Source organism: Meriones unguiculatus, chromosome 8 (assembly GCF_030254825.1).
Source record: "Meriones unguiculatus strain TT.TT164.6M chromosome 8, Bangor_MerUng_6.1, whole genome shotgun sequence".
Lineage (NCBI taxonomy): Eukaryota > Metazoa > Chordata > Mammalia > Rodentia > Muridae > Meriones > Meriones unguiculatus.
The window spans coordinates 25,102,926-25,379,535 of NC_083356.1; the positions used below are offsets into that span (position 1 = coordinate 25,102,926).

At 50.8% G+C, this 276,610-nt stretch overlaps 14 protein-coding genes and 2 non-coding genes across 39 annotated transcripts; 10 read left to right on the forward strand and 6 right to left on the reverse strand.

Annotated features, from left to right (window-relative positions):
* The first annotated feature begins 8,730 nt into the window (after positions 1-8,730).
* On the forward strand, positions 8,731-10,491 carry Ccdc166 (coiled-coil domain containing 166). The gene is made up of 2 exons (XM_021659522.2): positions 8,731-9,396; positions 9,489-10,491. Exons 1-2 carry the CDS (start codon positions 8,962-8,964, stop codon positions 10,416-10,418), a joined length of 1,365 nt encoding a protein of 454 aa, XP_021515197.1. The 5' UTR covers positions 8,731-8,961; the 3' UTR covers positions 10,419-10,491.
* Positions 10,492-17,157: 6,666 nt separating this feature from the next.
* On the reverse strand, positions 17,158-24,969 carry Znf707 (zinc finger protein 707). 2 transcript variants are annotated; one of them, XM_021659532.2, is made up of 4 exons: positions 24,399-24,969; positions 20,391-20,547; positions 19,957-20,070; positions 17,158-18,535 (listed from the first exon to the last, which is right to left on the reverse strand). In XM_021659532.2, exons 1-4 carry the CDS (start codon positions 24,501-24,503, stop codon positions 17,682-17,684), a joined length of 1,230 nt encoding a protein of 409 aa, XP_021515207.1. In that variant the 5' UTR covers positions 24,504-24,969; the 3' UTR covers positions 17,158-17,681. The 2 variants fall into 2 exon arrangements, with proteins under 2 accessions (XP_021515207.1, XP_021515214.1); XM_021659539.2 differs by having other exon boundaries at positions 20,391-20,544; positions 24,399-24,967.
* Positions 24,970-31,702: 6,733 nt separating this feature from the next.
* Positions 31,703-39,943, reverse strand: Znf623 (zinc finger protein 623). Of its 6 annotated transcripts, none has more exons than XM_060389253.1 (3): positions 39,514-39,943; positions 38,172-38,293; positions 31,703-33,949 (listed from the first exon to the last, which is right to left on the reverse strand). In XM_060389253.1, exon 3 carries the CDS (start codon positions 33,874-33,876, stop codon positions 32,440-32,442), a length of 1,437 nt encoding a protein of 478 aa, XP_060245236.1. In that variant the 5' UTR covers positions 33,877-33,949; positions 38,172-38,293; positions 39,514-39,943; the 3' UTR covers positions 31,703-32,439. The 6 variants fall into 6 exon arrangements, with proteins under 6 accessions (XP_060245236.1, XP_021515734.1, XP_060245237.1 ...); XM_021660059.2 differs by having other exon boundaries at positions 39,365-39,943; XM_060389254.1 differs by having other exon boundaries at positions 39,792-39,925.
* A 3,332-nt stretch (positions 39,944-43,275) lies between these two features.
* On the forward strand, positions 43,276-43,419 carry LOC132656112 (small nucleolar RNA SNORA48). Its single transcript, XR_009594053.1, has one exon. It is a non-coding gene; the product is annotated as a small nucleolar RNA SNORA48 (small nucleolar RNA).
* A 5,750-nt stretch (positions 43,420-49,169) lies between these two features.
* On the forward strand, positions 49,170-53,683 carry Gfus (GDP-L-fucose synthase). 2 transcript variants are annotated; one of them, XM_021660119.2, is made up of 11 exons: positions 49,170-49,280; positions 49,914-50,070; positions 50,404-50,518; positions 51,452-51,580; positions 51,672-51,745; positions 51,932-52,065; positions 52,191-52,255; positions 52,505-52,571; positions 52,690-52,769; positions 52,969-53,068; positions 53,365-53,683. In XM_021660119.2, the coding sequence occupies exons 2-11, from the start codon at positions 49,925-49,927 to the stop codon at positions 53,418-53,420; spliced, it is 966 nt and encodes a 321-aa protein (XP_021515794.1). In that variant the 5' UTR covers positions 49,170-49,280; positions 49,914-49,924; the 3' UTR covers positions 53,421-53,683. The 2 variants fall into 2 exon arrangements, with proteins under 2 accessions (XP_021515794.1, XP_021515803.1); XM_021660128.2 differs by lacking the exon at positions 49,170-49,280 and adding an exon at positions 49,310-49,554.
* Positions 53,684-57,673: 3,990 nt separating this feature from the next.
* On the forward strand, positions 57,674-62,711 carry Pycr3 (pyrroline-5-carboxylate reductase 3). Its single transcript, XM_021660140.2, has 6 exons — positions 57,674-57,830; positions 59,516-59,580; positions 59,976-60,155; positions 60,987-61,199; positions 61,732-61,824; positions 61,976-62,711. Exons 1-6 carry the CDS (start codon positions 57,740-57,742, stop codon positions 62,156-62,158), a joined length of 825 nt encoding a protein of 274 aa, XP_021515815.1. The 5' UTR covers positions 57,674-57,739; the 3' UTR covers positions 62,159-62,711.
* Positions 62,712-65,055: 2,344 nt separating this feature from the next.
* Tigd5 (tigger transposable element derived 5) lies at positions 65,056-70,272 on the reverse strand. The gene has a single exon (XM_021660022.2). It carries the CDS (start codon positions 70,270-70,272, stop codon positions 68,134-68,136), a length of 2,139 nt encoding a protein of 712 aa, XP_021515697.2. The 3' UTR covers positions 65,056-68,133.
* A 31-nt stretch (positions 70,273-70,303) lies between these two features.
* On the forward strand, positions 70,304-84,501 carry Eef1d (eukaryotic translation elongation factor 1 delta). Of its 13 annotated transcripts, none has more exons than XM_060389255.1 (10): positions 73,832-73,849; positions 76,022-77,118; positions 78,779-78,902; positions 79,371-79,442; positions 82,639-82,695; positions 83,017-83,116; positions 83,193-83,293; positions 83,464-83,685; positions 84,048-84,242; positions 84,402-84,501. In XM_060389255.1, the coding sequence occupies exons 2-10, from the start codon at positions 76,022-76,024 to the stop codon at positions 84,438-84,440; spliced, it is 2,007 nt and encodes a 668-aa protein (XP_060245238.1). In that variant the 5' UTR covers positions 73,832-73,849; the 3' UTR covers positions 84,441-84,501. The 13 variants fall into 13 exon arrangements, with proteins under 13 accessions (XP_060245242.1, XP_060245245.1, XP_060245240.1 ...); XM_060389256.1 differs by having other exon boundaries at positions 78,782-78,902; XM_060389259.1 differs by lacking the exons at positions 73,832-73,849; positions 76,022-77,118 and adding an exon at positions 70,304-70,399.
* A 1,165-nt stretch (positions 84,502-85,666) lies between these two features.
* On the forward strand, positions 85,667-89,081 carry Naprt (nicotinate phosphoribosyltransferase). Of its 2 annotated transcripts, XM_021660033.2 has the most exons (13): positions 85,667-85,940; positions 86,092-86,219; positions 86,310-86,392; positions 86,514-86,644; positions 86,735-86,850; positions 87,188-87,384; positions 87,458-87,598; positions 87,863-87,947; positions 88,042-88,122; positions 88,217-88,319; positions 88,398-88,552; positions 88,652-88,759; positions 88,856-89,081. In XM_021660033.2, exons 1-13 carry the CDS (start codon positions 85,715-85,717, stop codon positions 88,916-88,918), a joined length of 1,617 nt encoding a protein of 538 aa, XP_021515708.1. In that variant the 5' UTR covers positions 85,667-85,714; the 3' UTR covers positions 88,919-89,081. The 2 variants fall into 2 exon arrangements, with proteins under 2 accessions (XP_021515708.1, XP_060245246.1); XM_060389263.1 differs by lacking the exons at positions 85,667-85,940; positions 86,092-86,219; positions 86,735-86,850.
* Positions 89,082-90,947: 1,866 nt separating this feature from the next.
* On the forward strand, positions 90,948-98,171 carry Mroh6 (maestro heat like repeat family member 6). The gene is made up of 14 exons (XM_021659910.2): positions 90,948-91,739; positions 91,964-92,107; positions 92,292-92,446; positions 92,995-93,112; positions 93,284-93,468; positions 93,557-93,694; positions 93,812-93,926; positions 94,005-94,148; positions 94,233-94,406; positions 94,635-94,802; positions 95,012-95,131; positions 95,347-95,449; positions 95,539-95,604; positions 95,735-98,171. Exons 1-14 carry the CDS (start codon positions 91,452-91,454, stop codon positions 95,962-95,964), a joined length of 2,148 nt encoding a protein of 715 aa, XP_021515585.1. The 5' UTR covers positions 90,948-91,451; the 3' UTR covers positions 95,965-98,171.
* Positions 98,172-101,740: 3,569 nt separating this feature from the next.
* Positions 101,741-105,931, reverse strand: Gsdmd (gasdermin D). Its single transcript, XM_021660048.2, has 11 exons — positions 105,742-105,931; positions 104,760-104,980; positions 104,364-104,556; positions 103,938-104,106; positions 103,592-103,694; positions 103,323-103,376; positions 102,955-103,020; positions 102,671-102,843; positions 102,452-102,596; positions 102,279-102,352; positions 101,741-102,145 (listed from the first exon to the last, which is right to left on the reverse strand). The coding sequence occupies exons 2-11, from the start codon at positions 104,974-104,976 to the stop codon at positions 101,903-101,905; spliced, it is 1,437 nt and encodes a 478-aa protein (XP_021515723.1). The 5' UTR covers positions 104,977-104,980; positions 105,742-105,931; the 3' UTR covers positions 101,741-101,902.
* A 5,813-nt stretch (positions 105,932-111,744) lies between these two features.
* LOC110562835 (gasdermin-D-like) lies at positions 111,745-115,886 on the forward strand. Its single transcript, XM_021659720.2, has 11 exons — positions 111,745-111,796; positions 112,631-112,851; positions 113,068-113,260; positions 113,514-113,682; positions 113,927-114,029; positions 114,243-114,296; positions 114,597-114,665; positions 114,792-114,964; positions 115,039-115,183; positions 115,283-115,356; positions 115,490-115,886. The coding sequence occupies exons 2-11, from the start codon at positions 112,635-112,637 to the stop codon at positions 115,775-115,777; spliced, it is 1,485 nt and encodes a 494-aa protein (XP_021515395.1). The 5' UTR covers positions 111,745-111,796; positions 112,631-112,634; the 3' UTR covers positions 115,778-115,886.
* Positions 115,887-130,885: 14,999 nt separating this feature from the next.
* Zc3h3 (zinc finger CCCH-type containing 3) lies at positions 130,886-219,149 on the forward strand. Its single transcript, XM_021659904.2, has 12 exons — positions 130,886-130,987; positions 132,187-133,468; positions 134,992-135,188; positions 163,005-163,155; positions 187,956-188,140; positions 193,850-193,892; positions 193,968-194,126; positions 194,216-194,285; positions 196,631-196,762; positions 215,869-216,053; positions 216,653-216,999; positions 218,653-219,149. The coding sequence occupies exons 1-12, from the start codon at positions 130,900-130,902 to the stop codon at positions 218,682-218,684; spliced, it is 2,871 nt and encodes a 956-aa protein (XP_021515579.2). The 5' UTR covers positions 130,886-130,899; the 3' UTR covers positions 218,685-219,149.
* LOC132656128 (small nucleolar RNA SNORA17) lies at positions 213,250-213,381 on the reverse strand. Its single transcript, XR_009594066.1, has one exon. It is a non-coding gene; the product is annotated as a small nucleolar RNA SNORA17 (small nucleolar RNA).
* Positions 219,150-225,664: 6,515 nt separating the features above from the next.
* On the forward strand, positions 225,665-227,261 carry Mafa (MAF bZIP transcription factor A). The gene has a single exon (XM_021660086.2). The coding sequence runs from the start codon at positions 226,029-226,031 to the stop codon at positions 227,121-227,123; it is 1,095 nt and encodes a 364-aa protein (XP_021515761.1). The 5' UTR covers positions 225,665-226,028; the 3' UTR covers positions 227,124-227,261.
* Positions 227,262-260,715: 33,454 nt separating this feature from the next.
* Positions 260,716-271,004, reverse strand: Rhpn1 (rhophilin Rho GTPase binding protein 1). Of its 4 annotated transcripts, XM_021659981.2 has the most exons (15): positions 270,806-271,004; positions 266,964-267,079; positions 265,933-266,061; positions 265,731-265,806; positions 265,027-265,104; positions 264,539-264,663; positions 264,284-264,450; positions 263,904-264,097; positions 263,379-263,535; positions 263,188-263,295; positions 262,625-262,819; positions 262,059-262,135; positions 261,759-261,905; positions 261,503-261,664; positions 260,716-261,076 (listed from the first exon to the last, which is right to left on the reverse strand). In XM_021659981.2, the coding sequence occupies exons 1-15, from the start codon at positions 270,884-270,886 to the stop codon at positions 260,903-260,905; spliced, it is 1,986 nt and encodes a 661-aa protein (XP_021515656.1). In that variant the 5' UTR covers positions 270,887-271,004; the 3' UTR covers positions 260,716-260,902. The 4 variants fall into 4 exon arrangements, with proteins under 4 accessions (XP_021515656.1, XP_021515648.1, XP_021515643.1 ...); XM_021659973.2 differs by having other exon boundaries at positions 265,731-266,061; XM_021659968.2 differs by having other exon boundaries at positions 263,188-263,292; positions 265,731-266,061; positions 270,806-271,003.
* Between the last annotated feature and the right edge of the window lie 5,606 nt (positions 271,005-276,610).

The window sequence follows — 276,610 nt, forward strand, 5'->3', positions numbered from 1 at the left end:
GCCAGAACGACTGAGTTGAACCAGCCAGCCCAGAACTCAGAACTAGAAAGGGTGAGCTTATTAAGCAGCAAGTCTCAGAGGCTGAAAATTTTATAGGTCTAGGTTACAATGTACAGAGGCTAGAAGCTTCCAGGACTAGGCCTAGGTTATCAGACAGAGGCAGTAAGCCCCCGAGACAACAACTGAAAAAGGCAAATAAAACTTCCTTTTACAGAAAACAGAAAACAAATGGGTTTGTTAGGCTGCTTACGTGGTGCTGTCGTTTCAAGAAGCCACTGGGACAAAAGGACTCCCCGATCCCAAAATTTCAGATTCAAAGACAAAGATAGTATAGCTTTGACTTAGACACTCAAGTTAATAAAATGCAGGATATTAACTGTTAACTCTCAAACCTGGGACAAGCAGCTGAGGCGCTTCAAAGTGGACCTGGCTTCCAGGTTCTCCCAGCATCCCTCAGTCCTTTACCCTGCCCTCTACCCTGAACTCTCCAGCACAGGGGCTGGGCTGCCCTTCCCCCAGAGGCTCTTCCCTATATAATCCAGACATTTTGGTTACCTGCCTCTTTTGTACCTTTGGCCTCCCACCTCTCCCCACAAGGCTCAGGGTCATGTCCACTCTGGACTCTCCCAGATGTGCCTGCCTCCGGCTATGCTCTTCTACATATCTATAATAAACTCTCTCCTTCATCACACCTAAGAGCATTCATGTCTTTTCTTTTCCTTTTTATTTCTTTTTTCTTTTTCATTATTAACCATTCTGACACCTTCTCAGGAACCCACGCTCATGGTAAAAATCTACATATGGAAAGATCTTAAAATCATCTGTTTATCCTTAGAGAGTTTCGGGTCATAACTGTTCCCTGCAAAAATAGGATGATAGTTATATACTAAAGGGGAGATCAGTATATTGGAGCCAAGGCAGCTGAAACCATAGCTGTACATGCGGCTTTGCCCAGAGAAATACTTTTCCATGTGCCTTGATTCCCTCTGTCTCAGTGGTGGGTTTGTTCCTGTCTACTATAAAGCAAGAAAGTAAGAAAACAAAGGAGCAGGCTTTCAAACTCTCACCGTGCATTCAGGTTCCCTCACACATCACCTGAGTTTTCTTGTATTACAAAACAATGAAGGAACAGAAATTAATGAATGTGCAGATTAGGTTTTTGTCAACTTTACACACACCAGAATCATCTGGGAAGAGGGACTCTTAATTGAAAACGTGCCTCTAGGTGCCGGGCGAGGTGGTACACACCTGTAATCCCAGCACTCAGCACTCTGGAGGCAGAGGCAGGCAGATCTCTGTGAGTTCGATGCCAGCCTGGTCTACAAAGCAAGTCCAGATCAGCCAAGGCAACACAGAGAAAGCCTGTCTCAAAAAAAAAAAAAAAAAAAAACAAAAAAAAAAACCAAAGATAGAGAGAGGGAGAGAGAGAGGAAAGTGCATCTTTCAGGCTGGCTTGTATGTGTGTGTTTGGCATTTTCTCAATGATTGATTTGGGAGGGCCCAGCTCACCCCTGGGATGGTGGCCCTGAATGCCATAAAAAAAGCAGGCTGAGCAAGCCACAGGAGCAAGCTACTAAGCAACGTTCCTCCGAGGCTTTTGTTTTTTTCTGCCTCCCAGGTTCCTGGCTTCAGGTTCCTTCCTGACATTGGTTTCACTGAGAGACAGTTTAACTGATCCTTATCTGGGGAACAGAAGCTGGGTTCTTGGTTGCCCTCATTGTCTCATAGTTTTGTTTTTTTTTTTTTTTAATCAAGTCTGGGCCTGAGGAAGATGGGAATAGACATTCTAGTTTTTGTTTGTTTGTTTGTTTGTTTGTTTTTCAAGACAGGGTTTCTCTGTGTAGCTTGGTTGTACTGCAACTTGCTCTGTAGACCAGGCTGACTTTGAACTCACAGAGATCTGTCTGCTTCTGCCTCCCAAGTGCTGGGAGGCACCACCACTGCCCAGCCAGACATTCTAGCTTAAAGATTCCCCCATGCTCAAAAGAGAAAGGAATCTCTGGAGTTTTGTGGGGTCCTGTGTGAGATGCCCATCTCTCCTGAACTTGTCGGAGTTCTTTGTTCCGGGGTCCACCCTCCTGACAGGTGTAAGACAGAAGGTATGGTGGACTTTTTCCCCCTCTCTTCTTTTCTTTGGCAGTCAACTTCAGGCTCCAACTCCTGCCTGCCTATTAAATCTCCCAATATTTTAAGTAAAAAACTAATGACTTGGAAGGGAATGGTACACGCCTTTCCTCTGCCCTGCCAGGGCTTCCACCCATTCTCTGATCATGGTGTCAACTAATTATAATATGTCTCCTGTCTTGTAGGGTACTAGGAAGACAGACAGGCAAGAAAAGATCTAACTGGGCGAGGGGTGTTGAATGAGATGCTCCCTGTAAGTCTTAGGCATTAGAATACTTGATTCCTAGTTGGTTGAACTGTTTGAGAAGGATTAGGAGGTGTGGCTTTTTTGGAGGAGGTGTGTCAGAGCTCTCAGGCCAGTAGTGGTGGTGCATGCCTTTAATCCCAGCACTCAGGAGGCACAGGCAGGCTGATCTCTTCGAGGATAGCCTGGACTATACAGCAAGTGCCAGGGAAGACAAGGCTATATAGTGAGACCCTGACTCAAAAAAAAAAAAAAAAAAAAAAAGTGCACTTTCAGCAGCTGCCTGCCAACTTTATCTTTGCTAAACCATCATAGACTCTAACCCTCTGGTACAGTAAGCCCCAAATAACCCCTTCCTTCTGTATCTTGTTTGTGTTGTGATATTTTAACACATCAACAAAAAAATAAATAAGACAGGTACGCTGGTACATTATTTGTTTTTCCCATAGTTCAACTTATTATGAAAAAAAATTAAAAATAAATCCCAGGGCCAGAAGCTTTTGCATTACAATCATAAGTCTGCCCACTTTTCTGATACACACACACACATACATACATACTTTTCCTTCATTCTGTCTCTTTTCACAGCTCGCTTTCCTTGACATTTTGTGCTTTTCCCCAGTACTTTGGATTCCTTCCTTTTTCCCTCCATTCCACTGACTGCTTGTTCCCTGTGTCTGACCCATGATAGCTTTGGTGGCTTTTCCCTTCTCTCCTCTTCTGGTCTCCTCCAGGCAACTGCTGATGTTCTGACGTTTTCTTGCCCTGAGGTTTTTTGCTTTAAACTCTAAGAAAGGTGTCCAAATTTGTCCAAACTTGTGGTTCCAAAATAAATAACTCCAGGCTTGGGTTCTCTTATTTATCTAAATTCTAGCAGACTTGCTTTTATTTCAAAAGTGATAGATGAAATGTTCCACATGTTGGGCCACACACCATAAAGATGTCAGTCATCTGGAAACCCTGAAAGGATAATTTATACATTTAAAGTGTCTGTAGAGACAAAAAGCGCCAAATCATAGTAGATGGCAGATATGGCTACACTTAGCAACCAGTCCCTGACTACCTAGAGTCTGACCCCAGTGACTTTTGGTGTTTTATACCATCCTCTAGTGCCTAAAACCTACTTACCCATGGTGCCTTACTCCAAGTGGCTGGTCTCAAGAAAGACATTTTTACTACTTAAAATTTACTACTTAACATGACAGCAGGAGGCCTGCTTCTCTAATTAGGTATGGACTCCACACAGGCAAGACTGGTAACTTCCCTTACCTGTATAAATCAGTGGTTCTCAACCCTCCTGATGCTGTGGCCCTTTAATACAGTTCCTCATGTCTCGGTGACCCCTGACCATAAACTTATTTCCTTGCTGCTTCATAAGTGTAATCTTCCTATGAATCGTAATGTTTCTATGGTTTCCAATCGCCTTAGACCACCCCTGTAAAAGAGTCGTTTGACCCCCAGAGGGTCATGACCCAAAGGCTGAGAGCCTCCGGTTTAAAGAACTCCCGCTCTCTATCAGGGATGGTCATTTTGTTACCTGCTGGGTCTGACTCTCCCTGCAGTTTATTTTTTCTCTTTATTATTTTTAATCGTGTGTGTGTGTGTGTATGCACATATGTATGCATGTCTCTGTGTGTGTGCATGGGGTATAAGCATGCCTCCATAGAGGCCAGAGGCATCAGATTCCCCCGGAAGTGGAGTTACAAATGATTTTAAGCTGCCATGGGTGTACTGGAAGCACAGTCAGAAAGAGCAGCAAGAACTCTTAACCGCTGAGTCACCTCTCCAGCTCCACATTTTCTTCAATAAATTAAAAAAAAAAACAAATTAAGTCATGCCTGGTAAATACCTTGACTCTTACACCTTTGACTTATCGCCATCATTCTTGGAATGGCAGATACCTAAACCAGGCTACGCCAGAAGTTCATAAAAGTGGCTTAAAACTCATGTAGGTCACAAAGAGAAGAGAAAATGTAAGCTTCCCTGTTGCTACAATTTCTTCCTGGAGTCGACATCTCAACCTCTCTCTCTCTCTCTCTCTCTCTTGTTTGACTTGGAGGGTAGTCATATATAACAGCCCAATCATACCTATACCTATTCAAACTGCACTTAGTATTTTATTTTTACTTACCCATCCTTTTTTTTTTGAGGCAGGGCCTCTTTAACACCTTGATCCTCCTGCCACCACCTTTTCAAGGATCACACCTTGACATCCAGTTTTATATAGCCAGGCCTAACTAATAACAGCAGATTCTCAAAGCATTAAAAAGGCTTTGTTGTGTAGCAAATTCCACAGAACTGAAACGTTCCCTCTTGGAAAAAGGAGGAGGCATCTGAAGCTCGGGAAATAAATAAAACTTACAGGTTCCAGAAACCTGAAACTTACAAGACTCACAGCGGGCCCTGCCAAAGTTACTCTAGCCTCATTGCTCATTCACGGTGAAAGCACCCCCAAAAGGTGATAGAAGCCCCTCTTGTGCCTTTACTCAAGGCCAGGAGGCTCTCCTGCTGAGCTCCTGTTCATCCCTTGCTGGCTCCCAGAGATGCAGACTTCCTGAGTCTTCCTGGGAAAAGTCACAGGATCTGAGGATTACTAAAATCTGTGTTTATATGGGGTTTCCTAAACTCAAGGACACTCAGATCTGTCCATAACTAGTAAGTGTAGGCAGAGCTGAGTAGAAGTTCTGCTTCTGACACTAGTAGACAAACTGGGGGCAGATGTAAGTTACTCGGCAGAGCTGTCCTGAGGATGGAGACTATGGAGGCTTCTCAGGAGAAGAAACAGATGTGCCACAGCCCCAAGGTGGTGCTTTACCAGGCTCTAGACGACCACTCACGTTTTTAAAGGTTTCATCATTTAGGGAAAGATAATAATAATTTAGCGAAGAACTTTCTCTGAAAAAAAAGGGGGGCCTCTGTGGGCTGCAGTTATCTGGAAGAGACAGGAGTGCCTGTTAACTGGTGAAAATGACAGAAAGTCCCGTTTCCAGTCTGATTATAAAGATACACGTTGAAAGGAAAAGTATTAGCTCAGGACCCCTAAGACCCAGTTCTCAGTACAAAGGAGATTTATTTGACCCAGAAGGATGGAGGGCAAGGATAAGGGACAGTTACAGGAGATTGGGAGATGAGAAAGAAGGGAAAAGGAACACAAGAAAGGAGAGAAGGAGGGAGGGTATTTGTCCTGGAGTGGGGCAAAGAACTATCACTGGATGGAGAGGAGACAGGTGTGGCATATAGGAAAATGGCAGTTAATAAAGGTAAGCGGGGGGGGGGGGAGGGAGAGACACCCTGTGTTAGGATGAGGTTTAATTTTAACTGGACATGTTAATTAGAGCAGCCAAAGGGGTTTTTGATTGCTGAACCTTGGTGGTCCGCCTCAGGAGGAGGAAGTGGCCAAATAAGGGAACGGACCTTGGTGGCTACGTTTAGGACTGTAATCTGGTTTTTAGCAAGGCAGAGGGAATGAAGAAGGGTGAGGCCTGCCAGAGCCATGCTCACCCCGCTCCAGCTAGCCAGCATCCCTTCACATGAGCCCCAAAATGGTTAAAGAATACAAAACAAGGAAGGCAAAAAAAAAAAAAAAAGCTGTAATGCTAAGGACAAAAATCTCAGAAATACCCCAAGAGGCAGCAGGGATGTTTGTCCATCTGGAATCCAATCATTTGTCTTTTGCTCCCTCTTGAAAGATGTGTGTGAACTCCATGTAGCTGAAATCCCTTTTTGTCAACAGAGGTTTTAAGACACTCACCCACTTCTTTCCTGTACTCAATCACCCATAGATACCAGCATTTCTCTAAGGTAGTCTTTCTGGCCCAGTTGCTTCTTCATCAAAGCAACCAAAAGCATTCCTGATGACATCTTCAGGATCTGTGACAGTCAACTTCTCACCAAATATAGTCAGAAACATACTGAGATGGATGGAGCCTGGCACCTGTGACAGTCAACTTCTCACCAAATATAGTCAGAAACATACTGAGATGGATGGAGCCTGGCACCTCATTCATCATGGCATTCAGGTATCTACCCAACTGAATTTTTTCCCCAGGGAGGCAAATAGACACACGGTTCTTCCTTGTCCAGGAAGCAAGTCTGGTTCTATTTGATCCTGTCTTTTGTTTGTTTGCTTGTTTGTTTTCTGAGACAGGGTACTGAAACTCACTCTGTAGATCAGGCTGGTCTAGAGGCTCAGAGCCCCTCCTGAGTGCTGGGATTAAAGGTGTAGGCCATTACTGCCCAGCCTGGTTGATCACCTTAAAGGTCTGTTTTGCCTCCTGAATCTGTGATTGGCCAAACATTGCAAACACCTTGCGTGTTGTGGGCTGAGGGTCCTTCTTGGTGATTTTGGCTATTGCCCTTTTGCTTGACACGATGATGGTTATCAGCCAATGGAATCAGAGCACGCTGGCACACCAGTGCTTTGCTTACTGTTGTTACCACTCTGCCAAACCAGCACCCCCCACTGAACTGCCATGTCTAGCATCCACTAGCAACCTGGCAGGCGGCTGACGTTTTCTAGTCAAGACCGAATCCTGTGCGGATGCCGTCTAAGTGGAGTTAATCACAAGGAGGGAGACATCACATCCCTGGGGTACTCCCTCTACCCTCTAGATGTCTTGCCTACTAGGAGAGGGAGCTAAGAAGAAGAAGTCATGGATGGGCCTCAGGGATAAGTGCCCTGGCCAGAAGATTAAAAAAATAATAAACAAAAAAAGGTTCAGTTTTAATGTGAGGGGCATTTAGCACTCATTAATGACCCACAGATAAGCAGGAGGCACAAGGCCCCTGTCTTCTCTAGCTAGCAGCTGGCACCTTCCTACATGGGCTCTTTTTAGTTTATCATTGTCTGAAAATTCACAATCTTCTAAGCAACTGGGGTCTGTGTAAACAAAAAGGGGAGGAGATTTTGAGCCCCAAAAGGATGGGGAATTTTGAATGGGAATTATGCGAGACAAGTAGGGAAAAGTTCACCTCCCTGAAGAACCTAGCCAGTGAGGAATTCAGAAGGGCAGGGAAATACGGTTAAGGATATAAAAACCACTGTTTAGCTGGGCAGTTCTGGCAAACACCTTTAATCCCAGCACTTGGGAGGCACAGCCATGTGGATCTCTAATTTGAGGCTAGCCTGGTCTACAAAGTGAGTCCAGGATAGGCAAGACTACACACAAGAAACCCTATCTCGAAAAACCAAAACCAAACCAAACAAAAAACAAACAAAGCAAACAAAAACAACAACAACAAAAAAAAAAAAAACAAGAAAACCCGCTATTATGAGCTAAATTTGCAGGCTAGCTATTTTTGCCTTTTCTATAGGTTGCGCAGACTTTGCAAGGTTGTAAAATAAATTTTTGCTTTCCTACTGAGTCCCAGCCCTGAAATTATGAAGATCGTTGTTTATCATACATTATATCAGAAAGGTCTTAATGCCTTCTCTCAGTCCCATTCCACCAAAGGCCTCAGATGCCAAGAGTCCCCTTTGAAATGCTGCTTTTGTTGGGAACAAGCAAAAAGAGCTTATTCTCAGTGATACTATTTCATTTTCAGACTCCATTTAATCATAGGGAGAAACTAAATTCAAAGTCCCAGGTCCTAGGGGAGCTGAAGACTTCCCAGTAACTGAACAGCTTCTGTTGTAAGGAAACAGTTGTCTGAGTCTAAAGCATCTCAAGGACAACTTCTCCACTTTGATGGCAGGATCAAACAAGTTCAGGCCCAAGGACCTACTCCTACCCTGATTGATGGGGAAACTCCCATGCTCAATCCCTTATGTCAAAATATGATTGGACAATGCGACAGCCCACCCCGCTCCCCCTTGCTCTATGGTTTTTACCCTTTAAATATGCAATTACAGCCTCCCCTTGGGGACTCGGTTCAAATCCTGAACTGGTCTCCTCCCTAAGCGCACAGAAAATACAGCTTGCATTTTAAGTTCCTGTCTCTGAAATGAGTTTTCTCAGCTTCCACCCCGAACCCAACAGTGTGAAGGGGCTTTGTCCCGAGAGCATAAAGACTTCATAAGTACAGGTGGAGAAGGGCTCTCTCAAAGCTGGATCGAGGGAGCGTGTGGAAGAGTCTTCCTATGCTGCGGGACCTGAAGAGCCCCTGATGGAGTGACAGCAAGAGCGCTAAGAACCTGGAGAGTGGAGGATGGGGACTTGGAAGTTAGTGTGGAAAGCGAAGCTTTGCCTGACTTTGACCATATCCCTGCAGAGCCGTGCAAGGATGTAAGAAACGGCGGGGAATGAAAGCTTGAATCAAGCCGTTGCCAGAGCAACAGAATGGGAGGAGGTGGGGGTACAGCGACTAAGTTCTGTCTCCATAGAGGCTGCGCATGCTGGAATCAACATTCCTAGTCACCTGCGCCAGGATGCGAAGGGACAGCTGAGTTCTGGCGGAAGCACTCATACTCAGGCTGACCACGATGGTCTCATCTCTAATTCTTCCTGCTCTGAACCTCATACACTGAAGACACATCCCTCAACCTAGGGTGTAGTTCTCCAGAATTTTCGGATTGAGGAGGGGGAATGTGTTGAGCTGAGGGTGCGGGTGGGGCACGGTGCTCTTATGAGCCCAGTTGACCCGGGCCTCAAGTCATGGCGCCTAGGAGGAGGCGCGGACAGTTCACCTCGCGCAAGCAGGCAGCTGACAGTGGGGAGTTCCCGCTCTCAGAGCACGCGCAGTACCTGCAGCGCGAGTACACGCTGCTCTCGGACAACCTGGTGGCCTGTGAGCAGCATGTGGAGCAGGTGCTGCAGAACAATAAGTTCCTGGACCGCGAGGCACGGCGCTTGCGCGAAGAGAACCGGCTTTATGCCAGTTATGTGAGCGCGCACGCCCAGCGCTGTGCCAGCTCCATCGTGCGCCTCGAGGACCAGAACCGCATGGACCTGGCGCTGATCCGGTGGCAACGAGCCGAACTGGCGTCTCTTTACCAAGGGCGTGAGGACGGGGTGCGTGCGCAGCTAGTAGAAATGCAGATGCGCGCAGAAGACATGGCCCAGCAGGTTCAGGAGCTTCAGCCCTACAAGGCCAGTGCGAGCGGTCCCGCGGACCGGGAGGGTTCGAGGGGGATGGGCGTGCTTGCTCCCCAGCTGTGAGCTGATCCGCGACCTCCCTACAGGAGCTGCAGCTGGAGCAGCTGGCGAGAATCCGGACCCTGGAGCGCGAGCTGCTGCACATGCGCGTGGAGCACACGCTGCTTCTCAACCGGGCGAAGCGACGCTTCATGGAAAACAAGACGGCTTTCGAGCGTGAGGCCCGCCAGCAGGTGCTGTCCTTGGCGCGACGCGCAGAGCGGACGGCAGCTCGTGCCCTCATTTCGCACACACAGGGCATCAAGTCGGACAATGGGCGTCTCCGCCAAGAGCTCCTGAGGCTTCTCCTCCGGGCCCAGTTACTGCTGGAGATGCGGCAGGAGCTGCTAGAGCAGCGGGAGCAGCTGCAGCAGGAACACGTGAATGTGGGGAACATACAGCATCTACACAGCTGGCTGCACAGGGGACCCGACGGGCCACCGCTCTGGCAGCCGCCCCAAAGCCTCCCACCCAGCTTGTCCGTCAGCTCAGTTAAATCTCCTGAGGAGTCGTCCAATATCACTTTAAAGGCCCAGATTCTGTCCCAACCATTTTTGGTCTCCCCAGCCCAGTCGGTGTCACAACATGAGCCCAAGACTCTGTATACAGACTCTTCTTTGGCCCCACCTCAAAAGGCTGGGTCTGTGATGGCTGTCCCAAGTCCATCACGTTTGGTAACTCACGCCTCGTCTCTGACTCCCTTGTCCAGGAGCCCGCGGATCTCCTCGACCGCGTCAGTCAAAGGCTCCCAGGCCCTGTTGTCGGCTCCCTCCTCCGTGCAGCCACAGTCTCGTGAGGACTCTCGGATCTCCCCACAGCCCTCCACGCGTGAGCTTTCCCAAGAAACCATCCCATCTGCAAAAGTCAGCAACAGGCCTCTCTCAGTTCAGTCCCAAGATCGGGACCCTCCCAACCCACAGATGGAGGAGACTGCAAACACTGAGAATGCCACAGAAGCTGTCTTGGGGAAAGCCTGAACCCATAAGAGGGAGCAGGCCGGTAGGGTCGTGAGGTGGGAGAGACATACCTTGGAAGCTTTCTTGGTTACATAAGGATATTAATAAAAATGGAAAATAAACTCCTTGATGCCCTGGCACCCGCTTGGTTCGCTTCCCTCTGTATTTCAGGTGAGCAGTGGCTGGCCATGGGAGCTACAAGTGAGCTCCAGATCTCCTTGCCTGCTGGAATTCAGTGCCCTTCCACCAACAGCCAGCCTGGGTAAGGAGCCAGCTAGGCAGGCATAGACAGCACTCAGGGAAAGTTGGGTAGTGTAACTTCAAGGGAATTTCTGCAGAAGAGAGCAGATTCTGTTCTCATCAGCCTAGGAAGAGCCTACTAGGCTTTCCCATCATTAAATTTAGGGAATACTGCAAGACTTAACTGGGATTCTCAATGCCACACAACTAGAGAAACAGGAATACATAGGTTTTGATACTCTGAGGCATCTGGGATTCTGTTGGAAACAGTTCTAGCTTTATTGTGTGTGTTTACTGGATAGCACTTTGACCTGTTTTCTTCCAGTGCTGGGGGTTGAACCCAAGGCTGTATGGGTGATAAACCTACACCTAAGCTACATTCCTATCCCTGTCCCGCATTTCTTCAAAACATAATCAAAATCAGGAAATTCACCTTGGAGAAAATACTATCTACTAAATCATACTGGCCAGTTAGATTTTGTCACTTGTCCCAGTGGTATCTGGAGCTAGCTATGCCCCTTTCGTTGGTCACATCTTGTCCTGTCCTGTCCTTGAGGGACTCTCTCTAGAGCAAGCTGGCCTTGAACCAAAGAGATTCTCCTGCCTCTGCTTCCCCACTGCCGGGATTAAAGGTGTGCACGATCACCCTAGCCCCTTCGTCTTAATGTGCAAAGCCAGTCTTTAAAATGTTCCTTAACTGAGGTCTGAACTCTTGTCAACACAGTCAGAGACACTGACTTTGGACACATTTCCTGTCTAGAATTCTGTTCACGACAGATGGTTCCTCCCAGTCTAAGGTGCAGGATGAGGGAGTCCACAGCTTCTATACTTCTGACACTGATTGGGAATTCTCCAGTGCATGTGGGCTGGGACACGGCCTTAGACAGCAACCCCCATGAACCTTCCCCTGTCTGGACCAGGGTAGCTTGACTGGACAGTTGCTAGAACTCGGATGCGGCTGTTTCAGGGACAAGATTGGATTGGATTAGCAAAGTAGAGGGATCCCGTCCAAGAGGTCAGTCTTGAATTCCTTCTCCAGCTTAACTGATCAGAGCTTTCCAACCACTCACACATTGTTGGGGGATGATGCAAATGGTGGAGCCAGCTTTAGGATTTAACAAAACTGCGCTAAATTTTTTTTTGTCCTGGTGGTGGTGGTGGTGGGTGCCTTTAATCCCAGCATTGGGAGGCAGAGGCAGATGGATCTCTTTGAGTTTGAGGCCAGCCTAGTCTACAGAGTGAGTTCCTGGACATTCAGGGACTACACAAAGAATCCCCGTCTCAAAAAAAGAAAGAAAGAAAGAAAAAAACTTGTAAAAAATTTTTAGAGATTGGGGAGACAGCTTAGCAGTTAAGAGCACTGGTTGCTATTCCAGAGGTCCTGAGTTCAATTCCCGGCACTCACATGGTGGCTCACAACCATCTCTAATGGGATTGGATGCCCTCTTCTGGTACACACATGTACATGCAGACAAGGTACCCATATATAGAAAATACATAAAATCTTTAGAGTTTTATGTGTATGGGTGACTTACCTTTGTGTATATACATGTACCATGAGCATACTTGGTGCCTGCAGAGGTAAAAGGAAATGTCTGATTCCCAGGAACTAGAGCTACAGATTTTGTGAGCCACCGAGTAGGTGTTAAGAACCAAACCTGGGTCCTCAGCAAGAGCAGCAGATGCTTATCACCGAGCCATCTCTCCAGCTCCCTACGTGGAATCTTCCAAGATCTAACAGTCCAGTCCAAGGGCCTCCAGGACTGCTGAATGAAGAGAGGAGTGTGTAGGCCATGAGGGAGCATGCCCTGCTGTCCAAGAGCAGCCTCAGGACCAGTTTAAAGCACACCTCTCCTCGCTGAGATAACATCAGATGGTGCAATCTCGCTTGTATGTACTGTGTATGTCTAGATGGAGGTTTGCAAAAATACGTTTGTGCTCATGAAGGCCAGAGCTTGACACCATCGGGGTCTTCCTTGATCACTCTCTGCTGTACTGAGGCGGGATCTCTTGCCGAACCTAGGTTAGTCCAGCTTGCCAGCTTGCCCCAGGAGTTCAGCCCCTACCATTATGGGTGGGGCACATGCCTTTTAAAAAATATTTATTATTTATACAGCATTCTGCCTGCACACTGGAAGAAGGCACCAGATCTCACTATAGATGGTTATGAGCCACCATGTGGTTGCTGGGAATTGAACTTAGGACCTCTGGAAGAATAGTAAGCTCTGAACCATCTCTCCAACCCCCCTCATTAAGCTTTTTATGTGAGTGTTAGGGACACAAACTTGGACCCTCATGCTTCCACTGTATCCAGCAAGCCATCTCCCACCCCTCAGATGCTACAGGGTTGGGTTTTGTTGTTTTTTTTTTTGGGGGGGTTCTGGTTTGGTTCTTCGAGACAGGGTTTCTCTGTGTAGCCTTGGCTTGCCTAAACTTGCTTTATAGAACAGGCTCACCTTGAACTCAGAGATCTGTGTGCCTCTGCCACATGCTATGTACATAGGTGTAGGCAAGTCACCCATTTAAAAAACCTTGAGTGCTGGGAGTGAAGGCATGCGCTACCATCGCCCAGCCTCGGATGCTGCAGTGTGAAGCACTCACTCCTACCTTCTAAGCTGATTACCCAGGCACCCTCACAAAACCAAGCCTATTAACATGCCCTGTAAAGGGAGTGGCTCATCAGACCACATTCAAGTTTCTGGACACTGCCTGCTGCCAGCCTACACCTTTGTCTTCATCTTGCCCCCCAGCTGCAGGCGGTCCCCAGAAATGCTGGAGTATATTAAGTGGGGTGTTCACTGAAGGTGGGACCTGGTATGAAGCAGCTCCGTTGTGCAGCTGCTGTCAAGCAAGTCAAGTAATATTGGTTCACCAGGCTGGACCTGAACGGAATCCTTCCTTCGATCTCTCTGTGGTTACCAATGAGTACCATGGCTTCTGGATGTTCCCCTGTTGGCTTTGGTGTTTTGAGTGCTTATCCCCCAGTTGGTGGTACTATTGGGAGGAGGGGGATTGGGGAGGTACTGCCTTGCTAGAGGAAGTGTGTCACCGGGGGCAGGCTTTTTCATTAAAAGCCTCATCCTACTTCCAATTGTGTCTTTGCTAAGTGCTTGTGGCTGAGGATGAGTTCTCAGCTTCCTGCTTCTGCCACCGTGCCTCCTACACGTGGACTCTTAAACCCCTCTGGAAACTTAAGTTGGTTTTGGTCATGGTGGTTTTTCTTGTTGTTGTTGGCCTTACTGGTACTTGGATGGGAGGGTATCCTGGGAAGGGTAAACCACAACTCCAAGGCCTGGGAAGGTATCCCAGCTCTGAGGTGGGACAGTGTCCCAAGGGTATCCTGAGATGTGGGAACCCAAAAATCACACAGCTCTGAGGTCTCCTTGCAGCTCCCACAGGAGAGTTAGCCCAACCCCTGAGGAACTGAGCGGCTTAGGAGTCTTAAGCTCTGCTCCTTCTTTGCTTCTTTCTCTTCATTGCTTCTTCTGATGAGTCTCACCAGGCAGTAGTCACACCAGACACTGGAGGGACAAATCCAGCAGAGGAGAGATGAGTCCAGGAGTGGCTGCTTCTGCTCCCAGAAGATAGTAGGGAACTGGACACATGCAGTCTTTATATAGGATTTCTTAGGGGGTGGAGTTTGTGAGGGCAGGGATTACTGAAGTGAGTATTGGTGAGATCTGAAGTCCTGAGTTTGGGGAGTTCAGGAATTGGTGGGGTTTTGTCCAGACTTTTCACCTCTGGTTCAAGGTCATCAGTGAATGCCACATGTTTTATAGCCTGCTGGTCAAGACAAGTGAGTATTGCCTGGGATCAAGGTCACAGGCATAGTCCTGCCACTTGCTGGCCCCATGGGACAATCAAGTAGCCCCGTGCACACACACCCTACAGGGCTGATGTGGTCCTGAGAAACTGCTGACCACTCACCTGCTTACAGAACATCCAATGAGACCCCTTTATTCAGCTTTGAGAAGGTAGTGAGTAACAGTGCGATAAAACCATTCTGCTGTTCTCTTCACTGTCCCGATGTCCACTGCAGGAAAATATACGCATACACATAAACATGAAATGCATGCACGCATGCACTCACACACGCACCAAACAAAACTAAATCAGGTAGAGGCCAGCTGGTTCTGGAAAAGCACTCAAAACTCAAGTCTATAGGCACTGGCAGTATAGGCTTGTAATCCCAACCATTTGTGGGGCTGAGGCAGGAGGCTGGCAAATTCAAGATCAGACTGTGTCAAAGACAGTTACAGAGGCAGTTCAGCAGCACCTGCCTAGCTCTGTGTAGATTCAATCTCCACAGCTGCAAACAAAACCACTCAGGTCAAAGTGCCCACTCTCAAGGCAATGTGCCCCACAGCAGGCCTTTCTACCTCTCCTACCTACGAAAGGCCTTCCCAACTCCACCTACTGGACATAGAACAGACCGATCTGCCTGGCAGTCCTGAGGTGGAAGGCAAGCATGTATTTTCATTTATCCAAGTATGAAGAACACCATCTGAATATGGCGAGGGGCAGGGGGGAGCACACACATCCATTCACTGGCTCCTGACTTACAGAAGTAAACCTGGACAACTGCTGTAATAGTTCCAGTGTTGGAACTTCCAACTCAACGGCACGAGAGCAGATGTGGGGTCTTGAAGAAGTCACCCTGGATGAAATCACAGAGATGGGCCCCCCAGTGGAATCAGTGCTTTTGTTAGAAAAAAACAAGGCTCCGGTTTCCCTTCGTGTAAATCAGAAAGAGGTCTCACCAGAAAGTAAGATGCTGCCATTATGATCTTCCAAGCCTCCAGACCTGAGGAAAATGGTTTGGTTAAGCCACCCTGTCTGTGGTATTTTGTCATGGCGTCCAGCACCAACAAACTTTACCATCTGACTTGAACAACTGTCAGTGTGTATTAAGATAAGAAATTATAGACATTTCAAACATACTCCGCTAACTTCCAGTTCCTTCATACACCTGAACACCAGAGCTCTGTTCACTTTTCTATGGTCTAAAAAATTACTTTTTACAGGGCTGGGGATGTGGCTCAATTGGAAAAGTGTCAACTAGAATGTATACCTAGTCTTGGGTCTGATCCCCGGCACTGCATAAAACCAGGTACACTGCAGCGACCTACAATCTTAGCATTTAGGAGGTAGAAGCAGGAGGATCAGGCTTGGCTTAAGTTTTGAAAGCTAGAGCAATGGCTTAGGGATTAAGAAAATGTACAGCTCTTGCAAAGGACCTGGGTTCTGTTCCCAGTACCCACATGGTGCTCACAACCATCTATAAATCTAGTTGCTGGGTATTTGATTCTCTTCTAGACATCTGTGGGCACCGGGTACACACATGCTGTATTGCATACATGTAGGCAACAGAGCCATACATTTAAAAATCCTGAAAACAACTTACGGCAGCTTATTAAGATCAAAGCCATCTCTCAGCTCCACCTGATTTACTGGGTTATCTCGCTTCATCTCCTGTGGGGTGTGGCTCAGTACTTTCTCAGCAGAAATTTGTTCTTTGGGTTTCCATTTCCTATAAATTCCTTTCCAATTCCATGTGCATTTGGTAATTGACACTTTTTAAAAAAATTATGTGTATGGGTGTTTTGCCTACACCTACATCTATACACCACATGTGTGCCTGGTGTCCACAGAGGCCAGAAGAAGGTGTTGGATCCCCTGGAACTGGAGTTACAGACTGATGTGAGCTGTCATGTGGGTGCTATGATTAGAACCTGGATTCCTGTTATCAAATCTAGAGTTAACCTGATTTATAATGAAGACAAAGAGTTTGATTTCTTGATCAGCTTGCAGAGAGCAGGGCTAGGTCCATGAGCTCCACCTGGTAGACAAATTTCTGTCTGAAAAACCGGCATGTTGATTTAGAACTGAAGATGCCCTGTGATGCACATGGCCACCTCAAACCGCTATAGGGCCAGGCTAATTCTAGGCCATGAACAGTTCCCAAGGCATCAGGGTCAGAGCTGAACCAAGAAGCACCTTAGGCAATGGCGGGTAAAACCATCACTTTTGCATGCTGAATAGCAACAGCAGTCACAGCCTGTGACACTTTAGTGGAGTTTCATTCCTGAAGGAACGAAAGCTGGGAAAAGGCCTAGTTTGGCAGCCATCTCTACAGCTCATGATCCTGTACAGAGAAACAAGACAGTGAGGAGCATCCAGCTCTCAACACACCCAGAAGCAAAGGCTCCAGCTACCCTTCCCTGCCCAGCACTGGACAGCTCTACACAGTTACCAAGGATCATACCTGAAGCAAAGGGGCACCGAAGCTCCAGGTAGTACTCCCACCCCACTAGGAAATAATCCTCCAGTCATACTTCAATGAAACCAAATAAACAGAACCCAAGATCCAGTATCTCTAGCTGAGTAAACCGCTGGAGAAACAGAGCTGGGGAAGCTTTAACAAACTTCTACATGCCAGCCCAGTGTGAATCCAGGTCACTGTAGCCCTTTAACAAGCGTGTCTATGTCTATGACCACCTCCTGAGGTTGCAGAAGAGGCTTTTTTTTTCATTGACTTATGTATTTATTGTGTGTCCTTATGCACACACATGTGCAGGAAGTCAGAGGGCAACTTATGGCCTTTGGTTCTCTCCACATTATCATGTGCATCCCTGGGAACCAAACTCAGGTTTATCAGGCTTTGCAGCAAGTGCCTTTACCCACTGGGCCATCTTACCAGCTCCAAGAGTAAGCTCAAGGCCCAAACCTACCTCCCCAAACACAGGAGACATGGTAGAAGGGCTATGAGAGAATAAGAGTTAAAGTGCACACAAGTGACACTCGGGACAGGGGCGAATTCCTCAGGTGACACAGCCGAGAGGCAAGGAGCACCCGAGGAGCAGCTTTTACCGGCTCTGCCAGCATGCTTCAGTCCCCTTCCCTGTGTCAATATCCTGGCACAGCTTCCTCAGAGATTTGCAAACGGTTGCTTCAAGGACTACATGGCCTCTAGGCTTGAGAGCACCTGCTGTAGTTCTTCCCCAGGGCCTAGAACAGGAAAGGTCCAGCTGTCCACAGATGCCTCTATACCTCTCCCCGCCCGTGGGTTCTCTGATGCCTTGTGAAAAAGCCCAGATGGCGGAAGCCCTTCCCACAGTGCTCACACTCATAGAACCTCTTTGTCAGGTGCAGCCTCTGGTGGATGCTGAAGCCCTTGGGCCACCTGAAGGCCTTCCCACACTCTCCGCAGGTGTAAGGCTTCTCTCCGCTGTGAATCCGCTGGTGGTGGTTGAGATTCTCTTTAGTACGAAAGGTCTTACCACAGCTGTCACAGTAGAAAGGCCTCTCTCCCGTGTGAACGAGTTTGTGCCGGAGGAGGTTTGATTTCTGTTTGAAAGCCTTCCCACAGTCACTGCACACATAGGGCCGGTGTTCTGTGTGGATTTTGCGATGCTGGGCCAGGCGGTCCTTCAAGCTGAAGGCCTGTCCACATACCTCACAGCAGAAGGGCTTTTCACTCGTGTGATTTCTCTGGTGCCGAAGAAGGTTTGAAACCCAGCGGAATGTCTGGCCACACTCAAAGCACTCAAACGACCTAGTTCCAGTGTGGACTGTCTGATGAGCAGCTAGCCGGCTATGGCAACTCAGTGCCTTCCCACACGTGCCACAGATAAATGGATGCCCCTCTACACCGCTCTTGCACTGCTCCTTGAGGCCTGGCTGCTTCCTGCGGGATTTTCCACACATCTGGTTCTGGAAAGCTTCGTGTTTGTCCATTTTCCTCCCTGAGGTAGCTCTGGGAAGGTGTACCTTACTGGATGTCAGGACACTCTTCCTCAAGGCAGCCCCTCTCTTGGCTCCTGATCGTGAACGGACCTTCTCATGAGCCGAAGCAAGAAGATCACGGGGTCTCTTACGATCTATGGACTTTCTGCCTCCTGTGGAGGAACAGACGCATTTACACAGAGCCAGCCCAGGCCAACTTACAGAACAGCCACCCAACAGAGGATGAAGAAGAGCTACCAAGTGTCAAATTAACTCAGTCTACTTAGGGAGTCAGAGAAAAATGGCATGAATTATGAGAAAAGAAATTGTTGATTGTACACAGATGAGCTTAAACTAACAATGGGGGACTGGAAAGTGAATCCTGATGTTCACCTGACCCAGACAATGGAAAACAGGGACTGGTTCTATGACACAAAAGAAACTGGCTTTTGGTTTCATATTTTGGAGACGGTTTCTCTGTGCAGCCCTTGCTGTCCCAGTGGAAATCACTCTGTAGACCTCAACCTCAAGAGATCCACCTGCCAATGCCTGCAAGTGCTGGGATTAAAAGGGGTACCACCATTACCCAGCATTCATTTAAATGGGTTTAAATGAACTAAAAAAAAATACCACTTAGGTGCCCACTAAGCTTGTGTCAGCTCTTGTAATAGAACCTGTTCCTATCATGAAGGTGGACCTGGGGCAGGCATTGAGAGCTCTCTACAATTTAGAACTGCCCACTCTGCCAGCCACAAGCTTCCTGCAAACAGGGGCCTGATACACTCCCCAGCTGGGGGCTCCACATTTTCTGGGGACCTCCCAGCTTGTCTCAGGCTCACAAAGCTGCTTGATCTCACCTCTGAGAGGATATGAAGTAAAAAACAAAACCTGAGCTGGGCAGTTATGGCACACGCCTTTAATCCCAGCAATCAGGGGGCAGATCTCTGTGAGTTCGAGGCTAGCCTCTTCTACAGAGTGAGTTCTAAGACAGCCAGAGCTGTTAGCTGTTATACAGAGAAACCCTGTCTTGGGGGGCTGGGCATGGACCTGGGCTGCGTTGTAGCCTGACAGACAAATGTTCACCTAAAGCCTTGGGTTCCATGACCACTGTGACAAAAAGAAAACAAAATCCCTTTCATGACCACCACTGGGAATGTCTGAAGGGCCAGGGCTTTATTCTAATTTTACAAATGAGCAAACATACTTGAAACAGAGAACCTGCCCAGGTGTCATAAATCTGGAGCATGATGATGTCGGACTGAGACACATACACACTCTCTCTCTCTCTGTGTCTGTCTGTATTGCCAAATGGCTACTACAGTAAGATCTCAGCCACTCCTACACTCATGACAGACAACGCTAGGACATTGCCTCCCTTTCTCAAATACCTCTCTTCTACTACAAGGGTCCACATCCCTCCTGTCAGAGCTTAGTGGCAGAAGTTTGCTACTCACGCCAGCTCCAAAGTCCCTAATTCAGAAGGAGCTCTTCATCCACTCTCCCCCTGTGTCTGTGTGAGGGTGGAAAAAGTGGCCTTAGTGCCAGGAAATTTGGGGTGGATCAACCAAGATCAGTCTACTTGCATCTCGCTTACCTGGGCAGATACCTTTTTGTGCTTCCAGAAACTCAGATCTGTTCCAATCTTCAACCCATGGCTCATCCCACTCTTCCAGGTGAGAAACAAGGTCTGGTCTTGGGCCACAGTATCCTTTTCAAAAGTGAGAGATGGTGTCTGATTTGTGTAAAAGACAACGTAAGGCTAGGACTCAGACTAACTCTGGGGAACACAAGAGGAACCCAGCAGCCTGGCCAGCCCCTGCAGATCCCTGGAGAAGTGCCTGGAAGCAGGAACAAGGAAGAGGGAGACAGAAGTATGCATGCCTGAACGTGAGCCCGGACACCAGGCCCCTGCAAAGGCCCAAGGGTTTGAGGAAAGAAGCCACCAGGGGAGCTAAAAGATAGCAGACACAGCACAGGGGTCTTTGGCCAGGACCTACCAGGCTCCAGAAACTAACATGCAGTCCTTACCCAGCTCAGTGCAATTCCTGAAGTTCTCCAGCATCACATCCCGGTAGAGAGTCCTCTGGCCAGGGCTGAGACACTCCCACTCTTCCCTGCAGAAGTACACAGCCACATCTCTGAAGGTCACCGGCACCCGGCACACAGATGGCTCCAGGACTGCCTGCTACCAAGAGACAGTGAGTCAGAAAGAGAGTGCTGAAACCCACACACGGCACAGGAAGAAAGGGTAAGGCAAGTCTATCTCTGATGGTTGATATTCATCGAGGAACACCTAGGAGATGCACCTTTGGATGGATCTGTGAGGGTGTTTCCACAGAAGTCTAACCGACCCTGAAATACATGCACTGCCGTCCTTTGGGCTGTGGTTCCGGTCTAACAGAAAGGGGAAGAGCCAGTTGAGCTCTTGCCCAAGGATGCTATCTGTCCAGCTTCAGCTCACACTCCTGCCTGCCACCATGATGGGCTGTATCCCTTCAACCTGCAAGCCTAAACAAAGCCCTCCTCTCTTAAGCTGCTTTTGTCACAGCAACAAGAAAAGCTGATTCAGAAAACCTCCCCACTGTGCTGGGCATGTAACTCGCCAATATATCCTGTGCCACTGAAAGCAAACCAATGAGGCAGTGCAGTGGCACAAGCCTTGTAGCGGCACATGCCTTTAATCCCGGCACCCGGCTGGCAGAGGCAGGCAGCCTGAACTGTGGGGACCAAGTTCCAGGACAGCCAAGGCTACACAGGGAAAATGTGTCTTGAAAAATCAAAAAGAAAAGAAAGAAATGAGCCATCATTAGCCACTGCTTTGGTTCGGCTAAGGCAGAGTATGATCATCCCTCCAGATCCTCCCGTTGCTGTCAAGAAACAGAGATAATATTGATTCTGTAGTCAGGACGACAAAATAAGCAAACAGCACAGTAATAACTACGTGTGCTGCACCGATAATGAGATTGTTAACACTGTAATAGGAGGCAGGAGGGCCACTACACTCTCACTAAAATTGACCCACCAATCCCTCAAGCCTGCTTATGCTCAGCTCCTCTCCTTCTCATTTGACAAAGGAGTCTGTGGGTGAAATGCTGCCACTCATGGTCAGGGTGGATCTTTCCACTTCAGTTAACCAATTAGGAAAATCTCCCCTAGTTGGGTGAGTTGGGTGTGGTCGCTGAGGGATGTGGATCTTTGTGAGCCAAAGGCCAGCCAAAGATACAAAGAGAGACTGCCTCAAAGTAAACGGAGAAAAGAAAAATTCCTCAAAGGCATGCCCAGAGGCCCAATCCAGGTGTCAAATTAAGTTACTATAATCATTGTATTTATCTGGGGCTAACAGATCTGTCCATGCTTCCCAAGAAAAAACTACTAAATTAATAGGACAAAGGAGAAAACCAAAGCTACAATCAATTTGATCACCTCAAAAGATCTGAGATACAGTTTGAATGCCATTTTAAAGTGCAAGTGAGCGATGCCAGGTGGTGGGTGGCACACACCTTTAATCCCAGCACTTGGGAGGCGGAGGTTGGTGGATCTCTGAGTTCGAGGCCAGCCTGGTCTACAGAGCAAATTCCAAGATGGCTATGGGTACATAGAGAGATCCTGTCTCAAAAACAAAGCAAGCACCCCCTCCAGCCCCAAAACCCAAAAGACGGACGTACAGTTCAAAGGAATAGAACCATCAGAAACAGGATCCATAAAGAGTTACATTTTTTTTCTTCCTTTTTTTCCTCCCTGAGACAGGGTCTCACTGTGTAGCCCTGACTGTCACCATGACAGATGTTTTATGAGAAAAGCAATAATACAAATAAAGACGGTTATGCTGGGTATGTGGTACACATCTTAGAACTGGGTCCCTCTGGAAGAGCAGCCGGAGCTAGCTCTCCAGCCCCTGGTACACACCTTTAATCCCAGGACTTGGAAGGCAGAGGCAGGGTCTGGGAGGCTGATCTACTTATCTAGTTCTGGGTCAACAAAGCTATACAGTAAGACCCTATCTCCAAACAAAAGCGTTAAAATTAAGTTAATTTTAAAATTAAGAAAGCTTGTAGAAGAAAGTGACATTACATTTTCTTCATAAACTCCAGGCAGGCAGGCAAAGACTATGCTCACAGGACACAAAAAGCATCAACTTTAAAAGAAAAAAGCTAAAATGGGGTGGTGGCACACGACTGTAATCCCAGCACTCAGGGAGGCAAAGGCAGGTGGATCTCTGTGAGTTTGGGCCAGCCTGGTCTACAAAACAAGAGTCCAGAACAGCCAGGGGCTACCCAGAGAAAGCCTGTCTCAAAATACAAAAAAAAAAAAAAAACAAAACACAAAAAACGAAAGAAAAGAAAAAAGTTGGCTAGGCATACATAGTGGTGCATGACTTTAATCCCAGCACTCAGGGAGGCAGAAGCAGGTGGATCGTTGTGAGGCTAGCCTGGTCTGGTCTACAAAGCGATTCCAGGGCAGCCAAGGCTACACAGAGAAACCCTGTCTTGGAAAACTGAAGAAAAAAAAAGGAAAAGAAAAAAGTTGGATGGCTCAGCAGGTAAAGGTGACAGATGTTGCCTGGGTTAAATCCCCTGGACTCACAGAGTGGAAGGAGAAATATGCAGAGTGGCACATTCACTCCCCACACTCATATATATACACACAGTAAATAAAATGTTCCAATAAATAAATAAAAGCTGCTGCTGGGGCAGGCCTATAATCCAAGACCAAGAGTTCTGGGCAAGGCCCAGGATTGTTGGCCCATCTGCTAATCCTAGGAGAACTCCAAGTCCAGGCCAGCAGGGCTTACATAGTGAGTTCCAGAGCAGCCAGGGCTATAGAGACTCAGCCTCCCCCCCCCCCAAAAAAAAAAACAAAAAAAAAAAACAAAAGATCCCAAGGCCAGGTTTTATCTCTGCTGCTGTGATAAAATCCAGACAAAAAATAAAATAAAATAAAATTTAGAGAAGAAAGGCTTACAATTCCAAGTTACAGTGGGTCCACTGATTAAAGACAGCTAGTCGCATCATAGTCAAAAGCAGAATGAACTAATACATTTTTAGAACTCAATCTAGCTTTCTCTAATTTCCATAGTCCAGGGACCCAAACCTGGGTCTGCCCATATCAGTAAAGTTCATCAAGGCAATGTCCCACAGACATGCCCATAAGCCAAGCTGAGCTAAAAATCCTTTATTGAGACATTCTTCCCAAATTCTGATTGTCAAGTTGAGAAATTAACCATTATATCAACTCTGCCGACATAGCTATGTCAAAGACAGTCTGGGGTACTTAAAGAGCAAGCCAAACAAAACCAAACAAAATGCTGTGGAACCAACCAAAAAGATTTTCTGGTTCTAAAAGGGACGTAGGGAGATGAAAGGGCAAGCCACAGAGAAAAGATTTCCAATTCATTTTTCTCCTAAAGAACTAGTATCCAGAACAACTTCTAGAAACTAACGGTAAAAAGAGAAAAACATTGTAAAGGAGTAAAAATAAGCCGTACTAACACTCAGCAGACAGGAGCAAAGGGGTCGGCACAAGTTCAGGCCCGCCAGGATACAAAAGGGAGACTTTACCTCTAAACAAAACAGGTAAATTATTTTAACAGCTATCACAAAAGTTGAGCCTGGAGGCATTCAACCTTGCGACATTGCGACAGGACTAGTCATCTATAAAAGTGCTTATCTGCGTGATTACCCATCCTTGACTGGCAAGGCCGCAAAGCTGGGACACAGCTGGAAGACCTGCAGCTTGGGAAACACAGGTGACTGCCGACCACAAAATCTGGATGATAAAGTAAGAGTACTTTCTCTGCTCTCAACACCAGAACACGTGCCCCAAGCCTGGCTGGACTTCAAGGCCAGATCAGGGAGTGTGGGAAATCCACCCTGAAACAGAAGACAGCAGTCCTGGATGGCAGAAACCGACAGAGATCTGGACCGAGACCCGAGGGCTGACCGAGAGCGGTACCAGCGAGAGGCAGGAAACCGGAGCGCGGGTGCCGTGGGGACAAAGGGGAGCGTGGGGCCAGGGGTGGGGGGGGTCCAGACTCACCCGAGGGGTCTCGCGGTTAGCCCGCCCGGGACCAGCGTTGCCCGGTTGGAAATAGCGATCGCGTCGAGTCTCCCGGGGTGCAGCGGCAGCGAGAAGGGGGCGCATCTGAAGGCCTCAGGCGGTGCCCGGGGTCGGGTCGGCTTCGGCGCAAGCGCGGTGGCGCGGAGCGGAGAGTTGCGGAGCAGCATGCAAGATCGACACCGGACAACTCCTGAGCTCCGGCGGCTGCAGCCCTCAATTCCGCCGCCCGCCGCCCTGACTTCAACTCTCCAGCGGAAATACGCCAGCGACTGAAGCCGCTTGCAGCGACTCTAGGAGCGGCGACTCGATGGTGCGCGCCAGACGAGCCTGCGGGTAGGCGGAAGTGTGGGCCGGGCCCCAGAGGCCACGCCCTCCGTCTGCTCCGGGCGGTCGCCCTTCGTGCGCTCCTGGCTGAAAGCCTTCGTGATCGGCTCGCCCTTGGCCTGCAGGTCGGCCCACCGTGGAGGCTGGCTGGGATCTGGCTCTCCTGAGCCCGCGTGGAGGAGGTTTTTGTTTTGTTGGAGTTTTGACACAGGGTTCCTCTGTGTAGCCTTGGCTATCCTGGAACTCTGTAGACCAGGCTGGCCTCTAACTCGGAAGTCCACCCGCCCCTGCCTCCCCCTCCCTCGACTCCTCGTGATGGAATTAAAGCGGTGCACTACTACGCCCGACTTTTCTTTTATGTATGATAAAGTACGAGTAATAACACAGCTTCCGTCTTAACCTGTTGAGTTACGTAGTGCTCTAGACTAGCACGGTTTTGCTTTTTGCATATTGAAAGCTCTTTATCAGGCAAATCAGGAATCTCCCTGCCCTAGAGAACCTTTCTCCAGTTCCTCTCCAGTTCCTTAGCTGCTTTGTTTCTAATTTGTCCTATGACTGTCTAGATCCTATGTTTGCCAGGTTCATGTCGGTTCATGTCTGATTTCCTACCTCATTTTGTTTCTCATCAGTCAAAGGACGCTTGGATCATAATTATAACAAACTTAATTCTAAAGATCCAAGTTTAATTGTAATTCTAGTTTAGATAACACTTTATTAAACAATAAGAGAATCCCACGAGTTGAGCAGATGTTTGTTTTATACAGAGGGAAGATCTAAAGGAAGGAAAGATAAAGGCAGAAATAAGATTGGTCCTGACAGGTGTCGGCAGTGGCACCTTTGAGCCCCGCCCTCGGGAAGCAGAGGCAGGCAGATCTCTGCGAGTTGCAGGCCAGCCTGGGCTACAGAGCAAATTCCAGGACAGCGAGGGCTACACAGCAAAACCCTGTCTCGAAAAACAAAACCAAACAAAACTTGGTCTTGTCACAGTTACTTTCTTCCTAAGGCAGAGAAAAAAACCAACTGCGGGAACACTAGGTTAATCCAGGTGCTTTTGTGTAAGGATGAAAGCAGAGCAGACTCTTCTGCCTTGCTCACGGAAATCCACCCTCTCCTTATTTCCCAAAAGGTCAGTTAATCTAGTTTCCTTTGATGCCTGAGACTTGATTACGGTTGACACCTTTGTTGAGTCTGATCAGCTAAGGGCCCAGGACAGAAGCCTCTTGTGGTTTGTGTTGAACCAGGGTGCTGAGAACATAGGTGTACGTTATCTGTTCATGTTCACTTCTCTGGGCTGTGTATTCAGAAGATATTCTTAAATTTTCTAGATTGTGTGTTACGGAATTAACGCACTTTCTACATCAGATGCACCTGTGCTCTAAAGCAGTAGCCCAGAGGGGTCCAAATTCCTCCGTCCTGTTATTGTTCTACTGAGAGTTGTTTTCTGTTTTTTTTTGTGTTTTGTTTTGTTTTGGGAGGGGTTTGGTTTTGGTTTTTCAAGACAGGGTTTCTCTGTGTAGCCCTGGCTGTCCTGGACTTACTTTGTAGCTCAAGCTGACGTCAAACGCACATCTATACACCTGCCTCTGCATCCCTAGTACTGGCATTAAAGGCGTGTGCCACCACACCCCTCCTGGCTGTTTCTGGACTTTTGGTTTTTCTTAAATTTTAAGCATTGCTGGCTGCTGATGGTACAAACCTTTAATCCCAGTACACGGGAAGCAGAGGCAGGAGGATCTCTGTAAATTCCAGGCCAGCCTTGTCAACAAAGGGAATCTAGGATAGCCAGGGCTACACAGAGAAACCCTGCCTCAAAAAACCAAAATAAACAAAATTGAAACCATCATAACTGATTGAAAGTGGCATGTTATGTTAGAAGCATTCATCTTGGTGTTGCACAAAGTAGCACAGAACAGAGTAGCTTGGCAAGGTTAATTTCTTTTTGTAAATGGGACGCACCAGAACCCAAATCCTACTGTAATTGCACCAAGATAGGAAGTTCACTTGGTTATTATGCTAATGTAGGTGGTAACTGTATCTTTTTTCTGTTTGCTGGGGTCTGACCTCAGTCTTTTGCAATTGGCTACTTTTAAAGGAATCAGTGCAAAGGAAATGGAGAAAGGCTCAGCCATCAGGCTGGCAAGGTCCCAAAATGAAGCCAGGCCTTTGTAACAAACAAGTTTTACCGGGTAGGAGAAATGGAAAGGTTTGCATAAGTACTGCAAGGTGGGAAAGATTGAAGGTGAAAGAGAAACCCTGTCTCAAAAGCCAGAACAGAACAAAGAGCCAGGCATTCTGGTACAGGTCTTTAATCCCAGAATTTGGCAGAGGCAGGTGGATCTCTGAGTATGAGGGCAGCCTGATCTACATGGCAAGCTCATGGACAGCCTGAGCTAAACAGTAGAGACCTTGTCTCAAAAATTAAAAAAACAAAAACAAAGGTGATGATTGTAAAGGTGGTGACTTAAAAGAATATTATCCCATGGCTGGACTGTGTGAGTGCACACCTTTCGAGGTCACCCTGGTCTACAGAGTGGGTTCCAGGATGGCCAGGGCTACATGTATGTATGTATGTATACACACACATTTCCACCCCTTGGCAGGCAAGCTATCTTTTATTTTTGAGACAAGATGTCAATGTGTAGTTCTGGCTCTCCTGGAATGTACACCAGGTTGACTTCAAACTTGGAGATATACCAACAAGCTATCTTTTATATAGAAAACACACACTTCTTATGTCTTTATACTTCACATTTGTGTGTTAATTATATGTTTTGTTCGTTTCCCCGTACTAAAGTTTGAAAGGTTTTAGTTTCAAGGTTCAAAGAGGTGACTGAGATGGGTTATCCTTTTGATGAAAGATTTATTAGAAGAAATATTAATGCTATAGACAGGCAGACATCGGCATGGGAGGGGCTCTGAGAAATGTTCAGGCCTACCTGGCAGAGTTCTGGTTCCTTCTTACAGGTTTCAGACAAAGAGGGCAGAAAGTAGGTTGAGTTTCCCTTTTGGTTTCAGCTGACCATGGCTAGAGAGAACCGGTGAGTGGCCAGTTGAAGAATGTCAGGTGACTGATTCATTTCTCTCATAGTGGCTGTTTCAGACCCCCAGTAGGGGACATCAAGACTCTATCTGGGCAGTGGCGGTGCATGCCTTTGATCCCAGCACTCAGAAGGCAGAGGCAGACCGATCTCTGTGAGTTTGAGGCCACCCTAATCTACAGAGTTAGTTCCAAGGTTACACAAAGCAACCCTGTCTTGAAACAATACAAAGTTGTAGTGAGAATTTTGTTTTCTTAAAAAGCCTAGTTAAGAGCCAGGTATAGTGGCTCATGCCTTTAATCCCAGAACTCAAAAGGCAAGTGGATCTCTGTGAGTTCAAGGCAAAGAGAGTTACAGGACAGCCAGGGCTACACAGAGTAACCCTGTCTCAAAAAAAAAAAAAAAAAAAAAAAAAAAAAAAAAAAAAAAAAAACAAACGAAAACCCAGTTCCATTATGTGAATGTTATTGTTTTAACCCCAAATGTGGGATATGAGGCTGTGTCAGATTTTCAGTAGCTGCTCATTGTCTCGTGACTCTGACTTTGATGGTTTTGCCAGCTGAGAATAGTTGGCATTTGAATTCTGAGAACTTTTCAGAGAGGATAAATGCCAGGGCCCCAAGAGGGGCAGGAGCACGTTGAGAAGGAGATGCAGCTGTTCCTCCTGCTGGTTTCTGCTCCTGATGCTACTGTTGCTGCTGTCAGGTGGTTGTAAGAAAAGAGATGATAGATTGGACTTCCCCAAAGAACTCACGCCTCTAATCAGCAGGGAGTAGTAAAAAGGTCTTAACGCCCTCTTTCCCCACTAACCTTCTGTCTCTCCTGCCTGGAGTGTTGGAAGGGATTGGGGTGTAGAAGGGTGGTGGATGTAAGAACCCAAATAAAATAGCTAACAACACGCCAACACCAAGTATTTTACTTTATGGGTGTGGGTGTTTCCCCTGTATATATATCCAGTGCCCAAGGAGTCAAAAAAGGGTGTCAGAACTGAAGTTTCAGATGATTGCGAGCCATTAGATAGGTCCTGGGAAGTGGACCTGGGTCCTCTGGTAGAGCAGGTGGTTCATTTAATCTCTGAACCATCTCTCCAGCTGTTTGAGCTCAGCTTTTTTAACAAGAACATGTACACATGTATTCAAAATGAAAAGGGACTTTGAAACTTGTTACTTTTTCATTTGCTGTGGCAACAGATCTGAAGCTGATACAAATGCAGACTTATTTGTACTCAACTGTTTCAAAGGGTTTATGTAGTCCATGGAGTTTGCCTCGCTGCTGTAGGACTGTGGTGAGGCAGAAACAGGATGATAGCAGGACCGGGCAGTGGAAGAGGAGGGGGCTGCCCACTTCAGGGCAGCCAGAAACTAGACAGTGAGGATGGGGAAGGGGAGGTCTGAGGGCGTAACAGGCCCCCAGTCTGACTTTCTCCAACCCAGCTCCACCTCCTACAAGCCATTCAGATTATAGCTGAAAGGCACCCTGCCCAGTTTGAAAAACTGTTTTAATTTTTATTTATTATGTGTATAGGTGTTTTGCCAACACATATCTGTGTATCACATGCATTCCCGGTGCTCATGAAGGCCAGAAGTGGGTAACCTGGAGCTCAAGTTACAGACAGCTGTGAGCTTCCAAGTGGGTTCTGGGAATCAAACCTAGGTCCTCTGAAAGAGGAACCAATGCTCTTAACCACTGAACCATTTCTCTAGCACCTTAGAAAGGTACTTTGTAAAAACAAACAAACAAACAAACAAACAAACAAAACCACATACACACAAAACAAAAACAAGAAAAAAAAACTATACAAAGGTCTGGCATGGTGGCATGCATCTTTAATTTCAGTGTTCAAAAGACAGAGGCAGGTGTATCTCTGTGGGTTTGGGCCCAATCTAATCTACACTGTCAGTCTATGCCAGCCAAGGCTGCACAGTGAGTCTGTCAAAAATAAAACTACGTAAGTTGGCCATGGTAGTTTGTATCTACAATACAATCTCAACACCTGTAAAGCTACCCAGGATTATCATTTAAGACCAGTCTGAGCTACACAGCAATACAATTCCAAAAACCAAAACAAAGCCAAGCAGAGCAATAACAAAAACAGAACGCAGAATGGACTGGCAACACCAGGCACAGGCAAGGACAGGGAGCATCTCGAGCACTCACACAGGGCAGTACAGCACCAGACTTCTGTGCAGCAACTTTGCATGAAGCTAAAGAAGTATTTACTGTAACAGACTGAACATACGTGTCCTCCCCCAAATTCATTTTGAAATCCTAATCCCCAAAGTGATGGTATCAAAAGGCAGGGCTTTGAGAAGTGACTGACTCATAAGCAGAAGCTTTGTGGTTGGGACTTCTGCAAATCTCCCTAACTCTTCCGCTCTGCTAGGTTGCAGGGAGAAGGCACCCACCCATGAGAGCCTCACCAGACCTTGGGTACCTCAGAATCCAATACTGTGCAAAATACATTCCTTCTGTCGACAAGCCGCCCAGTTTTCATTGTTCTGTTACAACCACTTACGCTGTATACCTAACCGGTATAATAAAAGCTGTATTTACCTGAAACAAACACACATGTGCAAATAAACATTTTACACAATGCACATACCAGTTTATTCTTGAGATCCCAATTTCCATTAAGCAAGTGGACTAGTGAGCTCATGAGGGTCTATCCATACAGTGAAACCCTACTTGGCCAAGAGAATGAATGCAAAGCAATTTGACTGACTCTAAAAACCATCCCAAAGTGACCAAAGTCAGAGACAAGGGCACCTACTTCACCAGTCCATGTGTAGGTGGTTCTGGGACAAGAAATGCCATTCTACACCCACAGGAGGTGGCTACCGGGACAAGGGTTGGATCAACTCTGGAAAGGGCACAAGGGGAACTTTTAAGGTAAAAGAAATGTTACTTTTCTTGAATAGGGTATTGCTCCAAGGGCAGAGGAACTAAAGTAGGTGCTGTGTTGTACTGACCGAAATGGTCTGGTGACATTTCTCTATTAGTTATGTCATGTGATAGTAAGTTTCCCAAAAATGGATATGACATGTCTTTTTAAAATTACCTGCCTACTTGAAGTTTTGGGGGTTGCTGGAATTTGTTAAAAACTTAAAACCATGCCCTCTAGGATGAGAATTATTTTAGATTGTCTCAAAACTAGTTGTGGTTAATGCTCTTACCAAAGGAGTCCAGAGGCAGAAATGAGCACATCTGAAGGCTGGAACCCACCATGTACTACCCCGACCAGAAGGGCAATCCAGACTCTGCTGTCTGTGGAGACACTATCCCAAATTTCTCCTCTGAGCTGACAAATGCCCACTGGCTTCTCTGGACCCGTTACAACATCCACTCGTGGAGCTGTCCCCGATCCACAGTGCCACTAGTTGCCTCCTTACCCAGGGCTCCTACAGGGACCGGTGCCCACATCACTTACTGTTCTGTGATCCGCCTGGCTTCCTCAGCATACTCCACATAGAATGCACGGCACCTTCTAACCTATCTTTCACAGATCTTGATACATTTTCAAACAAGCAATGTTAGAAAGACACAGTTGGGTCTGGAGCTGCTGAAACAGAAAGAGCAAATGAGGGCACTATCCTCAAAGTAGAGGACAGCTCTGAGGTATGGAGGACTCTGCCATACCTGGTGGACAGTAACTGCAGACAGGGGACTGTCAGCAACTCTTACCAGAAGCAGGCATATTGGAGAGACAGTACTTCCTGGAACAGATCACACTGATGACAGAACAAACACCCCCAAATTTAAAAATAGCTACAAAGACTGGTAGAAAGCGATGTTGTAGCACACATCTGTATTCCCAGCACCCAAGAGGCTAAGGAAAGGCTGTGAGTTTGAGGCTAGTCTGGGTCACACGGTAGGACACTGTCTCAAAAAACAGACAGATAAAGGATATGCCAATTACACAGATTTGGGTTTTTTGTTTCATTTATTGTCATGTGCTAGACACTATGGACATAGGAATCAATGATACACGATTATTGTCCTCCGGAAGAAGATCATAATGAGAAAGAGAAAATTCTTAACTGTGGTATTTAAAAGCCAGCACAGTAGCACTGTGCAACAGGAGCACAAGACACAAACCCAGTTCAGTACTAGGAAAGCATTTCTGGGCATGATGCCTGAGAGAGATCTCACATAATAATCAGGAGCAACTTGGGGAAAGGGGAAGCATCAGGAGGGGGAGCAGCCTGAAGGATGTGGGCGGCAATACACACCAACTGTATTGCCAGGAGCCAGACAACTGAGGAAACATGGCTAGACACTAAACCCTATGGCTTGGAGATTAATTAGTCCCAGACAACAGGGAACCAACTTTCAGCTTTCCATGAGAAAAGCCCCTTTCTCTAACCTTTCAGATAGGTAACCATTTCTCAAGTAACGATGCAGCTCTGCTCCGAAAGGATTTAACTTGAGGGTGTGTTTTAACTTCAAATAAAATCTAGAAAGTTCTCTAGAGGCTCTACCTCCGTGTACAGCTCAAGAACAGTTGTCCAGTCCCTTAACTTTCCTGCCCTGGTAACAGACAGCGGGCCTAACCAAAAGCAGCCCATCTGTGACTTGGAAAACTGTGACAATCCACATCTGAGAGGCCATATATATACTAAGTGTGGCCATTTCCAAGCACCACTTATGCAGAGAGTGTCTTATAAGTTATCTGCACAACACTGCGGATCTGCTGACCTCTCTCCTAAATGAATGGAGGTATCACTCAAGGGAAGGGCATCCTGGTGGACAAGGTCTGGGGGTGGGGTAAGATCTTTTCCATGCTGATTGTACTTGTGGAGATTTTCTTCAGCGTGCATCTTCTGGTGCTGAAGGAAGTTGGATCTCTGTATAAAGCCTTTACCACAGTAACTGCACACATAAGGCTTCTCTCCAGTATGAACAATCTGATGCAGCAACAGCTTAGAGCTCTGGATGAAGGCTTTCCCACAGTCTTTGCACTCAAAGGGCCTGTCTCCAGTGTGGATCTTCTGATGCTCGGTGAGGTGGGCCTTCTGGAGGAAAGCCTTACCACATTCTTTACACTCATACACCCGTTCGCCAGTGTGGATTTTCTGGTGTCGTATAAGGTATGAACTCAGAAAGAAGGCCTTCCCACATTCATTACACTCATAAAGTTTTTCCCCAGTGTGGATTCTCTTATGCTGAGTGAAGTTGGATGGCTGACTAAAACGCTTCCCGCACTCATTGCATACATAAGGCCGCTCTCCAGTGTGAATTCTCTGATGCTGAATGAGCTTTGAGCTTCGAATAAAGGCTTTCCCACACTCGTGACACTCGAAGGGTCTCTCTCCAGTGTGAATTCTCTGGTGCTCAATGAGGTCTGAGCGGTGTCGAAAGGCTTTCCCACAGTCTCTACATTCATACTGTTTTACCTCTGTGTGGATCTGGTAATGCCGGATAAGGCTTGAGCTCCGAATGAAGGATTTCCCACACTCGTTACACTCATAGGGTCTTTCTCCTGTGTGAATTCTTTGATGGCGAATGAGTAGGGAGCTCTGACTGAAGCCTTTCCCACACTCTTTGCATTCAAAGGGCCTCTCTCTGGTATGAACCCTCTGGTGCCGGAGGAGGTCTGCACTGTGACAGAATGCCTTTCCACACTGTGCACACTTGAACGGCTTTTCTCCTGTATGCACATGCTGATGCTCAACTAGGTTTGCACAGTGAATGAAGTCTTTCCCGCACACGTTGCACACATAGAGTCTGTCCCCGGAGTGGACCCGCTTCTCCCCTGGGTGAGAAAGCTGATGCGGAACTACAGCTGAATTAAACGGGAAGCTTTTGCCACCAACACCACAAGAATGAGCCTCCCCTTCTATAAGCTCTCTCTGAAGTATAAGAAGGTTTGAGTTAAGAATAGGATTTCTTCCTGACTTACTACACATCTGGGCTGTTTCTCCTGTTTGAATTTTCCAGTGGGTCACTGTCATCTGTTTGAAGGCCCCGTCCTGAGAGGGGGGACTCTCCAGGCTCTGTCTTTCTGGGTTCCCCAACAGTTGTGCTAATCTGTCTTCATGGAATTCCCCGGACCCGGAGGCAGAGGGCTCTAGCACTGTGAGTTTGTCAGACATCATCTTATGTGAATTTTCCTCCCCAGAAACTCAGGCTTCAGGATCACCTTCTCGCCATTAGCTCCTAGAGTGGAACCTGAAATGAGAGAGAGAGAAGGTGGTCTTTCCCCTTTGTCAACAAGGAGCTGCTGAACTGGCTGAAGGTGTAAAGATAAACCATCATCCAACTGAGAGAGGGAGCATTTCCTCTGCCCACATTTCTGACCCTTCACTAGGACCAGCTTTATCTTGCCCCAACCAATCATCCACATGTTAAGGTTTCCTGTGGTTCCACCTAACATGTCCAACCCAAGGACAAATAGCCCAGTGTGACACAGCACTCCTTTAACTTGTGTCCTGTGTGGGAGACAGAGGGATAGGGGTGTAGTCAGGACTCTATTTAAAAACCAAGACATGTAACTCCAAGATCACTCAAATAAAATCCATCAATCCTACTACCCACCACCCTCATTCACATTCTGTATCTCGTCCCTACCCAGCCTGCATCCCATGATCCACAGCATAGGCCTCACTTTAGGCTACCTGTAGCATGCAGGGCCTCAGCACTAGCAGCAGCACAGCATTTCTGACCTATTGTGACTGACCTTAAAGCCAAGAACCTGGGTTAGGATCTCCATACTTCCAATCTCTCACCCTTTTAGTGGCCTTATAATCTAATTCCCTCAACGAAATCCCTTGATGATTGGAATGACTCCAGCCATTTATGTCCTAGGCCTCATTGGCACAATTCTCAATACTTTATATATTTAGCCCTATAAATTGTTGGGTTCTGTATCCAAATAAAATATTTCTGTAACTCAGATAAAATAAAATGAAATAATAAATAAATAAAATGAAATAAAAACATAAAACCCTATATCTGTACTTAACATGTACACTCCCTTTTTTTTTTGGGGGGGGGGAGTCATTATTCCTTGAAAACAACATAGTTACCTAGCTGTCACAATGTGTTAGGTATAAGCAGTAGAGATAATTTAAAGGACAGAAAGCCGGGTAGATGGCACGCAAACATTACACTTTTTTTTTCCAGACAGGGTTTTTCTGTGTTGCCTTGGCTTTCCTATACTGGCTTTGTAGACTCGGTTGGCCTTGAATTCAGAGATCTGCCTGCCTCTTCTTCCCAAGTGCTACGATTAAAGGTGTGCCATATTCAGCTTTATACTTTTTTTTGTTTGTTTTTTTAAGGCAGAGTCTCACTATGTGGCACTGCCTGGCCTAGAACTCACTATATGGACCAAGCTGGCCTCAAACTCAGAGCTCCACCTGCTTCTGCCCTCCCAGTGCTGAGGTTAAAGGTATGTGTCATCACTCTGGCAACTCCCAACACCCTGAGGAAGAAACTCAAGCATCCTTTGGCTTCAGAACCTGAAGAGTGAGGGAAGAGTATAGATTCCTCTTCGTGCAACTTTTTCTTTCTGTCACCTTGTGTGAGGCCCAGCCCTGGCTAGATTCAACCTGTTTTGGATTTGTTTGAACTCTCGCTGACCAAGTGCTCTCTCCATCTACAGCCCTGATACTCTAAGGGTGTATCAGTCATATTCTACACTCACCCAACTCTCTTTCTTTTTAAAAGTTCATCAGTGGAACTATAGAGATGGCTCAGAAGTCAGGAGTACTTGCTGCTCTTGCAAAGAACCTAACTTCAGTTTCCAGTACACAAAACAATGGCAGCTCACAACTGCCTATAAGTTCAGTTCTGGGAAATCTGATGGCATTTGCTGACCTCCATGAGCACCAGGACCACATGTGGTATACATACATACATACATATGTACATACACACATGCATACATACATACAGATAAAACACTCATATACATAAAACAAATATTTAAAATAGCTAACACTTTTTTTCTATCCCTTAGCCTCCTTGTTTCATGAGTCAAGCTGTATTTGACCTGAAAGGTCCTCACCTCCCTTTGCTGTAGACCCTCTCCCACTCCATCTCATCCAGCCATCATTCCCTCCCTCCTGAGACAGACACTTCTCTGCCCCTCTAGCCTGCCATTCCAAATCAGCATACATCATACACATAATTGGAAAAAGAATGTTAGATTTGACATAGTAGGGAAAAGAGAGCCTTGACATCTTTTAGGTAGAATAGCAAGATCTCATTTAAAAAACTAAATGGCACATACATCTAGTCTCAACTACTTTGAATGTTGAGGCAGGAGGATGAACTATTCTGGGGAACATATCAATATCCTGTCTCACAGAACAAGGATACCAACCTAACTTCCTGAGCTCGATTTCCTCTCCAGCTACGCTCCAACTTCTCCTTCACAGTGACACTCAACAGTCACTGAGTTTATTTTTGCATATCCGTTCCTTTCTTATGGAAGGACCTCACTGGAGTCAGACTCTCAAAACAGTCCATAGTATCACCAAACCTGCCCACTTATTCAACCCCACTTCCGGCAGCATCTATCATCCAATGACTTACTCACGAAGTCACCTTGTCATAGTGTTCCTGGGACAGCCTCTACTGGCTTTCTCCCTCACTACCTACCTCTTCCCAGTGTTCAGCAATGGCAATGGGGCCTTGCCGCCACCTCTACTGACCCATCTTGGCAGACAGATGGTAGCCACTGCTAAAAATGTTCTTCTTCCTGCACCTGGGCTCTTCCCCAGCTTTCACATTTCACTAGCTCTTACCCTGAAAACCTTGGGTTTTCAAATCTCAGGTCTCAACCTTCTGACTTCTGCTAAGTCTGGTCCTGAAATCTCCACCACCCTGTATTTCTTCAGGCCATAACTGTCCAATAACCCTTGATTTCCTTTGATTTTTGGGGGGTGGCGGGGGTTCAATACAAGATTTCTTTGCGTAACAGCCTTGTAGATCAGGCTGGCCTCAAACTGCCTCTGCCTCCCAGTGCTGGGATTAAAGGCATGCCCCACTACCACTTGTCGACTACCTTTACTTTCATGACCCATATCCAAACCACTAGCAGACCTGCAGACCAGGCCATTATACTGCAACCCTCTCCTGACTCAAAACCTCCAGGCTGTCTTCTGGTATCATTTCTCAACACTCAAGGGTGACAATCTTCTAGCCTGTCCCTTTCTCTGTTGCTTTTCTACAAAGCCAGCAGGATGACCCTTTAAAAGCATAAATGATGACTTTCTATTTAAAAACCTTCAAGGCTCTCCTACCCGCTACTACCAGCACTCTCCCCCAAGTAGGTAGGTGAATCATCAGAAACACTCGAGTCACTCGCTGGACATTTGAGCTCAACCTTCCCATCACCCCTTTTAAGAACTACCTTTTCCCAGGGGCCACTGCTCTCCTCTGCTCCAAGCAAGCTTTAAGCTTCCAAACATCTGAAGCTACAGCAAGGCAGTGCTGCCAGGCAGTGGCACCAGAGTCTAACTGACACTCGGCAATAAGGATGTCCAAGGCAACCCAGCCAGCCACAGTGCTTAGAAGGGACCAGCAACGCCTAACCTGTGCCACAGAGTAGACGGCTGCACTATTTACAGAGGGAAAATTGACTAGAAGAGAAAGTAGATCAACCAAGATCACTAGCCCAGGAAGGTGTGGACTCAAGATTCAAATCCAGGTCTGTTACACCCAGAGTCTATGTCCTGGTTTGAGAGACTTTATCCTTCATAAATACATGCTGGTTTTACAGGGTTTTTTGCTTAGAGATAGACAGAATCAGTATCATGAAGAAATCTGCACACTGAAACTCAACGTCTAGAAAAAAATGGACATGTGCTTTGTTTTAGAAATCACTGCTACCTTCTGACTTTTATTTTTTTATGTAGCGCTAAGAATGGAACTCAGGATATTACACATGCTAGGCAAGTGCTCTACCAATGAGCTATACCTTAGCCCCTCATAGCATACCTAAAATGACCATGGGACCTGGAAACAAGCCTGTATCTAAATACAAAAATAGCTTAAGACCATGTGTGCCTCTTTGTGCTTTTATAATTTCTTATTTTAGGGTAAGTTTCTTAAATAAAATATAACTGCTTGAAGGAACATTTATCTCAAAATCAGCAATTTGGAGGCGAGAGATGGCTTAGCAGCTAAAAGTACTAGCTGTTGTTCCAGAAGACCTGGGTTCAATTCCCATCACCCACATAGCAGCTCACAACTCTGTAACTTCAATTCTAGGGGATCCAATGCCCTCCTTTGGCTTCTGAAGGCAGCAGGCACACACATGATGGAGAGACTTACATGCAGGCAGAACACCCACACACACACACACACACACAAAATCAAATAGGGGCAGGAAAGTCTGCACAGCTTCAGCCTTGGGATTAACAGGCAAGTGGGCTTCAACACCCACCTCCTTAGAAATCCATGCATGTGCCACTGAAGTTGTGGAGGTAGCTGAATGCTGCGTGTGCAAAGCATGTTTGTCTCCTCTTCTCCTCACAACCATCCATAAGTTTAGCAGAGGCAGCTTATCTGAGGTCAAAAAGAATACAACCAGTGGCTCTCTGCCCTCTCTTAGGGCTCCTCTTCCAACCTCTACCCCTAGTAGCTCCATATAAAGGCTCCTCCCACTGACACAAGCTTCTTTTCCTAACAAGCCCAGAGGCCTTTCAGCAGCCATCTTCAGTAAGCCAAAAATGCAGTCAGGAGGCGCTCTCTGATTTACTTCAAGACCACCACTGTGTCCTGGTGTTCTGGCCTGCTGCTTCTCTGGCATCCCTTCCACCTCCAGATCACATCATAATTCTTGTAGGAGCTTTTCCCAGGTCTGCCTTCTCTATATATCATACTCCAAATTATTCCAGGACCAGGAATCCACCCCAAAGCTCCAGGAGTGTCCAGAGCTGCATGTACCGGCTTGTGAAGTTTCTCTGTACCTCCCATGAAAAGGCAGGGATGCCCGCAGCCAAGCAAGGTGGTGCAGGCCTGTAATCCCAGCATTTGGGGAGGCAGAGGCAGGTGGATCTCTGTGAGTTCGAGGTTAGCCTGGTCTATAAATCAAGTCCAGGACAGCCAAGGCTACACAGAGAAACCCTGTCTTGGAAAAAAAAAAAAAAAAAAGGAAGGAAGAAAGAAAAGGAAAAAAGAAAAGAGATGCCCTCATTATGGCAAGTATTAAAACAGATAAAATGCCACATCCCTGACAGAAACAAAGGTCTGCTATATGCTAATTAGGAGTGAGGCACTCCCATAAACTTAATGTGTAAGTATATGAATTGTGTGTTGGGGTGAGGGGTTCTGATTTCTTCATGAGCATAAGACATTTATTTCTCTCATTCATTGGGATGGTTCCCACAGGATGTCTGTGAGAGCACAGGGCGACTGTGAATATCAGCTCCACCCAGAAACTGCTTGAGTTTAAAACCGTACTTCTGCTAACGGGAAACTGCTAGCGTATAACTCAAGCCCTGGGGCTCCTGGACCACGATGCGGCAGGGTGCAAAGATGATTAAATGTCCCTGGCATTACCACCGAGATGTCACAGACGTTGACTCACACACTTTATGGAAAAGCTAGAACAGCTTGGCTGACACTTGACCCTACCTGGGAATCCTCCTTCAGGTCACACGGTGCTGATCCTGTCCAAAATCCACATTATCTGCAACCCTTGACGCACTGGAGTGCCTGCACTGCATCTCCTCCGGCAGAGGCCGAAAGGCCTGAGGGAAGCAAAACTGCAGCGATGCACGCACCTGCACTCCAACACCTGAGCAGCCAGCCTTCAAGCAGCCACATGGAGGCCGGACCTGCAGGCACCGAGGCTGAGTGCAACCCTTGCAGTCCGCGGACCGGTCCAAACATCTACCACGCCCAGCTCGGTGAGAAGACGCTGGGCTCCGGTTCGAACCGAGCGAGAAGATGCGGACACCCGCAAAAGCGAAGGGCAGCAGGGCCGGGAGCACCGACGAACTCGCTGAGCCCCGCCGGCCAAGAGCCTGCCCACCCGTGGGAGCCGAGCCGCCCCACTCACCCGGAGCCCGGCGGCGAGAAAACTGCCGGCCCCCAGCCCCGCAACCCCGCGCGGCCACAAAGCCCGCACCGCCGCCGCACACCCCGGCCGGAAGCTGCCCGAGGCTCCACCCGGAGGACGTCCGTAGCCGCTCTAGGATGAGAATGGGGGCCGGAGCCGTCTCCGTGCCACAGACTTCCGGGCCAGGCCATAGCGGCCAGCCAGAGGACCCAGTGCGCAGGCGTGGGGTGAGACGCTGGCTTGCACACTGGGGCGTGCGACTGGTGAAGAGGCTCGGCGGTAGGTGTCGCCAGACTTCCCTGGAAGAGGTGAAAAAGGCAGGCCCTCCAGGGAGCTTTTCACCAAAGCTTCTAGTTGGTTGTAGTGGTGATGGTTCTGTTGGGAGCTTTTGGTTTTAGTTGTTGGGGGTTTTAAACGTCATTATTGTATGTGCGTACGCGCGTGGGGGGAGGACAGCTTTGAGCCACTGTGCCTAAGAAACAACATCTTAACTTTGTAATAAACCACCGCAGACTCAGCAGTAAGATGAAGGCAGTTTATTTTATGACCTTGCGAAGTTAGGTGAGAGCCTAGAATGCCAAGTTCACTGACTGAGGCAGAGAACTTTATTTTATTGTGTGTATTATTGTCTTGAATGTATGTATGGCTGTGCACCATGTGTGTGCTTCTGGAGGCCAGAAGAGGGCATCAGATCCCCTGGAAACGGAGTTATAGACACAGTTGTTAGTTGCCATGGGGTGCGGAAATGGAACCAGGATCCTTGGAAGAGGGCCAAGTGCGCTTAACTACTGAGCCATCTCTTCAGCCTCACAGAGGGTACAACCTTAACAGTAATCTTAAAAATAAATAAATAAATAAACAAACAAACAAACTAATTGGGGGCTGGAGAGATGGCTTAGCAGTTAAGTAAAAATAAATAAATAAAAATAAATAAATAAGATAATTGAGGCTGGAGAGATGGCTCAGCAGTTAAGAGCACTAACTGTTCTTTGGGAGGACTCGGGTTCAATTCCCAGCACCCACATGGCAGCTCCCAACTATCTGAAACTCCTGTTCCAGGGTATCCGGCACCCTCACATAAATATACATGCAGCCAAACACCAATGTACATAAAATAAAAATAAATTTTAAAAAATTATGTGGGTTTATCTCTACATTTTATATCCTGTTTATTTTTAAACTACTACTGAGTGTTGTTTTTAACAAAATCTCAATCATTCGGGAGCCAGATGCTGGGGTAGCTCAGAAAGGCAGAGAAAGTTTGGGGGGTTTAAAACATCTTTATTATTATTGATAAGATAGGACCTTCCTCTTCAGCAGATGTTTCTCATCAGGAATCTCTCCTTTTCCACATGGTCCTCAATATCCTCAGACTGAATGTCCCTGCCTTCTACTGCCTGTTCATTTCTATCCATTCTCTTGACTTCCTCTTACTCTCGATGGTTTTTCCTTAATAGTCCCATGTACACCCTCCCTGTCAACTGTCTGCCTGCTCTGCCTTTTGGTCTATGGTTGACTTTATTTAATCCCGTTTACAATACTCAAGCAGAAAGCTTTTGAATTGAAGGTGTTTGCTAGGACTGCACCACACCACAACTAGAAACAGGTTTTTCCAGTAATTAACACAATCTCAGGGTTCACAGTGTGATCAAATATCCTGCATCAACTGAGGCTGTAACTTCACCAGTGGTCTCTCCTGGCCTCTCAAAGTGCCAAGACTCAGCTGTTCTCCATGACCCCTTTCATGTCTTCAAAACCTGTACTACCTAATTGACTCTTATACATTACCATGTCCACATGCCAGTATGAGGTTCAATCTTGGCTGCCTATGGAACACAACTTCTGTTAGCTTTCAGGAAACACTTAGAAAAATTTACCTCAACGATGCCAGTCTCTTCCTGTCAGCTCCAGCCAAACAGCACTTAGTATCCAAGCAAAGCAAAGGTTTCATTTTAGTAGTTCTGGTATCTTGTTAATCACAGCTGATTCTTCAGCCCTATACCTAACCAGAATCACAGAATCTTAATTCAGAATAACAAATGTCCCCAATAGAATCTTTAAATTTTCCTCTGAAACTTACCAAGCCAGGCCTCCATTTTCTGCACTGCCGTCAACATTTTTATCGTCCAAGATCCTACAGAACAGCTCACCAAGCATTAAATGGCTTTTCTTGCACAAAGTTCCAAAGTCCTTTCACAGTCCTCCTCAAAACAACATGGCCAGGTCTGTCACAGCAACACCCCACAATCCTGGTACCAGTTTGTTTTAGGAATTGTATTACTTCGATAAAACACCATAACGAAAAAGCAAGATGGGGAGGAAAGGGTTTATTTTGCTTACACATCCACAGCCCCACTCACCACTGAAGGAAGTCAGGACAGAAACTCAAACGGGGACAGAACCTGGAAGCAGGAGACAATCCAGAGGCCATGGAAGGGTGCTGCTTACTGGCTTGCTCCACATGTCTTGCTCAGCCTGCTTTCTTATAGAACCCAGGACCACCAGCCCTGGAATGGCATCACCCACGATAGGCTGGGCCTTGCCCCCAGCAATCAAGAAAATTCCCTACAAATTTGTGTTCAGCCTGATCTTAGGGAGGCATTTTCTCAATTGAGGCTCCCTCCTCTGAGATGAGGAGGGTGTGAGGGATGTGTCAAGTTGACATAAAACTATTCAGAACACATATTGTTCCTGAAAACTGTAGAAGTCTACAGAAAGACATGGGCTCAAATTCCAGTCCTTGTGCCTCCAAAGCAACCACTTTATCAGCTAAGCCACCTCCCTAGTCTCAACCCAGGCTCTCTTTTCTCTTTCTTTTTTAGATGTATTATTTAAACAATATATGCTACCTGCATATGTGCCTGCAGGCCAGAAGAGAGCCCCAGATCTCATTATAGATGGTTATGAACCACCATGTGGTTGCTAGGAATTGAACTCAGGACCTTTGGAAGTACAGCCAGTGTTCTTAACCTCTGAGCCATCTCTCCAGCCCCTCAACCCAGGCTTTTAATGGCAAATTAGTGAATACAAGCTACTTGAAACTTGTGTTAAGTAATCCAATGCCTTCTGGAGCAGGACTTGTGCCTGTGCAGCAAGCTGTAGTCATAATGTAGCTTCGTCAGTTATCTGAGATCTTTCAAGTGTTTAGAACAAAACAAAACAAAACAAAAACTCCTCACAGTAGCTAGTGGTGGTGAATGCCTTTAATCCCAGCACTCAGGGGCAGATGCACGTGGATCTTTCAATTTGAAGCCAGCCTGGTCTACACAGTGAATTCCAGGTCAGCCAGGTCTACACAGAGAAACCCTGTCTCAAGAGGGGTCGGAAAGCATCACAGTTGCCACACGGGTAGGGGCTGCTTAGCTGTCAGTTCTCCACTCTAAGAACTATAATCTAGCACTTGTCAATTAACGAGTCAGTTCAGGACTCCCTGCCCCCTAGTATCTTATTTACAGGAAAAATAAACATTAAAAGGGATGAATAGTGCCCACTGACAATGGGCAAAGAGATACCTTATAGGTGGTATTTTCTTTTTATCAGCCATGGGCAGAGCAGATGAAGCCCTTTGTTCATCCTAGCTTGATGCCTGGTTTAGTGGCCAAAGCTGTCTTGGGCCTAGGACTCATAACAAATCAAGAGAAGTGGAGTAGCTTGAGCATTATGAATAGAGATGGAACTGGAGACTCAAGAGTGGAGAGGAGTAGCCTGTAATGAATGACCAGACAGCCACCTTGGGCCACAGGGAGGTCCCAGCCCAAGCTGCCACTGAGGGCCATGTCTGAGTCCATGGCTGTGCAGCAGGAAGGGTTGGTGTCCTTGGCTCATATTATCACTAGAAAATGTAGTGGAACTTTCTCAGACCCGTCAACAATATAAATAACGACACAGAGACTTTTATATAGTTGATTGATTTCACTATTTTTCCCTATGACTTGTCATGTGGCTAGCTCTCTGCTCCTGTTCATGTCCATCTATTCTCATGCCTGCTTCCCATGCCTTTGCCTTCTTCTCCCGGAGTCCCCTTTGTACAGGAAATTTCAACTTCTACAACATTTGAACATCTTTTAGATTGCCTCTAGGCAAGTGAGGAAGGATGAACATTTCCAAAATAGAAAACTTGGTGATGGGCCATAGAAATGATGATACATGCCAGCACTTTGTACAGAATTGACAATTGAAAATACAGGACATTGGGGCTGGAGATATGGCTAAGCAGTTAGAACACTGGCTGCTCTTCCAAAGAACTCTCGTTCAATTCCTAGCATCCACACGGCAGCTCACACCTGTCTGTAACTCCAGTTCCAAAGCTTCTGACACCTTCACACAGATATACATGCAGACGAAACAGCAATGCACAATAACAAAATAATAAAGAAGAAAGAAAATATAGGACATTCCTTCAGACAATGTGAAGGAAAGTTACCCCAACAAGAGACCATGAGGATGTCCCTGGTGGGGGCAGCCACTATGGACCACCTGCATGTCGAGGGGCTGTTCGTAACAGGCCCTGCCCCTCACTGGATGCTCTAGAGACCTAGCTCCTACTCTGACCAGTGGCAGCACTCCGGATAGGGAGAGCAGGCCTTGTGCCTAGACCAGGGCAGCACAGTGGAGCTGGTCCTGGGGGTGGGGGTGGGGTAACCCAGCCCTGAGGGTGTGAGTGTGTGTGAGTTGACCCTGCCACTCATCAGCCGTGGGGTGGCATGGACACAGAGGTGATGCCCTTTCCACCAGCAGTTGGGAAAGCTGCCCAAAGAGTCATCAGTTCAGAAGACCTGGTGGGTTCCCTGACCCTCACAAGCTGGAGCACTCAGGAGAGGACACCCTACACCTCATCTAGACAGCACAGCAGAGCTGACCCTGGTGGCAGGGGGACACAGGTGAGCCAGTCCCTAGAGCGAGAGCTCAGGAAAGCTGGCCCTGCCACACATCTGTCAGTGAGTGCCATATCTGCATGGGTGCCAGGGTAATGCCCTGTGTCCCCACAACCCTTACAACCTTTGTCAGTTGGGAGAACTGGCCCTGGGGTCATGAGAGCTGGAGAGCTAGCCCTGCCCCCTCACTGGCTGTAGTGCTTGAGAGAGCACTGCAGCTCACCTGGGCAATACAGTGGAGCTGGCTCTGATGGCAAAGACACATGTGAGTCAGACCCCAGGATGTGAAAGGGGAGAGCTGTCTCGACCCCTCACAGGCTGCAGCAGTTGGGAGAGTGGGCCTGGAATGAAGGAACCTTGACTGGCCAGCACACTGGAGCTGGCTCTGGAGCCCCAGGTACCAGGTGAGCAGGCCCTGAGGTCATGAGAGCTGACCCTGCCTCCTGCCAGTGGCGTTGGGTGGCCTAGCTGGAGCAGTGCTGGAGAGATCACCCTGGTGTTGTGGGTAAGGAAGAACTGATGGGCTGACCAGCTCAGCCATCATCTAGGCTCAGATCCATGGCTCTGAATTGGCCTATCCCAAAATCTGTATCATCTGAAAATGGTTGGGATGCATAAAAGGGCCAGTCTTGCTGTTCTAAAGTGGCAGGATCTCCATGACTCCAGGCAACAACAGGCTAACCAGGAGGAGTCCCAATAAGGCTCCAATCCTGATGGTGTCACAGAAGCCAAAGATCTCAAACCAGACCAATAACTTATTGCAATGAACATTTGCCATGAGCCAGCATTTGCAATAAACCAAGAGGTCTCTGTCTTAATGATGGGCTGTATCTGCTCCATCAGGCCACTTTCTCTTTTCTCCATCTTCTTCCTTGTCTCTCCTCTGCTTCTCTTCCCACCTTGTGGTCCCTTCCTCAGAACCTAAGCCCAGGAACCGAAGCTCAGTCTACCTTCATTCTGCCCAGCTACAGGCGCTAGCCTTTCTTTATTAGCCAATCTGCAATAATAAGAGAACAAAGTTTTCACATCATTCAGTGTACACGAAAACATACTTGTCTGGATAGCAACCAGATCTTGGGGCTAGTATTTAGCATCTGACTACACAGAGCACCAGACCAACCCCCAACAGTGAAGATGTGGACAAGGGGGACATACTGGGAAACACACTGTAACATACTACAGCTTCTGCGATGAGATGTTTTTTGTGTTTTGTTTTGTTTGTTTTATTGGAGGAAGTTGCGAGAGCGAAGGGTGGATATGAGGGGACGGGGAGATGAGCAGGACTGGAGTGCACCATGTGAAATTCCCAAAGAATCAATAAAAAGTTGGGGGGGCAGTGATTAGTAATTGGGCACATGCCTTGTGTGTATCTCTTTGAGTTCGAGACCAGCCCGCTACATGTATGTGGTTAGTTCTAGACCAGCCAAAGCTATATAGTGCCATCTTGTCTCAAAAAGGGTGGGGGTTTTAGATTATAGTGAAGCTGTCATTATTAAATAGTGCTAAGCTTGTGCCAAGGACATTCCTAGACAGACTCTGGGACTTAAGCTCTGCTCTAGAGCTTCCTTGAGGCTTCCAGTACACCTTGTGAGCAGGCCCAAAGACTGCTCAGGAGATGAGCAGTCCAGAGGCTCCCAGAAGGCTCAGCACAACCCCAATTAGAGGCGCTAACTTCCTAGAGAATTTAGAAAAGGGCTTCCTTTTGTGAAGGCATCTTTTCCAGGCTGCAAGTCTTTAAAAGATTTAAGTGCCATTTCTTTGACATGTATTCAGCAAAGAGGGTCTCTGTGTCTGTCAGTGTGGGAAGTTGCCTGAGCTCCAATAAGTGACCCGACACCTGTGCTCATGCAAATAAGCCTAATTATATTCAACAAGTCATTAAAAGACATAAAATTATGAGGGGTGTTTGTTCGGAAGAAGGGGCATAAGAGAAGTGTTGTAGGTGGTTATTAATATTTACTATTGTTTTATCTTCTTGTAAAGCTTGCTGCTAATCTTAAACAGCTGTATAACCAAATCACCACACAGAGACTGGGTTTTTAGTTAACCTAGAACACAATGCTGGGCAATATTTACTCCCTCCTAAACCTCCAAGCCCTCAGTTTCCTAACATTTAGATTTCCCACATTAGACTTGCTTTTTGTGAAATCTTAGGTCTGGTTCATGCTCCAAGTCCTTCAAGCTCTCTCTCCTCCCGCTCTGCTCTCCTCATGCTCCCTTCGAGCTCCTCCTCCTTCTCGCCCCTTCCTTTTCTCTACTCCTCCCCTCTTTCCTGTCCTCTGGCTCCTCCCATTGCACAACATTGTATCTAGTTGCTTTATTTGTGTCCTGTTTACACAAGAGTTGAGACAGGATGCTTATAGTGAGTATCGCAATGCAATATCCATATTGAAACCAGAGAGTTGGGGGTGGGGAAATCAGCATTTGAATTAACAAGGGTAAGGCGTATACATTTTAAAAGAACATTATACCAACAGAGAAGCTAATGAATGTGAATTGAATAAAAATACATCATAGGCATGTATACATTTGCCAAGGGGTAAAAAAAAGATGTTGAAACATTCCACCCCAGAGAGAGAGAGAATGAGAGAGAGGGGGGGGCGCTTCTTAAGACTTGGGAAGCAGCCAGGTCCTGGCACGGGTGTGGTGGTGTGGTGGTGCTCCTCTGTGATCCCAGCACTAGGGAAGGCAAAGACAGGCGAATCTCTGTGAGTTAGAGGGCAGCCTGGTCTACAAAGAGCATCCAGGACAGCCAAGGCTACACAGAGAAACCCTGTCTCAATGCTCCCCACTCAAACAAACAAACAAACAAACAATACAACTCACAAGTCTCAAGACGTCCCTGAAACCAGATTCTCAAGATGCACCCCCCACCCCCTTCCCCAAAGATTATATAAGCAGGAAGGACCTCTGAGGAGGGGAGACCTACCCAGCTCACTGCAAATCATGCAGAGAGCTCCAGGGCTCCAGCCTTCCTGAGTCATCACCCAGTGATGGCTTTTAGGGGTGGGCTTTTAGGAAGGTAGCTCCTGTTAGTAACCCCAATAAATTCATGTGTTCATAGGTTGAAGGGAACATCACAGAGCAGTTGCTAATTTGACTCATACCCACCCCAGGGACTCTTGTCATCCCTATCCACTTTCTGCTTCTGCCTCTTCAGGCACTTTGGAACTCCCTGGACTCACTGTAGACATGCAATAGCCTACATGTAGATAAATAGATTCATTGTGAGATGTGTAATCTGTAATCTCAAAAGTTAATAATCATAATTAAGCTTGGAATAAAATAACTTATGTTTGCTTCTTTAGCTCAATATCAAGGGAATCTGGACAGCTGGGCCTTCTGTGTTCATTATTGTCCAATAAAATTGGCATTATGGAAAACCACGTGTGCCAGTTCTCTCCTTCACTATTTGGGTCGTGTGTGCGTGTGTGTGTGTTGAACTCAGGTAGGTCATCAGGCTTGTTGGTAAATTCCCTGAGCCAATTTTCTTAGCCTGTGTCTGTTTTGTCTTGTTTTTGGAGACAGGGTTTCTCTGTGTAGCTCTAGCTGCTCTAGAACTCACTTTGTAGATCAGACCGACCTGGAACTCAAGAGATATGCCTGCCTTTTTTTTTTTTTTAAGACGTATTTATTTATTACTGCACGCCAGAAGAGGACACCGTATCTCATTATATATGGTTGTGAGCCACCGTGTGGTTGCTGGGAATTGAACTCAGGACCTTTTTGAGAACAGCCAATGCTCTTAACCTCCGAGCCATCTCCTCAAATGGCTGTATTTTAAAGTTAGCACTACCAGTCCAGTTGATATAATTAGCTAAATTTAATCATCTGCTGTCCTACTGAATTCCTCACAATCAATATGTACTTTTAGTTTTTTACATTTACTTACTGTTTGTATGTGTGGGTGCGTTTGTGCGATAGTGTGAGTGTGAAGATCAAAGATCAACTTGTGGAAGTCAATTCTGGCTTTTCACCATATGGGTCCAGTAGATCAAACTCAGATGGTCAGGCTCGGGACCAAATGCCTTTAAAGACACCATCCCAACATGGGGTCCTCTGACTGATATTTTAAGTTTTCAATGTGAAACATTTTAAGATGTTGCGAAGAAGAAGAGATTTTATTCAGTGCTTTAAAATACTCTATTTAGGTAAATGAATCTTATCTGAATTCTTGGCCACCTACAGTTTGGTGCCGGATGTTGGCTCAGCCAGGAGGAGGTGCGTGGCCACTCAGAGACATGCAGAAGGGCCAATGGGAAGTAGTCTTCGTTGGAGGATAAGAAATGGAAATTCCTGGCCAGCCCACTACTGCCTTGTGGGACCTGTGTCCAGAGTCTGTCCGGGGAACAGCTAGTCCTCTGCATTGCAGTTCCGGCAGTCAAAGCCGGACCGTCCCCCGTCCCGCCCATAGGACTCAATTTCCCATAAGGCTGTGAGGCCCACCCAGGAGGATATTTCCCAGAAGGGCCGGCGCCGCACTGCCGCATGGAGAAGACTCCATTTCCCAGAGTTCCCGAGGAGCGCCTTACCCCGCCCCCCTCCACCTGGACAGCGAATAGCTGGAGAATTGTGCACCGGAAGTAGCTCTCAGACTAGTGGAACCCAGCGACAGGTGAGACACGCAGGGGGATGCTGCGCAGCAAACGAGGGACCCCGCAGGCTGTTCGGGGCCGTCAAGAGTCTGCGTGGGCTTGGGTTGGGTGGTCTGCGAGGTCGGTTTGGCGCCGGGCCCTCGTTCATTTGGCTGACGGTGGATCCATGCGGCTGGGCCAGAGCCATCCTATAGGAGACGTAGCAAATTTCCAGCTTCCAGAGGCCATCCAGTGGTGCATTTTTCCCTAGAAGAAATAGGCTTTCCTAGGCCGTAGGATATCCGCTCAGCATTAGTGAGTACGGGACTCCAAGCACGGTCACCGCCTCTTGTCTTTAGAGAAGCAGCTACTACCATCTGTACCGGGAACTGCCAGCCCTAATTTTTAAGTCGTAGGGATGGGATGTACCTTTCCTCTGCCTAGTAGGGCCATCGGTTGGGACCAAGCTGCTTTGGTTTGGATAGCAGCCAGCAGGATCCTGAGTCGCCCAGGGCAAAGGACTTCCTTAGGGAACAGAGCTGGGTGTGTCTGGCAGTCCTTCGCTCCTCCTTGGGAGTTTGATTCTGTGCCTGTTGCCTATTGGCCCAGGAGGATAGGGTGGGGAGAATGGCACATCCTATATCCTCCTTAGCTCACACCATTTGGCCCTCCAGGTGCAGCCACCATGGGTGAACCCCAGGGATCCATGAGGATCCTAGTGACAGGGGGCTCTGGACTGGTGGGCAGAGCCATCCAGAAGGTGATTGCAGATGGGGCCGGCCTGCCTGGAGAGGAATGGGTGTTTGTCTCCTCCAAAGATGCAGATCTGACGTGAGTTGGAGCCATATTCAGACTCAGTCCCTCCTCCTGGTTCCCTCTCCGGGCTGAAAAGGGCCCTGCTGGGTTTGTTTCCTCCTTGCATCCGGGTCCTACCTGCCAGGGGACTGATCTGGCAGTGTTTGCTGGCTGTGCTCTAAGTAAACATCCTCCCATAGTTCCGGGAGTCCACAACCAACATCTGCTAGACCCCTGAACTTGGCTACTCGCCCCTTCGGCTGCCCTTCCAGCCATGGACCCATCCAGTTTCTACACCCACTGCCCAGGCCTCCAACTCCTGACTTCCTGGGGCTTCCCTTGGCCCCCTGACATCCTGGCCTCCCTCAGGGATGCAGCACAAACTCAAGCCCTGTTCCGGAAGGTTCAGCCCACCCATGTCATCCATCTCGCTGCAATGGTAGGCGGCCTTTTCCGGAATATCAAATACAACTTGGATTTCTGGGTAAGTTGGGATGCTGGGGAGCAACAAGCATTGGGAGCTAGGAGCTTAGGTTCTTGAAACTTCCACAAGCTCACCCCAACACGTCCCTGACAACTGGTTTTGCACAGCCCTAGGGACATTTGTCCAAGTCCTACCTGTAGGACTGGGAAATTGAAGGAAGTCAGCAGACTACACTATGTAAACAGGGACTGTTTACTGAGGCTGCTTGGCTGCCAGGTTCTTGAACTGCCAGGCTTGGTTAACTCAGCCTCCTGAATCCACCATCTCCCGGATGTTCTGTCTGTAGCATGTGCCTTAGGAGGAGGGCTAAAACACAAGAGCTCCGCTTCTGCTGACTGCTCCTGAGAGGTGGCCCACGCGCCTCTGGGCTTTGTGCCTTTATCTTGACTGGCCCTACTAGGCACCTCAGTATGCAAAGGTTCCCACCAGACTTTGCCCAAGGACTCTGCCACCCAAAGCTCTCCTTGCCCGTCCTAATCTTTTCAGCAAACTGCCAGGTCACCGCCTCTTCCCTGGTCTTAGACCAGTATGCCTCTTATCAATTTAGGGAAGAGAACTGGAGAGGGGCAGGGCAAGGCATGACTCCTCTAGAGTTGGGATGTGGGAGGAGGGCTTCTTCTTTGTAGTGGGAATCCCACCTAAAAGGTTTCCTCATCTCTACCACCTGCCCTGCACTCAGGAGCCCCCAGGATGCCTCTCTGGCTTCCACACCCAGGCAGGCAGGGCAGGACCTTCTTGCGGCCCTAGAGGATGGCAGCTTCTCTAAGGCCAGTGCTGGGAGGCTTAGCCTTGTTCCAGAAGCCCTTCAGATAAGTAGGCACAGAGAGCGCCCATATCTGAGCCAGGCTATGTTCCCATGTTTATCCGTGGAGAGACAGGCAAGAGCTTGGGTCCTTCGTAGGCAGCCTGACCCACCTGTGCTACCCACTGCAGAGGAAGAACATCCACATCAATGACAATGTCCTGCATTCAGCCTTCGAGGTGGGCACCCGCAAGGTGGTCTCCTGCCTGTCCACCTGTATCTTCCCTGACAAGACCACCTATCCTATTGATGAGACGATGGTGAGGCCCTGGGCCTTCTGGGGTGGGACCTGAGGGTGTGGGCAGAACCAGGAAGTGGGGGTTCTCAGCGCATCTCCTCCTCCTCCTCCAGATCCACAACGGGCCGCCTCACAGCAGCAATTTTGGGTACTCGTACGCCAAGAGGATGATTGACGTGCAGAACAGGTGCTCCTTCTTGGTCTTGCCCAAGCCTCTCTGGAGAGGGGAGGATGGACCCCCTTGGGTTAGTGAGGCCTCATTTCTTCTTGGTGCCTCATTTCTACCACTTTTAAGAAGCTAGCTTCAGAAGGAATTGGGGACTCTCAGGGCACATTCCCGGGGGTGAGGTCAGGAGACACTGTGCCTCCACAGGGCCTACTTCCAACAGCATGGCTGTACCTTCACTGCTGTCATCCCTACCAACGTCTTTGGGCCTTACGACAACTTCAGCATTGAAGATGGCCACGTTCTGCCTGGCCTCATCCATAAGGTGCACCTGGCCAAGAGTGAGTGCAGCTGTCCAGCACACGCCTGGCCCAGGTTACCTGCCTGAGGAGCCCCTGAGCTCAGCCGTGGGGTGGGCAGGGAGCCGGGCCTGGTTGCAGAGCTCTGACACCTGCCCCATCTGTAGGTAGCGGTTCAGCCTTGACTGTGTGGGGTACAGGGAAGCCACGGAGGCAGTTCATCTACTCACTGGTATGTAGAGGGGTATCCTGGCCTTCCTGGGAAAGCTATGTGGGAGGCATAGAAAACAGCCCTTGAACCTTGCCAAGTCCCTAGGGGTGCAACTTTGGCTCAGTAGGAGAAGGTGTGGCCTGAGTGAGGGACCTCCCTCCAGGATGAACCCTTGGCTGTGCCCCCAAGGGAACAGAAACAGCATACAGCGTCCCCACGAGGGGCATTAGGTGCTCACTTGTGGATCTGACCCGCCCTTCTGACCTCCAGGACCTAGCCCGGCTCTTCATCTGGGTCCTGAGGGAGTACACTGAGGTGGAGCCCATCATTCTCTCAGGTGGGCACTCTGCAGCTACAGTCTCCTACAGCAGGGCAGGGCCTGTATGTCCCCTGAGGAGTGGGAGCAGACAGGCCCCTAGGGGTCTGACTGACTACTGGCCCGTGGTTCTCCACAGTGGGCGAGGAAGATGAGGTATCCATCCAGGAGGCAGCCGAGGCAGTAGTGGAGGCCATGGACTTCCATGGGGAAGTCACTGTATCCTTTGACTCTGTGGAGGGGTACTGTGGCTTCCCCTTGTAGGGTGGCCAGCATAATACCATTTGTTTCTGGTGGTGCCTGCCCTGGTGGCAGGAGGGGATCTGCTTCGCCCCAGGCCTGTCCCAAGAAAAGAGAGGTTCCGTGTAGGGCAGGTGGATGGTGCCCTTTCTCTTATGGCCTTGACCAAGGTGTCCAGTTTGATTCAACAAAGTCAGATGGGCAGTATAAGAAGACGGCCAGCAATGGCAAGCTTCGGGGCTACTTGCCTGACTTCCGCTTCACACCCTTCAAGCAGGGTAAGTTCCTGTTCCTCCCAAAACCCTTAACCACCCCAGTCCGTGCTTATGGGCTCTTTGCCAATTAGCCCTTGGCTTCAGCACCAGTTGTTTCTCCCCGTTCCCTGTTGTGGTCTCAGCCTTCATACTGTGACCGTGGGTGTTTGGTGCCCTGCAGGCTTGGTCACCAGAACACTTAACAGAGCCTGTACCCACTGGGAAGCAGGACACTGATTTGGGGACCTTTACCCTCCCTACCTCCTGGGGGGGGGCATTGGTGTGTGGCATCACTAGCTCTCACTTGTCCGCCTCTGCAGCTGTGAAGGAAACCTGTGCTTGGTTCATTGACAACTATGAGCAGGCCCGGAAGTGAAGCACGGTACAAGCAGGTGCTCAGCTGACAATGCCCAGTCAGTGGTCACCATTCTCAGACCTTGGCAAGAACTGAGGATTGTATCCAGCAACCTGAGCCACATGCTGACCTCTCCGCCAGGGACTTCCATGCCGCTGTCTAGTAGGGCCCATGTCAGTCCTCAGGGAAAGGCCAGACCAATACCTTGCTGATCTACTTCTGTCCCAACCTCATGCATCCATGCTGGTCCCTTGTCTAGAAACCAATAAAATGGATTTTCTTAAGCCTGGACTCAGCTTCTCCTCCCAACAACACAGCCTTTTTAGCCTGTCCAGTGCTGGGACTCACTGTCCCTTGTGTGCTACTTAGCTCCTGAGAGCTTCGAGGCCCATGGCAAGAGTCCATGTGTGAAGGAGCAGAGGGTGGAGATCAGGGTGTCGGGATGAAGGTGGTATGGGTCAGATGGCTACCGACAGTGGGTTCAGGTATGGGGCCTGGCACCTCTCCAACAGCCTGACTTAGATGTTGGCCATGTTTAGCCCTTCCACTTGTGGTCACACACAGGCCTCTCTGCGTCAGACTGGACCTTGATGAAGGAAGATGGGTCCCAATTTGGACAGATTGAGTGGGCCATATGGGGACACAAGGGTGGACCTGCATGAAGATTGGTGATGGGTTTCTCAGACTTCTCTAGGACCCCAAGCCTGGCCTTGTTGGTCAACTCTAGCCCCCTGAGAGGTGACATTCTATTCTAAGGTGAGGGCCTTTCGATTGTGTTCATTCTTGGATGGTCAAGTCCAGGCCAGTTAAGGCAGCACAGGAGAATGTGCCTGAGGTGCCTCTGCAGCTGGGGGCAGGTCACTTTGGTGCTGCTCGTCTTGTCTTTCTCTTCTGCAGCTCTGGGTCATTTTCAGGCATCCTAGAATTATTTACCTAAGAACGTTAGGATTTTTCCTTTTCCATGATGACATGGGGCCGGAAGTTAAAATGGAGCTACCACTGTCCCTGAAGACTGGGGAGAGCAGAGGTGAACATTTACTCCCAAAACTCAAGAGCCACAGCTCCAGGCAGACAGAAGTGACAGTTGGCACCTGTGTAATACATTACAACTTGCCCAGGTGATGATTCCTGACCACCAGCCACATAGCTACAGCTGACAACAGGCCTCACACACTAGTGAAGGTTTCTTAAAGGATCAGAACTGTCATAGATACATAAAGGTGATTTATTAGACTGCCTTACAGAATGGGCTCTGGGTAGCCCAACAGTGACTAACACCGGAGAGACCAAGAATACAGTAGTTGCTTAGTCTGTGAGGCTGGATATCTCAGCGGTCCTAGCCTGGCCCTGAGGGCTGGGAGGACTCCAGGAGAGCTGCTGGTCTTATGTGTATTGTGTATACTGGGATCCTAAATGGACTGGGAAGCAACAAACAGTTTCCTTCTGTCCTGTTATCTGGGCTGCTGTCAGAAGGCACTGCCTTGCTTTTGGTGTTTCCTTCCCACCCTGAGAAAGTAATCTAAAAAAATCCTTCACAGGTTTGCCTACAAGCTTGGGTTTTAGTTAATTCTAGGTACAATCACAGTGGACACCTCACACTTCCACTTGTCCCCTCCCCTCAGAAACCACATCTGTCTCACTGCCTTCTTCCCAGGTGACCAGCTTGTCTGCTTCCATCTCATCCCTTGCTCAGTTTTCACCCAACCCAACCTTCCTATACATTCTGCCTCTCACCTCCTGGAAGAACTAAAGCTGGCCAACTGTTTTCCCCCATTCTACTAACCTTTGCTTTCCAGGCTGCATCTGAGGCCTTTTGTCTTCCAACATGACAATCCATGACCTCCCTGGCCTTTCACCCTCTAGAGCACCGTCAGCTAGCCTCTCCTATGTTATCCTGCCCAGTCACCCTTTGGCTCATGCCTTCCCAGCCCCCATCTCCAGATTTCTTTTAAGGATAGCTCTTTGATGAGGATATAGCTAGCCCTCAGCCTTCAGAAAGAACTGATCTGAGCTGATCAGAACTTGCCAGATACTCAGTTGTCCAGCGACCACCAGTCAGGGTGCTAAATGCATGGCCATGTGAAGGAACACATGTCAGGGTGCCTTGACCACTCTGACTAGACAGCTGCATGCATGTTCTGGCAGGCCCGAGGCCAAGTCTCAACCTTGAGCATTTCCAGATTGCAGCCCAGAATACAGAAATTCTGTACACTCATGTTTGTGTAAATGTTCCCTCTCCTCCATAGATATCCCTGGGTGGATTTTGTATATAGTGAGGATTCTGGAAGTTTTCCGTGTCAATGTGCTTTCTGTTGATCCCTGAGACTTGTAAGAAAGGAAAACTTTATTTAGCTTTAGTTTTTAGCTCCTGGTTTTACAGGTTTCCATCCATTGTCAGGCTGACTTATTACTCTTAGGCTTCTGGTGGGGCCTGGGAAAAGATTGGGGAATACAACTCTACCTCCTGCAGCTAAAGGGAAAGGACCGTCCATGACATTCCAAATGCAGCAAGCAGGGGACCAGCTTTAACTACAAGACTTCACAGTCCAAGGACAATATCGCCCTTATAAAGGCTGTATACTTCTAAGTGCTGTGAGAGTTTGGAAATGGCTTGGTGGTTAAGAGCATGGGCTGCTCCTCCAGAGGACCTGGGTTCAATTCCTAGTACCTACGTGGCTCTCATAACCATCTATAACTCCAGGTCTAGGGGACCTGACACCCTCTCTTCTACCAAGAACACTAGGCACATGTGTTGTACATAAATGCAGACAAAACATCCATAAACATAAAATAATACATTTCTAAGCTTTATATTCTGTTTTGCCTAATCATACATATTCAAAACAAAATAGCCAAGTTTGCCCAGTTTGTGGTAAGTCTGTGTATACTTTTTAAAAATTTATTAATTCTTATTTCTTGTGCATTGGTGTTTAGCCTTGCATGTATGGCTGTGTGAGGGTGTCAGATCTTGGAGTTACAGACAGCTGTGGGTGCTCAGAATTGAACCTGGGACCTCTGGAAGAGCCATCAGGGCTCTTAACCGCTGAGCCATTTCTCCAGCCCCTGTGTATACTTTTGATTCGAAGTTACTTTAGGGAATGAAATTAGGTTTAGTTGTTTGAGTTGGTAATTTGGATGGTTGAGACAAAGGCTCAAGGACTGGGACCCTGATTATCTTTTTTTTTTTATTTTAAATTTTATTTTTTATGTGTGTTAGTGTGGAGGTGTCATATCCCTTAGAATTGGTGTTACAGACAGTTGTGAGCTGACATGTGGGTGTTGGGAATTGAATCCAGGTCTTTTGGAAGAACAGACAGTGCTCGTAACCACTGAGTCATCTCTCCAGCCCCAAGGAGTTTGTTGTTGTTGTTGTTTTGTTTTGTTTGTTCTTCCAGAGCTGAGGATGGAACCCAGGGCCTTGGCTTGCTAGGCAAGTGCTCTACCACTGAGCTAAATCTCCAACCCCTGATTATCTTTCTTCTTTCTTTTTTTTTTCTCTTTTTCTCTTTCTTTTTTTTTTCCTTTTGTTTGTTGTTTGTTTGCTTTTTGGCCTTTTGAGATAAGGCATCTCTGTTTAGTCCTGGAAGTCCTGGAACTTGCTTTGTAGACCAGTCTGACCTCTAACTGGAGATCCTCCTGCCTCTACCTTCCTAGTGCTGGGATCAAAGGTGTGTGCCACCACCACCCTGCTTTCCGATATTTTCGTGAAAGTCTGCTCTTGTTCTGTTTGGGGCTTCTTGTTTTGCTTGCTTTTTATTTCCTTTACTTTCACTTCAGCTAAATGACTATAATCTGTACGAAATGTATGTGGAATTAAATACAGATAAATCTGGTGAAACACTAAAGCAAACAGGGTTTTTTTTTTTGTTTGTTTGTTTGTTTTTAGTAGAAAACTAAACTCTGTGCACTAGTGACTGATGGTTGGTGCCGCTTTAAAGGTAGAGAAGTGGCACGGAGGGTCAATCCCAAGGTTCGGAAAGAGCTGTACCGGGTAGTAGTAAGAACACCCCGAATTCCACCCCGGGGTGGCTGGAGCTTTTCCTCCGCGTCTCTCTGCATGGCTTTTGGGGAGACTCTAGCTTCGGGTTTCTCAGGACGAATAAGACAGCCTGTTCAGGACTAGCTCTCCACCCTTCCTCTCCCTTTTCTCTCAACAAAATCGTGGGCTGGTTCACCTAAAGCTGGTGGAGAATCCCGCCTCAACCAACAGAACGAAGGGGTTTGCGCCTCGCCCCGCCCCGAACCCGCCCCGAACCCGCCCAGTCGTTTCTATCGGTCAATGCAGTTCTAGTGGGCGGGGCTGCCGCCGCGGGGACGTGAGAAGGCCACTCGGGAGCACCATGGCGGCTTCCGAGTCTGAATCTCTGCGCGTGGGCTTCGTGGGCGCAGGACGCATGGCGGAGGCCATCGCCCAAGGCCTCATCCGAGCAGGTGGGGAGGCGAGGCCTATTTGGGGGTGGCTTTCCAATGGGAGGAGCCCTTAAACGTCGGCCGGAGGTGCGCACATGTCCAGGGTCGGTGAGGTGAATTCGTTCGGGTTCTGGGTGAGAGCCCTACAGCAGGCTTCATGAAAGGCCTCCAGAGCCCCCGGGTGAGCCAGTGGCCCTTTTCCCAGGCAGGTGGGCGGCCGCGCCGGGCATGATGTGGATAAAGATAACACAGCTTATTTTAGCAGATTGTCTTGTTGAATGATATTCCTTTAAATGTATTGAATGAAAGAAAGTTACGATTAACTTCCCTTGTGACTTCTTCGTGGGGTGTTGCTTGTTTGTCTTCTCGAGACAGGATTTCTCTGGATAGCCCTGGCTGTCCTGAAACTCGCTCAGTAGACCACGCTGGCCCTGAAATCAGTCAGGCCCTGCGTCTGCCTCCCCAGTGCTGTGATTAAAGGTGTGAGCTACCACTGTAACTTATAACTTCTTACCTCCTTAATGTGGCTGTGAGTTTATAGTTACCTATGTGGCTCAAACCATGTCTTAGGTTGAACTGACTTAATGCCAAGTTAATGTCCAACTTTCTGGCCTCCTCCTCCTCCCAGTTCAGTATTCTATTCATTCATCAGCTCCACTCTCAGAGGTGGGCAGCTGTGTGGACATGCGGGAGGAAGAGGACCGGCCCTGTGTACTGAAGACTGTCTGCCATCCCTGCTGGAGTAGAACAGCGGCTGTTATAGCTGGCCTACCACCGCTGTACAGTGTTTAGAAAACTTAGTGAAGGAAACTTTGTGAACAGATTACAGGTAGAGAAAGCTGGTGACCTTTGGCTGTCGCTTTTCAGTTGTACTTCAAAGTCCAGAGGCTGACGGTCGTAAGAGAATGGCTTCCTACAAGTCTTGGGTGTTTGCATGTAAAACCTGGTGGTTCACCCGCCTCTTGATGCGACACAGACTGTCACAGACATGATTAGCTCCTCTGTGTTCAGGTTGTGGTGTGTGCTTCCAACTGGCCCAGTCTTTTCTACCCCTACGTCTTCCAAAGGGGCACTCAGTCTTCCCCAAGACATCCCAGCCCACTTGTGGTGTCACAGTGGAACTGATCCCCTTGTTAGGTCTTTATTAGATTGGCTTTGTTTGTTTGGGTTTTTTGTTTTGTATTGTTTTACTGAGACAAGGCCCTGGCTGTCCTGGAACTCTCGATCTGTAGACCGGCCTGGCCTTGAACTCAGAGATTCGCCTGCCTTTGCCTCCCAAATGCTGGGATTCAAGGCACACACTATCATCACCTGGCTAAGACCGGCAAGTACTCTTCAGCTGCTGAGTTGTCTCTCCAGACCCTTTACCAACTATCTCCCTACACACCATGCCGCAACAGGCCTGGTATTCCTTCAGAAGTTTTGTGTTTTGGCCAGTAGACATAAATGCTCTAGTCAGCTGCCCCTTCCCTGAAAGCAGAGACTCTTGGGCTCTGTGTCTTGTTAGGGTCAGGCAGGTTCTGGCTCATGTCCAACAGGCGCATGAGCAGCGGCAGTGAGATTCAAGTAGGTTTGAGTTGACTTGATTGTTCTGCCCCAAGGACAAGCATCCCTGCTATGTCCCTATGGAGCCTTAGGCTGACAGTGGACTAGGCAAGCTGTTTCTCATCTTCCCAGCCCTCACCAGTTTTTGCCTTTCTATTCAGGCAAAGTGCAAGCTAAGCAAGTGCTGGCCAGTGCACCAACAGACAAGAACCTTTGTCACTTCAGGGTAAGTGGGACCTAGGGTCTTGTCCTCCTGAAGCATTGATCAGGGACAGGTATAGCTGAAGGTTTGAGGTAGTTTGGTCTGTCCTGGAGAAGGGGAGGTCAAAGGCCAGGAAGAAAGTTAAGCTCCTGGAAGACTAGAGCAGATTCAATGCTGTTCCTATGTAGGGTGGGTGTGGACACTAATTAGGAGGGAAGGTTCCAGAAGATAAAACTTGGGAGTCTGAGGAGCGGAGGCCTGTTGGGTTTGTCATTTGAGAGTATGGCTAGTACCGACATTTGTAACAACATAGGCCCGGCCTGGGGAATCCTAGGGGATGCAGAATGTTTGATGGTACATAGGTGGGTTGTAGGATACCTTCTCACACAGTCTCATTTCTGGTATTGGTGTCTGGTTAGGCTCTGGGTTGCCAGACTACTCACTGCAATGAGGAGGTGCTGCAGAACTCTTCACTTGTCATCTTTGCCACCAAGCCCCAAGTCCTGCCGGCGGTTCTGGCAGAGGTGGCCCCTGCAGTCACCAGTGAGCACATCATCATATCTGTGGCCGCTGGGATCTCTCTGAGCTCTTTGGAGGAGGTAAGTGCCCCATGGTGTGAATAAGGCCTAGACCCTGAAATAGGCTTTGTTGGCCATACTTGGGAGGCAGACAGCATCCCAGCCAGCCTCCGAAAGGAGCTAGTTAGCCCACCAGGGATGGTGGCTGGGGTAATATCCTGCCACTGTACCTAGGAAGTGGGAAGTAGAGGCTGCATTTGGCTGAGGTATTGCAGGAAATTCGATCCCATTATGAACCCCTAGATTGTGAACTATAAAAACCTGTTTCTTGTTTGGTGTGGTTCAGCCCTTACACAGACCTCTAATCCAAGAACTTTCTGTTTATTGTAAACAGGTGATTTTGGTGCGGCTCAGCCTTAGCACACCCTTTTAATTCAAGAGCTTTCTTTAATAAAGTTAACCCTAGATCAAGAGGAAGAGCAAGTAACCAGCTGACAGGGAGTAAACAGAACGGAGGGTCTTTGAGTTGAAGGGTATTTAAGACAGTGTGGAAATGAAGAAAGGCTTTTGGATTTTTCCTCCTGGACTATCAAGTGAGCTAGCAGCCCTTTTTCTCCTAGGCTGTCTGCTGAGCTAGCAAGCTCTTTTCTTTTGGCCTTTTGGCTTTGGGGGCTTTTAGCTTTGAGCTTTTGGCTTTTCGCTTTAGGACATGAGCTGAGTAGGAGGGTCAGCTGGGTGCTTTCTCTGCCTCTCTGAGCTAGCAGGTTTTTCCCCAGCATCTGGCTCCTGAGTCTTCTTTGGTAAAAATCAATCATTCGGGGTTTTCTTTTTTTTATAACAACACTGAGGTGTTTGCCCAGCAGGCCTGTCCAGTCTCATAGGCTGCCTGACACTGAGCTCTTTTCTGTCTAGCTGCTACCCCCGAAAACACGAGTGTTACGAGTCTCTCCCAATCTACCCTGCCTAGTCCAGGAGGGGGCCATGGTGATGACACGGGGCCAGCATGCTGGGAATGATGACGCGAAGCTCCTACAGAACTTGCTGGAGGCCTGTGGACAGTGCATGGAGGTTCCCGAGTCCTACGTAGACATCCACACTGGCCTCAGCGGCAGCGGCGTGGCCTTTGTGAGTATTGTCTTAACCCACATCCCGGAAGGCAAGCCCTTAGCAAAGACGTTGCGCTCAGGCCTCAGAGTGATCCACATGCTAACGATGAGCTCTGCTGTCCCTCAGAATAGCATGTCTTATTGGACATCGAGGCTGGCCCCTTCACCCAACCCTGGGTATAGGCCTTATAGCCTCAGGTATTTGTGATCCCATTTAGGGCCCTGTTTCTTGTTCTGAGGCAGTGGTTCTCAATTCCCCTAACGCTGTAACTCTTTAATACAGTTCCTCCTGTTGTGGTGACTACCAACCCTAAAATTATTTTCATGGCTAATTCATAACAGTGATTTTGCTACTGTTATGAATTGTAATGTAAATGTCTGTGTTTTCTGATGGTCTTAGGCAACCCCTGTGAAAGGTCTTTCAACTCCCAGAGGCGTTGCAACCCACAGGTTGAGAACTGCTGTTCTGCACATTCTCTAGCCGGGAGCTGTGTCCAGCAGAATGTCAACTTTGACATGCCTCCTCCCTACTCTCAATGCTGTTACTACAGGTGTGTACATTCTCAGAGGCCCTGGCGGAAGGTGCCATCAAGATGGGCATGCCCAGCGACCTGGCCCACCGCATTGCTGTCCAGACCCTGCTGGTGAGTGAAGGCTTCCTCAGGAGAATGTCGCGAAGGTTCGAGTGTGTGCTTTATCCAGCCAACAGGAAGACAAAGCCACACTGGCTGGGGAAATGTGTAGCTGCCTCACTGAGTCGTCTGTCAGCTCACTACCTTTAACCCTTCTCCCCAGGGAACAGCCAAAATGCTGCAGCGGGAAGGGAAGCACCCAGCTCAGCTTCGGACAGATGTGCTCACACCAGCTGGAACCACCATCCATGGGCTTCATGCCCTAGAGCAGGGTGGCCTTCGAGCAGCTACCATGAGTGCTGTGGAAGCGGCCACCTGCCGGGCTAAGGAGCTCAGCAAGAAGTAAGGCAGGCTTCAGATGAACTTCCAGGCTCCTTGTCCAGCTATGGCCTCTGAGCGGTGAGAACAGCCTTGCATGGGTGTTGCAGTGTGCTGTCCTTCAAGCGTAATGGCCGTCATCATCATCATCATCATCATCATCATCATCATCATCATCATCATCATCATCATCACAGAAGCTGTGACTACTTGTAAAGTACCCTCAAGATCAGCTCTGTTGACTGTGACATTCAACAGTTTAGGTGATTCAAGGGAGGAAAGGTGGGGAGGGTCATTTGACCTTTATCTGAGAGTCTAGAGTCTCCCTTCTGCACCCCTCAGCTAGTCCTAATTGTATCCTAATTGTACATGGCCTCATGGTCTCAGGAGGTAGTAGAATATGTAGCCTGTGGAAGATGAACTGAAGAAGGAAAGGTTCCCATCTTTGCAGATACGGGAACATCATCATCCATTCTGGTATGAGGTATTTTGATGGTGTTGCTGTGTTGGGGTCACTCACACTACCATAAGCAACACTTCATCTAAACCCTGTAAGCCCAATAAACTTACTGCTTCCCTAAGTTGGATTTTAGTGGAATTTTACTTTGTTTTGTACTTGGTGCTCTATAAAGTGTGTGTGTGTGTGTGTGTGTGTGTGTGTGTTGGGGGGGGGCAAGTATTTATATTTCCTCAGGAAGAATTCATACAACACTGGGTACCAGCCTCCTTGCTTGGGTCACCTCTGTTTTCTACATTTACTACCTCTAAGGAGCACGGTTCTCTATCCATCACACAAATGTTTCCACTTCCTCTACACCCAGAAAAAGTATCCAGATCCGCAGGCCTCCTCACACTCCAGTTGTCAATAACTCCTCTTCCTCCTCCTCCTCTTCTTCTCCTCCTTCTTTGGTTTTTCAAGACAGGGTTTCTCTGTATAGCCTTAGCTGTCCTGGACTCACTTTTTTTTTTTTCTTTTTTCTTTTGTAATTTAATCTTATTTTATCTGGGACAGGGTTTCTGTGTAGCCTTGGTTGTCCTGGACTCAGTTTGTAGACCTGCCTAGCCTGGAACTCACAGAGATCCAGCTGCCCCTGCCTCCCCAAGTGCTGGAATCACAGGCATGTGCCACCATGCTCGGCATATAACCCTACTTCTAAAGAGACATGATAGCCAATGTTGGTTCTCAGGTGTCTGAAAGTGGTCTTGTTTCGGGGGGGGTTGGAGGGTTTTGGAATTCAGACAGAGCTACTAGCAACAAGAGAGAGCTACTGAGCCTGGTCTGGAGTCCTGGCCCTTCTCTAATTTTCCATTGGAAACTAAACTAGTAGAGGATAGGGGTAGGAATGGCAGAGGAATAGATGGCACTTGCCATCTCCACTTCTCCCTCTCCATGGAGAGGCCCACAGGAGAAGAGTTCCCGTGGAAGCTGGAAAACTCACCTCTTCTGAGCCGCCAGCAGGTGGCGTGCTCTTCCGCAGTTGAGTTGCTGCACCAAGGTGTCCTGTGCTCTGGTTACACTAGTCAAGTGGAAGAGCTGTTTGAGGTTTCAAAGTGAGCCCTAGCTAGCTTGGAAGACTGGACCCCTGCCTCCAGCTGGACATAGGCTTCTTCCCTATTGTACCTAAGCTGGCTCCATGGCAGGAAGAGCTTGAGCCTCAAGAATGCTGGGTCAGGAGTCCTTGAGTGCCCAGTAGCCCTGGTACTATAACTACAGGTACTACCCTGGCAGGATTTGACTTTTTTAGTATATCTTTTCCTATTCCAGCAGACCAGGAAAACCAGGAATTAGAGAAAAGTGAGGCAATGGGATTGAGGGTCCAGGCTCTGAGGCTACTGCATAGGGACAACCTGGTGTAACTCTGGCCCTGCCCCAGATACCCCCTCCACCAAAACTGTCATTGCCATCCAGACCCCAAGGGGTTGACTCCCTCACTTTTACCCAGCAGCCTCCTGAGGCTAGGTCGGAAGCACCCATTACTGTGGCTTGGGGCAGCTCCCATGGTAGCATCTGTTAGCTGGGTGACGCTAGGGAACTTAACTCATCGATAAAGCAGGACTAATGGCATTTACAGACAGGAAGAGGCTGTCCTGTCCCCAGTCCCACTACTCCAGCACTGCAGCCCTCCCTTCTCTCAGCCCCTTTCCTTGGACGTCCCCTCCACCCCCCATCTTATCCCATTCCCACTGGGTAGCTCCTCTCAGCCAAAGCCTTCCTAAATGGACTCTGGCATTGTCACTTGTCAGTCCATGCTCTTCTTTCCTCACATGGAAGGACTTAGAGAAAAACAGCTCCACTGTTGTGTTTATACAAAGTGCTGGGTGAGCTGACCAGCGATAAGAGGCTCAGAGGACAGGTGATAGGGACAGCCGAGGGTCCCACCATCCTAGCTGCAGGGTCGTTGGCCTGTGCTGTTTGGACACAAGACAGTCAGCTTCCCTGCAACCTCGCTTCCAAGCTATGCCAAGTCTAGGTAGGATAGAGTCCCAGGGTCTAGGGTAAGGCACCCCTTTATGGAAACTCTTCAGGCAGCCCATCTGCCAAGAGACTCACTGATTATGGTGGGCCAATGGCTGTTTGCTTCTGGAACCAGGGCTGGGAAGTGGAACACACCCCTTCATTGCCCAGTCAAGGTCCAGAGCTTGTTATGTGGCCTCAGAGCCACTGGTGGCAGACTGAGACACAGGTTGTTGGCTACTCAACGAAGAAGCTTTGGGGCCATACAGCTGTGACACTATAATCCAGGCCCCTCCCTACTGCATGCTGCTCACCTAGTCACTGCTTTCTGAGATAAAAGCCGGTAGATGCTCACGTTATTCTCTTTAATAAATACTGTCCCACTTTTATGGCCCCCTCCATCCTATAGAGTGTTCCAGATCCAAGCATCAGATCTAGTCCCCCAAATAAGACTAAAACAGGGTAGCTGATGAAGTCGACCTGCTTCGCCTTTATTACACAAGTGCCATTAGATCGTTTGGCCGATAACCTCAGCTGCGAGCAAGGTTGAGTGCCAGAGAAAGGGCCTTACAATAGCACATGAAAGCTGTAAGCCCAGGATCCTTTTGAGGACGGCAGATGGGGTCAAGATGCTCTTGTGGGAACATGCAGAAGAGGCTAAACTGTGCCAGGTCCCAGCTGAGCTTCCCACAGGCAGTCCTACTAAGTTTTATAAAGGGCTCAGTCCCCTCCTAGCTTGAGAGAGCTCCCCTCCTCTCGTATGATTTTGTTTAGTTGCTGTCACTTCTCAAGTACATGGACCTTGGGGACAAGACTGCCTATGACCACTGCAAGCTCTCACTCCCCCAACAAAGCAGTGGTAGTGGCTCCAGCAGAACCCACGCTCACCTATCTTTCGGTGCTGGGTGCTCTCTCCAGACAATCTGTTTATGAATCCAAGGCAGGACCACCTAGCAGAAAAGGCTGCCTATACTTCCTAAGCCAAAGGATTGCCACACTTTGTGGGAAAGAGGCAGACCTCTGTCTGGGGCAAGTGGGATTCCCGCATGATGCCTGGTACCTAACAGGTGGCAATGGCTGCTGAGGAAAGGATCCGCAGCTTCATCCTCTTTAGTAGTTCGTGCAACTCGGTGCCCACAGGGCTCAGCAGTGCAACTCAGATGGGTACGCAGTGAGAGTATAAGGCTTTCCTAAGGGGCCCATGAACCCCTAGGGAGCCCCATCAGACACTGAGTACAGAAAGGTGAGGTGACTGCACATCTCAGGCCAAGCTGTGCCTGGGGCTGGGGCCTCTGTGCAGCAGCGGATGCATGCAGCACGCTAAGCCCCGGAGTTATAGGTCCTGCTGCTGGGGTAAATGTCAGGCCCCTGGGCAAAGCAGCCTCCTCCACAACCGGGACTCCGCCACCAAAACCTCTGCTTAGAGCAGGTAAAGAACTCACCAGCCTATTCACTCTGCAAAAATTGCTTTTTTTCTTTTCCTTTTTTCTTGTAGTGCTGACGTTTGAACCCTGGGCCTCAGGCATCCCCGGCAAGCACCCAGCCACTGCACAAGATCCTTAGCCGGAAATGACACCTTTGTGCCTACTCATAGGCATCTCCCTAGTCCAGCTAATGATAGCACACGGACACAAACCTGACAGCCGCACTGTGACTCAGTTGGCCCACACTTGCTTGTTTACAGGGCAGCAGCAATGTGGGGCCACAGCAACCTCCTGGGTCTTGTGTGCCCAGACGAAAGGGGCTTGGACAGTAAGAGAGGCTGGCAGGAGGTCTTACTCCTAAACCCTGTTCTCTGCCAACTCCAGATTGTCTGGACCCAGGCCAAAGGAAGCAACACAACAGAAAGGATGAAGACAGAAACCGATAGATACCTCTCCAAAGAACAGTAGGGGTAGCCTAGGCTGAAGAGCAGATATCAGAGGCGCCCCAGGCTGAAGGTGCATCCAAAGCCCAGATGCATTCAGCCTCTCTAGAGACCTGAGAGGCAGGTCTATCAAAGCTGGATGGTGCCTGGCTGACGGTATGAACAGACTTCTGAAAAATCCCACTGTAGCTGCTAGTGCTAGAGACCGCCTGCCAGTCATGATTGCCCAAGGTCCCCTAGGTCTTCAGGCTTGGGGAGGCCAAGTATATAGGTGGCCGGATGGGTCCCAGTGTGTACGGATGGACTCTGCTACCTGAGCCTCAGTTCTCTTGGACCATGCTTTCCCTCAGCTTTTTACTATTTATGCATGTTTTTTGACTGGGATGTAGTGTGGTTCTAAGGAGCTGTATTCTTGGACCTACATGGAAGTCACTTTTGGATACTTCATCCAAGGCTCCACCCATTGCCAAGCTGTTACTTCCCTTCCCCCTCCCCCTTTCATGTTTTCAAGGCTCAGACTATGAGAAGTGAAGACGAGGGGAGAATACCAGGACAAGGACTCAGGACAGTATTTCTGCCTAGACACAGCACCCCTCCTTAAGACACGGGTGCCTCTGCTCTAGATCAGTAGCAGTTATCAGAATCCACTTGGATACAGCAGCAGGGTGATACAAACACTGGACATTCCTTTGAGCCTTTTATCCTTCAAACTGGGCCTTCCTGCAATAGCTTCTCAGGCATACAATACCAGGTGGATGAGTCTAGGGGGAGGGCCGGTGCAGGAAGAGTCCATGGGGTAAGGGCTGACTCTAAGGCACTGCTGAGTTCCCAGATAGTTACAGAGCCTATGACCTGTTTCCAGGAAGATCAGATAGCCCTGGAGCTAAACAAAGTGGTTTGTGGTTTGTCCTGCCATTGGTTCAAGCCGCCTGGGTCCAAATCCAAACACTTGCCAACATCATGAATAGAGGATCTTTCCAGAAGGGAGTTTTTAAAGGGAGAACTAAAAATCCAAGTAGAATAGAATTTACTATACGCTCTGCTGCATCCCAAATGTCACCAAGCACTGGGGGCTTCCGTTTCCCCTTTCCCACTTGCTTGTGAGTACACCATCCCAGACCAGGGACTGGAGCCTCGCCTGGGCTCTGGCCCAGCATAACTCTGATAACTACAGAGCTCTAAGAGCAAGGGCGAGAGAGCCCAGAGACCACCTCACTCTGCCAGCACTCAGGGTTCCCTGTGGAGAGCATCTTTTAAAAACAGGTTTAATGTGTATTTGTTTTTAAAACAAAACCGAGTGCTTCCCCACTGAGGTGAGACCAGGTAGCACCAGGGAGGCAGACGAAACTGGCTCGCAGCAGCCTCATCCAGTGCCCATGGGGGAGGGGAGAGGGTGAGCCCCATAGGGGCCAGAATGGAGGTACAGTCAACTGTTCTCCCCTAGGTGCTGTGCTTGAGTGCCCACATGTGCCTACCCAGGGAAGAGCATTTGCTTCTTTTAGCTATTGTTTTCCCAGGACCTGTAGATCGGGGGCCAGGGTATTCTTTACTAACAGAACTCCTCCAAGCTGGGCTGGGCTTGCACCCCTGGACCTCTACAGCGGACTATACCAGGGAGAAAAGGTGGAAGATGGAGGACTGTATATAACCCCTCTCTCCCAGTGCAGCAGGAGAAAGGCAGTCACACACCATCACCAGAAGCTGCTGCCGAGGGGCCAATGCCTCCAAGCCTCCGTGCCATGGTAATGAGGGAACGTAACTGCACCAGCCTCAGCGGCCCCACTTCTCTAGGATCCTGACTCTCCAGCCACCTCAGCGCCGTCTCTAGTCCCCAAATGGCTTCCCCAGCAGTAGGTACCAACATTCCTCCTTGCTCAGTGGCCTCTTCCTCCTCCTCCTCCTCCTCTCCAGCCCCCATGCTAGAGGGCAGGCTGGCTGGGGATGGAGGAGCTGCAGGGGCCACCTCCTCTCTGCAGCCCTCAGGGAGGCCTCCATCGTCATCCAGGTGCAGCCACTCTGCCACCTCTTCAGGCGCCAGGCGCTTGTAAGCCAGAGCTGCCAGATGTGTGAGGTCACTGAGCACCCTGCTGCGTTCAGCAGCCTCTTCTACCTGGTGGGCTGGCTGCTGCCCAGGCTCAAAGGCCGCCCGCAGACCCAGCAGCCAGCAGCGCTCTATGCTGCCCGCCTGGACCAGGTCCCAAGAGAGGCCAGCCAGGTATAGCATGTCCTTGAGCATGAAGCTTCTCATGAAGTCCAGAGGGGAGCCACTGGCACAAGACACAGCAAGTCTCAGCAGCTCCCGTTTGTACAAATGCTTGAAGGCTGCCACCACACCATGCCCCAGAGGTGTAGGGATGTGTGCTCGGCTGCTGCCCTTGGACAAGAAGAGCACTCGAACTGCGCCATCAGGTGTCTGCAGCTCCTCTGGGGATCCAAGGAGCTCAGGTTGGCACCGCGTGCCAGTCTCCTCGCTCTCCTCCAGAGCAGGCATCCTAGTGGCCCAGCTTGGACAGGGTGGATGGGCCACCAGCAGCACGGCCTTCTGTTGGAGGCAGCTTCGGCGCAGGTAGCGCTTGACACCAGGGACGAATTCCTCAAAGAACCAGCCCCGAAGAAGAGGACGGCTGAGCCAGGCATCGGGGCTGTATCGGTAGGAGGCGGGGAATTTGTCCTGGTTGTGGTGCCGCAGGCTAGGTGGGTCCGGCAGCTGCCCGATGACGAGAGGCTTCAATTTGTGGCTGCCCGTCAGGTTGGCGGCCAGCAGTACTGTCACTCGGTCGCTGCGCCAGCGCTGGCTGTACCCACCAGGCCCGCCGGAGTCCCCTGCGCCTGGAGTTGCAGCCTGCTCGGGAAGTAACCTCCAATAGAGACCAGTAACGTTAGCGTTGTAGATCTGCTCGTCGCCATAACATCCCTCGGAGTGGGATAAAGTGGCCGGCTCGCGGTCAGGTAGCAGACCGGCGCTCGGCGGCTGCGCCGGCTCCTCTTTGACAGGTGCGGGGCCTGCGACCGGGGGTTCAGTCTCACCATAAATGCGCTGGCTAGAGATGCCGTGGCGCTTCTGCCAGCGCCAGAACCAGCCGTGGCTAGCCTTGAAGGTACACTCGGGGCCGTAGATCTGGCGAGCAAAGGCCTCAGCCTGCGCTTGGATGACCGGCCCCGACAGCGGCACGCCGTGCTGGCGCAGCGTGAGGAACCACGAGTAGACGGCGCGGTCGATCTCCTCCTCGTTGGCCAGACGCATCTTCTTGCGCTGCGTGCCCACTTCGCCACCAAGCTGGTCCAGAAACCAGCGCAGCTTGGGCTCGTCCTTGAGCCAGCCGCGCAGCGTGCCGCCTGGCACGCCGAAGTCTCGGCACACGCTGGCCTGCCGCTCACCGCCCTTGACGCGCTCGATGGCTTGCAGCTTGTCTTTGATGGAGTAGGCCTTGCGGAAAGTCATCTTCACGGCCACGCGGGGCCGCGGCGTAGGCGCCGGGGGCGGTGGGCGCTCGGTGGAACCCGGGCCAGGCGCTGGCGATCGCCGCTGCTCAGCAAGGCGCCGGGGCGGGGGAAGACGAGCGCGATGAGGGACGGGGTGTAGGGCCGGTCCGGTCGGAGGGCTCGCGGGGTACATGGCGCCGGCGCCTGAGACCACCCCGGATAGCAAGCCTGACACTCCTGGCGGGCCGCTTGGGGCGGGGTTCGGGGGCGGGGCTGCCCGGGTCCCTCCCTTTTGTCTCGCCAGCCCAGCCTGCTCAGGAGGGCAAGTCCCGCCCCTCCGCCTCGTGGCGCCTGCGCGCAGTCTGGCTTCGGGCGCGTCACCAGCGCGTGCGCACATTTAGCTTCGTTTCGCCCCGCCCGAGTCCGGCGTTTCCACTCTTCCGGCTGTGGAGGGGTGCGGCGTTTCGGGAGGTCCGGTTCTCGGCTGTTAGCGAAAGCTCTTCGGGTGAAGCGCGACTCCCGAGGTACCTGTCTCCAGGATTCTGCCATGGTGGTTTCTGCATGCATCGTGATGCATTCTCTGAAGGCGAGGCAGCGCGTGCTCAGGGTTCTGTCCCCCGCTGCGCCTTTCGTGGTTTGTTCCGCTGCGTTTTCCGGGAGCTGCGTGGTCACCCTCCCTTTCCTTTGCAGTCCTGAGCTCGCAGTTCCAGGTTTTGGTTGCTGCGTCCTTGGCTGGCGTGTGAGTACCGCGGGCCCCGCCTCGAGGAGCGCACGTGCGGCAGAGGCCTGCAGTGTTGGCCTCGCGCCGTTAGGGTTGGTTCCAGTGGGTCAGAGCTGGCAGCGGGGGACCTTCTGGGCCTGTATGGGAGCAGGCCGGTGGCCACATGGTTCCTTGAGTGCTGCTTTAGGTTGGCCGCGCGGTGGCCCGTGGGCACGTACCTGAGTAATATCCTTGCCTGCAGACGATCGGCCCCCGGAGTTTTGGGGGCCGGCGTTGGTCTGCTCCAGCTCTTGCCAAGGTCTTGGGTCCTGTGGTTAAGCATCGAGGGCATAGCGAACTCCAGGCGTAGAGGAAAGTTGCTTCGGTGCAGCCTCGTGGAATTTAGAAGGCCCAGGGACACAGGGTTGAGAAAAGGCATGTGATGCCGATTGGCTCAAAAGTGATAGGGCTGGCTGTGCTTATTGATTTCAGTAAGATGGGCTGGGCAGTTTTCTTGGGAAAGGGGCATTGAAGGGTACGCTCGCTCTTTTTTCTAATGCACGAGCGCTCTCTCCCGGCATCATGGAAAAGCCACCTCGGCAGCAAAAGAACTTAAAGACAGTCTTGGGTGCTAGCCCCAGGGGTGCTTCAGAACTGGCCCTGTCATTCGGGGATAACTGGGCTTATCTCGGGCGGATTCTCACAGATGAAGAGAAAAAAAACCTATGTGACAGGACAACCAAGTGCCCCCTAAGCCAATCTCGTGGAGCAAAGTCAAGAGGAAGAAGTCCTCAGAGGGACAAGGAGTCCCCTAACCAAGCCCTTTGGTGGCCTGTTCAGCGTGAGCCTCCTTTTGAACTGCCGGAGAACTCCGCACACAGTTGGAGAGTTGGCAGAGGGAGCCATATTACACTTTCTTGCCCGGGATGTGCGCTGCATGGCTTTCTGTCATGAAAGCTGATCTCTAGGCTTAGGTTTTGGATAGGAGAGGCTCCAGGTAGTACAGGCAGAGGGTGCTTGAGAGGGGTTGATGGCCAGAAAGAGTGGCTCTTTGAGGCATAAAGGCAGAAGATGCTGGTATTGGGAGTTTCTTCAGGGATTCAAGATGGTGTGTGCCTGTTGAAGATTGGAGTCATTGCTCCACATATCACTCAACTCAGCAGATTTGGATGGTTATACCAATGGAGTTGATTTTCCTGTGTCTAAGATGAACAGAGGACCAACCCCCCCCCACGCTTAAGTGTGGGTGTTATCAGGTATAAAAGAAAAGCTGAGAAAGCAAGAGCTATCCAGCAAAGCCCCAAGGCCTCTCTGTCAAGTCAGGATACCACAGGTTGGGACAGAAATAGAACCAACTAACAGTGGCTCTTGGGCCAAGGAGATTGGAGCTGCCTGAGCTTAGGCTGGAGTGACAGCATTAGTCTCTTGGGTCTCGTGAGGGGGGAGACCGCACAGGCCAGTGTTTCTGAGTAGGGTTGGGATATCCCAGAGGCAGAGAAGCAGGGTGGGAACTTGGAGTTTAAAATTTAACCCATGAAAAAAGACGAAGGTATAGTTCCTTTGCCTATGTAAACTGCAGTGTGGCTAGCTTTTTCTTTGCTCCTGAGTCTTCTTTACATTCCAGCTGCTACCAGCTGCCCCTTTGGACACCAGACACAGACATCCTTATGGACAGCATTCGTTCACAGACTCACGCCAGATGAGCTCAGAGAGTGTTGCTTTTGGGGTGAAGGGATGCAAGTTGAGCTTGCTGCAGACCCATTGGCTACCCACCTTGCTCCTTTCTCCTCCTGTGGAGGACAGATAGTGTTGGGAGCCCATCACTCTAAAGATGGATGGGGCAATATGCTACCGCAGACTGTCCAAAGGTCAGAAGGTATGGGGCTTAGGGCTCAGAAAGCCAGCTCCTCCGTGGACATTTTTATCGTTCCCAGCACATGGAGCCCTCCAGGTGTTTGCTACTGTGATGGGGCATGGCTGTGGCATATCCATTCTCATCTTCCTCAGGGTCTGGTCCCCAAGCCAAAAGTGCCCTTGATGGGGCCTGGCTTGCCCGGATGGGTAGAAGCTATGAGAACTTCAAACACTGTTCTTTGAAAAACAGTTGTAGCTTGGCCCTCAGGCTGCTTGCTGGCTAGTAAGCTCTTTTGTCAAGTTTCTTGTGAGTGGGGCTAGGTCTGTGTACTGGGCTACATGGCCGTGTCTGTCTGTGTTGTATCTCAGGACCTAGGACCGATTATCAGGCCTTGTGTGCCACATGAACTCCCCAAACCCAGGGACCTGCAAGCCAGAGCTGAGGCATGAGCTTTACAGCTGAGCTGAGGTGGCACTCTGCAGTCCAGGGCCTGCTTAGGCCACTTCTTTCTGAAAGCTCGCCTTCTTTCTGGTACTTCAGTCTCTTTGGCATGCTCCTGCTATTTCCCGGATAAAGCCTCTAGAGAAAGAAGAGCCAACCGTGTGTAGGGATGTGGATACTGACAAACCTGTCCCGTGGGGGTTTGAGAAATTCACTGCTACTTATTTCCAAGCTGTTTTTCCTGGACAGCTGCAGGTTTGCATATGCGTGTCCTCCAGGGAAGCAATGGAGTTCAGGTATGCCCAGTCTGGGTACAAACAGGCTAAGGTTCTCAGCCTGTTGTGCACCTGTGGGGAAAGCAGTTTGGAGAAGACCTTGTCCCTTGGGAGCCTTTGCTGCTTCTGCTGACGTCTTGGGTTGGCACCCCTGTCTGCGTGATCTCTGTCTCCCCAACCCAGAGGTGGCACCATTTCAGTGAGAGGCCCCTGCCCAGGATGGGCACTGGGCCCTGGTGGCAGCAGAACCACAGCTTAGAGCTGCCTAGACCTGGACCACTTGGTCCTATAGATAGATAGGTCGTTGTCCTTCTCTTCCAAAGCCCTGCCAGTGAAGGGGAGAGGCTGGGTTTCTTCCACAGTTAAGGGAGCATCTGTAGGTGCTAGCTCACCTTGATGCAGGTTGTTGTGGGCTCAGGAGAGGGCAAGGGTGGGAGCAGTAGCTTCCATAGTGGTTCTGCCTATCTTCGAGATAAGAGGAACTCTAATGGAAGGGTGCTGCTTCTCGAGTCTGAGGACCAGGCAGCCCCCTGGGATTTAGTGGTGTATATCTCATTTTATCCTCTGTTGCCATGCCACCTTGACAAGCAGCTTCTGAAAGGCGACCCAGGCTGCCTCAGCTGCTGTCTGGCATGGGTAGCCTTTCCCACTGCTCTAACCTTGCTGCTTTTCCTTCATGCTGTCCTAGGAGGCCAAAGCAAAAGTAAGTACACCTGCAAAGCGCCCCGTGTCTCCCTTCACCTGAGCCAAGAAAGTCCCCTCCCAGCGTCGCCCTGCTTGAGAGAGGCATCCCTATGCAGAGTCGAGCTTGCTGGAACAGGGCAATGGTGTGGTTAGCTGTTCTAGCGGCAAGTAGGTACTTAGGGGGCCCAGGCACCAAGCAGGTTGGCACACAGCCTATGGAGAAGTGGCCAAACATGAAGATGTGGCCCGAGGAAGAATATAGTTCCCGTGGCCCTGTCCTGACCCTTTTGCAGGAGCATTGGAAGGAGCTATGTTTCCTTCGGCGGGGTTCCCACCTAGTCTGCGGTAGTCTGTGGTCTGCGTTTGGTGAGGGGCCCAGCTCAGTGTGCATTGCTGAAGGGAACGGAGTGTTGTAAACCTACACGTGTAGTCCTGCATGAGAACAGAACAGCCTCGGAGACAGAAGTCAGGAGGTTGGAGCCAGTTAGGTCCTGCTGTGATGGCATGTACTGCCCCCTTGGTGACAGAGGGTGATGTCACAATGCTCTGCCTCCTGGGATCCTCCTCAGTCCCTGCCCCTGCCCCTGCTACTTGGCCTTGGTAAGTGTGGGGGTGTCCTGGAGACCTCTGTATGCCTCTGTGGCTCCTGGTCCTGGCTCCTCACAGTGGAGAGAGCTTGGGCGGACTGCACTAAATAAGCTTAGTTCTCACTTAGAGGTAGGCTTCAGGGTATGACAAGTAGAATTTTCTGAGGTCGTCAGCGTGGGTGAGGTTTAGATAGCTCAACACTCTTCCAGTCAAGCGTTTTGTTGGATGTATTAGGAAGAGGTCCCAGACGGTGATGTGAAGGATTGCTGTCCAGCCAGAGAGTGTCCTTCCACTGCATAAGAGCCCAGCAGATGGCCTGTGTTGCTGCAGGCCCGCAGAAGCAGCATGATAGCAGCATCTGTTAGTTGAGTCAATAGTACAAGAATCTTGACAGGGTTACCCTTCTAGGGCAAGGCATTTACTAGTGGCCTTCTGGGCTGGTTGGTAGCACCTGGAGCCTGTCCATTCCATTGTGCCACATCTGGCTTCAGGAGTAGCAAAGGCAAGTCTTCCCTGTGTGGCTGCTGCTGTGTGTGCTTCAGAGCCACACTCTGCTGAGGGAGCAGGTGCCTAAAGTCAGAGCTTGAGGTGACACTGTCCTATAAGGAAGCTAAGACTCCTGAGGCAAGAGTCTTGTCCACTGAATACCGTAGCAAGTGAGATAGGGTATCCTGAGACTCTGAGGCCCTCATGATGACCCTTTGGTTCAGATGGATTCTGAGTTGTAGTCTGGTAACCTCCTGATGGGGAGGTGATACCAGCTTTAGATTAAGGATCCCTGTTGATGGTGTGCACCTATTCTCTGCCCCTGACCCATCCCTGTGAGGTCAGTCAGGCTCACAGAGACACAGTCCCTTCCCTGAGACATCCTGCACTGGAAAAGCACACTGGTCTGCCTAAGGTGCTTGTGTGACCAAGGTAGGTGCAGGTGCCGTTCTGTGATGGACCGCTTGCCGGTTGCTCCACCCAGCTGGGCAGGCCCAAGTCCTTGTCAGTGAGTGAGCTGGAAACTCAGCCACCTCAGGGAGGTGCCAGGCTCGACAATATGCACAACACAGCCACACTAAGTTTGAATTCACATAAGCCATGAGTAATTTCTTGCTATAAGTGAACATAGAACATCTCATGGGATGTGTTTATACATACATACACACACACACACACACACACACACACACAAAACACCCTACTGATTGCCTATATTAAAGTCCATTGACAATGAGTCCAGCGGTGTGTTTTATTTGGCACCCTGTCTGGGGACCCCTTGAGAAAAGGTGTCTGAGTTTGGAAGTGTTGCTTAGGTCCCTTTCTGAAGCTATGGGGCTCGTTGGCTTAGCAAAGGCAGCATTCACAGTAATAAGATGCGAATGTATTCATATATGTGTATGCTGTTTTTGACTCAACAAAAGTTCTTGGTGTGGATTTGACTCTTGTGTGCCCTTGCATGTCATCTGGTGAAGCCCCTTTTGGTGGCCTGCCCTCTCCTTTCCCCAGGCCTCCCTGCCTACCCTTGCCTGCTAGACTGAGGAAGGCAAGGGTGGCAGGTGCCTCTGCTATGTTGCAACTGCCTTCTTGTGCTTGCTTTTTAATGCTGCGCCCGAAGATGAGGAGTGGGAAGGCCTCTTGTGCGCTGGAGACCGTCTGGGAGGACAAGCACAAGTATGAGGAAGCCGAGCGGCGCTTCCATGAGCATGAGGCCACGAGAGCCGCCGCCTCTGTCCAGCCGCTCCTGGCCAAAGTGCCAGCTGTGAACGGGCCCAGCCAGGAGGACACGGAGGACACCGATGAGGCAGAGACCCCCAACACCAACAGCAGGAGTGATCCTAAGAAGAGCCACGAGTGCAAGAAGCCCTTACAGAAAAAGAGAAAGCGCTCCCCCAAGAGTTGGCTTGGCCAGGCAGACCTGGCCCTTGTGGGCCTCTCAGCTGACCATGTATGGCTGGACAAGCCACTCTTCGACCAGGCAGAAAGCTCCTACCGCCAGAGGCTGGCAGATGTGGCCGCCCAGGCAGCCCAGCCGCTTGCTCTGGCCCCTCGGGGGCCATGTACGCATGGAAGCCATGTGGCCTGCCACCATGTGACCTGGGGGATCTGGGTCAACAAGTCTTGCTTTGATCAGGCTGAGCGGGCTTTTGTGGAGTGGTCTCAGGCCTTGCTGCTGGCTGCGGAGGGGAGCCACAAGCAGGGGACTCCTGACACAGGCCAGCAAGCTGTCGCTCCTGACCTGGCCGTGGCCTGCCAGCCGTGCCCACCAGCCAATGGCCAGCCTCCTCTGAGTAGCCTGCAGGCACTGGTGAGGGAGGTATGGCTGGAAAAGCCCCGGTACGATGCAGCTGAAAGGGGCTTCTATGAGGCCCTATTTGATGGCCACCCCCCAGGGAAAGTGCGCCTGCAGGAGCGAGCCAGTCAGGCGGAGGGTGCTCGGAGGGGCCGCAGAGACCGCCGGAGTCGCAATGCTGTAGGAAACAAGCGAGCTGGGTCAAAACGGGCCGATGGGGAGCCCCCTTCTTCCCTGCCCTACTGGTACTTCCTACATAAAGACGGAGAGGCCCCCTGGCTCAGCAAGCCTACCTACGACAGCGCTGAGTGCCGCCACCATGCTGCTGAGGCACTGCGCATAGCCTGGCGCCTAGAAGCCGCCTCCCTGGCTCACCGACCCACGCCCCGTTCTGGCCCATCTTTGTCCAGCCTGAGACCCAAGTAGGAGAAATATGGCTGCAGGTGTCGGGATTGACTTAGGCTGCAAACACAGGGACAGCTGTCTCTAGGCTGGGGACCCTCATACTCCCCTGTGGACCTGACCAGCTTGAATATAGGGGTAGGGTGGGCACCAGTAGTGCTCTGTCCTTCAGGGTTACAGAGTTCTGAGTTGTTGGTGTTGGTGGGCCAAGGGGTCTTTCTGCACAAGGCAAAGCCCCCCCGCCCCCATCAAATAACCCAGAAGACAGATTGTCTGCAAGGGTGAGTGAGGAGCCTTGTAGCAGGTCTCTGGCACCTGATCTTGACCCACATATATCCCAGTTTACGGTATATTTCCATTGAGGTAAGAAGGGTATTGGATCCAAGAGCACATGGCTGACCGGCCCTCTAAAGGGTGCTTGTCTTTTTGGCCTCCCTTTGGGTAAAGAAACCTGCCTAGCCCAGAGCCTCCAGGGGATCTTGCCTCAAACACAGGTGGAGTAGTAAGATTGGCCTCTGAAGGCCAGGGAAGGGCTTAGAGGGTGATGTATGACCATGGGAGGTGGCGGCCTAGGCAGCTCGCTGTCATGGATAGACACGGAAAGGACAGAAGTCAGTGGGGAAGGATCTGGAGGGTCCCGAGTCTCCTGAGAAGTAATATCGATCTTGGATGGTGACAAAGGAATGGGAATGGAAGCCGGCGGTCTGTGGGCATCTGTACGTCCTGTCTGCCATCCACCTTCCCTGGGTTCACAGTGGCCTGGCTCCTCACCAAGGCATCCTGGGGAAGGGGAGCAGTGTCAGGGCTCTATTCTTGAAAGAAGACATTGGGGGTGGGCTGGTGATGGCCTTGAGGCCTTCCACACAGAAAATTGGCAGAATGAGATTGGGTAGGTCTGTCCCCTGGCAGGAAGGTCAGGGTAGTGAATGGTGGGCTCTGTGGACACTTCGTTTGCATATCCCAGCTCCCATATTGTGCCAAGTGTAGGCGCTACATGGTGGGTGGCAATACCTGAAGAAGAAACAGTGAGCTGGACCCTCGGCTAGAATAACGGTCCTAAGACACTGTGGTCTTGGTAGCCATAGAGCTTTCATTGTACCCTTGTTTTAAAACCATCCTAATCAAGTACTGACATGTTGAGAACAACAAACCTGTGTGCTAGGATAATGTGTTTTTGTGAAAAATAACTAGGGAACAGGGTGGTCTTGTCTCATTGTTAAAAATCTGTTTGGCTGAAGGGTGGCTAGTTGGCTGGCTGTTGGTCTTACAGCTGCTTTTGTGCTCTAGCCGCTGGTATGAGTTATATTGGATTTTATGGTTAGAAAAAAAAATCAGGGCTTGGGTGCTTAGAAAGACTTACCTAGAGATAGCCCTCCCCCAGGCCCTGGCAGGGGAACCCATTTTGGAGATGGAAGGACTGATGACTCTTTTGTGTGCGAAAGGGGCTTGGTGTTAAATTGAGCACTGGGGTCTTGGGCAGCATTGAGGTAGTCGATGAAGCCAAGCAGGACTTGTGAGCTGGTCCAGCAAGTGATAGCCTTCAAGGCACCCGGTTCGTTACCTCTGGCCTGTTCCAGAGTACTCAGGCAGGCTATGCCTGGAGCCTGTGGGGAAGGTGAAACCAGAGGTCAACTGCAGGTTTTCTAGCCACACTGACCCAGCCACACTTTCCCATCTCAGCAGAAAAATGGCTACGAACTTTCTAATGCACGAGAAGATCTGGTTTGACAAGTTTAAATACGATGATGCTGAAAGGAGATTCTACGAGCAGATGAATGGGCCTGCGACAGCAGGTTCCCGCCAGGTGAGGACCTTGCTAGTGGAACCCTCGGTTGGGCTGGAGATATGTTAGGCCAAGTGGCCCTGTTAAGGAATCTGTGGAGGGCCTTGGCTGGCTCCTGCAATGCTTCTGCTCTTGGCTCCTGATCCTAACACATGGGATAGCCCACTCTTGCTGCTTCTAGGCGGCTGGGGCCAGCAAGCAGACAGGTGTCCAGGGGTGGTGTGTGGCCAGGCCTCAGCATGGATGGCTACCTCAAGACTTTGTGATCCTGGCCTCCATCACCTTCTGCTTTTCACCATCTTGGAAGCTTTCCTTCTCTGTAATGCCTTTCCTCTTTGTAATGCATTCTTGCTTTTTGAGTGAGGGTTCTTAGGGCTTTTGTTTTGTTTTGGTTTTTGTATGTGGGGGTTCTGTGTTTGTGTGTGTTTAAAAAAAATTTTTTTTTAAGCCAAAACAAAAGAAGACTGGTTCTTTCTGCACTATCTGCAGGAGAATGGTGCCAGCGTGATCCTCCGTGACATTGCAAGAGCCAGAGAGAACATCCAGAAATCCCTGGCTGGAGTGAGTACTCACAGCCCATGTACCCATGGGCTTGTGCTCGGCCAAACAGCATGTCTGATTTTTTTTTTAACCCTTTAGTACAGCTGACTACTTTGTTGGCCTTTGGAGTACTGTAGGGCACAGTTTGTGATGCTGTGCTCTTGTAGGACATGAGTGCTGAGGCCTCTGTGCCCACGTTGTCTTGGAAAATGGTCTTGCTCTCTAGACTTTTCCATGTCTGTCTTTTGATATGAACTGGGAGTCACTGGAGCTATTCCTGCAGTGCTTGCCATGGCTGCTTGGGCTAAGCGGTGTCATTTTTCAGGGTGTATGCTGTTGGCACATGCCTTGGAAGCCTGTTCCTTCCTGCTTGCTCTCTCACTGAAGAAGCACACAGCTCCTATATCTCATAGACTATTCCTCCTGATGAGGTGGGGCCCTTCCTGGAAAGAGGATAATTATTTAGTGAAGTATGCTAGTCAGCATCATCTTGGACTAAGTCTTAGCGAGGGACCAGGTTGCCTACAAAGCCAGATATGTTCCATCTGGCTCTTCTGTCCCCTTTAGATAGCAGACAAGGCTTGCTCTGTCTTCCTTACTCCTAAGAAGTGAGGACCACACTCTTTCTCTCTGGAATGGGTTATATGCCATGGAACAGGATTTCTGACGGCTCTCTAATGGGTTATCATAACCTACTTCTTAAAACAATGCAGATTTATCATCCGATGGTCCTGAAAGCCAAAAGTCAAAATAGGGCCAAAGACCAGTAGAGTGTGTTCCTTCTGAGGCTCTGAGCACCTCCCTGTCCCCATTTCTTGGGTAAATGCATGTCCTTTGGCACCTCCTCATACCAACTGAGTCGTGTTTGCCATCTTTGAAAGTGCTGTGTAAAACTGACGATTGACAGGCAGCAGGCATTCCCATTCAAGAAAGAGAAATGTAGAAGGTGCTACCAGTCCCTAACAGTTTCAGAATCCTGAATAGTTTGTGCCTCAGGTGGCCACTGGCAGACACTTTTCACCAAACAGCACCGTTGAAGCTGAAGCTTTAACAACCTTCCTGCTTGTAAAAGATCTTCAGCCTTTAAAAAACTTTTTTTTTTCTTTAAATATATCATCCTGATTCCTCTTTTGGTCTAAATTAGTGGTGTTTTTTGCTAGTAAATTTTCAAGAACTCAGCAGGTGTACTTTGTCACAGAACTCTGTGCCATCGCAAGGAAGTTCCTCTGGGTTTTTTTGGCCCCATCACATTTCTTGGCTTGTGTCGAGATGGCTGTGATTTGTTAGTTGTCACATACCTGGTCTCTGACATTTCAAGTCCTTGCACCTTCTACTCTTCCCAAGGGAGCCATTGCTCCCCTCGACATTGCTGCTCTCCGGACAGTGAGATGCTTTTACGTTTTTCTTTGCACTTAAAAGAGGCCAAGAATCTCCCCAGTTATCTGGTCTTGGCTTCTTTCTGCTCCAGTTTTCCCTTCAGTTTTTCTTCCATAGTAGCAAAAAAGGAAGGAGGCTACTACACCTTCCATACTTGGCTTAGAAATCCAGGCTTTCTGGCCACGTGTACAGTCACAGCACTTGGGAGAGCTGAGGCACGGCAGTTGCTACGAGTTTGGGGTCTGCTACAGGTTCAGCTGCACGAGCGGCTGAAGATCAAGTTTTTCTCACTCAGAAGCAGTGGAAACAGTGGGACTAAACTCCCTACTGTGCTTCGTACCTTTTAAGGCCTGTACCTGCTGCCCTCTCCACATCTTTAGGAGTTTGTTCCTACAGCACCCCATTTCCAGTGGCCAATTGCCCTGTGTGGAGGATTCCTGGTTGCTCTATTGGATTACCACAGCTAGTGACTTAAAAATGATACAGTCTGTCATCTTGCAGTTCTGGAGGTCAGATCTTTAGAGGCATCTGGTGGAACAGAACCAAGGTGTCCACAGGGGGCCATCAGAAGTCTGGAGAAAATCCGTTCCATGTCTGATCATCCTGTCCCTCCTGCCATGCATAGAGCCTCTAGAACAGTGGTTCTCAACCTTCCTAATGCTTCGACCCTTTAATACATTTCCTCATGTTGTGGGACCCCTCCTCCCCCCACCATAAACTTATTTTCATTGCTACTTCATAACTGCAATTTTGCTGCTGTTAAGAATCATAATGTAAATCTGATTTTTCTAACAGGTCTTAACTCATTTGACCCCGTAAAGGAGTTGGGACCCATAGGTTGAGAACTGCTGGTCTAGGTCCTTAGCTCCATCTGCTAAGTCTGCTTTACTGTGTGAACTAATGTTACAAGCTTTGGAGATTGAGGCACAGCCAATTCTAGGGCACTATTCTACCAGATGGCCAAGAGTGCATAGCCTTTTCAAAAGGCTGCACACACCTGACCCCTTGGTCCTGCCTGACTTCTGTTAGTTCTCATCCTCTCATTCTCAAATCCAAACTCAGGATCCCATGCTCAGCCAGTGAAGCTGGGGCTAGGTAGACATGGAGTTACGATAACAGATTTGTGTACTTGGCCAGGCTCATTGAGCTTTAGCATCCAGAAAGCTGGGTCAAGCTCAACAGCCATTTTCTGTCTTGGCTCTGTTGGGGTGTCCCCTGCCAGGACCTTTCCTGGGCCTGTTGTATAGAAAAGGAAAGTGCCCACGTATTTTGGAAACAGCCCTTGCATTCCAGCCTAGCCTCCGTTCACATATGTTCTAGTCTTTTGAACTGTATGGCCTTGCTTGCGGGCAGACCAAGATACCTTATTTCAGTGCTAACTGCCAGATACTGCCAGATACTGCCATAGCGCTCTGCTGTTATACCAAGTATTAAAAAAAAAAAAAAGGTAATATTTACTGTCAGCCCAAATGCTGTTTTACCAGGTCACTAGGGCTGAGGCTCACACTGCCCATCTGTTACCTCTTACGGAGCAGATGCTGCCTAGCAGATAGAGTTTTTTCCCCACCCCCCTAGAGGAAATCCTAGCGAGGCCTTGCTGAGATTGGTTTGGGCTAAGACTTGCATGCAACTGTTTTCAAAACCAGTAACCCTCCTAGCTATGAGTGGAACTAACATCTGAGAGCATGAAGCTAGAAGGCTTGGTTTCCTGCAAGGGGAGCCTGCCCCTGTGCCCTCCTGAGCCTTCTGAGGCTACCTCAGGAGCAAGATCACAGGTGCTGGCACTACCTGCATACTCCTTCCTTCTAGCCCCTCAATTGCTTTCCCCTCCTATTTCTAGCTCAAGGTGATGCTGCCCAACTCCCCTGAGGCCCTGGGCCAGGCCACCCCTGGGACTGTAAGTCCTGCTGCTTTCTCTGTTTGGCTCCCTTGTCTTATACGCTCTGCTTGGCTGAGAATGTTGCAGTGGGCTCTGCTGTCTTCCTGAAGACAGCAGTTCTTCACTGCTCCCCCTTAGCAGGAAGTTTGTCTTGTAGTCCCACCTTTCTAGGCCTTCCTGTGTTGCTTCTCCAGCAAATCCTTGGCCAGGAACAGTAGGGACCGATTAAGAATGGCTGAGCCAGACCTACAGCTCAGTCTGGACTCGGCTTTTGAGTGGCTATCGTGGGATCGCAGAAGCAGGCTAAAGCACTAAGACCAGCTTTCCCCTCCCTTACAGAGCTCAGGCCCCGGGGTCTCCAGTGGACCTGGTGGAGATCACAGTGAGCTCATTGTACGGATTTCCAGTCTGGAAGTGGAAAACCAGAACCTTCGAGGCGGTGAGGGCTTGGGCCTGGCAGGTGGGGCCCCAGCTCCAGCCTCTGCTATCTGACTGGTGTCCCCTTGTGCCCACAGTGGTGCAAGATCTGCAGCAAGCCATTTCCAAGTTGGAGGCCCGGCTGAACACACTGGAGAAGAGTTCGCCCGCTCACCGGGTCACAGCCTCACAGACCCAAGTGAGTCCTCCTGCTTGGGAAGGGGCCTCAGACATGTGGTCCTGGCTTCTGTCCCAGTCACGACCGACCCCCACGGCAGGCTGGTCTGGTCTTCCTGGGAGCCGGGCTGAGATCTGAGAATGTCTCTAGAGGGCTGGATAAGTCAGCCTTCCTCCCTTCCTCTATGGCAGCATGTGTCTCCCATGCGTCAAGTGGAGCCACCCCCCAAGAAGGGTGCCACGCCAGCAGAGGACGATGAGGACAATGACATTGACCTGTTCGGCAGTGATGAGGAAGAAGAAGACAAGGAGGCTGCCAGACTGCGTGAGGAGCGGCTACGGCAGTACGCAGAGAAGAAGGCCAAGAAGCCTTCATTGGTAGCCAAATCCTCCATCCTCTTGGATGTCAAACCTGTGAGTGGCAGCATGATAGGCTTCTGGGAGACTCGGGGCAGAACCTTATAGCTGGAGATGGAGGGTGGGTTGTCGTGTGGCCTGCCCATAGGCTTAGCCTCTGACATACACACGCACGCACGCACACACACACACGCACGCACACACACGTCTTGGTGGAAGTTTAAAGATCTTCACGTAAGAACAGAAATGTGGAATGGGTCACATAAATTTGGGACTGTTTCCAAGGGTTCTATAAAGAAGTAAAATCGTGTCCTGTGGTTCAAGGGAAGGGGGTCATAGGTATTTCCCCTGGTGTTCTAGAGGTTTCTGAGATGACTCATTCAGCACCTGCCCCCTCTGCCCCCCACATTTTCTCACAGTGGGATGACGAGACAGACATGGCCCAGCTAGAGACTTGTGTGCGCTCCATCCAATTGGACGGGCTGGTTTGGGGGGGCTCCAAGCTCGTGCCCGTTGGCTATGGTATCCGGAAGCTGCAGATCCAGTGCGTGGTGGAGGATGACAAAGTGGGCACTGACTTGCTGGAAGAGGAGATCACCAAGTTCGAGGAGCATGTGAGTGGGCACCAGAAGGGAAGACCGGGTGGAGCCTGGGATAGCGGCTCCTGCCGCCCACATCCATAGGAACAGGCTACCTCCCAAACCCCGCCGCAGAGCACGGGCAGGGAGGCCTGTGGGCGAACCGCCACGACACCCTTTGTCTCCCCCCCGCAGGTGCAGAGCGTCGACATCGCAGCTTTCAACAAGATCTGAAAGTCCAGGAGTGTGTTTCATGTGTGTGAGGACCTGCTGAGATTAAAGACTGAAACTCGCACTTGGGCTCCTGTGGTGTTACTTGGTGTGCACCGCCCGCCAGGCTCTGGTCCATACTTGTCCCTGGCCCACCTCTTGCCTCTCGTGTTCAAGCTGTTTGGGCCAGAAACAGAATCTCATGGGTCCACATTTGTCCACCCTGTGCCCCCCCCATCCCCGATGTTGTGACCACTTAGAGTACACCTAGGCCTGATCTAACATGCCTCCTCACTCTCCTCACCTCTGGAGGGGCGCTGCCACTAACCGAAGACTTGAGTAGAGGCACATCTTCTTAGGTTCCTGAGATGGTTAGAATATGTACATCCAGCTGCACTGTGTAGAATTTTGCCTGCCTATACCCCCCCAAAAATCACTTGGTCAGTGCTTGTGCACTGATGGTCTCTAGGCAATAGTGCTTGTGAAATAGCGTGGACATGGAGGTGAGAGGGTGCCAAGTGGCTGTTCCCTGTTGGTGTTGTCCTTAGCCTCAAAAGTTTTAGAGACTTCCTGGGGGACCTGAGATGCAGGATCCAATAAAGCTGTCACCCAGGGAAGGATGACGTAGCAGTTCAGAGTACTGACTGCTCTTCCAGAAGATGGGGGTCTGGAACCACATGGGAACTAAGAAAACCAGTTGACTCCGGTTTCAGGGGATCTGATGCTCTGTGGGCATAAATGTGACTAAAGTATAGAAACACTGAAGTTTTGGGCGTTACACACAGTCCTGGAAGGCCTGCCTCCGCCTTCCCAGCATGAAGCATTTCACCACCATATTCCACCGTACCCCCGGCATGCAATGACTGGCTGCCGGGTTGAACAAACATCCTGATGCTTGGGCTCCCATCACACCTGAAAGGCCGCTCTGGCCTCTAGGGGTTCCTGCTTTCCAGGCAGCTGCTCAAGGTTGGGTAGGTAGCCAGGCTTGCCCCTCCCAGGTCTTAGGGCATGAGGCCAGGGTAAAGTACCACCTAATTAAAGCATTCCAGCCCAGGTGGGTTTTGAGTTGCCTTGGCACCCGTACTTGAGGTCTACTATCCTGTTAGAACCATTCACAGGGAGAGGTGGCTAGCTAGAATCTGGGAGCCTGGGTAGTTTGGATCCCTGCGGGATAGGTGGCTCGCCCCGCCCACTGTTGCCCGGGAAAGGCCCCTCCTCCGTGTGAGTCTGAACCCTGGACCAGTGCCCTAGGGGGCGGAGTAGGGCGCCATTAGTCTGCCGTCTGAGTACCGTGCAGGATGGCAATGGAACTGGACGGCGAGGGGCGCATGGTGGTGCGGCCGCTGCTCACGGACCTCTACCAGGCTACCATGGCGCTGGGCTACTGGCGCGCCGGCCGGGCATGTGAGACAGCAGAGTTTGAGCTCTTCTTCCGCAACTGCCCTTTTGGAGGATCCTTCGCCCTGGCCGCCGGCCTGCGGGACTGTATGCGCTTCCTCCGTGCCTTCCGTCTGCAGGATGCAGGTAGCTTCGCTACCCGCACTCCTGCCTGGGAGAGAAACAGGACCTCCTCCCCCTCCCCCACTCCCTCAGGACCGAGTCTCCCGCGCTCTCTCCGAGGTACCCCTGACCTCTGAGAGGCCTTCCCCAGACTATGTATTCTCTGTTGACCCAGATGTGCAGTTCCTGGCTTCGGTACTACCTCCAGACACTGACCCTGCGTTCTTCCAGCACCTTCGGGCCCTTGACTGCTCTGGGGTGACCGTGCGGGCCCTGCCGGAGGGTTCCCTTGCTTTCCCTGGCGTGAGTGCCCTGTGAGCCAGGCAGATAGGAAAAGGGTGGGGAGGAAGTGTCCAGGAGGTCCCACTGCGGAGCTGATCTCCGGCCCCACAGGTGCCGCTGCTGCAGGTGTCTGGGCCTCTCCTTTTGGTGCAGCTGCTGGAGACTCCCCTGCTGTGTCTGGTCAGCTACGCTAGGTGAGCATGGCCTCTGAGAGGTGTAGGCAAGGCAGAAGCTCTGGGGCTATCTAAGTCTTCCCACTGGGGTGGCTTTGCGGCACCTCACCTGGGCTCTCCTGGCCTCTGTCGCTCTCTACAGCCTCGTAGCCACCAACGCTGCTCGGCTTCGCCTGATTGCAGGGCCGGATAAGAGACTGCTAGAGTTCGGCTTGCGGCGAGCCCAGGGTCCAGATGGGGGCTTCACAGCATCTATTTACAGCTACCTGGGCGGTGAGGCCTGGAAAAGGCATAGGTTGCAGAAGGGGAGGTACCATCATCACTTAGGGGGTCCCCTAAGCCCGCCCTTGCCTTCCCACCCAGGGTTCGACAGCAGCAGCAACACACTTGCTGGACAACTGAGGGGTGTGCCGGTGGCAGGGACCCTGGCCCATTCCTTTGTCACTTCATTTTCGGGTAGTGAGGTGCCCCCGGACCCGGTTAGTGCTGTTTTGTTTTTTGTCAGGGTCCTGTGTATCCCAGGTTGGCCTTGAAATCTTGATCCTCCTGTTTCTGTCTCAGTGTGTGCTTCCATGCTGGGCTGCAGTCAGCCTTACTCTAGAGGACGAGATTCCAACGCCAGTTCTTAACCCCAGCTAGGGTGGTCTGGGCCTTGCTGTAAATGCCGGCAGATATTGCCCTGGGCACTTGGTCCAAGGTTGTACTAGACAGCTGGCATTTCATGGTATCACCTTTGCCCTGAGGCCATGGTATCCTGGCCACTCCCAGGCTTTGCACTACACTCTGGAGCCATCTTTTACCAATCTCTTTCTACAGATGTTGGTTCCAGCCTCAGGTGAGGGCCCCACGGTGGACCTGCCTGCCAGCGTAAATCTGTGGCTGAAGCGTGTTTGCAGCTACCTGGGGCTAGAGGTTCAGGAGCCACATCCAGGGGAACGGGCAGCGTTTGTGGCCTATGCTCTGGCCTTTCCCCGGGCTTTCCAGGGCCTGCTAGATTCCTACAGTGTGCACAGGTGAGCTGTGAGCATTCTAGCAAGGTGGCCTGGAGAGAGCAACTGAGCCCCTGATCCCTTGTTTTACACGCAGGAGTGGCCTTCCTAACTTCCTGGCAGTTGCCCTGGCGCTGGGGGAGCTAGGCTACAGGGCAGTCGGCGTGAGGCTGGACAGTGGTGACCTGCTTCAGCAGGCTCAGAAGATCCGTGGGATCTTTCGAACTGTTGGTGCTCAGTGAGTTGCCCACGAGGGGTGCGGTGTGCCTGCTAGAAATTCCCCATGGGAGTTGGGAGCTGGGACTCCAGCGAGGAAACACTCTCTCCTATAGTAAGGCCATGGCCCTGTTTCAGTGGCCACTGAGAAAGCCCTGGAAGGAAGGAGTCGGGTAAAACCACCAGGGGCTCCTAAGCAAAGGGCGGGTATAGGCGTGGCTAAGGGGAGCAAGACACCAGGGGGAAACAGGAGCATCTGAGGGCTGTGTGAACCCATTACCTTCAGGTTCCAGATGCCCTGGCTAGAATCTGTTCCCATTGCAGTCAGCAACAACATTGATGAGAAGGAGCTAGCTCGGCTGGCCCAGAAGGTAGGGTGGAAGAGGGACGGGTGGAGGGTAGTCCAGAGGGCCCTGGCACCCTACAGATGGCAGCTTGGCTTAATGTCACCTCCTCTCCGCACAGGGCAGTGAGGTGAACGTCATTGGCATTGGTACCAGTGTGGTCACCTGTCCCAAACAGCCTTCTATGGGCTGTGTCTACAAGGTAAAGATTATGTTTGACCCTAGGTGGGGCAAGTCGAGAAGATCATGGATGGGAGGGGACAGGGGTCCACTATCCAAACACCTTGTCATTGCAGCTGGTATCTGTGGGAGGCCAACCTCGGATGAAGAAGACAGAAGACCCCGAGAAGCAAACACTGCCAGGGAGCAAGGCTGCCTTCCGGTTCCTAGGCTCTGATGGTGATTCCCTCTGCCTTTCCTTTGTCCTTTTTTCAAGTCTCCGGCTCCTATTTGACTTTATCCTTGCCTCTTACACAGGGTCTTTGCTACTAGACCTACTGCAGTTGGCAGAAGAGCCCCCACCCAAGGCTGGGCAGGAACTCAGGGTTTGGCCTCAAGGGGCCCAGGAGCCCCGCACCGTGAAGCCAGCCCAGGTGGAGCCATTGCTGCGACTCTACCTGCAACATGGACAGGTGAACCGCCCTTCACCTGCCCTTCACCTTCACCTCACACTTCGGCTGAGCTCTGACCCCAAGCCAGCATCTCTACCTTCCCTTTCCCCTCCCCTGCAGCTATGTGAACCACTTCCATCTCTGGATGAGTCCAGAACCTTTGCCCAGCAGTCCCTGAGCCGCCTCAGTCCTGCTCATAAGCAGCTGCAGAGCCCTGCCATATATCCGGTATGCCTGTAGATGGCCTGCCCCGTGTGTCCTGTGCACACACACACCCCCACTCCCCAGCCCCAGCTGCCCATATCCCCCTTCTTCTCTCTGCAGGTTGCACTGTCAGAGAAGCTTCGGGCACTGGTAGACAGCTTGAGTGCTGGAGGTCCTTTGTGAAAATCACAGGAGTGGTGAAACTGCCGGAAACAGCATGACTCAACTGCACCCATGACTTATCATGACTTTTGGACCTGGGCTGGAGCCAGCAACATGGGGAAGCACAAGCCCAGTGAATAAGAAAAGAAAAGAAGTAAAACTTAATGTGTCATTAGTTTGCAAATCTCTGCTACTCACTTGGTTTCTAGGGACTTCCAGACCTGAGCTGGGGTCAGGAACATGAGGAAGCACGGGCCCAGTGGGGGGAGGGGGAAGAAAGGAAAAGACATGGCTACTCCTAGGTATGATGGAGAAGAAAGTTTATTATAGATATGTGGGAGAGCAGAGGCGGAGGCAGACACATCTGGGAGAGTCCGGAGTGGCCATGACCATGACCAGGTGTGTGTGTGTGTGTGTGTGTGTGTGTGTGTGTGTGTATGATGGGGAGAGAGGGAAAGCAAGTCCAGCAGCCAGGAGGCCAAAAGTACAAAAAGAGAGCAGGTAACCAAATGTCTGGATTATATCGGGAAGAGCCTCTGGGGAAAAGACAGCCCAGCCCCTGGGTTGGAGAGAGCAGGGTGGAGGGCAGGGCGTGCCAACCATACCCTCTAACAGTTAGGTACTGAGGGATGCCAGGAGAACCTAGAGGCCAGGTCCACTTTCATCTGTTAAGTAGGCACCTGAGCTGTTTGTCCTGGGTTTGAAATTTAACACCTAGCATGTGGGAAGGTAGCCCACATGGGGCTGGGCTTGTGGGAACCAGGTCTGAGTGGAACAGCAGGGCCACAGGACAGAGGGAGGGTTTATCCTTCCCTTTGTTTTGAGGGCATGTTGTGAACGCTCTCACCCACTAGAAGCAGATAGGGAGGTTCTGAGGTTGAGATGGGATGTCAGAGTCACAGCGGAGCCTCAGGCACCCATGTCTGCTAAGGGCAATGTCCCTCATCAGCAGAGACATCTCAGGCTTCCCAAGCCAGCCCTGCATGATGAGCTATCACCTTAGGGTCTCAGTTTCTGACCCCAAAACCATGGAAGGAGGAAGTGAAAACAGCTGAAGATCCAAGGAGTGGCTCAGTGAGGGCTGGAACTGTCTGGGCACAGCAAGCTAGGCAAGACTCCGGAGGAAGTGCTCAGGAGGGAGCGTCTTAGTCACTGTTTTGTTGCTGTGGCCATGACAACTCTTACAAAAGAAAGCCTTTAACTAGGGGCTTATTGACAGTTCCAGAGGTTAGTCACGTGGTCATCACAGTGGGGAGCATGAAGACGTGGGCAGCCATGAAGACATGGTGATGGGGAAGTAACTGAGAGTTCTACAGAAAGAGATCCTGAGGGCTGGAGAGATGGGGTTAAGTGCTGCGTCCACTCTTCCAGAGGTCCTGAGTTCAGTTCCCAGCAACCACATTGGTGGCTCACGACCATCTACTCCCTCTTCTGGCGTGCAGGTGTACATGCACATAGAGCGTTCTAAATAAATGAATAAAATCTTTAAAAATGGGCTGGGCGGGGGCTTTTGAAACCTCAAAGCCCACCCCCCAGTGGCACCCCTCCTCCGACAAGGCCACCCCTCCTAACCCTAATCTTCAAATAGTGCCACTCCCTGGTGACTAAGCATTCAAAGGAATGAGCCTATGGGGGCCATTCTATTTCAAGCCACCACGGGATGTTCATGGCCTGGCAGGAGGCAGGGCTGGGGCTTGGGTAGCCTGAGGCATGTGAGCTGGAGAAGGCGAGTGCCCACTGCTTGGAGTATTTCCACACGCACTTCCGCCCGCCCAGGGGTGTAGTGTGTTAGACCAGTTCGTCCAGCTCCCCTGGCAGTCACTATAGTGTGGCTGGGTGGAGAGTGGGGATTTGGAGCAGAGGCTGGGCCAAGCCTGGGGAGCATGAACCAGAAAGGGGATACAGCTGGGCAGGCAGTACACATACACCCTGCTTAGGCAGCCATGGGGCCAGCAGTCACAGCTAAGCGGTGGAAGGATGTCTAGGGCATAAAGACACGCCACCTCAGCACTGGCTAGGGTGCAGAGGGGCACACCACACGATAGTGGGTACTTGCGAACGTACTCAGAAGGCATCATTTGCCCTCACCGCATTGGCTCCACACCCCAAATATCTCAAGCTCAGGGATGATGACCGAATCTGACCACACCCATTCCCAGTATGTCTGGCTGTGTGACAAGGCCCCTGACCCTTCCAGGGCCTTTTCAGAATGCTCTAAAACGGCCCTGGACCCCTCCCCCAGGCATGAGGGACAGGCAGTTGGGTTAAAGAGCTTCTTCTCTAGAGTCCACTATCTCTACGGGCACTAGGCAGACTATGCAGACTGGTCATTCCACTAAGCTCCAGCAGCACCCTTCACAAGCCCATGCTGGGATACCTCTGTGATCGCCCAGCCAACTACTGGCACATGCGCAAACACGCATGCGCGGATTTGCCCACGCCACCACGCCTGTCTGTGGGCCCGCCTGTGGGCCCGCCCGGGGCCTGATTCTAGGTCAGGTCTGGACCCAGCTTCACTGGAGGAGTGGCGGCAAGTGCCGCTGGTAGGAACACCATGGCTGGGGGTGTGTGGGGTCGGGGCCGGGATGGCCCTGTGGGGTCCCTAACGCTGACAGCTCTAGCGGAAGGAATCCGGGCTAACCAGGGGCAGCCTGTGGGACCCTCCTCTACAGGCCCTCAGGCTGAGCACCTGGAGCTTGGACCTGAGGCTGAGATCTACCCTCGAACGCTCACCCCCGCCTCGGAGGCCCAGCTTGGGAATGAAGTGGTTGCCCCAACAGCTGGCAGTGGGAACTGTTCCCCACACAACGCCCGGGAGCCAGCCCCTGAGAGATTCTACCAGGTGAGTGGTATTGAGGCTGGTCGATTAAGCACTGGAAAGACAAGAGGTCCTGGAGCCGGGGAAAGTACTGAGGGTGAAAGAGGGATGGAAAAAAAGATCATAGGGGAGGAGAGTGTGAAGCCATCTGAGGGATGGGGAGAACGGAGGCCTAGGGAGCATAGCTGAGATAGGCTTGGGGACTTCAGAAACTCCACGTTCCACTCTCCCTTCGCTCGGCCTCCCAGTACTCCTGGGAGGAAGGGACGCTTGCAGACCTTGCGGTGTATACAGCTGCCTGTCTGGAGGACGCTGGGTATGCCGGGACCCAAGCAACAGCGCTCACTCTGTCCTCAGCCCTGGAGGCCCGTGGCCAGCGACTGGAGGACCAGGTTAGCATCCCCACCCCCACCCAGAGAATCCTGCAAGCCTCCCTTCCGAACGCGAGGAGAATCCAAACAACCTCGACCGCACTCCCCCTAAAGGCTGCTCTGAGTGTAGGTGGGCGCGGTGCTGGCGAGCGTTTCCGTTGAGGTCCAGCGGCCCTGACCGCTCACGTTTGTTCCTTTTACCCAGGTCCACAGTCTGGTGCGTGGACTGCTGGCACAGGTGCCTAGCCTGGCGGAGGGGAGGCCCCGGCGGGCAGCCCTCCGGGTGCTGAGCGCGCTGGCTCTGGAGCATGCGCAGGACGTGGTGTGTGCGCTGCTACCCAGTTCACTTCCCCCTGACCGGTAACCCTCTCTGCTAGCGCTGCCCCACGCAGCTTCCTTCCTTTTTCCTGCTTGATTGCTTGATCGTAGAATCTGGTCCCTGCAGCACCGGGCTGTGAGGGAGCAGGGCCTCCCCTCCCCTCGACTGCCTCAGTCCATACCCGGGTTTAGTTAAACACAAACACCCACACCCTCCTGCTTTTTTTTTTTAACATGCAGATGTGGGCGGGATAAGCAAGCTCCGTGGCTTGAGCTCCTGGAAGCCTCTGGCTCTTCAGGGTCAGTTACCACAGAGGTTATCTTCAGTTTATTCTCTACAACAACAACAACAACAATAATAATATCAGGTCTTTTTCCCTGTTGCTGACACAACAGGGCGCAGGGTGGCCCAGCTGACTGCTGATCTCTGGGACTGGCTCTGTTGTAGTCTGTATTTATTTTCCCTGGGATATGGGACCTCGAAAGGGTAAAGGATGATTTACTTCTGGAGCCTTTTCCTAGGGTCGCAGTGGTGGTCTTAGCCGAGGATTCCATGCATGTCTCCTCACTACACAGACGTTTACCCCCAGGGCGGCCACTGAGCTGTGGCGAAGTCTAAGTAGGAACCAGCGCGTCAACGGGCAGGTGCTGGTGCAACTGCTGTGGGCATTGAAGGGCACCGCAGGTCCTGAGCCCGAGGCACTGGCAGTAAGTGGCTCCAGCAAATGCCATCGGGGGGCCTGGCCTGGCCACAAGCAGCCAAAGAGTAGCTTTGTGGTGGTGGGACTACAGGTTAGCTCCAGGGTCACTCTTGTTTGGGATATCCTGCACACGTCCAGATTGGACAGGATCCCAATCGTGGGCTCTCTTGCCCTGCAGGCCACGCGTGCTCTTGGAGAGATGTTGGCAGTGTCCGGCTGCGTGGGAGCCACGCGAGGCTTCTACCCTCACCTGCTCTTGGCACTGGTCACCCAGCTACACGAGCTGGCTCAAGGTGTTAATTCCCCGGAGAGCCCTAAGGTTTGGGAGCCTTCTCGCCGAGGCCCGCCTCACAGCCACGCCAGGTGAGGAGGTACACTGGGCTAAGTGAGGGGCGGGACAGGCCTTCCTAAACCCTCATGGCCCGCTGCCCAAGACTTTTCCCTCCGCCAGCTGCACGGTGGAGGCCTTGAAGGCTTTGCTCAGTGGGGACGGTGGCCGCATGGTAGTCACGTGCATGGAGCAAGCGGGAGGCTGGAGGAGACTGGTAGGAGCCCACACCCACCTGGAGGGCGTCCTGCTGCTAGCCAGGTGAGGAGGCACCCCAGGACAGCACAACAGGAGGAGGTTCCCCGCTGGTCACGTGGGGGAGGTGGTGGGGATGAGCCCTTCCAGGCGGAGGAAGAGCCCCCTTTTATTCTACCCCAGCGCCATGGTAACGCACGCGGATCACCACCTGCGAGGCCTTTTTGCAGACTTGCTTCCTCGGCTACGAAGCACCAACAACCAGCAGCGCCTCACCGCTATGGCTTTCTTTACCGGGGTGAGCCTGCTTCCCAGAAGGGTAGCGGGGTGACTGCCGGTGCGGACACAAGCGCTGAATCTATGCCTCCTTGCTTAGCTGTTGCAGAGCCAGCCCACTGCACGCCTTTTGCGTGAGGAAGTCATCCTGGAGCGGCTTCGAACCTGGCAGGGCGACCCAGAGCCCACCGTGCGCTGGCTAGGACTCCTTGGCCTTGGGCACCTTGCCATGAATCGTGGGAAGGTGCCGATCTGGTAGTGCCTGGCAGGGCGAAGCGGGTCCCAGGCCGAATCCGGAAGGGTCCAGCCACGAGTCCTGTCTTTACAGATAAGGCATGTGAACACGCTGCTGCCGGTACTCCTAAGAGCGCTGGGCGAGGGGGACGCGAGGCTCGTGGGTGCTGCCCTGGGTGCGCTGCGGAGAGTACTGCTGCAGCCGGGAGCACCCGTGAGGCTCCTCAGCTCGGAACTGCGACCACGCCTCCCGCCGCTGCTGGACGATGTGAGCAAAATCCGGCCCTGTGGTCCCATGGCGTCCCGCTTGGAAATGTCCACGGATGCTCAACCCCACCCACGAGCTCTCTCTAGCCCCACCCCCAGTTGCCTTTGGGCCTGCCGCCAGATGAAGGCCTGGTCTGCAGCCCCGATCAGCCCCGACCCTCCCTGCTCTGCGCTGATCTCCTCTCCCACTCTGGCTCTCCTTGAGCAATGACTGTCTTTTCACACAAAGGCTCGGGACTCTGTCCGCGCTTCAGCTGTGGGACTCCTTGGGACGCTGGTGCGGCGGGGACAGAGGGGTCTCCGGTTGGGGCTTCAGGGACCCCTGCGGAAATTGGTGCTACAGAGTCTGGTGCCGTTGTTGCTGCGTCTCCATGACTCCAGTCAGGACGCCGCTGAGGTCAGTGTCCTGTCCCAGTCCTTCCACTCCTACCTTGTATCCTCTTTGAAGGTTTCAAGCCAGGGACAGGGACCTCAAGGGCTTCCCTTGGGCTTCCCTTGGTCTGCTAACCAAGCACTTCACTCTGGGCCTTGCCAGCCTTTCCAAGCCTCAACCCACCGCCTGGCATCTCCTGGATCCCCTAACCTTGCTTGCTTCCTCCACTCTAGAGCTCGGAGTGGACACTAGCTCGCTGTGATCGGGCCCTTCGATGGGGCCTCCTGGAGGAGATGGTTACTGTGGCCCACTATGACAGCCCGGAGGCTCTAAGCCGTGTCTGCCACTGCCTGGTTAGTAGAACAAGCAGCATGGTGGGCCCAGGGTATGGTGAGCTGCTCACTTGTCCTAGGATGCTGTAAGGCACACCCCCTCAAGACAGAGTCTCTGCCTGAGCTAAACATGCCCGCCTTTGCGCCTTTGAGGCCTTTGTTCACGTTGCCTGCGCCAGCCCCTTGTCCATGAAGGACTGGTACTTCCGCCCTGTCGTGAGCATGTGTGTTCCTAGGTTCAGCGGTATCCAAGCCATGTTCAGTATTTCCTGAGTCAGACCCAGGGCTACCTGCGCAGCCCACAGGACGCCTTGCGCCGCGCAGCCACTGTGCTAATAGGTAAGGCTGCCTTAGCCGCTCAGGGCTCCGAGATCTGGGCCAGCCTCTTCTAGGCACGGGCCAGACCTCATCGGTTTGCTTTGGTACAGGCTTCCTGGTCTATCACGCTAGCCCCAATGGAGTCAGTCAGGACCTGTTGGACTCTCTGTTCCAGGGTGAGGACCAGATCTACCATGGGGTAGAGTGTTGGGGGGGGGGGTGCTGTAGAGAAGTGGGAGGAGAGAATGAGTGAGAGCCAGCCCCAGGCTCCTCTTCCCCTTCAGCCTGAGTTGTCCCTTTATGCAGATCTAGGACAGCTGCAGGGCGACCCGGAGTCTTCGGTGTCCACGGCTGCGCGAGTATCTGCCCAGCAGGTGGCGCTGCTCGCTCGGGCGCAGGTCCAAACACGCAGCCCCCGCCTCTTCCGCTTCATCCGCCATCGTTCATATCCTACAAGGCCCCATCCACTCTATGACGATAGTCCATTCCTACGCCGGAGCCTTGCAGGCCGATGGAGCTGCCCCGAACCTCGATGAGCCAGGCTCGGTATCCATATTCATGGGCACACACTATCTTTGCTGTCGTCAGTCCCTGCTACAGCAGATCTGCGGAAGAGGGCCTATTCAAGGGTCACCCTGGGCCTGGTGCTGGACACTGGGTTGCCCTCTAACTACTTTCTATGTCCCACCGTGTGACAACTGTGTCCCAGATGGCACATTTCACTTCAAGTCCCTCTTGTGGTCTTGGTCCAGTTATTTATTTTTTTACCAGGCCAGTTTTGTCACCAACCTGGAGTGTACCCTCTGCTCCAGCTTGGACCCAGCACCTGTCAAAGATCTGATGAAGGCACTGAAGTTGATGCCACCGTAGGCTGTCATGCTCCCTCCCTCGGGCTCAGTCTGCCTAGGCCACAGTCCTACCCATCATGTCCTTCCAAGTTACGTCAGAGTGGTCCATCACTGCTGTTTCTTCCATTTTCTATTCCTTACAGCTGTTCTGGCTTATGTCTCCTTCGTTCAAGAGGCATTGACCAGCTCTCCTGTTCATACCTGCCATCCCTACTCCTTGGGATAACCGATCTGTCTCCTATCGCCACTGATGTTAGAACCCACCTGTACAATGGTGTTTTCTAGAAGGTGTCTCTAGCATCCCTTCATGCTGGAGAGCCTAAGCCAGGATTGCACCCTGGGTTGAAGTATGTAAGCAGGCACTCCACACCCACTAGACTGTGAATGGGTATGTCATTATCCAATGCCCTGCACAGGGCTCGGCTGGGATGGCACAGCTGGATAGACGGGAAGAGTCAGCCATAGTTGTGACCCCGCCCCTACAGGCATAGGCGTAGGCAGCTTCTTCCACTTAGAATGCCTGCCTTGGAATGTCCTCAGGCTGCAGGGAGGCCTCCTCACAAACAGGGTATGTTTGTGGTAATGTAGGGGGGCTGTTTCCCCACACTGGGGTCTCTTTGGGGCAAGCATGGGATCCTATTTACCTTTGCCTCTGTAGCTCGTACATGGAAGATGTTCAAAATAAACATGAGTGTGTGGCAGAGGCTGAACATCTGTCTGAGAAATTGGTTGTGATGAGCTGGGCTTTGCACAGGATCCAGCTTGGCTTGAAGTGAGCAAAGCAGGATGCAGCAAGACTCCTGTCTGGCTGGGGAGATGGCTCAGTGGTTAAGAGCACTCGTTGCTCTTGAAAAAATGGAGACTCCTCTACTCATCCAGTATCCAGTGGTGGCTAACAATTGACTGTAACTCTTGTTCTAAAGAGTCTGAGGCCTTCTTCTCCCCCTTCTGAGGCACTGCATGCACATAGAGCATAGACATGCAGGCAAGATACCCATTCACATAAAATACAACTTTTTTTGTTTTTTCAGTGCTAATGTCAGTATGAAGACAGGACTCAAGATCCAGTAGCTCAGGGAAAAAAGCTTGTCAGTGCCTGACTGGGTTCACCTTACGGCAGAGAAACTGCCAAATGGTTAGGGTCATACCACAAAAGGGGCCAGAGGAAGTGTAACCAGGAAGCTGAGACAAGGGGCCATAAGTCCAAGGCAGCCTGGACAACTTAGTGAGACCCTGTCTCAAAATAAAAGTACAGGGCCTGTGAGATGGCTCAGCACACAAAGGCACATGTTGACAGAGCTGCTTGAGTTTGTCCTCCAGAACTCATATGGTAGAAAAAGAGAACAAACTCCCTCTCACATATTGTCCTCTGCCACAGCGCATGGGCACACACGTGTCTACACACACGCATGCACACACACACACACATACACACGTGATTTTTTTTTTTAAAGTATGAAATAGAGTAGGAATTTAATTCAGCGATAGGGTGTTTATGTAGTTCAAGGCCCTGGGTTCAGTCTCCATTACTGAAAAAAAAAGTTATCCAAACTTTACCACTGGAATTAGTTGATCCTTAGTGCAGGTCAGCCTTAGGTCAGGGGGATGGATCCTCCTGAAGTCAGGGAGAGGGTGGTACATTAATTTTGACCTTTAAGAACAGGTGCTAAAAATGAGGTTCAACATACAAGAAATAAATGGAGGAAAATGGCCGCAGGCTGCTGGACGTCAGTGAAGGAGAAGCAGGGAGGGGTCATGAAGAGCAAGCCAGTGAGCTGCACTCCTCCATGGCCTCTGCATTAGCTCCTGCCTCCAGGTTCTGGACCTGTTTGAGTTCCTGCCCTGGCTTTCCTCAGTGACGGACTGTTACTTTGAAGTGTAAGCCAAAATAAACCCTTTCCTCCCCAAGTTGCTTTGGTCGTGGTGGTGTTTCACTGCAGCAATAGAAACCCTAGCTAAGACAATGGAGGAGTAATGACTGCCTCTGCGAGAGCTGATGAAAAAGAGAGTCAGGCTGGGCTGTGGTGGTGACTGCCTTTCGTCCCAGCATTCAGAAAGCAGAGGCATGCGGATCTCTGTGAGTTCCAGGCCAGCCTGGCCTACAGAGTTCAAGGACAGCTAAAGCTCTACACAGAGAAACCCTGTCTCGAACACCCCCCCCCAAAATAAAAATAAAAAGAGTCAGAATAAGGAGGGAAAAAAGGGGGGGTTCTGAAATAGAAAAAAAATCTTTAGAAATCCACCAAGGAAATGAAAAGATTGTGGAGGGGCAGAACAAACAGGTCACACAGAGAAACACACCTGACACAGCTTCCGTCCGCTGTACCAGTCTCTGTCTGGGGGAAGGGACTGACAGGCAGACAGAAGGCAGACAGAAGTTTGGCAGTCCAATGCCCAGGACAAGCCTACAGCACTCAGGAGCCTCAGGTCTGCTTGCAGTTTTTGGTGAGAGGATTGGTTCTTTGCTGCCCGCCCCCACCCCCATCCCCGCTGCTGCATTTGTTGTTGTGTTTGCTATTGCTGGAAATTCTGATGACAAAGACTGGACTTGCCCCCAAGGAAACCGATAACCCTAATCAGCAGGAAGTAGTCTAAAGAGACCTATGCCCTCTTTCCTCTCTAACCTTCTATTTCTCTACCTGGAGAGATTGGGGTGTTGGCAGGGATAAGGGGGGGATAAGGGTTGGAAGGGAGGTAGAGATACAAAACCCACATAAAATAGAGAAAACAAATACACTTACCTATAACTCTAGCTCCAGAGAATCCAAAAGCCCTGCACACATGGCATATGCATAATTAAAAATTAGTGAAATACTGAACCAAATAGTTCTTAAACAAATAAATGCAAATGACTAATAAGTGCTGAACTTAATGTGTTCAGCATTTTTAGCCAGGAGGGAAATGCAAATTAAAACTTCTTTGAGAGTCTTTCTCACTCCAGTCACAATGACTATCATCAAGAAAACAAATGCTAGCCAGACTTGTGGTGGTACGTGTCTTTAATCCTACCTCTTGGGAGGCAGAGGCAGGTGAATCTCTGTGAGTTCCAAGCCAGCCTGGTCTACAAAGTGAGTTCCAGGACAGCCAAGGCTACACAGAGAAACCCTGTCTTGAAAAAACAACAACAACAACAACAACATGACATACTGGACTGGAGAGATGAAGAACACAGGCTGTTCTTACAGAAAACCTCTGTTTGATTCTTAACACCCACATGACAGCCTACAACTGTCTGTAACTCCAGTTCCAGAGGGATCCAACACAGACATACATGAAGGCAAAACATCAATGCACATAAAAATAGAAATAAATCTTAAAAGAGGTGCTGAAAATAAAACTACCTTACAACTCTATCTGGACACTCTTAGGAGTATACCGAGAGAGTCACACAGCTCAGAGATGCTCGCACATCCATGTTTATGGCTGCAGTGTTCACAATGGCCAGAGGGTGAAACCTGCCTAGATGGCCATCAATAGGTTAAAAAAAAATGTGGCTCTTGTACACAATGGAATATTATTCAGCTGTACAGAACGATGAACTCTCACTTTCTGGGAAGATGCTGCTGGAAAGCACTGTGTTAAATGAGATAAGCCAGAACCAGAAAGAACAAATACCTACTTTCTCTTATAGGCAGAACAGTGTTATTTGATTGTTTTGAGACGAAGTTTTCTCCTGCTGGCCTGGATCTTCACCAACACACTTCTGGTTGTACAAGCTCCTGGAGATGACCATAACACCCTGGCTACATCAATTAGGGACATAGCTCCTTAGACACAGAACTCACGGGCTGCTGAGCCTTGTGTGGAATGGACTCCCCAGTGCCGGAAGACATGTTGAATTCCCAGAATCTGCCCATATGTAGGTTATACTTGTATGCTTGAGGCAAAGCATTGTCACAGAGTCTGGTTCTGCTACCTTAGCTGTGTGCCCTACGTCCCCTGAAACAGAGGGTCACCCTGTCCAAAGTGTAGACTTACCCCTAAGTTGTTCTGTGCATCTTTTCTGGGAAAGTAGGTGTGGGCATGCCAGGCTATGGCCATGTCCATGTGTCCACGCCCCAGGTGTGGTGTAGCAGAAAGCTCCTCGAGGCAGGAAGAAAGCCGTGTTCACTAAGCCCCTCCCTCCACAAGACTACAGGAACAATAAAGTCCGCAAAGTGTCACTCCCAGGCAAGTCCGGTTGCCAGGTGGAAGCAGAGGTCAGCAGAACTGCCTAGAAGGAACAAAGACCAGCTGATGCCTGGAAGAGGGTTAGACCAGAGTCACGTGGAAAGGATCCTCTCCAAGCCGCCGTGTAAAATGTATTCCAGGTCTCCAACATTCATGAGCCCCTGCTGCTGAAACCCTTTGGTGTTGCAACTGTCTTTGAGCCATTTTGGCTCTTGTAAGTAATCCCTCACCCACACTTCTGTAAGTAATACCAATAAATTTAGTTGCCTCACCAAGCTGGACTTTGGTCATGTGAAGGAGTCTGGTGATGGAATTTTACCTCTTGGCCTTGGCAGACGTGGGCTTAATCTAAAGCTCAGTTTCTCCGAAACTGACCTTGGCAGCTTCTCCAGCAGGGTGCTCTGGTCCTGAGAACTAGATCACAAACTTTGTGCAACCTTGAGTGAATCCTCAGACGTTTTGCCAAAGTGAAGTAGATGAGCTGATATCGTGAGAAAGTTGCTCATGGTCTTTTGCTTTAAAAGAGTTGATTGAGTGTCTAATAAAAGAGTCTTGATCAGAAACGTGTCTTGACCCCATTGTTCGAGTCTCTGCCCCTCTCATTCCCACTCCCTCTTTCAGTTGGACCCTGCTTGACTTGCCCGCAGGACGGGCCAGTCATGTAAATGATTTGGTCTGTCCTTGGTTTCCTGACTGGGGTGTGGAGGTCTGAATAGAAATGGCCCCCATAGACTCATGTTTTTGAATGCTTGGCCCATAGGTAGTGGAACTATTAGGAGGTGTGGCTTTGTTGAAATAGGTGTGGCCTTGTTGGAGTAGATGTGGTCTTGTTGGAGGAAGTGTGTCACCATGGGGACAGGCTTTATGGTCTCATATGCTCAACCTACACCCAGTGTGACACTCAGTCTCATTCTGCTGCCTGCAGGTCAAGATGTAGACCTCTCAGCTCCTTCTCCAGCCCATGTCTGCCTGCACACTGCCATGCTTCCCACCGTGATGATAACAGACTCAACCTCTGAAACTGTAGCCAGTGAAATGTTTTCCCTTTTAAGAGTTGCCTGGTCATGGTGTCTCTTCACAGCAATAGAAACCCTAACTAAGACATGGAGTGAGTAGATGTTTGTTCATGTCTCCCCAGGAAAGGCCTGTCACACAACAGGGCAGTCTCACTTCGCCCTCACAGGGTGGCAGGATTGAGGCGATGGCCTTCCTATCCATTCATTCTGTGTGGGCAGACCTCACCCCTTCCCATCCTACCAATGATCCAGGACCCCTCAAAAAAACTCAGTCACTATTGTTTTCTTTGTATATTTATTACATTTTTCCAACTCTTGGGCTTCATTGCCTTCTAGTATTGTGATTGAATTTCTTGGCTTCCCTGGAGCTGGGCTAGGCAAGTTTCTGCCCTAGCTGGAGGGTAGGAATTGAGGATGTTAGGGGAAGGGGGCCCTGTAGGTTAGCCAGGTTTCTGGCTTAGAGTCAACAATAGGGCCAGGCAGGTGTAGAGTGCACACATGGGGCCCTGAGACACAGGTTCCCAGTGCACCTGGGGGGTGTTCACCTGCAGCCTTAGGCCACATTCTTCTAGCAAGACCCAGGTGGGAGCCTCCTCATCCCAGCTGTCCCCGAGGAGCCTCGAGGGCAGAGACACACAACTCTGCTTCTGCCATGGGGTGGTCCGTTCCAAAATATGCTTCACCTACCAGCAGAGGAGGGGAAGAGGTTGCAGATGAGGATTGTAGTCTGAGCCCCGGAGATACTGCGCCAGCCCGTGTAAACCTTCCCAGCTGTACCCAGGGCCCCACTAAATCCCCGGTGCCATGCCCTCTCACCAACTCCAGCTGCTTTGATAGCACCGTTGCCTCCAGAGACGTAGCCAGCAGCTGCTGCTGGGTTTCACTCAGCACTGGGGAGAGATCTGGGCTGAGACAGGGTTCCAGAATGCCCAATACGGAACCTAGTCCTCCCCTCCTGTCCAGTACTAATCCCACCACGGGCTGCTCACCAGCCAGTGCTTCCAACAGGTAGGAGACAGGGGAAGCAACTTCCATCACCAGGGTTCCAGAGGAGAGCACCAGACACTCCAGGATGCTGCCTGCTGGGCCATCCAGAGGCTCCACCTGCTCGCCACTGCACAGACCCTGCTCTAGCTGAGTTATGGGTAGGATAAGTGAGGTTGGGTAGGCTCGGGCAGGCCCTGTCCACCTCCCACACTCTCACTCACCACGGCCTCCAAGGCTTCCATGCTGGGCTGGTCCTGTAAAATCTTCCCAATGTTCACTAGTAGCTCTTGTCTCAACTTCATGTCGAAGTGTTCCAGCTTTGTGGAGGCAGCCTTCACCTCTGCACACAGGCCTCGGAAGTCTTCTCCGATCACTTCTTCCTCAGGGACTCCATCTGTAGGGCCAGAGAGAAGCACCGCCTGATGCCTTTGAGGTCTTTGGGAACTCTGGTTAGGGAGCAGAGGCAGGACCCAAGGAGTTCCAGGGTGGTCACGTGGGTACTGACCTGACGTGACGTCATCACCAATGCATTCTAGTAGTTTGCCAATCACGCTACAGTCTTTTCTGTGGCCTAGGCAAGGAATGAAGATGGTGGAGAGGAGAAGGGCTATTTTGTGTAGGGACCCAGGGATCATTGTCTCCTGCTAAAGTGGGCTGAGATTTTCCCTGCTCCAACCCCAGCTCCATCCCTTCTGTGCTACTGGCGGCCCAGGACAGTTGAGGACTAAACAGGCCTAGCAGCATCACCTGTATTGGGTATCACTCATTGTGTATGTGTGTATGTGTAGGGTGTGCCCACCTCTGAAGGAGGCTGACCACCTCATGCCCTCAGCACACAACATCTCATCAGGCCAGAGGGTCTGGGGGCCTCACCTGTGGGGGGAAGCTCAAAGGTCCTCTGTTTCTTATCAGGGAAGAGAAGGATATCTGGCAGCAGGAAGAAGCAAGCAGGTCACCATCTCCCTTATCCCCAAGGCTCCTGGGACCCCCTGAGAACCTCCCTCTATGCCCCTCCCTACCACATTTAGCACATTGACCATATTGTCTCAGAGATCAGGCATCCCTGGCTAGCTGAAGCCTCCCAGATTTCCTGCCCCTCTGCCACATAGTCTGGGCTCTAGAGTCAGCCCCTCTCCACTCACCCCATTCAGGGTCAATGAGCAGCTGGGCCACTTGGAATGCCAGGATGCTGCCGACAGGAATCGTCACCATCTTCTTCTGGTTTCGGTGACCCTGGCCTTCACCCTGAAGGATAGATATAGGTGCAGAGATGTAGAGTAAAAACTATGGGTGGGTGCTGGTGACGAGCTTACTACTGATAAATGCCATTCCAGATAGCTGGGCAAGTGGGACCATGGGGTGCTTCTGGAAGGGTCTTAGAAGAGCTCAGGCCACCAACACCTGGGATGCTCCCCCTGTGGCCTCTGAGAGTCCTGTTCTTCCTTGTGCCCAAGTGGGGCCAGGCAAGGGCCATGGCTAGCCACACACCTGCAAGCTTATGGCTCCAAGCACTGCAAACTGGCCTGAGCCCTTCCGGTTGTGGGTCCGGGTGACCTGCATCTCCTCCTGTGTCTGTAGCACCTCTGTCACCACAAACATGTCACACCCACGACTCCGAAGCTCTTGCAGGATTTTGTGTTCAGGCTGCCTCAGGTGCCTACAGAAAGATCGTGCCCCACAGATGAGTTTCCCTCCCTCCCTCCCTCCCCCCCTCCCTCCCTCCCTCCCTCCCTCCCTACGGTTCTGCTGACAGGTGGGAGGAAAAAGACTAGGGAGTCCAGGAATCTGTGGATGCCGGGCTTGGGTACCCTCCCAGCGTGTTTCCAACCATGTCCAGGTGGTTGGGGGAGTAGGACCAGCTCAAACAGGGGGAAGCAGGCACACCAGGCTGCCTTCATCCCACCAGGGCTTCACCTCTCACGCCGCAGCGTCTCCCAGGTGTTCTGAGCCACACGCAGTAGATGCACGTTCACAGAGGCACTGGAACTGTGGGACACTGCGGCCCCACCAGAAATTTTCCCCTGTCCTGTGCCTGACAGCCCCACACTGCCCTGAACGTTCCCGTCGATGACATCAGAAAAGTGGAAGTGGCCTTGATACTCCAGCTCTGAAAAAAGACCAGCTCTAAGCTCCCGTTCCACTAGCCACTGCTTGTCTTTCCTCTGTAGCAGCAGGACCTTTAAAGAACCCCCTACTCTGGAAATAGGGCCAGAGGAGCAGAGCTGATAGAGTCCAGTAAGATAGCAGGCTGGGCTCAGCCCACTCCCTCCCCAAGCAGAGTGAGGGAAGGGGGAGCAGGGAAGAAGCTACCTGGTTCTGGAGCACTGGGTTCCAGGATGTCCTTGATTGACAGGTTGACACATGTATAACGGGGTTTCCAGAACCATGAGGTTGAGTGTTTCCTGCTCAGGAGGCAGTAGGGCCTGATGCTGGTAGAGTTCCGCAGGCTGTCCACTGGGATGAGCTCTCCTCTCTGGTCCACCTCTTTGATTACACTCCTGACCACACTCACAAAGGCTGATGACATGATCCTGAGGGCAGATAGATTGGGTCCCTACAGAGTCTTGTTAAGTCCTGGCACATTCTGGCTGACCACTATACCAACACAGACCCAGTGCTCACTTTCTGACCCACTTGTCTGTCTCTGCTGCTGTGGGCACTTGAGAGAGGAGGAGGAGGAGGCAGTCTACAGCAGGACCTGCTCTATCCACACCATCAATTCTTGTGCACAGCCCTTGGCTGATGGCTAAGGTGTAGGATACCTGTTGCCCTCCCTGGCTGAGGGCCAAGGCTGAGGGCCAAGCCCCCCCCCCTTCTGAGGGACTTGGCATAGGAGCCCACAGCAAAGGCAGTGTTCGTGATTTCAGTGGTTTCCTCCAGGGCTCTCATGCACAGCTCTGAGCCACCAGTCCTGGTTGAACCTTATGGGTCAGAGATCGAAACAGGCGTGGGCCCAACAGACAACCTGTGTAGTGTGGAGGAGCAGTCCAAGTCCCTAGGAAGCTGGGCCCCTGGGCCTGCTGATGGTGGAGAGTGAGCCAGGAAGGCCTCTGGGGGTCAGGGAGAGACTTGAGGGCTAGGGGATCAGCCTGTGGCCTAGAAGCTTTTGTCAGTCAGCCTAAAGCCCACACCAGGCTGGCCCCACTATATGGGCTAGTGGGTGGCCTTCCCAGAGGCTTCTGGGAAGAGCTGAACCCCCCCACCCAACAAGCATGCATCCAGGTCATAAAGCAGACTGAGCCTGGGGAGGTGCAGCCCGGTTCTGAGAGGGCTGAGTAAAGGAGTGGCTCACCGAGGTCTTCACCTCTGCTGAGGTGTCTGGGCCCACCAATGGAAGCAAGGACGTCGTGTAGGCGGGTCGGGTCGGAGAGGGGTCTCCCCCGGGAGCTACGGAGCCATGGGAAGCCAAGAACAGGCGCTTCTCAGAGGAGGCGTCAGCACACAAAAGTGAAACTGTGAAACTACAGCCCTGAGGAAGTAGCAGCTCTGTCAAGGAGCCCTCCCTCCCTCCAGGAACAGCCCGGGGAACAGCCCCGCCTCCTCTTCCTCCGGGGGGGGGGGAAATGCCTAGTAGCTGGGAGCTTCGGTTTTATCCAGTCTTGGTACCTACAACTGCCCAGCGCTTTTTCTTCCTTAAACACTTGGGCTGTAGTGAAAGATCTGCCAGCAAGCACATCATTAGTTATCAAGAAAATGCAAATCAAAACTAGATAGCATCGACTGCATGAGGCTGGCTGGCTTCCTAAGTAACTTGTAGTAAGAACATAGAGAAACAAACCCGGGGGCTCTTGCAGGTGGGCTACTGCAAACGGTGGAGCTAGCTGCTTCCTCAGGGCTGCAGTTTTTTGGTTTTTGTTGTTTGTTTTTTCTTCTTTTTCTTTTTCTTTTCTTTTCTTTTTTTCTTTTTTTTTTTTTTTTGCCATTTTATACTGAACTTAAAATTTTAATATTTCTTATTTCTATTTACTTTGTATTCCAGCTGTTGTTCCACCTTTGTCCCCTCCCAATCCTGCCCTCCCTCCCTCCTTCTCTCATCTCCATCTCCTCCCACACCCCTTCCCCAGTCCACTGATAGTGGAGGACCTTCTCCCCTTCCATCTGACCCTAGCCTATCAGGTCTCATCAAGACTGGCTGCATTGTCTTCCTCTGTAGCCTGGTAAGGCTGTTCCCCCTCAGAGGGAGGTGATCAAAGAACCAGCTACTGAGTTCATGTCAGAGACAGCTCCTGTTCCCCTTACTAGAGAGCCCATTTGGAGAGTGAGCTGCCACTGGCTACCTCTGTGCAGGAGTTCTAAGTTATCTCCATGCATGGTCCTTGGTTGGAGTATCAGTCTCAGAAAAGACCCCTTGGCCCAGATTTTTGGTTCTGTTGTTCTCCTTGTGGAGCTCCTGTCTCCTCCAGGTCTTTCTATCTCCCCCTTTTTCATAAGATTCCCTGCACTCTGACCAAAGTTTGGCTATGAGTCTCAGCATCTGCTTTAATACCCTGCTGGGTAGAGTCTTTCAGAGGCCCTCTGTGGTAGGCTCCTGTCTTGTTCCTTGTTTCACCTTCTTCCGATGTCTATCCCATTTGCTTTTCTGAATGAAGATTGAGCATCTTATCCATTGGCAGTTTTTCAAGCTGGGCACAGTGGCTTGTAATCTCAGCAGCACTCTGGGAGGCTGAGGCAGGTGGATCTTTGCGAGTTCCAGGACAGCCTGGTCTACAAACTGAGTACAGGACAACCAAGGCTACACAGAGAAACCCTGTCTGGAATAAAACCAAACCAAATCAAACCAACCAACCATGACAACAAACTAATATATTGACAGTTTTTCAAACTGGTGAGTGTAGAGCTACCAGGTGACCTAGCAATTGGAGTTTTTGGTGCATATCCAAAGCAAGAGGTCATTCCGGGGTTGTGGCTGTCAACGGTGATGTGTTTGCCTAAAAAGAAACCAATAGGTCAAACAGAACAGTACAGCAATGTTCATGGTGGTATTTAATTTTTTTTTCTTGAGATTTTAAAGAATAATTTTACACATGAGTATTTTGTCTGCATTTATACATGTGTACCATATGTGCGTGCTAGGAACTGAGCCCTGGTCCTCTGTAAGAGCAGCAAGTGCTCTTAGCCACCAAACCATCTTTCCAGTCCTCATGGTAACTTTCTCTTTTTCTCTTTCTTTCTTTCTCTTTCTTTCTTTCTCTCTCTCTCTTTCTTTCTTTCTTTCTAAGTTTTATTCGAGACAGGGTTTCTCTGTGTAGCCTTGGTTGTCCTGAACTCACTCTGTTAACCAGGCTGGCCTCCAACTCACAGAGATCCACCTGCCTCCCAGAGTACTGGGACCACAGGCGTGGGCCATAGCACCCAGCTCCCCAGGGTGACATTTTAAAGAGTCAAACAGATAATCCTTAATGACCTGAAGGTCCATCAACTCATACGTTGATTAAAAAAAAGAGTAAATCTGTGCCGAATTTTGTCCAGCTCGGGACCCTGCACACACTAGGTACAGTGGGGTGCTGCCCGGCAGCTGGAAGGAATGAGTGCACGTCCGAGATACACTGCAGAGTGTGGATGAGCCCCGAAAACACTGCTACAAGCGAAAGACGCCAGGCTGAAGCCAAACCAAAACAACAACAAAACCCCGCACGTGACTGTGCAAGTTATTTCGTATGAAATTCCCAGAACAAGCAAATCTGTTAGTAGTTGCTAAGGTCTAAGGGCATGGGAAATAGGGAGTTACGCCTAATGGTTTTAGAGGCTTTTTTCCCCCTTGGGGATATGGGCAATGATTGCGCACTTTATTTATTTATATTTATTTAGTTATTTATATTTTTTTGAGACAGGGTCACAATGTAGCCTCTGATGGCCCGAAGCTCACTATATAGACCAGGCTGGTTTTAGACTCACAGACATCCACCTGCCTCTGCCTCCTGAATGCTGGGATTAAAGGCGTGACTCGCCATGCCCTCCCACTTTTTAATATACCAGACCCACAGAATCATGCACATTTAGATGGCTGGAGTATACGGTATGTGGATTGCTTCTCAGTGACAGCATTTCTCTTAAGAGTTCCTGACTCCCCCGGGGGCTGGAGAGACCACTTAGTGGTTTAGAGCATGTGGGCACTTACAGAGGCTCCAAGTTTGGTTCCTAGCACTCACATGGTGGCTAGCAACCAACAGTAACTCCAGTTCCAGAGGACCCATCGAGTTCTCCTGGCCTTCAAGGGCACTGCATGCACACAGTGCCCAGACACACAAGAAGGCAAAACACCCATATGTTGTAATAAAAATAAATATTTTTTATGAATCTGGAGTTTCATAGAAGCACCCAATGTAGCCACAGGCTCCTCAGGGTCCCAGTGTTCTGGTGTCAGATGCCTTGGACCTATTCTTAGCACACATTTCCTTACAGCTAGCCTTGCCAGGCCTGTCTTAGGTTGTGTATTAGAACACCATGGCTTGAGCCCCAGTATTAGTGTAGGGCTCGTGAGAGTGTCCCCCTCTCCCAGGCCCAGCCATGGCAGGAACAGACTACTGTCAGGTCCCTTCATTGTTTTCAAGCTCTTTCAGGGATGTTTGTGTGCTCTCAAGACATGTTGCTGGACTGAGCAGTTCTCTACCAGGACCCCGCCCAAATCAAGAAGATCATTCACATTTCTGACTCTAGGGACTTGCAGACCCTCTCTATTGAACCAGACAGGCCCTACATACAGTATTAGCCTACAGGTAAGTTTGTGTGGTTTCTCCACGGTGAAGACTGGGCACTAGCCCGGATGGGAGTGTGGCTGGAGCATTTCCTTGTTCACATTTCCCGTACTTTAATAATAACCTGAAATTAAAAATCCTGGGCTTGTTGACTCCTGACCCTAGGTCTTGGGGGTTGATCTTCTCTGCTTTGTCCCTTCCTGAGGGTTCAACATCCTGCCATGGGCAAGGTGATGTAACCCAAGCCCTGTTTGTCTGATGATTTCAGGCTTTGCCACTTGACCTTGAATCGGGCTCAAGGTATCCAGGGCAGTGGAACCCTTGATCCTTTCCTCTTGAGGTACTCTATCCTGCTGCTTCTAGCCTTTCACCTCAAAGACATGTTCTCTCTCCCCCCCACCCCGTGTGTGTGTGTGTGTGTGTGTGTGTGTGTGTGTGTGTACCTATGCATGCATTCCTGTGCCTACCCTGGGACTTGTCGGGGGGGCTCTCCTGCAGTAATTCTGAATTAGCACCTCGGACTAGGTGTTTTCCCTGTAGCAGTTTCTAGTGATGAGGACGAGGTCTCTGCCCTAACCTGAAGGTGACTTCTGGTGTCCCTGGAATGTTGCCACTGCACAAAACTAGAAACTAGAATTCGGACAAAAGGGAAACATCTGTGTTGACAAAAATCCCCAGAACTAGTTCATGAGGTAGAGGGTCTGTGGGGCTCTGGGCACACTTTGAAACTCTGATTGAATTCATTTGCTGGTCAGGAGTCCGTGTCCTTGTTGGCTTAGTTTGGAGGCTCCAAGGAGTGTAGGGTCAAGCATAGATGTACATGTCCTAGTTCGCTTCAACACTCAACTTGATGTAACCTGGAGTCACCTGGAACAGAGACCCTCAATACTTGCCTAGATTAGACTGGCCCGTGGGCATGTCTGTGGGGCATCATCTTGAATGATGATTGATGTGGGGAGGCCCAGCCCTCTGTGGGAGTTATCATTCCCTAAGCTTTCCTAGGTGTACTTGGGCCGTATAAGAAAGCTACAGGAGCATAGGCCTGGGAGTGAGAGAGGGAATCAGCCGGCAAACAGCTTTCATCCATGCCATCTGCTACAACATGAGGTCCTGTGCTGACTTCCTCAAAGGTGAGGTAAAATAAACTCTTTCCCCACCAAGTTGCTTTTGGTTGGAGATTTTATCCCAGCAACAGGAAGCAAATGCAGACAGTCTGTGTGTGTTGTATGTATATGTGTTTATATCTGTGCATATAATATGGGTATGTTTATGTTTGTTTACTTATTCATACATTTCTGTGTGTAAGCCTGTGTGTTCATGTTTCTATAAGAGCATTGCAAGTGAGCATATCTGTAAGTATTGGTGCTTCTGTGTTTATGTGTGCTCGTTTGCACAGTGAATGTATTTGAGCATATCCGTGGGACACATGCCAGGCCAGGGATGTCCACTGCAGAAAATTACTCTGTCTGACAAACCAGGTCTTCAGTCTCTCCCTGGTCCTCTTCTAAGCAGGGCTGACCCTCCTGAGCCCTGCCCAGCCTTGCTCCTTATTTTTATCTCTCTGGTAGGGCTGAGACTCATAGCCAAACTTTGGGAAGAGTGCAGGGAATCCTATGAAAAAGGGGGAGACAGAAAGACCTGGAAGGGTCTGGAGCTCCACAAGGAGAACAACAGAACCAAAAAATCTGGGCCAAGGGGTTTTTTCTGAGACTGATACTCCAACCAAGGACCACTCATGTAGATAATCTAGAACCCCTGCTCAGATGTAGCCCATGGCAGCTCCGTCTCCAAATGGGCTCTCTAGTAAGGGGAACAGGGGCTGTCTGACATAAACTCAGTGGCTGGCTCCTTGATCACCTCACCCTGAGGGGGAGCAGCAGCCTTACCAGGCCACAGAGGAAGACTATGAAAGATAGTCCTGATGAGACTTGATAGGCTAGGGTCAGATGGAAGGGGAGGAGGACCTCCCCTATCAGTGGACTGGAGAAGGGGTATGGGAGGAGATGAGAGAAGGAGAGAGGGTGGGAGGAAAGGTGGGATTGGGAGGGGATGAAGGTGGGGCAACAGCTGGGATACAAAATGAATAAATTGTAATAAACAAAAAATATTAAAATTTTAAGTTCAGTATACAATGGCAAAAAAGGAAAAGGAAAAGAAGGGAAAAAAAGAAAACCTGCCAATGTATTCTAAAGCAGCTATCTCTGCTGTCTGCTGTAGCCCACCTGCAAGCCCCCCCCCCCAAACCCCCGGGGTTTGTTTCTCTACATTCTTACTACTAGTTACTTAGGAAGCCAACCAGCCTCGTGCAGTTGATGCTATCTAGTTTTGATTTGCATTTTCCTGATAACTAATGCTGTGCTTGCTGGGAATTGGTACAGTTGTGTATCTCTAGAGAAGTCCATTCAGATCTTTCACTACGGCCCAAGTGTTTAAGGAAGAAAAAGCGCTGTGCAGTTGTAGGTACTAAGACTAGATAAAAATGAAGCTCCCAATTACCAGGAGGTCCCCCGGGAGGAGGAGGAGGCTGGGCTGTTCCTGGAGGGAGGGCTTCTTAACACACTGCATCTGGGGCTGCAGCCTCACAGTTTCACTTTTGCGTCCTGACTTCCTGACGCCTCTCTGAGAAGCTCCAGTGGCTCCTTAGCTACCGAGGTGAGCAGACAAGAGACCCCTCTTCCGCCCCGCCTCCACACCTGAGGATGTCCTTGCTTACCTTGGTGGGCCCAGACACCTCAGCAGAGGTGAAGAACGCAGTGAGCCACCCCCTTACTCAGCCCTCTCAGAGCTGGGCTGCGCCTCCCCGGGCTCAGTCTGCTTTATGGCCTGGATGCATGCTTGTTGGGTGGGGAGTTCAGCCCTTCCCAGAAGCCTCTGGGAAGGCCAACCACTAGCCCATATAGTAGGGCCAGCCTGGTTTGGGCTTTATGCTGACTGACAAAAGGTCTCCCGACTTCTAGGCCACAGGCTAATCCCCTAGCCCTCAAGTCTCTCCCTGACCCCCAGAGACCTTCCTGGCTCATTCTCCACCATCAGCAGGCCCAGGGGCCCAGCTTCCTAGGGACTTGGACTGCTCCTCCACACTGCACAGGTTGTCTGTGGGGCCCACGCCTATTTCCACCAGGACGGGTGGCTCAGAGCTGTGCATGAGAGCCCTGGATGAAACCACTGAAATCTCAAATACTGCCTTTGCTGTGGGCTCCTATGCCAAGTCCCTCAGAAGGGGGCCCAGCCTTGGCCCTCAGCCAGGGAGGGCAACAGGTATCCTACACCTTAGCCATCAGCCAAGGACTGTGCACAAGAATTGATGGTGTGGATAGAGCAGGTCCTGCTGTAGGCTGCCTCCTCCTCCTCTCTCAAGTGCCCACAGCAGCAGAGACAGACAAGTGGGTCAGAAAGTGAGCACTGGGTCTGTATTGGTATAGTGGTCAGCCAGAATGTGCCAGGACTTAACAAGACTCTGTAGGGACCCAATCTATCTGCCCTCAGGATCATGTCATCAGCCTTTGTGAGTGTGGTCAGGAGTGTAATCAAAGAGGTGGACCAGAGGGGAGAGCTCATCCGAGTGGACAGCCTGCGGAACTCTACCAGCATCAGGCCCTACTGCCTCCTGAGCAGGAAACCCTCAACCTCATGGTTCTGGAAACCCCGTTATACATGTGTCAACCTGTCAATCAAGGACATCCTGGAACCCAGTGCTCCAGAACCAGGTAGGGCCTTCACAGCTGCACTCACACCCTGCTCTGGGAGGGTGGGCTGAGGGTGGGAGAGTGGGCTGAGCCCAGCCTGCTATCTTACTGGGCTCTATCAGCTCTGCTCCTCTGGCCCTATTTCCAGAGTAGGGGGTTCTTTAAAGGTCCCACTGCTACAGAGGAAAGACAAGCAGTGGCTAGTGGAACGGGAGCTTAGAGTTGGTCTTTTTTCAGAGCCGGAGTGTCGTGGCCGCTTCCATTTCTCTGATGTCGTCGACAGGAACGTTCAGGGCAGTGTGGGGCTGTCAGGCACAGGACAGGGGAAAATTTCTGGTGGGGCCGCAGTGTCCCACAGTTCCAGTGCCTCTGTGAACGTGCATCTACTGCGTGTGGCTCAGAACACCTGGGAGATGCTTCAGCATGAGAGGTGAAGCCCTGGTGGGATGAAGGTAGACTGGTGTGCCTGCTTCCCCCTGTTTGAGCTGGTCCTACTCCCCCAACCACCTGGACATGGTTGGAAACACGCTGGGAAGGTACCCAAGCCCGGCATCCACAGATTCCTGGACTCCCTGGCCTTTTTCGTCCCACCTGTCAGCAGAACCGTAGGGAGGGAGGGAGGGAGGGAGGGAGGGAGGGAGGGAGGGAGGGAAGCTCATCTGTGGGGCACGATCTTTCTGTAGGCACCTGAGGCAGCCTGAACACAAAATCCTGCAAGAGCTTCGGAATCGTAGGCATAACGTGTTTGTGGTGACGGAGGTGCTACAGACACAGGAGGAGATGCAGGTCACGCGGACCCACAACCGGAAGGGCTCAGGCCAGTTTGCAGTGCTTGGAGCCATAAGCTTGCAGGTGTGTGGCTAGCCATGGCCCTTGCCTGGCCCCACTTGGGCACAAGGAAGAACAGGACTCTCAGAGGCCACAGGGGGAGCATCCCAGGTGCTGGTGGCCTGAGCTCTTCTAAGACCCTTCCAGAAGCACCCCATGGCTCCACTTGCCCAGCTATCTGGAATGGCAGTTATCAGCAGTAAGCCCGTCACCAGCATCCACCCAGAGCTATTTACTCTACATCTCTGCGCCTATATCTATCCTTCAGGGTGAAGGCCAGGGTCACCGAAACCAGAAGAAGATGGTGACCATTCCTGCCGGCAGCATCCTGGCATTCCAAGTGGCCCAGCTGCTCATTGACCCTAAATGGGGTGAGTGGAGAGGGGCTGACTCTAGAGCCCAGACTATGTGGCAGAGAAGCAGGAAATCTGGGAGGCTTCAGCTAGCCAGGGATGCCTGATCTCTGAGACAGTATGGTCAATGTGCTAATGTGTGTGTAGGGGCATAGCGGGAGGTTCTCAGGGGGTCCCAGGAGCCTTGGGGATAAGGGAGTTGGTGACCTGCTTGCTTCTTCCTGCTGCCAGATATCCTTCTCCTTCCTGATGAGAATGAGAGGACCTTTGAGCTGCCCTCCTCAGGTGAGGCCCCCAGACCCTCTGACGTGACGAGATGTTGTGCTGAGGACATGCAGTGGTCAGCCTCCTTCAGAGGTGGGCACACCCTACACATACACACATACACAATGAGTGATACCCAATACAGGTGATGCCTCTAGGCCTGTTTAGTCCTCAACTGTCCTGGGCCGCCAGTAGCACAGAAGGGATGGAGCTGGGGTTGGAGCAGGGAAAATCTCAGCCCACTTTAGAATGAGACAATGATCCCTGGGTCCCTACACAAAACATCCCTTCCCCTCTCCACCATCTTCATTCCTTGCCTAGGCCACAGAAAATCCTATAGGATGGATGTCGCACTACAACCCATCTGTGAACAATTAAAAGCCGGGTTAGGTCAGTACCCACATGACCACCCTGGGACTCCCTGGGTCCTGACTCTGCTCCCTGGATCTACCCTTCCTAACCAATGTTCCCAAAGACCTTAAAGGCATCAGGTGGTGCTTCTCTCTGGCCCTACAGATGGATACCAAGTGCGATCTTTGACCATGAACGACTTCCGAGGCCTGTGTGCAGAGGTGAAGGCTGCCTCCACAAGGCTGGAATACTTCGACATGGAGTTGAGACAAGAGCTACTAGTGAACATTGGGAAGATTTTACAGGACCAGCCCAGCATGGAAGCCTTGGAGGCCGTGGTGAGTGAGAGTGTGGGAGGTGGACAGGGCCTGCCCGAGCCTACCCAACCTCACTTACCCTACCCATAACTCAGCTAGAGCAGGGCCTGTACAGTGGCAAAAAGGTGGAGCCTCTGGATGGCCCAGCAGGCAGCATCCTGGAGTGTCTGGTGCTCTCCTCTGGAACCCTGGTGATGGAAGTTGCTGCCCCTGTCTTCTACCTGTTGGAAGCACTGGCTGGTGAGCAGCCCATGGTGGGATTAGTACTGGACAGGAGGGGAGGACTAGGTTCCGTATTGGGCATTCTGGAACCCTGTCTCAGCCCAGATCTCTCCCCAGTGCTGAGTGAAACCCAGCAGCAGCTGCTGGCTATGTCTCTGGAGGCAACGGTGCTATCAAAGCAGCTGGAGTTGGTGAGAGGGCATGGCACCGGGGATTTAGTGGGGCCCTGGGTACAGCTGGGAAGGTTTACACGGGCTGGCGCAGTATCTCCGGGGCTCAGACTACAATCCTCATCTGCAACCTCTTCCCCTCCTCTGCTGGTAGGTGAAGCATATTTTGGAATGGACCACCCCATGGCATAAGCAGAGTTGTGTGTCTCTGCCCTTGAGGCTCCTCGGGGACAGCTGGGATGAGGAGGCTCCCACCTGGGTCTTGCTAGAAGAATGTGGCCTAAGGCTGCAGGTGAACACCCCCCAGGTGCACTGGGAACCTGTGTCTCAGGACCCCATGTGTGCACTCTACACCTGCCTGGCCCTATTGTTGACTCTAAGCCAGAACCTTGCTAGCCTACAGGGCTCCCTTCCCCTAACATCCTCATTCACTGTCCTCTAGTTAGTACAGAAACTTGCCTAGCCCAGCCTCCAGGGAAGCCAAGAGTCCAATTCAATCACAGGGCTAGAATGCAATGAAGCCCAAGAGTTGGAAAAATGTAATAAATATACAGAGAAAACAATAGTGACTGAGTTTTTTTGAGGGGTCCTGGATCATTGGTAGGATGGGAAGGGGTGAGGTCTGCCCACACAGAATGAATGGATAGGAAGGCCATCGCCTCAATCCTGCCACCCTGTGAGGGCGAAGTGAGACTGTCCTGTTGTGTGACAGGCCTTTCCTGGGGAGACACGAACAAACATCTACTCACTCCATGTCTTAGTTAGGGTTTCTATTGCTGTGAAGAGACACCATGACCAGGCAACTCTTAAAAGGGAAAACATTTCACTGGCTACAGTTTCAGAGGTTGAGTCTGTTATCATCACGGTGGGAAGCATGGCAGTGTGCAGGCAGACATGGGCTGGAGAAGGAGCTGAGAGGTCTACATCTTGACCTGCAGGCAGCAGAATGAGACTGAGTGTCACACTGGGTGTAGGTTGAGCATATGAGACCATAAAGCCTGTCCCCATGGTGACACACTTCCTCCAACAAGACCACATCTACTCCAACAAGGCCACACCTATTTCAACAAAGCCACACCTCCTAATAGTTCCACTACCTATGGGCCAAGCATTCAAAAACATGAGTCTATGGGGGCCATTTCTATTCAGACCTCCACACCCCAGTCAGGAAACCAAGGACAGACCAAATCATTTACATGACTGGCCTGTCCTGCAGTCCTGCAGGACGCAGGACGGGCCAGTCAAGCAGGGTCCAACTGAAAGAGGGAGTGGGAATGAGAGGGGCAGAGACTCGAACAATGGGGTCAAGACACGTTTCTGATCAAGACTCTTTTATTAGACACTCAATCAACTCTTTTAAAGCAAAAGACCATGAGCAACTTTCTCACGATAACAGCTCATCTGTTTCACTTTGGCAAAACGTCTGAGGATTCACTCAAGGTTACACAAAGTTTGTGATCTAGTTCTCAGTACCAGAGTACCCTGCTGGAGAAGCTGCCAAGGTCAGTTTCGGAGAAACTGAGCTTTAGATTAAGCCCATGTTTGCCAAGGCCAAGAGGCAAATTCCATCACTAGACTCCTTCACATGACCACAGTCCAGTTTGGTGAAGCATCTAAATTTATTGGTATTACTTACAGGAGTGTGGGTGAGGGATTACTTACAAGAGCCAAAATGGCTCAAAGACAGTTGCAACACCAAAGGGTTTCAGCAGGAGGGGCTCATGAAAGTTGGAAACCTGGAACACATTTTACATGGCGGCTTGGAGAGGATCCTTTCCACGTGACTCTGGTCTAACCCTCTTCCAGGCATCTCAGCTGGTCTTTGTTCCTTCTAGGCAGTTCTGCTGACCTCTGCTTCCACCTGGCAACCGGGCTTGCCTGGGAGTGACACTTTGCAGACTTTATTGTTCCTGTCGTCTTGGGAAGGGAGGGGCTTAGTGAACATGGCTTTCTTCCTGCCTCGAGGAGCTTTCTGCTACACCACACCTGGGGCGTGGACACATGGACATGGCCATAGCCTGGCGTGCCCACACCTGCTTTCCCCGAAAAGATGCACAGAACAGAACAACTTCCTCTTCAGCATAAGCATATAAGGACTCATCTTGTCCCCCTCTCCCAGGCCCAGCCATGGTAGGAACAGACTGCTGTCAGGTTCCTTCGTTGCTGTTTTCAAGTTCTTTCCGGGATGTTTGTGTGCTCTCAAGACGTGTTGCTGGACTGAGCAGTTCTCTACCAGGACCCCGCCCAAATCAAGAAGATCATTCACATTTCTGACTCTAGGGACTTGTAGGCCCTCTCTATTGAACCAGATGGGCCCTACATACAGTATTAGCCTGGTTTGGTTTCTCTGTGGTGAAGTCTGGGCACTGGCCCGGATGGGAGGGTATGTTTAGGTTTGTTTACTTATTTGTACATTTGTGCGTGTAAGCCTGTGTGTTCATGTTTCTATACGAGCATTGCAAGTGAGCATATCTGTAAGTACTGGTGCATCTGTGTTTATGTGTGCTCGTTTGCACAGTGAATGTATTTGAGCGTATCTGTGGGACACATGCCAGGCCAGGGATGTCCACTGCAGAAAATTACTCTGTCTTACAAACCAGGTCTTCGGTCTCTCCCTGGTCCTCTTCTAAGCAGGGCTGACCCTCCTGAGCCCCCTGCCCAGCCTTGCTCCTTATTTTTATCTCTCTATTAGGGCTATCTCTAGTCCAGGGACAGTGGGACATGGTCTTTTTTGTTTGTTTGTTTGTTTTTTGAGACCGTCTCTTTTGTGTTGTCCTGGATGCCCTGGAACTCACCATGTAGACCAGACTGACTTGAAACTCATGGAAATCCTCCTGCTCTTGTCTCCTGAGAGCTGGGATTAAGCACATGAGCCACCACACCCTGCCAGTAGTGGCCTTTTGAGTGCAGGGTGGGCTTTATCTGGTGGGTTTTAGCAGGGTTTGATGCGCTCCGCCTTACCTTTCATTTTTCAGTTTTAAAATACTTGACTTACATCTGATGTGTTTGCTTGTGTGTGTATTCACCTGTGTGCGTGTGTGCACATATGTGTGCATGAACTACAGTGGGTTTGTTGAGGTTAGAGAACCACCTTCCAGACTTGCTGTGGGGCTCAAACTCAGGTCCTCAGTCTTGGGGACTGGCCCGTGTCCCCTGAACCACCTTGCTGCTCTCTGGTTTGCTTTTTTAGAAGACCAGTGTGTGGGCAGTCAGGGCTAGCTGAGGCACAGAGGCCAGGTAGGTGCCATGCACAGGGAAGGCAAAACAGGCTGTGGCATACTATGTGTGCCATCCGCAGACAGTGGCCTGAAGTAGCCCTGGCTGGAGGCGGGTACTCCTGGTGTGCACTCCTTATTCACATTTCAGTTCTTTAATAATAACCCCAAACCAAAAGTGCTGGGCTTGTTGGCTTCGGACAGCCAGTCTGAGAGGACAGGTGAATAAGCACAAAAGGCAGGCATTTGTGTATGGGCAGGGCCAGTCCCCATTCATGGGCTGAGGGCCCCTTGTTCCTCTTGAGGGTCAAGGAATCTAGGGCACATTGCTGCAACTTCCAGACATCCCATGTTACAGGCTTCCTCCTTCTGATTAGATTATGGGGTTTGAGACAGAGGCGATGGGGGTGACCAAGGCTACCTACCTGCGCACTTTTGAGTTCAGAGATAGAGTGGTCTTTGTGGTTGAACTGTTTCCAGGGCATCTGGAGAGAGATGAGTCATTTAGACAAGATGAGTCCTTCTATGGTTGTGCTGAAGAGGAAGCTTTACTGCACACCCTGGCCTGCCAGAATTGGTGCTGGGCCAAGAACTGTGGCACTGGGCCAATAATGGCAATGAACTTCAGGGAACAATGACCCTGGCCACAGAGCAGGGACAGGTTGTGGAACATAGGAAGGGACTCTGGAGTAGACCAGTGGCCAGCCTGGGCTGGGGGTGGAGAGCATAGTCAGGTTGCTGCAACCCAAGGACCTAGGAATGGGAGGGAGGAGAAGGGAGGAGCCTCTATCTGGTTCCTAAGCTCTTGGTTGAGCTGCCTGGTGGATCCTGAGGGAGGGAGGCACCACCTTGCCTCTTTCTCCAGCCCTTCAGCTTTCAGTTGGTCCTGTAGGCAGCACTGTGTGGCTGAGGGGAAGCTGGGCAGGCAGCAGCAATGGGATAGACCCTTTGGGTCCAAATAAGATGGAGTGAGTGTGTCGTTTCTGAGGGGTCAAGGTAAGATGCAGTACCCAGGGTCCTGAGGGAAAGAGTGCAGGAAAAGTGGCCTACCAGCGTCCCCTGGAGACAGGCAGTGGATGTTACAGGGGGTCCCTGTTGCCTCATGTAACCCAGGCCCACCTGCTGGTGCCTATTCCTGGCACATCCTTCTCATCCTTTTGGGGGAGAAGTCAGATCCCAGTACCAGCTGGATAAGTAGAAAGGGCACAGTGCCCTGTGTCCCCCACAACCCAGCCCCAACAGCGTTTCTCCTAGGTTTTTCTATCAGGCACTGCTTTGGGAGTAGGGCTTGTTTTTTATCGATTGTGAGGCCTGGAATTTAGCAGGTGGAAGACTGGAAGGTGAGGTTGAGGCAGGATAGAAAAACAGAAAATTACGGGGACATGGGAAGGGACAGGACCCCCTCATTCACCTTGGAGTTAGATTGAAGCCTCTCACCAGCTGAGGAGCAAGACTAATATTTGCAGTAAAGGCTGATGATATAGAGATAATATGGTCATATATAGATACTTAATATGTTAAGGTAGCTCTGCCAGGCCTAAGGCCTGAATATGTATTACTTTGGCTAGGCCCTCACTCTTTTCCTTGTTAGTTGTGTGTGTATGTGTGTGTGTGTTGGGGGGTGAGGATGGTACTTTCAGGTGTCAAAGAAGCAAAAAGCTTGAAGAGATGAGAATGAAAACCTGGTGCAGATTGACTTGTTGGTCTGGCTCAGACTTCAGGGCTAATGCCAGGCAGTTCATTGTCAGTACATTTAAAACACAGTACAGTCTGGGAAAAGGTTTTCAGGCAACAACCAGTCCAATCAGCCCAATTCCAGATGCGAAATAAAGCATAAGGTGTGACTACATAGAAACTCCTTTACAAAGCACAAGTGTGGGTTCTATGGCTAAAAGCCTAGTAGCTAATGTGGTCTTTGACTGGCAGGGTATAAACATCAGTAGGCCATAAAGTGCATGTGACATCTCCCCTAAAGATGTAATGGTAATGGTCCAACGAGGGAAGAGTCTGGGATAATCATTCTGGAGAATTTGGGTGAGGTCGGCCTCTATAGTAAAAGGTGGGTGAGGTCTGCTTCCACATATAGCAAAGATGTAACCAGGTTGTTATTTTTTGTTTGTTTGTTTGAGAAAGTTTTTTTTTTTTTGTGTGTGTGTGTGTGTGTGTGTAGCCTTGGCTGTTCTAGACTTGATTGTAGACCAGGCTGGCCTTGAACTCACAGAGATCTGCCTGCCTCTGGGATTACAGGAACACACCGGTGTTAGAGGTCAACAGGTTATTAACAAAATCCACTCCCAGCATTTTGGGTGGGAAAAGAGCTATTTCACCTTCTCCATTGTGTTTCATCTCCCTGGTTTCCCTAGTGATCTTCGGGCACAAGGACTTTTGTGCCCCCAACAAATTGTCCCCAGGAACCATCTGGTGGCCTCATTTAGGTTTCTTAGAAACTTTTTTTTTAAAGAAAATTTCAAATTCAACCAAGATCTAATATATGATTATTGTAAAGCAGCCTGGTATGACTATCCCTTGACAAGCTCTCGCCCACTCTTGAGTATGTCTTACTTTGAACGATCTTCTTTGAGATCCTCCTGTCATGCTTTCCTTCTGGACGCCTCTCTTTCTCTTAATTCTACTACCTAACCCTATATTAAAATATATGTATCATAGCCCATGTCTGGTTCACATTGACTAGTCCTGTAATTCTTTAATGTGTCAAAGGTACAAATCCCGATTTGGTCAGAGTTGAGGTTCCTAAAAGTCTAAGGGAACTCTTCAGGTAGCTGAGGGTGACACTGGGGGCTAAGCTGTATCTCCTGTCTTTGATTTTACAAAATACTGGCCAGTTCATACTATCCACATATCCCCAAGAGCCTGGTAGAATGCCCCATTCTAGGGTCAAGGATGCCAAATTTAACCTAAATAACACAAATTCTCCCAAAAGAAAAAGTGTTTGTTTGGCAAGAAGTTTTTGTTGTTTTTTGTTTGTGTTTGTTTTTCCAGACAGGGTTTCTCTGTGTAGCCCTGGCTATCCTGGAATTCAATCTGTAGATCTTGCTGGCCTCAAACTCAGACCTACCTGCCTGAGTGCTGGGATAAAGGTATATGCCACCACTTTTGCTTGGTAAGAAGTTTTTAAAAGGAGAAATGTGTGTGGACTGTTTAGACACAAGTTGACTGGTCTCAGAAACCCAGGGTGTGGCTTGACAGCAGCAATTGATGGAGGTGGCTCTGCTGTACTGTCCAAGCCATCTTATCTGAATTGTTTCAGTTACAAAAACTGGGCTTACAAAACACAGGCACTTGCAGATTGAAGAATTTCTGGGAAGGCTCCTGAGAAAATGACTGTCTCAGACACACGGGGATAAAGACTGTCTGTGTCTAATTTTACTGAGTCTGGCAAGAGGGAGCCCATCCTGAGATTATCCACCTTCACACTAACAAAATAAAGTAGTTCTGTGGGTGTAAGGAGCTTTGTAGCGGGGATTGGTGGGATGCTGGGTGCAGGGGCTCTCTCTGCACTTTGGGTAGTTTTTTTCAGTCACCCCTCTCTCAAGGAGGTATAGGACAGCCTGCCAAGGACTTTTTCCATGGAAGCGTTCAAGGAGTCACGCTTATCTGGTGGCCCCTGCTTGCTGACAGTTAGTGGTTGACCTCCTGTTGGACAGGAGGCTGGAGGGCCACACCCTGAGGGTGGAATGGAAAAATTCCCAAACGAAGTGCAGTATGAGTCCGTGGAGGGGAGAGCAGACACTTTTGAAAACAAAGTGTGTGTTTGGCAGGGTGCCAGGGGTGCACAGGTAACATGCACACAATGAATCTGGCACTCTGTCTGTGCTCTCCAGATTAAAAAAAGCTTTTAAAGTGGTGACACTTCTCAGCCTAGCTCCAGAACACACTTCACTGAGGCAGTATCTGGGAGGTCTTGGGAGTTAAAGTTGGGAAGATAGGCATGGCCAGGCCCAGGGTACACTCAAGGTGGTTTGGGACCAGATCGGGGTGAAGGTGGGAAGATCAGAGGAAGCCCTTGCATTCTAAGAGCTAGAAGGGAGTGTGGGAGGTGGTGAATAAAAGAAGAGGATGGAGAGGGACTAGAGAAAAAATGTCCCTTTGGAGAAGGAAAGGAAGGAGCTTATCACAGCATGGGCAATATGGATTTGTGACCCACAGCGTTATCTGCTTGCTGAAAGGCTATCTGTTCTCCACTGCAGCCTGCATTTGGTCATCTCTGCAAGCAGGCATGCTTCATGAAGAAAAAAGCATAGGCAGAGTAGGGCAATGGAGGCACATGCTTTTAATCCCAGCACTTGAGAGGCAAAGGCCGGTAGATCTCTGTGAGTTTGAGGCCAGCCGGGTCTACAAAAAGAGTTCCAGGACAGCTAGGGCTACATATAGAAACCCTGTCCTGAAAGACCAAAAAGAAAAAAAAATGGCAGAAAACCTGAGCAGCCCTTGGGGAGATGGCCACAAAGTACTGGCTCAGGGTGGTCAAGATGGGAGAAGGTAGAGCTACCCTCAAGCTGAGGGAGAGGAAGCTGAGCCAGCACCATGCAGTGGGTGCTGGAATAGACTTGCATTCTAAGTGAAGTGCTTGGCTTCAGGCGTTGACTATAGCTCTGTGTGTGATAGGGCTGTTGTGAAGACTGAACCTGTTACACCCAGGGGTGTGGGTGTGTAGTAGAGAGCCTGCTGAGGGCAAGGATTGGCCAATTTGTGTTTTCTTTTTTAATTTAATTTTTTTACTTTTATTTTTATGTGTGTGGGTGTTTTGCTTTCATGTTTTGCCATGCAGTGCTTTGGAGGCTAGAAGAGGGCATCAGCTCACTTGGGACTGGAGTTACAGAGAATCATGAGTGGCCGTGTGGATTCTGGGAATGGAACCTGGGTTCTCTGGAAGAGCAGCCAGTGCTCTCTCTCAACCACTGAGCCATCCATCTCTCCAGGGACATGTGCTTTTTAAGTTCATGACGGGAGATTCCAACTGTCATTCTTAGATAGCTTCCACTTCCTGTTCTGAGTTTTGTTGGGAGCTGTACCCATCACCACTCACATATACACATGTACACATCATGCTAATCTTCTGTAAAGAGCTGTAAACATATTACATGTTTCATATTCAGATTTCATAGACAACATGGTGCTTGATGTTTCTGATGTTAATCTTTGTATCTGCTTCATTGTTTCCTAAGAATAAGATACTCAGATGTTATCACTGGGCTAGAGACATGGCTCAACAGTTAAGAGCACACAATGCTCTGGTAGAAGAGCTGAGTTTGATTCCTAGCGTCCACATTGGGTGGCTGGGGACCACTTCTAACTCCATCTCTAGGGTGACCCCACGCATCTGGCCTCCATGAGCACCTTCACTCATGCTCACACACACCCATTCACACACATACATGCAAATAATCGGGGGGAAATAAAACTTTTAAAAAAGGTATCTATGGTCTTGACTCACATAGCAAACTACCCTTAAGAAAAACTACATGGCTCTCAACATAAGTGAATCACACAGTTCTGTTCCCGTGGTCAACACTGGATGTGGATTAAAAAAAACAAACAAACTTAATTTAGTAGTAGTAGTTGTTGTTGTGTGTGTGTGTGTGTGTTGTCAGAGCCCAAGAACTGCCACACAAACCACTCAGACTCTGGTCTCAGATATGGATGGTTTATTGAATATGTTTGTTGGCTAACCAGACAAACTATTATCAGCTAACTTTAAAGCTGATTGGTCCTAAGTGAGGTAAGTGAGGCAGTGCTTAGGGTCTTCTAGAGCATATCCAAAGTGTAGCCAGGGGTGTAGATGAGAAGGGTGCAACCAGAGTGTAGCCAAGTATGCAGACAACAAAGTATGAATTATGAGCAAATTGTAAGGCCAGCTTGACCCTCTGGCAGGGAATGTTAGTGTCAGCTATGAATAACTGCTTCTAGGAAACAGAGTTGAAAAGCTTGAAAATTTGTACTTAATTTCACTTTATAAACAAAATGGAAGCTGAATACAAAGATGACTACTGCTTTGTCAAAGAGCAGGCCTCAACAGTGTGACAGTGTGTGTGCCACAGAGTGCGTGTGAAAGGAATTGGTTCTCTTTTCCAGCACATGGGATCCAGAAATTGAACTCAGGTTGTCAGGCTTAGTGATAAGTGCCTTTACCCACTGAGCCATCTTCCCAGCCTGCAAAGTGGATTGCTTTTATCTTCAGTTTGACAAGTGTAACTGCCAACTAAGATCAGTCTGTAAAATAATTCAGACAGTGCCCATCTCATTGACAGTTGGCCATCCTTGGGAAAATCCACAATCCCTGTCCTTTCGGCAAGTGCTCAGGGCTCTGCTGCAGTCTCAGAACTGGATCCCAGGAGTAGAGGCTTCAGCCAGCACAGATAAGAACACACCTTAGTGCTGGGCCTCTGAGCCCATGGGGGCTTTACTGCAAGTAAATTGAAACTAAACTTAGTGGCTTAAAAATAATTTTAAAAAAAATTAGTGACTTAAAAAAATTAAAAAAAAAAATCTTCCCCTAATTCTGTGGGTGAGTCATTTGGGCAGGGCTCAGCAGAGAGGGGTTCATCTCCATTTCCTGGGGCATTGTTCAGGTTCTGTGCTCAGAAGGCAAGCAGTGGCTTCATGTGTGTGGCAGCTGGTTGCCTGTCAGTAGGGTCGGTGCTATTAAACAGGTGTCGGTCAACTGAAGCTGCTCTAGGGACTTAGACTGAAGTATCTCCCACGGACGGTAGGCTGAAGTTCAAGGACAGATGCTGTATCTGTCAGAGTTCCCTAAACGGGCAGAACTGACCATGAAGGCCTGGAGGATTCCTGGAGAGCTGTTGGTCTTGTGTACTTTGGAGGCCCAAAGAAATTAGTGAGCGATGCTGCAGCAACAGGATAGATGAAGTTGCCAGAGAGAGTGAGGGAAAGGAGGCAAAACCCAGCCTCCTTCTTCCACTTTCCCTTATCTGGGATGCCATCAGAAGCTGCCACCTAAGCTTAGGGTGAAGCTACCTGCTCAAATAGTCTGATCAATAACCCCGACAGCAGTGCCCAGATGCTTGTGGTATTGTTGATTCTAGATGCAGCCAAGATTAGCCATCACAGGTGCTTACATAGTTGGGCTCTTGGTGGTTTATCAAGCCCAGTGTTCTTGCTGTATCTTCACATGGCCTCTTCCCTTTGGATAACCATTTATTGTCAGAACTCCCCCTGATGACCTAATCGCCTACCAAAGACCCTGCTTCTTAACACATCACAAAGGACCAGGATTTCAGCATATGAATTTGTAGAAAGGAATTAAGTCATTTCGGAGTATGTGCTGTTTTTCCTTCCAGTGGGCCAGCCCTAACTTCTTCACCTGATGGCAGGAGACTTATGGGAAGTAAGACTAGACGAGGCCAATGCACAAGTGCTTCTGAAGACTACAGGTAGCGGGCAGTGTTAACAGACACCTTTGGTCCTAGCACTTGGGAGGTGGAGGCAGGTGGATTTCTGAGTTTCAGACTAGCTTGGTCTACAGAGTGAGTTCCAGGACAACATAGAAAAACCAAAAGAAATAGAGAAAAAAAAAAAAAACTTCAGGTAGAGGTCTAGAGAGACAACTCAGAGGTTAAGAGCACTTGTTGCTTATGCAGAGGACTCATGTTTGATTCCTAGCACCCACATGGCAGCTGGAAGCTCCTAAGCACCTGCAACTAGAGGTCCAGGTGATCTGATGCCTTCTTTCGGCTTCCTTAGGCATGTATGTGTGATGCATAGACACACATGCAGACAGAACATTCAAACACATCAAAAAAATAATCTTAAAGAAAGACTGCAAGTGGAGATTCTTTCTCACATATCTTGGGCTATTTCCTCTCTCTTCTCTGGGTTTGCCAAAGTCTAAGTCTCTTAAGTGCTGAGGGGCAGGGCCAATCCAAGGTCACCAATCTTGGCACGCAAGTCTCTCTGGCCACTCCCTTGGGTACATCTGGTTGAAAATGACTGGAAAGAATCAGAACATTCTAAAGTCCAGCTGAGACTGTGACAGTGAGGAGGCTTGGAGGTAGACAGACAGGACCGGGTAAAGAAGGAAGCAGGAAGCAAAGATGGTTCTGATAAATTCAACCTCTCCATTAAGATGTTCCCTCTGGGAGTGGCTTCTTCACCTTGCTTCCTGAAGCCTCTAGGTGGGCCATCCTCCTGCCTAGCCTCCCTGGCCTCTATTTGTTCTGATCTGGAAAGCCGGGCCTTTTAGTCTTGCTTGCAGACCTCTACCTCTTTTTCTCCTTTTTTTGTTTGTTTTTCAAAACAGGGTTTCTCTGTGAAGTCCTGGAACTCATTCTGTAGTCGAGGCTAGTCTGGAACTCAGAGATCCACCTGTCTCTGTCTCCCAAGGGCTAGTACCAAAGGCATGAGCCATCAATGACCTCTCTATCACAGAGGTCCTCACAGCACCCGTCATTGGATGGTACTCAGGCCATAGGTTGTGCCTTTGCCTGTGTGAACAGATGCTTCATTAGAAGCAGAGTTCATGTGAATCCTTGGAGCTGTGGACATTTCGCTCATATGGATACTTATAGAACTTGTGTTTGTTTATTTGTGAATGTGTGTTCCTGGAGGTTAGAGGTTAAGGGGTCAGTTTTCTCCTTCCACCATGTGAACTCTAGGGGTAGAAGTGAGATCATTAGGTTTGATGGTAAGCACCTGTACCCACTGGGTTATCTGGCCCTTTATACATTTAATTTTTTCTTTCTTGTTGAAGATACTTATTTGCTTTTGAGAAAAATGTTGACATTTAACTAGCACATTTCCCACTCCCTGTGTTCTTTATTGTTATAGAACTGAGTTCCACAGTCAGCCTGAAGAAATTTCCTTTAATTTTACTTATTATAAAGGCCTGTGGTAGATGTGTAAGAAATAAATTGTTATGGTTCATTTATGGTATGAGGTGAGCTTCTAGCTCACCACAGAGTCACAGATGAGCAGGTGGCTTGCTTAACTCAGAACTCTGAGAGTTCTGCTATGTGACTGACCCCATGATCAGAAATGGGAGAAATCTCAAGCTACAGAACATTCATTAGAGAAGGCTTTGCATCCTGGGTAATTTGGGAAGAGAGCTCTAGCAGAAGAATCTGAAGATTTTGCCATTTGGAATATCAGCCTGTGGGGAAGTAAGGGCAGGAGTTTCTCACAGTCAGGGGCTTTAACACCACTGTCTTGGACAGCAAACATAGTTCAGTGGTTAAGAACACTAGCTGCTTTCTCAGAGAACCAGGGTTCAATTTCCAGCACCCACATGGCAGCTCACAGTTATAATTTTCCTCCCACAGGACCCATCAGTCTTCTGGCCTCCTGGGGCACCAGGCACGAACATGCTGTAAAGACATATATGAAGGGAAAACACCTATACACACAAATAAACTTCAAAAACCAAGCAACAAACAAAACTGCACTGTTTTACAACAAATAGCATGCTGATGTTCCTTCCTGTATAAAAGCACTTCCCTGTAAATTACTAAAGTGAGGGTCTTGTTTGCCACAGTGTGTGTGAGTTGTGTGTGTATAGTGAAAGTTTTGGTTTCTTTAAAAACTCAGTTATGTTGTGTAAATATATTTTTGTTTTAATCCCAAGAGTGAAATATGGGGCTGCTTTTAGTTTGTCCACAGATGATAATTGCCTCAGAGAGGGACGTGGTCTTTTCCAGCTGCAGTTGGTTTAATCCTGAGGACTCTGAGAAAGTATAAAAACTAGAGCCCAGAGAGAGAATGCAAATCTGAGAAGGAAGAAGGCTGCTGCTTCGTTTGTTACTTCACTGGTTTGCTGACTGCTAGTTATCCTCATGACTGAAACTGGTACTGTCCCAAAGAACTCCACAACCCTAATCAGCAGAAACTAAGTCTAAAGAGACCTATGTCTTCTTCCGTTTCTAACCTTTCCCTCCTACCTAGGGTTGGGGGATTAGTAGGGAGGTAGAGGCTTCAGGAACCCCATAAATAAATAAAATAGTTAAAAAAAAAAGTAGTGCCTGTGTGTTTGTGTGTTATTGTTGTTACAGCATCTTAATGTGGGTGCTGGTGGTCCATGCCTTTCACCTTAGCACTTGGGAGGCAGAGGTAGGAGGATATCTGTGAGTTGAAGGCCAGCCTGGTCTATAGTTGAGAGTTCTAGGGCAGCCAGGAATACATAGAGAAACCCTGTCTGGGGTGGAGGTGGACAAGGAATAAAAGGGTCTTACTACGGTGCTCAAGCAGGCCTTGTAGTACTTCCTGCTTCAGCCTCCTGAGTAGCTAGGATTCTGGCATACAAATACACCTCTTTGACAGTCCCTACAATGCCCACACCCAACACAAATATCCTCCAGTCTGCACTTCCTGAGTACTGAAATTCTGTGCTGGAGTCACCATGTCCAGTGATCCATTTTTTTTTTTTTCTTTTTTTGGTTTTTCAAGATAGGGTTTTTTTTCTATGTAGCCCTGGCTGTCCTGCTTTGTAGACCAGGCTTCAGACTCACAATGATCTGCCTGCCTCTGCCTCCTTGATTGCTGGGATTAAAGGTGTGTGAGCCACACCAGGCTGATGTGTCCATTTTTTTTGTTGTTGTTGTTGTGTGAGCCACACCAGGCTGATGTGTCCATTTTTTTTTTTTTTTTTTTGTTAAATTGTAGCAAATTATATCTAATGTAAACCTTGTAGTTTTGGCTATTTCCTTAAGTATAAAATTTAGTGAAATTATAGAATGTGTGTGACTATCATCACTGTCTCCAAAACATTTTCATCCTTCTGAACAGAAACTCTGTATCCTTTTAATAAGTTTCCTCTCCCAATCTCAGACTTACTGCTTTTGTCTGATGTTTCTCTTCCTTCCTTTTCCTTTTCTCCCCCACTCCTCCCTTTTTTGAGTCCCTCTTACTCTGATTAGCCTGAAATTTTCTTTATAGACTAGGCTGGCCCAACACTTAGAGATCCATCTGCTTCTGCCTCCAGAGTGCTGGGATTAAAGGCAGGAGCCACTTGTCTTTAAATTCTCTCTCTGTGTTGTTGTTTTTCAAAACAGGGTTTCTCCTGTATCCCTGGCTGTCCTGGAACTCGCTCTGGCATCGAACTCAGATTCCCCTGCCTTTGCCTCCAGAGTGCCTGCCTCTGTCTCTAGAGTGCTGGAATTAAAAGCCTGTGCCACCACCACCCGGCTATCTACCCCCTTCTTAATCCTGGTTTTACAGGCATGCACTACCAAGCCCAGCTCTAGAACTTCATTTTCTTTTTCAGGCTTAACAATAGACTGTAGCTGCAGCTCAGTGATACAGCACTTTGTAAGACTTTGAGGCCTTAGCGCCACAAAGAAAAAATACTGCACCTGGGCATGGTGATGCATGCCTGTAATACCAACACTAGGCAGAGGCAGGCCGATCTCTGTGAGTTCAAGGCCAGCCTGGTCTACAAAACGAGTCCAGGACAGCCAAGGCTACACAGAGAAACCTTTGTTTTGTCTCAACAAAACAAAACAAAACAAAACAACAAAAAAATATACTGCACATCCCGGAGGAGTGGCATAAGCTTTTAATACCTGCACGTGGGAGGCAGACGAATGCAGATCTCGAGGCCAGCCTGGTCTACATGGTAAAATTCAGGACAACCAGGGCTATATAGTGAGACCCTGTCTCGAACAAAACACTGCATAATATCCCATTTCCATTGTGAACAGTATTTTGGGTTCTTCTAGTTCGTTATAATGAATAATGACATACAAGTCTGTTAGAATCTGTGTTTTCTACTCGTTGATTATACACCTAGACGTGGGACTGTTTGATCACGTGGCCAACTATAGCACTGAGTTTTCTTCACTGTTTTCTCGAGGCTGCAGCCTTTCCTACTAACCGCGCTCAAGGATTTTCTCGTTTTAACACCTGTTAGCACTCGGAAAAACAGCCTCCGAATCTTTTCCGCTGTTCTCGTGCTGCCGCAGCAAAGGCGTTAAAAGGGCATACCTTTAATTCCGGGTCCGGAGGCAGAGGAAAGTAAACTTCTAAGAGTTCGAGGCCAGCCTGGTCTACAGAGCCACTCCCCCCGACCCCGGCCAGGAATACGTAGCGAGACCGTGTCTCAAAAGAGTAAATAAAATGGATGTCTGGGTACCGGGGGAACTGTTTCCAACCCATCGCCTCCAAGTCTTTCCAGCAGCCCACAGAACAACGTGGACTAAGGCGCAGGAAAGGTGTAGAAGCCTCATCGCCACCACTTCCGACGCTTCAGGATGACGATTCAGTCTTATTCTGCGCATGCGCTTCCTCACGGTTGCCGGGGCAACGGTGCATCCCAGCGTATCTGGGCCGCATCGAGCCCTGCGTTCTCTCGGCCCCGCCCGGGGGAAACGGTCGCGCAGTGATGACGTCGCGGGGGCCTGGCTGGGCGTCGCGAACTCCGGAGATGGAGGAAAAAGAGCAGCTGCGGCGGCAGATACGCCTCCTGCAGGGTGAGGGGCCCGCGTTTGGGGCTTGTGTCCACTTGTTTCTTGTGATCGCCGTAGATCCTCTCAGAAGCGGGCGCTGTCGGTCGCGGTCTCCTGACGGTCGGCTTGGGTGGGCTCGGAGCGGCCGGGTCGGGTGCGGCCCACGGGTGACAGACCCGCCAGGCTTCGGGACGAGTAAGCGGACCGGGCCTCAGAGGGCTGGCAGGAGAAGCATGGTGGCCTACCCGCAGGTGGTTGCGTCAGCCGGCCTCCGGCCCCGTTCGGCTCCAAAGCGTTTCTCTACCGCTACCGTTGAGTGCCTTTCCCTCGATTCAGGCTGAACTCAGGGCTGAACAGGCATCAGCTCCCTCAGATTAAAATTTTAGATCCAAGTTGGTCTTCATAAGGTTTCACGTTGTTTCAAAAGTTTTTCCACAGAAAATACTTAGGGGTCTGGAAAGACTGTGCTGAGGAGAGTCCAGATAGCCTCCCTCTTTGTGGCTTCTTTTTGGGTTTCTCAAACATCCGACCTGAGGTGTCTGGGGGTGGTCTTTCTGGGTGGATTGAGGGAGGCCCTGTGGGTGGGGTGTTGGTTATTGGAGACCCAGTGAACCTGCCTGTGTTCCTCCAGGGCTCCATGAATCACTTCATTGGAAAATCCTTGTGGTGGTGGCATCAGGTGTTTTCTGTGGGAGACGCTGTTGTTAGCTGGTGGATCATCAGTGGGTGTATGCTATTGTCTGTCAAGTACAGGGTTATAGGGCGTCAGTTCTGAGTAGATTACTAAGGTGCATCTTTTCCATGTGTAGGCAAAGCAGAGAGTCTCTGTGGAAGACTAGTCTGTTCTTATCCAGGCACCACAGGTTTCTGGTGATGGTTTCTGGTCCCTAACTGTTTTTTCGTATCTGGAGTAACACTTGCCCTCAAGAACATTGTGGACCTATGGTACAAGAAACAGTCATGCCACAAAAGCTGCCGTTTCCAGGATAAGTGGGCAAAATAGTAATGAAGTAGTATTGATGGGGATGCACTCACAGAATTGACAAGTCTAGACTTTGGGCTGAACTTTCTGTGGTTTCCACTCACTCAGAGGTACTCTCAAGTCAGCACTGGGCTCAGGAAGGAGAATGGGTTCCGTTATTACGGTGGGGGTAGTAGCCTTGAGTGTTGCTATTTTTACTCACACCTCCTAGGTAACTGAGCCTGTGATTCTGCCTTCGCAGGTCTGATTGATGACTATAAAATCCTCCACGGCAATGGCCCTGCTGTGGGCAACTCAGCTACTCGGTGGCAGCCACCTGCTTACCAGAGTGGCAGGACCTTTGGTGCTCGCTACTCTCGTCCAAGTCGGAGGGGTTTCTCCTCACATCGTGGCCCCTCGTGGCGCAAGAAATACTCCCTTGTGAATCAGCCTCTGGAATCCTCTGACCCAGCCAATGATTATGCTTTGCAGATGTCCCTCAGGTCCAGGGACAGCCATCGTCCTGACCCCCAGCAGTACGTACTGGAGAGACAGGTCCAACTCAGTCCAGATCAGAATATGGTTATTAAAATCAAGCCACCCACAAAGCTGGGTTCCAGCAGTGCTTCCGGGGTCCAGCGGGGCTCTTTGGAAAACTATGGTGACCACTCGTGGAGTGACCAAAGACCTCAGGGAAGTGAGGTTGAGCTCTCTGATGGACAGCTGCAGCCTGCAAGGCCAGGAAGAACCAAGGCGGGTTACAGCGTGGACGACCCCCTCCTGGTCTGCCAGAAGGAGCCTGGCAAGCCTCGGGTGGTGAAGTCTGTGGGCAGGGTTAGTGACAGCCCTCCTGAGCATCGGAGGACCATCAGTGAAAGTGAAATTGCCGTCAAGGCACACTTTCCATCGCCTGCCCTACCCTCACGCACTGGTGTGGCTCTGGGCCGGAAGGTAGGCCCCCATTCTGCCAGCTATGCTACGCAGCTCATTGGAGACCAAAGAGCTGGCCATGCAGACCAGCCAGCGTCTGCTCCTGTCAGACCATCGACAGGAACAAGGCAGGTCAGGGAGGCCTCACTGCAACGAACCAGCAAGTTTCGTAAAAACAACTACAAATGGGTGGCTGCCTCAGAAAAGAGCCCCCGGGTCACTCGGAGAGCCCTCAGTCCCAGAACAACTATGGAGAGTGTGAACAAGGCCCCTTTTGGTACAGCTGTAAAGACAGAGAAGCCACAGTTTAAAGTTGACCCAGAGACCAGACCTGAGAAACTAGCGGTGTCATCCAAGCTTGGACCCTCTCCCAGCAAGTACAAGTGGAAGGCTTCCAGCCCCTCTGCTTCCTCCTCTTCCTCTTTCCGTTGGCAGTCTGAGGCTGGCAGCAAGGACCGTACTTCTCAGCTCTCCCCAGTGCTATCAAGGCCCTCCTCAGGAGGCAGACCAGCAGGGGGATCCAGCAGCTTGAAGCCCCTCTTTGGAGAGACACAGCTCTCGGGTTACAAAGTAAAGAGCCGTACCAAGATTATCAGGAGGCGGGGCAGTACCAGGTGTGCATTTCACCCTCTTGCAGCGTTCTGTCTAGGTGGGCGGGGTGGGGCTCATTAAGTGTTTTTGGTTCCTGAATTAGGGAATTTTGACCTTAGCTTATGCTCCCTTCCTGGTTTCCAGGTTGGGGGAAAAAGAAGGCCCATGCTGGGTCTGTTCCGCACCACTGATGTGTGACCTAAGCTCGGAGCTTTTTGTGTGATTTTGGGTCATGTTTCTAGTAGGGAGTACTGTTATGTAAAGATGTGTCAGGTAAAGACTGAATGATTCAGGGGCCTGCATGGTGCCCCAGCAGGGATGGGGAGGCAAGAGTTCTGGCGCTGGCAAAACTGGCTGACCCATCCTTTTTTCTTTCGGTGAGACGGTAGGAGGTCATTTCAGGTAGTTTCCCTTCTAGGTGGGCAGGGTTCAGAATCATACGGTGTCATGCCAGGTTATGTGCTTGGGGAGCAGAACCCTGGATATGTCCAGTGTGTAGCAGTGTGTGAATACTGTATGGCTGTTCTGGCCAGAGTAGTGGGTTATGTGTCTGAACTGGGTGATGGACTAGGGTGCTGCGCTCTGCCAAGTGTGCCTGGGCTTTCCTACTCTGTTTTTACTTGAGGGATTCAGGTTCCAGGAAGTCAGACATTGTGGGACACTGTGCCCTAACCCAGCAGAAGGATGCACCATTTGTGGTACATTCAGCGACAGTGAAAGGGACTGGTTCACTGCATTCCCCAGGCTTTCCCTGCTTTGTGTGCTGTTGCTACCTTTAAATTGTGCTGAGGTGTTAGGTAGCCATCACTCCAGAGGAAGCAGATTGGTTTTACATCCCAGCTGGTCCTTTGGTGGTGGCCAAGAGCCCAGGCCAAGCTACTGCTTTAGGAGTGCATATCACTTCTGAGATCGCTACCCTTGCGTGATTGTGGGAGACTGAAAGATGGCATCATAGCCCAGAGTATATGGTCAGGGGTTAGGAGCTTCAGGTCAGCCACTGATGGCAAAGGGCAGAGGGTCTACCTATGCCATTATACAGTGTTCTTCCAAAGGACATTTCCTCTCCTTGCCATGAATCTCCCTGAGGAAGTTCTTCCTGCTGTCTTAATTTGGTCTTTGATTCTCTATAAGCTCTCTCCTTCTGGCTCTGTGCTCCAGACATGTGCTGTTTGTAATTATTTGACCCTGAGTCCCATCCTCACAGTGCTTAGAGGATAGATTTGTTCTTATCCTACTGGTGCCTTCCTTTGGGGGGGGGGTTGTAGTATCCTTGAAGATGTGCTGGGTAGATGGCATGTAAGCATGCTAGCAGCTCCTTTTCAGGAATGCTGTCCTTCTCTGTCATCTTTTTCTCTCCTCTTGTGCAGGGACTCATCTGGCTTGGAGAAGGGTTGGGGCAGGGGCAGGGGCAGGGGCAGGGTCTGCCATTCTTCTCTGCTTTCCTTGGAGAGCATGGCAGCCTGTGCTGTCTCCAGATGAGGAGGGTGCTTGGGAAAGTGTACCCAGTGAGCCTGTTGGTAGTTTTTTTTCTGTTTTATCTTCATAGCCTTCCTGCGGACAAGAAGAACAGTCCCTCAACTGCCGCCACCACCAAGAACCATCTTACCCAGCGACGGAGACAGGCCCTCCGGGGGAAGAGTAGCACCGCTCTAAGGAAGACTCCCCAAAAGGGCCTGATGCAGGTCACCAGGCATCGGCCGTGCAGCGTGCCACCTAGCCGGGGCCACCTCTCCACCAAGGAAGGTACGACAGGGAGGAAAGCTCTGGGTACTGGCGGAGGGTGGCCTGCACTCTACCAGGGTGGTTAAAAACCATGTTAGGAAGGTGGGGTATGGAACCCGAGTGAAAGGCTAGAGAGAGGGGTGGGCTGGACATGGCTGGGCTCCCAATGGCCAGTTGAGATGGGTTGAAGAAGCTTACAGCTTTGGGTGGAGAAGATGGAAAGTCTGCTAGTGTTGTTGCCTGGCAGGGCAACAGGAAGGGCTGTAGGGCCCTTACTGGAATCCCTCTAGGTTAGTACCACTTGCTTGTGTCTGTGGAGTAGAGTGTGTGGCTGTATAGTCTGGGGACAGCAAAGATTGTTTCCTGGTGTAGTGGCTGGCACAGTGTCCTCCAGCGCCACAGGTGGCCAGGGAAGAGTGAGGGGTAAGGGGTCTTGAGTTCAGTGGCTCCATCTATTGTGCCTTGGATGTGTTAGGGGACTATGGAAACTTGCTACTTTTTCCACTAGGGGTGGGGGAATGGATAGCCTCATAATTATAGACAGATGTGATGACTTGCACAGTGCCTTTGGTATTCCTGTTACAGGAAGGGCTCTGGGGAGCCTTTCTGTCCATTATTCACCTGCTTACCCACCAAGCATGTGATGGGCACCTTGGGGCCAAGAATCATCATGCTGGTTCCTGGGGATGCTGAGCCATGTTTTATTGGAGACAGATGGCTGCGTGAGCCTTTGTAAACAGCCTAGACAGTAGGCTGTGGATAGTAAAGGTGTCCTGAGAACAAGAAGCAGAAGAGTACAGTTACAGGCTACAGGGAGGGTGTAAACACTAGGCAGGCATTAGGAGTACTTCTTAAGGAGACTTGAGTGAGGAGAGGAAATAGCACTCAGCTGCACAGGTGGAGGCAGTGGTGCAGCACAGATCAGAAGGAAGGCCATATAGCCAATGTGCTGTATGGGATCAGAAAAAGGGATTATCCCAGCGGAAAGGACACTACGTATTAGGGAAGGCTGTTTTTCTGCCACAGTAAGGAAAGGGAGTAGGTTCTGGCTAAGTTGTGATTTCAGGGCAGGATAGAAGAGGGAGCCAGGAAGTAGCTTGTACTGCTGCTCTCAGGAACATCAGGTGCCAGGGTTCGGCTAGCAGGCTGGAGTAGACAGTGAATCAGGATGACTAGTATGCGAGGCCTGTGTGTGAGCTCAAGGGAGGGCCGTCATCTAAGCAGGAAATGAGCTGTGGAAACAGGAAGGTAGCAGTTCCAGAGACTTCTATTTGCACAACTCCAGATAGGCAAAGACCACAAGGGTGGGCTGTCTACAGGAGGTGGGCCTGGCCAGTTTTAGCTAAGGAGATGAGAGTGACAGTAGTCGTTTCTCTGGGCTGGAGCCTGGGTGGATTTGGCATGCTCCAGGAACTGGCTGTCACTTTCTCAGTTCCCTGCAACAAGGCTCACTGTCTGCCTTTTTCCTTGCATGTCTAAGAACCCCAGCTGGAGTGATATTCAAGGCTCTGGCTAGTCTGTTTGATTCTCTGGGGTCTTGCTACATTGCTGAGTGGAGCTTTTCCATTTCCAATCAGGTGCAGCCCCCAGGCTCATGTGGCTGTTACAGTCAGTCTCCCAGTACGTGAGGTCAGTGGATAGGGGCTGCCCCTTAAGCTAGTACTTAGGGTCTTCTCTTACTGCTTCCCTCCAGGAAAATGCTTAGTCGTAGTTCAAAATTTTCCTCTTGGTGCCAGTGTCCTGGTGTTTAGGGAGTGACCTGATTGTTCAGTAAATTTTGTATGCCAAGGAATGTGCAGCTGCTCTGGTGAGCCCCTCCTCCATGTCCCTACTCGGCCCTACTGTGTGGCCTGTCGGCCAGCAGAGGGCGCACTTGCCCCTCTTATCTCTCCATCCACCTTTTTCTGGTAATTGATTGCCTAATTTCCTCTTTATGTGAAAGAAAGCAGATATCAAGTAATTTGCAGCAATAACCTGCTAATGCTGGGCCAGTATCGAAACTCCCCTGTTCATTTCAAGTGGCAGATAAAACACTAATACATAATTATCCTTGCAAATTGGATTGTTTTAAATAACCAAAAGGCTACGGCCAGAAGAAAGCGATCCCATCTCCCTCGAGTTACTCTTGCAGCGTAATTGCCGCGTTCAATCAATTTCCCTGGCATTAGAAATTCCATCACAATCAACATTAAGCTTTATTCATTGTGATGGCTAAGAGCCGGGCCATTTCTCCTCTTTTTCTTAACTGGCAAAATTAATCAGGGAAAAGATTTTAAACATTTACCCGTGTGAAAGAGGTCAGTGCTGCCACTATATTGCTCAGCAGATAAGGGGGCTAATAAAAAGAAAATTGAATTACTAATGATCACCAGGAACCAAGTATATAAAACCTGGCAATCGCCAGTTCAGGAGAAGGAGAATCAATTTTCTTGGGACAAGGTGCGCTCATTTTTTATTTTGGCGCGTATTATCAGCAATTTAATTTGAGAGCGCATAAACAGGAGGAAACAGTTAGGGAATAATGAGCCCGGAGGTGTAAAGTGCCGCAGGATATATGCTGTACACAATTTATTTGGCACAACAGATAATCGCTTTAATTGAATTCAAAACTGCATTGTTCAGCAGCCATGGGACTGCTCATGCCTGGGGACCAAGAGTGTCAGGAAGGTTCCAATCTGATGTGGCATCTCCCTTCTGGTCAGCCTTTAGTTGTGGGCTGGGGTGAGAGCCCCCAGAGAGAGCCAAAGAGACATGTGTGCTAGGTCTGCTGCTGAGACCTGCTTGGTCAAGGCATTTGGGGAAAGGAGAAGAATCTTTAGGGATGCAGCAGTTGGTAGTTACCATGTGATGCTCTGCTTCTGGTCAGTGTGGGGATATGGGACCTGGGAGGCTTGGAGTGAGCTCCCAGGCTTACTCACACAGGGCATGGTCTAGGCCTAGTAAGTGGCATGCTCTCGAGTTGTGTGCATAGGGTGCTGTTTAATAAACCAGCCATCTTTCACCTGCTGCCCTCGCTTAGCTAGCTGCTTAGTACCAGTAAGTCATGGGCTTCTAACCAGCAGCCTTTTGGAAGCATTAGCTGTCGACTACCACTGTGGGCAGACAGATTGTGTGTCATTACCTCTCAGAAGTGGGCTTGGATACGCAGACCCTTCTCTTTAATCTTCCCATACTGGATATGTGACCATTGCCTGTCCTTTTCTTCCTGTAACTATGTGTTAAAATTTTGGTCTTGGGGCTTAGTAGTTAAGAACATTTACTGTTTTTGCAGAGGACTCGTGTTCAGTTCACAACTGTTTTATAACTTTATCTCCAGGAGATCTGTTGCCCTCTTCTGCACTTCGTGCCTATCTGCATGCATGTGCACATATCCACACATGGACACACACATAGATAACATTTTAAGATAAAATATTTTTAAAAACAGGTTTGGAACAATGGCCTAGCAGTTAAGAGGATATACTGCTCTTCCAGAGTACTCCAGTACTTCCAGAGGACTCTGTACTGGAGTATTCCCAGGATTCCCAGCACCCATGTCAGGTGGCAGCCAACTGCCTATACCTCCTGGTCTAGGGGATGTGACAGCTCCAGCTTTCATGGACACGCATACTCAGGTATAGAAACACACACACACACACACACACACACACACACAATTAAAAATAAAATGAATTGGTTTGAACATGGTGGTACATGTCTTTAATCCTAGTACTCTGGAGGCAGAGGCAGGTCTGTGGATCTCTGAGTTTGAGGCCAGCCTGGTCTACAGAGTGAGTTCTAGGACAGCCAGGTTTACACAGAGAAATCATGCTTTGAAAAACTTAAACCAACTAACCAAACAAATACAAATTTAAAATATCTTAAATACACAAACTAACCTTGGTCATGCCCTGGAAGCAGAGCCTTCTTAGGTAAAAGGTTACTCTGGTATGTTCTGGGCTGGGGCTTACCAGAGGGTTGGATAATAAAGACTAAAGGGTTGGATAATAAAGACTAGGTGAATTGTCACTGTGATATCATGCAGATGGGCTGACCTGAGACATAGCAGCCTCCTAGGCGTTCACATGAGCCTCCTGAGCATAGTTACCTGCCTCCAATGCAGAGTTCTTTGGCATGTGGCAGGGACCATCCTTCAGTTCACTATGGCGGCCCTGCGGTATGAAGGAACCACTGCCAATGTTTATAGGTAAGAAGCAGAGTGACCAGTCATATTGGGTCACTGGAAGAAGGATAGTTAAAGGTATTGGCCCCTTGTCTGGCCATGTATCACTTAGTGAAGGTCCTCCTGTCTTGCCTAGGCTGAGAGTCTGCTGGGATGGGTGTTCATTTCCACATTCGAAGTTTTTTAAGTAAGTGCTCAGGGAGTCTTCCCAGTATAAGCTCTGTTAGCCTCTTCTTAGCCCAGTACTCACCCTGCCCAGTGCTCACCACAGACTGGGTAGTTCTTTTTGTCATCCTCAGCCTAGGGCTGGCAACAGTCTGAGGATTGGGAACTCCTCAGATGTTCACTGTTCTTTGGGAGCTGACCCTACCCTTTAGCTTCCAGACATTCTGAAGCCAGCCTCCCCAGAGCTCTGGCCAGGCTTTCTTGGTGTCTGGGTGAGGTTGCCTTCATACTGTGGTAGGACAGCTTCTCCATTGTCCTTCTTGGCTGTATAAACAAAGGTGCCCAAGCCTGCTGAGTGCTTGATCTTTGGTGCTTTTAGGCTCTGCCCATCAACTTACTTCTTTGACCCTTTAAAAGGCCTTGTGTTCCCTGATCCTGGCAGAATTCCCAAGCAGGCTTTTCTGGTATCTATGGGTCCTTTCAGAATCATATTTTTTAGCCATTCTGGTGAAGGGGTAGCTTGCAAGGTAGTTTTGAGCATGGGAGGAGGCCCATCTATATTTCTCCTGTAGTCATTGCTTCACACTTAATTTGTCGTTTGATCTGTGATACCGGGGATTAAACTCATGGCCTTGAACATATCCAACCACATGCTCTCCCTTTGAGCTATATAGTCTCTTTTTTTGCCTTTTATTTGTTTGTTTTTTGAGACAGGGTTTCTCAGTGTAATAGTCCTGGCTGTCCTGGAATTGCTTTGTAGACCAGGATGGCCTCGACCTCATAGCTTCCTGCCTCTGCCTCCCAAAGTCATGAGCCACCACGCCCAGCCCTCTCTTTTGTCTTTTATTTTGAGACAGTGTTACTAAGTTTTTCAGGTTGGCCTTGAACTCACACTGTAACCCTGAGAGGCCTTGAATTGTGATCTGCTTCAGCCTCTTTGGTAGCTGGGAGTCTTACTTTACATATTTAGTTTTTAGGCTACATATGTAGTTGAGGATGATCTTGAAATTCCTGCCTATGCCTCCTGAGGTTATAGGCATGAGCCACCATCCTGGCTTTCACTTCTCCTCCTTTGCCAAAGTACTGTTGCGCTTTTGCCTCTGATTAAGCCTGCCTTCTCTCTGGTTAGGTTTGGTCCTTTAAAAGCCCTGGGCCTTTTTGAAGGCCCTACTCCTTCTAGGCTAGGACCTATTTATTCATGGGCCAGATCCCACCGTTCCCTAGCCAAATCCTACCTGTTCTGGCCAGACACTAGACTTTGCCTCCTCAAGAGGCCCTGCCTCTGAAGGCCTTGCTCATCTCTAGCCAGACTTCTCGTTTCTGTTAGTAGGCCCTACCTGCTCTGGCTAGCCATACCTCAGCACTCTGCATCTGCCTACTTTTTGCGCTGTGATCCTCTTTCCTCAGATATCCAGGGCCCCAGCCTTCATCCAGGCCACTGCTAAGTGCCCATGGTCACGCTTATCTGCCTTAAGATCACCATGACATTCCCACTTCCTGCTTCATTTTTGGCAGTATGTGAATTTCTGTATGTATTGTTTGTATTACCTCGCTAGAAAGGTCCTGTATGAGGGCTTTGTCCTACTCTCGTCACTAAGATGTGAGTCTGTTGGTGCAGAGCAAGAGTGAGTTGGCTTATTCCACTGCAGAAGCACTGTTTGTAGTAGGATTCTCTTCTGCAGAGTGTTCTGAGTGAAGGTTGCTCTCTCTAATTCTGCCACTACATATGTTGGAAGCCACCTCCTGGCCTGAACCCAAAGTTCTTATTGGGTGAGCAAGCCCTGCTGGTTGGGGATAGCTGTTTCCTATGACTTAGGCTGGGCAGAGCTTGGTCAGCATGTGGGCAGGACACTGTGTATGTATCATGGTGCGTTTTGTCTGTTGAGAGCAGCACTGATCACTTGGGAGACCTTAGGTCTCTCCAAGGCCCAGAACTGGTGGTGCATCACTATATTCAGCAATTGAGGATGATGAGAGAGTCTGAAAGGGACCAACCTGGCAGGAGAAACAACAGGCCTACCTATTGGGATATCATTTCTGCCCTGTACCAAGTGTTCCTGGTGGATGGGAGCTAGTACTGTCATGCTAGGAAGGTCCATGAGCTTCCTGTAGCATCGGCTGCCTATGGGATGGCATTGTCTCACCATCTGTGTCACTGAGGACAGTTGGGGGAATCTGGGAGCAGGAGGGTTGGCAGATGAGAATGCTCACAGGCTGGCTATATAACAGCAGAGTGAACTGCAGTCCCTCAGGTGCCCAGTCCTCTGCTTGGCCCTAAGCTGTGTGTCCTTTGGGAAGCTGAATTCCAATAGACTTCATCCAGAAAGCAGAGACTGAGGTACAGAGCTTTAGAAGTGGCAGCTTGGTTGTGACAGCATCTTTTCCTACCTGACCTAGGCTTGGGCAGTAGCTCTTGGTGGTCTTGGCCGACTGCCTTCTCCAGTGCAGCCCAAGACATGGGTCTTATCTTGCAGGGGAGCAAAGAGCTGCAAACAAGACCCCAGGTTATACAGCAAGGATGCGTGTTGCTTTCTCTCTAGTCATAACCACAGCTGTGGCACAGATGCTGTGTGAAAAGTTGTAGAAATGCATTGGAGCCTGTGGTACTTGTTGGTGTGCTCACGGTGGCTTGTAATAACTGGCAGGGAAGGGCCAGGGGTCTTGATAGACACTTGATAGACACCTTTTAATGCTGGATTCTGGGAGCAGCCTCATCTGGTATTCAGGTTCTGGAACTTGCCAGAGAGATGGTGCACATAAAATGGCTTAGCCTATTCAGGCTGCCATTGTCTTGCTGAGAGAGTTTGGACTGTCTATGTTCTATGCACTACTGTCCTACTGTCTGGGTTTTTTTTTTTTGTTTGTTTGTTTGTTTTTGTTTTTAATCTGTAAAATTAGAATTGACTGGCCCCAGGGTCTCTGCAGACCAAGGAGCTGGAGCCTTCAGGTGTTTCAGACCAGTGTGGTGTTCCTGTGTGTTGTGTGGTGGCTGCTGCTTCTGCTGCCCGGAAAGCCCTGCTGCCCAGTGCCTCAGGGGTCTGCGATCCATTGTTGCTCGCTGGTATACAGCTGGGCTGTTTGATTTTACTACGGTTACAGCAAACACTGTTAAAGGGCATGAGAACAGTTAAATCTGGAGTCCTGCTTTCATAAGGGAAAAAAGAAAATGCTGAATTAGGCTCTGGGAAAGGCATCCGAAGCGATCCTTGGATCTTGCATAAATTATCAGGCACGCTGGAGGCCTCCAATTTTACGTTTGTCACAACCATGCTAATTAATTATTCCACAAGAATTGGCATGAACACAAGTGTGTGCTGCTCCTGGTGAGCTTGCCCCTTCTGACTCCTGGCTTGAAAAGGGTGGTGGTATCAGGGTGGCTGGAGCTTGTGTCTTTAAGACAGCTGGCCTTAGGAGAGTCTGGCTAGCTTCTCTGTAAACTGAAATGAGAACAGCTCCCTTGTCACTTGCCTCCTAGTCAAAGAATTGTCTATTTTCTATATGTCTTGACTGACTTTGAATCCAATACTGCACTGTGGCCACAGAGCGTGGACTGGCTTGAGGGTCTCAAGAGCTTAGCTTTACACTGGGTACTGGGTTGCAGAGTTAAGCTTTATCCAGCTGCCTCTTGCTGGGCCCCAGAAGCTGCTGACTCCCTTGAGGGTACACTACTGAGCACCCAGGGATTTTCCCGGGGAATATGGCATAAGAACTGTTCTAGATACCATCCCCCATGGCCTGGTCTCTCCTCAAGCACAGTCAGAAAGAACCAGAGGCAGCATGTGAATTCAGTTTAGCATACTCATCCCTTGTTTTATTCATGGCAATGGGGTGGGTGCCACGTGTAGGCAAACATCCCTAATATGGAATTAGAACCAGTTTGTGGTGGGTTGTGGGCTTCAGGACATAGTGACAGGGTTCTAGGTGGGCCAAGAAGGGGGCCCATACCCAAACCTGTTTTATGAGTGTGAGATAGGTTCAGGATCCAGGTTGTAGCCCATGAGCCAGCCTTAGCAAATGACTCTCCAGTGCTGGCCTGTGTCTCGATAGTGGGCTTTCCAGGAGCCTCTTTTTGTTGGCTAGTCTTCAGGTAGGTGGTTAGTGGTCTTAGGAATGTAATCAGTCCCACTGTACTGGGGCAGGTGACAGAACTCTGTGAGCCCAGAGCATAGCCGTCTGGTGGAGAAAGGCACTTGATGAGCTCCACCCAGCTTGTTTCTGTGAGTGCTGTTTTATCTGTGGCACTGTGTCTATGGGTAGGTCCCTGCCTGGTATTGCTTCTTATGGCATTTGGGGCTAGAACCTGGGTGTCCTGCAAGGATTTGGCAGACCATGCTGTAAGGATTCAGAATCTCCAACTTAAGATGTTTCACATGATGGAGAACAATGATGACACAGTGTGCCAAACAGCCTGGCGTGTGTCACCAGTTCATGACTTAGGTTCTTAGACTCAAGGGCTCTTCTTAGGTGTACTTTTTCATAGGTAGGGGAGAACGTTCCCTGTAACACCAGGCAGAGCCAACAGCAGCAACACTGTTCTTGGTGCTCAGGGACATGAGTCCCATGGAATGATACTGGAAGCTGCCTGTCTTAGAAGGGTGTGCTCTTGATGAGCTTAAGAGCATTCCATGTGGAATTTTTTTCCTGCTTAAGACAGCTGGGCATGGAAGGCAGCTGGGTAGTTGGGACACAGTGTTCTAGGATAGGCAGGGTTCCTCTTGAATTCTCGCCAGGGATTCTTCCTGGGTGCCTCCACACAGTGACAGGACCTGACCTGGTCTCCTCTGGTCAAGGACACTAAATAGAAAGGGTGTTATTCCTTGCAGAACTGCGCTGGGAGCTTCAAGGCAGCACCCTAGCCAAGACTGGCTGAGGAGAACAACCAGGCCTATGGGGGATAGGAGGTACCTGCTGAGAGTTCTGGGGACAGGTGGCTGAATAGGGAACCACTCTTACTCCGTGGGCTGGCCTTGTGGAGAGAAGCAGGGTGTGGCTTCATGGGACTAGCGGTCAGGCTGCCATTGTTGCTTGAGTGATGTACAGAGACCCTGTTTAGCACCTGTGCTGGAGCCCAACAATAACATTCTGAAATTTAGCCAGGGTGTGTCTGAATTTGACATGAGCAACCAGCTGGCTGGGCCTGTTCCTGCTCCTGTGCTTAGCTAGTAGGTCTGGACCTTAGATCTGATAGCTGTGTCTAGGGTCTCTAAGGATATGCTTTGCTTAAAAGGAGTCTCTGAAAACATTCTTTGGCCATTTCCTTCATGCCTGGGTCTTCTTATTTTTAAAGGGAAACACATGCCTGGGTGGGGTTCATCTGGTTCTAGCTCAGGATGGCCTCCTAGTCTTATAACTTGGTCTGGGCATCAGGGCTGCTGTGCATGGTTGGTGAGCACCTAAAGACAAGTGCTGAAAGTCACCCTGCCTCCCATGCCAGGGACTCTCGTCTGCCCTGAGAATGAGGATTGGTTGGTGTTACAGTGCCTGAAAGTCAACAAGCAAGGAGACCGAATATGGAGGGGCTCATGTTAGGACCCCACCTACCACAGAGGCCTGTCAGCCCGAGTATCTGAGGAAGCACTTGGTGGGACAGAGGCTTTATAACTATCTAAATGTGCAATCTGTATAATTTCATTATAGGGGTAGCTTTTCAGAATTATTAATTTCATTCATTCATTTATTTTATTTTAGTGTGTGTGTGTGTGTGTGTGTGTGTGTGTACAGTGTGCACACATGTGCCACAGCATGTATGTGGTGGTCAGAGGATGCCTTCCATTATGTGGGCCCTGGGGATTGAACTCAGGTTATCATGCCTGGTAACAAGAGCTTTTATCTGCTGAGCCATCTTGCTGCCCTGCTTTAGCTGTTTTCTTTAAGTTAATTATTTTTGTTTTTCTCCAAATACTTTAGAGTTTTTATGTGACTTCCCCCCTTTGACCTGTGGGTTATAAAAGGTACTTTTAAATTTGTAAACATGTAGGGATTTTGAAGTTATTTTAACTAATGATTTCTTCAGTTTGTGTATGCACTTGGATTTCAGGCCTTTGATGTTTCTGCAGTTTTGTAGCTCAACTTGGTGGTTTTGGTAAATTGCATTTGAAAAGAATGTTATTCTGGCTGGCCTGAAACTCGGTAGAGATCTACCTGGCTCTGCCTCCTGAGAACCGAGTGCTGGGATCAAAGGTGTGCACAACTAGGCTTTCACTTAGTCATTTTTTTCAAGTCCAGGTCTGGAAGAAAACATGCTAGTCCTGCTTTCACCTGTTTGTGCTGCAGATTGAACCCAGGGCCTCACAGATGTTTTGTGTACTTTATCTTACCGAGCTCCACATTCAGTCTTGTCACTGTACTTTTAAAGGCCATTCATTAATAAGATAGCTGGCCATCCCATTGTCTGTTGTGTTTTTTTCCTTAGTTTTGAGTCAAATCTTACTTGCTCACATATTCTGTTATTTTATATAAATAGTAGACAATGTGTATGAGAAATCTGAAGAAACTTGAGGATGGATGATGTCTTCTTTCAGTTGAATGACAGGACCTACAGAGTCAGTCTTCTAGGCCAATGGATGATTGTCTACCCAAGGAGGGAGTCTTTGCTGGCGAGGCCTGGCTGGACTATAGCTCTGTTAGCCCTAGGTTGCCTGTGAAGGGGTTGGGAGTATAGGACCATTAAAGTCCAAGGATGCCTTGTGAGCTTTCAGCTCTTCCCTGGCAGTACCTCCCTACCCCAAGAGTTCACTGGGCTTGATGGTCTAGTTTAGCTGAGCAGAGTCTGTCTTAGTTAGGGCGTCTGCTGCTATGAGGAAACACCATGACCAAAAGCAGCTTCAGAAGGAAATGGTTTGTTTTGCTTATACTTCTATATCACTGAAGGAAATCATTGAAGGAAATCAGCACAAGATCTCAAGGTAGGAACCTGGAGGAAGGAACTGAAGCAGAGGCCATGGAGGAATGCTGCTTACTGGCTTGCTCCTCATGGCTTGTCCTGCTTTTTTTTTTTTTTTTTATAGCACCCAGGACTAGCCCAGAGGTGACACCACCCACAGTGAGCCAAGCCCTCCCACATCAATCACCAGCCAAGAAAATGCCCTACAGCCTTGCCCCCATGACACTCTGGTGGGGGTATTGTTCTCAACTGAGGTTCCTACTTCTCAAATGACTAGCTTGTGTTACGTTTATATCAAGCCAGCAAGCACAGAGTCTACGCAGGAAGAGGGCCAAGAGTGAGCAATAGGAACTCACTTAGTTTAGCCACATGGCTTCACCAACCTTGGACTCACTTTCTCATCGGCAGGCTGAGGGTGTGAGCTGCTCTACCCAAACTGTCATTAACAGAAGAAGGTTGCTGTGTCTTGTGACCTCTATGTAGCTCACTGACCTGGACCTTCTCGGAGTTTCTGGAGCGGAGTGGTGGGAAGGTTGCTTAGTGGACCGGGCAGCTTTGGGGATCCTGGAGGCAGCCTTCCTCCTGCAACTTTCTCTTTCTTCTACCTCTAGGCCCCTGGGAGAGGCTTGAGAAGTCCTGCCTCGTTTGGATTCTGAACCCACTGTAGCTGAGTGTGGGGCTGCAGAGTTTGGTCCAAGTGGGGAGTATTCCCAAGGCTGTACTTGGGTGAGAAACTCCTGTGTTTATACCCAGCTCATAAAGTGGGCTGCTGAATGAGATTGAATGCTAGCTGCAGAGTAGAAATGGATACTGACAGGCCCCTGAGAGGAAACTGCAGGGAGACTCAGTACTTTGGAGTGGCCCAGGGCAGTGGGCTCTGATGTTCAGGTCTGTTAGGTCTCCAGTACTCATTCATGTTTTGGGTAAGTGCTGACTGGCTCAGGGATATTGTAGAATATAGCAAGGGAATAAATAGGGATAACCCATAGCAGGCAAGGACAGGCTAAGTTGGGTCTTGGGTTTCCTGAACAGCTTGCTCTTTGCTCTTGTAGCACATTGTAAGCTAGTGCTGTTAAGAAGGCAGCCAGGGAAAAGATCTGAGGGCCAGGGACCACCCCTGGCCAGGAGACCAAGCAGGGCCTTCTCTGTGTACTTGCTCATTGAGGAATTATCACACTCAGAGTCAAGTGAAAGGCCAGAGTCAGGCAGAAAGGCCATTGTGGTGCATTTGGTTGGAACGCCCCAGATTGAGCCCCTTGCTGGTCTTCCTGTTGACATCTGTAGCCCTTCTGGCCCACATGCCCCTTGGGAACATGTGGCCAAGATGGAGCCTCACCCTCCCATATCTTGCCCACTGGAATCTAGACCCCTAATGCTGAGGTCCCTTTGGTGGTTCTGCCAAAGGAAGATGTTCAGATGAGGATTTACAATATGGCCATCTCAGGACTAGGCTGTGTGTGCCTCTTCTGCTGTCAGAGCATCAAGATATAGGAATCCCTGGAGAGGAAACTGCATTCATCGTGACCTGGTTTTTGTGGATTTTCTGATTTCTTCCCACACCCCACACCCCCACCTTTCTGGCCATGGACATGGTGGTGGCTTAGTGTTGCTAACAATAATTTGTTTGCTGAAAAGGGCCCTCATTCTCCACAGGAGGCTAGTGCCTTGCCAGGAGGAAGAGGAAGAAGAGGAAGAGGAGGAGGAGGCATAGATTAGGCAAAGCCTGCTGGAGAGGAAGTCTTTCAGGGCCAGGAGTGGCCAAGAAAGTACCATAGTTACATAGCTGGGGGTTTTCAGGGCCCATGCCTTCCGAAGTGAAAAATTAGTCTAAATGCATAGAAATTGATGGAATTTGCAAAGAAAATCTATAGCTGGGCACAATGACTGTAAATCCAACAGCTTGTGATCATTAAGTGTCTAGTTATTTGTGGCATTGTCTGAGTATCTATCTCTCAGGCCTGGCAGGAAGGAACCATGGGCCTTGGAGATAAGCCCCTGGATCCCGATCTCTGTTTTGATACTTTTCATCCATTAGTTTTCTGGGGCTTCCTCAGGGGCCAGCAGCTGTTCATGGCCTACATGCTTATTTCCACTGTAGATTGGTCCCTGCAGAGTTAGGACAAAGCATCCAATTCAGGTAGACTGACCGGTCACTGCTGTAGGGGAGTCCTCTGACTAGAAGCCAACCACCGTCTTCCCCTTTCTTATAGTACTGAGTCCCACAGCCATTCAGCCCCGAGCAGGAGAACAAAGCTTTTTTCCCTTTGCCCTGAAGTAGTGATGCCTTGGTGGAGATGGTGGCTATATGCATACACCTAGAGGGGCCAGTCTTCTCTCCTGGGGCTAATGCACAGGCTGCCACAGGCACCTGTCACATACCAGTCACAGGTTGCCTGGCCTTCTGCTGTTATGAAGTAGGTGGAGTAGGCTTGGGGCACAGTTGGTTCTGGGCCTCTATCTCAGTTGGATATCTCATCCGGTAGATCTGGCTAGTGTGATTCAACCTAGGGCTTGACTAGAATCTTGCCTGTGTTCTTTCTTCCTTCTCCTTGTGGAATATGATATCTAACTGGGACACCAAAATTCAGGTAAATAGCCCAGACACAGGCTATCCTGAAGTGGGTTGGTGTCACTTATAGAGGATAAATCCTAGGTCATAATCTCAACTACTTTCTAAGCCCTAGCCACCTGAGAAGAAAGTTTTGGGAAAGGGTTGGGCACTCTAGCAGCTGGCAGCAGAATCCTTATGTGTGTCTCACAGGATGCCCTGGAATTCTGAATGGATCACATGAGGACAGTTCCAGGTAACTCCCTTGAGGTTGTGATAGTCCCAGCCAATTATCAGGAAGCTTGCTGGGGCTCAGTGGATGACAGGTTCTGGGGAGTTGCCATTTACCTGATATAGCTGTGCTGGGGGAGTAGATTTCAGAACCATCTGGACCTGTTCCATATCAGCCACTCTGCTCCAGGGCCCACTTGGGACATCCTAAGGGAACCCCGTGCTATTCACAGGACAGAGTGCTGTGCCCAAAGATATATATTTGGCATAGATAGCCCTCCCAGCTTGTTAGTGTATGTTGGGGCCGCTGTGAGATATGCTGCTGTCCTGGATGCCTTTCCTGAACAGTCATCCAGAGCCCAGGCTTTTATAGCCAGGGCTGAAAGTACTTCAGATTGCAGACAGTCCTGTGGTTAGGCCCTCCAGCCTCTCCCTTGTCATTCTTTGTGCTCGTCTAAATTAGCCCTAAAGCTGTGTGTTTCCTCTTTATAGAGCATTCAAAGCTGCATAGGCTGTGAAGGGATCTGGCAGCTTTTCTTTAATTGCCCTCTCTGCATCAGTAGCAGAGCGTCTAAGTGGTAAGGCGCATGTCTATGAGAGCCTGGGTAGAAGTTCTGGCTCTTGCAGTGGATTGGTGTCACCTACAGAGGATAAATCCTGGGTGGTGACATTGGCCACTTTCTGAGCCCTAGCCACCTGAGAAGAAGGTTTTGGAAAGCGTTGGGCAGTCTAGCAGCTGGCAACAGAATCCTCATGTGTGTTTCTCAGGATGCCCTGGAATTCTGAGTCCTCACATGAGGACACCAAGCCCTTCTGAGCTATGGCTGCACCACAAGTCTAGTCCTGTATACATTTGTCACCGTGTGGCCAGAAGGTTGAAATTAGACTAGTGTTTTGGGGATTGTCCCATGAGATTTGTTTTCCAGGCTCAGACCATCTGTTTGCCTCTTTCCCACTCAGAGTAGTGCTGCGAACCTTCTTTCTTCAAGACCAGCCGAGGAGCCCATGCTGGGCTTGCCCTCCTGGGAGGTATCATTCTAACGTACTCACTCTCTTCATTGTTTTCAGGACCCCACCTGCCCCAACTCCAGAGGCCTGTGTAACATATGTGTGTCTCCTGCAAGCTACACTTTGGGTCCTGGAGAGGCCTACCTGGCTTCTGACTATGCCATCTAGATGGGCAGGGGCAGTAGTCGTTCTGCCCTTATACCTAGGCTTCAGATCTCAGGGTTCCTTCTCTAGGTCTTATGGTCAGGTAGCCACGGGGGCTGGCTTGGGTTGTTGGTACTGACTTGGGATGGTTCAGGATTAGCTGCTACTGTCTGAAGCTCCTCTGTGGTGCCATTAACCTAGAGGAGGCATCACCTTGGAGCCCTCAGTCCTTGGGCTCTGTAGGTGAGTTAGAGGGCTGCGCTTGGGGTGGGTCAGGACTGTTTGAAGATGCACCTACCAGTCTTCCACTGCAGCTGTCTGCCTAATTCTGGTTGACTACCACCTGGTGGGCTTTGTACCCCCAGTCCTTCCCCATACCATAGCATGGTTTCTTCTGCCCCCTTATTCCCTCCCTGTTCCCGCCTCATTGGAGGGTCTGTGTTGTGCTGTAGTGAGGACCCATCCACTCCAGGACACCTTTTACCTGGCCTCATATGGCATTTGCCACTTCCTGGCCTCAGGCCTTAGCAGGTTTATTGCTACTGGATGGGAAACTCTGGAGGAAAAGGATATATTTTTCAGGTTTTGAGTGTGATGGTACCTATTTTACCAGTGGGCTTCATTTGAGGCCAGGGAGTTAAACCTGCTGTCTGCTGAGATCTATACTGGGCTGAGGCTCACAGAGATTCTTGCTGATTCTCAAGGCCCCAGTCTGTATTGTCAGCAATGTGGGCAGGCCTTCTTGTGCATGCATGCATGTGTGCGTGCATGCATGCATGTGTGCATGCATGTTATGTGTATACAAGCACACATGAGTGTGAAAGTGCAGAAGCACAGGTGGACATGTTTTCTGAAAGCTATGATATGAAGTAGATCTTCCCCAAGAGTGTAGTTCACAGCACAGGCTCAATGGCATTCTCCCAAAGGTGCTAGCAGCGAGGCCTAGAATACTTAGTGTCTAGCTCCAAGGGTCTCCCTCTGCAGCTGGCTCACTGCTCTATAGAAGGACAGGGTGGCCCAGAAGGAAACGGAAGAGTGGCCAAGAAGGGCCTGATAACCCGGTGTTAACAAGAGGAATACAGCTTCCTCTTAGTTGTGCCTGTTTTTATAGAGTGTGGTTTCCAGACTTCTTTTTAGAGCATCTTTTCTTGGCTCTAACTCAGGAAGTAAGAGGAGAGATGCCAATAGAAGGCCAAGCTGTGGTGAGCAGGATACTGGTGCCCTCTGGGGGAGGTTTACAAGATGGAGTTAGGACCTCAGGCCATCTGGCAGCCACCCAGCCTTGTGATCTATTCTCTTGACTTCGGAGTCTAGCCAGACTCCACTGGCGGGAAGGTTATATGCAGCTCACAGCTATGGGTGGGAGGGAATGAGCCTAGTGGTGGTTCAATCTATCGCTTTTTAGGGGACGCTGAGGCTGTTTCCTCACCTGGCTGTCTAAAATAATTTAATAACTTTAACAACTCAGGTTCTTTGGGGCCTCGGAGATGTAGCCTGGCCTTTGGCCTCTCTTGTCACTTTACCTTGAACACCATGCTGATGTTCACATAGCAGGGCCTGGAGTTCTGGGGATGTAGCTAGCTGTGACCAATGGAAATTGAGGGGATCTGAATCTGCATTGAGAGGTCACTGTGGCCTGTCCCCTGAAATTGACTGAGGAGGGCCTGAGCATTTTTCTGCCTGGGGGTGTGTTACTGACACAGGCAGGCCCTGTCCTCTGGTATTGTGCTTCTGCCCTTGCATATCAGAGAGTCTGGCTAGTTTCCATGTGTAAGCATGGTCTCTAGAGGGCATGGGATATGAGCATCCCAACGAAGAGGGGAAGGGACACAGGGTCCCTAGGTCACAGGGATGGTGGAGCAAGGATGAAACCAGTTGGGTGAGTTGGGGCTATATATATCCTAGGGATGGGAACAGCGGATTTAGGGTCAGGTTTTTATCTTTGATATGTACTACATTATGGGTTTTGGGCTATGTCACAGAGGGAGCATTGTGCCTCTTCATATTTGGAGCTAGTGTCACAGCAGATCAACAAGGTGAAGCCATCATGATCCATGACCCAGCCAGGACTCACAGGACAAAGGAAGGTCCTTTTCCATATGTTGTCCATATGCATAAGGTTCTGTAGAGTATTGAAATAGAACAAACTACCTTCTAGACCGCCTGGGACCTGAAGTTGTCTGGGTGTAGCTGCAAGCCAGTTTGGGGCTACCTGGGAGGTCAGTTGCACGGCAGGCCTGCCGCTACTCTGATGGTGGCAGTTCTCTGATAGTGGGTGGCACTATCCTTCCTTCTTCCCTCACTCGCCTTTAAGGTCGGGTAGAGTGATAGTTAGAAGGGGAGGGGAGATCCACCCCCCATAATCTATAGCGACTGTCACACAGCAAACTACTCCCATTTCATACAGGCGGGTCAGGTGTCGTGCACGATCGATGGCTAGCGCACAATAATTACAGGAACTAGCAGCTTGTGTTGCTTGAGTGACTCTAGGAAGAGTAGGGTCTCAATCTTCCCTCTAATAGGGCTCTGACAGTCGAGGCGGCAGCGGCTTTGGTGGCTGAGTGTTGGGCTGACAGTGTTGTCATTAAACACCAGGTAGTGTGGAACAACAGAGAACACGGATCCTGCACAGGGGGACAGGGTGCCTGACAGCAGTTATTTGTCATCACAGAGCTGCCCAAACTCCTCAGACTGCGGTGCGAATGGCTGCTTAGGGTGACTTATGGCCCTGTCTGGGGCTGCTGTTGTGATTTGATAATCTGTAAATGTTTGTCAAAGATGGATTCCTTGTTTCCATGGTGCTGCAATGAAGGCTGATGACAAGCCAGGCTGTGGGCTAGGGGAGGCGGCAGCCACTCGACCGTACACCTGAGGAGACAGAATGGCTGAAGTTTCTGGGCCTCTGGTCAGAAACCTGAGATGGGCTTGGGGTCTGACAGCAGAGAGCTCTTTCTCTCACAGGGCTGGGTCTTTCTGTTAGTTCTGTTTGGGTGAGCATGTGTGTACACGTGTGTCCCTGTCTCTCATGCAGCCGGAAAATAGAAAGCCTGTTCCTAGAGCTGCCCATTTGACTGTCAGTTCTCCTCTGCTGGTAAGGACTCAGGCATGTTTTTCTACCATTTTGGGATTCTGGCAGGGCCTTTCTAGAGGCTAATGAACTTCCACCTGCACGTTGCTTTGCTGCTGTTCCCATGGGGCCTGCTGTAAATACTGGCCTTGTCCTCAGAGTACAGAGCCCCATCATGCTGCCTGTGCCCACCTGCAGATCCAGGGCCTTAGCTGCTTGTGGCATGTCTTCTCTTTTTTGATTTGTTGGGAACTATCAAGCATGGGAAAAGTAGAGTGATTTATTAGACTCATAAAAATTCATACTTTGCGATTCCAGTCATCCCACATTTGAAGCTTGTTAGAGCACGGTCCCTGGCAGCTCCTGCCGTGCCAGCATGGCCGTGTGTGTGTGTGTGTGTGTGTGTGTGTGTGTGTGTGTGTTTCACTAGTCGTTCCCTTGCCTTAGCTGCCATTCTGCCTTATTTAGAAAAACAGACAGACAGGCTCTGGAAGCACATGAATGACTCTTTCTCAAAGGAGAGTGATTGGGAGAGCAGGAATTTTATTGTGATAATACAGCTGTACTGGGCTGTGTCCTTCTGGGTGAGAGCAGGTGGGTGGAGCTCATTGCTCTAAAGATCCAGGCAGAAGCTGGTCAGGTGTTAGAGCACTAAGTATGAGTGGTTTCTGGTGCCAGTTGAGGTTGGCATTACGTCTGTGTCAGACAGACAGCCGCCTGCCTATAGTCTGTGGGAATAGGTAGAGGTATGAGCATAGGTATAGGTGTGGACAAATTTAGAAGGCCAAGTTCAAGCGTGCAGGCATGATTCTAGCAGTTGTCATGGATGGAGGATGTAATCAATGCTTCTGTAATTATTGCCTGCCTGATACTAGTGGGACTGGAGCCCTCTGTGTCTTTAAGAGGCTCCTGTAAAGGCTACTTAGCCTGGTGCCCACATGGCCTGAGCTAGACCCATATGCTAGGTGGTATAGGCAGGTTGCTTTCAGTTCTTAAGAGTCTTGCTGTCTTCTCATCAGCATATTGAGGGCTTGACATGATCTTCAGTTCTGCTATTTTTTGGCATTGTTTTATGTGAGTGTATGAGAGGCAGAGAACTCTCCCCTTCTAATGACAGGGACATCTGATCATCTATCTGTTGCCTCCCTAAATAGGTGAGGGTCAAAGTTATCTGAGAAGCCAGGGGACAGGAGCAGACCTTCAGCTCTTTCTGCTTTGATTTTGTTTCCTCCATAGCCATTGAGCCCCACAGCCTGCCAGTGCTACCAGCAGGGAGGCAGGTGTCACGCATGAGCAGACTGGGATGCAGTGCTCATCAGTACTGATTATTTCCTGTACCCTAGGGGACTCTGCTGCTGACCGCCTGGCTGTTATGACCGAGGGCTAGAGGCCCTCTGTTCATAGTATCTGGAAAAGAAAAGCAGTTAGAACTTTCTGGCTAGGTTTCAGGGACCAGAAGGGAGAGAGTAGACTTCTAGTGGGTCTGGGCAGGGTCAGGACCTAATGGATACTCTTGGGACCCTGCCAAGGACTGGCCCTTAGGCTGTCTGGGTGTACAGTGCTATGAACTGATGCTAAGTGGGAAGCAGTGCTGGTTCTATGCACCCTGGGTCCAGTGGAGATAATTATTGCTGGGTAGAGTGAATAGGACATGGTAACATACCTCAGCTCTCTAAAAGCAGATGCTATACACTGGCTGCAGACTTTCTTATGTAGATGAGGGGTGATGATGGAGATAGAAAGAGATCAGAAAGACTGAGAGAAAGACACACAAAGGAGCCTCTGTGCCTCTGGCCTGGGAGACTGTGTGGTCAGCCTTTGACTTTACCTGGTCTCAGTAGGAGCTTGGCTGTTGGCACCACGCACAGATGTTCTTCCCCAGGTATACTTCCAAGCCGTGAGCTCAGGGCTTCAGGGCTGGGCTCTGTTGGAGCTGTTATTTCCTTTGGCTAGCCTCAGACCAGGATGTCCCAGCTCTAGTGTAGAGTCACATGTAACTTGGTTTGGCACAGAGCTGAAGAGGCAGTAGGAAGAAAGCTGAAGCTTTGGTTTCACCTTGTTCAGGAGCTATGGGTATCATACTCGGAAAGCTAGCCACTGAGCTATGAAAAAAGAAATTATATTTGTGGTGTGTGTGTGTATGTATGTGTGTGTATGTCTGTATTTTGCATTCTATGCTGGAGGCAATCTGTGGCACGGCAACAGTCAGGCAGGGTCATTTGACTCTGGGCTTTGATTTTAGGCAAGCTTTGTTATGGCAGAAATAGGACAGAAATGGGCCTGAGCCATAAAAGGTCCCACAGTCTCATGGGAAGGGTAGGATGGATTTAGATGGCTTAGGGATCCCCAAGGAGAACAGTCTCTTTTGGAACCTTTTTTCTTTTATTATGACACAGGAGTGCCAGAGCCTACCTTGTTTGGTTTTCCTTTCAGCTACCCCAAGGACTGAAAATCACACACATATATGGTCCTGGTCTCAGATTTCTCTAAGAGTGATGAACTGTGGGCTGAGGTGATCCCTTGTGGTCAGGAAGCGGCTGATGCTCCAGTGCTCACTTTGGACTGCTATGGCCCCAAGCTCTGGCCCCTCTGACTATGCCACCTGGTCTCAGTGTGGACTACAATGTGCGATAGTTCAGGTCCCAACCTCAGGCCTTACAGGGCAGGGTATGCCTGCTCAAGCCAGAAAGAGCCTCTCACCCAGAGCAGCTCTTCCCTGCCCTGCTTTCTGTGAGAGACGGAAATCCTGTTGACACTGCCTCTGTTCCATCCTGCTGCACTAGTGGACACTGTGCGCCTTCCAGGCATGTGGGGTTTACAGACAGCTCAGATGTACGTCACGGTTTTAAATGCAGGAGCAGGCCTTTCAGAAATGTGTGCTGCATGTTCTGTTTAGAATTGTGGCCGTTTTCCCAAGAATGCAATTCAGCAGTTGTTGGGGAACGAGGCTGTCTGACAGGGCCCTGTGCTGGCAAGTTGCACCATACTGGCTCTGCAGAGACAGACCTGAGTGTTGACCACTTTTGTCTGTGTATATGTAACATGTAGCCTTTCTACAGGAGTTGGGGAAGGAAGATGGGTTGCTGGGGAGGACTAGTGTCCCCTAGGGCACCTGCTGACTGCAGCAAAAGAGACAAGGGCCTCTGAAAAGTGGGAATTGGATGGAATAAGACGGTATCCCTCTCCCATTGTGCTGTCTCAGCTGCTGAGAGTTTGCCCAGAAGCCACTAAGCTCAAGTGACTTCTTCTACTGCTGCTGTCTGGATGTTGCTCATATCAGATAGGGAAGGGGTCCATTCTTCCCCTGGACCCTTGCCCTTCAGTCCTTTCCTAGCTCACATCAGGAGGGACAGGATACTGTCACATGAGCTGGACATCCAGGCTTGAGAAAGGGGTATGACTTGTCAGGTACTTGCTGAGAACCTCACCAATATGCCCTGATTTTTTACAATCTCTAGTTTATCTCTCCATTTGTACCAGAGCTTGGGGTAACCCTGTCTAGAACTGTTGTTGCTTCTTAAAGCCCTGGCACTTTCTAGTCCTGGCCTGTGACTGTAATCTGTGGCTACTCCTGCTCCTTCAGAGCCAGGTTCAAAGGTTACTCTGGAAGGTCTGGAATGATGTTTCCTTTCTTGCCCACTGTGTATGCATATGGCACTGGAATAGCATCTTTTGTAACACAGCTGATTAGGCAGTTAATTGTGAGAAGTCTGCTTTTGTGGGAGGATGCTCTGCCTTGGCCCTGGAGTCCTTCTGCAGTTGTGGGGACTCATGCACAGCTCTTGAACTGTAGGGTGGAAACAACAATGCATAAGGTAGAAGAAAAGGACTTACAGGGAAGGTGGGTGGCCATGAAGGTGTGTGGTAGTCCTCTGTGACATTATTAAGGAGCACTTGCCAGGCCAAGTTGATAGGCATAGCCCCATCTCTATCAGTCTGTCCCTGAAGGCTCTCATAGCTCACTACCACCTGTCTGTGCTAGTGAAGGAGTCAGATAGGTTCCTGCTGATTGCTCCACCCTGCCTCATACTCACGTTTCTTTTCCCAGGCCACTTGCACCAGGATAGCTCCTGAGCTGGCCTAGAGCTTACAGCCTCTTCAGAAACTATGATATGATGGATATATCTACCCTTTAGACTACTGTTATTGACAAAAGAGAGTTGGATGCCAGTGCCACTGTGAGCTAGTTAGGGACTGCCCATGCTGACCCTGAGGTGGGAACCATAGAAGAATATGCTACTGATGGACAGACAGGACAGCTAGCCTATGAGCTGAATAAGAAGGGAGCATGGTTTATGGAGCAGAGTAGAAATCAATGTGGCTTCTGGAAAGGCTAATCCATGATGACTTCTTAGAGTTGTCATCAGCCAGTGAAAAGTGGAGAGTTTGAAGATATCGAAGAAGTGTCAGTGTAATTGTTGATAAAAAGCAGATTAGGCAATATATAAAGAAAGTTGAATCATACAGAATTAGGGGCAGACAGCCTGACTGGGCAGAATACCCTCAGCCCTGTAGCCACCTCTGTGGCTTGGCTTCCTGTCCTCAACCATGAAGGGGTGTCATCCTGGGCAGTACTAAAACAGTTCTGAGAAGCCAGCCCCTGAAGACTTGTCCCTGCCCTCTCCTGCATCCTGGAGTGATGTAGTATTCCTGTGGATCTGACGTGCCTCTTTCCCAGCATACCTTCTGTCAAAACTTGGAGTAATTGTCAGAGTTCTATCAGCAGGGTCATAGTCTTCTTTATAGGCCCTGCTTCTCCTGTTCCACTGGCATGTCTGTCTCACAGCTGACCCTGGCACATTCTGTGCTCTGGTACCAGTCTCTGGCCTCCTTTTTAGCTGACCCCATCACCTGGCTGGAATGGAAGGATTCTTCTTAAGCCAGAGCTGAATTCTGCTCTGCTATGACTCCTACTGTCCTGTATTAGCCACCTCAACAGAAGCTGCTGTTTTTTTTTTTTTACCTGCCTGTTTTTGGAGGCCCCGCTAAGGGGTTGGTGGACACCGCTCTTGGGCATGCTCAGAAGTCTTTTGGCTCTCTGCTCCTATGGGTGGGGCAAGATTCTACTTGCTTGTCCTCCCCTTTCCTGAAGGAGCTTTTCCTGAAGGAGCTTTTGTGGCCAGGACACTCACCTTGGCTCTTCAGCTGGCTAGAGCAAGAGATGGGGAAGCAGCTTTTTCCTGGGTTGCCTTAGGCATTTCTTTACACAAAGTACTATTTCTTATATCATCCTATTTATTAACTGGTTGTGATATTAGCAACTTATTTTCTTCTCAGTTATTTCCCTTTAAAGTTCCATAAAAGTCTGAACTGCTTCTCAGCTCCTGCCTTATGGCACCCATCAGAGGATTCTGCCATCTGTAGTGGAGCCATCTAGAATGAGAGCAGTGCTACTGGACAGTAGGCCCTTTGGTCAGCCACTTAGGGGTTGTCCAGACTTCCTGGGGTGAGTGGTCTCCCTTCTTCCTTCTTGATAGTATGCTCCTGGTGAGGATACAACCGTGCTCTTATGGGTACCCTTGAGCTGCCCCTGAGCAACCCCCAGCCTGGGAGTAAGGGTGTTGAACCTCAGAGCTAGAAGGTTCAGTCTTGGACAGGAGCTGGAGCCCTGCTGATAGATGGGGCTCATATCCCATTCAAATATGATGCCAGCAGTTTTTTTGTAGTTTGTCTTCCATTGCGGTAGTAAAGTTTTTAATTAGGAAAGCTAATGAGTTCGATTAGTCATTAGAAGTGACCTCTGGACGGCGGGCGGAGAGGGCTGCATGTGTGGGCCTGATAACACAGCTAGGGCAGCGTAGGCAATAAAGGCGCAAGGGGCTTGATTTGAGTGAAGCGTGCCACAGGGGATACATCATGCGGAGAAAAAAAATTACAGCCCTGGGAGTCTGTAATGAAGGGAATTAAACCAACATCCTATCTAAATAACATGATTATCTACACAAAACCCTTCAGCCAGCAAGACGGGGTGGGCTGCCCCCACCTGTGTCCTCTGGGAGGAGGGCCGAGGCTGTTCCTGACAGTGAGTCTGGCGGCCCAGTAGCTCTAAGTCTTTATCTCCTGTCCACCAGGGAGGGGCCCATCCTCTTTTAAGCCTGTGTGGTCCCTGCATAGTCTTAAAAACCCTTGTTCCTGCTGGCTACTGCATCCAGGTTTTTTCCTTCCGGTAGCCCATCTGTCTGGCAGTTGCCCTGTGTCCCCAGGGTCATTGTTATGAATATTTCTAAGCTGTACATCCAGAAAAGCTGGGGACTGCAAGTAGTTTGGGGCCAGACTCGGGGGGCTGCCACCCAGCTGTCGGTTGGTTGGCATGGGCTTCATAATCCCCTCTGTGAACCCCTCAAATAATTTCACTCTCATGGGAGGACTGTTGTTTGGGACCATGGTAGGGATGAGGTTGTGTGAAAATACCCCACCTTGCTTTACAGTGATCTGAGGTTAGGGAATGCGAGTTGTTACTTTGTATTTTCTTGGTGTGACAATCAGATACTACTAAGTGAAATTCAGGAAGTTAATTTGATCCTAGGTTTGTTAGCAGGAGGAGTGAACAGAGGCCTTAGCCTGAGAGCTTCCACTGAAGTGCTGATTGTTCTAAGCTAATCCATAGCGGGAGATCCTTTCTAGAATTCAGTCCTATGGGCAGTTGGGGTGTAGGGCTTCCTAGAAGAGGTGGCATCTGCTGGCTAAGGGAAGGTTATTTTAGCTAGAAAGATGGCCAGAGAACAGGAGCAGAGCTGTTTTTGATCTGATGTAGGTTGTTGGAGGGAACAGGGGGTTCCAGAAGAGCCCAGTCCAAGCTCCCGTCGTGCTGGGCTGTAGAATTAAGTGTTGTGACTCCCAAGCAGTAGAGTTTTAGGATTTGTATCTCAGTAGCCATACACGGACTCAGAAGACCCATGAGCAGGGTGTGAACAGAAGAGATTGCTGGCTAGTGATTAGAAGCCCTGGAGCCCTTTGTATGGGGAACCTTAGGATGGGGGACAAGCAGATTGAGCCTCAGCATTGCTCTGGTTAGCGTGCCCCTGTCTACTGAGAATACTGGCATCAGGTAACTCAACTGTCCCATGTAAGGAAAGAATGGTTTCAGTAGGCCACGTTCTCATCTCAGGAAGAAGCACGGAGCCTGGGCTGGCCTTGCAGGCAGTGAAATCAACTTGGGGTTATTGACAGTGAGGATGCCTGTATTCTTGAGCTCTTAGTTGGAGCAAGCTTGTATTAATTGTTGGCCTCTCCTTGCCTCTAAGACCTTGAAAATTCAATTCAACAAACATTTTTTTATTGATACCCACTATATACCAGGCTCTCCCGTGCATCCTAAATATGTTGGGTTGTAGGGCAGTGCTCAGAGTTGCAGATTCACTTTGGTAACTCAGAAGATCATAGAATTTTAGGTAATGCAACCCCTACCCCTTTGTTTTTTTTTTTTTTTTTTGAGACAGGGTTTCTCTATGTAGCCCTGGCTGTCCTGAATTCACTTTATAGACAGGCTGGCTTCAAACTTACAGAGATCCATCTGTCTCTGCCTCTCTAGTACTGAGATTAAAGGCATGTGCCACCATGCCCAGCTGCACCTTCTCTTGGATGTATTATTTATTTAATTTTTTTGTTTGTTTTGTTTTGTTGAGATATAGCCTCACTTATGTAGCTCTGGCTGGTCTAGAACTCACTATGTAGATCAGAGTGGCCTTGAATTCAAAGATCTGCTTACCTCTGCTTCTTGATTGGTGAGGTTAAAGGTGTGTATTTTGTATGTGTGTCTGTATCTGTGTTTGGGTATGTGCGTATAAATGTAGGTGCCTGTGGAGGCCAGGAAAGGGCATAGCAGATTCTCTGGAGCTAGAGTTATAGGTGGTTGTGAGCTGCCTGATACGGGTGCTGAGATCAAGCTTAGGTCCTGTACAAGAACAGTGCGTTCTGTTAACTGCTGAATCATCTTACCAACTCTAATGCAGCTTCTTGCTTTGATGCCTGAACTTCTGTTTTCTCCTTGGTCAGATCTGCTGTTCTTAGAGACTTGGAGAGAGAGAGACTAGGAGGTAGGTAATAATGCAGATATGGAGGAGAGAGAAATTGAGACAGACAAAAATGAAAACAGAGAGAGCCAGAAGGGGGAGAAAAAAGAACACCAGAAAGGTTGATAAGAAGGCTCGGTGGGAAAAGGCACTTGTTGCCAAGCATAAGGACCTGAATTTGATGCTGGGGCCCACATGGCATAAGGAGACTCCCATAGTTGTTTTCTGACTCCCACATGGGTGATGTGGCACATGTGCCTGTGTGCATTCACTGGCATAAGTAAATAAAGAAATGTAATGCAGTCTTACTGATTTTTTAATAGAAAAGAGAAGAGAACCTGTTGAGAGTATGATGGCAGGTGGAAGGAGTGGTTGGGGTGAGTCACCTAGATGCTGCTGCAGCATCGTTTTGGCTGGCATCTGCACCTGTTTCCTGGGATCAGATAGCTTTTGCACTATCGCTCTGATGGTCACTCAACCCCAACACAACCCAGAGGGCTTTGATCAAGCGACCCTGAGACATTCAGTGTGTGTGCTGACTGAAGCCCTGGTTGATGTAATTGGGGCAATCAATGCCTGAGGGAGGGGCTTTTGCTGACAGCTAAATAAGGAAGGACAGTTGTGGTATGGGCACTGTGGGCATACGAACTCATCTTCTCCCTGGTCTTTCCAGAGGCTATGTGGCTGAGGTGCCACCTCAGGAAGCTGAAATGTGGAAGCTCTGCTGCTCTCCAGTAGATTACTTTCAGGAACTATCACAGCTGCTGGGGTCACTTAGAGCTATACAGCCTGAGTACAGAGCAGGGACAGACAGTGTCTTTGAGGATTCTTGGGGCGCAGCTAAGCACAGACTGAAGGGAGTCAGACCACCTGGGTATGTTTGGCTTGGCTCTGTTTAGGGCCCCGTGTCTCATGCTAGAGGGAAGCAGCCATGAGAGGCGGCCGTGTTAGCTTTAATTATCTGGGCAGTTAGAGCTGTACATTATGAAAGTCGGGCAATTAGGCGCGTTCCTTGAAGCTATGGAGAAATTGCTGGCTATCAAGTGGAAGGGAACTCGGGCAAAACAGATCCCTGCTAATTGCAAGAAACATTCAGCAAGAAAAGCCATCGTGGATATCACTCCACAGAATGTTATGAAAACAGTGATTAAGTACATAAATCTGTTTGGGCACAGTATTGGGAGGTGCTAGAGAGAAAAGTGAGTTTTCTGGCATCCCTCCCATGTACAGGGGCAGGACTTTGTCTGTCTCAGCCTCTGGGACCAACCCTGGAGTTTGGAGTCTGGGGGTTTCTCTTATGGACTCTCACTTGTGGACCTCCCTGTTGCCTAGGGCTCTCTTGCTGGGTTTCTGCTTTCACTGGGAGTAGTCATGCAGTGTTCCCATCTTGTAATGATGGCTGTGAGGTTGTTCTAGGCTCTCTTGGAGGCCATACCATCCATCCCCTAAAGCCTTAGCTGCCAGGCTTTTTGGGGACATTTTTGTGTGTGCAAGGAGTGAGGCAGAGGCAGAGGGTGGTAGAGATTCCTCTAACTCAGGATAGCCTTGGCCCCCTAGGGCTTCCTAGCTCTGCTGACTCCTGCTGACCTTATGCTAATGTCTGTTTTTTTCTTGCAGCCTCCAGTGTGCACCTGCGGACTCCCCCGTCCAATAAGGTCATCAAGACCCGCTACCGCATTGTCAAGAAAACACAAACCTCGCCCCTCAGTGTTCCATCCTTCTCCATGTCTCTACCCTCCTGGCGGGCCCGGCGAATCTCATTATCCAGGTAGGAGGACTTTATCTAGGCTTCTTCAAACCTGGGTACTGGGCTCACTGTCTGGGTATTGAGGGCTGAAGACTGAGGCCTAAGGGCTGTGGGAGCTCAGCTTACCTCAAGGAGCTGCATGGTGTACAACTTCTTGGCTAGCAAATAGTCTAATTTTTTTTTCATTTGTTTAGCAATTTGTATATCATATCCACAGCTGGCTTGCTATATTGCATGCTCACAAAGATACACGTGTGCACACGTCCACTGCTGATGTCAGCAAGCCTAATTGGTGAGACCTCATGCACATTGGATAGAGTTGCCCCCAAGATATTTGAGTCCTGTACTGTGGGCTGCTCATTGGGTGTCTGTGCTAAGGAATTTCTAGCAAGAGAAGCCAGGCTCTGAGAAGCTTCTCTGAAAACTTCCCAACATGTTAGCTGTCAAGAATGGTGATGTAGGGCTCCTCATTAACCTACCTAGGCCATCTGACACAGGCTTTCCTGGGAATGCACTGGCCTTGCTTTAGCTCCTGTGTTAGACAGCAGCAGTATGGGAAAAACCATTTACAGAAACAACCTATATATGGCATTCTTGGGGCTCCTGCTGGGTCCCAGGAGGAGGCTGGGTCTTTTAGGACATTGCTTTTTTTTGTAGGTGGAGGTGTCCTACCTCCAGACACAGCGAGAGGTGGCATCCCAATTGACAGGTGGGAGTCAAGGAGTGGCAGAGCCTGGCCCTGGGGGAAATTTAGGTCTGGAGATATGTGCAGGCCTACTTGTAAAACAGTGCATTCCAGGACCTGCCCTCCCCCCATAGTACTGCTTTGTCATTATTCTTGCTGCTACCTAGGGAATTCCAGGGCTAAGGCCAACACTAGAGGTACATCATGCCACGTGGACAGCCTGCCTTTGCTCTAGGGCCTAAGGCAGGTAAGCCTACTTAGCTTGTATGTCTAAGACCCACCAGCCGCCTACTAGCCACACCAGGCTCGGCCCTGTTGCCGACTTTTCTGGAGGCAATAGCTGGAAGTATATTTTAAATTAATTTTACTGCACTTTTTGTAATATTTTTGTTTTAAATAGATTTATTCGTATCTTGGGGGCTATTTCTACAAATTTATGAAGATAATTTTTACTCTCTCGATAAGGTTAAATTTACACCTGCTATTTCCATATTAATTCACATTGCTAAGTGGATCTAATTTTCTTCCGTTCCTCTATCTGGTGAGCATGGCCTTTCCTAATGCAATTTCCCCCTCACTAAATCACTGTGATCGGGAGTCATGATCGAGCTAAATTAACTTAAATTAATTTACTTAATAAGAGCCCCAGATCATCGTGAATGAGGTTCAGATTTATTGATTCTCAGCTAGTGAGAGCCTCCCCCTCCTGCAGCCAGTATGAGGCCTGTATCCCTCCTCTTATGGGGCATAGATAGGGGCCCAAGGTAATGCTCCTTGGGGACCCAGGCATCTTTTCCCTCCAACCTTGGGAAGCCAAGCAGGCTCTAGGTTTCAGTTCTTCACAACCTCCTAGGAAGGCCCTAAGGGAGTCATTATGTACCTAGGCTCCAGGGGGCTGAGTCCTGGAAAAGCGAGGTGTTGTTGCAGGCCTCGGGGTGTGCATCAGCAGGCATGTCACACAGTCTCTTGTGGAGACTAGGTGGTAAAGAGCAGCCAAGTCAACTGGGCTCTTCTTTCTAAACTTCCTGTCCTGCAAAGCTGGTGCCTGGTACGGTTCAGCTGTATGGGTGTGCAGGAGGTGGGATGGGTGCTGCCTTTTGACGGCTCAGGTCCAGAGCCATAGGTGCCTGAGTTGAATTTATCTGCTTGCTGTGTCAGCCCGCTTGCGTACTCCATGCCTCAGTGCTCTCTCCCTGTACTCAGAGGTACAGTTCAGCTTATCAAGATGGACACAGTTATTGAGGGTGTGTAGAGGGGCTCTTTCACTCACTCTTTCCTGACCACTCGACCTGGTAGTTTTTAACCCCTTGACACATTTTGGGAACTCTAAGGCTCATGACTTCTGTGCCTAGGGCTGGGGAAGGAACTAAGTTTAAGGGTACAGTTCTCAGGAGACCCTGGACAGTGACAGCCAGCAGGTTGGACCTTCCTTACCCAAGGTCACCCATGCCCTAGTGTAGCTTGCCTGCTCAGCACAGTGGCTGCCAGCCAGCTGCCTGACCTGCTATTGTTGGCTGCATATACTTGGGCTTGCCTTTATTGAAGCAGCAGAAAGTGCCGGTCTCTAGGGCCAGTGGTGGACTTGCTTCCATGCAGCTTACCCTGAAGGCTTCTCAGGTCTCCTTGTGCAATAGGAGGGTTTGGGGTGGTGTTGGATTCAGGCCACTGCAGACTAAGGGCTACTACAGTGAAGAGAAAGCAGTGGTATTTACTGGGGCTCACCTTGGGCCCATAGCTGTCCACTACCCTGGGAGGGAGGGCATCCTTGGAGGGTCTGGTGCGTAGCCCTAGCAGTCTTGGAAGTTTTGATGGACAGAGTTGGAGACCAGTAAACTCATGTGATGGGGTGGCTCTGCATGGGCATAAAATGCTGGGTCTCTTCTCATTCTTTGTAGATACTATGGTTAGAGATTTGGCTACTGCACAGAGGGTGGCTTGCTAAATGACCTTGGATAAGCCATTTCTTGCTTGAAGCCTCAGTTTCTAGTCTGCCGTTGAATTGGCATTATTTATTCTGAAATATTAGAAACGGAATAGCAGGCATTGGGTATAGAAGACATGGATAGTGAGTGGCAGGGAGGCTCTAGAATTCAGGCAGGTCCTCAGAGGTCCAGAGAACAGCATGTTGCCCTCATCCTAAGCAGGATTTGTCAGTGACTAGGCTCAACACAGTGCTACTTGACAGTTTGGTTACATCTCTGCCCTCCTTTGGTGATAGGGTGGGTAAGGTGGCAATACCATGATTTATGTGAGGCCTCTGACATATCCTGGGGTCTCCTGTCTATGCACTTCCCTTCCTGCTTTCATGGGAAGGCACGAAGTCTCTAGTACCCTGGACTATTGGCAAAGCTTCTGTTCTGGGAAAAGAGCGGAGGTGAACATCGTGTTCCCCTCCCAGAAGTTCTATACATCCCTTCCTTGGAGCCTAAGGTGGCACTGTAGAGTAGCTCCATTACCTATTGTCTCTGAACAAACTTCATGCTATGCTAAGAGGGTCTTTCTTCATGAGAAACTGGCAGCCATGTGTTCACAGAATACTCACAGGAGGGGAAAAGGGTTTTTACTGTTGGCAGTTTCTGGGCTGGACATGCTGGAAGTCATCTCATGGCCTCAAGGTTATTTTGGTTGGTCAATGCTTGTCTCTGTCTAACCCGAAGGCTGGGAGCAAAGCCCCTCGAACTTTGAGGTGCTCCCATTTAGGGTCTCTGAGGATGAGCATTCCCATTGAGGCTATGTGTGGCAAGCTCACCTGTCGCCCTGGTCAGGTGAATGCATAGAGGCCTGTGACAGAAGGTGAAAGGACCACAGTCCATTATGGTACAGGACTCTGACTTTGAGGGTAGTGATCTGTGGCACTGATGTCTGTTCTTCTTTGGCTGTTTGGCCGTGGCTGTTGGCTCAGCTCTGAAGCTGCTCTGTTGAATTTGGTTTTTAGCTCATGTCTAGGGGAGCCAGCAGTTAGCTTAGTACAGGGCCCCGGGGGCTTGCACAAAACTGATGTCTTGGCATAGGGCTTGTCCCCAAGGGTTTGGGGCATAGAACCAGCCCAAATGCTGTTCAAACCTACGGTCTAAGATGCAGGGGCAGACATTGAATGGGGCCTCAGAGAGGAGCCATCCCAGAATGGAGGCGCACATCCACATGGTGGGTGGTTTTTTCCCCTAAGATTTGTGGATTTGCCTGTGTCCTTGTGCCTTTCAGCAAGTTCATTAATCTGAACTGAAGCTGATGTGACTTATATCCCTAAACTGCCTGTCACTTTTTTTCTTTCTCCAAATTCATTTGACATGAAAGTGCGAAATAAACAGAAGCCACTGTGCTTAAGCAGATGAATCGAGAGGCTTTTCCAGCCTGACTACAAATGGTCCTGTCACAGAGCTGCTGCTTGCTGGGTTGCCTTATTTTATTTTATTTTGTGTCGGTGCGGTAAATCTTAAGTAATCTCTGTGCAGTTTGACGAGGTTTAGGCCAAGATTTTGAAAGGCTCTGAAACGCTTCTCCAAAGTGACGTCTCATTAAAGAGGATTCAGCCAAGAATGGGAGGCATCTCTACTGCACGGCTGGTTCCTGGGCTCTTTCTACATGTGTTTCCTTAATGAGCAGGTGCACCCACTAGCCCGGGTACCAGCAACTGCCCTGTTCTGCCTCCTGCCTGCTCTCTGTTCAGGGAACTGTCTTGTGATTGCCAGAGCTGCCACAACAAAGTATCACCATATGTATGGCTCAGATGCGGGTATTTGCCTTTTACTTCTGGAGGTCAAAAGTCTGAGATTGGGATGAAGACAGATTGTGGGGGCTGATAAGGGCTTGCTCTTGGCTTACTGGGAACATCTTCATAAAAGGGGAGAAGAGGAGAGATCATGAACATTTGTTCTTATCACTTACAGGACCCTTATCCCGTCCCAAATCTGACTCTTAATAGCTTCCCAAAAGCCTAACTTCTAAATAACATTTTGTAGAGCTAGGGCTGCAGCCTAGAAGTTTGAAGGGCACAACCATTTCATCCATGGCAGGGTGTGGTCCAATGTCAACTAGAACTGAAATTCCCACAGCTTCTTGACACTTCCAGGAAGTACAGTAGTGAGGGGTACTTAGGGTGACTCCTTCTGAGGCTAGTGCTCCCTTTTCTCCAGGATTGCTTTCATCCCCGTCCTCTCTCTGGTCTTATATAGCCCTCTGGCAGTTTGCAAAGGCCCTAGTTCATCTCAGGATGGGGTCCTGTTCACACTGATGGTCTTAGATGCCAAGGGGCCAAGGGCATATTAGGTTAGGGGCCCATTGGTACCCAGGTCCTAGTGGGGATGGCAGTCAGGAAGCACATGGACAAATGAAGCATATGGTTTTGTGAGTAGCCGCAGGTGGGATACACCGAGGCCCTTAAATCTGCCCAAGATGGCAGGTTGGGGTTGGTCTGAGGGAAGACCCATCTGGAAGCAAGACTTCCAGGAGTACGGGCTAGGGTAGCACAGGCTGTACCAGTAGGGCCTTTCTGTGGCCTGGAGAAGAATTTGGAGTATCTGCTAAGAGGAAAGAGTCTGGTATGCAAAGTAGGATCCATGGGTCTGCTCCTGGGCCAATCCAGTACTGGGTATCAGGGTATCAGAATAGGCATTGTTCCCTTCACAGGAGAGGAACAACTTGCAGTGAGGCAGCACTGCTGCAAGCTCTCCTTGGAGATTGGCCCATGGCTCTGTAGGTGACCCGTGTCCCTAGTTCTGGCTGTGGTAGAGAAAAACGTAGGATCACTCAAGATAGTCCACCTGCCCCTTTGGCTGTTCTTTCAACCTAGGCCATGCTTTGGCGTTAGGGACTGATGCCACCACAGTGCCACTGACATTGAACCGCCTCACCCTCCTGTGTTAAGACATGGAATTCTTCTACTGTCAGGCTTCCCGAAGACCAGGGGCTTGCTCTGCTGGGTCCCTCAGAATTGTAGCTTTGGGCTTCAGGGTGGACCTGACTGTGAGGTTCACCTCATCCAGGTGGCTTACGTTTGAGCCATAGCTCTGAGCCTCACTCTGCCTGATACTTTTGCATGAGTGCCTCAGTCCCCAGTCGCATGGGGATTGATGGGAGTGGTAATGAAAGAAGATGGGGGAATCCTTAGAGTGGTGCTGCATATAATGAGTACGGTGGTTAGAAGCATTGCTGTCCTGGGAGCCACCACAGCCTCTGACTCCCTTTCCTCAGCTTAGTGCCAGTATTGGGAATGGGAGGCACTGGGTTACATGTATACAAAGGTTCTTACCCCAGATCAGGAGACCCTGGATACAAGTAACCCTCAGCATAGGGGTTTCCTGATTCACCCAATGCCTGGATGGCAGGAGAGGAACGTCCAGTATTGTGGTTGTGGGGGAACTGGGTCTCTGGTGGATAGTATAGAGCGATGATCGTGTGGGTTGGTGTTATTCACCTGACTGGCACCCATATTTTACTTACTGACTCTATGAGTGTTGTGCCTCAGGTCAGAGTCTAGCTTCCTGAATTTTCTTCCAAGCTCCCTTACGTGGGACTTGTAGGCAGGCCACAGGTGGGTGAGGCCTCTCTTCCTCCTTAGGGACTAGATCTGAAGTTCCTGCCAGCCTGACTTACAGCCCAGGTGATTTCTGTTTTGGTCTTTTTATCATTGCTTTTGTGTTCCCTCACTCAGTAAGTAATCATTGAAGGCCCCTGCCTACCTGGAAGCTACAGCCCAGCAGAAGCTAGTCTAAACAGATCATTGTTTCTAGGCTGAGATGAACATTTGGGCCCAGGTATAACTCTCAGAACTTCTCTGACGCTGTGGTGCTTGTTGGTGAGTGAAAGGTCATAGACATACCAGAGGCTTCTTGGGAGGGGAAATGGCACAACCTAGATTGGGAGAGCCTAGGGAGCCCGTCTAGGAGGCCAGGGAAGTACCAATGCAGATGCTCAGCTGGGTCTGTGGTAGAGGCGTCTGGCCTTAGAAAATGAATATGGGGTTGTGGAATGGTCAGACAGGTCTGGAAATGGCGAGCCAGCTCCAGCTCTTGCTGCAGAGTGACAGTGGTGGATATATCTGTGTATGGGTTTAATGTAGCCACTGTCCCACTCAGGGCCCTGCTGACAACTGTGTACTGCCCTCTAGGGCCTGGTGAGGTAGCCTGTAGATGGCTGCCACAGGTCCAGAGGCCACAGCTGCTGGGCCTGAGCTAGAGGTGGCCTGGTCTAGGGCTGAAGCTTTTCTGAATGTGCTCCTTGGCTCTGGTTACAGGCTGAATAACCTTTTTATTTTGGTATGTTTTATACTTGAGAAAAGGTACAGAAATAATATAGAACTCTGATACTCTTTATCTAAGCCAACCAATTATTTTCATTTTGTCCATTTACTACTTTTTGCTTTTTGAACTGGTTTTTAAGAACCTGTCTTTGTGGTCCTGCACAAGTCTCTAGGCAGGAGGGACATCTGCTGCCTAACTTGCTCACTGTGGTCATGTCCTTAGAGAGTAAAGGCCCCAGGTGTTGTGTGGAACGTCCTGTTACTGGCCTTTTTTGATGTCTTTTTGGAATTAAGTATAGATTTGCTGTTGGGCAGGGATGTTGTATAGGCTCTAACGTGGTCTTGGCGTGTCCAGTGGGGGAGCCACATGTTCAGAAGTGTCTGGCCTGTCTTGTGCAGGTTACTCTGACCCATTGGTAGAAGATTGTAGAGGCTTGGCAGACTTGTGTTTCCTGTTGAGTTATCACCCAGTCATCTAGACCTATTAGTGATTTTCCAACCCCTCCTTCTTTCTGGTGGGTTAGCAGAACTCTGCCTGTGAGTAGTGACCCCTTTTACTTGTGTGTATTTGTTTATTTATAATGATGTGGTCCTGAACTTACACTGTTAAGTAGGCTGAAATCTGTTTTTATCATTATTTATTTTGGTCCCCATTCATTCCTAGCCTTCAGACTAAGTTGGGTCCCTTCAGCAGGCCTCATCATTTCCTGGACACTGACTTTCGGTGGGACCAGCTGCTCCAGGTTCACCCTGGACTTTCCCTTCCATGGTCCTGAAATCAGTCACTTTACAAAACCTTGCTCCTTATGGCAGTCGACACTTGGCCAGTCTTTGTACTGTGTAGAAAGCCTCCTTGGCCAAGTATCAGTAGAGTTGAAACTTAGTCCTGGGTGAACACGCTCTGCCATGTTGCTTTTACATCTCCTCAGTATCTGCTTGTGCTTGGATGTGTGTGCATACCACCACCACCAGCACTACCTTCTCCTCCTCCTCCAATACTTCCTCCTCCTCTATCATCACCTCCTCTTCCTCCTCCTTCTCCTCTACCTCCTCTAGCACAACCACCACCTCCTCCTTCTCAAGTCTGTGGATCTTTTCCAACTCAGAGAATGCTCATTCCATTAGTGCTGGTCTGTGTGTTCATTTGTTCAGGCCTAGAATGCAAGTCTCCCTTATTTTAACTAAGCTTTCAACCGAGAAAGGCAAGCTTATTAAGTAGTGAAATGCAGAAATATAAGTGTAGGTGTCTGTGGGTCTTGGCGAATGCTGTATGTGCACTGCTTGTCTATACAGAGAGCCATTCCTGTGCCCTGCGCTGCCTGGGCCATTCTCATGCCTCTTCCAGTGCCTCCAGCTCTAGTATAGCTCCCATCCACCCTTTATCCCTGTGGGCTCGTTTGTGTGTTTTGGAATGACACAGATATGACTGTCCCTCACTTCATTTGCACAGTGCAGTGGATCTGTTTTGCACTATCCCTGTGGCTTCTATAGTTCACTTACCGCTAAGCAGCCTTCCTTTGCTTATTTCACACTGATATGAATTCTCTTTGGGTGAACATTTGAGCTGATTCTCATTTGGGAGGTGTAAGTGAAAGCTGCCAAGCACCTGTGCACACCTGGGCTTCCCTTTTCCTCCAGTCAGGGATTGCTAGAATGTGGAAAAGACACATGTTCAAGTTATAGGAAACTGCCTAGTCTTCCTTCAAAGGGTAGGATTCTTTCTGTTTTCCCTATACCTGATGTTATTGGTTTTTGCCTTTTTTAATTATTATTATTACTACTCTTATTGTGTGGCATAGTCTTACTGCATCTCCTGGTGACCACAATGTTGAACACTTACTCAAGGTCGGTCATTCTTAGGCCGTAGTGTACATTTAGGTTTTTTACGGTCTCCCCCGCTCCCCAACCCTTTCTTTCATGAATCAGCCTCCTGAATTGGCTAGGGCTCATTGTGGCTTCAGGGACCTTATTCTTATACTTGCCTTCCTTTGTGTCCTACATACCCTCTCTGTCATCTGTCCCTATGCACACTTCCCTCTCAGGTAGGCTGTCTGCTGACACCATTGTGCTCCAAGCCCTGGTCCCATGTTTATACCTCAGGGAACATTTACTGGGTCACATTCTCTGTCAGCTCACTCATGTCCCTTCCTAGGCCAGTTAGAGATGCAGGCCTGGCTATGTCTGTTTTGGCCCCTGTCAGGCTGCTCACTCATATTCCATCTGATGTTCTGAAATTTGAGAAATAGATAAACCAAAGTAGGATATTTCTGAGGAGAACAGGAGTCACGTTCAGTAGCTCTTCTATCCTCTGTGCAGAAGGAGCTAAGCAAGCACCAGGTTGTATCAGTCTGCAGGAAGTCATCTTGGGATTCTCTCTGGCCCAGGGAGGGCTCTTAAGGTTGGTCATGGAGCCTTCATCCCCCCCTGTTCTGGCCACCCAAGCTTCCCCACGTGGTGTTGAAAGAGGCCTCTTCCGGCAGGTTTTTTAGAATTTTATTTTATGAGAACAGGCGTTACAGCTCCCCAAGTGCTGTAAAAGTTAATGTGATGGCCTCCCTGCGCCTGTGCTCATTTTTATAATTTTTTATTTTATGAAACAGGACAGGGAGCTTAGTGACTTATTACTATTCATTTCGTTTCAATGCAGTAAATATTGATTCAGTTGGGGGTTTTCAATTTAAACCACTCGGCGATTATATAAAATATTACTGGCTTCTGAAATTATGCTTACCGATCCCTTCGGCTGCTCATTAAGGAAGGAGTGCAATTTTTAGATCCCTTTGCCTTCATCATTCTAATAAATGGGCTGAGATACGTTTTTGCACGGAAGGTGCCACAGAAGTTGCTAGCAGGGGCTTGACAGCACGGATGCAACTCTTAATTTGGAAGTCATTTCAAAGCATGCCTTGGTTATTTATTTCTGTTTGAGGCAGGCAGGCCTTTGAGCTTGTGTCCTCTATGGAGCTGGCTGCAAGGCTGAGTGGCATCCTCCTGAGCCAGACACCTGCTGCTTCCACTAAAGCTGAGGCCCACGCCCTTTCAAAGCCTTTCAGGGAGGAACAGGCAGGATAGTCATCTTGTCAGAGACAGCAGCAAGCCCCTGACCAACACTGGGGCTGAGCTATACCTGAGGGATGCACGGTTCTCAAGAAGGGAGGGTGCTTTCTCAGAGATCCTGTTTATTGTTACTTTATCTTATTAATGTATAAGCTGTTTTGCCTTCATGTAGAGCTGTGTATCAGTTGCTGTTTGGTGCCTCAGAGACCAGAAGAGGGCATCAGATCCCCTGGAACTGGAGTTACAGACCATTGTGAGCCTCCGTGTTAGAAATTAAACTCTGGTCCTCTACAAGAGCAACAAGTTCTCTAAAGCACTGAGCCATCTCTCCAATCCCTTCTCAGAGATCTTTAAACCCAGCCCTTGCTAACTGGTGGGCTAGAGGCAAGGCTGAAACTTGAGCCCCTGAGGAGGAAGCTGTTGCTTGGGTGCCAGGGTCTAGTTGGTGCTGATGGCTGAGTTGATTACTGCTGTTCTGTTCTTCACTGTTCTGACAAGCAGAGCATGAACACTGTGCTTTGCCAATAGCCCTTCCAAGACTTTGGCCCCAGAGCAGGAAGCCAGACGGAGCTTCTGCACCCAGGTCTGTTCCTTTGCTTGGTTGCTCCACACCTGGGTAAGCTGTGGAATGGCCCTGTGACCAAGACATGAGTGTTCTGGACTGAGAGTTCCCTAGGAGACTTTAGTGCCCTGTGTTCCCGGGTAGGAGCATTAGTTGTTCCTCAACTGCTTCTCAGATTTTGGAAGACTAGGACAGGGCTGTAGTCTACAGGATCCTCTTCCCACAGAGCCACATATGCCTCCGACAACCTCTTCCAACACTGCCAACTGCTCTTTCATCAGGCTTTCAGGGATACTGGCACAAAGCTAGGAAGCGATGGCTAGTGTTTGTGATGAGACCATCTGAGGGGAGACAGGGAAGGGATACAGGTAGGACTAAGAGGCTTCTGGAAATATAGGTCCAGAGTCCTGGACTTGGAGTGGCCTCATGTTGAGGCCCTGTGGGGCAGAAGGAATGTAGCAGTGATCTGCTCCTCTGTCTTACTTGGTCATCCATGGTCTCTTTGACCTTCTAGTGCAGCACTGACGGTGGACAGACCAGCATGAGGGCATTGGGAGATGGTGGGACAGTGAGCCATCCAAAAGCAGTACCCACACATCCTCCCTGTTCAGGGCTCTGCACAGACACCCCTCCTGGGTTCTGTCTCCTGCTGGCCTTTTGCTGTCTTGTTTCTTGACTCAATTGCAGCCTGGTATGTTATGTGACTGCCTGCCAGTTCCATGTTCTGTCTTTTCTTCCTTCTTTCTCTTGTCCCTCTGTGACATGCTCTCTCTGCCTTCACTTTTGCCTCTTTGTGTGAAACCATGCCTGAGCCTGAGGCTCCATGCACAAGTGGGAGATGCTCTCCAGAATATGCTGCCAGGTATAAAGAGGCTGAGGCCTTCCCAGCAGAGGAGTAATTGCCATGCATGGGTTCTGAAGCCGCAGATGATGCTCCCTCGAGTACAGGCCTGAGGGCTGGCTCAAGTGGGCACACCTTCATCCTTCTTCAACCTGCCCTAAACCAAAGCCTTTTGGAAGAACCTTGAAGCTCAGTGCTTTCCCCTCTGATGGACAAGTCTACCACTGCTGTATTGCACATGAGCAATCTTCTTGGGTTAGGATGGTGGCAGAAGGCTTAGGCATTGAGGGTAATGGGATCTTTGTACCCATTGAGGAATTTATGGATGCCAGATCAAGGCAGTGGGTGTTGTGTCCATATCTGAGCCCCATGCTGCAGAATCTGAGCTAGAGAATGTAAAGGTGATTGGCCGCTTTACCTTTCTTTTTGGCTTATATGACTGCAGTTATGTCTGTTTTTATAAACATATGGTAAAGAACATCACAGTCAGGCGGGTATAACCTTACCCCATTCTGGTTTGTGGATGGCTGTCCCTTTTCTTGTGGATGAGGGCCAGGACCCAGGAGGGCTTCAGTGAAGTTCTAGCACAATATAACCACAGAGCATACCGTGAAGTGTTTAACAGAGCTGGAAGGCACATCCTTTCAAACTGTCTGAGGATGGTTGGTAAGAAGGAGCATTCAGAAGTCCTGCATAGGCTTTTCCTTCAGCTGAGGGAGCACATGTGCCAGCTGTACGCAGGTGCAGTCGGTGCCTGAGGCCCAAGGGTGAGGGGAAGGTGTGGACAGTCTTGGACATATATACAACAGAGAAATTGGAGATTCTACCCGGAGACATGAAGAACAAGGTATATTTGTCACTCAGTGCCACCTGGGTGCCTTACACCATTAAATGCTGCTTTAAATACCCCCTTTAGCCCGTTTTTAGAGGTGGTAGTAAAGTGTCATTCAAATAATCAATACCATATCTAACTTCCCATATATCAATCCTCCAGCTGATCTTGCCTCAAAACATGCTACAGTTCTCAGGGCTGGGTCTGGTATTGGGCTGGTGGGTAGTGGCCTTACCTTAGAACTTGAGAAACATGGCATTTCTAGGGATAGGCTCCCATGATAGCTGCTATCTGGTGGGACCATGCTGTTTCTTGGGCTCTCTGCTCACGTTGGATCCAGGTGGGTTCACTCCAGGACCCCACTGTGTCATGCTGAGGAGGAGGGTGGTCAGGGCTGGCACATCTGTCCATACAGTACTTCCAGGAGAAAATGATGCTTCCATGGGGTATAAGAGTGTCACCAGGAATCATGGACTCTCAGGTCAGGGTGAGGCCTCTCTTTGTCCTAGTCTTTTCACCTGGCTCCCCACCATTTACCTCCTTATAATGCTCTGTTTTCAGATGTGGGACTTTGTTAATACCCTTTTTCTACCCTGAGCCTAAGAAACAGGCCTCCTGTGGGAGCCCCTCCTTCTAGGTCCTTCAGTTTCTGTCCTCCACCACCTTTCCCTGCCTGGCATTTGCTATGCTGTTAGAGCTCTCAGTGCTTCCTGTGCTGCCTGGGCAGCTGAGGCCCATGGGGGCCTGAGGTATGTTTTGCTGGTGACATTGACCTGGTGTATAGATTGGAGTTGAAGTTTGAGAGACTTCTTTGTATCAGGAGCAAGCCCATGTGCCCTGGTCAGGCTGCAGGTGGGTGGGCAGGTTGGGACCCCAGCTCCTGTTGAGCCACTGCCAACACCAGGCCAGGCTCTTGAGGGCTTTCCCCAAGTCAGCAGGGTGCCTATGGCTCCTGCCCCTCCCCAGAGCTGCAGTTTCTTGTGTAATTTGCAGTGGGATGCCTGTTAAGATTGCGTCCACTTCCCAAGTCAGCACTTAATTGGCAAGGTGCTTGATTTAACAGCGTGGGAGCCTCCACCGGAAAAATGGCTTGAATAAATCTCTGCCTGACGCCAGAAAATAGATATAATCTCAGCATTAACTACATTAATAGTAGCAGGAGCTGAATTAAGAAAGCCATAAAGCATAGGCGGGAGCATAAATTATAGTCCCTCCTCCCCTCCATGTTTGGGTCAGGGAGGTCGGGCCTGGGCGGAGCAAGGGCTTAACCACAGAGCCTGAGCAGGAACCAGAGCAGAAGCTGGAGGGACAGCTCTGATGTGTCCTGATCTACGGTTCTCTCAAGGGTCTCAGCTGCAAGGAGGTTGGCTGCGTGACCGAGCTCTTCCCTTTCGTTTGTCCCAGGTCTGGGTAATCCTGGCAGAGTGGACCAGCAGTGTCATGAAGTGCTAGAATAGCAGCCATCTTTAGGAGTGACAGAGCCAGACTGAGGTCTGCTAGAGCAAATGATTCCAGACTCCATGCTGTCCTCTGGTATTTGCATCTAAGAAACCTCAGAGGAGGCACCATCCCATTGCTGGCTGGGCGTCTGAGCTCCCCCTCAGCCTGGCCTTGTTCATTATTGTTCCTGTGGTTTTCTTACCATAGGCACTCTCATGTGATAGCAGTGGCTCTGACTAGGGCAAGTGTCATTGGTTGGGCTATTGCATGGGTCTGGTACAGGGCCGTTGTTGTAAGAGACCGGAGGCGGGCATATTCTGCAAATGAAATTGCCTGCTGCTCTGCCCTGTCTTTGTTGGCCACTGTGACTAGAAATGTGAATTCCTGAGTTTTGGTTTGGTTTTTAATTAAGCATTGTTTATTATCATTATCTTGCCTGTTTCTCATGGACTCATAGGACCTTTTAGTGTTCAGGGTGTCACCTTTGTCATTTACCACTGTTTCAGTTTTGCGCTTCTGTTTAATTAAGGTCATTTGCTGGAAGGTCCAATTTTTCTATGCTGTGAAGTCTTCTAAAGATTCCATGCGTTAGTTTCTGTAGAATGGTCTTCCCTGCTCTGCGTTGAACTCTAGAGACCTGCCTACCTGCTACCCACAACACTGATTTCCAAGGCTTTGTCCTGGGCTTTCCCTGGTAATAGAAACATACAGCAGGCTAAAGAGTTACCTCTGTTTGCCTTGTGCTGTGGATTGAATTGTGTCCTGTTGGAACTCATAAGGTAAAGCCCTGACCCTCATGTGGCCTTCCTTGCAGAAAATGTTGTCTCTGGGTATGAATGAAGTTAACTGGGGTTATACATGTTTAGCTCTAATCCAGTATGACTGGCATCATGTTAGAAAAGGAGGAGACATAGGTTCATACCTGGAGAAAAGCCAGGTGAGAGCAGTGGGAAGGTACCTTCTAGAGCCGGGAAGGGAGCCTCCCTGAGACCAGTCAGTGGCACCTGGGTCTGGAGTCAGTGACTTCAGGCGGAAGCACCCATGCTGCAGCATTCTGCAGGGTAACCCAAGCTGAGCACCTTACCACTGGTCCGCAGGCTGTCCAGGTCGCTGTGTGTGGCAGTAGCTTTCCCTCAGGGTTTGTCCATTTTGCAGTTGATGGGTGTGTTGGTTACTTTTTGCCTTGGCATGTGCCCCAGAGCTGCCCCTTAGCCTTTTTAGCTGTGTTTTGAGGTAACAGAGAACCTTCGTGTCTATGGAGTTCAGCCTTGGGGTTGGTGGACGTATTTTAGGTAAGCCATCTAGCTCCTATGCTGCTGTCTCACACTGCAGTCGGTTACAGCATAAATATTGCAGTCGTTGTGTTCTCTTATTGGTGCCGTGCTGCTGGTATGCGCATATGCAAATTGAGGTCAGATGACAATTTGTGGTATTCTATTTTCTCCTTTTACTGTGTGTGTCCCAGGGTTTGAACTCAGGTTGTTAGGCTTGGCGGCAAGAGCTTTAACCTGCTAAGCCACCTTGCCAGCCCTTTCACTGAGGGCTTCATTTATACATCTTGACAAGTAAATGATGCTGAGCATTTTCCACACTTAGTATTCTGTGGTGTACTTTTTCATGGAGTTCTTTTTCAAGTCTTTTGCCTGTTTTGTAGGTGTTTGCCTTTTTATTGATTTACTGAAGTACTATGTGTGTTATGGGTACATTCTTCTCCTAGCTGTCTTCTTGCATTCTAGGGCTTGCTGTTTGTATTGCTGGGGATGAAGCTGGAGCCTTGTACATGCTGGACAAGTGCTCTACTGCTGAGCTGCACCAGCAGTCTGAGAGGTGCTTTTTAATGCTTGGATTTATCATTCTTTTCTTGTATCTTGTTTAAGAAAGATTTGCCTATCCAAGATCATATTTTCCTCCAGAAACTTGGAAGTCACATCTGAGTCTATAATCCTTCTTGGTCTGAGTTTTATTTTATGTGGTGGCTCAACACCCTTTGGTCTCCCCAACGAAATAAGAAAGGAGTTCCCTTAACTTGCCCAAGTACATGGGCATCAGCTTTCCTTCAGGCCCTTAAACAGTAGGGCTGTTTCTGACCTCTCAGTTTTTACCAGTGGATGAGTTGTGTATTGGAATTATTCCTTAACACATATTCTTCCATGTGAACTTTAGGAATACTGGGTCCTGTTTATAGCCTTCCCCAACAACCATCCTCCTAAGCAACACGATTGCATTTTCTTCTTAGTGTTCCGCTTCTTGCATAATCTGGAAGACCCTGCCTTGCTGTGTGAGTTTCCTGTTCTCAGTGCCATGGGGGTCGCCACTGTGCCTCCACCTGTGGGCCAGATACACCTGCTGTGAAGTTCTGAGTTCTTCCTACTTTTTCCCCTGTATGTATTCTACCTGGCCATCTCAGAAGGATATTGATCTTCATATACATTTACCTGTTCAACCCTCTAACTCTAATGAGTGTTAGTGGTCAGCCTTGTAGTCTTTCCCTGGTGTTTGGTGTAGAGGCCACTTCTTAATGAGGCTCCCCTCATACAGGGAGCCAAGTGGATTCCCTGTACAGTCTTGGGGGGCTTTTCCCATGGCATGGTGGAAGAGCTTGTTGTTGTGGGTTTGCTTAAATAGTATGACCCATGGATACCTGAGGGCCTAGTCATGCCCCTCAGCAGCTGGCACATTGGTATTGAGTGGGTTCTGGGCTGACAATGTGGGAAAACTGGTGCCTAGTTGTGGAGGACTGGGGGTAATGCCTGTGGTATATACCAGCCATTACCACCAAGGATAATTGTGTTGGCCACTGGGCCCCAGCCTCTTTACCCATGTTGCTGAACTCTGCACTCTGAGTAGAGCCATTAAGGCCTAGCAATACCTGTTTTTTTGCAGCTAACATACAAAACACCAATAGCTTCAGCTGAAATGGATTTTTAAAAGTGTCATTTTATGGAGAATTTTACTTTCCATCTTGTTGTTTATTAGGCTCTTAAAGGGAAAGCTTGTAATGTATCCATTGATCGAAATACCAATTGAATAGACGTGAGCACATAAAGTACATAAAATCGCCCAGCCCCTCGCAATAGGGCAGCGGCATTTGTAATAGAGGCAGTACAATTAACTTTACCCACCACTGCTGGGCTGGGCTGGCAAGGGGTGCCCCTGAAGCACTGTTGCTCATTAGTGTGTGTGTAAGAGAGGGTGGAGCAGGATCCCTCAAGGAGCAATACCCTGAAGAGTCCTTGGGTGTCAGAGCAGAGCTTCCTTGGAGTCCTGCTCATGGGTCAGCGTTGGACCCTAGTTAGCCAACTGTGTCCCACCTCCTTCACCAATAGCCATCTACTTGCATTCTTACCAGGTAGTCTCACCTGCCCCAGGCTGAGCTCTTTTCTTTGCTACAGTACACACAGTCAGCCTTCTCCATGGATATTCTTACCCTCACTGTGGCTCTCCAGGGCTAGATTGCCCTTTTCGTTTGTACATGGTGCCTGTATCCCAGGGATAATGAATCTTCTTAGTCACCCTCAACCTTATGCTTCTGCTCTGCTTATTTCGCCTGGCCCTGGTAGTCTTCTCCCCAGGACTGTCTTCATCTTGGGAACTGGAGATGCTGGGTTGTTTAGGTCATTGAGATAAGCCTACTGAGTGAGGCTTCTGTCTTCTAGAGCATTTCATGTGCTGCCCTGCCCAAGATGTGCAGGTACTGAAACCCTTAGGTAATACTAGCAGCAGAAGAAAGGAGTGTTTCTACTGCTTGGTACCCACACATGCTCGTGTACTTGCATACACACAGGCACACACACTAGCTCACTCTCCTGAGCTGAATGGCTGGGGTGGGGCGGTCGGTTTCTGGTGGAAAGCCCTGCTAAGCAGTTTAGTGCCTGTCACGGCGGCTCCGCCTGACCTACTTGGGGATTCGCCGTGCAAGCTGCCTCTTCTGCTGACTGCGCACTCTCGATCGCTCAGCTCCAAGCTTCAAAAACCGTGCTCCATTTCCTGAAAAATGCTTCCCTGGTTGTTTTCTCTGCTCCCCAGCCAGCCTGCCCAGCTCCTGTTCCATTCCCACCAGCCTGGGTAGCCTGGCCCCACATGCTGCTGTTCTCTGGCTAGCGGTGTTGGGACCACCATTCTGCTCTCGTGTGGTCTCTGACCCTCCATTGCTTCCTTGGTGCTCAGCCTTTGATGTACAGACAGGTACCTTGTTTGCCAGATCTCCTTGCACTGTGAAACAAGCCCTCCTTGTTCTGCCTCCTGCTATTCCTGTCTATAACTCACCAGAGCTTTCAGACACACCCAGCTCCCTGCCCTTCTGAGAGATCCTGGGAGCCCCATACTCCACACCTCCGCTCCCATCCAGCATGTGTCCAATAGCACAGATTTCTAGAGTTGCCTGCATTGCACACAGCACAGGCCTTGTCCCTTGGGAATCCTTGACAGACAAATGGCTAGACGGAACTCATGTCTTTCTTATTCTGGGAGTGTCTCATCCTCACTGGGTATTGAGGACATAATGCCTGAGCTTAGAAATAATCATGTCTTCGGGCAGAGGGACATTGTATGCAAAGGCCCAGTACCAGGAGACACGTTACTTTGTAGGTTCTACAACTTTCTAGGGTAGCTGGAATTCTAGACTAGACAGAAGGAGGGTTTGAACATGACCAGCAAGGACTCAAGAGCCCAGCCCTGTGAACCTCTTGTAATACATATAGAATTAAGAAATTGGAGGAACTTTATCAATTGCATAGTTTCAAACAAATGGTCAGGGAAGAGTGGATGAAGGGACCCTTAACCCCAAATCAGTAGAAACCAGGCTAGACTCTAGGGTATTGGAGGAAGACAAATAGGTGAGGCCTGGGGATGAAGGGAAGGTGGCAACATCTTCATTTCTTGGAGATCTGGGAGGCAGAACGTACTGGCGATGGAGATGGACAGAGGAGAGGGCAGGAGGTAAGTATAGAAAGCAAGTGTAAACAAGTATTACTTGGACTTTGGCTGAGGTCTTTTGTTCGTTTCTTGTTGGGGAGAAGTGTGTTCATGTGAGTGTGGGTACATGTATATGTTCAGGGGAGGGAAGGGGGAAGGGAGGGAGGGAGAGAGAGAGAGAGAGAGAGAGAGAGAGAGAGAGTGTATTCACACATGTACATACACATGGAGGCTAGAGGCCAACCTTGGGTGACATTCTTCAGGAGCCATCCACCTTGTTTTTTGAGACAAGGTTTGTCACTGGCCCAGGGCACACCAAGTCAGCTAGGCTGGCTGGCCATTGAGCCCCTGGAATATGCATCCCTGGTACGGGGATTATAATTAGACACTCCTGTGCTTAACATTTTACGTGTGTGCTGGAGATTGAACTCTGCTCCTCATATTTTCATGTCAAGTGCTTTGCCGATGGAAGCATCTCCCCAGGCACCTGTTTGTCTTTCACAGGCAAGACTGGAGTGTGATGGATAGTAGCAAGAGCCAGAGCACAGCTGGGAGGGACAGGAGGGTTCTGGGTGGGGCTCTCACTGTCTTCACCTCAATTTACCTTTAAGGATCAGATTTCTTCTATCTGTGCTGTCTGATATGCTGAAAGGAAATGAACTTCAGGTCCCATCCTAGACCCTCTGGACCTCTTCTCTGTAATGGCCATACCTCCTTGCCCCAGCTACTAGAGTAACTCTTCCCTCATCACTAGTCTTTGTAGAGACCCAGCTTTGATCTCAGTATCTGTTGTTCAAAGATGCCATTGGACCCGGTACGTGTGGGTTTCCAAGTTTAGAATTACTTGGCTGTGGCCTGGGCCTCTGCATGCCACCTGACTGTGTGCTGCCCAGGGTCCTTGGCCTTTGCTGGATCTGTACTGGTCACAGTGGTCTCTAAGAGGGATATGTTCCATGTCCATGTCCCATGCATGAGGACATTACAGAGTCAAGAGGATGGTACCCAGAGTTTGGGTTGCAGAAGCCAGACTGCCTGCAGGACTATGTACAGAGGGCAAGTGGGCAGTGGTTAGACAGAGCTGTCTGCCAGATGCCTGTCTACTAAGCTTTAGGCTGTGCTGGTTATAAGTGTTGGAGCATTCGGTTGTGTCCAGACCCTATAAAGCTAGAGAATGACTCGGCTTAGCCACCTAAGTACCCCCAACCGCATCACTGCCTCTCTGCCAGCCCAGACAGCTTCAGGCTTGGAAGTTTTCACTGCTCATAAGGAAGTGGACACTTTTTTCCCCCTTTCTTTCTTAAAAAAATAAAAAAATAAAAAAAAGGAAAAAAAAAACTACCTTTGAGGTGTGTGTCTTTCTCCCCATTATCACTGCTTTTCATTTAAAATGTTATCTCCCCCTGCCCCATCCTTTGTCCCCCCCCCCAAGGGTAAGAGGGGAGGCCCAGCCTCACCCTGGTGTAGTCAAGGTTATGGTGATAAATCCTGGGGCATTGTCACTTCTATTCGGAGTAAATTGGCTGGCCGCTTTCGGGCTGAAGGAAAGATAATTTGCTGTAGTATTTCAAATGGATTAGAAATGGATTTGAAGGGAAAGTTCATGCCTCCCATTACAAAGGCGAGAAAGAAGACTATCTTAAGGCACTGTTCCCTCCCTGGCCTTCATTATCCACGCTTAATACCTTTCCTATTTTCCAGCGTTAATGAAATTTCCTGGCGGCATGGGCCTGCCGGACGGATGGGAGAAGCCTTTAGATCTGCGGCTCCCGTTGCAGAAAAGGAATTACAGAGCCGTGCCGTGAGGGCAGGCGCTTGCAGGGTCCTTGGCCCTGCTATTATCTCATTAATTTTATCCCCTCTTCTCTGTACAGTTCGTTTCCAAAGGCTGTCCTCTCCATTAGGGTAACAATTTACTGGAGTGCTGTGACACCCATGGCAGTAAAAAGCTACAAGGCCCCACCTGGCGCCCTCTGCTGCGGCTTCCAAAGCCAGTGAGCTGGCAGGGGTGTGGGTGGATGGTTAGAGGAAAGGCCTTTACCTTGACCTGGTTCAGCCCCAGGGTCCAGCCAGCTCTTCTTGAGTTTTCGTCCATATCAACACCCCAAATGTGGCTTTTTCCACACAAAGCTCCCAGGTTCATGGTTGAGCAAAACAGCAGGTAGCACTTGTCCCTATTCCCTGCAGGTCCTGTATCCACAGGCCTTTGCACACACAGTCTGGAATAGGAACAGAGGGGCTGCTGTTTTGCATCTTGTCCAAGTGGATCCACAGATGGCCCACAGTAATTATCACCATCTACTGAGCTGGGTTTTTGTTTGTTCTGTTTCATTTTAAGGAAGAAAGAGAAGGGGACAAATGGATATTTCCTGATCATCCATAAGAATTTAAATATGTCAAGCCAGGTGTTATGGTGTATACCTGTAATCCCAGCACTCAAGAGGCCGAGGCAGGAATGTTTCTGGTTTGAAGTCATCTTGGCCTACATAGTGAGAGGATGGGTGATTGGGAGGGAATGAGGAAGGGGGCTACAGCTGGATACAAAGTAAATAAACTGTAATTAATATAAAAAATAATAATTAAAAAAAGCAAACCAAAATAAAATAAACACGTGGAATAACTAAGACTGTCTTGGGGAAAAATTGTAACCACAGATGAGCCTTTCAGCTCTGAAGACCAATTATGAGAAAATGGCTTGTTCATTTTAGGATGAAAGCAGTGGGAACCAGGTCTGGGCTGAGTCATCCTAGCCCAGCGAGAGCCCCATGCTGGCTCCTGACTTGTGGTTCCTTGACACAGGCCTTTGACAGTCCCCAACTCAAGACTCTCTCAAGCATAAGGAAGGGGATGCAGGTTTCTTTCTTGAAGAAGTAAGGAAACTCTACAGTTCTTCCTGGACCTGGCTAGGTCTATGGCTGCCTTACACTGTTTAAACCTATGGCTCTTTTCTGTAGCTACATCTAGGGAGGAATAGGTGGAAATCACATTCAGAGCTCTCTGTGCATTACACAGCCCCTGAAGATGTCTGTTGTACTGTTGTACTAAATAAGAGTGTGAGGGTACACACACATACATATACATATATAATTATATATATATAATTGATTATTAGCCCTAAAATTATCACGGTGGTGTTATTTAACCCACTATCACAAATAACAAGACATAGACACTTGTTAGATTTATAATTGTGTCATTTACCTTGGGCCAGGTAGATGTTTCACTTACACTGTCTCAATATCCTCACCATCTATCTCCCAGTCCCCATCTAATGCCATCCACTCTAATTCTCATCAACTGGTCTACCTTCCATACATAATCCCTTGGTGCTTGCTTCTATTCCTCATCTGGGCCTTTCCATGCCATTACTGGAAGAGGCCTTTCCCCTCGCCCACGTGATTTTTTTTTTTTTTTCTTCACACTAACCCATCCTGGCACCCTTCTTCTACCATCCGTATTTCCTGTGATTCTCGTGATTCTCCTGTCCTCAGAAGCCTGGGAACCTAGCCATGCCTACCCCATTCTGCCCTGCCCAGGTATAGACCATTTAATGAACCAATCAGGTATAATGTTATAGGCAAGTTTACACAAACAAGGATGGGTGTATCCAGTGGGCAGTAACCAGATCTTGAATGCCAGTAGTTAGCATTAGACCAGCCTCCAACAGATGCTTCTAGAGGGAGAGCATCAGATGTGTTCTCACCCTCATATTTCTGGTGGCTGTGTATTTGCTCATATTGTATTGGATGGTTATACGATGGATAGAGATGAAGTGCATGGGAGAAGTATTATGAAGAGAGAGCCTGGATGGACCCTAGTCAAAGGGCTCATCAGATCTTCTGATTAAGACCACAGCTGGCTTCTAGCTTGAGTTGTAGGGTGGCTAGAAGCTAGATGAGAGGTCACTGTACAGAATGGTACTCCATTTCTCCAGTTCCCAGTCTTCTCTTCCTCAGAATGCTACTCTAGCCCCAGGGTTGGCGGATGCAGGAATACCTTCCCCATGAATAGTGAGGAGCCAGCCAACCTCAGTTTGAACCAGCTCCAGCAGCCACTGCTCTAGTACCAGTTTACTTTCACTGAGGATTTGGGACTAGGTTGAACATCCCTTTGTGAAGTGGCCATAGCTCTGATGGAGAGGTTAGGACATACCACTGAGCCTCTAAGAATGACAGGTAGGATTGACAAGTAAGGGGCTGGAACAGTAGAAGATCTCTCCTGGTTGGGCCTTTCCTCATACACAGTTAAAGCCAAGGGTACAAAGTCTGATAGACTACATCCCGGGGGCTCAGTCTCATAGGCTGCCCCTCTCTAACCCAGATGGTACCCAGTAGAGGGCTGATGAAGTCTGTGATGGGTAGGGCAGTGAGAGGCCAGGCAGACGGATCACTGCAGCCTGGCTTCTTGGCAGGACTCTTTCCCTCCAAGATTGGTGTTTGTGAACTTGAATTTTAATTAAGAGAAACTGGGTTAAGTGCCTTCTGTGGCCTCCCCACCACTCTGTTTGTACTTACACCGCAGCTTTGGTCCCCTGACGTCTGGCTCGCTTTGCTCACATTATCTCACTAATGAGCCCTCTGAGGCCACTGGCTGGCAAGAGTTATCCCAACCTGCAAGTGGAGAGACCGAGGCTCAAAGGGGCTATGGTGCTGAATGTTAGAATGGTAGCTGAGCCTGAGTACATGGCTGCCCCTCCTCTAGTGATTTTCTTTCTGGTTGGCTCCCCCTGGGTGGGCAGAGCAGGCTGTGGTGGGCAGTATAGCAGGTGTCTTGGCAAGGCAAGTAAGCTAACCCTCTCTGGCTTTTACTTTATAGCTCAGCTCTGAGGATACTTGCTTGGCCCTAGTTTGCTAGAGAAGGTCTCTTACAGCTGTGGGATCCTGAAAGACTTCAGACCTTGCTTCCCTCACAAGCTAGGCCTGGGTAGGCCACAAGGCCATGGGAGACAGTTGGATTACCCTGTGAGAGGTTACTGCCCTGTACCAGACTGGATATGCTGCCCTTACCTTCCATTTTAGCTGTTCTCTGGGGGTGGGAACTGCTGTTAGGAAGGCCTGTGTGCTCAGCCTGATCTATCTCTGGTGCCCGTTGCTCACACTTGCCACTAGAGGGCAGTGCATGCAGGCTGTGATCATGTGATAAGTAGTGTCTGATTTACATAAACAAGACACCACAAAAATGTATCTTGAAGATTGGCTGCATGCTGAACCCCCTGGCCTCACCTAGCTGCTAGAACACCAGGTTCCCTCCCAGGGGACAACCTGTTGGCATCACAGTTAGGCAGGGGCTGTCACATTCATGGAGAACAGAGGCCTTCTCTCTGAGTGATAACAACATCAAGGCCCTTCCTCAGCTTGCTTAGTGCTTGAGTGAGTTGCAAGGGGCTCTGGGGTGTCTGGTAGACCTGAGGTCTTCGAAGGAACGATAATAGGGTGGCCTCTGAGGTTCAAGACTGACCTAGCTCAGGTCTGTTCTCCAAGCTACCAATCCTACAGCTGCATCTTGAACAGCAATTTTTTTCTCTCCCCTCGCCCCTTATTTGTTTGAGACAGGGTTCCTCTGTGTAGCTCTGACTGTCTTGGAACTCACTCTGTAGATCATGCTGGCCTTGAACTCAGAGATTCACCTGCCTCTGCCTCCCAAGTGCTGGGTGGAAAGGTGTGCACCACCGCTGCCTGGCTTGAACAGCAATTTCTGTCCTACACAGTGGTCCTGGTGGGCTTGTGAGACTGCCCTCATACATTCTCAGGAGAAGGACATGATGAGCAGTAGTCCCTCTTGATTCCTTGACATCTCTTGTGGGGCAGAGTCTGCATCAGCCTTGGCAGGAACCCAAGTGAGTGTCACATACTGGTGCCAAAGGGCCAAGGCCCTGCACTGCTTTTCAAAATACAGGTGCCCAGACAGCCCCAGGGAACATCCCCAGCATAGGGATACCCACCAGTGGCCAGGCTAGGAGACTGCCTCCACGGACAGGCATGTGTTGGAAGAGGCCATTCCTCTGTGTGGCCCTTCGGGGGCTCATGATTTTTTAGCCAGCTTGTATAATAATGTGCCTTGGGATTCTTGTCAGAAGTCCTTGACTACTGGTACAGAAGTGTCTATGAGAGCGAAGCAGGCAGAGGTCTCTTGGCAGCTGGACCAGAGACCCCAGCCACCTCAGCTCTAATACATCCCATACAGCAAGTACTTTTGACCAGCAAATCTATAGCTTGTTCTGGGCCACATCTGGTAAAGGGTTTATTTTCTCTGTAGGTCCATGATGCTAAACCGCCTTCGTCCGACCGTCAGTGGGAGCGGAAAAGCCCCACCTGCTTCCCCTCGATGGCGTAACAAAGGCTATCGCTGCATAGGAGGGGTTCTCTACAAAGTGTCTGCCAACAAGCTCTCTAAGACCTCCAGCCGGCCCAGTGATGGCAGCAGGGCCCCCCTCCGCACAGGTGAGGTGGGATGCTGGAGAGTATGTGGGTGGGCACTGAATGTTAGTGTGCCTTGTTTTCTCTGGGCCTTGGTTCTACGCTGATGCTGTCAGCTGTGGGCATAGCTGTGAAAGGGGGGGACAAGGCCAGGGTCCTGGAACTTAGGAGAGCTGAAGAGCAGATGCACTCAGAGAACTGTATAAGCACAGGGCTTTAGGAACTATCCCTTATGAAACTAAAGGGGCAGCCAGAGCTGGGGCTGTGTTGGGAGGCCCTGAAACTCTCCTGGGAGTCTGAGTGGCGCTTGCCTCTTGCTTGGCTGAGCAGCCCCAGATTTTCTGTGGGAGACCATGCAGGAGTGCCCGTGTTTTGCTTTTGGACAAAGGATGAACCAGGTATGGTAAACATGCCCGGGTGAGCGAACACCTGGGGCCACAGCACCCTTAATCACATTGGTGATGCCTCGCCAACTGTATCTGGAGGCAGGCACCACCGCTGCTGCAAGCCCCAGCGGCCTGGGGACAGGCTGAGGAGAAGGAAATGCTTTGGATGTGCTTATTGTACAAATTAACTAGAAAAGTATTTTGGTTTCAGTCCAATTCTATCCTTTTCTTTGTCCATCAAAAAATAAGGCAAGATTATGGGCTGCTAAGGGACTGCAGAGGCCCAGCTGTACCTAGCAGCCCTACTCACTCACCAGAGGGGCTGAGAGGAAAAGAGATCAACTCAGGAGAAGTCAGTGCCCAGGGCAGCAGACACAGGGAACATCCCATTTGGGACAGCCAGCTTCTCTGTGTCCCTGCCAGGCTGTGCTTGGGAGCTGCTCTTCAGGCACGGAGCTTCCAGGTTTCTCTGGGCAAGACACACAGGGAACATGGCTCCTGAGATTTATTCCTTTGGGTGTGGGAGAGCCTAATAAATTCTTCTTGAGAACTGTGCTAGTAGCCTGGGCTCCTACCTTGACTCTTACATGCCCTTGGGTCTCCACTTCCCCATCATTGCCCTCTGTGGTCTCCTTGTGCCTGTGGTTTTGCTCTGTCTCATACTCCAGACTTTCTAAGCACCAAGGCTTGGGATTGGGACTGAACCTTGGGCTAGGAAATAAACTCTCTCATCTCCCTATAGTGCCCACCATCACTATATAGTGACTGTCCCATGGTCCCATCCTCAGATACTAGGACTAGCTATCTTGTTCTGGGTCCTGATTTGCACTCTCAGGCTGGATGGGCTTAAGGCATGGGGCTACACCAGCCACCTGAGCTTCTTGCATTGCTCATGTCTCAAGGAGGTGGAGATAAGAGGTATAAATTCTGGAGGGCAGGTGGCAGTGTTGTATTTGGCCTCTCATAGTCAAATGTCCGTCACTTGGAGATGGTGGGTTCTAAGCTCTGAAGAGGGCTGGGCTGCTTCCCTGTGACTTCTCACTGGGAAGCTGTGACTGCTCCCGTGACCCAGGGCCAAGTGCTGAGTTCCATAGACTCTGCCTTCCTAACTCCCACACTCAGGGCTTTCACATCACTGTGCTGTGAACAGTTCCCCAGGCCTGGCCTTTTTGCCCCCTTTCTTTGTTGTAGACCCAACTAAGAAGGACTCTCTGTTCCCAAAGCTCTTGGAACCTTGTTCCCCAGTGCCCTAGTAGCTACTCAGAGCCTGCCTCCATTCAGCCAATTATCTAAGGGATCATGTGATGAGAGCAGGTGGGAGTCCAAGGGACCTTTCTACCACTATCTCTACTCCTGTTCCTGCTCTTGCCAAGGCCTCAACCTGCTGCCAGTCAGGACTGTCATTGTCCCTGACCTACCTACCTAGGTCTTGGCACCACTCTGGGGCCTTTCTGGGGCTTAGCTTTTCCCTTCTTGGGACGGGATGAGGGGTATGTTGAGAGACAGCCTGGCAAAACCACACCCTTTCTTCTGAGCCAGGGGAGATGATCCATGAGCTGGATAGCACCTGCTGCCTGGATACCCCCCATCTGACCCCACCCCACAGTGAAGAAGGTATATTGCTCCCAACTGTGCACTACGGCTGACTGGCCCACTTACAGTAGCCATAATTAAAGAAATAAATTTCCTTCCCTAGTGTCAGCAAACCCTTGACTTCAACAAGAAAGTACAACCCTTCACAGGAGGAATGGGGCGCTAACGCCTCTCCTGGCCACCCCTCCAGGCCCTTAAGGACTGAGTCAGCATTAGCCATGGCTTTGTGGTTTTCGGAAGTTCAGCTCACCCTCCTGGGTCTATGTGCTATTCAGATGTCTTAGTTCCTTCACCCTTGCCTTGAAATTTGGCCTGGGACCTGTGCCCTTGGTTGGCTGGACTTGCTGAGGGCACAAAGAGCCTGTTAGTCCCTTCAGTGAGGAAGAGAAGTCCAGTCTCAGACTACAGGGCTAGCTCTGGCTTCTTGAGGAGCTCCAGGGTCCCCAGGTCAAAGAGAGGCAGGTGCGATCTGTATTTTCTGCTGCTGACTAGTACCAGCATGTTCCTGGGCAAGTGAGGTCTCTTTTTCTTTTCTTTGTTTGTTTTTTGAGACACAGTCCTTCTGTTAGGTAGATCTGGGGGTCCTGAAACTTACTATGTAGACAATGCTGGCCTCACAGAGATCCATCTGTCCCTGCCTCCTGAGCACTGGGACTAAAGGTGTGCACCACCCTCTGCAGCTAATTATGTGTGCCCTGCCTTCCCCTCCCTGGGTGCCAGAAGGTCACATAGAGGGGCATGCAAGGAAGTCTCGTCAGCTGCACCCCAGGGGTGCAGAGCTACCAGCTCATGGAGAATCTATTAATTGCTTTTCCTCACTGGGACTTCCTCTGCCATTTTGATTTTTTTTTTCAGGACTATAGCTCTAGGTGTCTGAATGTGCCCTGCCTGGACCTGGCAGGTTTTCAGCTAAGTAGACCTGGACTTTAGGAGGACCTTGCTCTAACCTCCTGGGAGCAGCCAGTCATCTCTCCAGTGGAACTGGGGACAGATACTTGAGCTTGACCCCTTGTTTGCCCGGTGGGCTCTGCCAGAGCGATAGCCAAGTGCTGAGGAGTCTTTGACCTCTTGGAAAGATGAGCTCCCTTTGAGGACCAGGGAACAGGCAGGGCAGTAAGCAAGGGTAGAACTGGCGGGAGGCAGTACTTATTTTGGGAAGCTCCAGCAAGTGAAGGTGCTCCAGAGTGCACAGCAGAAGCAGCACCTTGTGCTCCCAGGTCAGGGCTGTGCCGTTGAGCTCTTTGCACCTCTGGTTGCTTCTTTTCAAGCCAGCTACTTTATGTGCATTTTTAACACTGCAAAGCATTTGGAAAGGTGCCTCCCATCCTTGTCAAAACTCCCACCGTGAGCCCCATGCTGATGTGTTTTTAAAAGCAGAAAGTGGAAAGACGAGAAAGCTACTCCCTACCAGGTCCTGACAGGTGGCACGTGATGCCCGCGTGTCCCTGGCTGGGAGCAGATGGTGCTAGTGTCACCAGTAGGCTGGGTGACAGCCCGAGAACCAGTGCTCATTGACAGACTATCACATTGCACGTCATTGGTTACGAAGACTGGCAGGTGTGAGTGTGTGTCTGTGCCACCTGGACAGTACTCCACTGCCACCCTAAGGACAGGTGTCCTCCACTGGAGATAGAGGCCACCCTAAATTCTTTGCTTCTCCACGCTTTGAAAGCCTTGCCACCCTTCCTTTCCCCTTGTTGTGTCCTGCTCGGACCCTGCAGTCTTTCTTGTGCCCTCAACTCCCTGTCTCCCTCTTGAGGCCCTCGTCTATGCCCTAACTGCCTGAGCCCATATAGTTATGCAATAGAGCCTCTGCTTCCCACTGGGACCCCGTGGATGCCCTTTAAAAACTCAAGGGCACTGAGGTTAAGTGTGGAACAGCCTCTTGCCAGAGAGTCCTAGCAGATACCTCAGGTACTTCCAAGCAGCAGACAAGATTTTTCTAGCAGCTTGGTCTTGTCTTGGGCCCAAAGTACCTAAGGTACAGTATACCACCCACCCCTGCTCGGGAGGATGTTAGAAGTGTGTGGGGAACACTCGGAACCAAGTAGCTTACAAGGTGCTCAGGGGAGATGGTCTGAGTTTTCAACTAATGAGCTGTGAAGGGCTACAGTGGGTCTGGGGTAGAGTGAGGGATGCTGCTCTGGAGCAGATCACAAGTGTTCTGATGGAGGAGCAGGGCCTGGTTACGTGGGTTCAGGCACTTTAGAACATCCCCTTTTAAAACCTAGATGGCTTTGTCATCGCCTCAGGTCCTCAGAATTTCTGAGTGATGTCACTTGTGCCTCTTAGTGCTGTATTCATTTCAGCAGCTGCTCTGTAGGAAATTGGATCTGGTCTGGGAAGGGTCATGTGCGTATTTGAGGAACCAGGGGAAGCCATCCTGAGCAGGTCCTGCCCTGCCTGCCCTGTGATCCTGGGGTTGGTCCGTGTCTTTAAAAGGCAGGCAAAGCTGTGGTGAGCCTGGGTTTCCCCCCACATAGCTACTTTGAAGTTCTCAGGGATCCCGTTCCCATCCCATTGTCTTCTTCATGCCACATGGTCACCTTAGAAAGGCTAATTGGGTCTTGATGTTTGGGAGTTTGAGGGCTATGAAAGGGAGGCTTCCAACTTTTAAGTAACACGCTCCAATTGGACCCAGACACCTTTGTCTGCAGCCAGTGTACAGAGAGCTGCAGGTCAAATTTCCAGCAGTACCAACACAATTCTTCCTCCCCTTCTCCTTCCCTCTCCTTTTCCCCTCTTCCCCTTCCTCTCCCTCTTTTTCCCTTACCCCGTCCCTTTTCCTCCTTCTCTTCTCCCTGTTCCCTTCTCCTTTTTCTCCTCTTATCCTTCCCCTCTTCCTCCCCCTCCTTTCATCCTTCCTCTTTTGCTCCCCTCTTCCCTTCCTTCTTCCTCTTCTTCTCCCTTCCCCCTTTTCCCTTCCTCTTCCTTTTTTGCCGTGTCTTCCCCTTTTCCCCATCCTCCTCTTTCCCTCCTCTCCTTCTCTCCTCCCTCTCTCTTCCTTCTTTCTCTCCTAACCTCCCCTTCCCCTCCTCCTTTCTTTCTCACCTCTCCTCTCTTTCTCTCTCTTCCTTCCTTCCTTCCTCCCTCCCTCCCTCCCTCCCTCCCTCCCTCCCTCCCTTCCTCCCTCCCTCCCTTCCTTCCTTCTTCCCATCAATTCTTTAAACTATTTTTCTCCTATACTGCCAGGCCCATATTTTCTACCCTGGCATAAGCAGCCCTTCTGTTTTCTCCCCAGGCTCTACAAAGTGAAATGCCATCAGCCTTTGCCATTTGCATGATGGTCTCCTTGGTAGCCAGGCCAAGGATGAATCTTAGAAACATGTCCATGGGCCAGTCGCTACCTCTTCCCAAGAACCTGCCCCATGAGCCCCATGGGCACTGAGAGGGAGTAGGAAGCTGGGAAGCTAGTAGGGAACCAGTAAGCACCAATTTGATCTTAGGGAGCCTAGCTGCTTGGAGACATCAGGGTCTGGCAGGCTGTTCTAGTCCTTGTGTCTGGCATGCTGGATCCAAGGCTGCCCACCCTCGACATAACTCATGCACAGGGCCCAGAAGGACCCCATTCTTGATGCTGTGTCCCCAGAGGGAAGGGCTTCTAGAAGCATCTATGCTTGAGCTAAGTGCTGGGGGGCTCAAGGGGGCTTGCCAAAATGGGTTGGCAGGAAGAAGGTGCGAGCCAGTCAGGCAAGGGTAGATAAGGGTTACAGTTGGGCTGTGGCCTGATGTAACCTGTTCCTTTCCCCCATAGGACGACTGGACCCATCCACCAGCAATAGTCGTTCCTTGGCCAGGTGCGTCCCTTGAGGCTGGGAAGGTAGGGGCTTCCCTGCTCACTCGTGGGCTCACAAACCTCTCCCTGTATATAGCCGGGCCGTCCAGCGAAGCCTGGCTATCATCCGACAGGCAAAGCAGAAGAAAGAGAAGAAGAGAGAGTACTGCATGTATTACAACCGCTTTGGCAAGTGTAACCGTGGTGAACGCTGCCCTTACATCCATGACCCTGAGAAGGTGGCCGTGTGCACCAGGTGCCCTGCCCAGCCTTACTTACAACTTGGGGGGTTTGTGACAGAACCTGGCACCAGCCCTCCCCAAACCTTCCTATCCCATGCTGCAGATTTGTCCGAGGCACATGCAAGAAGACAGATGGGTCCTGCCCTTTCTCTCACCATGTATCCAAGGAAAAGGTGAGTGTTGAGTGGCCAGCAGGCCCTCTCTTCCGGACATTCCTGGGTGCCACCCAGCCTCCAGGCAGACTGTACTGTGTAGTTTTCCTTGGTCTTGAGTTAGCAGCTCCTGCCTCCAGTGTCGACAGGCTCAGGTACTCCTCCAGCTCTCCCCTTCACTCCCACGTCCTGGCTATTTTGTGCTGCTCCTTCCTGCAGCTGGAAGCAGCACCAAACCTGGGGTCCCAACATACCATATACAGAGTCTCCTCTCTCCCATTACCATTATCCCAGGTCCTACAATAATGCCAAGCTCCTTCTCACCTTCACTACAGGTACAGGGGAGGTAAGCCTGATAGATGCTCCTAGAGCATAGGGCCATGGTCTCATCTACCTCATGTCCCAGTTCTGCCATGGATGGAGGAGTGGTCAAAAGAGCCATGGCAGCACAGGCAAGGTTGCAATGCCCAGGTGTGTCCCAGCCTGGAAGGCCTGAGAGCACTGCCATCAGGGGGTGGTCTGGGGGCCACAGACCACTTGACCTTACTTATACCCACTGACCTCTGAAAAGATGCCCTGAGTGTGAGGAAGGGCCTGGGGCCCGGGCCGCAGTGCAGAGGAGGCGGGTGGGTGAGGTCTGCTGCTGCTCCGACAGCTTTTCCCCTTGAGAAGCTTGGAGAGAATCAGCATTTTTCTCCCTAATCTAGCTTCGAAACTCTGTCGTGAGCAATTTGGAAATTCACGTCGAGTTTCAGGTTCATTAAGCGCCAGCTCCAAAGCCCGTGCGCACTCCAAGCTGTCTAATGTGTGGGCCGCACCAGCGCCCTGAATTAATGTTATTGTTATTTGTGTGGACGTGGCGGGGTGCAAACAAGGTTAATTGAAATGAGAATGCAGTTTCCTCTTGGTAACGGCCCCGCTCTGACAGCCAGGAGGAGCTCTGTTTGGTGCAAGAGTTGGCTTTATTATCCCTTTTTATTAGAGCTAATTTGGGCTCTATATCAAAAACCACATTAAGGGAATTGTCTACAGCTTCTCCACCGCCAGCCCAAACGGGGCCCCCCAGCCCCTCTCCCCTCCATGGCTGCAGTTAAAAGACAATTAAAAATAAACTCTTGCTCAGTAAATCACCCTTTGTTTCTTCGATTTCCCCTCCTCTCTCTACTCCAGGGCTGCTGCCCTGGCCTCTTCCTCCCTGGCCTTCCATAGGTTCCTGCATTACCCTCTCCCACCTTGCTCCAGAAAAGTGACTTTTTAAAGCCTATGGGATCCTTGGGACAGGAAAGTACTCCTCAGACCCACTGCTAGTCCAAGTGTGGAGCTTCTGTCAGCAGGCTGAGATGTGCAGGGTGAGATAGGAGTGACTGCCTGGGGCTGAGGGGGATGTGCTGGGCCACCATAGTGGCAATGCCTCTTCTCCAAACAGTCCGGGAAGGGCTGGTGGCAGCCCCACAAGAAGAGAAGGAACAACGGTCAGAGGTAGCCTCTTCCCGGGGTGCTCTCAAATCTGGTCTGTGTAGGTTTTGCCCATTTGGCGGTTGCCCTTCCCTCTCTAGGCCCTTATGGTGGTAACAAGTAGGAACTATAGCCAACAGTCGACAGGGCCCATAGGGTTCTCTGTTGAGAAAGGAATAGGTATATCTAGCTCCTGGGCTGAGTTGCTTGCCCAGGCCTGTCCACACACAGCTGCCAGGGTGCGTCCAGACTGCCTGCTCCAGGACCCAACCTACTATCAGGCCAGGTTTTAGTGCTACCATGTGGCCAGTGCCTGACCTGCTTCGCTGGGTGTCCAGCTCCAAGACTGCCCCACATAGATAGTAGACCCATGTCCCAGGGCTCCCAGGATATACCAGGCCATGTTTTCTGTGTTCAAATGGAGAGAATAGCACACCTAGGGACAAGCCTGCTGCAGACCGCTTACCTCCATGTCTTCATTTGGGCAGAGTTACAACAGATAAGGAAAGTGGGGTTCTGATGGGAAGGTGGCTCCCAGGCCCCCCGCTGCTGCTGGCTGGCATGTGTATTCATTTCTTGTGGAGTTTTTGTTTTTTCCCCTGGAATTTCACTGTGAAGCCCAGGCTAGCCTAGAACTCACTATGTAAACCAAGCTAGCCTGGAACTCAGAGAGATTCACCTTTCTCTGCCTCCCAAGTGTTGTGATTAAAGATGTGCCATTACACCCAGTTCTGTGTTCATTTCTCCCACAGGAGGGCCATGCTGATGGTCTCCAGGCAGGATCTGGGTGGCTGTTGTCCAGCTGTGGGGCCCTCTCACGGGCCTGCAAGTCCTGGTATTTTTTGCCTGTACAGTAGGTATAGTGCAAGGGCATTAACCTTCGGGTCCTCACCCCTCTCTCCTCCCCACAGATGCCTGTGTGCTCCTACTTCCTGAAGGGGATCTGCAGCAACAGCAACTGCCCCTACAGCCACGTGTATGTGTCCCGCAAGGCTGAAGTCTGCAGCGACTTCCTTAAAGGCTATTGCCCGCTGGGTGCAAAGGTGAGGGGGCTGCAGGTGGGCATAGGACAGATTGCTGTACAGTCTTCAGTACTGACTACACTGGCTTCTGTCGCCTTACACAGCTTGGAGGCAGTAACTATAATTCCAACCAGCTCACAGATGACTCAGAGCTATAGCAACTTGCCCAGGGTCCCACAAGGCCAGGTAGCATCCCAGGTCCTCATGCAGGAGCATTAAGGGTTTTATAGTAGAGCCCATCCTAAATATGGGAGGGTCATAGTGGCTGAGACAGCGAAACACAAGGAGACAGGGTGATTAGGGCCAGTGATGACTGAAAGAGATGTTAGAGGTTGGAAACTCTACAGGACTGAAGTGGCTGCCTGCTTTCCTGGCATGCTGGGTACATGCATATAAATGTATGTATATACATACATGCATGCATTATATATATATAAAACACACACATACCATCTCACCTATGGTAGAGGGCAGCTGGTAAGGGTGAGCTAGGGCTGGATCCCATTGCCCATTGGAGGTACCCAATGCCAAGTTAAGGGTTAGGAAATGGGAGGAGGGCTGCCACAATATCCCTGGGTAACTGGCAAGCTGTCTCCTTCTAGATGTCCCAGATGACTTACTTGACTGCCCAGGCAGCTCAGTCCTACCTGTTTCCCTTATGGGAAACTCCCCATAGCTACGCCAGCATGCTCTTACCAACTACACAGCTACAGGAGTCCTAGGGGCCCAGCCCTCTTCTCCAAGCTTCTCATACCTGAGCTCATACTGGGGCTCTGAGATGCCTAAGATGGGCCTGAGCATGGCTAGGAACTCTTGAAGAGGGTCCTGCTATCTTAAAGTAGAGCCATGACACATAACTCAGGGGCCTGTGGAAAGCCCCTTTGCTATCTTTCCTGTGTGGGGGTCCCACCCTCATTCCCAACCTTACCAGTGAAGTGAAACCAAGGCCAACAGGCAGTGTGGGCTAAGTCAGTGCAAGACCAGCCCCTATCCCACTAACTCTTAAGGCCCGTGTGACAGGCTAGCCCTCTCTTATGAGCTTCAAATCACAGAGGCACCAGAAGTAGTGTGTGAGCCCTATCCTACCTGGGCATAGCCCTCTAAAGTTGCTTGAGCTCTTTGGTGCTTTCTGTCTTCTATGCTGTGGCTGAGACTCCCTTTCAGGGAGGACACAAGCAGTGACTTCCCTAAGCCCAGTGATGCTTCTGTACTGCTACCGACAGGAGTGTGAGTGTGACAGGAGCCGTCAGGTCACCTTGAAGGGCACCATTCCCTGGCAAGGAAGCCCTTCCGGGAGGTGGGGACTGACAGGCTCTGGCAGGGGCACTACTAGGTGCTGGCCCAGGTGAGAGGCAGGACCCCATGGAGGCTGCAGCTGATTATTGTAAAATATTCCAATTTAAATGAAGATATCAGAGCGATATTTAAGTCCTGCTTCTATTAGTGGAAGTGCTTACTGCGTCCCTTTCTGCGTGTCAGCGCTGCGTCCCTGCTGCATGATGGATAGCAGCTTGTAATTATATATGGGGGAAAGCGCTGAGCAGGCCAGATCCAGCGGGAGGGGAGGCAGCAGTCTGGGCCTGTGAGGGTTAATTTTATTCTCTAAATAATATAAAAAGTGCTGAGTCGTCACCTTGCGCCTGAGTTAGAAGTCCTCAAATGGGCCCTAGAGAGTTTATAATATTCCACTGAATCAAGTGAAACTGTTAACCTTGCTTCATAAAGCCAAGGCTTGTTAAAGAGGCGCGTTCCCTTTCCTTTTGAATAATTTAGGCTGGGAGTGAGCTTCTGCTCCTTCCCTTTCTGGGGGCCACAGGGCTGCTCCAGGTCTCACCACTCAAAGGGTGGCCTCTGCCAGCTGGCAGGCAAACTCTCCCGGACTTGAGGACAGACTGGTAACTGCAGGCTGGTGACTGTTTTGTAGCGTGCCTCTCACTGTCATGGTCAGGCTCGAACTGTAGTAGAAAGTGGAGAGTGTGGCCCTGTGTCACTTCCTCTCATTCGTGGTTGTGACCTAGCGCACACTTTGATCACTTGATGGATATCATACCAGCTTTGCCTCACCATGTAACTCCTTGGATTGTGAGAATTCTGTGTGCACATGCCCCAGGGCACATAGCTGGTGAACCTGTTCTCTATATATGCTTACGTGTGCTTTTGGGGTAGGTGTGTGCATGTGCCTTTGGGCACCATCCTTTAATTTGTATGTATGTGCATGTGTATGTGGAGAGAGAGGAAGAAGGAAGAGAGAGAGAGAAAAAAAAAAGTGTGTGTATGTGTGTGCTCATACACACACGTACCTGCGTGGGCTTGTATCCCAGCTTCTTTCACCTCCCTGCCGAACCTGCTGCTCGGCTTCCCATTCTCCGGTCTCCAGTCAGGGCCTCCTGTTCTGTCATCCCCTGCATGCACTCAGGCCCGTATAGGACTCCTGACAGATTTAGGTTTTGGCTTTCTGAACTAATCCGTTCCCTAACCCGCTTGGATACTGAAGCACCGAGTCCTCCTATAGCATCTTTGGTTTTCCTGCCCATTGCCACATATTATCTCTGCCTTGGGAAAGGGCATCCTTCAGTCAACCCAAATCCTTATTTTTAAGTGTGGCCGGCCCTTCCATTTCCCCCAGAATTTGCATGCTGAGTCTGTTGAAGAGCCTATCCTCATTCATGATCATAAAGAGCTCCCATGTTTGGCACTGCTGACTCAGCTAGCTGTGGCGAGGTGGTATGGGTAAGGGCTCAGATCCCATTCCAGCTTGCCCTGCCGCTTGCATCCATGACCCTGCATAGGTCATGACCACTAGCGATGTGTCCTTTTCTAGAGATGAGGGCTCTGCGTCCCACATGGGTCTGTGATGGTGAAAAGTGCCATTCGATAACTGATTGTCTCTATGCAGCCTGCCTTGTACTCTGTGGTCTCGATGTTGATTTGCTTATCGTGTGAGGCCTCTGCTCGATGTGTCTTCATGTAGTAAGCATATTTCTCAAATGACATTTTACCTGTCTTCCTTTTCCTCAGAATGCGGAGGCCTTAGAGGAAATAACGGCTTCATTGAGATAGAACTCACAAAGCATGCAGTTCACCTGTTTTAGTGTCATGACCTTTGGCATATTGTTTTTTGTTTGTTTCTTTTCAGTGCTTGGGATTGAGCCCAGGGCTTTGTAGGCAAACACCCCATCATAGAAATAAGCCCTTATCATTCACAGTTTGTTTGGTTCTTTAATTATGGCATGAAATGAAAACGAAAAATTGTGGTGCAGAGCTGGGATGTAACTCCACGGTAAAGCACCTGCCTAGCATTAACAAGGCCCTGAGTGCGAATCCCAGAACCCCAGTCAGATCTGTCACGTAACATCCAGCAGTGCTCAATATTTCATCCGTTCTTCAGGCAACAACTCTGTCATTAATTAACTGAATTTACAATATTGAGCCAGGGCACACTCCAAGAATCCTAGCACTTGGCCTGCAGAGGTAGGAAGATCAATACAAGTTTATGAACAGTCTGGTCTACATACTGAGTTCTAGGCCAGCCAGGGTCACACAGCAAGACCACATCTCAAAAGTGGATGAATATTCATAGTATTCTGCACTCACCACCACTGTGAAATATTTTCAAAACTTTTCAGGACCCCAAATTGAGATACTATAAATACAGTAAGCAGGAACTGTCTTTCTTCCATATCCCCAACTCCTGTCAGCCTTGTCTAGGCATTTCACATGATAAAATCAGGCCTGTGTCTGGCATCGAGGTTCTTTTTCTCAGCATAGTGTTTTGAGGGTTCATGTTGTAACACGTATAAGAACTTCATTCCTTTTTATGGCCAAGTAATATTCCATTGCATGCATGCAGGCATTCTATTCATCCCTGCTCGTCTGTAAATAGATGTGGGTTAGTGCCACCCTTTGGCTGCTGTGAATGATGCTATAACGAACACTGGCACACAAGTATCTGCTTTTACTTCCTTGCTGGATCATGTGTCAATCCTCTATTTGTCTCTTTGTAGACCTGCCAAACTGTGTTCCATGGTGACTGGACGACTTCACATTTCTGTAAACAGGGCATTCTCCCCACTGCATGCTGAACATTCATTTGTTAATGCTGATAATTTTCTAACGGTTCCTTATGCTTTTTGAAACAAAGTCTCTCATCTGAAGACAGACAAAATGTTACTGCTCCCATTGCACTCTGTAGGCTTTTTGTTTCTTTTCCTTGTCTAGTTCTGACTGGAAAGTCAATTCTATGTTGAGTAAAAGTGGACATCCCTCTCCTTGTTTTCTATCACTGAGCATGCTGCAAGCCTTGGGGTGTTGATGAACTGTGAAGTTGTGGTTTCAAGGTAATGATGACCTAATGGAGAAGTTTAGAAATATCACTTTCTAAACTTTCCAGTTATGAAAGAAAGTTTGAGAAAAATCACTGCTAATTCTTTGTTAAATGATATAGTAGAACTCACCCATGGAGCCGACAGTCTGAGGTCCTAGGCTTTTTCTGGGTAGGTGTTTTTACACAGTTTTTAGTGTGAGAGTCAGTGTCAGTAGAAAGTGTTTGTAGAAATTAATAGTTTTATCTAGGTTGTCAAATGTGTGTGTAGTCTTAGTTATGTTGTTCATTTATGTGTTTAGGTTTATTATGTATTTTATGCTGGATTTTTTGTTTGGGACAAAAGTCTCACTATATGGACAAGGCTAAACTCAAATTTTGCATCTCTTTGTTTCCCAGTGTGTCTGTCCCAGCTGTGCTTCAAAACATGTTGAACCACAAATGCCAGTTGTCTGTTGTTATATGAGAGCATTAGGTAACAAACATCTCCATGTAAAGAAAAAAGGAGGTGCTGTTGTGTGCTGGAAAAAAGTTTCCTTCTTTTGTTAGGTAAAACATTCTGTGATTGAGTAATAGATTGTGTAAGATTTTTTTTTTAATTTTTGTTATCATTGTATGTATGTATATGTATGAGGATGTATTATATGTATATGTGTATGTGTGTTACTTATGTGACCAAGTTCATACCATCAAGCTCCTTTACCCACTAAATTGTCTTGCTGGTCCTAAAACTGTTTTTTGAGTTCTGTATCATATCCTTTCTGAGTTTTTGTCTAGCTTTCTCTTTCTTTTCTTTTTTTGAAACAGGGTTTCATTTAGGCCAACCTGACTAGTTAAGGATAATCTTGAACATTTGTTCTTCCTGCCCTTTTATCCAAAGAGTTGGGATTACAGGTGTGTGTTGCCCTGCCTGCGTTATGTGGCATGGGGGACCATAGTAAGCAAGCATTCTGCCAATTGAACTTACCCCCTAGGTATCAAGTTTTAATGAGCCTGTTTATTTCTCCTTCATGTCAGTGAGGGTTTTTTTTTTTTTGGGGGGGGCGGTATTTGTGTGGTTGTGATACACATATGCATGTACATGTGTATTCTGGCATCTGTGCACATGTGTGTGTTGTGTGCAGAGGCCATAGATTGACATAAAGTCTTCCTTAGTTGCTCTTCCCCTTCATTTTTGAGACAGGATGTCTTAGAGTTTCTATTGCTATTCTTTTTTTTTTTTTTTTTTCGTGACAGGGTTTCTTTGTGTAGCTTTGGTTGTCTTGGACTGGCTTTGGAGACCAGGCTGGCCTCAAACTCACAGAGATCCGCCTGCCTCTGCCTCTCCAAGTGCTTGGATTACAGGCATGCTACACTGCTCCCGTCTAATGGCAATTTTAAGAAGGAAAACATTTAATTGGGACTGGCTTACAAGTTTAGAGGTTTAGTCCATTATTGTCATGGCAGGAAGCATAGTGGAATGCAGGCCACCATGCTGCTAGAGAAGTAGCTGAGAGTTCTGCACCTTGATTCACAGGCAGCATGAAGGCCACACTGGGCCTGACTTGAGCATCTGAAGACCTCAAAGCCCACCCACAGTGACATACTTCCTCCAAAAAAATCATACCTATTCCAACAAGGCCACACCTCCTAATAGTGCCACTCCCTATCAGCCTGTGGGGGCCATTTTCTTTCAAACCACCACAAAGGACTTTTCACTGAAACTGGAGCTCACCATTTGCCCACATAGGTAAGCCCTGGGGATCATCCTTCTTTCCTACCATTGAGATTACAGGCATCGTGTTATGCCCACCTCTTTATGCAAGCTCTGGGGACCAAACTTAGGTTCCTTATGCTTTTACAGCAAGCGCTTTACCAGATGAGCCATCTCTATAGCTCCCTCATAGCTCTTTTGTAGGGCTTGGGAGATAGCTCAGCAGCTAAGAACTCTTGCTGCTCTTTCAGAGGACCTGAGTTTGGTTCCCAGCACCCACATGTTGACTCATGACCATCTGTAACTTCAGTCCTAGTGGATCTGATGCTGTCTTTTGACCTCTACAGGCACTAGTCATACACATCATACACATACATACTTGCAGGCAAAACACTAATACACATAAAATAAATAATGTTTTAAAGAAAAAGTTCTTTTGTTTAGTACATGTGCATTTTAGGTTTTACTTTATTAGGTTGGGCTTGTTGAGACATGGTATCTATGTAATACCAGTACTGGGGAGCAGGAGTAGAACTGCCACAAGTTGGAGATTACCCTTCTCTAAATATGAGTTCTAGACCTGCATAGATACCCTGTATGTATGTCTGTGCATTGCTTACGTACATGCAGTGTCTTAGAGGCCAGAAGAGGACATTGGATCCTTTGGAACTGTAGTTACAGACAATGTAAGCTGCCGTGTGGGTGTAGCCAATTCTCCAGCATGCACACACATACAAATGTATTTTTTTCATTTTTGTTGTATTTTTAATCATGTATACTTGTGTGTGTCTGTTTGTGGGTCCGTGCATATGAATACAGGTATCCATGGGAGCCAGATATATCAGATCCTTCTGGAGCTAGAGTGACAGGAAGTTATGAGCTCCTAATATGGGCACCAAGAACAGAACTGTGGTTTTCTGGAAGAGCAGCATATACTTCAAAATCATTGAGCAATCTCTCCAATTCCTCCATATACATGTATACACGCACACACATGCACACACACGCACACACACACACAAACACACACACACACATGGACATGGATACAGTCTTATTACATAATCCTTACTGGTTTGGAGCAGGCTGGCCCTGAGCTCACAGAAATTCCCTACTTGTTTCTGCCTCCCAAATACTAGGATTAAAAGTGTGCATCACCACACCCAGCTTCCATATTTTTATTTTCAACTTACCTATTCATTGTATTTGAAGTGTCTTTTTCTAGATAGCAGATAACTAAGTCATGTTTTTAAATGTATTCTGCCAATATCTGTTTGTTTGTTTTTTTAATTAGTGAATTTGTGCCATTTATATTTAGTGTGTTGGGTCAAACCTGAAATCTTAACACTCAAGAGGCTGAAACAGGACTCTTAAGAAAGCCTTGACTCCAGAGTTAAACTCTCAAAATAAGTAAATAAAAATTAAAAGCACATTCAACACTCTTTTGTTTTAGGCATAATTTAGATATTCAAAAAAAAAAAAAAAAGAAAGCTAGGCATAGTGGAGCACACCTTTAATCCCAACACTCAGTAGGCAAAAGTAGGCTGATCTCTGTGAGGTCGAGGCTAGTCTGGTCTACATAACAAATTGCAAGACAAACAGGGCTACATGGTGAGACTCTTTCAGAAAACAGACAAATTCTAGCTTAATATTATTTTTTATTTTTATCTTGAAGAAGATTATGCTGTTCTCTCTTTATGATCATTTAATTCCCCTGTGGAGAAATATTATTTTTCATTGGTTGCTTTCAGGGTGCTTTCTTTTGTCTTCAACTTTTATGAGTCTGATCATCTTGTATTCTAAGAGGAGTTTTTAGTCTGTCTAGTTTGGGGTTCACTCTGCTTTCTTGAATTCAAGTTGTTGTTTTTTTTTCTGTTTCCTCTACTACAGGACAGTTAGGTCTTGGCTTACAGTCTTCAGGTCCCCGGTCTGACTTTATCTCTGTGGTTAATTTCCACTGTAGTTATGCCCCTTTGTCTGCTGCTGAATTTATTTCCGTTATTGTACTCTTCATCTCTAAAATTTCCATTGGCTCTACTACACCTTCTTGACTTTTGACACTCTCTGTCTCATCAGTTTGAAGCATGTTTTAAACTCCTGTCAGTGGCTCTAACACCTGTCACCTCCTGGTTGGCACATATTGATGTCTCAGCATTTATCTTAATTAGGCTTCTACCGCTGTGATGAAACACCGTGACCAAAGCAAACTTGGGGAGTAAAGGGTTTATTTCAGCTTACAGTTTGTAGTTCGTAATCTAGGAAAGTCAGGGAAGGAACCTGGAGGTAGGAACTGAAATAGAGGCCATGAAGGAATGCTGCTTACGACTTGCTCCGCTTGCTGTCTTACAGAACCCAGAACTACCTTCTCAGGGTGGCACCATCCACATTTTGCTGGATCCTTCCCCCATCAATCACTAACAGGAAAATGTGTTGCATACTTGCCTAGAGGCAAATCCTATGGAGACATGTTCTCAGTTAAGAGTCCCTTTCCCTAAATGACTCTAGCTTGTGTCAAATTGACATAAAACTAGCCAGGATAATCATCCCCTTGTCAACATGATGTACCAACACAATACTATTAAAACAGTAATAATTCTTTTTCTTCGTCTCCAAGATCTCATGCTAATATCACAATATAAACATAGTATAACTTAAAAGTTACATAGTCTTTTAATTTTCAATACTTTAAAAGTCCAGTCTCTTTAAAAATATACATAAAATCTTCCAAAGTCTCTCTAAAATACCCAATTCCCTCTCAAATTATCCAAAATCTCTCTGTCATGTAACGTGGGTTCCTGTAAAATCAAAAAGCAAGTCAAATATTTTTTCTTTAAGAAGGAAGAACCAGGGCATAGTCATAATATGAACAAAGTAAAACCAAATTTCAACAATGTAAAAAACTTAGTGTCCAGTGTCTGATACCTGCTCACTGTCTTCTGGGCTCCTATAAAGGGCTTGGATCTCTTACTGGGCTCAGCTCTCTCTAGCACATGCAGCTTGCGACCTAGGCTCAGGCTCTGTTCTATAGCTGCTGATGTTCTTGACGGTCAACCCATGGTCTGACATCTCAATAACCTCTTCCTACCTTCAAAACCAGTACTGTCTGGATGACTTGTACACTACCAGGTTTGACTGCCAGCACATGAGATACAACTTTGGCTCTGTCTGGAACACAGCTTCTGTGTGCTGACTTCAAGGAATCACTTCCTGGAAGATTTTAATTGTCCCAACAAAACAGAAGTTTTACTTTAATGGTTCTGGGCTCTTACACATAGACCAAACTTGCCTCAGACTCACTTGCCTTAGCTTCCTGAGTGCTGGAAATGCAGGCATGAGTCACTGTGTGCGATTTCCTTAGTAGAATATAATTTTTTCTTTTCCTGAAAAATATTTTTTAATTTTATTTTTGTGGCATACTTTTGAAAAACAAATTTTGTTTTGTTTTGTTTTGTTTTTTGAGACATTTCTCTGTGTAGCCTTGGCTATCCTAGAACTTACTCTGTAGACAAGGCTGGCCTCAAACTCACAAAGCTCTGTCTACATCTGCCTTCTGAGTGCTGGGATTAAAGTTTTGGGATTAAACTACGCCCAGCTGTTTTTCGCTATCTTTACCCTCATTCTTCCAAAAGTATATTTTATTCTGTTCATTCATTTTGTATATGCTGGGCAAGTATGATGCCACTGATCCTGGAAGTACAGTTGAGAGTCACTTTGTCAAGTTAAAAAGATTCTTGGGTTGTCTTGCTTCTTGATTTTATTTTTTATTGTGTTAGTATTTCCTTTATGTATTGTGTTAGTATTTCCTTTATTTATGTTCTACCTGATCAGAACCACAGGTTTTTTGTTTTTTTGTTTTTTTTGTTTGTTTGTTTGTTTGTTTTTTTCAATGCAGTTTATTCAGGAACCTTGAACAATCACCTGACCCTGGGGAAAGCCAGACAAGCACAGGTTTTTAAGTCAAGCTACTATATACATACCTCCGATAGAGTCTGCTTCCCTCTGAAACTTCGCAGCCATACCTCCATTGTCTGTACTGCTCTCAGCACTCTTGGATACCATGTCTGTTATTGGTGGGGAAGTGCCTCATTATCACTGCTGCCTGCCTGTCCCCCTTGTCCAGTGTCCTCCTTAGTGAAGACAGAAGCTGCTGGGGATGTTGCCTCAGTTGGTAGAGTGCTTGTTTTGCATGCAGGAAGCCCTGAGTTTGCTCTCCAGCAGCACATAAGCCATACATGGAAGTACACGTCTATACTCTCAGCACTTGAAAGGTAGAGACAGGAGGATTGGAAGTTCAAGATCATTCTTGGCTACACAGCAATAGCAAGTTCCAGGCCAGCCTGGGCTACATGAGACCTTCCTCAAAATAAGACAAACAAAATGTCTATGCTCATTGCTCCTCACCCCTGAGCCATACATACCACACAATCTCTCCCCTCATCCTGATCTCCCAGCTAATTTTTTTTTTACCTTGTCATTCCTGTGACCTCCCTTTGGCAGAGTCCTAGGCCCTTACTAGGTTCACATCTTCTAAACTGCTGCTGTTCTCCCCAGAACATACACAGATGACTTCTGCCTGCTTCCTCAGATCTGCTGCCCCATCATATTCAACTCACTCAAAACCAGCACCTCTCTCTCAACCAAAGGCCTCAGTCTTTGTGCTCTCTAGAGCATCAGAGCTCTTACTTTCATCTCCCAGAGACAGCCCAGACTCTGTGAAGAAGATAGTTATAGAAAGCACTCTCATCAGCTGTCCATATCTAATGGTCTTGAACCTGGAAGTCCCTAAGAAGCAGTTTCTCCTCTGCCCTATGCGCTGTTCCTGATGTTGAGCTCAGATCCTGCCCTGTGGGACTTTGGTGCTCTGGTGGCCTCCATTACTGGTTGAACCTAGGCCCTATCTCAAGGCTGTTATCTAGCGCACTGCTGCTCTGATTTCCTGTCCTCTCAAACCTAGAGCCTATAGCCATTTATTTTATCTAATAAACTTTTACTTTGGAATAATTTTAGATTCACCAAAGGTGTATAAAAATCCCACGGCCACTTCTGAATCCCTTGCTGTTGATCCCTTCTGTACTCACAAGTGGACAGCAACTAGGAGGGATTTGTAAAACAAACAAAAAGCCCATTAGAGACCTGCTGCTCCATTAATGTGTACCTGCTGCTGCCAGCTTCTGCTTCCTTCTGTCCAAGCTTCATGTGGGTTTCTCCAACACCCCACCTGTCTTCCATACTTCCATACTTGCTGGGCAAGTATGATGCCACTGATTCTGGAAGTACAGTTGAGAGTCACTTTGTCAAGTTAAAAAGATACTTGGGTTGTTTTGCTTCTTGATTTTATTTTTTATTGTGTTAGTATTTCCTTTGAATTTCATTTATTTATGTATGTATATACCTGTGTGAGCGGCATGTGCACATGGGTGTGTCTGCAAGTGATAACTATGTCTATGTATGCCTGTGCATGGATGCCAGAAGAAATGAGAGTATTTGGTTTCTTGGAGCTGGAGTTACAGGAATTTGTGGAATGCCTGGCTTACGTGGATGCTGGGATCCAAACTCTGTAGTCATGATTGCTTAGCAAGTGCTCTTAACTGCCTTGCTTCCTCTTTAGCTTCATGGTTTTTTGTTGTTGTTCGTGTTTGTTTTGTTGTTGTTTGCTTGTTTAAAACAGAGTCTGGCTGTATAGGGCAGGCTAGCCTCAGACTCAGAATTCTCCTGCTTCAGCCTGCTGAGTGATGGGATCCCAGGTGGGTTTACCACACCTGCACACTTGGTGTTCAGATTGGGGTTGTTCAATCTGTGAATCTGGGCAGTGAGAATGGACATAGGCCGTTATCACAGTCAGCTTTCCAGCTATTAAAGTGGCACCGTTATTATTACAATAGAATATAATGGTCTGGGGATATGACTTAGTGGTAGAGTTCTTTTCATACATGAAGCCCTGGTTCAATTCCAAGTCCACACATACACATAAAAAAATAGTATTTTAAAATTTTATTTTTTCACTAATCGTTCAACCAGTCTAAATGTTGCTTTTTGTTACTTACACCCTTGCTACATGCTATCCATGAAAGTAATTGTAACAATTCATAAACAGTAAGGTTTTTTGGGTTTTTTTTTTTTGGCTATTTTTTTGTTTTTAGTCCAAGCAACATTCCTTTTGCCTTTCCTCTTCTTACCTGTCTTGAACATAGTATATGTAGTTCCTTTCCTCTGGACCAACCTTTCTGAAAGTTTGTATTTTTGTTTTCTTGGTTAAAGATTTACTTATAGCCAGGCAGTGGTGGTACACACCTTTAATCTCCCGTACTCAGGAGGCAGAGGCAGGCAGATCTCTGAGTTTGAGGCCAGCCTGGTCTACAGAGTGAGTTCCAGAATAGCCGGAGCCTCACAGAGGACCCCTGTCTTTAAAAACAAAAGCAAGACTTACTTAATTTTATTCTGTGTATGTGTGTTTTGCTTGCATGTATTCTGTACACTGCATTTGCGCCTGGTGGGTGCTGAAGCCAGAAGAGGGCACTGGAGGTTTTGAGCTGGAGTTAGATGGTTGTGATCTTCCATGTGGATGCTGTGAACCAAACTCAGGTCCTCTGCAAGAGCAGCCAGTGCCTTTAAGAGAGGGAGGAGATGAGTGGGGACAGCCCGTCTCAGGCATCAGTGAACCACATGATGAACCAGGACACAGTGAGCACTGAGGGTAGAGAGAAGCCTGCGGTGGTCATTCTTCGGAGCAGCATATTTGTTCTTGCTGTTTTCGTCTAATTTTTTTTTTACCTTTTTATTGATTTAGTGCTTCTGTATGTGTGTACACACACATGTGCCTGGAGGCATACTTGCCACAGCATGCAGATGGGGTAAAGGGACAACTTGTTGGCATTTTTCTCTTCCCTTCCACCTCGTGGGTCCCTTGGAGATTGAACTAAGACGTACATCAGTGTTGGTAGCAGCAACTGTCTTTACTTGCTGAGTCATTTCATTGGCTCATGATTATTTCTTCTGAGACAGGTTCTCACAGTGTATAGCCTGGGCTGTCCTGAAACAATTATATAGACCACAGACTGGCCTCAAACTCACAGAGATCCACTTGCCTCTGCCTCCCAAGTGCTGGGATTAAAGGTGTGGGCCACCGTGGCAGGCCTGGAAGGTTCTTTATATTAAGGTTATATGAACCTTTCCATTACTAATTTGCCTGTTTTCAACTTTGAATTAAGGTTGGATTTTGTTAACTAATTTTCTATGGAGACGATCTAAGGCTGTGTCCTCTTAATTAGCCTTGTAATATACAAATTTCTGCATATCGGTTGTTTAATTGTTTAATTTTTATGGACGACTTATTTGTTGAATGTGTGGATGAGTGTACTGTGTTCATGCAGGTGACTCCAGGGATCAGAAGAGAGCTGTGGATAACCTAGAACCTAGTTAGAGATAGTTGTGACTTGATTGACCTGAGTTCTGGAAAAACAAACCTGGGTCCTCTCTCAGAGCAGTACTCACTGTTAATCAGGAAGCCATCTCTCCAGTTATTGTTCTGAGTTTGTTGTTGTTGTTCTTGTTTTTGGGGTGTGCTTTGTTTTGTTTAAGCCATGGCTGGCTTGGAACTCACTGTGTATACTGTATAGACCAAACTGGCCTTGAACTCACAGAGATATACTTGCTTCTGCCTCCATAGTGCTAAAATTAAAGGCTGAAGTCACCTTGCTTGACGATCTTTTTAATTTTAATTTTATTTAGTACTGTGTATGGTGTCGGGGTGGGGGTGGGGAATGCACTTGTCTCAGCATATATTTAGAAGTCACATGAAAACTGTAGCCTTAGCTCTCTCATTCCAAGCCTTTATGTGGGTTCTAGAAGTTGAACTCAATTCATCAGGCTTTCAGGGCAAGAACTTTTACCCACAGGAACATCTTGCCAGCCTCTAGTCTTTCTTTAGTTAACTTCTTACCTCTTGTTTGGTTGTTTTTATTTGTTGATTTCCTCATGGTCCTGGTAGCTTAGGCCTCTTCATGTAGCTTCTTTATGCTCAGTATTGGCCCAGATGTTCTCCATGACAGGCTTTTTTTTTTTTTTTTGACCAAGACTATTCTGGCCACATAGACAGTGGTTTTACCCTTCTGTGAATTTGATTTGTTCATGAGGTAAAATTGTGTCTTGTAAATTCTTGGAAAACTATAGTGAAAACCCTTTGGCTTGGAACTTTCTTAAATACTGATTGAAATTCCTTTATGGTGATAAGAAAAATCTAAGTTTTATTATTCCTTGTCAGTTTTTCTATAACTTGTCAGTTTTACCTGTGTATTCAGATTGATTGTCATAAAGCTCGTTCATGACGTGACATTGTTTTTCTTTTTTTTAACTTTTTACTGGTTCTTTCTTTATTGGGGTTCACATCATGCACCCCAAACCCACTGATATCCTCCTCCCCTCATTCCTGCCCTCTACCCTTGTAACCTCTCCCCCAACAGAGAAAAAAAAAATCTCACTGTGGAAGCTGTTGTCACAGTGTGTCCCATAGTATACCCTTTGTCCGCACTTCTTTACTTGTCACTGTTCATTGCAGTGACTTGTTGGTCTGGTATGAGGCCTCTGGCTTCTGCTCCTCTACCAATTCTGGAACCTCACTGGTACTCCTCTCAGATATCCTATTGTTGCCCTGTATCATAGAGCTCCTGTAGTTTTGGATTTATAGGGCCAGCTCCTCATGCCTGCCAGCAGTTTATCAGTTGGGTAGGTGTTGGGGTGGGCCAGTTCAAAGCCCTGGATCTGGGCTTGAGGGCTGTCTGAGCTGGTCAGCCCAAAGGCTCTCCCACTCTCAGACTCTCAGGCCCTCGGGGCCAACTCAACCGCAACTTCTGCAACCAGTGACAGCTCTGCCCTGCTACCCAGAGGAGGTATAGGGCCTATTCTCCTGGCTGTTGTAGGTGGTGAGAAACGTGACCAGTTCTCCCACTCTCATGACCCTCTCCTGCCTGCCATAGATGACAATGGATGAGAGAGTGGAGGAGGGTGTTTCTCCCTCATCTAGATCAATGACCAGAAGACAAGAGGCAGGGCTGGCTCTCCTGTGCTCATGCCCTTGGTGTAAGAAAAAGAGCCTTTTATTGGACTTACAGAGAAAAATGTTCAGAGAATATCTTGTCTCTGTATGGAAACTCACCTGTCAGTAATGAAGCTGATGGCCTATAGCTGAGGCAGGAAATAGGAGGTGGGACATCTAGCAGGCAGAAAGGATTCTGGGATACAGCCAGGCACTTGGGATTCAGCTGGCAAGATGTGAGGAGAAAGGACTCATGGTACCTGAGCATAGGTAGCCAGACACATGGCAGAATGTAGATTAGAATAAATGGGTTATTTTAAGTTATGAGCTAGTCAAAGAAGAGCCTGGCTCTATGGCCTAAGTATTTGTAATATTTTGAATCTTATGAGTCATTCTTCCAGGAGCTTGGGCACAGGCGGAAAAGTTCCCACAACACTTTGGGGTGGCTCACCGGCAACCATACATCCAGAGCTAGCTCTACTGTGCTGCCAAGGCAAGATGCAGGGACAGTTCTCCTGCTTGGTGACCTCAGGGCCAGCTCTCCTGCCTGTCATAAAGGGAAAAGGGGCCATCTCTTCTTTGCCTGTGCTACTGCACTCCAGACAAAAGGCAGAACCAGCTCTCCCACACTGAACCTCTCCGGCCAGCTTACCTCTGCCCTACCACCAGGGTCAGTTCTAGGGTACTGTCCAGGTGAGGTGCAGGACCCTCTCTCCAGAGTGCTGCAGCTGGCTAGGGCCAAGGTCAGCTTTCCTGCTGTCATGCCCCCAGGGCCAGCTCTCAGGACACCCGGGTGAGAGGTGGGGCCAGTTTTGCACAGCCCTCAGCAACATGGTCCCACTTTGCAGCCCAGACCAGGGGCATCCGCTTGGCCTTTGGTGGTAAAAGACCCCTGCTTCTGCAGGTTCATGTCCCCTTGTGGTATCACGAGCCAGGACCTCACCGTGATCCCAGGTAGCATCACCAGCTACTCACCTCAGGTTGTTTCTTACTACCTTCGACTCTCCAGTTCTGCCTCTCTTCATTGTGCCCACATCCTTCTGTTTCTTTCTTTTCCATTTCTCCACCATTTACTTGCTCTTCTTAGTGGCACCGGGGTCTCTGAGTGTCTGGGGTCATTTCAGGAATGTTCTGAGGAGTGCTGCCAAAATGAGGAGCCCCACATTTTGGCACTGGGCTGGGTCATTTCTAGCATGGTCTGCCCACTAGGCCTGTGCTGTACTGAACTGATGGTCATCTCAGGCTCACTGCTTGCCTGGCCCACCCAAGTGACCCCTTGCAAGAGTTGTCTGTCTTGTTTTCACTCCCGCCCTGGGCCTGGGAATAGGGTTCTTCTAGTTTTTGTCCTGCTCTCTGTCTTGAGATCCTGTCTGGGCACCAGACTGGTGATCATGTCAGGCTAGCTCCCTGCCTGGGCCCCCGGTGCTGGACTGATGGTCTTCTCAGGCTCGCTTTTTTCAGGGAATGTTAGGCTACTAATCATTCAGATGTTCATAGGTCAGAACCCTGGGCGTAGACACAGCCCCTTTCCCCTCTGCCACCTACTGACTCACAGGTGACACAGCAGCCACACCTGCAGCGCCTCTAGGGGCAGGTGGTCTTTTTTTTTTAATTGCAGGTGATTGAGCCCAAGGCTTCATACCCATGGCTTTATGCTGTGCCACTGAGCTGTCCCCGCCTTCTGTCTATGTCAGCCACAATATGGGGTTTTACTCCTGTGCTAGCATTGCTTCCGTGCTCATACCTTGCTTCCTGATTATTGATTAGGAGAAAAGGCACTTTTTCAGTTTCTTGGCTTTAATTCCTGCTGTGTTTTACCTCTTTCAGATTTCTTTGGTTCATTTTTCTGCTTTCTGTCATCTCTGGAGATGGGTTTTCTTTTCTACACAAACATTTAAGGTTCTAGATACTAGGGACCGTACCGCCCTCCACAGACGGTGCTTCACTGCCATAGTGCTTCCCCATGGCTCCTTACTTGTGGCTCCTTACTTGTAGGCCCTACCCGCCTACCTGCCCACCCTGGCCGGCCTGGCCCTACCCTCCTGTAACAGGGTAATTAATTCCAGGCTCTTGTTTATATTACTGGTCAGGCCCTTGCATCAGTTCGTGGCCCGTGTTCAGGTCTGGGAGGGAGGTGGTCCTTGCCCCTGCTACCTAGGAATTTTCTTATTCTAGCTCTTGGATGATCTAAGGAAGTTCTTCACCTTTCTTCCTAGAGTTTTTGGTCGTTTTGAGGAGTAGTAGGCCAGCTTACCACTTTCTGGGAAGAATGCACACATGAAAAAAAAAAAAAAGACGGGAAACAAGTGAAAGCTATTTTTCATTCAGTATATCAAACAACTTAAGATGTAGTTAATGGAAAATAGAATTCCATATTCTACATTTTTTTTTTCTGCCGAAGTCTGCCCTGTTTGACCTCTGAGGTGTATCTCTGCATATATCCATCCCATGTTAGGTGTTCGTGGCCACAGTATAGAGCAGCAGAGTCCAGGCAGCCTCTGAGTCAAGCTGTGCTGGTCTGTTACAGCTTTGACAGAATGCGTCTGTGGGGCACCTGGCACAGCTCTACTGTGCCTGTTCACGCTGCGCATCCTCGCCCTGGCTCACATGGCCACGTGTTCTCTGGCCACTCCAGCTTTTAGTCCCTCTACCTGTCAGGCTGCCCTGAGTTTTAAGTCCCAGGTCGCTGGCTGGGCCCACGACCCAGGAGCTCACATTCCTTGTAGTAGTGAATACGTGAGTCTGTGAGGGGGGAAGCTTGCCTGAGGGGGGAAGCTTGCCTGAGGGGGGAAGCTTGCCTGAGGGGGGAAGCTTGCCTGAGGGGGGAAGCTTGCCTGAGGGGGGAAGCTTGCCTGAGGGGGGAAGCTTACCTGAGGGGGGAAGCTTGCCTGAGGGGGGAAGCTTGCCTGAGGGGGGAAGCTTGCCTGAGGGGGGAAGCTTGCCTGCACCTGCTTATGGAGCAGGAACAATCACACTCAGGCTTATTCTGTCCAGTTCTTCTTTCTGCGGCTGGACACCTGCTGAGAAGTATATGCTCTGTGTGAGGCACTCCGCCAGGCTTTGTCCTAGTTGTTGAAAGCAGGGTAGGGACACTCCCTCACAGGTTACATTCCAGTAGGTCCCAAGGCCTGTGAGGATGTGGCCCTAAGACTATGAGACTCACTTCCCGCTGGCCTGCCATTCTGTAGACATGACTTGGTGGTGCAATGGCTGCTTTTGAGTTTTTCACTCTTGGCAATCCTGTAAGTTCAGTGGGGTGTCTTCAGTTTGACCTGGGGCTTGTTTCCTAGTCCAGTGGGAGGTATAGTTTGGGTGCCCAAGAGTAACTAGACTCTGGCTCTCTCTGCCAAGTTGTGTTGATCTGTACTGTGCGGGAGAGAAAACCCCTCCTTGCAGAGGCTTTTGATTTGCAGCAGTGGGGCCACAGAGTAGTGCTCAGGAGCCCTAAACTCCAGTCAACATCCCTGGGTCTCCCCCTGGCTGGGCCTTGCCACTGTACACTGGGCAGAGACTTCTGGAGTTCCTGATGTGGTCTGGTAGACAGAACTGAGTCTAAGCCTTGGCCTGGGACACCTGCTGCCTGGCATGCCCTCCCCCTACCCTCTACACTGGTATAATTAGCCCCATGACAGGTGCCATGGATCGAGTGCCTGGCCCAGCCCTAACTCAGTGATGCCCGGCCTCAGCCGACCTGCCTTGCCTGCTAGCCTGGGCTCCTGTCCCAAACCCTATCCCATGAGGTCCCCTGAGGCCTCAAGCCCCACCCACCTCCCTCTGCTCCAAACACACCCACTGGAATAGAGACAGGCTGACAGAACAGACCGGCAGAGCCCCAGCAATGGCCTGGCCTCAGGCTCTGGGAATCCCCAGGCAGGCCCTGGCCATGGCCCTGCCCTCAGTGCAAGTCCAGGTGGAATAACTGTGGCCTGGTGGCCTCATCATTCCAACAAGCAGCCTTTGGTTCTGAGGCCTGGTGGGCAGCTTATAGGGTCAGTGGGCTTTCCCTGAGCTGTATTTGGCAATCCTCACTGTGTGTAGCCATAACATCCAGTAAACCCTATCAACTATTATTCTTCCCCTAGTGCAAGAAGAAGCACACACTGCTGTGTCCTGACTTTGCCCGCAGGGGTGTTTGTCCCCGTGGCTCCCAGTGCCAGCTGCTCCATCGTAACCAGAAGCGACATGGCCGGCGGACAGCTGCACCTCCTACCCCAGGGCCTGGCGATGGAGCCCCCAGAAGCAAGACCTCAGCTGGCCATGTACTCAGGTAACAGATCAGTGGGTGCTGTGCTGCATATGTGAGCTGGGGGCAGCCCACCCCTGCTCTAAGGACACTTAGGAACCTCTGGGATGAAGCGTCAACCCAACACTGTGGGCTTTAGGTCCAAAAGAGAATCTCAGTTGGTGGCAAGATCTCCTAAGATGCTTACATTCTGGATCTCTGAACACGGACAGAATCACAAGCATTCCCATGCGTGGAGACTTTCAGAAACCCACTCTCTGTATGAAGGGGAGTGAGCGCTGCAGGATGGGGATCCCAGAGTTGTGCCCATGTCCTATGGATTATGGGGGTTCCCTACAGGTGAACTGTAGATCCCAGAAGGTGAGGAAGGAGCTGGAATCTCACAGGCTTCAGCCCCATCTGCCTCAGGTGAAAGGCTCTGGAAACAGCCTGTCCTTAGACTGTAGGCCAGCCTTAGATCTATATAGACATGCCCAGTGTCCTCTAGGGTTAGGTATGGGGGTGAGAGACTAGGAGCCCTGTTATAGGATAGGTGTCATGCAAATGATTGACAAGCACTCTCTTTCTCCAACATCTGTGGAAGTAGTCACCCACCCTCACTTTTTTCCACCTTTTTTTTTCAGGAAGCCCTCTACTGCTCAGCGTCCTACCAGACAGATGTCTGCTGGTCTGGTCTCCAGAACTGAGGCCTCAGCCTCCCCTCCCCCTTCCCCAAGGGTATTAGCCTCCACCTCTACCCTGTCTTCAAAGGCCACCGGTGCCTCTTCCCGTTCCTCCTCCCCTTCTGCTAGTTCCCCTACCCCCTCCTTGGACCAGGAAGAAGCTGCCTCTGGGACAGGTGGGACAGGCTCAGGAACAGGCTCTAGCAGCCTCTGCAAGCTGCCATCCTTCATCTCCCTGCATTCCTCCCCAAGCCCAGGAGGCCAGCCTGGGCCCCAGTCCCCCAGGAGCCCCCGCACCAAGGACTCAGGTGAGCAGTCCGGCCCCTCCTGGGTCTTTTTAAATGTGTACTTCGGAATGGCATCTCTGGATGGGGCTTGGGAGTTAGTGTACTGGGTGCCCAGGGCAGGCCAGTGAGGAGCAAGCACAGCAGTGGCCGCCTCGAAGACCACCCCAGCGAGGGCTGATTTAATTAGAAAGCACCCATTTCTGTTAATTTGTTCTGGAAGATCACTGCACACTCCTGGAGAGAACAGATGTTCCCTCTCCCCAATGAGCGTTTGGGGCTTGGTAAATGGCTCCACTCAGCCTTGTTTAGGAGAGAAAAGAGGATTTTATGGCTGCAAACGACCCTTTCTGTAAACATTTTACAGCTCTCTGCGCGTTTGAGTGACGATAAACCCCACGCAGCTTGGCGGGCTGCAAATTTGCGACCATACGGCTATCATTTTATTGTCATATTTCACGGCCGTAACGTTAATGGAAGATGCTTGCTGCAGGCTTCTCTAACAGCCCCACTGAGCACACTGACGCGCCTGCTGGAGGGGCTGCCTCCTGGTTACATCGTCCTTCTTGGGTGCAGAGTAGATGATACCAGGCCCTTGCCAACTGGAACCTATATGGGACAAAAGTTCCTTCCATGTAGGGGGCCACTGGCTGGGGTGCAGCTGGGAACCCCGAGGGAGCATGTGTTTTTTAAAGATCAGGAAGCCAGAAGTTAATCCCAAGACCAAAGGAGCCACAAGGGTATGGGTACCCTGCATGTAGGTTGAGCCGACTAGAAAAGGGCTCCAGAAAGCTCACGAGGCTTGTTCAGCCAGGAAGGGAGCTGGAGGGGCAGGTGCAGCTGAGCCTGGGACAGTCTCTGGCAGGAAGCCTGCCTGTGCCTGTTGAAGCAGCCCAGAGGACAAATGGGGGCTAACCTGGCCGAGGCTGTTGAATCTGCAGGCCTGGGCCCAGCTGCTGGGCCTCACTCCTGTTGCTGGCTGGCCGGACAGTGAATGGAATTAACAGCACTGAAGAAAGGAACCCCGCCATGAGAGAGGTCTTACAGGGGCACGTGGGCCATGCCACATAGCCACATTGAAATACCAGCAGGATACTGGCTCCTGGGAGAGTGAAAAGAAAGCTCTCACCAGGCAGGAGCCCTCAGGACCCTCCAGGGACCCTCTTCTTCCTGCCTCTCCTGCCTCCAGACCCTGTCAGCTTCTGCTGGTCTTACTCCACCCCCTTGGGGGCCACCTGCTCGCACACACCTCAGTTTTCCATGTGGAAAGCACACTTGCCTTGTCTGTGTCTGGCAGCCTTGCTCCCAGGTGTGAGTGTGGCATGTGCTTGCGTGTCTGCACGCACCCAGTATTTATAGCTCAGTCTGCAGAGTGTTGTGGCTCCCACCTGTGGTCCCGCCCACTGCAAGGGGCGCCTGGCCCCCCTAAGCTGCCACAGGAAGACCTTGAATTGGCAGAGTCCCCGTCCCTTCCCTCTCTACTCCTTAGGGCCTGGTTGGTGGCAGGAGTGAAGAGGTAAATGAGAGCTGGAGGACAGCAACTGGTTCCTTGCAGACCCTTGCTGGCAGGCCTGGACTGCTAGGTTTCCCTTTCTGGAGCCTCAGCCAGGAACTTGGAGTGGGGTAGTTGCTGCTGGACTGGAGTGGCTTGATGCTTGACCTTTGCTCTCTATATAGGGAAGCCGCTACACATCAAACCACGTCTGTGAGGCTCCCTGGGGACCAGCCCGCACCTACCTCAAACCCTCACCCCTGGAGAGGATGGAGGCTCTACCCACCACTGCTCCTGAGGAGAAGCAGCCTGCCACTGAGCCCAGCTGGGGCTATAAGCAGGGATACATAGCTCCTCCCATTTGGCTCACAGCCTTTGGAGGCCTTTGTGTGCCCAGGCCTTGTTCTCCCTCAAGCCAAAGCCCTGTCCATTCCCTGTTCCTCTCCCTCCCCATCCCCACCCCCAAAACACTCAGCCTCACACTAGGACTTGTCCATGGCTCCCACCCATCAGGGTGCCATGTGAGGTTCACCCAGCCTGTCTCCTGTGGTGGGTGTGGCGGTAGCTGTAGGGCTGGTGCCCCCAGCCCTCCCCACCCAGGACTCCTGCCCAGAGAAGAGGCTACTGGCCAGGCCTCTTTGGATATTTTATGTTGAGCAATAAAGGTTTTATCCTGTGTCTAGCTGGCCTGTCTTGACTAAAACAAAAAAACACAGGACCCTGGACATATAGGGGAGAAGGTCTCTCTGGAACAGCCCTCCACCACCTTTGCAGGAGCGAGGCCTGCTTGCATCGGCTCTGCTGTGGCTCAGGTCCAGAAGCAGCTTCTCTCCTGGGCCAAGTCAGTGTAAAGGGGCTCTGCAGGGTTGCAGGGCCCAGTCTGAAGTTCCAGGCAGGCTGGGGCCAAGGCAGAGGAAGAGAAGGCCTCCTCTCTGCAGGTGTCTCCAGAAGACTGGGTTGAGATCTCGCTTCCTTCCATGGAGATGCTGGAGAGGGAAGACTGGAGACGCAGGATCATAGGTGCCCCTTCCAAGGATGAGGCATAGATCATCAAAGAATTTGCTTACAGGTCCCCAGTGATTTAGGCCAGCAACATCCTGGTGTCTGTACTGATATGTGTGTGTAGGTCAGCAGCTGTCCCATGCTGTAGTGTAGCGTGTGACACCACTACCATGTTGTCTGGGCCCATATTCCTGCTGTGACTCAGTAACCCAAGCCCCTCAGCCTTTGCTGCACCAAGTACGTCCTTCGGGATCCTGGTGCCCAACTCACCACACCACAGGTGGCAATGACCTCTGCCCTCAAGGCTATAGGAGGTATGGGTGTGCTGTTTCACACTCTGCCCTGGCCCCTAATCAGGTGAGTTTCCTCACCCAGGCTTACATAAGAAAACTGAAGCTGATCCACAAAAACCACATCCAATAAAGGAGGTCTAGCCATGTAGCCAGACACCCCGCACCATTACCCCATCACTGTTACCAAGGCCCTGCTCTAGGGGTTCAGCAAAAAGGTGGGTTCTGAACCTAGTCCAGAAGAAAAGCACGAGATTACCCGTCAGTGAAAGGATCAGAGTCCCCTGATACTGGACCCCTGTATCCCTGATGGACAGGACCTGTAGGAAGGCCAGGGTGGTGTTCTTCTGTTGGCAGGTCCAAGCTAGCCAGGTGTCCTTGCCTGGCATGTCCTGGGGCTCCTACATGCCTTCTTGGGGGTTGCCCTTTGTCACCAACCTTGGCCTCAAGTAGACAGGCTGTTATTAACTGCCCTCAGCCCTCCTTCATTGGATAGCCAAGGTCCCCACATGAGTACCAGCAGAGGAGGTGAGGGTGGAGTGCAGGGAGCACATGCTGCCGAACCACAGTACTGGAGGTGGCGTGTAGCTCAGAGGCAGAGCGCTTGCCTACAATGTGAGGCGCTAAGTCCGCTGAAATGAAGTACCATCCATACCACAGCCATGCAGGGCCATGCCTGCAGCCCCCCCCCCCCCATGCTTCTGGGATAACCACCTATGGCACCATGAAAAGAAGTTTCTGGCAAGCAGATCTGGTCTCCCTCCTGTCCCTGGGTAGGGGGAATAGAAATGGATATCAGGGAAGGATACCAGGCTGTGGCACTCACCTTTTCCCTGCTCCCACCTCTTGCCCTATAAAAGCACATGGCTGGCTCCTCAGGCTGGGATCCCTGAGCACTCTGCCTCACAGGTAGGTTCTAGGTGAGCACACTTTCATGCTTTGTGTTCGCCTGCCCAGTGAGCATCACTTCGGGCAGGACTCCTGACTGGTTCAAAGGATGCCTATACTCACCTAGTATTGGCATAGCCTGAGACAGCCATGGTAGGTGCTGCTCTTCTGGCCGTAACTCACCTTCTTCATCATGTCCAGGACTTAGCAAGCACCTGACAAAGTTACATACGGCCCACAGACCATGACGGATGATCTGGAGGCCCTCCACCTCACAGGAAAGTGTAGTGGAAGTTTGGGTTTCTTTAAAAACTCAGTTATGTTATATAAAATGTGTTTTTGTTTTAATCCCAAGGGTGGGATTTTAGTTTGGGCTTTAATTTGTCCACAGCTAATAATTGCCTCCTGTGGGGTGTGGTCTGTGCCAGTTGGTAACAGCCTGCTTTGTGCAGCACAGAGAGGGGCGTGGTCTAGCTCTCTGAGGGATATAAATACAAGAGCGTGGAAAGAAAAGGTGTGGCAGTTTGGAGAGGCCAGAGATGAAGGGTGTGATGGTCTGGAGAGATGTTTTGTGGCACAGCACCTTGGAGAAGATAGACGGAGGAGACTTTACTGTTTGGTGTTGATGGAGAGTGATGTAGCCCTGAAAGAACCCACCCATCCTAAACAGCTGGGTGACCCCACTCCCCACTAACCTTCTCTCTCTTACCTAGGGTTAAAGGGTTGGTGGAAGGGAGGTAGAGGCCTAAATACCCCAAATAAAATAGTTTTTAAACGAGTGCTATGGGAAAATGATCTCATATAGCTGATCCCCACATGATCTAGTTCCCAAGGAACTGCGACACGGGTGTATATGAGCAGTTGACAGTGGTAGAGCCTGCTGGACAGAGCCGTGCAGCAAGAATTCATGAGCTTCAAAGCTGGACCCCTGAGGCTAGCACGACAACCTGCCTACCTCCCAGCGGAGGAGCCTTCCAGCTCCGTTCATCAGAGGGCCCATCTCTTGCTTCCCCTAAGTGGAGGGAGGACCCAAGCTAGAGACTGCCTGGAAGTGTATTTGTATAGTTCTGCTTCTTTGTGCCTAGAAGAAGCCATGGGGACCAGGGATGGGAATGTGGGGGGGGGGGGAACATGTCACTGGCCTGACCTACCCGGAGGCTGGCAGTGGGCCTCTTGGTTGGACCTACTGCTTTCCAACTGGTCTCCCTTTATGAAGTGTGCACCCACTAATGGTGCCTGGATCCTCAAACCAGACACTCTGTGTGTGTGTGTGTGTGTGTGTGTGTGTGTGTGTGTGTGTGTGTGTCCTCAGGGGCCTTCCAGCTTCTGCTTGAGACAGGACCTATCCTTGGTCTGTAACCTTACCGTGTAGTTCAGGCCAGTTGGCCCACTGCTTCCGGGGATCTACCTGTCTCCACTTCATCCACTTTTCTATCACCAGGGTTATAAGTATGTCACCACATACTTATAACTTTTTACATGGGTTCCAGGAATCCAAATGCAGGTCCTCATGCTTATAAGACAAGCACTTCGCTGACTGAGCCATCTCCACAGCCCGGTCTATCTTTTTAAATATAAATGATCCCAATGTAGGGCTCTTTGTCTTAGCTGCCATAGGACCATACAGCCTCCACCTGGAAAATACAGAATGTGTCTGTATTTTTGTTGTTTTGAGACAAGGCCTCATTTATCCCAGTCCGGTCTTGAACTTCATTGTGTAGATGAGCACACCCCTGAAATTCTGATCCTCCTGCCTCCACATCTTGAGAACACAGAAATTCCAGGCCTGTGCCAGCACACCCACCTTATGAGGTGCTGGGGATCAAAGCCGGGGCTTAATGTATGACAGACAAGCAGCTAGGCCATTTCTCAAACCTGAGACAGAAGCTTTGTACGTTCTGGCCTGTAACCCCAGTACTCAGCAGGTAGAGGAAAGATTACCTTCAGTTTAAGGCCATTATTATGCTACATAGAGAGCCTTCCTGACAAGGGGCGCTGAGTATGGGTTCGGCTCTGTGTGATCTGTGTAAGGTGGCACTCACTGCCACACCCAGGACATGGCTCTGTTCCCATGAGTTAAATGCAACAAATGACAGGTCAGATTTGCACACAGTAGGGTGCTTTCTGATGGGAGATATTTAGAAAGTCCCTCTACCATGGAAGTTAGATCAGGCTTGCCTGTGACTCATGCCCTGTGTTATGACCATAGCCAGCAGATGCCATCCAGTAGTTGTTGGAGCTGCTGAGCTGAGTATCCGGTGCACTGAGCCCAAAACAAGCCAATAGCAAGCAGTAGCCTTGGGTAGTCTCAGGAGGGAGGTGGTATTGGTTGTTGGGGGTGGCATGATGGGCATTCCAGTGTCCCGTTCCCTTCTACCCAGAACGATTGAGGAATCCCTGGGCCACACATGGTCGCCCAGGCTCCTCAACATCCCCCACAGGGTTGGCCTTGATCTAGCTGGCCTGCCACTGCCATGCAGCCCCTCCCAGCCCAGGTTCCCTCCCTGCATTCAGGGCTCACCCTTCCCTCTGCTCATTTCTGAGGCTGTTTCAGGCCCCCTCCCCCACTTCTCTTAGCCAACCCAGCAGCCACCAGCCGCTGTCCTAGAGTAAAAAAAAAAAACCAAACAAACAAACACAAAAAAACCCTGTCCTACATGAACCACAGCTCACTGCAGCCTAGGAAATGCTGCAGAAGCCCCTGTCAGGCCCTGCCTAAGTTCCCTGAAACATGCTCTTTTGAGGTGCTGAGCTTGTAATGGTTTGTGGCACACTGGACAGGAATCAACATTCTCCTCTCTCTTTGTTTTTGTGTTTGAGACAGGGTTTCTCTGTGTAGCCCTAGCTGACCTGGAGTCCGCTCTGTAGACAAGGCTGGCCTCGAACTCAGAGACCTGCCTGTCTCTGCCTCCTGAGTGCTGGGATTAAAGGCGTGCACTGCCACGCCCACATTAGGCAATGGGGCCGGGAGGAGGCTGCCCAGTGTCAGCATCTTCCTCCTCTGCTGTCTTTCAGTGTGCCCAAGGCCACATGGAGTGCAGTGCCTAGACATGTAGCTCATCCTTTAGGCCCCTGGTCCAGTGCATTTGCCAGGCTGCAGGAGACATAGGCAGCTGGAACACTGGCCCTCTTGCTGAGACCTCATGATCTAACTCAAAAAAAAAAAAAAAAAAAAAAAAAAAATGGCTCTCCTTTGGCCACAGGTGCACCTGATAGGTCATCTTGGACGAGGCCTGTTACTTTTCACAGCCTCGCTTCTTCACTCGTAGACGAGGCATGATCACACTGACATGCCTTTGGCTGGCACCTCAACGCTATAGAATTTCAACCAGTGTTTCCAGAAGCCTCCTTTGGAACAGGCTGCGGGGAGACTTTTTGTGGGGTCTCCTTGTGCCTTTTTGTTTCTGAAGACCAAGGCCTGCACAGAGGAATGTGAAGGTGAGGGGAATCAGGATGCTGTGGGTTGTTGTGGGAAGGAGCAGGAAGCTGTTCACGCTTCCTCGCCGGACATTCCCCCTGTAAGATAGCAGGCACCTGTAGGGGGAGCAGGCGGAGCAGCTGGACCACGGCATCCTGCCATAGGTACAGGCATCCAGTGAACATTCTCCCGGGCTTTCTTTTCTGTGCACAAATGGTCTCCATGTAAGAATTCATTTAAGTATCTATCTATCTATCTATCTATCTATCTATCTATTTGAGGAAGGGTTTCTCTGTGTAGCCTTGGCTGTCCTGGAACTTGTCCTGGTTCTGTAGACCAGGCTGGCCTCGAACTCACCAAAATCTCCCTGCCTCTGCCTCCAGAGTGCTGGGACTAAAGGCGTGCACCACCACTGCCCGGCTTAAGATTTTATTTTTAATTGTCAAAGGTGTGTAAGAGCAATATTGATAACTGCGAGGAGAAAACCCCCACTCTGGGTCATGCCCAGCCATCGCTCCTGAGGGCAGTCTCTTTCCATGTTCTGTTGGGATCAGGAATTCGCGCGCGGGGTGTGTGTGTGTAGGGGGGGTGTGTCACAGAACTCGTATCTCCTTGTCACCCACCCTCCTTGTTCCCTTTGTGGCTTTCTCTTGCGCTGAGTTGGCCTCCCCGTAGATATGTAGAGACATTCAGCGGGTGTGAGGGTGGCAATCTGCTTTCCACCTGTCACCTCGCACCCACCCAGCCAGGCGCCTCGCCTCCAAACCCAGCGGTGGGCAGCTGAGTCTGAGACTCCTTGGGGGCTCTCCTTGCTAACTTTCCCGCAAGCGTCCAGACCCATCAGCCCCACGCATTCAGTGGGCCCTCGGGTAGGCCCTGAGACCTGCTCCCCCAGGCTGATGGTGGCCCACAGGCGTCTGTCCCTCTCCTCACCACACCGCTGAGAGGCCTGAGGTTCCCCGCTGAGAGGCCTGAGGTTCCACGGTGCATCCCGCCGCCCGAGGTGCCAGCAACTTTGTTGACTGAATTCCTGAACCCGTCCCAACCACAGGATAAAAATAGCTGGCGCTCCCTGGCAGCTCGGAGTCCCCGGTGTCAGGATAGTTAGAGGTCCCGGTTCTGGAGACTCCAGGCCATTTGGGTCGGGTGCGATACACAGCCAGCTAGGCCACCTAACGGAGCCGACACCCTGGGAGAGTCCCCTAGGTGACGGCCTCCCCAGCTCCCTCCGCACTTTTTGGCGATCTTGGAATCGCAGGATCTGCGACCTGGTCTCGCGCCCTCCGCTGTGCACTCCCTCGCGGCTGCCACCAGGGGGCCCTGCCCACTCCTCTTGCCGCCGGCCCTTCTCCACCCGTTCCCACAGCTGTTTCCCGCAGGAGATTGACAGCTGGGCTCCGGGTTGCCATGGGGATAGGCAAATGAGGGCGGCAGGGCTGGGGCTCCGATTGGCCCGGGGGCGTCGGCCCCCACCTGAGGGGGCGGGTCCAGAAGCGCGTCTCTATAAAGGCTTGTGCGGCTCTGTGCGGGGCCGAGGGAGGCGGGGCCGGCCGGCAGCGCGGGTGGGGCGCGGGGCGGGGCGGGAGAGCCCCGAGCACGGCTGAGCCCGGGGCGCGGCCTCTGCACCCGCCTGGCCGGGACGGCGGAGGAGCAGGAGGAGGAGCGCAGGATCAGGGCCCCGCAAACGGGCCGGGGGGCCGCCCGCCACGGGCCGGGGGGCCGCCCGCCACGGGCCGGGGGGCCGCCCGAGAGGCCCGGCCGGGCCGCGTCCCCTGAGCGCAGCCCGGAGTTGACTGCACGAAACTTTTCCTGTGCCCTTCGGCGGCGCGACCGGAGCCCGAGCCCACCGCGGGCCGGGGGGGAGCTAGGGGGAGAGAGAGCCGCGGCTCCCCCCGCCCGCGCTCCCCCGCCGCCCGTCGGGGCGCGGCCGGGCGCGGCGGCGGCGGGGCTGGGGCCCCGGGCGATGGCCGCGGAGCTGGCGATGGGCGCAGAGCTGCCCAGCAGCCCACTGGCCATCGAGTACGTCAACGACTTCGACCTGATGAAGTTCGAAGTGAAGAAGGAGCCGCCCGAGGCCGAGCGCTTCTGCCACCGCCTGCCGCCTGGCTCGCTGTCCTCGACGCCCCTCAGCACGCCCTGCTCCTCGGTGCCCTCTTCGCCCAGCTTCTGCGCACCCAGCCCGGGCACCGGCGGCGGCGCGGGCGGCGGGGGCAGCGCGGCTCAGGCCGGGGGCGCCCCGGGGCCGCCGAGTGGAGGCCCCGGCACTGTCGGGGGCGCCTCAGGAAAAGCGGTGCTGGAGGATCTGTACTGGATGAGCGGGTACCAGCACCACCTGAACCCCGAGGCGCTCAACCTGACGCCCGAGGACGCCGTGGAGGCCCTCATCGGCAGCGGCCACCACGGCGCGCACCACGGCGCGCATCACCCGGCGGCCGCTGCGGCCTACGAGGCCTTCCGGGGCCAGGGCTTCTCGGGCGGCGGCGGAGGCGGCGGCGGCGCGGACGACATGGGCGCGGGCCACCACCACGGCGCCCACCACACCGCCCACCACCACCACTCCGCCCACCACCACCATCACCACCACCACCACCACCACGGCGGCGCGGGCCACCACGGCGGAGGCTCGGGCCACGGCGGAGGCGGCGCGGGCCACCACGTGCGTCTGGAGGAGCGCTTCTCCGACGACCAGCTGGTGTCCATGTCGGTCCGCGAGCTGAACCGGCAGCTCCGGGGCTTCAGCAAGGAGGAGGTCATCCGGCTGAAACAGAAGCGGCGCACGCTCAAGAACCGCGGCTACGCGCAGTCGTGCCGCTTCAAGCGGGTGCAGCAGCGGCACATTCTGGAGAGCGAGAAGTGCCAGCTCCAGAGCCAGGTGGAGCAGCTGAAGCTGGAGGTGGGGCGTCTGGCCAAAGAGCGGGACCTGTACAAGGAGAAATACGAGAAGTTGGCGGGCCGGGGCGGCCCCGGGGGCGCGGGCGGGGCCGGCTTCCCTCGGGAGCAGTCGCCTGCGCAGGCGGGCCCCGGGGCGGCCAAGGGCGCGCCCGACTTCTTCCTGTGAGCGCCAGACCCCGGGGCCTCGCCGCCGCCGCCGCCGCCGGGGACGAGTTTGCGCAGGCCGCCCCGGCCTGGGGGCGGACTCGGGGCCCGGACGCTCGCGCCTGCGCTGCGCTGCGCTGCTCCTCCCGGCCGTCCCGCCGCCGCCGCCGAGCCCCCGCTCCGGGGACCTCCCGCGGGGCGCCGCCGTCCCCACCTCCCCCAGCTCCGAGCGTCTTCGGGGTCGCCGCCTAGACGTTGCCCGGGTCCCTCGGCGCCCCGGGAACGGTGACTACGAGGGAAGCCCGAGCCAGGTCTGACTTCCTCGGCAGCGTTCCGCGCCCAGACCTCCGCCCACCCGCAGCCCAGCCGGGGCCGCCGCCGGCCTCGCGCTTTTCCTCCGCCGCCGTCTTTCTTTTCGCCTCTCTTTCCTTGCCCTGGTTTTTTTACTCCTCCTCCCTCTCCTTTTTAAAGCGGTCTTATTTTCGCGACGTTAATAACTTATTTTGCTCGGTCATTAGAAACCCAGGAGGAACCCCTGGTCCCCGTGCGCCCTCGGAGGTCGACGAGTGCCCGCATGTGCCCTTGCTCCTTCGCTCCGAGGGGTCTGGCCCTGCCTGCCTTCCACCCCGCTTGTCCCCACCCTGCCCGCTGCTCCCTGTAGAGGAAGCCGAGGAACTTACCTGTGTGTCGGTCCCACTGCCCTGCTATACTCGACTGGGGGAGGGGGGTGGGGGGCGGCCGTGCTCAGCCGGGTTGGGGCTGGCCCGGACTCCTGCGCTGCTATTTCTCTATGCACCAGATCGTATTTATGACTCCTGGGGAAATATATCTTATTTTAACCTTCCAGAGAAGCGAAAGAATTTAAAAAGTAATGCACAGTTCTAGAAGAAAAAAATTTAAAAGAGGAGGCTTAGGCCTGAACCTCCTGGCATGGGCGGGTGGAAAGGTGTTTTTATTTCATTTAAATTGTGTTTCGTTTGTGGAATCTTTTTTAAAGCTTGGTCGCTTTTTGGACTAGCCGGGAGAGAGGCTCGGCTAAGGGTATTCTAGGCTGGGCGCGTCCGCACCGGCTGAGATCCGGTTTTCTGAGGCCTGGCCTGGGTGCTCTGACGCGCCTCCGTCCTCTGCTGCTGCCAGGCGGCTCCTGCTGAGCCTTCTGAACAGGACACTAGACAAATCGTTGAAAAAAAAAATTTGTGTTGTTTTTTTGTTGTGTTCTTTTTTTTTTTTCATTTGTTACGAAACTGAGGAAAGGAAAAAATACAAAAATAATAATAATAATAAATCTGTTTAGATCCAAAAGTCACTGGAACCTGGCTGTTGTGTCTGTGGGTTTCATTTTTTCACATGTTTCTCCTGGAACAGAAAAATATGGAAGTCCCTGGATTGGATTTTACCTGAGCTGTTGTGTCCAGATACGCAAGAGTAGGGAGAAACTGACCAAGAGGCAAATGTGTCTTTCAGTAACGAGACAAAATTCTGTGACTAGCCTTCTAGGAGCCTGGGATCCCACGGAGGGCAGGGCAGAGGCTACAGCCCTTGGTGGTGAGTCCAAGTGCATTGCAATTGTGTCCTGGTGGCCTGAGCTGTCTCAGCCGTTCTTGCCCCTCACCCAGGGATGACCAGCTTCTGGTCTCCAAAGGGTGCAAGCCCAACCTTGGTAGTAGGAGAGATGGCTGAAAAGTCTCACCCTCTGAGGCTCTCTAGGCAGCGGCAGACTTTTAGATGGCAGTCTCCTCCCTCCATCAGAGTACAGTGTAACGGTCCGAATTGGCAAATTTAGAGCCAGCCAGGCTCCTGCCTAGACCGTGGCTCTCTGTGGGAAGCTGGGAGCTCTGGGAGCTCTGGGAGCTCTACCTCAGTTGCACGAGAAGCCCCAGTCTAGAGAACATCAGCTGAGTCTCAGTCACAGGCCTCGTTTGTCCCCCTGCTCCTTTTGTCTTAGAATAAAACTTGGGCAGGGCCCTATAGGACCAGGCTGGGAGCCGCTGAGCCAGCCTTTTTTGAGAAAATGCTGTTGGAAAGAGAAGGACACTGGGGTTGAGTTAAAAGCGCTGATTCCGTGTGAAGAGAGACCTGCAGGTTCCGGGCAGCCTCACTGGGGAAGTTCACAAAAGTTGTCTCCCCCCCAGAAAGCGATCTAAGTTGAGGGCTGTTGGGGGCTCAGTGGTGGGTAAGTCTAAGTCCCAGTCAAGAACAGAAGACCAAGGAGGTGTTCCGTGTTCCTACTCCATTACCAGAGCCATTACAGAACCACTCTCTGCGGGAGGAAGTTCAGAGACAGGTCCTCAGTGACCTCCACTGGACTTCGTTTGGGGAGAGAGGGCAACAGCTGTGTCCTCCCTCCCTGCTCAGCAGGCTGGCCTCTTGGCCTCTCGGCATCCAGTACTCCAGGGCTTTGTCTGTCCTCTTTGAGCACCTGAGACTGCTGTGGTCCTGCTGGGTGTGCCCCTTACCGTCTCCTTTCCCCTCTCTCTTTACTCCCCAAGGACTATGGAGCTTCCCAGGAGTCATAGCCACTCACTTTGTAATTCAAAGATTGTCTTTTCCAGAAGTCTTCTCCAGAGCTCTGACACCCAGGGAGGAAGCCCCATGTGTGGGAAGTTCCTTTGGCTTTCCCTTGTCCTGTGCCGGGAAGGAAGCCCTTGGCCTGTGCACAAGGACAAGGGGACTAACACAAATCCCCCTCCTTTTTTCTATTTGGTTTTCTGAGACAGGGTGTCTCTGTGTAGCTCTGGCTGTCCTGGAACTCACTCTGTAGACCAGGCTGGCCTGGAACTCAGGGATTCACCTGCCTTTGCCTCCCAAGTGCTGGGATTAAAGGCAGGCACCACCACACTGGGCTTAGGGCTCCCATTTTCTGAGGAGGTCTCAGTCTGTCCTTGAGGACCACCGTGGTGAGGATGGTGGTGAGGATGGGAGGGCTTCGTACATCCTGTTTTCTGTCTCCGAGGTGGGGATGGGCTGTCAGAGATTTTGAGGAGCCTTAAAGCTCCACTTAAGATGGGCTTGAGAGTCCTGCATGTGCCCCGTGTAAGTGTGTCTGTGTGTACAGGTGTGCGTGCTTGTCCATCCTATGTTGGTGTGTCAAGGCAGTAGCAGTACCAGGTATCAGTCAGGACCTATCTGGACCACGGGGGATAGAGGGCAATGTGGTTCCAGGACTGAGGCAAGGGTGACCATAGTCCAGACAGTGGGATTAGCCTTCACCCAGCTCCCTGTTCATTATTACTATTCATCCAGAGCCTTCCCCAGGTGCTCTCAAAGGCAGCTATGAGCCTGGTGTCTCCTGAGCCTCGGCCTGTGAACCAGAGCAGACCAGGCCTCTAGTCCTCTCCCACCAGCCATTCTGGTCTGAGGACAAGGCCTGCTTTGTAGATACCTTGCTGACAAGACTGCCTGAGGACCCACAAGATCTGCTCAGCCTACACCCCACACCCTGCACCCAAGCAACACCCCCACATCCTCCCCACCTGCCTCCTGGGGACCAACGAGGGCTAAATGACAAGAGATCTAGCAAGAGAGCGCAGCTGTGACCTGGAGGAAGGTTTGAGGCAGCCTGGCCTTTTCCTGTGCTCTGCAAAGATCTCCCAACACACCGTGAATTCCGGCAGACGAAGAACCTCACAGAAAAGCCTGCAATGCTGGATCCAGGACTCTCTGTGTGCTGCTCTGCCCAACTCCATTCTCTCCTTCACACACTGAATCCCCCTCCACGTCTCTTACTCATAGCTAGCTCCAAGGTTGGGGCAAGACAAGACCCAAGTGTCTCCAGCACCCCACAATGCTATGGATACACGAGGGACATCAGCCCAGCACATGTGGATGTGTCCCTGCAGATATGTGGGTGCAGAATATGTACCTATGGACGCCTCCAGTCCATGCACAAGGCTGACTCCAAGCAAGAGCACAGGTCCTGTAGTACACACTGGCAGGTGAGGGCCTGTGGGTCTCACGCAGATTCCAAGGGGGAGAAGCAGGGGTTTCATGCATGCCAGGCCCCTGGTGCCAGGCCCTGTGCGTGCAGCTGCTACTTGAACAGGGCAAGCATGAGGGAGAAGCTGGCCACGCCCCAAGCTAGGGGTTTCCTCATCAGCGAGCGCTCTGGAAAGAGCAAGTGTGGGAACTCCGAGTCAGCCATGAAAGACACAGAGGAGGAACACCAGTCCTGCAGGAGCTAGGACTCTCTTACTCATCTCCCCCACCAGCCTTGTCTGCAGAACCCAGCTGCCTGGTCAGCAGTTCCTGAGGCCATGGAGTCAGGCTAGAGGCCAGGGAGGCCCTCTTAGGTGCGGGGAGTGGGTCTCCGCCACCTGCTCTTCCAGATTCAAGCCCAGCCCAGGCCAAGGGGGATGGGGGTGGGGCCCACCATGACCATCACCTCAGTCCTTCTGCCCCTGCCAGGAGGCATGTCCTGGAAAAACCTGAGCGGTCCAGAGAGGTGATCCCTTTATTTGAGCATTTACTGTGTGCTGAGGGCTCTTTTAGGAGGTGACAGTGCCAACCCAGAGGGGAGAAGTGAGGATCTCCTTCTTGAGGGGCCGGTGTGCAGGATGAAGTGATGGGGGGGAGTGTCATGCAGAGTGAGAACCAGGATGGAGTAGCCCAGGAAGAGTTTCCTATGCAGAGGGAACTGGGGAGAGGCAAAAAGTGGGGGAATGTGTAGATCATGGGCACTCTCAGATGAGTCAATGAAAGTAGCCCCCCCTACCCCCAGTCCCATAGCTGTGTAGCTGTGTAGCAGTGTGAGACCCAGGAATGCTGCGGGTCCAAGGGCTAGAGGAGGAACGGGATGGTGTACGTCAGGGACAGTGGGAAGGAAGCAGCAAGCGCTTCCTGCTTCCTTCCCAGAGCTGCTTCTAAACCCCAGCTCTCGGGGTATCTTGTGGCTACTCTAAGGAGCCCCAGGGGTCCTCTAGGGCCCACTTGAGAGGCTTGTGAAGCCAGAGATTCATCACTGCCACTAGCCACTGAGGCCCAACCTGAGGCAGGGGATGCAGAAGAGCGGAGAAAAGGAGGATATCAGAGTACCCCCCCCCCCCACACGAATAAATGGAAAGATTCGAAGTGTCAGGGGTCGGAGGGGTGTGGGAAGGTGAGTCCCCTTGGTCGACTTGAGGAAAAAGGAGGAAGACAGGGCCCTGCACTCTCTGGCCCGTGCACGCCCTCCCCGCTCAGGTGCAGGCACACCGGAGGAGCCGAGCCGCACTCCACGTGGAGCTCACACCTGATAAGCAGCACAGCCGGCACTAACCCAGCAGAGGCAGGGTAATTTGCGACTGGCGGGCTCAGCGCCTGCCTAATTCACAGCGACACTGCTCAGCTGCTGAGGGCTTGAGCTGTCACAGCCAATTAGCCTGGGGCTGGGGAGGAGCGTGCCCGGGGGTGCTCCTACCACAGCCAAGCCTGGAGACAGTTCCTTGATGTGAGCATTAAGTCACTAACTTAAATGCCCCCTTAGCCCGGCTGCTCCTGTGTGGCCACCTCTGTGCTGGATGCTGGACTCCACCGCTCTTGTCCACTGTCTAACGTCTGGCAGACAATTAGAATCCGCTCTAGCCTGGGGGTGATTCATCCCCATCACACACCCGTCACCTCTGACAGAGCTGAGGAATTCAACTCTACCGCCACTCCCCTGTCCCACCACCCTCCATGCTGTCTGGTGGTCAGGTGCAAGTCACCAGAGACCTGCCCCGCCTCCCAGCACCTCCCAGTCACAGCCTCATCCTGGCTCGCAAGGTCAGCCCACTCCTTCACTCCAAACCGGCCCTCGGAGATGAGCTGGAGACTGGAGGACTCCCGAGTGTGCCGGATGCATGACCTGCTTAGACTCCTTGGCGTGGTCTTGGGGGTGGCAGACACTGACTATGCTAATGAGGTGGCTGAGGCAAGTGCTACCCAGTGCCACCTAGCTAGTGTGCTGCCCAGGTAGCTTTGAGGTACCCCTAGGGACCCCTTTTGGTGGTCCAGCTGCACCAGGCTCCACTCCAGATTCTCCTGATTCTCCAGCCAGATCTCTTTAACCCAAGACAGGCTGTACAGAGGTGGAGGCCATCACCGAGTCTCTCAAAGCAAGGCCATCATATCGCTGCAGTCTGGGCACTGGGAAGCTGTTCCCTTTGCCCTGCCCACTCATTGTCCCGCCTGTTGTCCTGGTCTTGCCTGGCTGGCATCTCCTGCTCCTACTTCTCCACTACAGTTGGAGGAGGGGTTATGCTTTGCCAAGGTGCTGTGACTCTGGCAGCTAGGTCGGGAAGTAGCACTTACACACGCATGCACATTTGTGTGTTGCTGCGTGAGACGCTGGCTGTGTTACCCCGGGGACCTGGAGCAGAGCGGTTCCACTGGGGCCTGTTATGTCAGAGCGGTAGGTAAGTAAGTGTTGCATCCAGCGTGGGGCAGTTCGAGAAGGGTGTGGCTCAGCTCTGAGGGCAGAATCAAAGATGCAGATGTGAGGCCACAAAAGTGAGCAGGGGTGTGGAGAGAAAAAGAGGGGTTGGGAGAGAGGGTGTGGGAGGAAGAAAAGTAAGGAGGCTCCCTTGAGGCCCTTGTGGGGGGGGTGGAGAGAAAGAAAAAGAAAGGGAAGGAATGGTAGAAGGAGAAAGGGGAAAAGGCAGAATGGGTGGTGTAAAAGGAAGAAAAAAGAGGGCCTAGGGAAGAGAAAAGAGGGAATAAGAGGGAAAGGGGAAATGAAAGACTAGAAGGGAGAAGACAGAAGAAAGGTGGCTAAGAGGGAGGATAAAGGGGAAGGGCCAGGGGAGGAGGGTAAGGATTAGGGAAGGACAGAGCCAGAGGGGAGAAAGGGGAGCCTGATATAGAAAGAGAATGCAGCTCAGGTGACTCACTTGGCATCAGCAGGGCACCTGCTTCTGAGGCAGTCAGGCTCAGGAAGGCAGCCAGCACCCCGAGGAAGATCGCTGCAGGCTAAGCACCCACAGCAGCTTCTAGCCATCTGATGGGCTCCTCCAATAATTCTAAGCCCTGTATGATGGGAGTCACTGTAGCTGCAGCCATGTCCCTCTGTGTCCCGTGGGCCAGGTGGGTGATGGTCTCAGCACAGGGGAGGGATACACAAGCTTCACCTACTGGACAGTCAGGCCAAGCCTGCACTCCGAGCTCTGAGCTCTGCCACACCCCATCAACAATAAAATGACACCGAGCTGTCCCCACCCGCCCCTTCCCAGAGGAGCATGGGAAATATCTACAGAGGGTCCCTACATAGTTCTTAACTGGTCTAAAAAGCCCTGACACAGGAGGGGTTATGCTTTGCCAAGGTGCTGTGAAACCAGGTGGACCAGGTCCCCCACCCCCACCCCATCCACGTCCAGAGGCATCTTGGCCATGTTTGTAGGGTACTTGAAGAACTAGGGGCATAGCTATCTAATGATGGTAGTAGCTTGGCTTTAGAAGCTGGGTCCCAGAGATGCCTGTCTGTAGGGATGAAGCCTAGCTGAGCTCTGTCTAAACCCACCTTCCTGCACGCTGCAGTTAGGGACTGCTATGTCCAGTAGGAGCCTGTCCCCAGTGGGTCCTCTCCAGCAGGCCAAGTCTAGCCCTGACCAGCCCTGGAGGGGTGTTCTGGGGACAGTGTACCGTGTACCCTAACTCCTCTTCAGGTTTTGTTGTTGTTGTTGTTGTTGTTGTGGGTTTTTTGTTTTTGTTTTTTTTCCTGTTAAGTTTGGGTAGCTGGATTGAAGACACTCAGGAGCCCTGGACTTGGGAAATCAGAATCCAGGGAGGCATGATATTTAGAACCCAGAGAGAAATATTCTACAGGAATTTACAGGAAGAGCCCAAAGATAGTCTCAGACCTACTATTTGGCATATTATAAATATCAATCTTGCACTCACACATCAAATAACATTGCAAGCGCATTGTGTGGAGGTAGACAAACAGACATTGCTGATTCTTGCCTAGAAAGGTATTTGGAGAAAATGCTATTGTCAGACCCATCTGCCGACCACAGGCCACTAGAGTACCGGGGGAGAGAGCCACGCAGGAAGAACCTAGCACCCTTCTGCCTAGAGTTCCACTTGTTTGAAGACGGTGAGAAGGGGAAATAGATGGGCCTTTCCACCTTGAGTGGGCAAGGATACACTCTTACCCATTTTGAGTGATCAGGGACACGCCTTCACCCTTCTTCTAGCTTGAACTGCCCACAGCTCTGTCACACCTTTAATGCAAAAGGCCACAGTGCACAGTGAACTCAGGTCACAGGGAGCTGAATGAGCAGTGACTCAGATGAAGCAGGCAATTTTTACTTTTATTTTTTTATTTTTATTTTTTAGATAGGGTCTCGTGTGTCCCTGGCTGGCCTTGAACTCTATATAACTAAGGATGGCTTTGAGTTTCTGATTCTTCTGCCTCTACCCCTACCCCTAGAGCTGGTGTTTATAACCAAGCCAGGTTTATTTGGCACTGGGGACTGAACCTAGGTCTTTGTTTATCCTAGGCAAGCACTCTACAGCCTTAGTATTGCGAGTTGAATTTCTGTCTTATGAAAATCCAGAGGCTGATGGCCCATGACTGCTTCATGAAGTACTCTGGGATTCAGGCTTCTTTTACCTGGGACTATAGGGTCCAAGTCTCATGATCCAAACCAGCTGCTTCAGCTCTAGGCATCACATCTGTATTCTAAGAAGGAGAAAGAAACCATCACCGTTTGTTTTGGGACAGGGTCTTACATAGTCTAGACTGGCCTTGAATTCACAGTTTAGCCAAGGACTTCTTGCTAATCTTGGGAGGGGGTCTGGAAAGCTGTCATATGTCTAGGAAGACCTGTCCACCTATATCTATGGTCAGAAGTCATGGCTGCAAGGAAGTCCAAGAACCACAAGTTTTAACCGCTGAGTCCTTGTGGAAAGGACCTAGAAAGGAGAATGAGTGGTCCCACAATTCCATCCAGGAACTGGAACTGAGGCTTGGGAGACAGAAGGAGTAAGGGTCAACCCAAGTGAAAGGATGAGAGAATGGCTTGGCTTTCAGTGTGTAAGATGTTACCTGAGTAATGACGGGAGCCTATGGACCCTCTAGAGACTGCCCCAGATAAGCTACCCCCAGATGTACTCCAAGACCCTCCTAGCCACAGTCAGGGTTACTGGGAGAGAGCTAGAGCCTGGGGATCAGAGATAAGGGGTGGATGGTGACTGGGTAGAGGAATGCACAGGTGATACAGAATGGGTATGTGGATGGACATATGTTTGTGTGTGTGTGTGTGTGTGTGTGTGTGTGTGTGTGTGTGTATGTGGATGGATTGGGGTATGATGGATAGAATGGTGGATTGTTGGCCAGGTGAAGTGATGGATAGGTGTCTGGATGGATATGTGGGTGGATAAATGGGTAGATGGATGGACAAGTGGATGGATGGGTAGACAGATGGGTAGATGGATGAACAGATGGGTAGATATGTGGATGAATGGGTGGGTGGACACGTGGATGAATGGATGAATGGTAGACACGTGGCTAGGTGAGTAGAACTAGGAGTGAGGCATTGATGAGTGGGAAGGTAGGTATAGAGAGCCATGGGCTTCTCCCACTTCACACAACGGGTCTCTTTTCCTCAGTGGTTAGAACACTGTCTCCATAGTAGCTGAGCTGTTCCCCCACCAAACTCTCTGCTGGATCCTCCTCCATCCAGGTAGGCCTGAGAGGCATTGCTGGCCTTGAACCCCTCCCTCTGGTGACTGGTCCCATAGTGGGCTTTCCCTGTTCCTTCAGGTGAAATGACACTAGCTGCTCCCTGACAATTTCCCTCTGCACCACTCCCACCAGTAGGGTCTTGATTCCACCCGCTGTTACCAGATTTGCAGCACTTGAGGCTTTTCCCATGGTCACATTGGATGTGAACGAGCCTTTCTGTCTGGAGGTTCATGTTTTGCCGTTTCTGGAGGCCCCAGGCCATTGTCCTGGTTTTACCCCCTTGATCACTGATTGACTCTGGCACCATCCATGACTAGCATCTCTCTGAGGACCCTAACACAGGTGTTTCCACTGCAGGTGCAGGAAATTGGGCCTCCTGGACCATCACGACATTGAAATAACACTCTCAATTTCTGTCTCTCTGCTTATTGTCTATTCTTCTAATCTTGCTGGTGAGGACATTTCCCCATTAAACTCTCTCTAGCTCCATGATTATTCATCTCCCCTCCCTTGGACCTCCCCTAGATTCTTTGACTTTGGGGGAGATTTACGTGACCTTATTCAGCCTCGAGTCTATTATTATAGCGCTGCTGAGGTCTGGGGTTGCATGGTGAGAACTGAGAATCCTTGCGTCTCTTCAAGTATTCTCAAGGCCTGAGTCTCAGTGCACATGCTGTCATCATGTTCTGGTTCCTCAGGCTCCATTTCTCTGACCGTATGGTCTGCTTCATAGAGTGAACATCATTACTCATTTATCTATTACTCTTTAAGTTACGCATATGCGTGTGTATCTGTGGGGCGGTGTGCATGAATGGGGTGTCCGGCAGACCCTCCGAAGCTGGAGTTCCCGGTAGTTTTGAGCCACCTGCCGGCTCCCCACATGGGCTCTGGAAACCAAACTCAGGTCCTCTGAAAGATCGGTGTGTGACTATTCCTAACTGCTGAGCCATTTTCCAGACCCACACAGGTACTTTATCACCTGCCCGTTACATACTGGTGGTTAAGCTCTCCTGAATTAGTTACAAGTGAAGACACAGCAATACAGCTCCTCAGAGGAGGTCCGGTTTTTTTGGGGTAGGGCCTCCCCACAGTCTGGCAGCTCCATGGAAATCACTGTTGTCAGTCCTTTCCTTGAGAGCCATGGGACTCTCTCAGAGGAGGCTAGCCCGCTTCTCTTCCCAGCTGACAGACACCTGGTGTCCTTGATGAGGGGAGGAGGGCCTGAGTGTGGAATGTCACTAAATCCCTGGTGTTCGGTGCGGGCCTCCTGCCTGTCCTCAGTAAACCTGGTCCCAGGAATCCCCAGGAGCCAGAGGGAGGGTGTCCGGTGGCTCAAACCACAGAGGTCCACCAAACAGAGCTTTGGCATTCCTGTCCGGAATGCCCTCAGTTCACTGACCCTCCACTCTCAAGATTCTCTGCCGCCTCCCAGCTTACCTTACTCACTACACACTATAGCTGTCTCCAGATTCTGCCTTTTTTAGTGGCATTTGGGAGACTTCAGGACCTGAGCTAAAAGCCACCATGTCTACAGGATGGAATTTACAGGCCCTCTGGATGCAGGCCACAAGAGCTTAAGACAGGGGTTTCTGAGGGCTTTGGGGGCTCAGGATGTGAGGCTGAGGAACGGGGTGTAGTGACTGCCTGCAATGGGCTGGAGGTGAGCCACCCTCCATGCCACTCTGGGGCAACCCAGTGTGCTGTGGTGTTGAGGCGACCAAGTCTGGTTGCTGCCGGCTGGCCATCCCCGGTCCCCCATTAAGGGACAATGGGGAATAAGCACTTTTCTTTCTTCATTTCCCCTGCTGTCTGCTAATATCATCTTGATGATAATTTCTCTTAATGGGCTATTTGTGGTAATTATGATACACTGAGTGAGTAATTGTATGTGACTCCGAGCACCCACCATGGACAAGGGAGGTCCATAGGCCTCCACGCTCCTGGCCTGGAGAGCCCTGCCACCACTGCGAGCATGCCACCACTGCGGCCCTGGCCCCTTGGCTTTGCTGAGGTTCCAGGCTATCAGCTCCCACCCCCACTCCCATCCCCCTCTGAGCCCCAAGCTAGAGTGGGGTTATATGCCTGGAAACAGCAGTGTGCTTCCTGCTGGGGACTTCTCCTGGGGGAGGGGAGACAGCAAAGAAACCATAGGGTCGTAGGGTCGTAGGTGGTGCCAGGGGCCTTCTGGTTTTTCAAAGTGTACCCTGGCTAACCTGTTTGCAGGACAGAGTCCTGGCTAGCTGTAAGAACCACTGACACCTGCCCACTGCCTCAATTTACCTTTGGGGAGGAACATCACCCAGGTGGGCGTTTCAGGCACAGCAGAAGCCATGCAAGATAGGGCTTTCTCTCCAGACCTCCTGTGAAGATGCTGCTTCTGTACCACAGGCCTCTCCCTGGGCTTAGAGGCTGGTTCCTACACTCCCCTGAGGGTCCTGCCTCTTCCCTGAGTGCTGTCACTCTCTTTGCAAGTCTATGTTGGTCTCTCCAGGTCTCATCATTGACAGGCCACCAATGATTGGGACCTTCCATGTGCCAATATGCCAGCTCAAGTAGACCTCCAAGGTCAGCTAGAGCCCTGCCATGAGTTTTCCTAGCTACAGCGTGGAGGTCAGGAAGGTCTGAGAAGGCACAAGAACCCCAGAACCCTTCTGGCCTCTGACCAGGACCTCTGACTTCCAAACATCCTTCAAGAACACTTGGGTCCTACCTTCTCTCTGGACCAGGGGAGGACATACACACACACACACAGGCACATACACAGAGACACAGACACAGACACAGACACACACACACACACACACTCAAGACACAGACTGCTAGAGTCCCTGAGGGTGTCACTAGGCAGATCCCTAGTAGGTTTAAAAGACATCATTCTCAGCCTCAGCTGCACAGTCCCCAAAGCCTCTCACCTCTACTGCTGTGTCACCACCACCACCATCACCACCGCTGTAACTACCACCATCCCCATGTCCTTTACTTCCACCACCACCACCACCACTGTTTCCACCATCGCCATCATCACTGCATGCATGAGGCTCTGGGTTCAATCATCAACCAACCGCCTCTCCCAGATACACACAAAGAAGAGCGGAGCAGGCTATGAGATGGCAATACCCACATCTACCCCTCCTGTGGTGCCCTATGCATGATGTGATGAAGGAAGGCAAGGAAGGGGTGTGGGGCTCAGATGGCTGTGACGTAGCAACCGCAACTGCAGAGGCAGTCCAGTGCTTGCTATCCTGTGGGGAGTTGACTTCTAGCTTTCCTCAGAAATATGATTGTGATGGTGAAGGTGAGAGGTTAGTGTTCTCTACAAGGGTTCATGTGCTAGAAGCTTGGTCCTTAACAAAAAGAGATGATAAGGCCTTTAAGAGGTGTAGCCTGGTGGGCGGTCCCGAGATTTTGGAGGGCTTCCCTAAACGGAAGAGGCTGGTGGGTTAGGGAGGGAGGGAGGGAGGTACTGGACACACACACACACACACACACACACACACACACACACACGTGCTTTGCTGCCTGCTGCCTGCCCGCCTGCCCACCTCCATAGGCCCTGCCAGCATGGGCTGTGATGACAGTTCTCCTCTTGTGATGTGCTTGTTCTGGTCAATAACCCTCAGTCCCCGGAGGAGGTTGACGGCACTGCCCCCTCTGTCATAATTAAGCTCATGACGCCTAATTAATTGAGTGGTCAGGATACTAATTATCGTCTTTATTGAGACTGGAGGAGGGTGAAGGGCAACCTTGGCATTGAGCACCCCCTGCCTGGTGGCTTTGCTCTTGAAGCCCCCACAAAAGCCCCAGTGCCAGCCTCAGCTTCTGCCACCCCTTGGGGCATTCACTCTTCCCACCCAGAGCCCCACCCCCATCCCAGCCCTGGTCTTTTTGCTTCTTTGTGATTCTGGTCCTTAGTCATCGGGTCCACTTGTTCCTCTCTGGGCTTCCACAGGTAGCCACAGAGCCAGGGAGTGACCCAGACCCAGTGAGCAACAGAGAACAGTGGCCTTACAACTTGGAAGTTCTTTAAGCAGCCCCTTCCTGACAGGCTCCCGAAGTGCCTGGAGAGGCTGAAGGGCAGGAAGGCTGATGGTTGGGGAGGAGCGGGAGGTTTGGTTTTGGGGCTGGCTTAGAGCTTTTCCTCTATTTTCATCCAGCACACAGTGGGTCTATGTCTGCCCATTTTAGGCTCACTAGGGTCCTGGCCGGCCACACCTCTTCTTGTCTGGGCCCTGCTTAGATTGTCCTTACCACCTCCGAGATGGTAATGGCAAGCCTGGTGGGAGTTGCCGAGAGGAGCTCAGCGTGATCCTTTCTAGAGCCCCGTAAGGCGGTGGCAGCTGGGGGAGGGGGAGAGGGAGGGAGGAGTCCTGGGAGAGTTTGAGAGGAATGAGCCTGGAGAGTGCCCTCAGCTGGCCTGTGGGAGGGGCATCTCGGGCTCCAGGACTCGCTGAGGAGCAGCTAAGCAGTGAGGATTAGGGAGTCCTCACACCCCGCAGGGCTCAGCAAGATTGGGGCAGACTGGTGCTTGGACCGGATTTTAGCAGCAGGGCGAACGCCCAGTCCCCAGAGATTGGGAGGACCCACCCGAAAGGTCTCATCTTGGAAGACAGGGTCCTGGCACTTGCTGCGCCCTTGCCCTTCCGCAATCCCTACCACTGGCAAGTCCTCCGCCCAGAGACAGCACCCAGGGGAAGAACGGACCGACACCGCAGCCCGGGCTCGGGGACTTGGGGCTCTGAGGACAAGGGAGGGAGTGCCGGCCAGGCCCAGCTCGTGGCCTGGCGCGGTTCCACGGCCGACAGATGGCAGCAAGTGAGGGGGTCCCGGCGCAGCAGAGAAGGGAGTCAGATGGCGCCGCCCGAGGAAGCGCAGGGGCCCTGGGCTCTGCGCATCTGGAGGGGCTGCGTGCCCCCTGCGCCGCGCGGGTGGCAGGGGAGGTGACACGATGAACTGCCACCGCCGGTGCCCCGGGCTGTCCCAACCCGGGCAAGTGTGGTGAGGTGGGAACCGCGGATCGCACAGCTGTCTACACGCAGCTGTGCGCCTTTGGAAGACAGCCCTTGCGCACGCGCTCAGGCTCGTGTGCGGGTTTAAATACGGAGCCAAAGGAAAAGGACAGGAAGTTCGCGGATGTGCACCCTCACGTTCACAGATCCCCTTTATCCCTGGGGGCCATCCCCGACCCATGTCGCAGCCCACCTATCTGCTTGCCGTTGACTTTGTGACCCATGCCTGGAACACTAGTACCATAGAGACGGTGTCCCAGGAGATTGGGTAAAAAGCAGTTTAACCAGCAGGAGCATAGGGATGAGGACACATTCCGGTCCCTCGGGAGCCCTTTCTGATCTGAGCTTTGAGCACCTAACTCAGCTGCCATCTTGTTAGGAAATGAAAAACAGCCCCTTCTCCGACGAACCTGGTACCAGAGTTAGTTCCCTCACTGGACATCCTGCAGGAGTGCTTCCATCAACAGCAAGCAGATGGCATGGCCTGGCTGGTACAGCGCAGGGTGGGCGCGGTATAATCCAGGCAGAAGCTTCCTGAAGGTTGGGTTTGGCCCAGCAGTGAGTTCTTCTGCAGGAGGTTCCTGAGAAATGTCAGTGGGACGCCTGGACAGTTTCAGGGACCCCCTCACTCAGGGTAGGGCACAGCACTCAGACTTGACCAAAAGTTCAGGGAACAGTGACCATCTCTCCCTAAAATCCTGGGTGCTGGGTTTTCCTAACAGAGGGGCAAATCCCATTTTCTTGCAGACCAGAGAGAGAGCCTGATGAGGTAAGACCACAGCCCAGGGAGCCATTACATGGCTGTGAAAGGGAGCCATGTGGGGGTGGGGGAGATGGTAGTTGCCCTCTAGTTGGTGACTCTGGGGCCTGGGGGTGGGGGTGGGGCTAGGCTCTGACTATTATTTGAACAATTATCTGAACAATTATTTGCAGTCCTTCAAGTCCCAAGGAGGAAGGGCAGTGGCTTTCATGGTTAGACCCCAGGAAAGGGGTTAGAGCAGAGGGCCTGAGGCCCAGGGCAGCGACACACAGCAGAGAGCAGCACCCAGTACTGCTGTGGCCAGCAGAGACCCTGAAACCTCTTCATCCTGCCCATCCTCCTCCACACAGAGGACAGGGACCTCTGGGCAAAAGTCTAGGAGGAAGGCACTCCCCCCAACCATCTCTCTCACCGTGGAACTCAAGGGTGTAAGCACAGTTCTCCCTACCTAGCCCAAACAGACTGGAAGTGTCCCTACCAGATGAGCTGGGGGCTGGGTAGGAACTCCTCCCAGAGGCATCCCACCAAGCCTTGCCTTGGTTGACATCAATGTCACCCAGTGTCAACCATGTTGGCGGATAGAGTGGGGATGAGGAGTCCGAAGGGCAGGAGGGCAGGAGGGCAAAGTTGTTGGATCATGTTGCAGAAGAACCTGGAGGCTTGGGCATGGTTCTGCTGCCCCACCCCACCCCCCGGCTGCCACAGCATTTCTCATACTTCCTGCCTATATGACCTGGAGCCTGAGGAGCCCCGAGGCCAGAATAAAAAGCCCAGCTTGGAAGCATGGGGCAGGTGCACCATGGCAGGAGGCAGAGCTGGGCTCTTGACTAGGGGGACTACCACAGGCTGAGTCATAGCCTGCGGTGGCTTTGGGACCATATGGATTTTTTTGTTGTTGTTTGCTTGTTCGTTTTGAGATGGGTTCTCTTTATGCAGCCCCGGCTCTCTTGGAACTTGCCATGTAGACCTGTATGGCCTTGAACTCACAGAAATCTCTCTCCTCCTGAGACCTGGCATTAAAAGTGCCATAACTTGGGCCAGAGAGATGGCTCAGAGGCTAAGAGCACCATCTGTTCTTCTAGAGGTCTTGAGTTCAATTCCCAGCAACCACATGGTGGCTCACAGGTGTCTATACTAGGATTTGTTGCCCTCTTCTGGCACATGGGTGTACATGCAGACAAAGCAATCATATACATTAAAAAGAAAATAAATTAGAAACAAAACAAAACCAAAGTTTAAAAAAAAAGTGCCATTACTCTTGGTCCCACTATGCGTGGCTCCCTATGCTTTATTAAACAGAAAGATTATGTCTGTCTGCCTCTCAGTGAGGAAACAAGCTAGATGGTTTATCCACCAAACCCACAGGGCGTTTTGTAGAGGAAGGAGACCCTCAGGGTCTCAGGATAGGGAAAGCTGGGGAGGTAGGGCCTTTTTATCCAGCTGTTCCAGTCCCTCCAGGAGGGTCCTAGGACGCACATGTGACAGACTTCATCAAAGGCATCCACAAGGTGGCCCTGAACACGGGGCACCTTTCTTGCTCCACTCTGGGAAGCCAGGTGCCCCCGGGGGAAGTCTGAGACACCACATTTTGACAAGCACCCTTGCAAAGCTGTCGCCTGCTCCGTGAGCACTCAGCGTCAGTCAGGGGTGCAGTCAATGAGCAGGACGGGATGGAGAAAGAGTGGAGATCTTGCTGCGGAAGGCAGGGTGGGCATCTATACGGGATTGGGAGTCCTAATTCCCAGGTGACCGCAGGGGGTCAGAGATAGGATTGTCCAGGATCTGCCCAGCAGGTCTGAGAAGGATGCACAGGGGCCTGGCTGGCATGCAGCCAGCAGAGTAAAGGGCTTCCAGGGTGACATGGCGCCTGCTGTGGGCTTTAAGGCAGAGGCCAGAGCTAGGATGAGCAGATCCCGGCTGGGTGGCCACGGTCTACCCATGTTGTTCCCTCTGGTTACTGCTTACCTGTACCCCTACCATGTCTTCTTCACCATTATAGGACTTCTGAGGGGCTTAGGAGATACCCACAAACCAGCCTAGCCTCTTTAGTGGGCCAAAGGGAACCAACAGGAGCTACTGGGTTAGGTTTCAGGCCACTCTGCCAAACTATGAACAAAACAGATAACCAGTACTAAAGGTAAACTTAAATCCAGAGGCTATCATTTTTTAAAAATTAATTTTATGTTCATTGATGCTTTGTCTGCATGTATGTCTACATGAGGGTGTCAGAATCCCTGGAACTGGAGTTATAGACAGATGTGAGCTGCTATGTAGGCGCCGGGAATTGAACCCAAGAACCACTGAGCCATCTCTCCAGCCCCAAGAGGCTATCCTTAGATCTCCCAAATGCTTCCTTCTGCTGCCCAGAAGACCGTTACCATCTGCCTCTGGTTCCTCTGTTGGGTTCCCCGTAGAAGGGCAGGGTAGTTGTCACCTGGTCATAGGTGAGAAAGGCTTGAGGCTGGGGACCCTGAAGAAGGGTATCCTTCATTAGGACGAGGTAGGAGTTTCCTTAGGTGAGACCAAAGCTCTTTGGTTGTCACCCAGAGCACCAAGGAATGGACAGGACCAAGCAGATGGTGCTAACGGCAGAGAAGAGGCTCACTCGCCCCCGGCAAATAGGCTCGCACTTGGCTACCTGGTAGAAAGTGACCCAGACAACCACGGTGCTTCACACCGCTGAAAACAGAGGGTCCAGCAGGGTAGAGTAGAGACATGTACAGAGAAGGAAATCAGAAAGGTAAGATGCCTCACGGGTGTGCGTCCCTCCCCTTGCAGAACAGGGATCCTCTAGGGATCTCTGAGGTGATCTGAATCTCAAGAGCCTACATGCTAGAGGTCAGAGCACTCAGAAATGGGGGGGGGAGGACTAAGAAGGAGGCAGTCCCAATCTCAGCGAGCCAAGTGACGGGGCCACAGGAGAGGCACTACCCCATCCAGGTGATAGGCACATAGGAGAGGAGGCTCAGAAGGGACACGGAGGCACCAAGTGTGCAGGGTGTGTGTGTGTGTGTCAGGCCACATGTAGGCAGAACACAAGGCTGGAAGTGTGAGAGGGGAGGGGAGGACACAGGTGTAAAGAGAGGGAGGGAGAGGATGAGACGGGGAGGGGGTTCTACTCTAACTTGATGGATAGTATTTATCCAGCCAGACCTGGTGACTAGAGCCAGAGGTGATGAGGTAAAGGGATGAAGGCTTGTGCTCTGCATGCTGTGTATTTCCAGGCGGTACAGAGCCTGTTAGGCAGCAACACACACACACACACACACACACACACACACACACACACACACTCCCTTAAAGCTCAGAGCCCCTGTGGCAGGGCAGGTGGTTTCCTGCAGAGGGAGGTGCAGGGCTCGGCAATGGTACACCTTGTCTCTCTCCAGCTGGCGAGAAACTACATCCCCACCAAACCCCCACACAGCGCTCCCAGCAGCTTCGTCTGGGTGCAACCGGAACTGAAGCAGCCAGGGTGCCCTTCAGCTAGTGATGCGCGAATGAACGGCAGCCCATCCAGACAACAGACTCAGACCCAGCCCTGAAAGGAAGCACCCTGCAAAGCTGGGAAGCCGCGTGCAGATTCCTCATGCAAAAGACAAGAGACAGGCAAGAGTCCAGCTGTGCTTAGCACACCACCAACCGCGCTAGTGGGAAGGGTTGAACGGTGCGCAGCCTGGTCCTGGCAGAGGCGCGGGGACCAAGTCTAAAGTGGGTGTGACCAGAGCCACCGCAGGGCTGCGAGTTGTAACCAACTCAATCACAGCAGTGCAAGCTGTGGCTGGCCCCCAACTCAATCACAGCAGTGCAAGCTGTGGCTGGCTGGGGAGGCCGAGGGGACTTGGGACTCCTCAGTCATTCCTCTACAGTCTGAAACGGCTCAAGGAAGTAGAGCGATTAGTTACGTGTATAAAAGGAAACTGCAAAGAGGCATCAGGGTCTGGCACGGCACCCGCCTCTGTTGGAGGGAACACAGGCTTGGGGATTTCCCCGTCCCTGGGGTCACAGGTCTTGAGTAAGACCTGAGGAGGGGGTGGAGCTGTATTTGCGCCTGCCCCTTACGCTGCCTCTTGCCCTGCCTCTTCCCTTCGGTCCTGCTCTGCCTCCCCTCCCCTTCTCTGTCCTCCTCCCTTCCCCTTTCCCTCCTTCGCCCCTCCCCTCTCCATCTCCAGCGCCAGCTCCCCTGATGAGCTGATCAATGCTCATCACCATTCGCGGAGATTCTAACTCAACTGTGGCATCCCAATCAGCGTTGCCGCGTCCCAGCCCATCGATGAAGTGCTTGCGGACAAATGAGCCCTTTGACTAGCCGCCGGCTTCCACAGAGCTGTGCTACCTACCTGGGCTCCATGCGCCTTCTGGTGGCCGTGGGGTGAAACACAGCCTAGAAAGTTAGGGGCAGAGTGGAGGAAGGTAGGTGGGAGAGGATGGGGGACTTGGAGGGCAACCTGTAGGAGGCACAGCAGAAGTCCACCCTGTGTGGCCTGTTCCCTGACCCTCTCCTGTCATACCATACACAGTCCTCCTTCATAAGGCGCCAGAATGGGGCAGTATTCCCTTTTGCACGCTTTAATCCCAATACTTGGATCTCTGTGAGTTCAAGACCAGTCTGGTCTCTATCGATAGTTTTAGGCCATGCAGGTCTCCAAGGTGAGATTCTATCTCAACAAACAAACAAACAGCACCACAAACATACCAGAACATACCATTCCCAATCTGGCCAGAACACCACCCCCCCGACACACACACACACACACACACACACACACACACACACACACACTACTGTTTTCCTGCTCTCATAAATTCCACAGCATCCCACAGTCCCCCTGGCTGGCCTTGTGCCCACCTCCCTTGTGCTCCAGATCACTCTTCTGCCCACAGTGCCTGCGTCAGGACTTCTACATGTGGAAGTCCCTAGGCATCTCCATCATGTCTGGAAGCCCCTCTGCTGGTGACCAAACCCACCCCCACCCAGCCTGCGCCCCAGCCTCAGGTTGTCCCGGAAGCCCTTTGCTGACCGAAGGCTATCCATCAGAGCCTGGTACACAGCATGTACTCAGGAAGTGTCTTTTGTTGACTGAACAAATGAAATAACCAGGAAATGAGAGGAGGGGCAGGAGAGCCTGGTGGTCACTGATCTGACTGTGGAGTCGGGGCTGCAGGCTGCAGCTCCTCCGAGGGCTCTTAGCAGAACCTGGCTGTTCACCTGAGGAATGTCCCGAGTCATCTGTTGAGGCCAGAGCTCAGGGCTGGGTCCTTCCAGAGGGTGCTGTGGAGGCAGCATAGTAGCGGGACCCACTTGGACCCTCTGAACACTCGTGAGCCCTGGGGCTGTGAGGAACTTCAGAGCTACCTCACTACCCCTTCCTGCCCTGATGTGGCAAAACTGTGTGCCTAGTCTGGAGGGTCAGAGACCAAAGGCCTCGTTCACTCCCCTTGGCTCCTCGTCCTCCTGAAAAAGGCTGGCACAGCTAAAAGGTGAGGAGATTCCCTGGCTCCCTCACCCCTACCTACCTCAGATGCCCCTGGGCCCTGGGCCAACACTTTGGGGGTCCCTGACACTCCTTCTGGTGTAGTACTTACCCACTCTATCTGGTCATCCGGTGACTGCCTCCCCCATCATATTGGCAGCCTGGGCTAGACATGGCAGGAATCCTGTGAGTGCGTGAACTCTCTGGGCCAACTTCTCTGTCTTCCTGTTGGCCTGGGTCAGTTCCACAGTGGGGGTGGGGGTGCGCAGGGGCAATCCTGCTGCCAACTCCCTTCCCTCCTTCCCCAGTTCCCAGCAGAGAGTAGTAAGGCCCAAGGTCAGCGGTCCTCATATTGACAATGTCTCTCCGCCCTGTGCTGTCGGGGGAAGGGAGGAGGCTGCTTGGCTCGATACGGCCCATCTTGTGAGACAATAAATTTGGCCATTGACCCAGCAAGCAGACGTCGATAAATGAACGGTTAATATAAACATTGTCCTTCCCAAATTAATCCAGGCTGTGGGGAGGGGGCTGGGAAAGCGGGAAGCTGAAATATGGAAGGAGGCAGGAGGACAGCCGCATCTCTGGGAGTCACTCAGCCTCCTGAGAGGAGGGAGAGGAGCCTCTCCCTGGGAGAAGGCGAGCCGCATCTCTGGGAGTCACTCAGCCTCCTGAGAGGAGGGAGAGGAGCCTCTCCCTGGGAGAAGGCGGACTGTACTTTTCTCCCTCAGTAAGTGTGCTCTGAGGCAGGCATCTGCTCCCCTGGTGCAGCTCTTAGAAGCACAAAGGAAAACAGCAGAACCGACCTAGATGTGTCTCCTACTTTTCTCTCCCCCAGTGTTGCTTGAGCTATGTTGAGCTGGCCCGGGGTTCAGTGCTATTTAAAACACGTCTTGGAGCGCTTACATGTTTCCTGGAGACCCTAGTGTGAAGGGTGGGCTTCCCCAGCCTGGGCTGGCCACCCCCATTTTCAGAAGTAGGACCCACGGATCCACGAAGAGTGCTGGCATGCTCAATAACCGTGGTTGTCACTACCCTCAGGTAACTCTATGGCCCCTGTGTCCTCCACGGAGAAGGCTTGGGATGGTTTGAATGAGAATGACCCCCATAAGCTCATATAATTGAATATTTGGTCCTCAGTTAGTAGGACCATTTGGGAAGGATTAGGAGGTGTGGGTTTGTTGGAGGAGGTGTGTCACTGGGCGTGGGCTTTGAGGGTTCAAAAGACTCACACCGTTCCCATTGCCTCATTCCCTGCCTCCAACTTGTGGATAAAGATGTGACCTCTCAGCTACTCCTGCTACCATACCTTTGTCCTCCTTCTAACCCTCTGAAACCATATTCCTTCAGATGAAATGGATATATGTGTGTGTGTGTGTGTGTGTTTGTTTGTTTTGTAGCCTTGGCTGACCTGTAGATCACACTGTAGATCAGGCTGGCTTGAACTCACAGAGAGCCTCCTGCCTCTGCTTTCCAAGCTCTGGGACTAAAGGTGTGCATCACCACTGCCCAGGACATCAGCTGTTTTTTTTTTTTTTTTAAGTTACCTTGGTCATGGTATTTTATCACAGCAATAAAAACTGAGGCAAGGCTGGAGGTGCTATTTATGTGGGGTGTTATTGGCTGTGTCCCAGGGGCACTGCTCTACCCTCTGCAGTGTGGCCTCTGGTATCTCTGGGACCCGGGTTGAGGCAGCACCTCCTTGGAAGCCTAGAACTAGAAGGTACATCTATGAACAGCCCCGGCCTGTGTGGAGGCCTGGACCTTGGGCAGCTCCTGTGCCAGGCCAGGCAACATCCTGCATTCAAAGCTTCCCCACAGCTCCCAGAAGAGCAAAGGGGCCACCAGCTATTCCTGAAGGCTCGCAGAAAGCTCTTGGAAGCCCCCAGAATCTGGGCAGCGAGCCAGGGGTTCAGAGGACACTCCAAGAGGGGCTAGAAGAGCAGCTGGCCCCTTGCTTTGTCTTCTGTCACCTGTGACCAGCTGTACTCAGCTGGCCTCCCATGTCCTATGTCTCAGCCTTGGGCAAACAGGCCCAGAGCTCCCTGGATAGGCTGTGTGGCATGGGTGGCTTGCTTGTTAGCTAGGCTGCTGGTAACACAGGCGGGTGCCCATGGGTTTTGGTCTGCCTCCAGGTAAAGATGGAAGTAGGCGAGGAAGCTTGCTTCAGTATGAGGATCCAACTCCCCGGAGGTGCTCCCCATCTGGATTCCTCTGTGGGAAAGCTGCCCGAAGAAGCCCCCAGGACAGGGCAAGGTGGAGAACCCATGATGGATGGTCATGGGGTGGGGGAAGGGGGAAGAGAAAGGGGGGGAGCTTTGCCTGTCCTGACTGGGCAGATGGGAAGCAGCTGTCAGCACCTAATGGGCCTGTGACAAATGGGGTGGGGTTCAGGGGAAGCTTCCTCTCTTTGCTTGCCACCAGAAAGGCTCCAAGGGTGGGATATTTCCAGCCCTGCACGTAGGAGTCATCATGTGAGCCTGGGAAAGCCCGGGATAGGACTGTATCCATTGCCCTGAGTTCCTGGGGACAGTTCCAGGATCCCTAGCATGGAGCGAGGCAATCCAGTGGGGGCTGGGGCCTGAGGTGGGCTCCCAGTGGCCCACGCCCTACTGACTGTCCAAAGCAGCTGCTGAGCTCAGCGCTGGCTGACCGAGGACTTTAGGGACCATTAAAAACATTCTGGGCTGCCGGCCGCCAGAGACATCAATCTATACTGGACACAGCTCTGCTGCCCTCCCCTCCCCCTTGCTTCCTCTGGAGCCTCTGCTCTCCAGCTTCTCTTTGGCCTCTCTTGACTCCTAACCTCCTAGACAAGGGCCCCTCTGCCCTGCCATGCTGAGCGATACCTATCCTCAGAACCTCAGAGGGACATGCTGGGGAACACTCTGGGGGTCCCCCTGAGAGGATGCTCTAGAGGAGATACAGGAGAAGGGAGTGCCCAACTAGGGAGGTGCCACCAGTGGGTCAGAGAACCAGAATGGGAGGATGGGAAGTCAAAGGTGACAGTAGGGATGGCCGTAGCAGCACTATGCTTAATGTCAATGCTGAAAATGGCTGAGAGGAAACTTTGGACTATTTTCTAATAGGCTGTGGAGGTCCAGTTCAAGCCTGTCTGGGCAAGATATGGAGTAGTTGTCTGACTGTATTTCCTGGGCTTGCGTGGAGCCAGGCTGCCCAACTGGGGGCTCTAGAAGCTGAGGAGGCAATGATGGAGGTTGCTGGGCTCGGGCAACAGGTGTGGCTCCTGGGTTACATTCACTGCTCCCAGGAAGGATTGCAGAGGAATAACAAGCCAGGGACTAGGCTACCTGAGGTGCTGATGCGAAAGCTGTGTGTGGTTCCATGGAGAGGAACCACCCCAGACCTAACTTAGGAGTCTTGTGGGCCAGTAGGATCACTGGGACACTGCTGTTACCCACCTGCATGGTGCTCTGGGATCTCTGGGAGGTGCTGGCTGAAGCCAGGGTGCTGATGTGGCAGGAATCAGGGCCGAGTTAAAGGAGCCGTTTTGTCTTCCCTGCCCTGAGCTCCTGTGTCTCCAGGCCCCCCCATGCACTGGGCCAAGGTTGCTGACCTGGCAGGGGCAGAGGGCAGGCTGCCACTGAGGCTGAGACGCCAGCCCAGAGGATTTAAAGGGCTGCTAGCTCACCATTGATCGGCCAGGAGGCTCTTTTGAGGTGTAGGATGCTGCTTGTCCTGGTCAGAAAAATGGCCTTACTCTGGGGGTAATTGATTGATCCTCCTGTTTAAGAATATTCATAAAACTCAGTTCCAAGAACAGGCCCTGGCCAAGCCAGCCATGAGGTGGGGAAAGCAGGAGGCCACCCACAGCCTCCACAAGGCAGAAGGCACAGGCTCCTGGCAGGGATGGCTGCAGGTCAGAGGACAGATACTGGTGGCAAGAGGGTGGGGGCTGCCTTCGGGCAGATGCAGCCAAGTGTCCTGAACGTTCCAGGAGGTAAAAGGGTCAAACCCAGCTGGACTCCATACGCTGCACGATCCTGGCAGGTCTGTGAGCCTCTCTGGGTGCTAAGACAGGAACCCGCGTCTAGCCCAGGACCTGTGAAGTAGATTGGAGCCCCAGGCACCTCCCCTCAGTCCCTCTAACCACGTCCACACAATGGCCAGGTGCGTCTTTGTCCATAGATCTTCCTATTCATCAGGTGAACTATCTGCCCTGCCTCCTCCTCATCCTGCCTAGCCACACAGGGGCACGAAATCCTCTTCAGCCAGCGCAGGGAATGCCCAAGAATTCTTCAAAACCCTCTTCTTTCCCACTTAAGCTTATTGCATTCTGGTGCCTGAGCATCGAGTAGCAGCTGCTGTTCTTGCCCGTGCTCGGCCCCTGTTACTCCCTGGCCCATTAGGATGGAATGTTTGCCAAGGGAGCCCTTGTCCAGCTCCCTGTGATGAGCTCTCGGGTCAAGTGGATTATAAAACACAGAGGGTGCACTTTAAAGATATGCTCTTTTGGCCTGTGTGTGTTTTGCCCCAATCACTGCTGGTAAGGACATAGAGGCCAGATGTTGCTGAAGCACGAGGTAGACATCACCATCGAAACTGCCTCCCCCAGACCCTCGGGCGGCTAGTCTCCTGGCACAGGACCCACTCCTGCAACCTGGGAAGTCACCCCAGCCCTGACACCTGACATGCACCATCTCCCGGGTCAGGTCTGTAGGAGAGTGCTGGGAGTGGAGTCTGGTACAAGCCCTACACTGTTTTCATGTGTCCGCCCTAACGGGCCTCGGAGGAGACAGCAGAATGGCGATGCCACCAGCTGATGGTCTGACCTCTGCGTCAGGGTGGCGCCTTGGTATGGGCAATGGGGCCAGGTCAGCATTGCCTCTCCCCAAGGGGCTGAGACCAGCAGGGATCCGGATGATCCGCTATCGACAAGGAGAGCAGGAGGGAGCAGGCCTGGCCTGGGTCAGCAGATCCGCTACGCACAGGATGTGCCTGGCTATTGATTGAACAGACACAGGCTGGATTGGGCTCTTGGGGGTTAGTCCACTCAGACAGGGGCCATGGGAGCAGGACTGCTTCTCCATCAGGAGTGTGTGATGTTTCCAAGTGTTCAAGCTACTGCCCCAACAGGCACCTACAGAGGATACCTGGCCTTCAGCTCCACCCCTAGAAACTAGGCTATGGCTGTCTTGCTGATTGGTTGGCCTTGGGCATCCCAGGACACAGACACTGCCTTGGAGACCATGATGCTAGTGATAGTGTGTGGTGGGGGGCACCCAGGCACCCATAGGCAGCCTGAGACTCATAGGCCAGAAAGGGAAGCTGGCACAGGCATACTGAGTGTCCTCTTGAACCCTGAAGATAGGCATATGAGGGAGATGTAAGAGGAGGCCCTGACAGGCAGGTCAGCAGATGTGCCGATGGTGACTTGGATTCTGCAACTGGCCCTGGAAAACCTTCAGAATGGGTGTGCCCATGCTGGTGGGTCACGCAGGTGGGGCTACTCCAGCCCTCTGTCTGTCTGCATGACTTGCAGCTGGTCTACGCGGCCACAGATCAATAGTGGAAAACTGGTTTACGTGGTGGGTTCCGGCAGCCTATGGGGCCACTCTAGACAGCAGACAGGGCTCGGGGCTGCCCACACTTCTCACCCAACCTCCATCACTGATGAATTGGGAGTTAATCTAAACGACCTTGGCGGGCAGTCTGGCTCCAGGGGAGATGTGGTGAGGAGTGAGCAGGTGGCTGGGTTCTCCTGTTAGGCTATTGATCAACCCACCTGCTTTTCGGGGGGGGGGAGGAACGACAAGAGACAGGACAAAGCCCCCCGCTGGGTAGTTAATACCACGTGGTATATCTACTACACGAGGGACTCTCTCACGAACGGATGGAGTGAGAAGAGAAACCGCACAATTCATTTGGCAGCTTTGGGAGCTGAGGTTTCTGGAATGTGAGTCTGAGCAAGGCAGGTGTGTGTGGGGGGGGTGTCACGTGACCTTGGCCAGCGCAGCGTCAGGCAAGGGGATCCTGAGGAGCAGGACTTGGGGGTGGATGGCCTGCACAGCTCCTGAGGGGCACTGAATCCCAGGTAATCCCTGCCTGAGGCCATGTCCAAGAGAGACCCCTGAGGAAACCAGTAGAGGTGCCTACTCTGTCTTCCTTCTAGGGTCCCAGGGCTGCTGTCAGGATGGCAGCGAGCGTCTCAAGACAGTATTCCATAGAGAGGGAGAGGAGGGTTTTGTCAGTTTAATGAGGAGACTCCAGCCAGTCTCCTAGCCACATACCTGCCTCACACAGGGCTCAGAGCAACCTCAGGCATCAGCCTGGCCCAGCAGATGGCTCAGAATGTGGATGGGGAAGAAGCCCCCTCAGCCAAGCCTGACTGTGGACGGCCTCAGACCTCCTGTTGAACAGGTCCTTTTGGCTTCTTTGACCTCTACAGCTTGCAGCTTGCTCTATGTCTCTCCGGTCTCCCAGCCTTCCCATGCCTCCTCAGCCTCCCTGCCACCCCTAACATCCCTGGGCTTCTCTAGCTTCCTTTGGCCATCTTAGCTTTCACGGCTTCTTCAGCCACCCTGAACCTTTTTAGCTTTCCCAGTCTTCTTGCTGGCTTCCCTGGATTGTCCCAAGCATCATATCGCCTAGGAGTGAGGGGAAAAGGGATCTCAAGACCAGACCTTTCGGGCTGGAGAGATGGTTCAGGAGATAAACGCACCATCTGTTCTTCCAGAGGTCCTGAGTTCAATTCTCAGCAACCACATAGTGGCTCACAACCACGTATACTGGAATCTGATGCCCTCTTCTGGCGTGCAGGTGTACATGCAGATAGAGCGCTCACACATAAAATAATAAAAAATAAAAAAAATTTAAAAAGACCAGTCTGTTTTTAGATGCTGGGTCCCAACTGTCCTCCTCTTTGGATAGAAAAGGACAGGAAAGCCACCTGCTTTTGTAGGTAGTTCGTCCCCAGGTGAGAGCTGCTTAGATCCTCAGGGTGGTCTCCAAGTGACCAGCCACCCTTTGGTCACCTTTATGGGTGCATGACTCTCTCTCAGCAACAGCTTATGACAGCTCCTAAGTAGTGACCACCATCCTTGTCCCCCTCCCCCACCCCACCTTTGCACAGCAACGACACCCTGCCAGGTATCATGGACCTGGCGACACTCCCATGGCTACTTTCGTAGTCACCTTATCTTCATGGTCACCTCCTCTCATGGTCGCTTCATCCTTCTAACAGTCACCTTACTCAGTGGTCACCTCATCCTCATGCTCTTTCCTCACAGATACCACCATCTACCAGCGGCAGCACCTCTCAATCTTGCCTGTACCACTATTCGCTGAGGTCTGCACTTTCACCCTGTGGCTTCCCACGCTGGTCCTGCTCGTCCATCCGGTGTGTGTCAGGGAGCCGATGGCTCACTTCCCGGATGGGGGTCCGGGCCTTGGGGGCCTCCTGGGGGCCATGGAGCCAAGAGCTCCGGGCTGACAACAGGGGCAGGTGTCAGTCTCAGAAGTAAACACTGCCCGCCTGTAATGAATGGCGGGCCGCGGGGGAGCCACTGCGGTATTTAACAGCCGATATTGGACTGTGCGGCTCAGCCTGGAACAGGCACATTATGAGGGCTAATGGATTTTTGAGGCCAGATTGATTTTTCATTAATTTGGTAAAAATCTTTTTCCTCTCCCCTATAATTCTGTCTTAAAACGCTCCCCCTGACAGCTCGATAAGTCACTCCCAGCCTTAATGCACGTCTGGCTCAACGGCTGGGGCTGAGGGGGAGGGGAAGTCAGAGTGGCTGCCAATCACCCCGCAGGTAAATACTGCATTATGCATGGGCATGGGGCCTGGGCCACCCCCGAGGTGGACACATAGAGCAGCAGCCAGTCCAGGCTGCTGTGGACCCCTTCTTGGCCACAGGCCTCTTAGGACTCCTGGGATGACAGGTAAGCTCAGAGACTCGGTTGTGAGGGGAACAGACTCCCTCCAGGAAGGATGGGACCTCAGACTGGGGCCTCTTGCTCAGCTTCCCATGCCCCAAGACTGAAGTCCACAACCCAACCTCACACAGGGGGCTGCCTTCTCAATCCACGGCTCTGCACCCAGCCCTAACCACTTTCCAGCCCACCTTGACTTCCTCCTCTAGGCTCTCCCAGACTTCTCCCTGGGGTCTCCGTGCTGTCCTCCCCTCTTCTCTGGCCTGTTACTTTCCTCTGGGCTTCAGGTGATGTTGGCCCTTCCCTCCAGCCAGAGACCATACCCAGCATCTGCTTCATTTCCTTGGTGTCCACTTACTTGCATGCCAGTACCCCTAGGTCCCACTAGCAACCCTACCCCATTTCCTGGAGTCATAGCTCATGGTTGCCCAGGCGCAGACTGGACATTTAAGCACCAGAGATGGTGACGATGGTGGTAGGCCAATGATCGTGGGGGGAGGTCAGGCTGATAGGAGCCTGGCAGGAGCATGCTGGCTTGCTCTCCAGGGCTTGCTCAGCTTGCTTTTCTTTTCTTCCTACCTAGGACCACCTGTCCCGGGAAGGCACCACCTACAGTGAGCTGGCTCTTCCACACCAAAGGTCAATCAAGAAAATGCCCCCTACAGACTGGCCCACAGGCCAATCTGATGGAGGCAATTTCTTGATGGGGTTTCTTTTCTCCAGGTGACCCTAATTTGTGTCAAGCTGACAAAATAAAAATAAAATTCTGAGACAAGGTTTCTCTGTGTAGCCTTGTCTGTCTTGGACTCACTTTGTGGATGACGCTGGCCTCAAATTCACAGTGATTCCCCTGCCTCTGCCTCCCTGAGTGCTGGGATCGCAGGCATGTGCCTGGATCCCACCCCTGGCTCGACCTGACAAAAACAATCAGCACAGTAGCGCCGCTGACATCAGTAATGACAGCTGTAAGGTGATTTTGACATAAGCAGCGGTGGAATAGGGTGATGGAGGCTGGGTAGTGAGGCTGTGACGATGGGGATGGAGATGGGGTAAAAAGTTGGTGGGGAAAGAGGAGGAGGAGAAGGAGGAGAGAGCAAAGGTGTGGAGGAAAAGGTGAGAGAGAAGAGAGGGAGAGAGAAGGAGAGTTGGAGGGGGAGAAGGGAAGTGTGAGGGTGACGAAGTTGGGGACACAGAAGATGGGAGTGACAAGGAAATGTGTTCCTAGCAGGGCAGTGCTGGGGCCTCAGGGGACCAGAACACTACTATAGCCTGGTGGGGGGGTATTGGGGGGGCTGAAGAATGGGACACAGGCCTCAGGGGTGGACAGGGGCAGGGTTGGGGCCCCTCTGTCCCTGTTCTATTGGTCACAGAGTCACAGAGGAGCAGCATGCTGAGGACACGGAGGTGCTCTGCTTCGGCCCCGCCCCCTCACCTCCTCAGAGCTGAGGGAGGAACCTCAGCGAGGGGGCTGGTGACTTCTGTGAGTCTGAGAGACTTGTAGGGGTGCAGTGGCTCAGAGGACCTTTTCCTGAGCCAGAGCAGGAAAAGGCCTGGCCAGTATCTTCTGCCCTCTGAACAGGACCAACGGCCTCTCTACCCCTGAGGGAACCGGAGTCCTCAGCTCCCGATGTCCCAGGAATCTTGTTGTCCCACCCACCACGGCGTGATGGCTGCTCTCTGATCGTGGCTTCCCAGAGGCCTTAACAGTGGCTAAGGCTAGAGTTATCGGGCTCCTCCAAGGCTAGAGGCAGGTTTCGCCTTCTCTTCCTATTCTGAGATGCTGGGACATACACAACGAAACCTAACTCTGTCCCTTGCACTAGCTTGGCTGCCGCAGCCCCAGCCCCTGTTGCCATGCCCCTGCGTCTGTCCTACACCAATTACCACGCCCCACTCAGAGCCAGGACCCAGCCAGAGACTCCACTAAGCCCCCTACTATGGGCTCCTGCCCCACGTGCCCCATCAGGCAGGCCATGTGTCTGGCTTTCATCTTCGCCCCTCTTCCTTGGGCACTCCAGCCGTGCAGTGTATGTTTGCTCAAGGATGACAGTAGATGGGAGGGGGTGGGAAGGGGTGGAGAACCATCTCCCTGGCCTGGGAGCTCCTGTCCCTTGCTCCCATGCCTGCCGATGAACTAAAAAAAAATCCCTGGCCAGAGGGAATGAGGAACAAAAATAAAATATTGATGGGCATGGGGGTGGGCATGGTAGGTGGAGGTGCTGGGCTTGGGCACGGCCTCAGACCCAAAGCACACATGCAAAAGGAGGGGCCTAGAAGGCGGTCGCCCTGAAGGCCCTGAGGCTGAGGGTTCCTTCCACCTGTCCATCTTTATTTGACTATCCATCACCAAACGCCCACTCCACGCGCGCCCCCGCCCTCACTCCATCCCCACCCCCCACTCTCTCTCCTGCGCCTCCCTCTCCCACATTAATCTCCAGGCCTCTCACTGCTGATTCAAGCAAAACGGAGTTTGCCTTTTCCCCTCTCTGCAGTTTTTTGTTGGCAAAGCAAAACGGAATCGCAGCACATACATGCTTCAGCCTCCTGCCCAGGGAGCCACTCCGAAAATGAAATCCTCCTACATGGTGTGAGGTGCCTTGGGGTGTGGGCTCGGTAGGTGTGCACAGACACCCCACTTCTACCGGCCTTATGTTCTGTTTGCTGGCCATGGACCCTGGGTGTGCGGAGGCTGTGAGGAGACAGGCAGGTCCCCCTTCTTTCCTCTCAGCCAGCACGTGTGTGTGACATATGTCGTGTATCTTCCTCGGGTATTCCGGGCCCTCACTGGCCAGCTCCTTGATCATGACCCGAGGGTCCACCTATGATCCACAGTAGTAAGTATTATGTGGCTGGGCCGGAAGTGGCTGCAGTCCGGAGCAGGGGTGTGGCCAAGCCAGAGATGCCCAAGGAAGGGACATTGACCCTGAAGGCTAGGTAGGAAGGTTTGGGGAACTGTGCGGGGTAGGAGGGGGGGTGCAGGAAGACACATGCCAGAGTAAATGGGCCAGAACCAGGATTGCTCACACTCCTGGTGGGAGTGCTCATCAGCTGGCCCACGAGGGGATCTGGCATGTGTTGTTAACATCAGGGCCAGGACCCTTCAGCATGCAGGGCCCCTCTGGCTGGCTCCCCCAGCGCCTGTGTGTTACCTACACTCAGTTGCCATCTAAAAAAAGTTCACAGAGTGATAGGTAGGGCTTCCCTACCCCTCTGTCCTCACCTGTACAGAACTTTAGCCCCAGGGAACCTGGTCCCGGGAGCTTTCCCACCTTGACAGCTGGGCCTCAGCCAGGGACCTCTGCCTGCCCAGGGACAGTGTGTGTGTTCCACGCACACTCATATCACTCTTGGGAGTGCAGGGATGACCCACTCAGACACAGTGACACAGAGCTGCGCCTGACATCATCTGAGAGGAGTCACTGTGGCACAGGCACAGCCTGAAGAGAGAGACCCCTAAAAATGGTGAAACTTTTGAGCAGCGGGCTTCTGACTTAAGGTGGAGAGCTCAGTTAGCAAGGGCCAAGGAGCGAAGGCCCAGCCGCGGTGAGGTCAGCAGAGTGTGTAGACAGGCCGAGGGGGCCTAGAGCCACTGTGCAGGACGTGAGGGGCAGCTCCTGCCCTCTTCATCTTGAATGTGGGCCGGGGGCCCCACATTCACTATCCTCCACAAGGGCTGCCAACCTTGTCATCCCTGATTATCGTGTAATGGCCTCCATGACACACGGTTTGATTAATGAAATTAACAAGTGCCGAGGAGCCCAAGTGACCTTGACCATCTTGCTGAGCTGGAGATTGTCCCCGGAGGGCAGGTGAATGATGAGGGACGCATCTGGGTCCCCTGGGAGCCTCTCCTAACTTCGGGCAAAAGCTGCACTTGGATCTTTCAGACTCACGTGCTTACGCCCTACGTGCATCCGCTGGACCGTGGCGCTGAAGTCTGCACGGGTTGAAATACAGCAGAGCCCTGCACTGTGTGAGCAGAGCTAGAGCGTGGGCTCAGGTGCTCTCAGCTGGGAGCCCCTCAGCAGAGGCTGGAGGATGAAAGGCTGTGGGGCGCTGACTACGGGAGTGGGGGGGCAGGGAACGAGGGAGGAGCCGGCTGCCTCTTTCCTGGTCCTTCCTCAGGTTCATGGGTGTTGGAAGAGCTGCAGCTTCCTAGGGCTGCATGAGTGGGTGACAGCTGCCCCCTGGTGGTCACAGGGAGCAAGTTCCCCATCTGATTTTGTTTGTTTTTCTAGTTCTGGGGATTGAACACACACACACACACACACACACACCCTGTCTTCATTCATGCTGTACCATGGAGATACACGCAGCCTTTCTGTTTCCACAGAACCTTTCAGGGACTTTGAGGGAGAACATCTTCATGGATTCATGCACAGTTTAGGACTTGCTTCCCACATGGTGGCCCCCATCCTGTCCTTTTGGAGTCCAGAGCCTAAGCCCACCCTTCTGAGGGACCTGCCAGGGCCTGCACGGGAGCGGGTGGAATGGGCATCAGGCTGGTCTGAAAGCTGGGCTGCAGATAAAATGCTTTTGCTGGGACCTTGCACACAGAGAGACTGACTAACCAGCAAGGGAGACAGGTGGCCAGAAGGGCTACTGTGTATCAGGCAGAATCTTACTATTCAGGGGAGGGCCCTGAGGGTACACGCCCAAAGCAACCGGACTTGAGGATAGAGACAGGCAGCAGCAGAGTAGACGGGGCATGGCAGGAGCCGGGAGGGTAGCACCATCCCTGCTGCCCTTGGCATAACCCTGTGTCCTGAGTACACTGAGATATATTCCCAGTGGGGTGAAGTGGCCCACGGCCCCAGCACCGGGCTCCGACTCACCTCCTCTGACCAGCATTTTTAATAGACATCTCTAGCTCGAAGCAAGGTGTGTGTGGGGGGCAGCCTGATGGTCCCCTAGAGCAGAGGGACAGAACGCACTAGGCGGCCCTGGCTGGCTGGAGCTGGTTACAGGCTGCTGTGCCCAGGAAGATGCCCCCCTCTGATCACACAGGGGTACAGGACGCCCAGCTCAGGGACAGGTGACACAGTTCCTGTTGGTGCAGGGGTCAGGGTGGCTCCTGGGCTTGTTTTGTTTGGTCTTGCGGCTCCAGCCAAGGATGGGCCAGGGGCGGGCACGTGCAGGCACCGGTGTCTCTAAACCACACTCTCTCTGGCCCCACAGCAGTGCTGAACGTCGGGGTCCCTGGAGCCAGGACAGAGATGGACGTGGTCAGCCGCCGCTGCCTGCTCTATCGGCGGCCACCCAGGGAAGAGGTGGCTCTCTGGGTGTGTTAGGGATGTGTTGGGGGCATTTGAGGTGACCCTGTGGCGCTGCTTGTCTGCTGCTTGCCACCCAACCCGAGTGACCACGCTGAGTGGACGTGGCCTCTGGAACAAACTGGCTTAAAAGCTTCTGTTCTGGGGACAAATTAGTCTGGAAGCTTCATTTGGAGCAGGGCAGTAGCCACACTGTGGAGGCACCGTCACAGGTGACCACCGCCCAGAAGGCCACCCCCCAGTCGAGGCCACCTGCCCACTTTCTCTCTGAGGCCTCCTGAGTACCCAGGGGGAGGACCAGGGCTGGGGAGGGCAGAGGGTTGGGAATCTTCTCCCCGGGACAAGGGTTCACCGTGCTGCGTGGTTCGGGGCCGGGCAGCAGGGACACGACCTCCAGGCTCACGCCTTCGTCGCCCGTGCCCCTCAGCTGGGCCACCACCTCCACGTGCTTCCACCACTTGCAAGGATGCCCATTCACCGACGTGATGTAGTCACCCTCCTTCAGGCCGGCAGACTACGGAGAAGGCGGGTCAGTGAGGTCACGGCAGCTCACCAGGACGGTCTAGGACCTCAGCACGGTGGGTGGGGGATCTGGGGGGGGGCTTTACCTCAGCCTGGCCCCCGGGAACGACGGCAGCGATGAGGACGGGGGAGTCCCCCCTCAGGGTGAAACCGAAGCCACCCTCTCCTCGGGTCATGCGCACCGGTCCTACCAGCTGCCACCGGTTCTTGGTTGAGAACACAGACAGGGGACCCTGGTGGGGAGGCAAGTGATAGAGGCTTGGCTGAGTGGCAGGTCAAGGAGCCCTGACTTGTCTGGCACCCCATCTTAGCCCACGCACCCTGGAGCAGGAACAGCTGAGGGGGCAAAGGGAAGAGGGACAGGGAGGAAGAACTGGCCTGCTCACCAGACGATGGAAGAAGTCCGTCACCTTCATCTGGGACAGGCTGGGCATCTTCACCTCTGGTGCCTGCTGGGTCTTGGCTGACCGGGAAGGAGGGAGAGAATTGGAGCTGAACTCCAGTCCCTTGGTCCTCCCGGAACCAGAGCTCCACCAGTGGGACTTGGCTCAACTCATACGAGTGTGTGGCCTGTACCTTTCCTGGGTCTTTAAAGCCCAGCTGTCCCTACCGACAGCCACGGCTGTACCGGCTCCCTGAACAGATAGGGGCTTCCAGGAATTGACCAAGGAGCCCCAACTGGCACTGTGTCTCTGTCCCCTCTTGCCTTGTATGAGTCAAGTGAGGAAGGAGGTGGCAGGGGATGCTGGCCTGACGTCCTTCCAGGCTTCACTCTGCAGCCAAGCCTGCCTCCCCGGCCACCCAAAGAGAGTTTCAGGGTTTCACTCTGCAACCCATGCTGCCCTTCAACCTTGCCCTCCCGACCCAGCCTCCCTAGTGCTGACTGCCTCTGCAGGGGCTCCGCTGGCCTCTCTGACTAGCATACTCATCCCAAAAGGCCCTGGGTGCTCACGCTGGATGTCGGGGGCCTCCACAGCCTCGAAGAAGTCATCCTCGCGCTCAAGCTCCGAGTACTTGGCCAGCGAGCGCCGCAGGGCCTGCGTCACCACAACCTGGAGCAGGTCCACCTGGCGCAGGACTCTGCACAGAGTGTGAAGCCGCAGCGCCTCCTCCTGGCCCAGGATGGCACGCTTCAGGTGGGCCTTGGCTGTGCACGGGCATAGCACTGTCACGCATGCATGCACGCACGCACGCACGCAAACAAAAGGGTCCTCCCTCCGCCAGCTGGCCCTTCCAGGCTGGGCCCCCCGACCCTCTGTCTCAGGATGCATCAGGAAGTGGAATGGGCCACAGGGTCAGACATGGTTGGCCAGATTGGGAAAGCTCTGCCAGGCCAAACAGTAGAGCAAGGGAAGAGCGGTCCCCAGCTATGTCGCTATGTTGCCACCTATCCAGCACCCCCAAGAACTTCTCTCAGCAGTTTCTAGCAACCCCAGGAGGTCAGCTGCTGAGTGACTATGGGGAGAGGGGGCACCCTGCCACATTTGGCCCAGGGCCCTGTCTGTGATGCCTCACCAAGTTTCCTGCGTTCCTCCGGGTGCTGCGGCAGCGTGGGGCCTTGGGGCTCACAGGTAGTTGAGGGCTGGGAGGTGTGCTCCTGCCTTGAGAGTTCTCCCTTGGCTGCTGTGAGGGGTTAGAGAGGCCATGAGCCTGAGGAAGGGAGCCTCTGTGGGCACACACGGGCATGTGGGGTTGGTGACACTCACAGGAGCTTTCACAGAGGGCCATGGCTGTGTGATAGTGGGCCAGGGCGCAGAAGTGCTCAGCCTTGACACGTGCCAGGTTAGTCCAGGAGGTGGGCAGGTAGTCTCGGACAGGCGGCTGGGCCATGGCCCGGTGCACAAGGCCATACTCAGCTGCCACCTGCCAACAGGCAATCGGGTGCAAGTGGAGCCTCTGCCTTTCCTCGGGCCCAGGGAGCTCAAGGGACAAGGCCAGTCAGCCCCAAGTACACAGCTTAAGTTCCTGGCCTATGCACCCTAGGCTCAATCTCCATCTACTCTGCCCACATTCCACAAGCCTCTCCCTAGACTCCAAACTGAGCCAGACCTGGGCATCTGAGGCCTCAGTCCCTGTTCTTGGGACCTCGAGAACCAGGACAGCCACCAGCTTTAAGGAGTGACAGAGCACTAGATGGGGCTGCCTCATCCGGGGCTGCCCATCCTTGCCTGACCTGGCTGCAACCCAACCCCGCCCTGGTTCCACTCAAGGGCAGGGCTCCTTGGCCTCACCTGGGCAGCTTCCTGAGCCAACTGCAGCTGAGCCGGACCGTTGTCAGGTGTTGCAGAGGCTGACAGCAGGAGGCCCTTGAAGATGCACTCCTGTGCCTGGGCAACCATGAGCTGCTCCAGCATGGAGAGGGAGGCGGCACTCATGTCTGGGCTCGGTGCATGGGAGAAGTTCTCTCTCAGGAGTCTGAAAGCCCCTGGAGATGAATAGAGAACTCACATGGGCAGGAATTTCCCATGCCCACCAACACTGCTTTCTAAACTTTCCACCGAAGGGCTTATGTGCAGTTTCTCATACAGTGAGGTCATGTCCACCAACCCTAGTTAGTTCCTGCCACAGAGATGGGTGCCATACCCCTCTTGCTATGGTCTACTGCCCTCACCAGCAGCCCTCTGGAAAGCCTCAGTGGCATGGGTGGCGCCCTCGGTGCAGGCGCAGTCCTGCCGCGCTCCGATCTGCGTGTGGAGTGCCCCAATGTTAAACAGTACACTGCCCTTCTCGAAGGCCAGAGCCCGCTGCTGTGCCGGGACCCCCGTGAGCGAGTCGTACCTGTGGCATGGTGTCAGGGTGGGTATGGGTCCCATAACAACCTGGCCTCTCCCATCCCAGGGCCTCCACCTCTGCTGCTAGCCCCTACCAGTGGAAGAGCAGCCCTGGGCTCCGGGAGGGACTGAAGAAACGTGCGTCCAGGAAACAGAGCTGGCTATAGTAGGCTGCAAGCAGATCCAGGCCTACCTCGTCTCGGCTGGGAGTCCTCGTGGCCTACAAGGGAGAGTCCGACTGGGCCCGGTTCTAAGACCCGCCATCATGATGCCACCCTTGGAACTGCGTGGGCACCGTCCCCAGGGAGCATTTGCTATCCTAGGGACTCTGAGGGCAGCCTGGCACAAGAGGCCAAGTAAAGCCCGGAGGAAGGGACAGGCCCCGCCGCTTCCCAGAGCAACAGAGCATGGACAAAATGGAGTCACCTATTAGTCCCAGGTCCTTCTGTGAACACTGGGCATGCCCATCTCCCAGATTTCCTCCCAGCATTTGGGGATTCCCTATGAACCCCTACACTGGGATCCAACCTTCTGTCTTTCTCTTCTGTCTCTGGAGCAACAAGAGGGGGAGCAGCCCACCCACCTGCCGTAGGTCCTCTAGTTCCTGGATCTCTGTCTCATAGGAGGAACCATCTTCTCCAAAGTGCTCAGAGATCAGCTCCTGATGGGAGAACAGGTATTGCCCTTGGGGCCCTCTATGCCTGGCAGCCTGCTCTGGGGTTGGGAGGGGCCAGGGAGAAGGGCTGAAGACCTGGGAGAGGAGGGTGGGGACATTGTTGGATGCTGGTGTTCTGGTCCCCAAGCCCTGGGTTCCTAAGACAGAACTGGACCAGGATTCTTGTAGGTACCATTTTTACACACATTCACTCATCTGGCACCTTGGAGGCTCAGACACTAAATCATAAGGTCATGGACATGGCCTGTTCTGGGGTCTGAACCCTCTCTGGGTCCCTCAAAGAATAGGTTCTAGATGGGGGATGTCCCTGAGCCAGGGGACCCTGTACAGGGGATCCTGGAACCCGGTGGTCATTCTGGGCCACCCAGAATAGTCATTCATCATAGTCATAGTCATCTGGGGCAGGGTCCCAATCCAAACCTTCATATGCCCCTTAGCCCGGGTTGTGAGGACCAGAAGAATCAGGCAGCAGGATGGCAGAGCCAGTCCTTCCTCCCCGCTCTGCCCCAGTTTCCTCATTTGTTCAATGAGATGATTACATTAGGAAGCATCTAATCCCCCTCAGCCCACTTCAGGGCCACTCCCCTCAAGGTTGACAAGCCAGCACTTACCTTCAGGGGTGTGGCCCAGTCCAACTCAGTGGTTTCCTTCAGGCCCAGGGGGATCATGGGAATGGTAACACTTTCACTAGAACCAGAAGAATGGGCTCTAGACCCACTGCCCATAGAGGGGGCCTGGAGTCCCGTTCCGAGGCTCCCATCACCCGGGTGCCCCCTCCACAAGGGTGTGCATGCCCCGCCTGGGGTCTCACACCCCTCTGGCTGGTCCACATCTATGCTGCTGCTCAGCTCCGCCAGCTCCTCTTTCAGCAGCTGCAGGTTAGAGTTGACATAACTCAGCTCCAAGGCGACTGTCTCTCGGACCCAGCTGTTGCTGGTGGCTCTGGGAGAGGACAGAGAAGTGGGGAAAGACCCATGCCTCAGGAGATCCAGTGACCCAGACTCACAGAAGCTCTCCCACTCCACCCAAGCTTCAGAGCCCATCCAAATGGGGCGAGTGCTGCCAGGCTAGGCCCCACTGCCGGAGTAAGCGTGGCAATAGTGGGGCTGGCTCAGAGGTGCCTTCCTCTTCTCCTATGACGCCTCCTCTCTCTCTCTCTCTCTCTTAAATTTCATGTGCATTAGTATAAAGGTGTCAGAACCCTTGGAACTGGAGTTACGGACAGTCGTGAGTTGCCATGTGGGTGCTGGGAATTGAACCCAGGTCCTTTGGAGGAACAGACAGTGCTCCTAACCACTGAACTGTTTCTCTAGCCCCTATACCTCCCCTTACTGCTTATTCTCCAACGCCGTTGAGATTCCAGCCCCAAGCTCCCTGGCCTATGGGCACAGCCAGCCCTCCGTGTGTCTGTATTGGGAGGTCTCTGATGACAGGGAAGGGGAAAGATGTTGAGGGGGTATGGGCCTGGGGTTCCTGTAGAGCATGGGTTGCAAAGGCTGTGGGGAGATCAGAATGCACAATGTTGCCACACTTAGAGGAAGCAGCCTGGGTCAGAAGGCCACTTTCAAGGTCTCCAACCTTGGAGTGCTCGGCCGCCTACCATACACAGCCTCTTCAGAGCAGCCTCTGAAGTTCACTAAAGAGGCTTTTGGTCCTCCGGCCAAGCATATATGGGAAGGCCCAGAGGTGGGAACGGGCCTGGTTTGCCTGTGAATGTCTAGGCTGAACAATGAAGTATATAGTAAGAACCCGAGTGGCAGCCATGTCGGGGCCCATGTGTCCCTCTTTCTGACTGATGACAGGATCGCTACCCAGTCCAGGGCCAGGCGGTAGCAGGGGCTCACCTGTAGAGGTTTTCAGCACCGGTCCTCATCCGCAGCTCCTTGCTGATCTGCTGGTGGAGCCGAGCCCTGTGGCTCTGCAGCTGGCCAGGCGGGTTCTGCACCAAGGAGTCATAGCCCTGCAGGCAGGATGCAGGTGGTTATTCAGGTGGTTGGCATACCCCCTGCCAAGCTCAGAGGACCTTGGCCTGTCCTTGGTCCTCTGAGCTTGGTTACTGTGGGCTGGAGCCTGAGCTAGCATCACAGGGAGGGGCTGGGGGGGCCTGGCTGGAGACGTGGGTGAGATGCTTTTCCACAGTGTTTCACAGATGCCATCAGCTCCATCTTATCCCAGCCGGCTAATTGGCTCATACATCAAGAGGTCTCCCCATATAACCCACTCTCCTAACACTGGGTACCACAACAGTTTAAAATGTGGTACAATGGTGCTCTGGACACAGCTCTCTTCAGAGATGGCTCAGTGGTTAAGAGCCCATACTGCTCTCGCAGAGAACTTGAGTTGGGTTCCCAGCACTCATGGCAGCTGGCTCACAACTCTCTGTGATTCTACCTCTGGTGGGTATCCAATGCCTCTGGCCTCTAAGGACAGCTGCACTTACATGCAAATAACCACACACAGACATGCACGCACACACACATAATTAAAGATGAAACCTTTAAAAAAATTAAGGTAAGGGGCTGGAGAGATGGCTCAGCAGTTAAGACCACAGACTGCTCTTCCAGAGGACCCAGGTTCGAATCCCGGCACCCACACAGCAGCTCGGAACTGTCTGTAGCTCCAGTTCCAGGGGATCTGTCACCTTCACACAGACATACATGCAGGCAAAACACCAAACACACATAAAATAAAAATAAATTGGTTAAAAAAAAAATAAGTTGTGACTCTCCATCTGGAAGCCCTTTCTAATTGTCCTTGCTGGAACCAACATCATATGCTCTGGGGACTCACCAGATCAAATATGCAGGAGGTACAATTTGCCTTGGGGTCTGGCCACTTCTCCAAAGAGCTACTACGGAAGCCGAGGATGAGCCCCCTTTAAAGACCTGGCCTGTGTAGCCCTAGGGACTTGTCTCCGGGGCTCTGCCCACAGGGGACTGTGCTGCCTGTGCTGCTCAGGCAGTAATGAGTACCTGATCTGTGATACAGACAACTAGGTGTTGGGTTCCAGGGTTCCTTTGCCAGCTCCAGGAGGATGAAAGCTCCTCCTGTGTAACGTGAGAGAGGTGCCCTGGGTTATCTGTGACATCCCCTCTTTCCAACTGCGGGCTCAGCCTCGGCCTACGGGCTTCCTCCCAGAGCTGCCGGGAGCGGGGACCAGTGATGCGGGACACAGCCTAAAGTCCTCCAAGCCACAAGCCACACAGGATTCTTACCCTGTCTGGCTTAATCCACCAGCCTAAGACTTGGCGGTAAAGATTTTGCAGATGGCTCTTTCCCTGGGGAATATCCTCATTAGGGGCCGCTGACCATCTAACAGATGGGGGAGGAGGTCACAGAGACTCAAAGGCTCTAATCTAATGATATGTTGTGTGTGTGTGTGTGTCTGTGTGTGTGTGTGTGTGTGTGTGTGTGTGTGTGTAAATCCTGGCAGTGCCAATACTGGCCATGCATCCAAAGCATGGCTTACAGTCATGCAAAGAACAGTATCGTCAGCCCACAACACCGGCACCTTGCACAGCTTTAAGCAAGGCTTACACCTTACACTTTGGATGGAGCTCCTGGAGGCAGTCCCTTCTACTGTAGCTCCGGCCCCTCACCACAGAGCCAGTTTTCTAAGAAAGGATCCTGTCACTGAAGAGCGCCCACAGGAGTGGCCCCCGGGGTCACTCTGAAAGAAGGAGGCCATTAAGTCATCCTTGGGTGACCACAGACAGGTGACTCACTCTCTGGATGGCTGGCACAAGATAGCATAGGGGCAGGGCAGGGGAAAGCGCTGGACCCACGCTGTACTGCCTTCTTCTGGGGCCCATCCCTTCTTGTGCAGGAGGGAAACCGAGGCCCTGGTAGTCTCCCCTCTTCAAAGCTACTAAGAAAACTACAAACACCTGCTTCCCAAGATCCTACTACAAGGCTCTAGCTGCCTAGGTTCTGGTAAGCAGTAAGACTAGACATGAGCTGGGCTGTAGGCCTCAGCTCAGTGATGGCCTATGGCCCCCGCCCCTCCCCCACCCACTGGGGAGCTGCAGCAGCCAGGCACTCTGGGCTTTCTAGGCACAGCAGCCAGTCACTCTGGGCTTGTCCAGCCCCAGGCCCTGGGCCTGTCCTTCCCCTTCTTAACCTTGGTTCACCGAAGGAGGCCAAGCCAAGCTCCTAACCTGTGTTGGCAGAAAGGCAAGATAAGCAAGCCAGAGACAGATCTGTAGGGCTGGATGGATTCTGGAAGCTGACGGTCCACACCCAGTTTTCCACATGGGGCTGAGGGAAGTGTCCAGCAGGGAGGCCACAGATGCTGAGTAACCAGCTCTCTCCCGGTGCAATCTCCCCACCCTCTGGAAACAAAGGCCACCTAACCATGGATGACCTCCTTTCATGCCAAACTCTGGGAGAGCTTGCCACCTTTGACACCCCAATAGCAGTGACCCAGGACAGGGTCTGGCTGTGTTCAGAGAGGACAGGGATGGGGTCAGAGAAACAAACCTTCCCACTCAAAGTCCCACCCAAAGTGGCCTGAACTGGGCTGTCCCCCAGGATTAGCAAAAGGGAGGGGTCAGTTATCCCCACACAGGCCTGGGAACAGAAAGCAGGAACAGGATAACCCTAAGCCTCCTCAGGCTGCCTCTACTGAGTTCGCTCTCTGAGGGCAGTCCCACACTCATGACAGGGAGGCTACCCAACGCAACATGCACAGCCTCCAAAGGGCAACTGCAAAGCACAGCTGCCCATGAGGAAGAGTTCACGGAGTCCATGTTGCAAGCTCTGTCTCCCTCCCTCCTTCCTTTCCTCTCTTCCCCATCACCCACTCTCTCTAGTGCCAGCTAGTCACTGTGGCATTAGGCATGCCCAAGTAGGAGGGAGCCCTTGAGAGATCTGTCCAAGTCCCGGTGCCTCCCCCGTCTCCTGCTCCCCTCGGAGACCTGAGCCTCACACACACAAAAACTGGATAGACTCAGCCAGCAACACTGTGTAGTCTGACACCAGGGAGGAAGGAGGGCAGGGTGCCATGGCAGGCACCTGGGAGTAGTGACAGGAGCCTCTGCTTAGCAGCCTCCCGGGAGTGGGCAGGGGTACCCCAGGGCCTGCACAAACCCTGAGAAACTAAACCGCCCACTGACTCCTAGGAAACACCCAGACTGGGGCAGCAGAGTGAGTTCACCATAGCACCCCATGAAGCAAAGAACATACAGGTCTCCGTTCTACCCCTATTTAACCCCGTGTTCCAGGCACACTCATCCCCAGAATCAGGGACTTTGGAAGGGGTCTATGTTCGGGAAAGTGGCAAGAAGACAGGCTGCCCTGTGAAATCCGCAAGGTTTCTGCAGTCTGTCGCTACAATCTAACATCTAATGGACTCCGGCATCTGTGCACCCAGAGGGCACTGTTGGGAAAGGAGGCTCTCCGGGTGTCAGAAAAAAACCACCTGCTTGGGATGGTGGTGGTGAGGGAGTGGGGGCTATCACCCATCAGAACCAACTTCTTGGATCCCTAACTTCAGAGAAACCATCCAGACCTTGGCTGCGCCACTGGAATTCCCACAGAGCTTGAAACACCTCCGGCCTCTCCTCCGGGCCTCAGTTTCCCCAGCTGGCTTGCAGGGGAGCAGGTCCCAGGAAGGAAAGGCCGCGAAGGCCGCGCTGCACAGCCCGGGGCAAGAGGCTGGAGACCTACACCCCTCCTCAGCCCCTACCTTGCGGATGCTGCCTTCGTCCTTCTGCCGGGCCCTGTCCTCGCCAGCGCCTTGGTCATCTGGCCTCTCCTCGAGGATCATCGCCGCCCGCCTGGACGCTGACCCCGAGAGGCCCGAAGAGCAGCAGGTCTCTCGTGCTCCAGGGAGGACCAGCCGCGCTGCCCGGACTGTCCCCTCCCGGAGAGTCCAACTGACCGGTGCCGCAGGGCGCGGGCCCCGCCTGCAAAACTTGGTGCTGTCCAATTAGAGGTGACAACTGCTCCGACAGATGGCAGCTGCTACCAACCAGAGAGAGACATAGGCGGGCTCCTGGCAAGGGATCCGGTAACCCCTAGCAACCAGGGCCGCTCGCGGAGTAGGGTACGCATGCGCCACGCTAGTTGCTGTAGGTGCGGGAAAGTTACTAGAGCCAAGCAGAGCTAGGGGCGGCGACGGGGCGCGGCCGCGGTCCCTGCAGGGACTTCAGGGCTTTATCTCGTCACCCCGGCAACGAGACCCTCCAGGACTGCTCCAAAAAATGTTTACAATGGGGTTTTTAAACGGTTTGTTAGGGACAAGTGCTTGTGCTGATTCTTAAACAATGCCTGCTTTCTTCCCTGCGCTGTGGAGCAGAGCGCTACTGCGGTCCCCTTGCTTCCAGAACCGCCCCCAGAACCCTCGCCTCCGGGACCTGGGTATGCATTTGTTTCCAGAGCCTGCATCCTGGTTGACCTGCTTGCACCTCCAGAGCCAGCTTGCCTCCCGGACCTCCCGTTTTTAGAATGGGACTTTTCCCAGAACCCGAGCTTCTTACGGGGAGCGCTTCTCGGATTCCACGTAGGCCGGCTCATACTGGATGAGCCGAGAACACATCACGGGAGTGAGTAGCCAGCCCCTCCTCAAGCGGCTCCAAAGGTCAACCTCCTCCTCGCTGCCCTCCACCCCGTCACTGCTTGGCCCTACTGCGTCAGCGGCTCAAGTCTCCACGCCCCACCCGCTCACACACACCTGGCTCTGTCGGCCCCAGGTCTAAATCCTCTCAGCTAAGCTCTGGGACGTTCCAGGACACCTACAGTGGACACTCCCAGAAATACAGCTCACCAGCCACTCCAAACTTCCTGGCTTTTCTGAGGCCAGGGCATTCTTTCCCCCTGCACCTTCCTGGTGAGCTCCACCTGTCTTCACTTGACCCTCCACTGACATGCTCCATCTCCCATCTGCCACCCTCCTGTATAGGCAGCCAGGAAATCAGACCTCTTCCTGTCTTCAGAGTCCTGTGTACATAGACCTACTGCACTCACTCAGCGAAGAATGTGCTACTGAAGTACCGTCTGGTTTTAAAAAATATGTTTATTTCATTTTAATGTGTATATGTGTGTGTGTGTGTTTGTGCATATGAGTAAGTACGGTGCCTTCAGAGTCCAGAAGAGCATACCAAGTCCCCTGTAACAAGAGAGCTGGGCACATTGGCACACACCTGTAATCCCAGCACTCGGGGAGGCTGAGGCAGGCGGGTCTCTGTGAGTTCGAGGCCAGCCTGGTCTACAAAGCAGGCCCCACTCTCAGTGGTCCTGCAGGATGTCTTGGCCCAGCAGGTAAGGCTGTGAAGAGATGAGGGTGGCGCTCAGTTGTTGAGGGGCTTAAGAACTCCACAGGTTTTCAAATGAAAATCCTCGACTCAGCCGAAAATCAGGTTGGTGGAGGTGGGGAAATATAGTTTGGTTGGTAGAATACTCGCCTAGCATGCATGAAGGAAGCCCTGGAGTCAATCCCCAACACTGCATAAAACATCATTAATCCAAGTGTAAACAATCTAGAAGCAGGAGGACCAGACATTCAAAACCATCCTTCAGTTAGTAAGTCTGAGGCTAGCCTGGAATCTACAAGTCTGAAAACAAGCCAAACCAACTAACTAAACAAACAAACAGGTTGAAGGATAGAATAAAGCCATTTTCGGATGGAGAATGTAGCCTCAACATTTTCCCACTACACCATTTTTTTTTTTTTTTAAGTTTTTCAAGATAGGGTTTCTCTGTGTAGCCTTGACTGTCCTGGAACTTTATCTGTAGACCAGGCTGAACTTGAACTCACAAAGATATGCCTGCCTCTGTCTCCTCAGTGCTGGGATTAAAGGCCTGTGACGTAGCCACCCGGCTCCACTCCCCCATTTCTTAGGAAGGCAACAGAAGACGAAGGTCAACATCTGAGGTATCAACCCAGTAAAGTTGCTGAGGCATTTGACAGCTGGTCCTCAGTGGGGACATTCTGTTCTCAGCGTTTTCTGTTTGCTTCCAGTGGTTACTCCCACTCTGGGAAGAGATGGTTCTGAGGGCCATGCCAGCACTCAGCCAGATGAAAGCTGAGGCAGAGAAGACCCTGAACAGGCGCCCTACCCAGGAGAGTTCCTCAGCGAGGGGGCAACCAGGCCTGTGAACTATAAAGCAGAATGACATGGTTCAGGAAGCTGAAATTGGCAGAATACTTGGTGTGTCTCAGTTGACAGGGGAGCTTGGAGTGAACTCATGAAAAGTATATGAAAGGTGGTTGTGAATTCCAGGGAAAATTAAAAAGCTAGGAGGAAGCGGTGGCACATGCCTGAAATCCCAGCCCTCAGGGAGGCAGAGAAAGTCGGATCTCTGTGAGTTTGAGGCCAGCCTGGTCCACAAAGCGAGTTCAGGACAGAGAAACCTTGTCTTGACAAACCAAAAAAAAAAAAAAAAAAGAAAGAAAGAAAGAAAAGCAAGCTAGGAGAAGAGGAGAGGCCATGTTGGTGAGCTCTGCCAGGGTGTCTGAGGCCAGAGGGGAGTTCTATATCCTGCCTCATTCTAAACTTCTTCATAGCTGGGAGTAAAGAATCCTTCAATTTCCATTTCTTTTTCAAGCATCTGAACTTCACACAGTGAGTCTACGCAGCCTGCCATACGAAGTAATCAGTAACCGGCAGCTTATGTAACAGAAACCCATGTCCTAGGAGGCTCTCAGGCTACTGAGAAAGGCCTCTCTGGCCTGGAGAATCCTATAGAGGATGCCCATGTTTTTTACCCTGGACGGTACGATGGTCAGGCCCACCCCAAGAGCTGTGCAGTTTCCTGGGGCATCCCGAGAGTGGCAGGGAAGAAGGGCCTCCAGGAAGTCCATGCAGGACCTGCTCCTCCTCCATTCTGATAGGGCAGGAAAGTTTCCCCCACGTCACCTTGAATGAGATAAATCAGCTAAACTTGATCAAGATCATATGGAACACAGGCGACTGCACATGAGAATCTTCACAGTGGGGTTCTAGGAAACCAGGTAGGGATGGGATCCCAAGTGCTTTGTAGCTTCTAGTCACGGTGCCGATGCTGGGAGGAAACATTTATTATCAAGTCACTGGACTCTTTAATCTGAAAACCCCAAGAAGTTCAACCACAAAACAATTATAACTAATCAGAGAGTTGAGTAGGGCAGCCAGTTTTAAGCCAGATCATGGACTTGAGTATCTGTGTCCAGCCCAGAGGAGGTGAAGCCTATCTCCTCTCCCCTATGGGATGCCATGAAGAAGGGGCCTTCTGGGTCAATGAGGGCTGGAGGAATTGCAGCTGGGCCAGTGCCTCCTAAGAGAACTGACAGCTCTCTATACCCTCGGGGGAGGCAGCCCCCTAAAGGTTGAATCTGCAAATGGGAAGGGTCCCTCCCCAGGAGCTGAATCTGCTGGTACTTTCCAAGAGCTGTGGGGAAGGAGGTTCCTGTTGTTTAAGCCTCCCCATTACCACCGCTTGTTACTGCAGACTGACCAGACTGATATGACACAGTATAATTGCTTTAAGAAAGAGAGAAAGGAAGGAAGGAAGGAAGGAAGGAAGGAAGGAAGGAAGGAAGAAAGAAAGAAAGAAAGAAAGAAAGAAAGAAAGAAAGAAAGAAATAGAAAAGACATGGAAATAGTTTGCAGAGTATTTGATCCCATTGTGAATCCCAAAATTGTGAACTGTAAAACACTGCTTCTTGCTTGGTGTGGTTGAGCCCTATCACATTCCTTTAATCCAAGAACTTTCTGTTTAATGTAAACACCCAGCCGTAGCAAACACCTTTAATCCAAGAGCTTTCTGTACATGGGATTTAATAAAGTTAACCCTAGGTCAAGAGGCAGAGAAAGAAACCAGCTGACAGGGATTAAAGAGTAGAAGGGACTTTGAGTTGAGGGTATTTAAGACAGAGTGAAGAAGAAAAATGAGCTTTTTGGGCTTTTAGCTCTATTGCTTAGGCTTTAGCTCTCTGGCTTTTTGGGCTTTGAGCTAGCATGCCTGTGGCCTTGGTGTTTTGTTTTGTTTTGTTTTTTGCCTTTTCCTGCTGGCCTGTCAGCTGAGCTAGTGGGCCTTTTGGGGTTTTTCCATCAGGACTTTAGCTGAGAAGGACGGTCAGCTGGGTGTTTTCTCTGCCTCTCTGAGCTAGCAGGTTTTCACCACAACATCGGGCTCTTAAGTCTTTATTGGTAAAATAGAATGGCTGGGATTTTCATTTTTAAAAAACAGCAGAAATAGAAGGATATTCATTCACAAATGTGAAATAACTATAGCTGTCTAGGATATTTCTGTATAAGAAATACATTTATAGCTGGCTGTGGTGGCACACACCTTTAATCCCAGCATTGGGGAAGCAGAGGCAGGTGGATCTTTGAGTTCGAGGACATCCTGGTCTATAGAGCTGATTTCCAGGACAGCTAGGGCTACACAGAGAAACCCTGTCTTGAAACAAAACAAAAAACTCAAACAACAAAACCCAAAACAACAACAAAAGTGCCTTTGAAGTAGACATATGGAGTTAAGAGTAGTCACAGTGGCCCCTAAAACCACACAAATGTGGACACAATGGCAGTGTTCTGAACACAGCTCAATAAATACACCAGCAGAGGCTTCTAAGACAGTACCTCATGATACAGCCCTGACTGGCCTGGAACTCTCTCGGTCAGAACAGAGATCTACCTGCCTCTGCCTCCAGAATGCTGGGATTAAAGGTGTGTATCAACCATGCTGCGATTTCTAACTATCATCTCTTCATAACTATCAGAATAATTTGCTAGCCAGGCCATGTTTGGGGTTCAACATACAACACAGTCACAACAATAGCTGGGTTTCGGCATGGAGACCCTTGGTTGGCCTCTAGAACCTATGTAAAGGTAGGAAGGGAGAACAGACTCCTGGGGTTATTCTGGGGGTTATTCTTTGACCTCTACACTCGGGGGGTTGGGGAGCAGCACACAGAGTTAGCTGCAGTTAGTGAGCTAGGAGGAAGCACGGGCCACATATCCAAGCGAATAAAATAAACTTAGAGCAGCTGTGGGGAGAGGCCTGTGCCGACATTTATGACAGGGAAAATCAAGGAAACGTCACCACTGTGACGGTGAGGTGATTCCTGTCACCTCATGGTCCTCAGGGCAGGCAGAAGGGCACTGACTTTAAGTACTCCTGGTCAGCAAGGATGGCTTGCTTTTTATGGAAAATAGAGAGGAGGAAGAAAAGTGAGTGGGCAGATGAGTTCAACTGTGAAAGGCAGAGTGTAGGGCAGTGGCTGGAAAAGGTTATATGCAGGAGCATTTTGCAGTCAGGAGGTAGAAAGTGGGCTGCTCTCCTCTCTCTCTCTCTCTCTCTCTCTCTCTCTCTCTCTCTCTCTCTCTGTATGTGTGCTTGTGTTGCTGGGGATGGAACCCATGGCTGTATTCCTGCCAGGCAAACACCTACTATTCAGCCGCATTCCCAGTCCTTGGTAGGCTTTGATGTCATTGGTAACTTTGGGTTTTTGAATTGGGCAGACAGTGGCTCTTTTCTGAGCTACCACGTGAGGACCTGGAGGTCT

Coding starts and splice junctions, on each gene's coding strand:
- Ccdc166 (XM_021659522.2), top strand. CDS start 8,962: ATGGCGCCTAGGAGGAGGCGCGGACAGTTCACCTCGCGCAAGCAGGCA. Junction 9,397..9,488: donor AGGAGCTTCAGCCCTACAAG/GCCAGTGCGAGC, acceptor ACCTCCCTACAG/GAGCTGCAGCTGGAGCAGCT.
- Gsdmd (XM_021660048.2), bottom strand. CDS start 104,976: ATGTCATCAGCCTTTGTGAGTGTGGTCAGGAGTGTAATCAAAGAGGTG. Junction 103,021..103,322: donor CTTTGAGCTTCCCCCCACAG/GTGAGGCCCCCA, acceptor TTCCTTGCCTAG/GCCACAGAAAAGACTGTAGC. Junction 102,597..102,670: donor TGGAAGCCTTGGAGGCCGTG/GTGAGTGAGAGT, acceptor CCCATAACTCAG/CTAGAGCAGGGTCTGTGCAG.
- Rhpn1 (XM_021659973.2), bottom strand. CDS start 270,886: ATGATCCTCGAGGAGAGGCCAGATGACCAAGGCGCTGGCGAGGACAGG. Junction 267,080..270,805: donor ACGAAGGCAGCATCCGCAAG/GTAGGGGCTGAG, acceptor TCCTGCCTGCAG/GGCTATGACTCCTTGGTGCA. Junction 263,536..263,903: donor TGGCTCAGGAAGCTGCCCAG/GTGAGGCCAAGG, acceptor GCCTGTTGGCAG/GTGGCAGCTGAGTATGGCCT.
- Eef1d (XM_060389255.1), top strand. CDS start 76,022: ATGAGGAGTGGGAAGGCCTCTTGTGCGCTGGAGACCGTCTGGGAGGAC. Junction 77,119..78,778: donor TTGTCCAGCCTGAGACCCAA/GTAGGAGAAATA, acceptor TTCCCATCTCAG/CAGAAAAATGGCTACGAACT. Junction 78,903..79,370: donor CGACAGCAGGTTCCCGCCAG/GTGAGGACCTTG, acceptor CACTATCTGCAG/GAGAATGGTGCCAGCGTGAT.
- Pycr3 (XM_021660140.2), top strand. CDS start 57,740: ATGGCGGCTTCCGAGTCTGAATCTCTGCGCGTGGGCTTCGTGGGCGCA. Junction 57,831..59,515: donor CCAAGGCCTCATCCGAGCAG/GTGGGGAGGCGA, acceptor CTTTCTATTCAG/GCAAAGTGCAAGCTAAGCAA. Junction 61,200..61,731: donor GCGGCAGCGGCGTGGCCTTT/GTGAGTATTGTC, acceptor CTGTTACTACAG/GTGTGTACATTCTCAGAGGC.
- Gfus (XM_021660119.2), top strand. CDS start 49,925: ATGGGTGAACCCCAGGGATCCATGAGGATCCTAGTGACAGGGGGCTCT. Junction 50,519..51,451: donor AATACAACTTGGATTTCTGG/GTAAGTTGGGAT, acceptor TACCCACTGCAG/AGGAAGAACATCCACATCAA. Junction 51,581..51,671: donor ATCCTATTGATGAGACGATG/GTGAGGCCCTGG, acceptor CTCCTCCTCCAG/ATCCACAACGGGCCGCCTCA.
- Tigd5 (XM_021660022.2), bottom strand. CDS start 70,272: ATGTGCGCACGCGCTGGTGACGCGCCCGAAGCCAGACTGCGCGCAGGC.
- Znf707 (XM_021659532.2), bottom strand. CDS start 24,503: ATGCGCCCCCTTCTCGCTGCCGCTGCACCCCGGGAGACTCGACGCGAT. Junction 20,548..24,398: donor CTAACCGCGAGACCCCTCGG/GTGAGTCTGGAC, acceptor GTCTCTTGGTAG/CAGGCAGTCCTGGAGCCATC. Junction 18,536..19,956: donor ACAAAAAGGTATCTGCCCAG/GTAAGCGAGATG, acceptor GTTCCTCCACAG/GAGGCAGAAAGTCCATAGAT.
- Mafa (XM_021660086.2), top strand. CDS start 226,029: ATGGCCGCGGAGCTGGCGATGGGCGCAGAGCTGCCCAGCAGCCCACTG.
- Mroh6 (XM_021659910.2), top strand. CDS start 91,452: ATGGCTGGGGGTGTGTGGGGTCGGGGCCGGGATGGCCCTGTGGGGTCC. Junction 92,108..92,291: donor GCCAGCGACTGGAGGACCAG/GTTAGCATCCCC, acceptor CCTTTTACCCAG/GTCCACAGTCTGGTGCGTGG. Junction 95,132..95,346: donor GCCGTGTCTGCCACTGCCTG/GTTAGTAGAACA, acceptor GTGTGTTCCTAG/GTTCAGCGGTATCCAAGCCA.
- Zc3h3 (XM_021659904.2), top strand. CDS start 130,900: ATGACGTCGCGGGGGCCTGGCTGGGCGTCGCGAACTCCGGAGATGGAG. Junction 194,127..194,215: donor AAGGTGGCCGTGTGCACCAG/GTGCCCTGCCCA, acceptor CCCATGCTGCAG/ATTTGTCCGAGGCACATGCA. Junction 196,763..215,868: donor ATTGCCCGCTGGGTGCAAAG/GTGAGGGGGCTG, acceptor TTCTTCCCCTAG/TGCAAGAAGAAGCACACACT.
- Naprt (XM_021660033.2), top strand. CDS start 85,715: ATGGCAATGGAACTGGACGGCGAGGGGCGCATGGTGGTGCGGCCGCTG. Junction 86,645..86,734: donor TATTTACAGCTACCTGGGCG/GTGAGGCCTGGA, acceptor CTTCCCACCCAG/GGTTCGACAGCAGCAGCAAC. Junction 87,385..87,457: donor GATTCCTACAGTGTGCACAG/GTGAGCTGTGAG, acceptor TTTTACACGCAG/GAGTGGCCTTCCTAACTTCC.
- LOC110562835 (XM_021659720.2), top strand. CDS start 112,635: ATGTCATCAGCCTTTGTGAGTGTGGTCAGGAGTGTAATCAAAGAGGTG. Junction 113,683..113,926: donor TTGGAGCCATAAGCTTGCAG/GTGTGTGGCTAG, acceptor TCTATCCTTCAG/GGTGAAGGCCAGGGTCACCG. Junction 114,297..114,596: donor CTTTGAGCTGCCCTCCTCAG/GTGAGGCCCCCA, acceptor TTCCTTGCCTAG/GCCACAGAAAATCCTATAGG.
- Znf623 (XM_060389253.1), bottom strand. CDS start 33,876: ATGATGTCTGACAAACTCACAGTGCTAGAGCCCTCTGCCTCCGGGTCC.